This window comes from Mya arenaria, chromosome 5, assembly GCF_026914265.1.
Source record: "Mya arenaria isolate MELC-2E11 chromosome 5, ASM2691426v1".
NCBI classification, from domain to species: domain Eukaryota; kingdom Metazoa; phylum Mollusca; class Bivalvia; order Myida; family Myidae; genus Mya; species Mya arenaria.
Window position 1 is genome coordinate 2,449,605 of NC_069126.1, and position 240,759 is coordinate 2,690,363.

Sequence of the window (240,759 nt, forward strand, 5' to 3'; positions counted from 1 at the left end):
TTGCTTAAAATAGATGCAACAAACACCATTATACTTCAATGGTTATAGCTGTATCAGACTTGCTACGTTATTTTGGATTATTCCAGACATAAGGTATTGAACTGAAAGAAAATGTTAACATGTTTTTCCTAAGTTTATTGAATTTCTTAAAGCAGCCTTAGTGTAAGAACGTCATCGCGGTCTCTTTCATTTGCAAAGCAAAATCTTTGTTTACAGCTTTCTCTTGGTTTTTTTAATTACCATGGTCATAAATACTTCCAAATGCTTCACACTCCCTTTATTGGCTTCGATGCAATTTCCAAAGCGAATTTAAAATACGCAAAACTGATGAAACATTCCAGGGTAAGAGAATACCGATCGTAAACGTGGATGTATAACAGTGCCGTAAAGCGAGTGGAAACTTTTGTATATCATTGTGCAAACTGAGAACATGAGTGTCAATCCCTGTCATCCTAAAGCAGCACCTCACTCCCTTTCATCCATTCGATCAGCCAACTTCGGAACACCTTGGCCATTTCCCGTTTAAACAACCTCGGATGTATATGGACGGTTTACGATATAAGAATCTTCACATTTAACTACGCTGCAAGTAGATCGCGTACCAATTTTAATTTAGCAGATAAATTTAATAATTTTACATTTGGGAATCTTGTTTATGTGCAATAATTCACTTCACTGGCACTCAAATTTCAACTTAGTAATACAAAATACACGTTAAAACACTGCAAGTAATTAATACTATTATAATAAGTATTACGAACTACTTCTACTGATGTACTGGCATACATCCGAGGTTGTTTTCGATGAAAATGGCCGAACTGTACGGAATGGATCAGCCATTTAGCTCTAAATGTTTATTCCATGCTTAAAGAACATGAGGTAAAAAAGATACAATGAGAAAAACATGTTTGGCCATTTCGATGGCATTCATTTGAAAATGTGGCCTCTAGATGGTCACAAATTGTTTTCAAACAATGAATCTAGTGTAGCGTAAACGCGCCATCGCAGAATTACCTTTTTCAGTTTGATGCCGACCATTTAATATTTAACTCTACAAATTAGTTATCAATTAGATGAAGAGTACGAGATGTTTCATATCATTTTAATTGAATATTAGTATTTTCAATGTTAGGGAGTTTGTTAATCCCTTCGAATGTTGCCATAGCGACTGTACCCTGTTTTACTTGTATAGACTATAATCTAGTTCGATCAGGAGTTTTTATGTGCGGCGCTTAGTGAATACTGTCATAATGCGCCTGTCCGGTGCCGAGGTAACATCAAAGTAGTATGCTGGGAGTCATCATTTGAAGGACTCACGGGCTTCCATCTATTGAACAGAAAGCATTGCGTTCTAATGGGATTATAATAGCACCAGGAACTTGATATCGTCAGAATGTTCTTGTGAGTCAATGCAAGTAGCCAGTGATTATATAAAATTGCAGTCTAAGTCTGGTGAACAGAGCAGTTTAATAGAAACACTAGGAAACCTATTTTCTGCTATCTACATTTGCCTCAGAGCATTTGGATCTGTGCTGACAAGTGCCAGGTGTTTTGCATCGTCAATAATAGCGTCAAAGATCCTGCAAGACCATTGTGACATAGAAGTGATTGGAGCTTATTTAACTTATGAAACTTATTTAAAGGTGATTATTTGTTTGTTTTTTATAAACATTTAATAATTTTCTTATCATTAACTCGAATTTTAAAGCAAGTTAGCCTGAGTGAAATATAAATACAGCCGTCTAGGTACTCAAGTACATGTTATTTATGTTTTGGTACTGGACTTAGATCTAGAACGCGTTTGATAAACAAGAGCCGTCGTAAGACAGCGCGCTCGACTACGCCGCTTTGACTTAGAATACAATTATGATGTAGCAGGGATGTGATTGACCTGGCAGCTGGGGAGCTGAAACATTTTCGCCTTGGGTTTATAGGGCGCTCTTGGGATCAAAAGCGCACTGCTGTAGAAGAAAAAATGGCTTTTTAGAAGCTCTTTTGAGAGCATTCCTGACTTTAAATTTGAAGCAAACTTGAATATTAACTTAAACAACTATAAGCAACAAAGTACTTTTTTTTCAGGTAAAAAATAAAAATAATATATATATATATTTATTTATTTTTTATTTTTTATTTTTTTATTTTTTTATTTTTTTTTTTTTTTTTTTTTTTGGGGGGGGGGGTCTCTAGGGCTATTAGATCCGCGGAATTTCACGAATCCGCGGACAAATCACGTCCCTGCTGTAATAATACCAAGTTTGGTCTCTTATGTCAAACCTAACTAAAATTATTCGATACATAAGGTGACTTTGATGCTGAAATCCCACCAGCCCGCCCAAACAATGACGCAAGTCATTCAAATAACTTGATTTCCCATTATGAAAATGTGGTTAAGAATATACAAATATGCCTTTCAAAGGAAATAAAAAAAAATCAAAAAAATCAAGGGCCATAATTTGTATTAAGGCTTAAAACGGAGTTATGTTTCTTGATGTAAGATGGTCGTAAATAATTTTGAATTTTATTAAGTGCATTTAATGAACGGTATAGAAGGTTTTTTATTAAAATCCGAACTTGCCAATAACTTTTACTTGCCTAAAACTTTAACCTAAGTCAATCAGGGGCCATAACTTGTATTAAGGATATGAAGTTATGTAACCTCATTGGGTGATGGTCCTGAACAATTGTGTGAAGTATTAAGTCAATTGAATGAAGGGTATAGAAGTTATTAAACAATATCCCAACCTGCCCTAAAACTTTAACCTAAGTTCCATAGTCAATCAGAGGCCATAATTTGTATAAAAGACAATATGGAGTTGTCTTACCTCATTATGTGATGGCGCTGAACATCTGTGTGAAGTATTATGTCAATTAAATGAATGGTATTGGAGTTTTAAGTGAAAACCCCAACTTGCCCTAAAACTTTAACCTGCCCTAAAACTTTAACCTAAGTCAATCAGGGGCCATAACTTGTATTTAGGATAATATGGAGTTATGTAACCTCATTGTGTGATGGTCCTGAACAACTGTGTGAAGTATTAAGTCAACTGAAAAAAGGATATAGAAGTTATTGATAAATATTCCAACTTGCCCTAAAACTTTAACCTAAGTTCCATAGTCAATCAGGTGCCATAATCTGTGTAAAGAATAATATGGAGTTATCTAACCTCATCATGTGGTGGCCCTGAACAACTGCCTGAAGTATTAAGTCAATTGAATGTAGGGTATTGGACTGAAAATCCCAACTTGCCCTAAAACTTTAACCGGACGCCGACGCTGGGGCGAGTAGTATAGCCCACCTATTCTTCGAATAGTCGAGCTAAAAATGAATAGAAACAATGTTTTAAAGATACATATTCTGGACAAGTTCCTTAAAAAAATCCCTACTATAAAGGAAAGCCCTTCCTTTTATTGACAGCCGAGTAGCGGCCTATGGTCGTCTACTAAGTTTGTTGAATGCTCTTGACCCCAGCTCGAGGATCTGTTTGTTGCTATGTGACGATGTGAAAAGCTACAGCTACAAGCTCAATAGCCAAAAGTTTAAACATAAACCCCGTTTAATGACACATGGGTAAACGCCAAAGACATAGAACGCAAAAACAAACAAAAATACAAACAAGAAACATGGACCAACAACACAAAACTCCACAAACAGCGCAGTGCATATATACTATATAAAAAAAACTAGGTATGTTTATCAAGGATTGTTAGGTACCGCCTTGGAACGGTCAGTAAAATGTAGATTTACTGGGGGTTTAAACCAGTCTGTGTGCACAACCTCACTCTTATCCCAACACTCCCGAATAAAGTAAAAACGTAAAAGGTAAATCTTATCAAAGTATGCATTAACTTCAGGAAACATAAAGTCCATTTAATTGCACAGGGTAAACGTCAAAGACAAAGATCACATATACAAAAATATCACAAACCATAAACATGGAAAAATGGCACAAAACTTCACAAACAACTCGGTACATATTTACTATATAAATAAACTAGGAGTGTTTATAAAGGATGGTTCGTTACCGCCTTGGAGCGGTCAGTAAAATGTAAATTTACTGGGGGTTTTAACCGGTTTACGTGCACAAACCTCTCTTATCCCAACAATCGTGAATAAAGAAAACACTTAAAATGTGAATCTTATCAAAGTATACATTAACCTGATTTTTTTTCTAGCGTGCCACAGAACGCATGCCATAGTACATGGTCCAGTGCCTTACATAGCTGACAAACGAAAAAGCCAATGATCGCAATATATAGCGAAAACACATGATCTTATTGTAGTTGACAGATCCGAAGGGCCAATGCCTAAGATAGCTCACAAATAAATCCTGACATATACCTGAAATATTTACCAAAACAATTGCAAATACTCCAAAAAGTTGGCAAAAATTACAGTCACAAGCCCAATACCTTACATAATTGACAAAAACTCGAAAATTGACGAAAGCACAGTCAGTGCCCGAAAAAAAGGGACAGAAACGCTGGGCCAATGTTTCAAATATTTGACAAAAACGCGCGGCCAGGGACTTAAATAACTGACAAAACGAAAGTTATGCGTTAAGTAGTTGACTCCGACAAAGGGTCAATGTCATAAGTAGTTAGTGTCTTCTTATTCATTTAAGCTCGATTGTGACGATAAATTAAAGCCGGTATAAAACACTTTCGCATCCGTTTCCTGGATAGAAGCCAGTCCTATTTCAGAGGCCATGAAGTGGTATCCCATGTAGTGATCGAACCAACAGCATCTTGGGTGATATGCGGACAACTTTACCAGCTCACCCTGGTGGAGGTTGAACCCACAACCTCTTTGATGAGTGATATACACCTTTACCATGTTACCCTGGTGCGGATTGGACCCACAACCTCTGGGTGATTTGTGGGCTAGATTTACCACTAGATGTTCCAAGGACTCCGAGAACGAAAAGTATACCTTGTCAAACTTTCGATGTATTCAAAATAAAAACAAGGTCACATTATATAGTTAAGCTCACATTATATAGTTAAGGGCACATTATACAGTTAAGGTCACATTTGGAGTTAAGCTCACATTATATAGTTGAGGTCACATTATGTAGTTAAGCTCACATTATATAGTTAAGCTCACATTATATAGTTAAGCTCACATTATATAGTTAAGCTCACATTATACAGTTAAGGTCACATTTGGAGTTAAGCTCACATTATATAGTTGAGGTCACATTATGTAGTTAAGCTCACATTATGTAGTTAAGCTCACATTATATAGTTAAGGTCACATTATGTAGTTAAGCTCACATTATATAGTTAAGCTCACATTATGTAGTTAAGCTCACATTATGTAGTTAAGCTCACATTATGTAGTTAAGCTCGCATTATGTAGTTAAGCTCACATTATATAGTTAAGCTCACATTATGTAGTTAAGGTCACATTATGTAGTTAAGCTCACATTATATAGTTAAGCTCACATTATATAGTTAAGCTCACATTATATAGTTAAGCTCACATTATACAGTTAAGGTCACATTTGGAGTTAAGCTCACATTATGTAGTTAAGGTCACATTATATAGTTAAGGTCACATTATGCAGTTAAGGTCACATTATATAGTTAAGCTTACATTATATAGTCAAGGTCACATTATGTAGTTAAGGTCACATTATGTAGTTAAGCTCACATTATGTAGTTAAGCTCACATTATGTAGTTAAGGTCACATTATGTAGTTAAGCTCACATTATGTAGTTAAGGTCACATTATGTAGTTAAGCTCACATTATATAGTTAAGGTCACATTATGTAGTTAAGCTCACATTATGTTGTTAAGGTCACATTATGTAGTTAAGCTCACATTATGTAGTTAAGGTCACATTATGTAGTTAAGCTCACATTATGTAGTTAAGCTCACATTATGTAGTTAAGGTCACATTATGTAGTTAAGCTCACATTATGTAGTTAAGGTCACATAAAGTAGTTAAGGTCAGATTATATAGTTAAGGTCACATTATGTAGTTAAGCTCACATTATGTAGTTAAGGTCACAATTATGTAGTTAATCTCACATTATATAGTTAAGGTCACATTATGTAGTTAAGCTCACATTATGTAGTTAAGCTCACATTATATAGTTAAGCTCACATTATGTAGTCAAGGGCACATTATATAGTTAAGGTCACATTATATAGTTAAGCTCACATTATATAGTTAAGCTCACATTATATAGTTAAGCTCACATTATGTAGTTAAGCTCACATTATGTCACATTATATAGTTAAGCTCAGATTATGTAGTTAAGCTCACATTATATAGTTAAGCTCACATTATATAGTTAAGCTCACATTATGTAGTTAAGCTCACATTATGTAGCTAAGGTCACATTATGTAGTTAAGGTCACATTATGTAGTTAAGGTCACATTATGTATTCAAAGGCATATTATGTAGTGAAGGTATCATTATGTAGTCAAGGGCACATTATGTAGTCAAGGGCACATTATGTAGTCAAGGTCACATTATGTAGTCAAGAGCACATTATGTAGTTAAGGGCACATTATGTAGTTAAGGTCACATTATGTAGTTAAGGGCACATTATGTAGTTAAGGTCACATTATGTAGTTAAGGTCACATTATGTAGTTAAGGGCACATTATGTAGTTAAGGGCACATTATGTAGTTAAGGGCACATTATGTAGTCAAGGGCACATTATGTAGTCAAGGGCACATTATGTAGTCAAGGGCACATTATGTAGTCAAGAGCACATTATGTAGTCAAGGGCACATTATGTAGTTAAGGTCACATTATGTAGTTAAGGTCACATTATGTAGTCAAGAGCACATTATGTAGTGAAGGGCACATTATGTAGTCAAGGGCACATTATGTAGTCAAGGGCACATTATGTAGTGAAGGGCACATTATGTAGTCAAGAGCACATTATGTAGTCAAGGGCACATTATGTAGTGAAGGGCACATTATGTAGTGAAGGGCACATTATGTAGTCAAGGGCACATTATGTAGTGAAGGGCACATTATGTAGTCAAGGGCACATTATGTAGTCAAGGGCACATTATGTAGTGAAGGGCACATTATGTAGTGAAGGGCACATTATGTAGTCAAGGGCACATTATGTAGTCAAGGGCACATTATGTAGTCAAGGGCACATTATGTAGTCAAGGGCACATTATGTAGTGAAGGGCACATTATGTAGTCAAGGGCACATTATGTAGTGAAGGGCACATTATGTAGTCAAGGGCACATTATGTAGTGAAGGGCACATTATGTAGTGAAGGGCACATTATGTAGTGAAGGGCACATTATGTAGTCAAGGGCACATTATGTAGTGAAGGGCACATTATGTAGTCAAGGGCACATTATGTAGTCAAGAGCACATTATGTAGTGAAGGGCACATTATGTAGTCAAGGGCACATTATGTAGTGAAGGGCACATTATGTAGTGAAGGGCACATTATGTAGTCAAGGGCACATTATGTAGTCAAGGGCACATTATGTAGTGAAGGGCACATTATGTAGTCAAGAGCACATTATGTAGTCAAGGGCACATTATGTAGTCAAGGGCACATTATGTAGTCAAGGGCACATTATGTAGTCAAGGGCACATTATGTAGTCAAGGGCACATTATGTAGTGAAGGGCACATTATGTAGTGAAGGGCACATTATGTAGTCAAGGGCACATTATGTAGTCAAGGGCACATTATGTAGTGAAGGGCACATTATGTAGTGAAGGGCACATTATGTAGTGAAGGGCACATTATGTAGTGAAGGGCACATTATGTAGTGAAGGGCACATTATGTAGTCAAGGGCACATTATGTAGTCAAGGGCACATTATGTAGTCAAGGGCACATTATGTAGTGAAGGGCACATTATGTAGTGAAGGGCACATTATGTAGTCAAGGGCACATTATGTAGTGAAGGGCACATTATGTAGTCAAGGGCACATTATGTAGTGAAGGGCACATTATGTAGTGAAGGGCACATTATGTAGTGAAGGGCACATTATGTAGTCAAGGGCACATTATGTAGTGAAGGGCACATTATGTAGTCAAGGGCACATTATGTAGTCAAGAGCACATTATGTAGTGAAGGGCACATTATGTAGTCAAGGGCACATTATGTAGTGAAGGGCACATTATGTAGTCAAGGGCACATTATGTAGTCAAGGGCACATTATGTAGTCAAGGGCACATTATGTAGTCAAGGGCACATTATGTAGTCAAGGGCACATTATGTAGTCAAGGGCACATTATGTAGTCAAGGGCACATTATGTAGTCAAGGGCACATTATGTAGTCAAGGGCACATTATGTAGTCAAGGGCACATTATGTAGTGAAGGGCACATTATGTAGTCAAGAGCACATTATGTAGTCAAGGGCACATTATGTAGTCAAGGGCACATTATGTAGACAAGGGCACATTATGTAGTCAAGGGCACATTATGTAGTCAAGGGCACATTATGTAGTCAAGGGCACATTATGTAGTCAAGGGCACATTATGTAGTCAAGGGCACATTATGTAGTCAAGAGCACATTATGTAGTCAAGGGCACATTATGTAGTCAAGGGCACATTATGTAGTCAAGGGCACATTATGTAGTGAAGGGCACATTATGTAGTGAAGGGCACATTATGTAGTGAAGGTCACATTATGTAGTCAAGGGCACATTATGTAGTCAAGGGCACATTATGTAGTGAATGGCACATTAGTAGTCAAGGGCACATTATGTAGTCAAGGGCACATTATGTAGTGAAGGGCACATTATGTAGTGAAGGGCACATTATGTAGTGAAGGGCACATTATGTAGTCAAGGGCACATTATGTAGTGAAGGGCACATTATGTAGTCAAGGGCACATTATGTAGTCAAGGGCACATTATGTAGTCAAGGGCACATTATGTAGTCAAGGGCACATTATGTAGTCAAGGGCACATTATGTAGTCAAGGGCACATTATGTAGTCAAGGACACATTATGTAGTCAAGGGCACATTATGTAGTCAAGGGCACATTATGTAGTCAAGGGCACATTATGTAGACAAGGGCACATTATGTAGTGAAGGGCACATTATGTAGTGAAGGGCACATTATGTAGTCAAGGGCACATTATGTAGTCAAGGGCACATTATGTAGTCAAGGGCACATTATGTAGTCAAGGGCACATTATGTAGTCAAGGGCACATTATGTAGTCAAGGGCACATTATGTAGTCAAGGGCACATTATGTAGTCAAGGGCACATTATGTAGTCAAGGGCACATTATGTAGTGAAGGGCACATTATGTAGTGAAGGGCACATTATGTAGTCAAGAGCACATTATGTAGTGAAGGGCACATTATGTAGTCAAGGGCACATTATGTAGTCAAGGGCACATTATGTAGTCAAGGGCACATTATGTAGTCAAGGGCACATTATGTAGTCAAGGGCACATTATGTAGTGAAGGGCACATTATGTAGTGAAGGGCACATTATGTAGTCAAGAGCACATTATGTAGTCAAGGGCACATTATGTAGTCAAGGGCACATTATGTAGTCAAGGGCACATTATGTAGTGAAGGGCACATTATGTAGTCAAGGGCACATTATGTAGTGAAGGGCACATTATGTAGTCAAGGGCACATTATGTAGTCAAGGGCACATTATGTAGTGAAGGGCACATTATGTAGTCAAGGGCACATTATGTAGTGAAGGGCACATTATGTAGTCAAGGGCACATTATGTAGTCAAGGGCACATTATGTAGTCAAGGGCACATTATGTAGTGAAGGGCACATTATGTAGTGAAGGGCACATTATGTAGTCAAGGGCACATTATGTAGTCAAGGGCACATTATGTAGTCAAGGGCACATTATGTAGTCAAGGGCACAATTTGTATGAAGATCACATTTTATAGTCAATGGCATATGCCACTATAACGGTAGCACAATCGGTGATAGAGATGCGCTTTGAACAGGTACAACATGCATCTGTTAAGAAAGCATTCTTGTTTAGTAAAATAAGGATTAAAAGGATGTATTTCAAGAATTTGGGAGCAACTTAAGGAAATCTCGGTAATCCATCTGATATATTTTGTATGCTATAAAACCAGTTTTATCACAGATATTAAATCGCCGGTCATAATTCCCCCGCAAACAGACGTTCAAGTTGTTATTATAATTCACCATCAGAGTACGCAGTGGATATAAAATCCAATCAAGGACAGACATATCCGACCAGTCTAACCGTGACATAAACGTCAAGCCATGAACACGCAGCGAAATGCTGTTATTGTAAGTAATTCGCAATAAGCTAGAGGGGAAACTAAAATAGAATCAACACATAATAAAATAAAATGAGTGCCGACGTTCCTCTATTTCCTCCCCATGAAACCTACAGAAGACATCCTTGCTACACGCACATTTCCTGTACTGCCGGTGCTTTGGTTAAATGAGATGGGCGTCTTCCGGTGTACTCGGGGTGTGCCTGTATTCGGACAATAAACGTCAGTTGTCCGGGGGGGGGGTTAATATATCACAGGAATGTATTAACTACAACAAGGTCAGATTTCCTTTTTTCTGAAATTAAAATGAACATATAGGGGCCGATATTGATATGCACGCAGTCCGCGCAGCTATCCACATATGTGGATTAAAGAGTTCGTAACTCTTTGTTACTGTTTAGATTATGATAAAGTACCAAAGCAGAAATAAACTGGGATCTTACAACTCAAACTTGGCAGGGACCAATGATGTCATACTCCCAGATTTGGGTTACAAAACAAGCGTTAACTTCTGAGTACTAGTGTGTATCTCAACACTGATATATTTTTCGAAAATTTGGACCATAATCACAGATAATCAACATTCATGTGTTTAAATAGTTATTCTCCAGAGATATAATATATATTATGTCCGTTTACCAGATCAAAAGCTACACTCAAACAGGTTTTTACCAGAAAGATTATACACCAAAGGTTTGATATTCCTCACAAAACTATGGGAAAAATCAACATGGTATCTTTATTTCACAAGAAAAAACTATTTGATACAAGTTTGTATTTAATTTCAAAAGGGTTCTGTGAGTCTCTTAATGTCAGTAGCTCACTTATACGAAGGAAGCCCCTTATACTGTTTGTCTTTCTATTTTAAACAAGCTTTGAGAGAAACTTTTCAACCTTTTGGACATCAAAGGAAACCTTGTTACAAAATCAACGTAAAAAGTATTTGTTGAATTAGGGTGTAAAATCGCAATTTATTGCTATATTTTTCAGTGATCAAAGAAGGCAATATTTTTACTGATGGTGCAGCCAAGAGTGAAAATATCATTTTCTGTGATCACAAATGAAATGAGTTTCGACACTGTTCTGTTTTAACAGCTAAAAATTAAGAAAAATGTCATCAGAATTTGCATTAATTGCAAAATCGCATGATAGTCTTAATATGCTATGAGGTCATTTTGGTGAAGTCATTTCAATCATTTCCAACCGGAACAGTAAACATTACATTACTCATGCTAGAAAGATGGAAACCAAATTCTTTAAAAGTTAATATTTTCACTACGGTGAAAATAACAGCAGTGACATACTATGATATTTCAACGAAAAAGCATAAAACAAAATGCAGTGTTTATTTGCATGCCCTACATGTATACGTTTTGTTTTTCTCAATATGAGCAAAATTTTGTTCAAAAACTGTATGAACATATTCACAACAGCTCACCCTGGTGGAGGATGAACCCACAACCTCTTTGATGAGTGATATACACCTTTACCATGTTACCCTGGTGCGGATTGGACCCACAACCTCTGGGTGATTTGTGGGCTAGATTTACACTAGATGTTCCAAGGACTCCGAGATCGAAAAGTATACCTTGTCAAACTTTCGATGTATTCAATATAAAAACAATGAAAATGGAAAATTCCTGGAGGTTGTTTTATCTCCCGTTTCCAGCCCTTTTTTATGTCCGTTCATCTTGTGCCTTTGTTTATACCAGCGTGGTATTTGGTCATAATTCATTTTCTTTGCAGGATTTAAATCAAATCATGGCTCAAAGCGCGTGGTCACTTTATGTAGACAATGTCACATTATATAGTTAAGCTCACATTATGTAGTTAAGGTCACATTATGTAGTCAAAGGCACATTATGTAGTGAAGGTATCATTATGTAGTCAAGGGCACATTATGTAGTCAAAGGCACATTATGTAGTCAAGGGCACATTATGTAGTCAAGGGCACATTATATAGTCAAGGGCATATTATGTAGTCAAGGGCACATTATGTAGTCAAAGGCATATTATGTAGTCAAGGGCACATTATGTAGTCAAAGGCATATTATGTAGTGAAGGTATATTATGTAGTTAAGCTCACATTATGTAGTGAAGGTATCATTATGTAGTCAAGGGCACATTATGTAGTCAATCTCACAGTATGTAGTCAAGATCCCATAATGAAGTCAAGGTCACATTTTGTATGGCGATCACATTATGAAGTCAAGGTCACAATTTGTATGAAGATCACATTTTATAGTCAATGGCATATGCCACTATTACGGTAGCACAATCGGTGATAGAGATGCGCTTTGAACAGGTACATCATGCATCTGTTAAGAAAGCATTCTTGTTTAGTAAAATAAGGATTAAAAGGATGTATTTCAAGAATTTGGGAGCAACTTAAGGAAATCTCGTAATCCATCTGATATATTTTGTATGCTATAAAACTAGTTTTATCACAGATATTAAATCGCCGGTCATAATTCCCCCGCAAACAGACGTTCAAGTTGTTATTATAATTCACCATCAGAGTACGCAGTTGATATAAAATCCAATCAATGATAGACATATCCGACCAGTCTAACCGTGACATAAACGTCAAGCCATGAACACGCAGCGAAATGCTGTTATTGTAAGTAATTCGCAATAAGCTAGAGGGGAAACTAAAATAGAATCAAAACATAATAAAATAAAATGAGTGCCGACGTTCCTCTATTTCTTCCCCATGAAACCTACAGAAGACATCCTTGCTACACGCACACTTCCTGTACTGCCGGTGCTTTGGTTAAATGAGATGGGCGTCTTCCGGTGTACTCGGGGTGTGCCTGTATTCGGACAATAAACGTCAGTTGTCCGGGGGGGGGGGGGTAACTACAACAAGGTTAGATTTCCTTTTTTCTGAAATTAAAATGAACATATAGGGGCCGATATTGATATGCACGCAGTCCGCGCAGCTATCCACATATGTGGATTAAAGAGTTCGTAACTCTTTGTTACTGTTTAGATTAAGATAAAGTACCAAAGCAGAAATAAACTGGGATCTTACAACTGAAACTTGGCAGGGACCAATGATGTCATACTCCCAGATTTGGGTTACAAAACAAGCGTTAACTTCTGAGTACTAGTGTGTATCTCAACACTGATATATTTTTCGAAAATTTGGACCATAATCACAGATAATCAACATTCATGTGTTTAAATAGTTATTCTCCAGAGATATAATATATATTATGTCCGTTTACCAGATCAATAGCTACACTCAAACAGGTTTTTACCAGAAAGATTATACACCAAAGGTTTGATATTCCTCACAAAACTATGGGAAAAATCAACATGGCATCTTTATTTCACAAGAAAAAACTATTTGATACAAGTTTGTATTTAATTTCAAAAGGGTTCTGTGAGTCTCTTAATGTCAGTAGCTCACTTATACGAAGGAAGCCCCTTATACTGTTTGTCTTTCTATTTTAAACAAGCTTTGAGAGAAACTTTTCAACCTTTTGGACATCAAAGAAAACCTTGTTACAAAATCAACGTAAAAAGTATTTGTTGAATTAGGGTGTAAAATCGCAATTTATTGCTATATTTTTCAGTGATCAAAGAAGGCAATATTTTTACTGATGGTGCAGCCAAGAGTGAAAATATCATTTTCTGTGATCACAAGTGAAATGAGTTTCGACACTGTTCTGTTTTAACATCTAAAAATTAAGAAAAATGTCATCAGAATTTGCATTAATTGCAAAATCGCATGATAGTCTTTATATGCTATGAGGTCATTTTGGTGAAGTCATTTCAATCATTTTCAACCGGAACAATAAACATTACATTACTCATGCTAGAAAGATGGAAACTAAATTCTTTAAAAATTAATATTTTCACTACAGTGAAAATAACAGCAGTGACATACTATGATATTTCAACGAAAAAGCATAAAACAAAATGCAGTGTTTATTTGCATGCCCTACATATATACGTTTTGTTTTTCTCAATATGAGCAAAATTTTGTTCAAAAACTGTATGAACATATTCACACACCAGGTCATTCTATATTTCAGTTCTCAAAGTATGTAACTATCAACACAAAATACTACAGGGGTAAATTTTATCTCACTGTTGAAGGTCGAACCACTGTCTGAATCGAACAGTGAACTAACAATATAACTGTTTGTACATCACTGATATTTGTATCCAAAATCACAAAAAACAAACAGTCAAATGCACTTGAATACACATGTTATTGTTATTTGAGCATTGGTACCAAAGTCAAACAAAGCTTACGGACCAAGGTGTCCATGTCCATACGTGAATTTAAAACTTCCCAAAACTGTCACATACATTTACCAGTATACATTATTTTGAACCTTTTTCATTTCACAATTCCAATATGATGTAGCAACACAATGAGTACACATTTCAATGTCGCCTTCTAAACCTCAACTCAATGCCTCCCCCAATTCTGCCATGTCCACTTGCTGAATGTCCACTGTAGTATCATCTCACACTGACCCTCATTATGCCAGTGTCCTCTCTGACCTCTAGGTGATCTTTGACCTCGCGACCTTCGGCCCATGAAACCTCGGGAAGCACCATGACCAAAGCTGTTACTTTTAGACACTCTAGAATCATACAACAAGCTTTGAAATCATCATTCAAGGTTGTGTAGTAATATGTTCTCGCTGAGGCAGTCGAACAAGAGAGCCATGCTGAACATGCGCACATTGTGCAATATGTGTACCAAGCTCCATTTCCACTATAACGGTAGCACAATCGCTGATAAGAGGTTCGTGTAGACAAGGATTTACCATTCAACAGCAGGGTTTGCAGTTGATATAAAATCAAATTAAGGAAAGACATGTTCGCCCAGTGCGACTTTGACATAAGAGCGAAGCCATGGAAACGCAAAGTAATGCTGCTTTAAGTAGTTCGCAATTAGCTAGAGGGGAAACTAAAATAGAATCAACACATAATAAAATAAAATGAGTTCCGACATTCCTCTATTGCCTCCCCATGGAGCATACAGAAGACATCCTTGCAACACACACTCAGCGTGTGCCTACACTCGGACAAGATTAACGTAAGTTGTCTGAAGGGGAGTGTGTGTGTGTGGGGGGGTTAACATGTTGGGTTTTTTTCTCTCAAAATATAAGCTTGTAATTCCGCTCTTGATAGAATCTACTTTAAACCAACAGAAGCACCGGCCGTACTGGAATGTGCCTCTGGCAGGTATGTAATACATTGTAATGATGTTTACCAACACAAGCGGGAATTGCGTGTGACGGACATAGTTGCCATTGCAAACAGCCAGAGAAAACATTTAGGAATACGATATACATCTCGTGTGTATGTATAGAATTTATTGTTTGTGCCATTACCATATGCTTCAGACAAAGTGACAAGTTATACAGTCTGGAAATAAAGGCTTCTCTCTCGGTTGTTGTTAATATGTGTGTAAGCCCGACAGGTTTGACGGGACGTATAATAGGGACACGAGCGGCGGGAACACTGTTCATACACCATTCGCCTCTAAAGTCACCCATCATGTTTTATGGGTAAGAGACCTCATTTATCGTGTTTATGATAATAAAATTCCAGTTATTCCAGAGTTATTGCCCTTAAATGCACATCATTGGTAGTTTCATGTTATAAACGAATACGTTTATTGATAAATCATTTCGACAGAGGGGAAACTGCGGACTATTTTACTTCTAAGGAGCTGAAAAGAAAGAAGCCAGTAGGTCGACAATCGTACAGTCTCTAACGTGTTTAACTCTGCCATCCCAACCCGAGCGTAGGTTGTTCTTATCGGGAGTGGGAGAAAGAAGTCGCTAAGTAACATGTCCTCAATATATCAATGGAACGCACTATCTACAACGAAAAAAATGTCCTATTAGCGGACAGATTTCACTTTTTTCTGAAGTTGAAATGAGCATATAGGCCGATATCTATTCTGTTCACGCAGTCCGCGCAGCTGTCCAGATACGTTAACCCATGCATTTTAAATCTCGTTTGAACTATTTCCATGTCTCCGCATCCCGGCATACGCATCCGAATTGCATTCGCGCGGAAGCACACGGGGAATGGTTTTCGCGGATATGTACCTAAGCCAGGAGACAGTGTTTTGCTTGAAACAAACAAAAACAGTGGCAAAACACCAAGAAAGTAATGAATTAAAAAACTTGAACGGTTTTACTTCTATAACTGGCACCAAAAGAACATTAACATCAATCTTAGTGGGGGTTGTTCTTAAATGAAACGAGTTTAAATACAGTGTGTGCTACAAACTCATGAAACTCGTTAACAACAAAAAAAGATAATTGAGAATGTTACCAAACAAGGCAGATTTTTAATTCTGCTGGCAAGAGATTGATCAATTAAACACTGTTTTAACAGCGAAGGTGGTATGTTCATTCCTTGTTTGACAAACAAATTGTATTAAGGAGTACGGAACTCTTACTGTTAAGATAATGATAAAGTACCAAAGCAGAAATAAACTGGTACCTTACAACTGAACCTTGGCAGGGACCAATGATGTCATACTCCCATATTTGGGTTGCAAAACAAGCGTAACTTTCTGAGTACTAGTGTGTCTACACTGATTATATTTTCCGCAAATATGGACCATAATACAGCTGATCAACGTTCAGGTTTTTTTTTAATTATTTGCCTGTAATAAAACTGCATTATATTTAGGTTGTCCATTTACCAGATAATGCAATAACCAAACTCAAACTGGTTTTAACCAGAAAAATCATACAAAAAAAGGGTTGAATATTCTTCACAAAACAATGGAAAACAGAAATCAACATTGTATCTTTATTTCACAAGAAAGCACTGTTTGATACAAGTTTGTATTTGATTTCAACAGCAGTTTTGTTAGTCTCTGAATGTCAGTAGCACACTTACACAACACCAGCCCCTTATACTGTTTGTCTTTCTATTTAAACCCAGCCATTAAAAAATATTCAACTTTTTGGACACCAAAGAAACCCGTTTCACAAAATCAACATAAAAAATATTTGTTGAATTTGGCGTTAAAATCGCAATAAATTACTTTATTTCTCAGTGATAAAAGAAAGCAATACTCTACTGATTGGGCAGCCAACAGTGTAAATATCTTTTTCTGTAATTGGAAGTGAAATAATTTTTGATTTTGCACTTTTTCTGTTTCTTTTATGCTCAAAATAATGAAAAATGTCAATTGAATCAGCATAAATTGGAAACTCGCATGAAAGTCATAATGTTGTGAGGTCATCTTGGTGCATCATTCCAAACATTTTCAATCCAGAACAATGAATTTTACATTACTCTTGTTAAAAAGATGGAAACCCAAATCTTTGAAAGTTAATATGTTCACTACAGTGAAAATAACAGCAGTGAAATAACATGATTAATCAATGAAAAAGCATAATACAAAATGCAGATTTTATTTGCTTGCCATACATGAATACATCTTGTTTTTCTTCGATCTTAACATGAGCAAAATACTTGTTCAGGAACTGTCTGATCATTCACATACCTGGTAATTCTATATTTCAATTCTCAAAATATGTAACCGTCAACACAAAATACTACAGGGGAAAACTGTATTTTACGAAGCACAGTAAAATACATTTGAATCATTAATTGTTATTTGAGCATTGGTACCACAAGTCAGACAAAGGTAACACCCTACTTATCAGCACCAAGGTGCTAATGTCCTTATGTCAACTCAACACTTTACAAATACTGTCACATACAATTGTACAATATTTTGGATCTTTTTCAACACACAATTCTGTTACTATGTAGCAATACAATGAGCACACATTTCAATGTCACTCTCTAAACATCAACTCAATGCCTCCCCCAATTCTGCCATGTCCACTTGCTCAATGTCCACTGTTGTGTCCATCTCACACTGACCCTTGTTATGCCAGTGACCTCTCTGACCCCTAGCTGATCTTTGACCACGGGACCTTCGGCCCATGAAACCTCGAGAAGCGCCGTGACCAAAGCTGATGTTGTTAGGCACTCTGGAATTAAACAGCAAGCACAGTTATCATCATTTAAGGTTGTGTTGTAATATCTCTCAGTCTTGCTTAGGCAGTGAAACTAGAGTGCCATGTGCACGTTGTGCCTGACAACATGTGTACCAAGTTTCATTTAAAAATTTGATGTTTTTTTTTAGTAAAGTAAGTTTAGTTAAGGGGTTGAAAAAAATTCAAAATGATGATGGCACTGTGTAGCCACACCTGGTGATAATTACAACAAGGCTATGACAATTCTTCAACTTTCCATCTTCTAATAACAGACCTACTGAAGACAGTGAAAGAATCTCCAATACTATGGTAATTCTTTTCAGGTTTTCGTTAAATGATTTTTCAATTTTCCCATAAATCTGGGGGTAGATTTGTTTATCTGTAATGAACACATACTTGAATCTCGAAATGAAATGTTCAAAGTGATATTCAATCAGCACATACTTGTAAGAGAAGACCCTGGCAGGTGACTCCTTGTGACTGTCGTCAGGGGTAGACTGAGTTTCCATGGCAACAGACTGACCTTCACCTTTAGAATCAACTGATTGTCCATTTTTCTCGCCGTTCTTTGGATGTTTTTCTTTGGTTTTCTTTGATGGTCTACAAATTCAAATTAACAACATATACACATTTTTAAGCAATGTTAAGTAATTCCCTCATTTTTAAATTATAATGCTTAGTAACATTTTATTGCTCAAAATATATCAAGGTTTTATTTGTTGGAAAAAACAATCGTCCTATCAAATTTAAATCTATTTAACCAAAATGAGAAAAACATTTACAAAAAGTTGCTGAGATATTTATTGACTTATGCATGCAAAATCTAAACAGAATTTTTCAGCTGATCACAAAGGGCCAGAAAAAGTAGAGTAGTCTGACTCATTAATTACCGGTTATTATGTTGGATAGACAGATACACATGTGAAAAGTTTCTATGCAATACATGGTCTCTTTGTTGAGATATTGACTTAAATGTGGTTACATGCGAAACCATTACCAGAATTTCTAGGGTCATAATTTACATTATGGTGTATGGAAAATAGAATAATCTAACTTGGTAATTTCAAAAGGATGGATGTTTGAGTACCGTTAATAAGGTCTCAATGTAATACATCACGGTCACATGCAAAACCTTAACGATAATTTTTAAGGTGATTTATAAAGGGCCATAATTTGCATTATATGCAATTCAGAGTTATCTAACTTGATTAATAAAGTAGGTTGGATGGTTGAGTATTGTTGTACAAAGTCTCAATACAATACATAACTTAGTTTCTGATGGTGCTATGATAATGACTCAAAGGAGCTTACATGAAAAACCTTAACTTGAAGTGGTGACGCCAACATTAGGGTGAGTAGTATAGCCCTCCATATTCTTTGAACAGTCAAGCTAAAAATCAAGAACAATGACCCAAAGTAAAACTGCCTTTATTTAATATCAATTCAGGTAGCCCCACCCTTACAATGTTGAATCCACTTGTTATGACATATACGACATACCGATCAAACCTGAAGTTAGCCGGATAATGGTGGACTTTAACCATGTGGTTTCTCCGAGATTTCCCGTCCTTGAACTTTGACCCACAGTCTGCCAACAGGCACTGAAACTGTGCAGGAGAATAAATCATCAAACTGGTACATGTAAAGGGACTTTGGTAGTATTTCAATCAATGGTAATGTCTCAACTAATCAAAACTGCATCATCTTACTATGAAAACAGTTTAAAAACATCTATAAAAAAAGAGTGCCACTGAGCTAACGGCAACGCTTGTCTGTTATTTTACAGTCGGAAAAAGGATATAACTCCACCAATTTTACAGCCAAAGCCAATGACCTGGCTATACAAGTGTGCCAAGTATCAATAGAACATCTTGAAAGGGTTTTAAGTTATGGCCAAGGTTAAAGTTTTTGCACAACTCCAATGCTGACAATGGCGACACCAAGGCTATGACAATACCTATGCTAAATATTGAAGTGTTTCTGGACAGGGAAGTGAAATAATCAGATCAATATAATCATGTTCCTCTGTACAGCTTAAAGATGAGTTTGAATTAAACTTTTTTGTTTTATACCAAACTGAAAAAATGATGGACATATATATTTATCCATTAAGGGGAAGTTCCATTTTTGTTTTTTCTTCATATATCACTTTGAAGTTTGTGCTTCCACAAACACTAGACTAGATTTTGGGACTCTACTTTAAAGTTATTCGTGCATTAAGCACATCTTAAACATTTAGCTTAATGACCATAGGTTGTTTCTCTGCGAGGACAGCAAACATGGCATCATGGTTCTCCAGCATGTGCATGGATAGAAGATGGTCAATCGGGAACGCACGAGAACATGTGCTGCACACGTGTCGGTGACAACTGTTGTAATGGCTTTCATACCTGAAGAAATATTATGTTGACAGTATTGGCAAACTGAATACTTATTACCAGTATCTTTTTCTCTGTTTTTATCACCATAAGTTGTTCAAAGGAAAGGGCTCCCATTACACACGGCTTACATCTAAATATTATAATACCTCAAGTGACTTTGCCTTCATAAAATATGTCATCATTAGTGAATTCGTAATATCCCACATATGACTATTTTAAATACTACCCTCTTGGCAGTCTCAAAATAATATCTTGCTCTCTCGAGTGCATGTGCGCATAAAAATAGTTGCATATCATGCACCAGTCAATTGTAACCATGCCCCCCCCCCCAGGTCAGGGGAATAGAGGGGACGTTGACTTTCGGTCCAGCCAATCCCCGCTAAGATCCTGCGGGGACAAACTACCGGTAAAATCCCCGCCAAATACCCCCAGGACATCCTAGGTTAGGCCAATTCCCTGCTAATTTTGGCGTGAAAACAAAACCACCGCATTCACTTGACCCTGCGGGGCCACCTGGAAGGTAAGAACAGCCCATTTTCCTCCCTATACCCCTGTATCCCCCGGACTGGGGAGGGGGGGGGGGCGTGGTAATAACTGACTTGTGCAACAGTGCTAGTAGAAATCTTAAAAAATAATTTGAAAAATAGTTTATTATATGACGTCATAATAACCCAGGGAAATTTTGATCCCTTCATTGTTGAAATGATCTGTTGACTTCAAAATCAAACTATACAATTGCAGACATAACCTGTCTTAACAATATTTCTTTGGTATAATGAAATAAATATCAGATTCTATAGAGGGTGATAGCATATAATGTTATCCCTCAAAACCAGAGTGTCAGTCTCAGCTAACACCGTCCTACATGTAGGTTGAACTTTCTCATATTTTATATATAGTTTAATTCATTCAGGAAATGTATGATAAACTTCAACTTCAGATGAATCATACATGTATATGCAATCATGAATATTAATTGTTTATAATGTATACTCACTTTGCCAGGTTTGAAAACAGCTGGGAACATTTGGCAATCCCACAAGGGAATTCAGTGGTACTGAAATACGATGGGGTTTTCAAGTATTATATAAGTGCAACACTGATGCAAATAGATTTTGCAAAAAGAATTGCATAAAACGAATGAAAACATAAGAAATGTTAAAGACTTATTTTTATAGTTTAAATTTTATAATCAGCGTACATTATTATTATATATACAATCAAAGCTTTGCTACAGTAATAACCACCAAAACGTGAGGAAATTTACCTATTCATAGGCAGATCTGTCTTCATGTCAAGCGGCACATATTTTGAATTGAGGTGGCAATAAAGGTCTCCATCCTGAAACAGTTTATGTCCCGGCTCCAGTCTCCGCTTTTTCAACTTCCAACACCACCCAAACATTGGGCCAGTCTTATTTACCTCAGGTTGCAGGCTTCCTGACATATTTTCACTCATGTGTTCATTGGAGCAATCACCTTCCATGCTTGATGTCACTCTGTTCTTGTTATTCACTACACAAGGTTCATCACCAACTTTCTTTTTGAAAATGAACTGATTTGACTGTTTAGACAAATACACAACACGACTACACAAATGTTAGCATTAACTAATAGTTTTACTTTCAATAATCACATTGTTATCACACATCACTCAAAAATCACTACAAACTGAGAAATAAGGTACTTATGAATTATCAAAACACATTGAGTCTATTTCTCACTTAGTGGAAATGACAGTTTATCCATTAGATCATCTATGCGGTCTCTTAACGTGGGCAAAATTTCCGCGGAGATGAAAAGATGAGTCTCGTCAAGATCTTGAATAACAAATTTTCTACCTAACGCTTCTTTTTCATCCAAGTGGAGAAGTAATTGCTTCATGGCTGGGTCACACTCCACTAAAATTCCTTTCATTACATTCACCATCTTGAATAAAGTTGTGGTTCTGCCTTATAGAGACAATAATGATGTTGAAAATATTGGTGCGACCTGAAAATATTACAGCAGAATTACTTAATTTCTCAACTAAATATTGCAGATGTTTCTTAATTCTCTAAATATATACAATGAGCCATTAAGTAATATTTCCCCTCTAAGCTGGAAGTAGGATTAAATTGTTATTAAGATTGCTATTGGTCCCAGCTTAGTTATTCAAAATCACAAGCTAGTTTTCTTCAATTTTTTAAGATACATTTGGAACTTGTTATGCCCTTACTAGATTTTCACCCAAAATAAGTTTATAATAATCCTGACCACAAAGCCTTATAATAATCCTGACCACAAAGCCTAAAACATCCTGGATGCGAAATCATTTAAGAAAGATTCAACCAAATGATAAGAAAAAGGGATTTATTCAATACATGCATGTTCCAATTCTAGTTATGATACTACACTAACCAATAGCTTGAAGCCTTGTTTGAAAAGGTTTCAATAATGAAAACCAACCATGCATACATGATACTAAAACTTTTAATTATCTTTAATAATTTCAAATAAAGGTAACAAACCTTAATCTTTCTGTTTCTTAGCAGCCTCAATACACTTTCTGAAGTCTTGCACCTTGTCCTGACACTTTCTCCAATCCTTGTTGTCAAACATGCACTCCTGCACCGCGTAGTGTTTTTCCAGACAACCAATATTTGTCAGATGCCTCTCCACGCGGTCTAGGTCGTCTTCGGTCGTAGGCTTTGTGAACTTTCGGTCATGTGGATTAGAAGCTGCCATAGCAAGTAAGCGTCTCCAGCATTATACAATAAAGATGTGATTACCTGAAAAGATAGATTAATATGTATCAAGATATAGTGAGTTTAAAGATTATTAACTATTCATTTAAGGACAGATACTATGAACAATAGTTGACATCAGGTATGTATAGCTTTTGACCGACATGAAGGATATCTTTAAACAAATTAAAGGCTCAGTGACAGACTTTTTACATCTACACAAGTAAAGCAGATGTGTAACTTTTATGCCTGAAAAACATGAATAAAACTACAAAAACATCAAGACTACAGCCCCTGATTATGTTCTTCAAGTTCAAACTAGCAGGGGTCCAGTGATTTACTCTACCTGTCAAAGAAATCTGAAATCTGAGACCAGTACAGGCTAAAAAAAAAACCACTTTGCAAACCAATATCATAAACAATAAGAACTTCAAAATCAGCAGATATTGCGAAAATCGTCTGTCCAACGGTCCTGACTGGTAAATTATGACTCGGTCCAACTAAATTTGTGATGGGGTCAGTCCGCCTGACCGACAGTTTTAACGGCCAGATGTAGAAAAATAATGAAGATTTAATCTTTATCAATTATCAAACACCATTTAAAAGCAAGAATAATTTATTTTGTGTAACAGAAACTTGCGTGTTTATCAATGATATTGTCAAATAACCATTTGTTTACCAATCCCATTTCATTTTCCGGTAGTGTAGATGTCGGAATGCGTACCACACTAAGTCAAACAACAGGCAACATAATATGCCTCCCTTCGCAACACATTACCAAATAATGTTTACTTCTGTGTATATATCGCGCGACGTTTTGAAACGATAAAATTATAAACTTTTGTCATGAAAATTGTTTTAAACGATAGTTCCAAATGTTCCAAACAATAATCTTATCCTTTGGAACATATTATTTGATTACGAAACCGATAGCGGGACGTTTCCAAAAATACTTTAACGTGTTCGGAGTGTACCGAGTGGCTGTACACTATTTTATAAAAGTTATGGCAGAACTCTTTAATAAATGACAAAAGATGAAACTATATAATAATTTTCCTCAAGGTTACTTAACCTTTTGATTGTGTACAAATGATTTTGATTAAGCTCCAAATAAATAATCACAAAATAATTATAGAAGAAGTTTTGTATAAGTAATTTTCCTTTTACCAAAATGCCTATGATCAACTTATTAAAATGATTTTCCAACTCTTTAAATCTACTGCTTTATCAGTGATCTCTGTGAATTAACAGAAAGCTGGGCTTTCTTGCATAAGACACAGAGTTGTATCTTTCAAAATTACAATACTTAAAATACTACTCAGTTATGAAATACCAGATAGCCGAGCTTTTGTGGTAAATACATAAAATGCGTTCACTTTCTTTCTTTGCGTCTGCAACCTAAATATAAATACGCTCTAACTTCATCGAACAGGAAAGCAGAGCTTTCTCTGAAGGATTGTTGAAGTTCCAACTTACTATGCCTCACAGGATAGCTGAGCTTTCTAGCAAGAGCATAAAAGTGTAGACATTAAATTATCTATCGTATCTTTCAACAACAACCCGGTCCACTCATCAGCTATTAACTATACAATACTTCAAAGCTGAGCTTTTCGATAAATATAGTTAATATTTTAGATAAGCAACTACAAAGTTCAAGTTGATTAATACCATTGTCCAATTATTTCTTTGATGTAAGCTGTATGCCAACTGCATCCAGAATGACAATACTATGAAAAACTTGGCGTTATATACGCCTCGAAAAGCGCTCAAGCAAATCAATACATTCATTAGTTGTTTAAACTGATCGTCGATTAGTTGAAAACGAAGCACTTTGATTGGTTACAATCAGCATTCTAATTGGTTAAAATTATTCTTATAAAAAATAAACAACTTTTTAGGTTACAGTCAACTATTTTATACGGCTGTGGTAAATTCGTCGCAATACAAAATGCCAACAAATCGACCAATCATAATTCACATAATGATTAAGTGCGAGTGTCAAATAATGGCTACCTTAAAATTTATATCAGGGCAAAACCTTGCAAGAAAGAACGAACGAAGCAGATGGAAATGTAAAATTAGCAACAAAAGCTTTGAAAAAGCATATTTTCAAACAAAAATTTTTGGACCGACAGGATGTCAATCCAAATGATCGAGGCTTTTTCCGAACTTTCTCGATGCCTGAATCAGTGACTCTTACACCATTGTTTTTTAAACTAGCAGATACAGATTAAATTTAATTTTCCCCACAGTGGCGCAATAAAAACTGTTGTCTGCTCCGTCAAAAGTCAAGATACAGTTTATAGTGTTTATACCTCATTTATCAGATATATGCTGTGGTGTGATAGCTAAATGAAAACAAAAAATATTAATTATAACGTGAAAATATACAAATAATAATTTGAATAGAGGATATAAAAGTAGCTTTTACATAACTCATGCACCTTTTTCAGCGTCAAGCGTCGGATAGAGTCTGATCAAAAGATGCAGACAACAGTTTTTATATTGTGACCCGGAAGTTACTCTAAGCCTCATATTAAAATGAAAGTACACTTTAAGCTGAAACGTGGACAAGTTGACATTCAAGAATAACAAGACTTTGAACTTGATTTTGTGCACATGTGTTTATTGATAGTAACCTATAATATTTATACCGTTAATCTAATTAGTAAAAATGGAAGGAACGAAAACAGTTGTTAAAGTTGGATCAAGAAAAAGCCAGGTATGGTTACAAAAAATAAACAGTACTGTACAGGTACAATGTATATATACATGTAAATAATTTTAATCATGTAACATTGTATAATACCGGCATGGTGTAACAGTTTGATCAACTTTGCTTAAATCTATCTTCTGTTAATGTCGAACTCCTCACGACATTGCACATTATCAATTAATAACTGATTATTGATTTGGGTAGAATATATACATGTTATTGTTAGTTCCATAAGACCAGTGGAAACTATGTTGTTATTTTTTCTGGGAGATATTTTAAACTGGGGACTGGTCCTGTGTTTCGCTGGTATACGGGTTAACAGGCCAAATCTGAACAGTACACAAATCCCTGTGGAGGTTTTGTCGTGTTTAGTGGAATATTTTTCTTATGAATGCCATTCCTTGTTCTAAATGCTAAAAGGTCAAAATGTAGCCTTTTGGGGAATGACATCAGAGGGCACAGCATGTTCACATTTTTGAGGCCCCTCAGTTATGATGACCTATGTTTAAGATATTAATATACTTAACATAAATTACACTTAATTACATTTGCAAATGGCATGCTTTGAATAACAGCGTAAACAAAATATAACTTTGCAGCTAAGCAGTGAATTAACATGGCATACTGATTATACATAATTTCACATACATGTTTTTTGCAAGGTTGGCCTTAGGCAGATTATTACTAATCAAAATTTTGATGTTACCTGTTCTTTGACAATTGTTTTCACATTTACCAAACATGTTCATACGCAATGTTAACAAAAACACTCCAAAATAGTTGCAAAATTACCTCCTGAACTGTTTGGATTTCGGCCCTCAAACTGTGCACTGTTCAGAGTGTTGCTAAATAAAACAGTCTTAGCTAGATCTAAACAAAGAAACAATGGACATGTACATTTTATTATTATGTTCCTCTTGCACTGACATCTGAAGTCATCTATGCATGTATTGAAATATTTTTATACAAGGATTCATTTTGCCCCAGCTGGAAATATATACATACAAAATGAACACAGAGTCCTTAATGCTGGATATTTTCACTACAGAATCCTTTGCTGCTGTGTCAGTGTAGCAGTTTATATCATAGTTGAGCTGGGTCTGACCTGAAACGACCATTAAGTGGTCATTTTTATTCATCATGATGCATTGATTCAAGTTGTTGTCTAGAGAAAATTCTGACTTAAGAAAAACTTTCATTTTTCCAAATATTATCAACACCTGTGTACTGACAGAAATACACATGTGTGTTTGTATCCTGTCTGTGAACAAATAATAAGCACAACTGCAATGCCCTGGATGACCTTGCTTCTCACTGCTATTTGGTCCGACCTCAATATGTGCATAATCTGAAATTAAACAGAAAAGTATGATAAATTCATAAACCACTAATTTAGCATTGCATGAAATTTACTAATAATAAGATAGTGTAAGTGCTATTCATTTTATCATTATTGCCTTGATCTTGTATGTGCATGCTATAAGTCATGTACACTTTTAAGGGTCTTAAGTTAGATGACTGGTTTGCAACAGAACTTTCTGAACATTCTTTGTAGGTTCACACAATATAATACAAAATTCAGGACCAAATTCAAATGTCCACAAACTGGTTTATTGGTCGTAATCTTCATTTCCTCTGGTGAATGTTGACATCCATCAGGTCTGAGATATTGTTTTGTGAAAGCAAGTACAGGTGCAGCGATTTTTCTTTGAACACAGCCCTGACATTATTTAAACCAGACTTCTAGGATATGACAATCATTTTGTTGTTTCTGATTTCAGCTGGCTCTTATTCAAACCAACACCATCATTGCTAAATTGAAGGAGATACATTCCAACTACGAGTTTGAAGTCGGTAGGTTGTTTTGCAGGATAGGAATAATTGAGATAACTACCCTTAATTTATCAATTAAAAACAAAATTTTACTTTTTAATTTTATTGAAACAATTCTAAAATCTTGTTTAACATCATAAAGATAAAACAGTTCTTCTATTCTATGAATTATACTGTGTAAAATAAGATTGCCTTAATCAATATGAGTTTAATCATTTATAAATATCAATCATTTTTTTCAATCTTAATTAGTTGATGAACACAAGGAACAATAAAACAAACTGAGAATTAATGTATTGGGTTTTTCTTGTGTTTTTTCAGTTTCTATGACAACAACAGGGGACAAAATATTAGATTCAGCTCTTTCAAAGGTAAAGCATAAGTAAACTCAAAGCTGAAAATTTCTCAGTAACTATCGTTGTAGTAGTAAACTGTAAAATGATTGAATCAGGTGAAGGTAATGATCAATTGAATGAGTCAAAACGTGTGTTTACCTCTGCTCAAGTTCAATACCATAATGTTGCTTTTGACAGTCCAGAATTGTACCTTAAACAGTTCAAACAATACAAACAAATGTTTTCATATATTCTAAAATGGAGTACTAGAAAAAAGCTATGTTTATTTTTTTGCACAGATTGGAGCTAAGGATTTGTTTACACGGGAGCTGGAGCTGGCCCTGGAGAAAGGAGATGTTGATTTTGTTGTCCATTCCTTGAAGGATCTTCCCACGAGGATTGTGGATAGTCTTGTCATTGGCTGTGTATACAAGTGAGTCCTAGTTATGTATACAAGTGAGTCCTAGTTGTGTAAACAAGTGAGTCCAAGTTATGTATACAAGTGAGTCCTAGTTGTGTGTACAAGTGAGTCCTAGTTGTGTATACAAGTGAGTCCTAGTTGTGTGTACAAGTGAGTCCTAGTTGTGTGTACAAGTAAGTCCTAGTTGTGTGTACAAGTTAGTCCTAGTTGTGTGTACAAGTGAGTCCTAGTTGTGTGTACAAGTGAGTCCTAGTTGTGTGTACAAGTCCGTCCTAGTTGTGTATACGAGTGAGTCCTAGTTGTGTGTACAAGTTAGTCCTAGTTGTGTGTACAAGTTAGTCCTAGTTGTGTGTAAAAGTAATTCTTAGTTGTGTGTACAAGTTAGTCCTAGTTGTGTATACAAGTGAGTCCTAGTTGTGTATAAAAGTGAGTCCTAGTTGTGTATACAAGTGAGTCCTAAATGTGTATACAGGTCAGTCCTAGTTGTGTGTACAAGTGAGTCCTAGTTGGGTATACAAATGAGTCTTAGTTCTGTGTACATGTAAGTCCTAGTTGTGTGTACAAGTGAGTCCTAGTTGTGTGTAAAAGTGAGTCGTAGTTGTGTTTACAAGTGAGTCGTAGTTGTGTGTACAAGTGAGTCCTAGTTTTGCATACAAGTGAGTCCTAATTGTGTGTACAAGTGAGTCCTAGTTGTGTGTACATGTTAGTCCTAGTTGTGTGTACAAGTGAGTCCTAGTTGTGTATAAAAGTGAGACGTAGTTGTGTGTACAAGTGAGTCCTAGTTGTGTTTACAAGTGAGTCCTAGTTGTGTATACGAGTGAGTCCTAGTTGTGTATACGAGTGAGTCATAGCTGTGTATACGAGTGAGTCCTAGTTGTTTGTACAAGTGAGTCCTAGTTGTGTATACGAGTGAGTCCTAGTTGTGTATACAAGTGAGTCATAGTTGTGTATACGAGTGAGTCCTAGTTGTTTGTACAAGTGAGTCCTAGTTGTGTATACGAGTGAGTCCTAGTTGTGTATACAAGTGAGTCATAGTTGTGTATACGAGTGAGTCCTAGTTGTTTGTACAAGTGAGTCCTTATACAAGGGCTGTTTAAAAAAAAATGGTACAATTAAGTTTTTCTATTGTATAATTATTTCTTGATAAACAATATGCACAATTCGCTGTATTTCAGTTATGTACCAACTTTTTGAACTACTTTGCAAGTTTGATTAGAATATGTCAGACCAAAAAATTATTTGAAAAAAACATAGCAAAAATGTCATGAGTGCAACAGATATTTGGGACATTTACAAAAACATGGATAATTTGAATGGCTCTCATTAAGAAAATACCGCATTTATCATTTAAAATCCAACTTTGTTCATTAGTTCAATACCTTAATTTAAGCTGGTTTTCCTGAGAATTCTTGTAATTGTAGTTATCTTGTAAAACCATGGCAATGAACAAACATACTATGAAAAAATAATCGCACAAATAATTAGGGAAACTTTTCAAAAGAAAGTCTTAAACTTCTAGTGCAAGTATTTTTCTTTAGATTTTAAATGTTAATTGTGAAGCAATACATGTAATCTTTGAGTTCAGGCCAAAAAATGTACATTTTGAACTACTATTCCTCCAATATCTGACACTATATGATGACGACCAGAGTTTGTCAGGAGAGCAACATTTACTACTTAGTGGTGTGTAAATTTTAATGGTTCAGTTAAAAACAGGTGAAGTTGCATTTCCAGGAAGTATTTGATCAATCCTTTCAGATTTCAGCACTAATAACTGTACTTGATGCACTCACTATCCGCATTAGGCTAATAACTGCATGTCAGGAGTGCAACGCTTTTTGAGGCATTTATGTGACATGCTGTTTTGACCGATAGGAAAGTGTAAATTTATTGCTAGGACTTACCTTTTGTTGTTTTTTTGAAAGTAGACGTATAAAAGATGTATTTGAAATGAAAAACTGGTATTGAAATGAGTTTTAAATGATAAAATTGGTTTACATATTAAATCCACATATCAAATTTTATTGAAACTGAAACATGAAAAATATAATTATGGACATTTAAAAATAAAACCTTACTAATGAATAACATCAAAGTAAATGTAATAGGTTTAGAACAAACATTTAAGTTGAATTTTAGAGAAAGATTCATTCCCATTTTTTTGAAAATTAACACAGCTTAACTTGTTGCACTCCTGACAAAATTTTAAAGAATAAAACCAAAAGTTTGATTAAAAAAGACACACAGTAATTATATTTTGCAGTGACTCTAAAGTTATTTGAAGAACTATTTTGACTGTAAATAATGGAGAGACTAGATTTTTGATTTAGCTGTCATAAGAAGATCACAAATAAAACTAAAATACACATTCCACAATACAAATAAATGCCTCAACAGAGAGATCCAAGAGATTCCGAGATAAACTGAGAGGCAACAGTGAAAACCTTAAGAAAATGAGACAGAAAGGAAGAGGAAAACCAAAGTATAAAGAAGAAATAAAACAAAAAAGACTATTGAATCCTACTTATGATGCAAAAGCATTGTCAGATATCAGATGATGGCAGTAAGTAAGCCGCAAAAGGAAAGCTAAAACAGAAAAGAAGACTAAAAAGCTGACACCAATACACACCTGTAAGACTTCCAATGAAAACCATAAGTCTAGACTTTAAAGCAGCAGATAGATTTAGTATAAGAAAGAGAGCTGAGCATGTAGGCAAACACCCAAGTCGAAGAGCTTGGGCAAAACTATTAGACACCTGATGAAAAGCCACCTGAAGAAGAAGGTCCAAGCTGCTAGGAGAAAGTAGTGATTTATAAAGGAAAGGAGAACTGGGAGTCAGTATTGAACTTGAAGTTGGAAGACCAAGAAAAGAAGTGTCAGATGTTATGTAGAAGCTGGCATTTTCCACCATGGATTTACAACTTGATAGAAAAGAGCTAAACAGTTACATGAAAAGAAAAAAGAACAGTAAAACAAGTTAAGGACAAAGGCTAAAGCTTACAAGATTGGTTTTATCATTTAATGGATTATTTGGACCATCTCTGACAAACAAACTTTGACAAGTTACGAGGTGGAGCAAGGCTCCCATTTACGCCATGTTTATTGATAAATAATAAAAACTAGGGATGGCAACGAGTACCCGAGTACTCGATCGAACGTCCGAGTACTCGAGTACCAAATCACTACTCGAGTACTCGGAAAAAAAATCAAAAAATCTATAAAAATCACCAAATACACGATTTACAGACAAAATATCAGATCTGGTTAGTTGCCAAGAGGACAATTAACGGTCCCTCTAATCCCCGCTGTGTACACAATTGACCTCAATCAATTAGTTGAGAGTTGTTGTGATAGTTGCAAACTGTCAACAAAGGACCCCTATTTCAAATTAGCACTGATGTCAATTAGCGAAGTTTTGATAGCGGTACTTTCACCTTCACAATTCTATTGTATACCAATTAGAGACTTTTCATCAAACAAAGGACGCTAACGAGCAAGTATCGACCGTTACGAAAATTTATTGATTTCTTAAAGGGCGTATTTTAACTATTTTTGCAATGATTATCACAATTGATTGGTTGATATTTTAAATCAAGAATTATGAATATTAATGAGGTCAACAACAATTACACAGTACGAAAAACTATCATTTAAAAATTAAATTATAGAGTGAACAACTGAACTTCGTATTGAATTTCGTTCACTATTTTTATGTATGCTTTTAATTTTCGTTTATTGCATTATGATTGTTGTTTATTTCTACAGTGCATACTTGTATAAAATGAAACGAACAAGACAAATTAAAAGCCTGAAACAACATTTGTTTTCTTTTTATATCATTTTTTGTTAAAATACGTAATGAAAGTTTACTTTAAAGGTGAAAATGACCAATAATACGACCTACGCACAATATACGTCATTAACGATACATGATATATACACAATCTTGTCTTTGCGAACACATATTCAATTTTTCCGAGTAATCGAGTACCCGAGTACTCGATCGAACGATCGTCCGAGTACTCGAGTATTAATTTTACTACTCGTTGCCATCCCTAATAAAAACATATCTGCTTTGTTTCAAGCGGGAATATATTCTATGAGTAGACTTTTAACTAATTTCTATGAATTTGAGTCCAATAATTACAAGGGAACTTGTTAATTTGAAAGGTTTGTGATACATACATGTGATTTCCATTTCAGACGTGACAGTGAGTATGATGCAGTTGTGATGCACCCCAAACACAAGGGCAAGAAACTGGACGACCTAGATGAAAACAGGTAGCATTGAAAACCTCATTGTTGAAAGTACATAGGGGCTCATTAAAGGTGACCTTTGGAAATCTTCTTGATAGGAAAGTAACAGGTGACCTTGAACATTTTGTTGATATTAAAAGTCTGTGGAGCTAATAATGGGTGACCATGATAATATTGTTGACATGTACATGTAAGTACCATTGGTGCTCATAAAAGGTGACCTTGAAAATCTTATTATCCCAAGATCTTATGGGCTGGTGAAATTTTTGTTGATATGCAAGTTCATAAGTGCTAATATAGAAAGATGACCATGAAAATGTAATTGATGAAAAGGGGCTCATAAAAGGTGACCTTGAAATCCTTTTGATATATATGATCATAGCTGCTCTTCATCAGCCTGCATTCTTGCACACCAGAGCAATGATGCTATGTGTACAACATAGATTCTAGTTTTATCATTGTCAAACCTCTGATGAATAAGAATGTCAGCATGCAACATGCATAAAATTCATCAAACCTTTGTTAAATATGATCAGTCAGAACAGAAAACATTTATATAGTATCAATACAATTAATTTTTTGAAAGACAATTATATGATATATAGGCTCTTGTCAAGACAATGTGACATAAATTGCATTGTTATATTTTGAATGTCAACCCTTTTCATCAACATTTAATGTTTATAAGCTAATAAATTGAAATGTTTTTATTAATTGAAATGAGCCATATTTACCTCTCATATCTGCCCTGAGGATATTTGACAGTTTTGTCAATAATAAATAGATATCAAGGTATGATCAATTAATTTATGACACTGTTAAGTTATTGATGGTACTTTTCAATATGAGAAAATAGAGAGACTGTCAATAAATCGAACAAAATCAGTTAAACAGAGGGTTATGAAGTTTTATGACATTGATTTTTATCAGTGTAAACACAGTTCACATCAGCAGTGTGAAATAAACTTTTTTAATTCATTCCTCTTGCAAAATAATTGATCTTGAAATCGAAATATAAAGGAAACACTCCTATTTCTGAGGTTTCTGTTACATACTGTTCAAAGCAAGTTACTACAAGCAGAAGGAATAACAGCAGTTGCCATAATAAATTGCAAACATTTGATGGTAGATGGACACTAACACTTTGGTGTTGTTTTTAAAGACAAAATGATACATTGAAAATACCCATTCTAGAGTATCCACTTAGCTTTCTTTCAAACTTCTGCCACTAACAACTTACACTTCTCACTTTTTTCACCTATAAAAAAAATAATAACAGAAAAACTCGAGCATTAATTACCATAATTCACCTAAGAGTTCGGACACTCTAAATATTCGGACACCCATAATTATTTTCCAAAATAATTTATTTTGCGTACCTAATTTTCGGACACCCAAAGGACATCAATCATAACTTTCACTGTTACCCAGACGAAGATTATTGATTTTTATCTTTACAATGCCTGGCTAGATTAAGAGAATAAGGAATACAACTGACCAAAACTACAGCTGACTTGAATTTTGCTCTACCAATTATTCCTGCATTTCATGTTTCTTTGTACAGATTGTACAAACTACAATACCTCGGCCCTTGCAAGTAATTTTGTCATTCAATTTCAAATGTTCGATCGAATATTTGTTTACATCCCTAAAAATTACATTAAACTTTTAGCTTGACATTTTTTCCTTGATGACTGGAAGATTATCACACAAAGTGATATTAAATCATAATATTAGGATGCAGTTTCAGATAAATAAATGTCATAACAAATATTTTTATTTATATTTTGCAGTGTGATCGGCACAAGCTCTCTTCGAAGGGCTGCTCAGCTGGCTAGAAGATTTCCAACATTTAAGTTTGAAAATATTGTATCCTTTTATTTATGCAATATCTTTAATGGTAACATTTTCTTTTAGATTATTGTTGAAAATTGATGTAGGCTGTAGCAATCAATAAAGAGTGTTTATAAATGTTACAGTAGCAGTCAATAAAGATAACAACTTGACAACAGTTATCATGCCTTTGATGGGCATGGAGATTATTTTTTCAAGATTGAGAATTGTTTATTCTTAATACTTTAAGTGAATAGCATAGTAATGTGTTGACAAAAAAAACGTTGACGTTAAACACTGAGCACAATGTAAACTAGAAAAATTGCCTTCCCCCCAAGTGTGACTAACATACGCATCATTTTGTCTGGCTTTGCTTGTATAAAATGGTTGAAGTAAAATCATTGCCATTTCCTTGACCCTAATCCAAGAGAGGTAACCTAAACACACGGTTGAAGAAGCTAGATGAGGATAATAAATATGATGCCATCATACTGGCCGAGGCGGGGCTTGTACGCATGGGCTGGAATGACAGAATTGCACAGGTTAGTTTTTGTCTTAGTTTAGTTATAGCTTGACTGACTCACCAAAAAAAGTCCTGGCTTAAATTATTAACCGTTGACCCCAATTTCTCAAACAATCTCAAGTCCCTCTTAACAGGATCAAGCTGAGCACACTAGTTTTGTGTTGGTTAATATATCATGTTATTTTCTCCTATTAAACAGTTTTTGAAACTTTTAAAGGCCACCATTCTCCCAAGATATTCATAGTAAACTATTTTTTATGTAAACTCTAGTTTAAGAACGTAATTTAGCAGAAATATTTATGCTATGTTTTTTCGAGAAATTGGGTCCTAGAGAAACAAATTAAAAGAAGTAAATTACAATTTTGAACTATGTTGTTCTTATGATTCAAATTAAATTTAAATTAATGTTTAAATCATCAGTCATCTCACAGTTATTTAGTCATTCCCAAGCAAGCAAACAACCAACCATCTCTCTGAGTAGTCTGGATGTGCCACTGTATACAAACTATTCACAAACATGGCCTTTTTATTCCAAATAACAAATTGCTGAATTTTTATTTAAGTATTTGTGTTAATATTAATATGATTGTATGAAACGTTCAAGTTTATAATTCATTTGCAGGTCCTCACACCTTCTGAGTGCATGTATGCAGTAAGCCAAGGAGCAATGGCAGTGGAGTGTCGGGCGGGGGATGAGAAAACCCTTGCCCTATTGTCCCCAATCCATGACCAGGACACCGCCCTACAGTGCATTGCTGAGAGGGCTTTCCTAAAACAGCTGGTATGTTCAGTATTTGACAGGCCAGTTTAATATCTGTTTCATCAGACGTAAGACACAGATTACCAAACAGAACAGGATTTTCATGGCATTTGACCACATTGAATTTCACACATGAATTTCGTACATTCTTTCAGTGGTAATCAATGGTCAATTTGTTCTTTAATCTTTATAAATTGTTAACGTTACCTTCTACTATTTCGACCAACTCTTATTCTTTTTTTTCAACAAATAAAATGTTGAATCATGAAAAATATTTCTTTTGTGTACAGATCATTTCAATATAATATTCTGACCAATGTTTGTAAAAAATGATGTAACCTTGCGATAGTGTCACTGTAGGAACATTGGTTTGTTACTGTAATTCGAATATATTAGGGCTGAGAGCTTTATCATAAAATGTAAGAAAGACAACAACTTTTGAGGCTTGTGCTGGGAAAACCAGAATGTATTGAGTGCGTCTTTGTGGTTAACCACCACTATTAATAATGCAATGTGTAAATACATGAGAAAGGTGGGGGTGGGGGAAGGGTTGAATAAAGGGTAGTGTGATGATAATGAAAATGAATGTAAGTAGGGTAATGACCGAAGATTATTAAGAAAGTAATATATAGGAAATATGGAAAAGAAAGGGTGTGTTCAGATTAATGTACATTAAAGCAATAGACCAGACCTGGCAACATATATATTAACTATTGGTGTATTGTTTCAGGAGGGAGGCTGTAGTGTTCCAGTTTGTGTGTGTTCAACCCTGACAGACTCACAGGTGAGAAGGTTTTAAATTTTGTAGATTTTCCAATATGCTCAAGCCTTGTGACTCATCTCAATTAACAATACCTTACTTTATGTACTTTTTGCACGTAATGTATTATACCGAATCTGTTGTATAGGAAAAATGGGTCAGCACAGGCTTTGATGCACCTGCCATTTCTTTCATATTTCACTCAGTCCAATGATAAGATTTATTGTACCTACAGTCATCCAACTTCAAAGGAATGTTTGGGGCTATTGAGCACCTGTATTTTTTTCCGTTTAAACTTGTAATGGTGGCATCCTTGGGGTATTCATCACGACTGTGATAACTCTTGTTGTGTTTGGACTGGATTTACTGTTCAAATTATGTTTAATACATGCATATTAGTTTGATAATATGAAACTCATTGTGCCATAGTATTATATGTTTGTGTAAAATAATGTAAAATAAATAGTGTTTGATACAACCATTATAATATATGGACACAATATAATTCCAATGTGCACATATGTTTTTCAGATTTCGTTAAAAGGTGGAGTGTACAGTATAGATGGTAAACAGAGTGTTATAGACACTGTTACCAAGACGTTTCCAGAGGAACCGGCCGCTAAGAAGGTAATGTTACATACTTGACTCTTTATTTACCGTATTATAAAATGGTATTTGGCTGTTTGAATTGTGGGCCACATTCAATTAATATTCCCAGCCTGGAAGTATTTAATCACATTTTAATCACTGTACCAGTGATTTTAGATTATGCTTTAGGAAGTTACATTTTAAGAAGTTTGCCATTTATTGATATAGATATTTGAATATTTGCAGAAGGCAACCAATGGGCACACATTTTCTGCTATTGTCCATGGCAACATAGAGCTGGTACTGTGCCAGACCGCTGAGGCTGCTGGGATGGAGCTCGCAAACCGTCTCCTAGTAACCGAAGCAGCAGACATTCTGGCGGAGGCGAAGAGGCAGACAGCAGAGGCTGTGATCGCGGAACAGAAGAGAAAAGAGCAAGAAGCTGTAGAAAAAGCAAAAATGGCAGAAACTGCGTCATCCTAGATTTCATATTTAATTTAGATTGTCTTTCCTTTGTTATGTGTTCATGTTTTTAAGATATAAGTATTTATTTTGAGACATGATTTTGCAACTACTGCATTACATATTATATTTTATCACTCGTATATCATTATTATTAGGTTATCATATTGGAAAGCAGGAATTGGTGAAAGTTTGAGTGATAGGTAAGATTATGATTCCCAGGTGTCAATTATCAAAACTACTTGGCAGACAAACTATTCTTGCACTTTTACATGTTTTTCAGAAAATTATGATTTATTTTTCCGAAAGCATGTTTAGCTACAAAAGTCCCTACCATAACAAATTCTGAGAAGTAGAGAATTTCTTTACTTTCTTGGATTTAATTTCTTTAACACTACAGAAGTAGCAAGGCTATGGTTATTCCACAGGTGAATAGTAAGAAGGTTTCAGAACATATTGTTTGTTACAGTGTAAGATCGTAATAGATTTCACCAAGCGAGCACCAACAGCTTTATTTCATGAGTGACATAGCCATTAGTGAATTATTTACTTTTGGCATATATGAGGTGATTATATTGTGATCTTACACTGAAATAAACAATTTTTCTTTTTAATTATATTCCTGAAAAGGATTTTAAATGACAGTTTAATTGAAGATTTTCATAAAAGCGTGCCAAATTAAATGTGAACGTAATATCATTTCAGAAAAGACGTTATTGAATATGTGTCCCAGCCCTTTGAACGCTGATTTTTGATATGGAATTGAGAGGGGGCTAAAATTTCAAAACAGTGAAAATATCAAAATGTTATTTCACTGTTTAAAACAGTGAAATATCATTTTTATTTCATGGATAGTTCTCTATAAGCCACCAGAAAGCATATAATAATGTATTTAATATATACTTCTTCAATGCTGTATTTTAAGAATGTTGTTGTTTTTAAATTATTGCTTTTTAATAATTTTATTGTTGAGTACCGTATTTTCTCGACTATAAGACGGGGAAATTGGGTCCCGATTTTACCCCCAAAGTAGGGGACCCGTCTTATAAGCGAGTCGATAAAATATTAAAAAAAATTCAAGTCAAAATCAGTTAAATTTTACATAGGGTATTCGTCTATCCAGTCTATTGTCTGCTGATATAAGTATGGGGCAATTAAGTAAACAACAACACGAAATCTCTTCACCGCGCGTGCTCTGACGTCACACAGTGTACCATTATATCTGCATTTTTTCTCATGGCGCGTGTCAGTATAATTAGTTTGACAGATATATCAAATCAATAAATTGGAATCTTAATATGATGTAGGTACCTAACTGTCAATTTGATTAAGCAAACAAATGACAATGCGAATATGAATCCTTTATGTTCGTCGCCAATCAAGGGACAATATTGCCTAAAGCATTATTGCTAAACAAACACCTATTCATGCCTCGGCTTTTTGCAGTTATGTTATTGAAGCCATTTATTTTGCCGAAGAACTTCATTGGTGTCTTCAATAAAAAAATAAACTAAAACAAACATATGTTGTTATTGATTAATTATTACAATTTCGATAAGTAACGACCTGTCCTGCAAACTTATGTACTCATTTTTAACCTACCTACAAATAGAGAGCTCACAGTTGACCGCCATTTTCTTTGAGTAAAACAAAACAGTTACCGCGAAAGTCGATAATTGTATGCTGGGCTTGAACATTTTTACACATTAGAATTTTTTTTAGCATTTTAGATTTGCTTAAAAATTGACCCCGTCTTATAAGCGAGTCGAAACAAAAAGCACCAGATTTCATGGGCAAAGTTAGGGGGCCGTCTTATAAGCGAATCGCCTTATAGTCGAGAAAATACGGTAGTACATAGGTTTTATCCAATACTCGCCAATATATGCACACTTATTTTGTTTTGATAATTATTATAAAAAAAGCAAAAAAAAAAAATAATATTTTTAGAAAATGACTGATCGAGGTCCCCATGTGGACTTTACAGCTGTTTGTATATTCATCTGCCATTCCCTTGCATGTTTAATTAGACATTTTCATTCCCAACTATTTATAGCATTATATCATACCAAAAACATTAAAAAATTATTAGGTGCTATTCCATGGTCTTATTATGAATGAATGGCTGAAATGTACATTGTTTAATGACTCAGTGTGTTACATAGAATAATATGCGATCATATCCCTCGTATTATAGGTCAAAGCCAGCTGAATTAGATGCATTTTTTGTTGACTTTTTTATCTGAATATAAATTTATATGATCATAATTCATTTTCAACACACCAATTAAATGTGCTCAGTGTTCTAAATCAAAATATTTTATATTTTATTTTTTCTCAACCACTTGACAGCTGATTTTTTGTTCATGTATACAGCTGACATGTTTTATGTATATTTTCCACTTGTTGGAAAACATTTGATAATTCATACTTTATTACGGATATTGAATATTTTAGCATTGTGGATCAACGCTGAATAAAAACATTTGGTCAGTCCATTATTATTCTAGTGCAAAGGTTTATGATTATCCCTCACTGACCAAATATCCTCATAGACAGATGAACTGCAGTTCTAAAATATTCAGTGTTTATATCTCGTAATTCACAAAATTCACTGGGGTCATCCAACTATAACGCTGAAAAATAAAATGATATAAATTCAGTTGTTTGAACAGCACAAAGGTGAAATGTATAGTGATCTTGCACTGAAATAAACAATTGTTCTATTTATTATACGCAGAAAAGTGGTATTCTAGGATATTGAACTGCATTTAATTAAAAAAATGTGCCAAACTGTATGCACACAAAGTATCATTTTAAAAATGATGTTGATATTGTGTCCAAGTCCTGTGCGCACTGATGTTTCATTTGGATAGCAGATTTTGGCTAAATTTTCAAAACAGTGGAAATTATTAATTATATATTTTCACTGTTCTAAGCAGTGAAATACCATTTTTCATTTCACAAATAAATCTCTGTAAACCACCAGGATGCATATTATAAATGGTTATTCATGCAATATATCATAATGTATTGATATACAATTGGGTTGGGCCACACGTCTAAACACCATTAGAAGCTGTCCTCCTCGATGTATGTTAAAGCTGCACTCTCACAGATTGGACGTTTTGACAACTTTTTTTTTTTGGTCTTGGAACGAGCCAATTTTTACGAAAATCCATGGAAACCAATGATATAAGACTGCTGACAAAAGTTCACAATGCAGATTTTTATATTTATTTTATTTTTTTATGTTTTATGCATTTTTCTTAAACTGTTAGTAACGGTTTAAGCCATAAAACATTAATTTTCGAACGGAAATATGAAAATCTTCGATCTGATTTTTTGTCAGCAGTTTTATATCACTGGTTTGCAGATATTTATGTAAATACTTGCTCTTTCCAAGACAAAAAAATAAAAAAGTTGTAAAAATGGTAAATCTGTGAGAGTGCAGCTTTAAAGTATGTTATTAAATGCATGTATTATCAAATGCAGTGTTTATAGTACACTTATTGAAATAATGTATAATTGTACCATCAATAAACCCATCTGTGTAAGAACATGATTATAGACCATAGTTTTGATAAATATGGATGGTTTATTGAGAATTATCAATACCAATTATCAATACCAATTTGGCAATTTTTGTTAAAAAAAATTGTTCATGTTTTGCTGTTTAACTTAAATATTCCCTGGTACATGTATGAATTTTTAAATTTAAACTTTTCTAGATTGTATATATATATGTGTAGATTTATTGTTAAACAGTTGACATATTGTTAAGCAGATTATTTATAGTTAACAACAAACATAATTGTCAGTTGTTAAATATCAAATAAAACTATTAAACAATTTTTGTTGATGTTTCAGTTTCATATTAAGTTACCTGTTAATTCTGAATGTGCGGAATCTTAGAACTACACCAATGCATGGAAGATTTACAGGGGTTCTTAGTTCAGGAATAATCCTGAAATCATGGTTTAGACCTTCTTACTTAAAACCATTGTACAGAGCTTTTTAAACTCAGGATTACCTAATCCTGAAATCAGGGTTGAGCTTTTAACTTCACCCATATATGAATTAAATGAAATTGTTCAAAAACCGTAGAAAACACCTGAAATGAAATGAAAATTACTTTGAAAACAATTTCAAAGGGGTCTAAGCCCTTTTCCCGTCTTTGGGTATGAAGAGCTCATACTCCCATAGGCTCCTGGCTAATTTTCAGGTTTGACAAATATGAGCTGTTAAGAGACCCTGGATGTTCCAACTGCCTAGCCCAAGCATTCTGCATATACTTTAAGCTCTGCAATGCTTGGGCATCTAAAATCTAAATTCTTATTCCTCGCAGTGTTTGAATTTCTAAACATACTTGGAAATTTGGCCAATTTGCTTTAACAAAATCAGTATTAAATACATAACTTATGACCATCTATTACACAAATAATTGTTATCATCTATCTCTGTTTGATCCCTAGGTAATGATCCCTGAATATAATAAATGACTAGGGTGCTATTTGGATACCATTCTGTTACAAAAGTATTAAATATTTTCTACTTGTTAATCGAACACTCCCATATTTATGCAGGGACTGTTGAAACATTTGGATTTGGCCTATATATGGGCACAATATTGGTTACACTTTTTTACTTTATTCAGTATTATGTTTAACTCATTTGACTTGAATGATAAAAAGGCATATGTTTGTGTACAGATTAACAATAGAAAAATACTTTGGTGCTTTTTAACTGGTTAATTTGTGGCTACGTAGCTTTTAATTGAAAACCTCATTTATTAAGGCTATATTTTCAAAGCCTTTCTGGCCAGGTCTAAAGGCAGCAGGGAATGGTTTATACCCCATGTTGAGAGTCAGTCTGAGGATTCAGGGAGGTGGGAGATACCAGGAAGTATTTCAGAAATTTGCTAGGACCAGACCTGGTAGAACCACTTGACAAACTATACACCCCTTATGTTGATAGTGGGAACACACATGAGGTGCTTTTGCTTTTAGATAATAATAATTAACAATAACAATTGGAATATCTCAGTCATTTTTCCATCAAAACAATCTTTAATGTATATGGTCGGTTTACAATGTCAGAATTCTTTACATTTAACTAAGCTGCAAATAGTTCAAGTAGTATTTTTTTAGATTTCAATTTCAGAGAATACACCAGACTCTGCAGCTATGTAATTTTTCAGGGCAAAAAGTTGCCAGACAAAAAATAAGGTACAAGCAGACACCAGCTTTGTAGGCATCGCCATCATTTCAATTTCATCAACTACTGTTACTAAACCATGGCATACATCCAGGGCTCGACACTGTCTAATGGCGGAATTGGCTGATGTGTTATGATATGAACAGTACATGTACTAAGGATAAAGAGCACAACAAATATGGTTCTGAGAATTTATTGACTGTTGGCAAAATGATATAAAAAATTATCTTGATAATGAAATAAATATGATCAAATGAAATATCTTAAAATTTAATACAAATATATACAAACATCACAAAACAGCCATATAAATAATCATATCTGTGAAAATTCAGTACATCTGTATATACTTCCAATAACCTTAACCAATACTCAATATTAAACAAATCATTAACAAAGAACATGCCATCCTATATTTAACAATGTAAATATGCTATTGCAAAGACAGACCTGAACTAAACATACATCATATCAGTAATATCATCAAAAAAAACATCAACAACATCTTTATAAGCATTTTTCTAATTAAAAACCTCTTCAGGTACAAGTCAAACATATGACTCAAAATGCATCACCAAAACGGTATAGAATCACACTATATCAGTATTAAAGTAACATGTTACAACACAACAACAACAACATAAAACAACCAATACTCTTTATTTCAATGAAATCATAATGAAAAGCTTAAGGGATGGCTTTTTTTCACAAACATGATCCTTGAAATGATACAACTATACGTTAGTTTGAACAAGGCGTGGGAAAGGAATTCACGCTAAATATGATGCCGAGAAATGTTATGTTTGAAAAGTCTCGGTTTGTCTGTTAAGAATAATAACTTGAAATGAAATGCATGCATGAACACCCTACAGGACATCCAGTAGTCAATAAAATGGAGGTATCATATAGGAACAACAGTAATTTTGACACAATATACTGAAATGATCAAACATACAGCAGAATGAATGTTGACAGGTTACATAGCGGAGGAAAGTAGCACAAGCCTGCAAGCTTTGCACTATTAAAATCATTTCCTGACATGTTCAAGTTATATATAGCAGGGCTTGGTGAAAACTTTTGATGCTGAGCAATAGCATAAAGAATTCAGGCTTGTTTATCAAAAACTATATTGACTGATGACTGTAATATTGAACAGATGCACACGAAAACAATAACAAATTGAACAGCAAAATTAACGGCATCTTCGTTACCTTTAAAGTTATAATATTTTACGATGTGCTCATAGTATCAAATAAAACAAGTACAGCTGAAGCAGTTATCTCAAATCTTGTTAGGAATACAGGTACTGTAGATCATAAGTGTATCAGAAGAACTTGGAGATATGTACCGATTTGAAAGTTTACAGCAATGACAGTAACAACATTGTTACCTTTAACAAGGTTCTTAACAATTGGCCCATTGAAGTCAAAGATGCTGTTTTAATGCTGTGTTTTGTGTGAATTTACATCAAGTATGATACATGGTGTGATATATTGAAACATGGTTAAGCATTAACTGGATAACAAAAATTAAATGTAAACTCGGACTTGATTTGAAATATACAATTTAGTTGTTTGGTATATGTTGTGAGAAATTATTTTTTACTACAACTCGGATTTGTCTTCAATAAAAAAGCTTCTTCATTGTTAAATATGCAAAACTTTGATTAATTAATTACTCACACATAGACGAGTAAATATCTTTAAATCAATCAATTTTTATATAGTGATGATATTTCCATGGAAATCTGGCACCAGTACAATTTGGCTAGAGCTCACTCATCAATATTTTACATAAAAAATATGAACACTTTCAGCATGAATCATGCATAAAAAAGTACAAAGATTGCTGGGGTTTTATTTCATTTTTCATTTCCATTTTTGTTTATCAACTGCGCTTAATCCTTAATATTTTTTTACAATTGCAAACAAATGCCAACAGTTTGAATAAAGCTTTAAGGTTAAAGGTGTCAGAAATTAAAATTTGCTTTAACAAGAAAGTTGTAAAGTTAAACACTTGAATCAAACCATCCTCATCCTAATGTTAAACAGAGTCTCTTTTTGTGGTGTAAGGTTGTTTCTTCTTCTTGTGTATTGTGGGCTCTACTTCAGAAGAGCATGCACAACAGCCTTAGCGTTGAGATTTCTCAGGTCTGTGTATGTCTGACCAGTTCCCACAAACACGATTGGTTGGCCCGTCGTGTATGTCATGGAAATGGCAGCTCCCACCTGTAAATATTCCAGAATAAAATATAAGGTAAAGGGTATTTTCAAAGAGTGAATCAGTATACAGTTATTTCATGGTTACATGGGTTACAGTCAAAACTGATGTCCCATGGTGGAAGGATGACATTGAACTGTCGTCCAAGGCCAATAGTTCAGAATGTCATTCCCAATACCATGGGACAACAGTGTTGACTTTTTTTCAAATTACCAGAAAATAACTTTTTTATTAATTTATCAAGTTTATCTAAACATGAAAGGAAACAACTGCTTCATTAGTCGATCAAAATTTTATTGGAACAAAGTCTTAAAAATATTAAAAATTAATTATATGCCGTCTCAAAATAAAATTTGAAAATTGCAATGATGTCTTAGCTGGAGAGGGAAACAGTGTAAACTGTTGACCGAGGAATAATTCAATCCAAGACAAATTGATAGCTTTCATGTAAAACAGCACAAAATAACAGATTTGTAGTTATCAGGTAATAATACCAAACACTAGTGTGCAGTCTTGGAGTTATATACATGCTGATAAACTATCCTACAGTAAAGATAAAAGGAGGAAAACAGATTGATCTGTGTAACGTTTTGATTGAAAACAGTTATATCGCATGTGGCAATGTTCTCTTTAATAGCCACTCCCTAAAGAGTCTTTTGACAGCAGTGTTGACAAACCCTTTTATGTAGAACAAAGCAGATACATAAATATACCACAATTATTAATTAGATAGCAAAATCCGAGGCAATGATTTAATCAGCATTATACTTGTGCAAGAACAATTAACATTCATAATATTAATGCTGTGATCATTATAATAATTTAACACAAACCTTATCATCAATGGTATCAAACTTGGACAGGATGATGCCGTCGATGAGTCTTGGGTTGGTCATGTTTGAGTGGTCTGCCAGCGCCTGGTTAAACTTGGTCAGTTGGTCAACTGCCTCGTTACCCACCAGCGCTTCACCGACAAACAACACAAGGTCCGGCTGGTTCACCTTAATTAGCTGAAGACAAAATGTACGCTTTAGCTTGTATTTCATTTTTATTTACAGCTTAACATTGAGTAAGCTCGTTTTTCTACACTTGACCATAATTATAAGATAAATCATTTACATAAAAACAATTAAATTCTTATTACAACCAAATAAGCTGTAATGCTCATTATACCTTAGCAAGTGCCCTCATGAGTGGTTCATTATCCTGCATCCGACCAGCGGTGTCCACAAGAACCACATCAATATGGCAGTCACGAGCTGAAATAAAAAAGAACATTGAGCATAGAAATGCGCTTATTTTAAGAATCATGGCAAAGTTCCTTTACTAAAGTTGATTGCCTCCATACATTCCCAACAATATCAAGCATGTCAAGTCCTTACCAAAGTTGATTGCTCCCTAACATTCCCAACAAATCAAGCATGTCCAAGTCCCTTACCAAAGTTTATTGCCTCCATGGCTATCCCAACAATATCAAGCATGTCCAAGTCCCTTACCAAAGTTGATTGCCTCTCTAACATTCCCAACAATATCAAGCATGTCCAAGTCCCTTACCAAAGTTTATTGCCTCCCTAACATTCCCAACAATATCAAGCATGTCCAAGTCACTTACCAAAGTTTATTGCCTCCCTAACATTCCCAACAATATCAAGCATGTCCAAGTCCCTTACCAAAGTTTATTGCCTCCCTAACATTCCCAACAATATCAAGCATGTCCAAGTCCCTTACCAAAGTTGATTGCCTCCCTAACATTCCCAACAATATCAAGCATGTCCAAGTCACTTACCAAAGTTTATTGCCTCCCTAACATTCCCAACAATATCAAGCATGTCCAAGTCCCTTACCAAAGTTTATTGCCTCCCTAACATTCCCAACAATATCAAGCATGTCCAAGTCCCTTACCAAAGTTGATTGCCTCCCTAACATTCCCAACAATATCAAGCATGTCCAAGTCCCTTACCAAAGTTGATTGCCTCCCTAACATTCCCAACAATATCAAGCATGTCCAAGTCCCTTACCAAAGTTGATTGCCTCCCTAACATTCCCAACAATATCAAGCATGTCCAAGTCCCTTACCAAAGTTGATTGCCTCCCTAACATTCCCAACAATATCAAGCATGTCCAAGTCCCTTACCAAAGTTGATTGCCTCCCTAACATTCCCAACAATATCAAGCATGTCCAAGTCCCTTACCAAAGTTTATTGCCTCCCTAACATTCCCAACAATATCAAGCATGTCCAAGTCCCTTACCAAAGTTTATTGCCTCCCTAACATTCCCAACAATATCAAGCATGTCCAAGTCACTTACCAAAGTTGATTGCCTCCCTAACATTCCCAACAATATCAAGCATGTCCAAGTCCCTTACCAAAGTTTATTGCCTCCCTAACATTCCCAACAATATCAAGCATGTCCAAGTCCCTTACCAAAGTTTATTGCCTCCCTAACATTCCCAACAATATCAAGCATGTCCAAATCCCTTACCAAAGTTGATTGCCTCCCTAACATTCCCAACAATATCAAGCATGTCCAAGTCACTTACCAAAGTTTATTGCCTCCCTAACATTCCCAACAATATCAAGCATGTCCAAGTCCCTTACCAAAGTTTATTGCCTCCCTAACATTCCCAACAATATCAAGCATGTCCAAGTCCCTTACCAAAGTTGATTGGCTCCCTAACATTCCCAACAATATCAAGCATGTCCAAGTCCCTTACCAAAGTTGATTGCCTCCCTAACATTCCCAACAATATCAAGCATGTCCAAATCCCTTACCAAAGTTGATTGCCTCCCTAACATTCCCAACAATATCAAGCATGTCCAAGTCCCTTACCAAAGTTGATTGCCTCCCTAACATTCCCAACAATATCAAGCATGTCCAAGTCCCTTACCAAAGTTGATTGCCTCCCTAACATTCCCAACAATATCAAGCATGTCCAAGTCCCTTACCAAAGTTGATTGCCTCCCTAACATTCCCAACAATATCTAGCATGTCCAAGTCCCTTACCAAAGTTGATTGCCTCCCTAACATTCCCAACAATATCAAGCATGTCCAAGTCCCTTACCAAAGTTTATTGCCTCCCTAACATTCCCAACAATATCAAGCATGTCCAAGTCCCTTACCAAAGTTGATTGCCTCCCTAACATTCCCAACAATATCAAGCATGTCCAAGTCCCTTACCAAAGTTGATTGGCTCCCTAACATTCCCAACAATATCAAGCATGTCCAAGTCCCTTACCAAAGTTGATTGCCTCCCTAACATTCCCAACAATATCAAGCATGTCCAAGTCCCTTACCAAAGTTGATTGGCTCCCTAACATTCCCAACAATATCAAGCATGTCCAAGTCCCTTACCAAAGTTTATTGCCTCCATGGCTATCCCGGCCGCATCTTTCCCGTATCCCTTCTCGTACAGCTGTACCATCTGCTGCCCAGCATGTTTCTCTGGTGGGTGGAGAGCGTTCAGCTTGCGTGTGTGGGTCCTGAGCTGTTCCACAGCACCTGCGCGGAACGTGTCACACGCTGCAATCATTACACGGAATCCATTCTCTACCAGCCAAAAACAGATCTGCAAATAGAAACAGAAATACTGCACAATGGATTTATGTTTAATCTTATATATTTTGTAGATATAATGTCAAAAATGTATATCACCAGTCAAAAATCTGAACACTTTTTTGTTCTCAGTAATTTTTTTTAGTTCCAATCATTAATTTGTATAACTGTATCTTATATTTTTGTTTTTCAAAGACCATTCTTGAAAAAATGTTTTAGTCAACTTCAGAACTGATAAGCCACATAAAACCAGAAACTAACACAGAACAAAACATACAGGAATATTTATTTCAAGTTCTAACTAGAACTGTAAGCCATAGGCTAACGAATACCCCCCACCCCTCCATGTCTAGGTTGTTTGCCCTGGAGTTAGGCCGGACAAAGCTAATTTTGCCTACAAGGGGAGATAACTCCAGTCAGGGTCATGTGACCTGTACCAAATTCACAGAGGCGAAAGTTTACAACATGGCCATTAATTTCTGAAAGTTTGATAAAGATTTGTTGAATAATAACAAAGATGAATCCCGGACAGGGCTTATTTTGCCTACTTTAACACATCAAGGGGAGATAACTCCAGTCAGGGTCATGTGACCTGTACCAAATTCACAGAGGCGAAAGTTTACAACATGGCCATTAATTTCTGAAAGTTTGATAAAGATTTGTTGAATAATAACAAAGATGAATCCCGGACAGGGCTTATTTTGCCTACTTTAACACATCAAGGGGAGATAACTCTGGTCAGGGTCATGTGACTCGTACCAATTTCACAGAGGCGCAAGTTTACATCATGGCCATTAATATCTGAAAGTTTGAAAAATATTTGTTCAATAACGACAAAGATGAATCCTGGACAAAAAAAAACGGACGGACAGACCGACAGACAGACAGACGGACAACCCGATTCCAGTATACCCCCCCCCAAACTTTGTTTTGGGGGGTATAACTAATACCCACTTTGGCAAGGTTTGTGCTCTTTCCGACACCATTGACCCCACAGAAGGTGATGCAATACGGGCGTCGATTCTGTTTGGCTTCCATGGCATCACGGAGAATGTCCACACGTCTCCGTGGTCTCAGGATCTGCAGGCACGACTCATTAAGGGCTGTCTTCACTGTCGTACTGATACCTGAAATAACAAATGATTAGATTAATGGAATAATTTCACATTTGCAAAGCATTGCAAAAACCAACCAATAAGAAGACTATTAAATTATTTTAGAGATAAATTGTTTAAGATGCCAACATAATTATTGTGCATATCCGACACACAAAAGGTTATGATAAGGGTTGAAGACTCAAACAATACTCTTTAACTCAAAACCATGAGTCACTACAATTCCGCAAATTAAATATCCCCCTGCAATGAACGCTCACTATTGAAATAGAGACTGATTAAAGATTATACTATTGAGCAGGACTGATGTAAAGTCTGTGATATGTTTCCTTAGGCCTAAAAAAAATTTGTTTGGTTAGGGTTACATCCTTTTCAAAAATAGGTAGGGTAGGTAGTTTTTTTTGTTGTTTTTTTATTAGGCTTTATATAAGAATGTCATTTTCATCATTGGAGAAAAGTTATCTCCTGTATAAGCATTTAAGGTTTTAAACTTCATATTTAAAAACCAAAAAAAAAATTTTTTTTTTTTTTTTAAGTTTTCAAAAAAAATTCAAACTGACTATAAAAACGGTAGGGTCGGCGCCTATTCCGTAGGTAGGGTCAGGTAACCCGAACCAAATGTATTTTTTTTTTAGGTCTTATTGAACTTGATAAAATTAGTTCAATCTTATTAGTTTGTACATGTATAGATGGTCAGATTTGCAAATTTTAGGCTGATAAGAATATGTGAATGTTGAAATGGGGCAGGCTATAAAACTAGTGCAATACAGAATGTGTATATCCCCATAACCATTGTAACTAAATATACAAAGGAATGGATAAGAAATGCAAGGGAGAAAACAAGAAATCTGGCCCAAATTTGAGAATTCAAGCTCTGTATCTCCAGAGCAAGAAGTGATCTGGCTGTGGATCAAACTGTTTCAGATATTTTGCCCTTTAATAATGTCACCCAGTGTGGAAAAGATAAAAAATAGTGAGAAGGTAAAAGTGAATTTGTCAATTTTCTCACAAATAAAGAGCCATACATTGGTACCAAGATTGGTAATGGTTGAATAAGATGTTTCTTTGTACATGGCAAAAATTAAAAGAGTGTGTTCTCACTGCTGAATGTTCCCAGGGTTTTTCCCTCCAGTTTAACAGCGACGGAGTCACACAGCTTCTGGGCAATGTCTGAAGCCACGTTCTTAGCTGAAACACATCAATGTTGTTGTTTATTTGTATGTCTGTCAATGTAGAATTCTACCTATAGTTCTACATGTTTATTATTCATTCTCAAAAAGTTAACAATTGTTATTAAATATTTCTACTAAAAACTATGAATAACCTTCATAATTATATTTTTAGTACACATTTTTTTTACATTTTTAATGCATCTCAACATGTTTGGTAAAATCAGTCCATTTATTTCACGTTTATGGAAGTATCCACAAAGTAGGATCACCTGGCGGATTCAAATATAATCATTTAGAAAACCTCTGACTAAACAACCACCAATTTTTAATCAAGTCAATATTTGGGTTCATTTAGTGGATGAATTTAGCAGTTCACACATCCACACAGGTTACTGGCTAGCATACAGCCATTTACGCCATACACTTCAGAGTTGACTGCCAATTAAATTATAAGTGCAGCAAAAATAAACAATTATACATAGTATTGTCATAAAATCATCAAGATCATTGTCACAAGTCAGAAGATGGGTTATTTATTGTAGTCACTGAAATCTGCCTGACCAACTTACAAACTAGATGTTCTTTCATCTTTTCCAATACGGGCTGAAGGTCTTCATGTGAAAGCATCTTGGAGCCGACCAGGTTCTTAAACATCCCAAACATGCCCTTGCCCCCTCAGACTTCTTTGTGCTGCAATTAATGGTGCAAGTAAGGAAATGTGATATGACTGAGTGCTACCCAATGTCCACAACACAAATATTTATAGCGCAAAGTATGTCGCATCTTAATTAGTGTTGTACAATGATTAATATCTAACCTTACTGAAAAAATAACAAATATGTCGCTGAATTTGAACATTTTTTACAATATTTGGTTGAAATGAATCCTAATTTCACTGTTAACTTGACTGCACATGATCTTCAAGAAGTTTTAAGAGTGAAAGTTTAGAATATTAACCAGCCGAACAATAAATGAGTTAACAGTGCACATCTGATAGCCAGTATTACCTGGCAGTCTGTGTGACCTCCTCCTCCTCTTCCTCCTCACTCTCCGAGTCAGTCTCTATGTTCTTCAGTTCCCCACCCATTGTACCCACCTGCTGCAGCTGTAACAAGATTTTAATCATATCATATTGGTGTAGTTTGTGTTAAATGGCATTTGTGTTGACTCTGATTTTAGTTTTTTTCAATCACTGACAAATTATGAAATATCATTAATAAATCATCATCCTTATTAAAATTTTTTACCAAACTACATATTTGAAATGTTATACTAGTCGTATTATATAAGACATACTGATAGCAGAGGTATAGATTTAAAATGTATATCATATAACAGTCTATTTATTAAAACATTATAGCATTGGGAATCTGGCCAAATTTGTCAGAAAAACATCTGTTACAGAGATGTTTTTCTGACAAATTTGGCCAGATTCCCAATGCTATAATGTTTTAATAAATTGACCCATACCTCCTCATCCTTGACATTGACCTGCCCATTCATGTTGTCCCCAGTCCCCTTGTTGAAATCCAGCGTTTCCAAGTCTTTCGATGTACCGCCCATCTCCCACTTGGTGCCGACCTTGCCCTTCTTTTTACCACCATCTGGGCTCTTTCTGCTCATAAGAATATACATGTAACATGTCAACACAAATACTGGTTTATACATACTTTGGTAGAATCCTATTCATTTATGTTCCCTGGTACTCAAGGACTATATCGTTTTGTAACAATTTATTGGGCCAACTTCACAATAGCCAGTCACTACATTTAAGAGCTTGATGCACATTAGAAAAAAATCAAGAACATTAACATTATCAGAGCCTTTTCACCTCCCATAACTTAGGCATTGAACCTGAAACATTATATATAAAATTAATATTGCTGTGTTTTCATTTTATTTATTTTAATTATAGGACTAATAATGTATTATCGATTAACCAGTGATATATCAATCAATTTCAAAAAGTGCGCTAAAATGTCCATATTTGTGGTGTTAAGAGCTCATACTTCCTAGAATTTTATTAAAAGGCTAGGCCTCTTCCAAATTTTGTCTTAAGAGTGCTGATTACTATCCTATAGACCACAGACTTCTGCATGCATTTTTCTATCCCTAAATTAAAGCATGTCAATGGTTATGTATTAGTAGGGATAATGTGAAAACACCCACGGTTCAGCTTTCGGTGTCTTCTTCTTTGCTCCAAATTTTTTCACAAGGTTCTGCCTGATCGTCTCCTCATCCAGTTCCCCGTTGCTCAGATTACTTGTTGCCATGGGGACTGTGGGGGCAGGCTTAGGGGAGCTCTGCACAGGGGCTGCTGAATTGCAAATTAAAACATGGAATAAATACTTTCTTGATAGAACTGTGAAACATTACCGTATGTTTTACATGGAAGTGAAACCAATTTGGGGAATTTTTCTTATGATGGTACATGTAATCTAGATTTAAAATGAAATGACTTCAAACAAGTTAAGTGTTTCTTGGACAATTTTAAGCAAATATCATTATACATATGAAACAAGTAAAATGGCAATTTAAAAAGCTTAATTACATAATAATTTAGTTAATCAGTAATTAGTTTCTTTAAAATTTGCAAAGACTGTGTAAAGAGTGTTTTCTCTACATTCCCTTGAGGGGTAATGCCTTGATCATAGAATCTTGTCTTAAATTACAGTTCTGCAATCAACTATAAACTATTAACTGGTAGTTATATTTAAAAACAAAATTGTGCCAACTGTCACAAAATACCCCCTTCATAATTTTATGACCCCCTTTATACAGCCCTTTTTTTATGGCAAATTTGGGGCCGATATTGGGCCCCATTCCCCATGGAGTAAAGTATATATTTTTTCCCAGGTTGTGTTAAAAATTCCCCCATTGTGGAAATTTTATTTTACTACTATCTGTAGAAGTCATATTTTCATTGTCAAACTGTGAAAACAGGTAAAGATCAGGTGGGCACCATGTTAAGTTTCAAACAATCGATAATCTAGCTCGCATGATGGTAACATGATTTTTGTAAATTCCCCAATTTTGCAATATACAAGTTAAATTTCCCCTGTAAATTTTATTTTACTACTATCTGTAGAAGTCATATTTTCATTGTCAAACTGTGAAAACAGGTAAAGATCAGGTGGGCACCATTTTAAGTTTCAAACAATCGATAATCTAGCTCGCATGATGGTAACATGATTTTAGTAAATTCCCCAATTTTGCAATATACAAGTTAAATTTCCCCTGTCAAAAGGCCCTGCCATACTTCCCCAAATTTGGGGAAAAAGGGCTGTAGTATGTTAAGCCAGATTTAGAGAGCGGACACTGTAAATACAGTCTTTGTCAATTAAAGTGTCATAACTCTGGAGTGACCTGGGCAACATGGCTGGTTATGATCCTGCCCATACACATTCTGACCAATTTTGTTATGATTAGAAAAAGGCTTTTAAAGTAATTGATCAGACAGGATAGATTTTAGGGAATTTATTTTATTAGAGGGCAATTACAATTGAGTGACTCAAGCAATATGGTTGCTTAACAAACTTGTCCAAGACCCATTCTGACCAAATTTGGTGATAATTGGCCAAAGGTTTCTCAAGTTATTGATCAGAGAAGACAGATTTGAGGTAATATCTATAATTAAAGGGGGATAACTCTTGAGTGACTATAGTGATAAAACTTTTTATCAAACTTGTTTGAGATATAATGCCCATACACATTCTAAATTCAGTGATGATTGGACAAAGGCTTCTAAAGTTATTGAATGGACACTGTACTGGACACCACCTGCCAAAAATACCACCTGCTTATTCACTCGCCTGTCTGTTGCAGGCAAAATTATAATATGTCATTGTTTTTTTAAAGCAGGCTTTTTATAAAAAGTAGGAATCTTGAAACCATGTTTTGTGTTACAAAATATGTGTTTAGCAACAATATAAAGACATTAAGGTTGGTTTTATTTGGAATCTGCAAGACATACAACATACCAGGGCTTGAATTCAATTTACACATTTTTCGCATGTTCAAAGAGTTACTTGCTTTTTTCTCCAAAGTATTAAATAAGGTTAATTAAGCATTCTATGCGATATAATAAAGTAACAAAAGTCAATACAAATGTATTATGATTTAATAGTCTTAGGAAGTCTGCTATTTTCAACAGTTTTAATAGTACTGCAAGTGCTAACAGTGTGTTTTAGAAATTTGTCCAGTCTGACATTTAATAAATGATTTATATTTGCAGACGACACATTTAGGGAAAAGCCCAAAGGGTATCGAATCGCACACACGAAAATGGTTTCTTCCCTTCACTGTACTTCTCTGCTTGTCAAGGGAGTTTGCTGCGTTGGAATTGTGTACTACAAATGTGCACTACGTCATCAAAATTGGCACTCGAAATCTTTTAATGCTTACCTGTTATGCATTGAAAAGCGTCTCAGCGACATGATATTCGTTATGTACTCATAAGCGTTCGTAATCTGGTATTTTGTTTTGAAATATATGTCTCGCAAATTTTAGCAAGTAGATTTTTCATCAGGTCGCTATCAGAAAAACTGACTCGCATTTAGCGAGTATGCGAGCTTAAATTCGAGCCCTGCATACAAACATAAGCTCTGTTCATGTTCACACAAGTTGCCAACTTACCTTTCACAGGTTTGTTTTCCTTGCCCTTCGCTGGTTTCTTGTTGTTATCTTCCTTCTTGTTTTCTATCATTGATTTAACCGTCTTCCTCGACTTATCAGATTCTTCAAATGTTTTCATCACCCTAGCATAACAGAGATTAGTTAAATAACTGCTGTTGTATTAAATTTGTTTTAAATTTACTACCTATTCATCTATCACTTGGATCTGTGTGAAATTACTCTATGACAGAAATCTTGATAAATAATATAAAAAAAATCCTATTGATTTCCATGTATCATTCAATTTTACGAATTTACACCTAAAATAGTGTTTTAGCCAGGAATTAAAAAGGGCAGGGTGGGCCAAAAAAAGGCAGGGTGGGCCAAAATAGGGGCATGGTGCTTTCTTAAATGGGAAAACAATGTGCACAATATTAGCTTTGTATTGTTGTAAAACGACCATGTATCTTATCAAAGTACATGCATGTTCATGCACACATTGTAGTAATATCCCTACAGAATACTCCTAATTCTTCTTTCTTGTTCATTTTCACTTCAGACACTTTCTTTAACATCTCGGGTTGTTGTTACCAGGGCTCTTACAAGGCTGATTTTTTGGGGAGAAGTCACTTCTCCCACCAGTCAAATTAGGGAGAAGTGGGGAGACTTTAAGGAGAAGAGATACTTATCATAAAACCTGAGATAAATATTGTGCCATGCAACAAAACTTTAAATTCACATTTACTTTGATTGCTTTTACTAGATGGAATGTTAAAAAAGTGGGGGGGTTTTTGGCCTATCAAAAGTGTACTTGTCTAGAGTCTCCTTTTTGCAATGTATAGTTGACCTCCGAAAAGCATCTAAAATAAAAACAAAGACATTAAAAAATACCATTTGAAACAAACAGAATGGCCTTATATATGAGCTGTTAAAAACATTTAAGTGCAGGGGGCGAATCTTGTTTCGGTACGATCAGGATAGGGTACGAATGTCACATTCAGCTTTGCTGTTGTTTACTTGTCTTTGGTTAAATAAATTTCAATATGCTGACATTTTAAAACAAAATGACATTTAAAATCTCTATCCTTCATGAAAAACTCACTAACACTTAATAATATAACTAGAAAATCGAGAAATAAACTCCGAAAAATGTTATGATAAAATGGCCGTGACTCGCCGAATCTTCTACTTTTAAACATCGTACAAATGAGGAAAATACTGTAAAGAAACGCTTTATAAAACAAAAAGAAAAAGTTTTGAGATTACAAAACAAATTTTCATTATAAACATTCAACACAAAAACTATCAAATATTGGACATGAAGTTTTGAGTATTTGATTTTCTTAGCGCCACCGTCTGTTTTTCAATGACCGTCTGCTTCAAACAAAACAATGTTCTAAAAAGTGTGCCTTGTTTTTACACTGCAAGTAACAATTGTTTACTAATGCTGGACAACATTTTTCATCAATTCTTCGCTTTCTCTATCGCAATTTAACAAACTTTTAATCATTTGACCAGTGTCTTCTCTGATTGGTTAACATGGGACGTTTCGATAATTGGATGATAGACGACCCAATTATGTGATTAGAAGATTACCGATTATTAATGGCTAAATTAAATTTGTAACAACATCGGCATCAAAGATCGACATTTAGAGGTACAACTTGGATGTCTCAGACAAGGAATAATGTGTCATAATGATCAGCAATTAGCACCCTGATTATAAGCGTGAATTACCGTTAATCCGACCCGCGGTGATGACGGTCGTGTGCCTAAGCACGCACTGATCTGTGACAGATTAGGAAATGGCGAAATTGACCAATGAAATACTTTTAGGGCGTAACTTTGTGATAAACAACGATCTGAATGGCCAGAAGGGCGCAAGGGGGCGGGAAAAATATGACAGGGCATGTAAAAAGGGGCAACAGGGCGGGTCAAAAAAGGGCAGGGCGGGCCGCCCTTGCATTCCGCTTTAGCTAAAACACTATTAAAGAATTACAAATTTGATTCAGACATAATATTTCAAACCAAAAATGATCTAGAACAGTAAAAAATCAGATCATTTTAATCAAAACTGGACTATAATTACCTTGTTCAAGATAACTTCCTGAATGTTTGGAAAATCCATTTTCATTTATAATCAGATAAAAAAGTTGTTAACTTATGTGTTTCTTAACTAAAAAAAACCATCAACCTCCATACCTTCCTTTCTGTGTTTGCTTTCTTGTCTCCTGCTCTATATCAAACAAAATCCTGTCAAAGTCAGCCCTGAAATCAAAACTTCCAGAAATTGCCCCATTCTGCAGGTCATCCTTGTATTTATTCCTGAATTCCAACTGTATTGTGTCCAGAAACTTGTCTACGTAGGATAACTGCAGTATCTTCTGGTAAGCAACCTGTAAAATAAACATTATTTGTAACATTGCATTTAAATGAGTATGACACTACACCCAGCTTAAAAAAATAAAAATGATTCTGCTTCATTTTCTTCTTTCAAAATAATTTAATGAAGGTCATGGGTTGTTTCCAGCTGCTTACCTAGCTGAGGAAATGTGACAGCCACCCTTTTTCAATAAGTGAAATAGTTAAAGTTTGCTTTACAATTTAATACTATCATGTCTATGTATATGGAATTCATCAGGTGGACACTGCTCTGTAAGTGTTATCCATACATGCCATATCCACTGGCAGTAGTAAAAATCCCCAAGAATTACGACCAATCCCCTGGTTCCCTGCCAGGGGATCCATATCCTCTGATTTTTTTTGATTTTTTTTAACTAGCTCAAGGTTGACAGTGGAAAGCATTCATAATATTATGAGTGTAAAATTCCATAAAGGACCACAATGACCTAGTCTAAAAATTATTGAAATAAGAGTGTGTTTCTGTATTTATTCTTTTATCATAAATGTAGATTTTGCACTACGTAATTTCGCTGCATAAAAATCCCCAGGAATTCAGAACAAAATCCCCTGGGAAGCCTCTCAAAATATGGCATGTATGGTTATTGCTCAATAAATTGATTGGAACTTATCTTTGTGTTTCAGCAGCAGAAAACAAAAATACGTGAAAATTTATTAAAAATATCTTTATCAACACTTACAACAAACACCAGTTCGAACTCATTGTCGAGCTTGTACTTGAGCGTGAGAGCCTCGTGAGTGAACTGGTTACTTCCACTTCTCTCCTGAAGGAAATGAAATAATAGTAATTAAATGCTTAAAAAGACAGTCAAAATAACGTTAATCTTAGATAGTTTAATGGTAAAACTAAAACCATCAGCAAGGTTTTTAAAACAAGAATTTTGACGTGATGCCATATGGAATCACTTGTCACATCGAAATTAACGAGCTTACCTGTAAAATGACACTCCTGATCAAAGAATTGACTGGAGCAGTAAAAAGCTGCGATGTTCCTTGAAAATACCAAAGGACAATGCCTCCTTTACTAAAAATTGTAAAGAAATCTAACATTTTGATGCTTTTATCAGAGTGTTAGTTAGTGTGTTGAAATTTCCCCGGAAGTTACGTTGCAATTGATCTGGTTCACCGAGTAGCACAATATCAAGCGCCTGTCTGAAAAACGCTGCCCGAGGGAATGTTGGCTAGACTCTAGCAAATATTAATATTGATAGCTAGATATGTAGTAATTGCCTCCCTTTGATTGTGCTTTCCTGTTGTATGATAATATTACAAAGGCGCACAGCTAGGTAGATTCCAATTTTCTTTGTGAGTGTGAGGTTGTTGTGTTGTTGTTGTTTTTATGTTAATGCATTATCGTGTTAGGCTTATTTTACTTTAATGATCAAAACATCTGTAAATATAAAAATGCGATATGTAGGCGCCTTTTTGTGTCCAAGTAGAAATTTACAAAAACAATTAAAGGAAAGTTTTCTTTAACTTGTGCACAAATCATATGGGGATAATTTGTTTGTATATTTTGTTCCAGATTACAATGATACTGACTTATTGTCGGTAAAAAAAAACTATTCATAGCTAATGTCGATGTATATGCTGTTCAGTCGATCCACCAGCAATAAGGAAACATTAAACATGCCTTGATGCCTTAACTGACATAAGCAATGCATTTTGCCACCAGTTACACGCATTTTAGGAAATGAAGGAGAACCTAAAAGTCGTCAAAATGGTCACACATATGATGACATGTGTGAAAGGTAACAAGTATGAATGATAACAAGTATGACCAAGCATAAGCATACTATAAAAATATTGTGGTAAGGAAAATGCAAATGCATTTCCTTTCGCAAAATATGACATTCTAATCGTTATGCCATTAACAATTCACTCTCTGTATTTTTTCATGACTGTTTAAAAAACAATGTATGAAAAAAGGAAACATTACATTACGTATATGAACCACAACTCAAGTGCTTCTCTAAGGGCTTCGGCGATAGGAGATTTACGGGCAATAAAGGTTACACCACAAAGCATGCAATTACATAAATAGCTTGATATATCGATGCAAGCTCCTTTTAATCCACTTTAAACGTTAGACTACAACCGTTTTGTCTAACTAAATGTTTGGTTAATGCACAAACGTGGCCACCAATTTATATAATGTGGCCATAGGGAAGCACCGGGAAAACAACATGTTATCAGAAATCTGACAAGGGAATACGTCCCCATGAATACTGATAAGAACAACGATGAATATTGTGATGTCTGTCTGTTTGTGTTTTATGCCAATCTCAGTTATTGTACACTTAACGTTCAAATGTTTCAAATGAGTTCCACAGCATGGCTTAAACCCGCGCATAGCTGACCGTTCCAAGGCGGGACCCAAACACTTATTAATGAACTATAAGGTTTGTTATGTATGTGTTGTGTCCCTCGCTCAGTATAATTGGTTCCCAGCCTAATGCATCTAAACACGGGTTTCGCGTGTTTTACTAGATTTTTTTCTGTAGTTTTCAATGTATTATCAAATAAAACTCCAGGATGATAATGCCTATTTGGATTGGCATTTTTTAAAAGAGAATATATATATATATATAGCTTTTAAAAAATGCCAATCCAAATAGGCATTATCATCCTGGAGTGATATATATATATATGTACGGCTTATAATGTGTATTATGTTAGGAATCAGGATGGTCGTTGGTTTACCAATTGTAGTATTCAACGGTAAAACTGGCACCGTCTCTTTTGTCATTAGGTATCTAACCGGTAAGTCGGTATGTATATAGCAGCACTTTCATACTGGTAATATGTAACCGGGTATTCGATATAGAAGAAGCGGCATTTTCATATTCGTAGTATGAAGCCGGGTATTCGAAACGTTTACATGATATAGTCACTGATACAGTCCCGATACAGTTAGTTTTTTATGCCACGCGGTAGATATATATCATTTTTGCAGATGTACCCGCCTGTAGAGCAAGAGGACATGGGTTCGATCCTCACCAGATGCACATAGCAGTTCGTGCATTCTGCTGAAATATATGCCGATATTTTTCCTATTGTTAATCCAACATATTCTAATTTTGGAAACGATCATATTACGACTATCTACATTACTTGACCCTGGTCAAGATAAAGCCAACATGCAGTGGACGTGGTCAAATGTTGACATCTCGGCATGGCGGCGGCATTCTTCTTGTAATCCTTAAGTTTTGATTGATTGATCACTTTCACTCGACAGGTGCTGGATGCTAATTTGGACATGAAATCCCAATTTGAAACATCTCCAAATGTTGACCATTGTATAGCAACTGGTAACAATCATGAATGGACACAATGAGACGCTTAAACAACTGGGACATTTCAACACTATTTTCTAATGCATAATAAAGACAAAATCACACCCATATTGTCATAATGCTAATAAATGTTTCCCACGAACGATACTATACAATAGCTCCTTGATCGATGTATCATCGCGGAATTGCAAATGTTAATGGAAACGAATATCATTTTTGCAGATGTCTGTTCCAATACAAATTGGAAAGCATTCAAACATTCAGATGAAAGTGTTGATTTCTATAGATTACATAATTTCTGCAAACCATAATCGCATCCGAACGCACCAACGCGTGAAATAGAACGTCCTAATGAGTTCCAAGTAAAAGTGTCATATAATATTACCATTGCCATTCGGACTGTCATCGAACGCTAATTTTGTGGCCACAGTACGCTGACTTTGGTATTTTGTTTTGGGAAGAAATCATACAAAATTCGGTTTCCATTACGGAATGAACTTAGCTTGATTTTGTTTTATTGAAAAGGAATTTTAGGGAGGTCCTCTCTTACTGTTACTAAACGATATTAGTTTTATATCTATCAACCATTTAACCGAAAAAGGATTTATTTAGAAGAAAACATAAAAATAAAACCTGAACTCACTGGAAATCGAGTCTTTCAATGCTTAAAATTAAGAAAAAAAATCTCGAATATTCCTTCCGCGGCCCCAATTTCAATATAAGATTTACTGTGGTCTACTTTAGTCTCATAAGGCAGAATGTTTAGCCTGGACCAAACATTATGAAAAAAGCTTGGATGGCATTTTAGAATGACTAAAGGTAGAAATACCGTGTTTTATTCTCATTTCTTTCAAAGTGAACTCGGTCTCCTTCATAAGAACCATTGTTTTCGACATTGATTCATCCTTTTTGAAATATTGAAACAATGTTATTTATTAATGTAAATCTTATTTGGGAGTAAGATTGCATTTTTAAGGTGCAAAAATAACCGCCAAATTTCCAGTAAGTTACAAAATTAAAAGGCAAATTTCCATTTAGTAATTAATGAGTTATTCAGAAGCTCGCACATGCGCACTGACAAGTAAAGAGGCATTCGATGGGCATATCGCGCGCTGAACGCTCAGAAAGTTCGCATTTAATTTTGATCCTCTAAACGATCGAATCTGCAGTCCGGGCGCAAACCAAAACTTTACTTCTACTTAGCGGATATACTTGTATTCCTTCAATGTAACCTTATGTGACCTGTGTTTATTTCATGTCGGTTGATAAATGGCCTACACTCGCATGTATATGGAGACGTTTCAGAGATACTCCTTTGGAAACGCGATGGTATAAAATCAGATGAGTGACAATGCTTTTAGCAGCCAAAGCAGATCTATAGTTTCATAAACCATCGACGTAACACACTGTATTCAAATAGTAATCAGGAATGACATGGCTTTCTCAAGTTCTGTTTGTTTTATGGCTCCTTTTGGGCATAATAACAAACGCGGACGGACACTCGCTGTTTTATTGCTATTGTACGCACTCCCGTCCCTCAGCGGGGGCAGAGAGGCCTGTAGTTATAGTACCGCGTGCATCGCTGTCATAATCATTAACTGTTATATGATTTGTCCCAAAATATCAATTAAAACTTCCGAAAACAAATGCCAACGTTAATTTACAGCCACCAGTAAATCATACCAGCTTCACGGATTCTTGGGAAATAAAACGTCGAAAGTGCACTGCTGGCCATTTTATTTCTAGGCAGACATAAAACAATTCCTGCGATGTCCATTAAAACGTAGAATTAGCATGCAAAGCAATTGTTAACATTTGGTCGCATGTTCCTTAATTTTACAATGACATCGGTCTATTGGATTCCCGCGACTGATTCCTATTCCATTTCCTTAAAAGATAAATAAACTAATTAGTTGGTACTATATACTATATATTCATACATTAGCCAGGTTGAGCAATCTCAAGTCCATTATAGCCGACTTAAACTAAGCTCACTATGTTTTTTGGTATTAATTGTGTAATTTTCCCCTTTAAAAGGATAAAATCGAGTCGAAGCAAACCATTTGGCGAAATGAAATGGGATACTGAAATATATTACGAGAAACCTGGACCTGCACATTGACTGTTCTGACATCCGTACTTTAAAGATGCACTCTTAAATCCAAGTAAGCGGTACCACAATCCACACAATTGTTTTAATTGACCGAAAAAGATGACAACATATCGAAAACAGTGGTTCTTATAAAGGGTTTCTACCTTTTGAGTAGACGTAAATCTTTTAGCAAAAATTATTAAATGACTGGTAATTGCTAAAAAATTTACGTCTACTCAAAAGGTAGAAATCCTTTATAAGAACCTGATATTTTTCAGCTATTAAATACACGGTTACAATCTTGTTATCAGTAATTACTTTTTTCAATAAATGCATAATTTAATAAGCAGTTAAAGGTTTATCACTAAAAAATACGTTTGTTTTACCTTTTATGTATTGATTTTAAATACGATTAACACTTTCAGCCACTGTGTAAATTTCGACGTCACCTTACGTTGGATTATGACCTCAAGTTGACGTTGTCGTTTGTTTCTGGCAGCCCCATGCTGCCGATCAAGGTTAATCGGACGTATTGTTCCTGGCGCTGTGCTTGTCATATAATTATAGTCTAATGTCCTTATGGCACCAACTATTGACGTAGACATGACGTTGCTTTTTAACGTTGCGGACAAAACCATTAAAAGTTTCAACTGATGCAAGTATGAAGCCAGTCAGTCTGTTGTAACGCTTGCGTCATTCGCCTGCTGTACCTAGACGCAAACGACAATTTTAATTATTCAAACGGTAAAAAAGATCATCCTAGGCATAGCAGTGTCTGAGCGCGTGTCAGAAATTTCCCGTCACGCCTTTCTACCATAAACCGGAAGTCTTGAAATCTCGTCTGCGGAGAAATTGAAGCCGGTCATTTTTTCATCGAATATCATTAACTGATCAATTATTGCTGTGAATTAGCAGGAATATTTTATAAAGACCCAGCATGTGTCGGCTGAAGTTTGTCAGACGTCTGAAGAATTGTTTATTCATGCAAATAAACCGGAAGTAATACGGACGCGGCATGCGCCGATTGCGATTGCTTTTCAATTATTCCGGAAGTTAAAAAATGTCTTTGGGAGAAATTTTGTTCCTTTTTCTTTAAACATGTGAATGGATTTCAGAGGATTCTTAGTTTTTTATTTGACAAAGCAACGGTTACAGAGCATTATCCTCTTAATGTCGCCTGCATAGCATGGCAGACATAAAGGGGACGTATTGTCCGTCGTTGTTGTCGACCGCGGCCTCGCATTGATTTGTATTTCCGCTCTCTAGCTTTAAGCATTTGTGAACCATTCTTAACTTGGTTACAATGTTTATTGGCGTAATATCTCGACCGAGCTCAGTCAACAGCCAGGTCGCACTGTTTACTACATAGTTATGGCGTGCGTGTGCGTGTGCATGCCTGGGGAACACACTGACACCGTGTTCACACTGTTGGGCGTGGTATTGACCCTTGACCTATTTATCTACTGGTTAGGTACAACATCATGGGGTTTATGTCCAATCGTTTAGGATTTTTTGTGCGAGCAATTACTGATGTCAAACAATTTGGTCCAACTGTATTTGCCAAGGACAACCCACCAGTGCATTTTTTTATCGATGAAGCATTTTGGAATTGTAAATGATAATAGAAACGAATTTCATTTTCAAGGACAATCTAACAGTTCAGTTTTATTGTGCTGCTTCACACCTTTCTTGAGTCAAGGACCGACATAGTTTTCTTAACATCATTGGCTCGTTGGCCATGTTGACTGTGCCATTGCCTTTCACTGTCTGACTCGTAACACAATGTGGGGCATGATCTGGTATAAGGCAACCAAAGAAGTCTCACGAACCTAGGTCCAACTCATCTGTTTGGAGTTATTCTACGAACAAGACAAGGTCTGCGGACCGACGGACTGGGCATAGATCAAATCCACCTATACCTTCTTCGAGGAGGGGGGGGGGGGGGTCATACAATCATAAATTAAGTCTCTAAAATTCAACTAAAAAAAACGATAAATAATCATGTTTGTAATTTCATTTGTAGATCTACTCATTTATCATCCAAGCACATTATTTTCTTTTATTTCACACATACCAAGTATTTTGTCATTATTGTGAAGAGAAAAAATAGTTCGTAGACCCTTGAGTATTACAGTAGATAGATGTATTATTGATTGAAGAAAATCAACAGAATTGGGAAAGATCTTGAAATTAGCGGTGTCACGCAATGTTCTTATATTGCTACGATCTTTGTTTACTCAATAATTGAATTATAAAATGAATGAGAGTTAAGATTTAGCATATATTAATTGGAAGTTTGGTGTGTATAAAGGCATATATGATAGGTAGTTTCCAATCTTCTCATACCCATGTTTAGTACTAAGTGTCTGTGTTTAACAGTTTTATCCAAACTTCTCATGTAAAATTATCCACATTTACTTACATTTACTGTGCATATAATAGCATTGAAATAGTCTCGTGCAAACAGCATACCCACATATTAAGTGTGTGTATAATAATATAGATCCCAACTCCTCATGCAATCAGAGTACCCATGTAAGTTATACTACAGAACCAGAGAAGCATAAATCATAACAATCTGTTTTTGTAGACTAAGAAAAACATATTTCTTATTTGTCTCTGTTTCGTTTGCCTGTTTTCATAGAGGTAAAGTTGTATGATTTAAATTTCAGGCATCGTTTCACTTTCAATGTAGTTTTAATGGATTCGGAACACTCCATCCGTCATTCAATATATATATACATGTATCCGGTGCATCGGCACCCTAACAGATTGCAGGTTGCAAACGCAGACGGCAGATCAGTTTACCCGCCATGGTGGTTGGCTAATTCAATTCGATAAAAAAGCAAACATTTATAATATGAAATGATTTTGTCATTATAGTGGACGTCTGTGACTAATAGCCGAGATCCGTTCTAATTCTCTACTCAAATGAACGCCACAGGATGTCGGTCATCCATCATCCGGGGAGCCGGGACGCCGGCACGTGCATATGTTCTTTACCTGGCCGCCACGTGTCGCGTTGCCAAGGAGATGCAGTCACGCTCGTGCAGCTCGAGTTCCTGCACACCTTCGCTGAAGAGTTCCAATGAAATTAAAACTGTAGAATCACTCTGTAGACAATTAAATACACCCCATACCTGCATGTTATAGCAATTATTACAATACAATTAATACCTCTTATTAGATTTCTAATAAATTTCGGTCTGGCATTAAGAGATGGTGTCGGAGATGCAGACGATAGTCACACAATTGTGATAATGCACCCATTACAACTGGGACATTGATTTTGTTACATGTAAATCATCGAAACTCTGAGTAAATAATCATGAACATTCATTTGTATTTCCCGAAACGTTATGATTTATCCGATTTCGAGGGTTAAATGAAATGAAAACTAATTTTTAATGTTGTTGATTTAACTTCATGCCATCTTTTTCGAGTGAAATTCGGACAAATAAAAATTCAGTGTCAAGAAAACAGAATTGTACAATCGCGAAAATGGAATTAAAATGAAGTAATAATTGAAAGAAAATGAAATTGAACTCTAAAAGCTAAACAACACGTCCCCTATGCATACCTAATTCAAGATTCAAATTGCATAACTTCCAGTGTGGTATTTCAGTCGCGTGACGATTTCAAGATAATTAGCAATTGATAGTAAATTTTAACAAAAATCTCACTTCTTGCGTAAATCATGGCCCTGTCATGCAACCGTTGGCTCCGCGTGTGATATTTCATGCTTGTATCTTGTAATCTAACCCTGGAACGCGTTCGTTATCGAGGAAATCATTTTTATTTGTATAATATTCATGACTCGCCCGGACTCACGACTTCGCACAGCATCTGTTTTCGCGGGTCCTTAAAGTTCTGGGACCAAATGGATCCAGTGTAAACATTTAAGAATTTGTTAAATACACACATTGACGGAACCAATGAATCATCTGGTTATTTCGATGTATTTGTGGCAATTAGAAATTCAAAATATGACAGAACAAACAGTGATTCGTTTTAATTAGTTATATTTTATGAATATGATTCTTGGGGAAACAAAACACTGTTTCCCGTATAAAAACACGACTTTTGTTTTAATACGCGTTTTAAACAGTATTTGTTTGTTTGTTTGTTTTTTGTTTGTTGGCTCGGAAAACTGTTATCCACTTAACAGTTTATACACTTCTACCACCGTTAATCGTTTTTTTTTATTATCTCTCCCTGTCCTTGACACCGGTACCAGGGCGGTGTTGATTCTTTTCAAGATGCTGGATTTTACAGCTGTCATATCATAAAAATGCCAGTTGACATGTTGATTTCCTGTCCGAAAAAGAACAACATTTCATTTCCGGTTGCGGCACGTGCCTGGTCCCCGGTGTCCTGTAGGCGCAAAGGAGATCCCCATGGTCAACTAGCTAGGGATCTTCCGCATCCGTAATCAAATAAAAACAGCGACCCAGCAGGGTCAATTGTTCGAAAATAAAATTGAACACTTCAGTTCTCAATGATAGTGTGGTAGGACCATGTGTCTATCGGTTGAAATGGTCAAGTAGGACAATCCTCCAAGGTCGTGTCCAAAATTGTCTTTCGAACAAAAGATCACAGAAACCTGGAAACACGTCTAGTTGGACCGTACCGCCTGAATGTCGCCATTTTCGTGCGTCGGATCACACGCTCACGAGAGACGGCCTCATTCAACGAAAGTCCTCTCTGATACGATTTGTTTTTCTGTATATTTATACAAATTATTCGTTCATGTACACAAAAAATGAGAATTCAAAGTGGAAAAATACATACTGCACCAATAGAAGCATAACTTTGTTAAACACTCAAGGGACCGGTTCAATGAGAGCTCATTTTCTCCTATTAGTTAGTTTAAAGTTATTTATTTTACAACGATTGTGAAACAAATTATTACAACATTATAAAAATCACTCCCGTTAGCACACATTTTCACGAGAGTGTGGTATTCAGTTGACGGAGACTGGAGCAAGTTCAACATCATGCAATGGTCACTCACTTTTGTCCATGAATGCTGGACTGAGGTCAACAATGAAGATGGAAATACACACCCTCTTCCAAATGTAGACCAATGCACAAACTGAAAACATATTTCGCCGTCAGCTATTTTACTGACTTTAATGCTCTCCTTATTTACTAGACGCAGACTCTTTTGCGGGGCGAATTTTCTCTCCTTATTTGGCGCTTTCCTTTGTCTTTTTGCTTCATCAACTCCGCGATTATTAGTTTCCTGGGTGATAATAAGTATTCGAGACCCATTACACATGCTTCATTAATTCTTGATACCTATCCGTGCATTTCCGTATTCAATTACAGGGACTCTACGTACGACCTGCGGAAAGGAGACAGCTGGAAACCCACTTAAGGTGACTTTGTCGGCGCCACTGCGGTAACGTTACTTTAAATTAAGAAATCCTAATAACAACAATTTAAGAAAAGCCCGTGTATTATCCATACTGGACATATCGCATCTGCGGAGTTAAAACCCGTATTTGTCGGATGAATAAGTAAGTGCGCAAACTTGTGCAATACCATGATAAACTGCCAGTTTACTGTATAATTTGGAGTAACTAGACGTATTTTCTGGGCAGGTGGCCTTTCAATGAAAGCGGGTGGGGTGGGGGCATGTTATCAACTAACCAAAACAAACAGTTATTTTAATTTATGCATCTTGCGAACCTAAATCCGCAAAACACTAAACTATCACATTTTTTTTCTTATTCAAATCTAAGTGCCATTTTATGTTCTCTAAATCATTAAAATCACGACAGTCTAGTACAAAATAATTGAAATTTAAATTCTGACACGTTTATAGATTTCGTTGAGAAAAAACTGGCAATGTGACAGGCAGTTATTAGAAATGATATAACTTTCAATCAATTAGCATATTAAACAGCGAATACTAGTGTGCCTTATACGTTTTTTTCTTAAAGCTTTTTTCTTGATGGAAAATATTTGGTTTGAATGATGGCAGGTTTCTGCGTGCAAGTCTGTGTTTTCGACAAGTGGCGGGGTAAAGATTCGAAAACTGCCCCGTCACTATTCACATGTTTACCCAATCATGCACTTGCAGCATTTTCACACCATCAATTACGCAAAATAATTATGCGGGGCTTTATATATTTCCTACTTCGTGCATCTCGGAAGGCAAAAATGCACCAGGTTGGTTAGCTTGTCTTTTTGCCGTGAAATGGCAGAAATAAGTCACCATAGGATGTCACTTTTTAGAAGGCTGCACTGAATTACGATTTTGCATGTCCTCATTTGGTTTAGCTCATTCACATATTGGAAGGTTTTACTCAATGGTACTAGTTCAGACACTAAAAAAGTGGACAGTTAAATTCAGCGAATACAGAATTAACATTGTAATATAATTCAGATACTAAGAATGTCACTGGAGAATACTTAGTGAAACGTTTTCTCATGTGAATTAAACTTTATTGTATACGAACAATGTCGAAGGGCTGTAAAGTCTTACGACGGCGGTATACAGTCATCATGGGCGCCATTTTATTACCTGCTACTAGTGCCAAACAGTGGACACCCGCCGAAAATTGTATTAGTCACCCTTGCTAATGATACATAAAACACATTCTTGGCAGAAATAAAGGGACCATATTTCATTGATTAGGGAGCCCTTTTTATTGCTACGATAATAATATTGACGTAATTTGATCGCCTTGCGTCAAAGTCATTACGTTTGCATACAAATATAAAATGCTAAAATTTCAAGCTTTGTAAAAAACTAATTCGTTTAAATAAATTGATTGCAGTAAAAGGGACGCCATCTGGTGAATGTTGGGGATTTTTCAACGTTTTAGATGCAATACTGCAAATAAGACAAATGGAATAGTGTTGACGATGAAAATTTTATTACCGTAAAGTAGCATAATTAATAGAAAAAGAAGCCGCTCGTCACACCAGGGTACTATAAAACTACTACATCATTCCTGCTCTGGAACGGATTAAGTTAAGGAATCACTTAACACTGGAACGTTTTATGGCGGAATAATGAAACCCTCTCATGGAAAGACCCATTTGGTTAAGAGGCGACCATGGGCGTTTCTTGGTACGACTCTTGAAACTGCCATGGTGTCCTTCCCCGGGGGGTTGGGCCACATTACCCCCATCTGTAAGCCCAACTACACCCAATATCTCAGCGAAAATTAATGGATTGTGTCGCAAATTGAATTTGTTTGGGTTTAAAATAGTTAAATACAAAACAATAACAACATTCCAATAGATATACTACTAGTTCATTCTCAACATGTTTTTTCTTGAGTTTTGATATGGCAAATGGGTGTTGAATCGCAGTTCCACTATATAGTGTCTCTACAGTAGTGAACCATTGTTAGAATGACCATGGGTGAAAGTAGGCTGTTTTCACAATAGTAATATATTTATATATTAGCGGAAAAGGTAAACAATCATGTTAACAACATTTGAAAGGTTTATCTTAGATCAGTAAATGCTATCCTTTTAATTCAAATGATCTGCCAAACGCCATTGACAGTGAAGACAAATGTTAATTCCATGTGAATAAAATAATGCATTCAAAAAAGTTTGAAAGTTTGATATGTTTATAATTAGTTGTGCCCCCACCCATTTAGAAAGTCCTGGATCTGCCACTGACATCGCTGCATAACATGGTTAATATTTACAAAGTTTTGAAAGGAAACCCAATCGTAACAACTCGGCCATCTCCGGCAAGCTTCGAGATAGACCATATCTTGATACTAGCCGAGGAGTTCCGATTGAAAAGAAACCATGTTGTCTTGAAGGTTAACTGTATAGTACGGAGATATAGACGGGACATAGCAATTGCTGTTTCCACAACTTACTAATGCCAAGAATGACAGATGGCGGGAGATCCGCACGTGAAATGCTACCACGTTTAAATTGGTAAAATATCTTACCCCAAAACCAAAGCACTTTTCAAATTTGTAGAAAAAATGGAAATAAATATATTCATGTACACCAAAACACAATAGTTTATAGTAAATCGAACATAATGATTTTTTTTCTTATTGCAGTACATCGGTGTTAAAGCGTTGAACTGTTGCATAGTTGTGTCCAAGGAAGCCCTACAAAACAGATTTTTAGTAGTGCTCATACCGCAGGCGCCAGTCACATTGACAGGACCCTACCTATTTGCCCCCCCCCCCCCCCCAAAAAAAAAAAAATAGAATTTTTTTTTTTATCGATAAAGAAACAAAATAAATCTATTAAAAAAATAAAAATTTCAAGACCAAAAATAATTTAAACATGATCATTTATCACAAAAGCCTAAAGATCAACTGAAAATTCCAGGGAAAAAAAATCCCAATACATTCTATTATTACCAAGCGCAATTATAGCTGCCTATACACGAGTATGTGACTGAATCCACATGATTCTAAAACTGTCCATTTCCAGTACTAAATAGAGCACCTCAAAATGCACAGAATGCACCAGATTACACCATGGTTTTCAAAATTTTCTGAGGGAGCATGCCCCTGGACCCCCTTAGCACAATTATGAATCCTTATGAATAGAGGGCTAGCTATACCCCTGGTTACTGATTAAAGGTTGACATGTTAAGGCCCTCGTATGGATGATGGTGTTTTTGAAAAGCTTGTTACTAACTGCTTGTGCAACCAACTGTCTCCAAATGACTTGCATAAGCTCAGAAATATCAGAAAATGTACAACTTCAATACATTTTTATCAACAAAATGGATATTTTAAGCTCAAACTCTGAGAAGGCCTAGGTAGGCAATTCATAATCACCAATCGGAATCTGTGTTTTCAACAGATTTTTGCTCGTTATATTTGCTCGTTTGAGCAAGCCAGGAAAGTGCAGGGCTTGCAGGCTAATTTTGACCACTCTGTATGCGCTCCACCAAGCGTCATCTAATCCTCAGTATGTTGGGTACGAGGAAAGGTGGAAGATGCATGTACATTATCTTTCATATAAATGTAGGGCAGATAAAATATGCCATGTGAGGGCACATGCAGATGCTGGAAACTATTAAGGCTTACTCCTTATATAGCGACACAGTTGTGGTGTCCACCTGTAGAATTCCAGGTTCTGATCGGGGCTCAAACTTGTTCTCCCACTTGAAAGTGACCACTTGTCATGAGTTATCCACTAATAGTGATGCCAAAATAATAAATCCTTTCTAAACTTCTATAGAGCTTAAACCCAGAAAATTATCATCACATTAAGAAACAGTAAAAACCAGTAATTTGTATTAATTATTCAAATAATTAGTAAGATATTTCCTGTTCACTTAAAAACAATTGCCTTTTTTTTTCAGACTGTTGCATTCATGAACTTTACCTTGGATTGCTCGGTAGTCACAACACAGGTTGCAGAGTCAGACAAAATCCAATGAGACTGAACACCACCCCTTTTTTGGTATGCTGTATTAGGGTTAGGATTAGGTTTTAATTCAAGTATTATTTAAGGTATTCTTGAGGGTATGTAGATAATTTCAGTATTCACAATGTAGCCTCTCAAGAAGTTTGCTTAATTCTGCCTTTAAAATGACTGTACACCAGATTGGCACCAAAAAAAGTTTTTTTCTGTAACGAATCTCAGGACAATTATTTAATAAAATGTTGTACTCTTTGATATCATAATTGTAAAAAAAATTACCAAAATGTAGAAAAAAAAATCTAGTCGGAGACCGGGTTCGAACCGGTGTCTCCAAAATTGCAGTCCAGTGTTGTATCCACTGTGCTACGAAGACTAACCCTAAACGGTCAGAGTATTTGAGCTATACACCTAACTTGGTAATGTCATGTGATAACATCGACTAGCCAATCATGCATAAGGAATGAATTCTACTAGGTAGACATACCTAGTAATCTTTTTTAATGGAAAAATACGAAAAAACTGCGAAAATAAATCAATCGTAAACTATAAGGTACCCGGTACTTCAGTTAGTAAGTTTCAATGCATTGTACACATCGATACCAAGTTTATGTCAGTTTTCAACAATTTCCTTTTTTTCCGCTATTTCATCATACCGAGTACAGCCCCTTTAATACTAACATCTGTTTTAATAGCAATAATATATATCATATTCAGAACTGTGGTTCAAATTTATGGAGTATTCTGGATGCAAGAGAAGAAGGGCAAAACACACATAACTTTTAAGTACAATCTGGGACCAAAAACAATCCATCTCCAAGGTACAAATATATAGATAATGGAAACTTATTGGAGTTAAATGATTTCCTGACTGTGAGTTCCTTAAAACCTAACAAAAAATCCTCCAAACTTTACAATGTGTAAAATATTGAATATTTCTTGATAACTTTCTCCAAGAATATCAAGCCTTTGAATTTTCTTGGGATATTTTATATCCCTCTAAAACGTAATGATGGACAGCAGCTTGGATAGAATGTAATGACGTTTTTGAAGAAGTAAACACTAAACCATCCCATGGGAGTCGGACCATCAATGTACCATTAATTTTATGGCAAAATGGTATTGGCAGAACATCTTTATTGAGACGAGTATGACTCCTATGTTACGAGAATTATTTGACAATGTTTATCCTAGCTGAGGATCCTTCCAAGAATTGTAAAAGTAAAGCTTCATTCTTTATGGTGGCTGATTTCTGCAATTTCGTTTTTGTGTTAGTTGGCGGATTTTCAGGGGCGAGCTTTTTGGAAAAGGTGAAAAATCCACCAAATGAAAACATGACAAAAGTAACAGTTGGGCGGGATTTCTGTGGGCATGCGCAAGGCATATATACATGTACAGTTTGAGAGAGGCTTACATCCATGTCTATACTGGAAGGCAAAAAGCACATATTTTCAGGACGAACATAATTATGAAAATCCTCAACACAAAAAGGCGACAACTGGATTGTGAAAAGCTGCATCATTATTATTTTGTGTTTTTACCCTTGATTTGGCGGCCTAGAGAAAACTTGCAAAACAGCTACTATAATGTTCTGTTTAAGCATGGTACATTTTTACCTTTCGTCGTGAAAAAACTGCCAAACCCTATATGAGAAAAAAAAGCCACTGTTACCAATCAACTTCAGATGTTCTTGAATTTAATGGAATTAAAACATCTGAAAAGGGGTCTTGCATTTGGTTATGACTGTTTATAAAAAAAAAATCACCAGATTTGTGTTTCCCCCTCCATATTTCACTTTCATTGTCTGGTTTGATATTGGCTTTTAGCCTGGACTGACCTTGATTTACTTTCATCCAATATGGAACAGAATACATGCATTATTGGAACAAGTGTTTCCATTTCGCAGTAACTCCCAGAAATTATAGGGCTTTATGTAATGGTGCTTTAAAATACAAAACAGTTCTTAAAGCAACAACATTTATAACATTTTACAAGCTGTCAGTTCACTAATTGCCCTGATTTATTACCTTGTGTTTTAGCAGAGAAAACAGCAGCATTCCACCAACATATCGGATGATCCTAAACAGGCTTGTTGAACATCAACTAGTGTCTTGGCCAAATGCTTTGATGAATTGGTATTAAATTATGCCATGCTTTGGAATTTGCTCATTTGCATAAGATTTTATTAAATTGAATAACCTGATAGCAAGACCAGACCATGTGACATAGCATGATTAAGTGTCCTTCTCCATGTTTAACATGATTTGTAATTACCAGCATTAGCCTGATGGTTTTGTTGCAGTGAAAATAATTTTTCTTGAGATAATCATGTTTTTGTGTTACCCTTATTTTGTTTGTGTTGCTTTTTTATTGCTCCGGAAGATGAGCGTATGAGAATATTAATGACAGTGACTAGAAATGACTCATCTTTATGATATTTTGTAATCCAAGAATCTGGACATGTAATTAATTATTCCTCTATTTTAAACATTAGCTATGGACAAGGTTGAATTTAATTTGCTTAAAATAGCCCTTAGAATTTCTGATTATTGTTGATTATGATGTTGTATTTTGATCTAATGCAGCGTGTCAAAAAGCATATAATTTTCATATTGCCTGTTGTTCAAAGAAAAAAAGTATTGATGTTTTCAGCAGCAGCAACTTGGTTGTCATCATTGTCATTGAAAAACTAAGAAAATAAATGTTGACAGTAACTTCAAAAATCATTTTGAAACTAGGTACAGTTGAAACCTGTTGGCCCGATAGCGCTTGGCTCGATTTACTCGTTGGCTCAAACTGGATATAAGGGACTGTTTTCGTTTTACTTTTTGTAAGCATTCTTGCTTGGCTCGTTGTTCGCGAGGTTCGAATCATTTTTGGCTGGTCCCTGGGATATCAAGGCCAACGGGTTTCAACTGTAATTGCTTTTTTATTTGGCAAAACAAAAATGGGTAGCAAGTCCTACAACTATTTGTGGTGCTCTTGTTATGTCTAATTTTGAGGGACTTCTGCTGTCTCAAGCATAATTTCTTTTTTATCACATCTGTTTTTCAAAGAAGAAGGTATTGTCATAGCCTTGGTGTTCTTGTTGTTGTTGCTGTCATTGTTGTTGTTGGCTGCGGCAGTGAAAAAACATTGGCCGTAATTGTATAGCTTTGTAAGATATTCAAAGGGAACTTGGTGGACAAGCATTTCATAGTATTACATAGCAAGAGATAATACTCACATGTATAGCAAGGGCCTTAACTCTGACTTGCTTGATTGTGGAGTTATGCCCCTTGTGCATCTAAAAAAATCAAACAGACTGGTGTTGGTGCTTGCTCCAAGGTTCTCTTGTTTTAATCAGAGACAATGAATACATAATTATACATGGGATACATAATTTTATGAGATAATACAAAGATCGTTTGTAATCAATACCGGATCTCTGATTGAAGTGAAACATGTCCATGATTATGAACATGCAGTAATTTTTCACGGTGCAATTTGCTGCATTTTTAAGGCTGTTTCCCTTGCAACAAAGTGTCCATTTTCCCCATAAATTTATAATATTTTCCCAGTTAGGTAACTCCGGTTTCCATGAATAAATAAAAGACTTAAAAGCAAAGTATTCCTAGAATTATTTTTTATGTTTACATCAGACCATCTCTAATTTACAGTATACTGTACGCTGAAAAACATATATATTTGCTATAAGATTTTTTTAGCATGATTGTGTATTTTTCTAAGTCTGATTTTTTCACAATTAATGGAAGTCACAGCTAGGTGGTAAAATAAATACCAGTACTAAAAAATTCACTGACATAGGTCAGTCACTAACTGTACAACTGATCATTATTTGTGAACTTCATAATAATGTTCTTGTCATTTTTTATTATCTAAAAACTATATTTAGATGGTTGGGGTGAACCTTTAGACATGTCTGTTTGTTGAATATTAATTTCACACTTTTATGACATTTTGCATTAGATTCATACTTATTGAATTTCAAGTGGCACTTGGAAAAAAGCTTGATTAATGACGATAAAAGTTTTGAAATTACATCACAGGATCTTAATTTACATTCCATCAGCTGAAATTCTTAAATGCATTTTGAAAAATAAAATCTTATTTTAATTTTAATTATGACAGGCTCGATAGTCGAAGTTGAATTATCAATGGAAAAAATCAGCTACGTCTATTAAAGATATTTAAGTATCTGTCAGATGATTATGAAAAATGGGATTCTTTTCCAAATCATTTAGAATTATCTTCAAACACAGAGACTTGTACTAAACCCTGATGATTTCTCAAACTAACATTTGTCATGAAATGACACGGCCACCTACCATGGCCTTTAGATTTCAAACTTTTGAAAAAAAAATTGAGTTCTTCAAATTTCTTTCAGAAAAGGTATTTTGTTCAAAGTTTGATAACAATGTGAAATATGGTAATTGGAATGTTAATTTCATAAATGTGTAGATTATATAAGGCCATCATAAACATGTCATCATAGAACTTGTGAAGAATCAGTAAAAGTCTTAACGAGTTTTTGATTTGTTCACTACATTATAAGATTGTTAAAATTGTTATTATTGAAAGTTGGATACTTGACAAAAAGCTATTCCAGGAGTTGCAGGTTTGATTTCCCGCCCCAACACTTAAAAAAACACTAAAATTCCTCTGGGTGGGACATTAAATAGGGGTCCCATGTGAAAGTGCTATACACTGGTGCACGTTAAAGAACCAAGGAAGCTCTAACCAGGGTTATACATTCTGTCTGTGCACTATGCTCCAAAAACCTAAAATGACTTACAATCTTATCAGAGCACTTGCCAAATGGGTCTTGCCTAAGTGCGAGTTCGAAGTATAAATAGGCATTCAGAGTACAGACACAAAAAGTTATTTTTAAGAGGGCTGTTGCAGTCTGGATTATTAGCCTATCAGACTTTTTATTTTTTTTGAAAAAAAGTCAAATTATTTCACAAAAATGCGCCCCTCTCTAAGTAAAATATGAATTTGCCCCTGTATTAAGGGCAACACTTTTTACATCTTATGTGTATTTCTTTTATTCTTTATGATTTGTTTAACATAAATAATATAATATTATATATTTGTTGGTTATTTTCAGTTTAAGATTTGTACTTTAGCAGTATTATGAATTTCAATACTATCTATGTTTTTAATTGTTCAGACAGATAATTCACGATATCCATGCCTGCCAGGTGTGGTTAGTTGGCCTTTCTCTTAAGGTCACTGGCCACTTTTGTTTAATCCTTTTACTAATTGGTTCCACAAGATAATCTCTTTGAATATACTAAATATCTCAACAAAATTTGGTAATCAAACCTTGAATCTGGAAATTTGAGCTTGTCTGTTATAAGTGAGTGTTTACACTTATTATAAAAAAGTAGGCTTGGGTGGAAATTATATTTTTGAAATTATATTTCAAGGTTGAACAAGTCTGGTCTTGTGTCTGAAATGGTCCATCTGTGGTCTCATCAGGAAGTTTATGGATAAAAGATGAGTGGATGATAACAGGAAGTGTTAAAGTCAACTTGAAGCAAAGGTATGCCAGTATTAAACGGAATACAATTATCTTTTGTTATGGTACTAATTAATTACCTGTTTTTATATTCTGCCATCACTCTGTGGTGGGGGCTCATTCATTCAATGTAATTGAGACACTTACAAAATTGAAATAGCGGGACAGTCTTTTACTTTAAACTTATTGCTTCTATGGTATTTTGAAGGAGACTGAGGAAAAGAAAGAGTTTTGTCTTGGTTGTCCATTGGTCCATGTTTATTCCAGGACAAATTTGGTAGAGCATAACTAAATATAAAACATCAAAGCTTCATGAAATGCTGATATTTCTTTCCGTCAACCTTAGAAGTTGTTTTGACCAATCATTATTTAGACGCTTTATTTTGTATATCACAGTTTGATTGATTGTATGAGCAACGTTGCCAGACTTTTGATTCCCTGTTGTATTAGTATTGTATATTGTTTATCAAACGCGTGGATGATAAATATTAACATCCGTGATGTAATGATGGGTAGAAAAATAACCATACCAAATGTACAAAACAATCAACGCTACTATGTTAAAACTGTTACAGACACCACCATTTTGTGTGCATTTTTGTACGCTCGAAAATGAATTAATTTACGCTTTTTTGGATTTTAATTGCGGTTAATATATATATGCACCTTATCCGGAGCTCTGTTTATAGTCGTATAAAAAACAAAATCTTTATACAGGGAAATGCATGTCCTAGCTGTTGTACAAAGTTCTTTCCTTAGATCATTTGTATTTATGTACTAGCACTCAACAATTTGCTGATATTATTTACACGCAAGCACTCATTCTAGAAACAGTGGAATGGTCATTTTGAGATATATTACTCCCCGGATATAGATTTTTTATGGGCAATTCAACAACATGTTTACATGATGCTGATGCATGCAAAAAACTCATCTTTGAGGAAATGAGGGTGCTTCAGATTGCATTAGAGTAATTTAAGTTCATATTTAGCCATCAAGAATGAGGAATTTATTTTGAAAAGCTAATGGCTAGCACAAGGTTGGCTGACAGATGATTTGACACAAATTGGTATGTTGCTAATAAAATGGATGTGTTCCAGGGAAATTTCTATATAGATTGTATATCATTAAAATTTGCTGATGCATTTCATTGTTGGGCATTAAACTTCTTGCTGGAGAATTTACAGGATAAAGTTTTATTTTGTGTTTTTATAGATTTTTGTGTCCAGTGGCATTCTTTTTGTTAGAAAGGTGTTTGATTCATGATGAAAAAAGAAAAATTTATCAGGAAATCTACAGTAATCGATATCACACTTTTTGAAAAAAAAACAAGCCCGAATATTTATCCGAGGTGATTGACATAAAAAACATTCAGCAAGCTAGCTCTGCACGAAAGTCCAGAACATGCGGGCTTGTGCTAATCTGTAGGACAGGGATTTTCCAGAAAAGAACAGATTTTGTCAAATTTGATCTGGGCTTACTGAGTAAAAGACCAATTGATTATAGCTTGTCCATGTTGTGTTTTCCTTGTGAAAGTAAGGTAACATAGTGGGTAATACTCTGTCAGCCATGTTGCAATAAAATGGAATGATTGCTTAGTGACGATCATTTATCTATTGTTTTTATTGCTCCCGCGGTCCCCTGCTGTTCCTGAAGATAAGAAATGCTCGGATGTGACCAAGTATGGAAATTGAAGGAAAACAGATAAAATAGGACACAAGACAGCTTGTATTTGTTTAACACATCCTTACTGATCAAATTGCTTAAGAATTGCCGCTGATAAACGGGGGATTGGAAAATCCTCCTCTTATAATGACAAGCAAAGTGATTAGGTCTGGTCTGCCTGGTCTTACCATGTCTCTTTGTTTGGAAGAAAGATTTACAAATGATCAGTTATAGTAGTTGCTTCCATTTCCGAGCTAATGAAATTAGATCCCCCATCTTAAAGTAATTTGATAAGTTGTGCGATTTAGTAAAATTACCTGGATAAGGTAAGGCTGCAGTCAATTGGATGAAAATGGTTATATAACTATTTGGTTTGGTTAAAGTTAACTGAACATTTTATGAAATGGTCAATGTTTATCCAAAATATAATATTAACCAATCAAATCATTTAAATGTGCACACTCACCTAAAGATAACATGTGGATAACTTATCCAAGTTTTTTGACAATTGACTGCTTTTGTATTGATTTAAAATACATACTTTGCTTCTTTAGCGCATCATGTGTTGGAAAATAAGTTAAGGAATTGTCAGGGCCTTTATGACGTATTGTATGAGGTGTTGTCAGGGCCTTTATGACGTATTGTATGAGGTGTTGTCAGGGCCTTTATGACGTATTGTATGAGGTGTTGTCAGGGCCTTTATGACGTATTGTATGAGTTGTTGTCAGGGCCTTTATGAAGTATTGTATCAGGTGTTGTCAGGGCCTTTATGACGTATTGTATGAGGTGTTGTCAGGGCCTTTATGACGTATTGTATGAGGTGTTGTCAGGGCCTTTATGACGTATTGTATGAGTTGTTGTCAGGGCCTTTATGACGTATTGTATGAGGTGTTGTCAGGGCCTTTATGACGTATTGTACGAGGTGTTGTCAGGGCCTTTATGAAGTATTGTATCAGGTGTTGTCAGGGCCTTTATGACGTATTGTATCAGGTGTTGTCAGGGCCTTTATGACGTATTGTATGAGTTGTTGTCAGGGCCTTTATGACGTATTGTATCAGGTGTTGTCAGGGCCTTTATGACGTATTGTATCAGGTGTTGTCAGGGCCTTTATGAAGTATTGTATGAGGTGTTGTCAGGGCCTTTATGACGTATTGTATGAGGTGTTGTCAGGGCCTTTATGACATATTGTATGAGGTGTTGTCAGGGCCTTTATGACGTATTGTATGAGGTGTTGTCAGGGCCTTTATGACGTATTGTATGAGGTGTTGTCAGGGCCTTTATGACGTATTGTATGAGGTGTTGTCAGGGCCTTTATGACGTATTGTATGAGGTGTTGTCAGGGCCTTTATGACGTATTGTATGAGTTGTTGTCAGGGCCTTTATGACGTATTGTACGAGGTGTTGTCAGGGCCTTTATGACGTATTGTACGAGGTGTTGTCAGGGCCTTTATGACGTATTGTATGAGGTGTTGTCAGGGCCTTTATGACGTATTGTATGAGGTGTTGTCAGGGCCTTTATGACGTATTGTATGAGGTGTTGTCAGGGCCTTTATGACGTATTGTATGAGGTGTTGTCAGGGCCTTTATGACGTATTGTATGAGGTGTTGTCACAGGTGTTGTCAGGGCCTTTATGAAGTATTGTATCAGGTGTTGTCAGGGCCTTTATGACGTATTGTATCAGGTGTTGTCAGGGCCTTTATGACGTATTGTATCAGGTGTTGTCAGGGCCTTTATGACGTATTGTATGAGTTGTTGTCAGGGCCTTTATGACGTATTGTATGAGGTGTTGTCAGGGCCTTTATGACGTATTGTATGAGGTGTTGTCTGGGCCTTTATGACGTATTGTACGAGGTGTTGTCTGGGCCTTTATGACGTATTGTACGAGGTGTTGTCTGGGCCTTTATGACGTATTGTACGAGGTGTTGTCTGGGCCTTTATGACATATTGTACGAGGTGTTGTCTGGGCCTTTATGACGTATTGTACGAGGTGTTGTCTGGGCCTTTATGACATATTGTACGAGGTGTTGTCTGGGCCTTTATGACGTATTGTACGAGGTGTTGTCTGGGCCTTTATGACGTATTGTACGAGGTGTTGTCTGGGCCTTTATGACGTATTGTACGAGGTGTTGTCAGGGCCTTTATGACGTATTGTACGAGGTGTTGTCAGGGCCTTTATGACGTATTGTACGAGGTGTTGTCAGGGCCTTTATGACGTATTGTACGAGGTGTTGTCAGGGCCTTTATGGCGTATTGTACGAGGTGTTGTCAGGGCCTTTATGGCGTATTGTACGAGGTGTTGTCTGGGCCTTTATGACGTATTGTACGAGGTGTTGTCTGGGCCTTTATGACGTATTGTACGAGGTGTTGTCAGGGCCTTTATGACGTATTGTACGAGGTGTTGTCAGGGCTTTTATGAAGTATTGTACGAGGTGTTGTCTGGGCCTTTATGACGTATTGTACGAGGTGTTGTCAGGGCCTTTATGACGTATTGTACGAGGTGTTGTCAGGGCTTTTATGACGTATTGTACGAGGTGTTGTCAGGGCCTTTATGACGTATTGTATGAGGTGTTGTCAGGGCCTTTATGACGTATTGTATGAGGTGTTGTCAGGGCCTTTATGAAGTATTTTATGAGGTGTTGTCTGGGCTTTTATGACGTATTGTATGAGGTGTTGTCAGGGCCTTTATGACGTATTGTATGAGGTATTGTCAGGGCCTTTATGAAGTATTTTATGAGGTGTTGTCAGGGCCTTTATGACATATTGTATGAGGTGTTGTCAGGGCCTTTATGATGTATGACAGGTAGGTGAGTGACATTCAAACCATAACTCTTGAAAAATCATGAAATATCCATAGCTGAGGGCCATGTTTCAATAGGCTTAAGATTGTAAATTTCCAAGCATAATCTCTTTTTAAGCTTAAACTATATTTCAATTTAAATATGGTATTAGGACTTTTTCCATAGATTCTGCCTGTAACTTAACAGTGTACCTGTTTACTCTCAGCGTAATGTTTAGGACTAAGATATCTTATTGAAATATGTTTACAATGATATAAAGTAAAATGTAATAACTTTGTCCAAAATCTTTCATGAGTTATGGACCTCTATTAACCAAGAAAAACATTTTAGGTGTTGGCATTCAAATGCTGTTCTCTCATCCAGAATTTATCATTTTACATGAACCTACTGCACCAACATTCTGTTCTGTTTTTAGATCCCTGTTTGCCAATCTTAGAAAAATAATTCGTATTGGCACAATTAATTCGGTAGGAATCAGAATACCGTGTAATTTGATGAAACATGAGTATGTAAAACAATAAAATAACCATTCTTTTGTCAATCATAAATTGTTAGTATGTTCTTTTCCTGCGTTATATCCGTTATTGCAAAAAATTGTGGATACTGATATTAAGACAATAGGTAATAGATACAAATATGATACCACGATATTTATCGATTTTGATGTGACAAGAATGGTTATTGTATGTAATTACGTTATCGCATTGCCAAGATTCTCAGCTATGCATGTAATTACTGGTAGAATATACATCATTCTCTGGCATTAATCACCGGAATTCACTTGATTGACCAAATATGGATACTGCTCCTATGATTAAACCGGTTCTTCCAAGAATGAATATGAAACACACTGGTAACTACTGACTTAATTACAAGATTGAGACTCAGGATGTTGGTCTTGCACCATTGAAATACCCACTTTAGGCTAACCTTCCTCTGGTTGTGTTGTACAGTGTCTAGGCAATAACTATGGTTTATTTTTGCCTTTCTAAACCATTAAATTGGCATTAGGCTCCGGCCTGCCGATTTAATTTTTTAGTAAATTGAAAATAATTTTATTTTTCAGTGTTTTCGCGAATGTGTCAATGTGTAAACTGTGGGTATGCAAGAACCACTGAATAACCCAAGTGTCAAAGTAATGGTTATTGTTTTGTTTTTTTGCTTTTTGAAACCACTAAATTGGCATTAGCCTGGCCCCAGGCTGCCAATTAAATTTTCTAGTAAAGCAAAAATAAATACATTTTTCAGTGTTTTTATGAATGTGTCATCTGCAGGTATGCAAGAGCTGCTGAATTGAACTTTGGATGTTGTTTTAATCAGTAGCTTAATAAATGGATCAAAATCTGTCCATCGATCCGGTCGGAGGGAGACATGAGCTTAAACACTTATGTGGTTATAAGGGAGTATTCACCTTTAGTTTTGGGAATCGGTTGCAGTCAAGTAATCGACATTCGAAAGTACAAGTGGTTTTTGACAAGACCTGAATTGTAGTTTAATTCTTGTTCAGTAACTCGAAATCCTTAATTATGCTCATGGTATGTGTATGTATGAAGTTATTTAGTGTTGAAGTTGCTTTCGGCCATATTGTTAAAAAAACAATTGAACAGTTCGGAATGTATAAATGAACTTGGAGAAGAAAATTGGCAGACATTAACGCAAATAACGAGAGGAAAGAAGAATAACAACTCGCAGGTTGAATTGTCTATCTGATCGATTATGACCAAATTCAATCCATTCTCGCCGATTTCAGGCCTGTCCAATCAATTTTTTATAAAAATCAATCATCAAAACTATTCAATAATATGCAGTAAATATGAAATAAGTATAAAACTGGTAAATGTTGGTTTGTATATTGGGTACAGAGATCTTTATATTATGTTAAATTTTACAGTTCTGAAAATGGAAACTAAATTATAATTAATTACAAAACTATACTATACACTTAGAGTTGCCAAGAAATATACAAATTTAGAGATGTCACATGCAAAACTCTGGCTGTACAAAAAGTTAATTGGAGCATTTCATGCACTGAAGAGTATCCATGCAGTCTGCTTTTGAAGTACAAGAGACTTAAATGTTGTAATTAAGTGTCGTAATAGTTCCATTATATTATGTCGGCTTATATTAGGTCTGGTCAGGAAAACCCCAAGATGGCTTAGAAGTCTTTGCAAGTAATGTCTGGATCTTTAAAGTCCCGCCTATTGATGTTTGTCACGATAACTTGTCTGGCATTTCTTACTGTGTAAGACACATTAAACGTTTTATTTTGAATGCTATTCTTAAACGTTGTTTGCCGATATTGTTTTGTCGCCTGTAAAGCATCGTAGACACATAGGGATTACTTTTTTGGCATTGTTGGCGTCACAGTTTTAAGTTCTGTTCAATAATTTTCAAACGAATTGATGCAGAATTTTGAAACATGGTATGTGCATTGGTAATAGTCTGTAGAGTATCCCTATGGATTTTGATTCGCAAAAACTATACAACATGTCTGTGTTTGAGATGAGAATGTGTAACTTTTATCAGAATGCAATACTTTTATGAGAATGAACTGTGAAATCATTAATGTTCATGGGACATTAATGTTCCTGGTTTTCTTGGGTGGAGTGATCCACGAATTTTAGATCCCACTAAATATAGACCCTTTATTCACTTTTTCAATTGCCATGTTTCGTACATACTCGAGTATATTCTTAACAGAGGTCTCAGTATACAGCGGTAAACAGGGTAAATATAGAACTCTATGTATATGTACATGGAACTTTATGACCTTAATTTCCAATTAAATCGATTATTGACATAGGTATATGCACTTATTGGCAGGTCGACGTACCACTAGAGAGAGGTCATAAACTGTATGACGTAGAAGTCCTGGAGATTATGCAGAAAATTTATCATCACCATTGCATGGTCATTTTTGTAGTGTTATGCTTTAAGCTGGGTACACGCTATGATGTTTGGACCAACGTTTGCCGACATTGATTAAGTTGTACAGGGTTTGAATTAGTTGGACGTCGACTGAGAAGCTGGCAGAGGTGAACTTGACGGAACACATGTCCAACGGAGGCGAACGTGTACCTACCTTAACCTGACACATGCCAATTTCCAACAATGTTCAACAACGAAGTTCACCAACGCCAGCGTCTCAGTCGACATTTGCCAACAGAGTCTATCTTAGGCAAACTCTCTACCACCTAATGAAGTGTTCAGGAATGTTTACAAACGGAGCACAACTTCAACGTTGACAAGAATTTGCATATTAAAATTTTTCAATGAACTAAACGTTCGCCAGCTTCTTCAGCGAACATCAACTCTTATAAACTTTATACGACTTAGGTTAAAGCCCGTCCAAACATCGTAGTGTGAACCCAGCTTTACATTTCCGCACACCTTATACCTTTGCTTAAGCTTGCACATTGTATCCACCTCAGAAATTTTAGTCTTGTTAGATAAACACAGCATTTGTGCTTGTTATTAATATCATGAAATAGTTTTCAAAAGTGATATAAAACTAATAATTTCAATTATAAATATAGAAAAAAAGTAGTATGATTAAAAAAGAAATAATTAATAAAAAAGTGACTAAGTTTTAGCACTTGCAAATCAGTGGTAAAATTCATAAAAAAATTGTTCAATACTTAAATGGTAATACATAATAACAAACAATACAGTCAAGGAAATAAATATGTCTGTCGAAGGAATGATTCTGATCTTCTTTTATAAAGCTTCTTGTACAATTGTATAACTAGTGGAGTTATAAATTGCCCACCTTGTCTTACAGAATTAGGTCCAAAACCTGCCATAGTAAAGAGTCACTTTCTGGTATTAACCCCATAAATTATCCGAGCTGATATCTTGATGCTTAAGGATACCATTTTAAGATGTACCAACACTATCTTTTGTCTTAGACAGCAATGTTTTCACTTCAAATAATCCAAATGTTGGGGATTTCTCCAAGATCTATGCTGTAAATGTGATAAATCACATAAAACATAATGTAATATTTGGATAGAGGTAAGTTATATCACCCTATGGAAATAAACACAACAACTGTATAGACAAGGAAATGGAAGGTCTGACATAAATTGTGGGCTTTTGTAAATATTACTGTCCAGCTTTCTGACATGAACAAATAACTTATGGTAAAGCAAACAGAATGATGATGGTACTGCTAACAGAATTATTTCTGAACAAATTGAAAATGTCTTCACTTTGAAGGTTGTGTGATGAGTTGAGTTACAGCTTCTGATACACTGTGAGTGGAAATTACCATAAACTTACATAATGTTTCAAGGTATCTGATGTACAGTCATGTGACATTTTGATGCCTTAAGTGATCCTTTATTATGTTGGTATCATATAAAAGGGTTTAATGTTAGAAGAAGGAAATGTAAATATTATGCTGACAAAATTATTGCAAATATGCTGATGTTGGAAGATTGAAAAATGGTCATTTCACTTTCGATTTCAGTTGAAATAAAGAACAAAAACACAACTGCCATAACCTAATTGTAATGTATTTTCGGTCATTTAACATGTGTCATCAGAAATCAATACTTGTTTCAAATGATACCAAAATAATATGAGGCATCAAAATTTAACATTATAATTATATAATATAACCAGAATCTTATTTGAGTATCGGATACCTTAACTTGGACTCCAGCAGGTGTTCTTACTTACTGTCAAGGCCAAATACTGTATACAGTGACACAATTAAAAGAGAAGTGGCATAAGAAATTAATCTTTCATATTTAAGTAAGCAGACTAACACACAATTATTTACTCTTTTTTTATATTATCTTTATTCTTGACCTATAATGTGTCCCTTTAAATGCCCTTTTACATTGAACTTAAACTTGACCCTTTACAATTACCAATGCATTTACATTTACATTGCCATTACATTGTTCTTCACATTTCCCTTTTCCTATACATGTATATAAACCTTGACATTATCCTTTACATTGACATTAACAGGGGCTAATTATATTGTACTTTACATTGACCTTTACATGGATCTTTACATTGACCTTTACATGGACCTTTACATTGACCTATATATTGACCTTTACATTGACCTATACATGGACCTTTACATGGACCTTTACATGGACCTTTACATGGACCTTTACATGGACCTTTACATTGACCTTTACATTGACCTTTACATGGACCTTTACATTGACCTATACATGAACCTTTACATGGACCTTTACATTGACCTATACATGGAATTTACACTGACCTTTACATTGACCTATACATGGATCTTTACATTGACCTTTACATGGACCTTTACATGGACCTGTACACTGACCTTTACACCGACCTTTACATTGACCTATACATTGACCTTTACATTGACCTTTACTTGGACCTTTACACGGACCTTTACATTGAACTATACATTGACCTTAACATTGACCTTTACATGGACCTTTACATGGATCTTTACATGGACCTTTACATGGACCTTTACATGGACCTTTACATTGACCTTTACATGGGCCTTTACATGGACCTTTACATTGACCTTAACATGGATCTTTACATGTACCTTTACATTGACCTTTACAAGGACCTTTACATGGACCTTTACATGGACCTTTACACTGACCTTTACATGACTCTTTACACTGCCCTTTACCCTGCCATTTATTATCATTGTCCTTTCCATTGACCTTCACATTGATATCTACATAATGGCCTTTACATTGACCTTCACATTGACCTTTACATAACTCTCTACATTGGCCATTACATTGGCCATACCATTGCCTTATACACCAGCCGCTGCATTGTCCTTTACTTTGGCCTTTACTTTGGCCTTTACTTTGCCCTTTCGATTGTCCTTTATATTGACCTTATCTTTGGCCTTTACATTGTCCTTTAGGTTCACATTTAGATTGTCCTTTATATTTGCCTCAACATTGTTATTACATTGCTCTCTAATTGGCCTTTACATTGGCTTTTATAATGGCCTTTACATTGACCCTTACATTGGCCTTTATATTGACATTCATATTGTCCTTTATATTGGCCTTGACATTGTCCTTTATATTGTCCTATATATTGGCCTGTACATTGGCCCTTACATTGGCCTTTATATTTGCCTTTATATTGGCTTCTACATTGTCCTTTATATTGGCCTTATATTGCCCTTTACATTGCCCTTAATATTGGCCTTTACACTGTCCTTTATATTGCCATTTACATTGTCCTTTATATTGCCATTTACATAGGCCTTTACATTAGCCTGTATATTGGCCTTTTTACATTGGCCTTTATATTGCCCTGTATATTGCCCTTTATATTGCCCTCTATATTGCCCTTTACATTAGCCTGTATATTGGCCTTTTTACATTGGCCTTTATATTGCCCTGTATATTGCCCTTTATATTGCCCTCTATATTGCCCTTTACATTGTCCTTTATATTGGCCTGTACATTGGCCTTTATATTGGCCTGTACATTGACCTTTATATTGCCCTCTATATTGCCCTTTACATTGTCCTTTATATTATCCTGTACGTTTTCCTTTACATTGTCTTTTATATTATCCTGTACGTTTTCCTTTACATTGTCGTTTATATTATCATGTACATTTTCCTTTACATTGTCTTTTATATTGGCCTTTACATTGTCCTCTATATTGCCCTTTACAGTGTTCTTAATTTAGATTGGCCTGTACATTGCAGGCCTTTACATCGTCCATTACATTGTCATGTTCATTTTCCTTTATACAGCTTGTTTTGCCTGTACATTTTTGGCTGGTGTAATATATTTTAAGATTGGTCAAATTTGTTGAGTAAACATTTACAGTTCTTTAAGTTTGGCTTTTATTTCAAAACTTTCTGCATTCTCAAGCATTTCATGCTGTCATTCCATTAAGCCCATTATATTTTTATAATGTATCAGACTTGCTTTATGTGTCCACATTGTGTTTCTACTTTCTTTCATGTGCATTTCTTGGCAAGTAATGGTTGCATCATAGAGTTCATACTGACTTTATATTATTTTGATATTTTGGAATTCACCTGTTTCCAATTTCCTCTAATTTACACCACATTTAATAAGATTACATGTTCACAAGTCAAAACACCAATTTTGTAACACCATCTGTCTTATGTGATTAACAAGGAAACATGGATGCATACTTCAAAGCAAAGTGAGAGATAGATTATCAGAAGCCAAGATTTGATTTAAAACTCTTTTTTCCTTAATTATGTAGCTGTTTGGTTGCGAGGATGATCCATTGGAAGAGTTGAATGTTTGGGGGAAATGGTTGATTGGGGCACATGTCAGATATTTGTCTTAATTAAAGGTTTCAAGCATGTTGCAGTGGGCCTTGTTGCATGCGTGTTGGCATAATTTTCACATTCCGTTTGAAAACTGATGTTATGTCATTTTTGCAAGAGAGGTAGCGGAGAGTTTAATTCATTGAGGTGAATTCGGGCTGAATTGTATTTATTTTTATGAATAAGAATAACTCCGTTTATTTTTACAGTTAATTTAAACTACTTAAATTTCAATCTTATGCAAACTGAAAGAAGTTATTCTGTGACAGATATTGTTTAAATAGTTTAACATGTCCTAGCTTGTTTAAAGATGCACTTTTAATCCCACATAAGATTTACTACAATTAATACTATTGTTTTATTATTCCAAAAAGGATGAATAAATGTAAAAAAAAGGTTCTAATGAAGGATACCTATTTTAATTTGAAAGAAATATGCATAAAACACAGTATTTCTACCATTTTAGATTATAGTAGATCACAGTAAATCTTTTTAAGCATTCACCAATCATTTAATATTTTTGAGTTTTCATGCAGCTATTATAAACACGGTTACAATCATGTTATCAGTAATTAATATTTTCATACTCAAATTTAAATGCATTATTAAGTAAGTAGTTAAAGGTTTATCACTCAAAATATATGTTTGTTATACATGTGTATGCATTGGTATTGAATAAGAGTGTCACTTTAAGAATCAAGTTGCCTTTCAAGAGAGTGCATGATGCCCAATTTCAGTTGCACTGAACTACCAGACATTATTGAACATTGCATATATAGTTCTATAGTATTTATTTTGAGCTTACCCAATTCAGAGTTGTGGCCCTTTATATGCAAAATTCAAGATTCTACGTATTTATTATCATGATGGCAAAATGTTACAAGGTCCATGGTTAATGGTTAAATATATCATACATACATATAAAACATGGTTACATGTGCACAGACTTCAGTCAATTACAAATAGAATGTATATAACATTGAATGTGGCAGGACTATCATTCATATGGAAACTGTCCAAGGAACAATACTGGAATTTTGATGTTTTCATGCCCTGCCATATGTATTTGTTATATTTTTTTGTTACCAGGACCGACTATTGCAATTTTGTAGGAAATTGCAACGGCTCCATAAGATCAAAGACAGGCCTGGGTTTAAATTTTCTCTGTAATGGGATGACATAATCATTCCTGGAGGCAAGAATTCCCTTGTCTTTGAAGAAGGTGTTCTTTATGGGCTCTTCAATGTATTAAATGTCAGAGAGCGAGCTTTTTATTAAGCAAATAGACATTATAGAAGTAATTAGCTCATATTTGATGAAAAATGAGCTAAAGGGAAGACTTTAAATGGTTTCAAGCTGTTAACGTGAGCTAAGGGCATGTAAAGATTGGGCTAACAAGCTCAAACAGTACTGAAAGTAAGCTCCAAACATCTACAGGGCTGTTTAGTTTGGAGTAACAAGGTCAAACAGTACAACTCCAAACAGCTACAGGGCTGTTTAGTTTGGAGTAACAAGGTCAAACAGTACAAGCTCCAAACAGCTACAGGGCTGTTAAGTTTGGAGTAACAAGGTCAAACAGTACAAGCTCCAAACAGCTACAGGGCTGTTAAGTTTGGAGTAACAAGGTCAAACAGTACAACTCCAAACAGCTACAGGGCTGTTTAGTTTGGAAGTAACAAGGTCAAACAGTACAACTCCAAACAGCTACAGGCCTGTCAAGTGTAGTCTACATGATCCAAACAGCTACAGGTCTTTCAAGTGTAGTCTGAATGATCCAAACAGCTACATGCCTGTCAAGTGTAGTCTACATGATCCAAACAGCTACAGGCCTGTCAAGTGTAGTCTACATGATCCAAACAGCTACAGGTCTTTCAAGTGTAGTCTGCATGATCCAAACAGCTACAGGCCTGTCAAGTGTAGTCTACATGATGCAACTGCTACAGGTCTGTCAAGTGTAGTCTCCATGATTAAAACAGCTACATGCCTGTCAAGTGTAGTCTACATGATGCAACTGCTACAGGTCTGTCAAGTGTAGTCTCCATGATTAAAACAGCTACATGCCTGTCAAGTGTAGTCTACATGATGCAACTGCTACAGGTCTGTCAAGTGTAGTCTTCATGATTAAAACAGCTACTGGTCTGTCAAGTGTAGTCTACATGATTCAAACAGCTACAGGTCTGTCAAGTGTAGTGTACATGATCAAAACAGCTACAGGCCTGGCAGGTGTAGTCTACATGATCCAAACAGCTACAGGTCTGTCAATTGTAGTGTACATGATCAAAACAGATACAGGTCTGTCAAGTGTAGTCTTCATGATTAAAATAGCTACTGGTCTGTCAAGTGTAGGGGTTATAAGCTCCCAACAGTTACAGGCCTGTCAAGTGTGGAGTTATAAGCTCCCACAAGCTAAAGGCCTGTCAAGTGTGGGGTACAAGCTCCCAACAGCTACATGTCTGTCAAGTGTGGGGTCACAAGCTCCCAACAGCTATAGACCTTACAAGTGTGGGGTTACAAGCTCCCAACAGCTAAAGGCCTGTCAAGTGTGGGCAACAAGATCCAAACAGCCACAGACCTTTCAAGTGAGGGATGGGGATGTTTTGTGTATTTTCTCTGCTTAATAGTGGGTTGAGTCATTATTTGAAAATGAAATTCCCTCTGGAGTGAACTACATGTTTTTTTTTCTAACTAAAATTAAGTTAGTGTGTTTTTTTCAGAGGGAAGTTTAGTTACTATTGCTGTGTGTATCACATGATAATTTTTCACAGCATGATTGGAGGGATCTCTAATTGACATTTTCAGATTAACTCACTTGTTTTTTCAAAGTTTCCTATGTGGAAAGACTGGTAAAAGAAATACTCAAAGGCTGGAACATACTATGTCCAAGATGAGCTGCATTGACTGTTATTCAGTCCTCTAAAAATAAATGTTTTGAAACACATCCAAATTACGGCACATCAATGACAGAAAGATAGCAGTACCCATAACTCTGCATAAAATGAAAAACATTTATGTTCCACCGGATTCTTAATTGCCAAGGCAAATTAAACTCTTTTTTATAGGTTTAGTTTTTATAACTGTTTGCTTAAAACTTCATTTTATGATTCACCATCATATTAATATCTCATTTTTTTACAGTATAAAATGTACAGGACATCTTTTAAAACTGCATAAACCTCTTTAGCAAGCTGATAAATTCTCCATCAAAATGCAGATGAATTATGATAACAGATGGGTTGTCCCTTCATTATATTGATTGGGCTGTATGCCTGCAAGGCCCGTCAAGGGTCAAGGACCCTACCAGAAGACTTTGGGCAAATTTCGACTTGCTGTTGGCTAATTGGGACCAGCCACGGCCCTGTGTTGCCCACTTATGGCTAATAAGGGACACAATAGTGTAAAGGCATCAGGATGCTTAATAGTTGGAAACACTTGGAAGATGAGATGTTAAGCTCTGCTGATCTGATTATGGTAATAATTGGTTTGAATGATCTTCGATCAAATATCGGACATCAAAAATGAGTCTTAAGGAAGATTCAAATAGCTTAGGCTTTGATCATTATTAATAGATTGTGTAAATTTAATCAATGGAAGTGTCTGCAACCACCTTATACTTCAGGTGTAAGTCAATACCATTTCTTCATTATAGACTAAGAATGGCAGTGCAGGTGGTATATTTGTTCCTATGAAAGGCAAAAACTGCACATCCATTATTTATTTCCAAAGATCATGTTGTAATGTTTGAATTATCTAAAGCAGAGAGAGCATGGAATGAAATGAAATCATTAAATTTTGTTGATATAAGACCATGATCAAAGAAATAAGTGTGAAAGTGCAATGTATTCTAGATATTGTCAATGTATTCTAGATATTGTCAATCACGTCCTTTCAGTTTCTGTTAAAGAAACATCAGATGAACAAGAGAGAGAGCGGCGGAAATGATTCATGCAGCATTGATATACACCATTGATATTGATGGATATTATACAAATTGCCCTACAACATTGATATACAAGATTGCCCTACAACATTGATTTACAAGATTGCCCTACAACATTGATATACAAGATTGCCCTACAACATTGATACACAAGATTGCCCTACACCATTGATTTACAAGATTGCCCTACAACATTGATTTACAAGATTGCCCTACTACATTGTACCGTCTCCGTGGCCTAGTGGTTAAGCGTCCGCCTACGGAGCGGGAGGTCGTGGGTTCGATCCCTGGCCGCGTCATACCAAAAGACGTTAAAAATTGGTACAAGTAGCTCCCTTGCCTGGCGCTTGCCATTTAAAGGGTAGTGCTTGGAAAAGTGGTGTACTCAGTACTGGTTTAACCCAGGAAAGTTGTACCCCGTGTATCGGTGCTTTACACCGAGCACGTAAAAGAACCAAGGGGTCTCTTCGAAAAAGAGCTAGGGTATCGCACCCGGACTTCCTTGTATCCCACCACTGTCTCTTCAGCGTGCTGTCCCTTCAGCAAAAAAACAAAGGACCCCGTTGGAAATAAGTGCTTGCACTTTCACGGGTTATCCTTGACCGCAAGGTCTGAAGAAATACATACATTGATATACAAGATTGCCCTACACCAGTGATATACAAAATTGCCCTACAACATTGATATACAAGATTGCCCTACTACATTGATATACAAGATTGCCCTACTACATTGATATACACCATTGATATTGATGTATATTATACCAGATTGCCCTACAACATTGATTTACAAGATTGCCATACAACATTGATATACAAGATTGCCATACAACACTGATATACAAGATTGCCATACAACATTGATATACAAGATTGCCATACAACACTGATATACAACATTGTCCTACAACATTGATTTACAAGATTGCCATACAACATTGATATACAAGATTGCCATACAACATTGATATACAAGATTGTCATACAACATTGATATACAAGATTCCCCTACAACATTGATATACAAGATTGCCCTACAACATTGATATACAAGATTCCCCTACAACATTGATATACAAGATTGTCATACAACACTGATATACAAGATTGCCATACACCATTGATATACAAGATTGCCATACAACATTGATATACAAGATTGCCATACACCATTGATATACAAGATTGTCATACAACATTGATATACAAGATTGCCATACACCATTGATATACAAGATTGCCATACACCATTGATATACAAGATTGCCATACACCATTGATATACAAGATTGCCATACACCATTGATATACAAGATTGCCATACACCATTGATATACAAGATTGCTCTACACCATTGATATACAAGATTGCCATACACCATTGATATACAAGATTGCCATACAACACTGATATACAAGATTGCCATACACCATTGATATACAAGATTGTCATACAACATTGATATACAAGATTGCCATACACCATTGATATACAAGATTGCCATACACCATTGATATACAAGATTGTCCTACAACATTGATTTACAAGATTGCCATACAACATTGATATACAAGATTGTCCTACAACATTGATATACAAGATTGTCCTACAACATTGATTTACAAGATTGCCATACAACACTGATATACAAGATTGTCCTACAACATTGATTTACAAGATTGCCATACAACATTGATATACAAGATTCCCCTACAACATTGATATACAAGATTGCCCTACAACATTGATATACAAGATTCCCCTACAACATTGATATACAAGATTGTCATACAACACTGATATACAAGATTGTCCTACAACATTGATTTACAAGATTGTCATACAACACTGATATACAAGATTGTCCTACAACATTGATTTACAAGATTGCCATACAACATTGATATACAAGATTGCCATACAACATTGATATACAAGATTGCCATACAACATTGATATACAAGATTGCCATACGCCATTGATATACAAGATTGCCATACACCATTGATATACAAGATTGCCATACACCATTGATATACAAGATTGCCCTACAACATTGATATACAAGATTGCTCTACAACATTGATATACAAGATTGCCCTACAACATTGATATACAAGATTGCCATACAACATTGATATACAAGATTGCCATACAACATTGATATACAAGATTGCCATACGCCATTGATATACAAGATTGCCATACACCATTGATATACAAGATTGCCATACACCATTGATATACAAGATTGCCATACGCCATTGATATACAAGATTGCCATACAACATTGATATACAAGATTGCTCTACACCATTGATATACAAGATTGCCCTACAACATTGATATACAAGATTGCTCTACAACATTGATATACAAGATTGCCCTACAACATTGATATACAAGATTGCCATACAACATTGATATACAAGATTGCCATACAACATTGATATACAAGATTGCCATACGCCATTGATATACAAGATTGCCATACACCATTGATATACAAGATTGCCATACACCATTGATATACAAGATTGCCATACGCCATTGATATACAAGATTGCCATACAACATTGATATACAAGATTGCTCTACACCATTGATATACAAGATTGCTCTACACCATTGATATACAAGATTGCCATACAACATTGATATACAAGATTGCTCTACAACATTGATATACAAGATTGCTCTACAACATTGATATACAAGATTGCTCTACAACATTGATATACAAGATTGCCATACAACATTGATATACAAGATTGCTCTACAACATTGATATACAAGATTGCCATACAACATTGATATACAAGATTGCTCTACAACATTGATATACAAGATTGCCATACAACATTGATATACAAGATTGCTCTACAACATTGATATACAAGATTGCCATACAACATTGATATACAAGATTGCTCTACAACATTGATATACAAGATTGCCATACAACATTGATATACAAGATTGCTCTACAACATTGATATACAAGATTGCCATACAACATTGATATACAAGATTGCTCTACAACATTGATATACAAGATTGCCATACAACATTGATATACAAGATTGCTCTACAACATTGATATACAAGATTGCCATACAACATTGATATACAAGATTGCCATACAACATTGATATACAAGATTGCTCTACAACATTGATATACAAGATTGCTCTACAACATTGATATACAAGATTGCTCTACAACATTGATATACAAGATTGCCATACAACATTGATATACAAGATTGCTCTACAACATTGATATACAAGATTGCCATACAACATTGATATACAAGATTGCTCTACAACATTGATATACAAGATTGCCATACAACATTGATATACAAGATTGCCATACAACATTGATATACAAGATTGCTCTACAACATTGATATACAAGATTGCTCTACACCATTGATATACAAGATTGCCATACAACATTGATATACAAGATTGCCATACACCATTGATATACAAGATTGCCATACGCCATTGATATACAAGATTGCCATACACCATTGATATACAAGATTGCTCTACACCATTGATATACAAGATTGCCATACAACATTGATATACAAGATTGCCCTGAAACATTGATATACAAGATTCCCCTACAACACAATATACAACATTGATATATAACATTGCCCTACAACAGTATATACAACAAAACCCTGAAAACATTACCCTTCTACATGATATACAACATTGCCCTGAAAACATTACCCTTCTACATGATATACAACATTGCCCTGAAACATTGCTATACACCATTGCCCTACAACATAATATACACCATTGCCCTGAAACACTGATATACAACATTGCCCTGAAACATTGATATACACCATTGCCCTACAACATGATGTACAGCATTGCCCTGAAACACTGATATACAACATTGCCCTAAAACATTGATATACACCATTGCCCTACAACATGATGTACAGCATTGCCCTGAAACATTGATATAAAACATTGCCCTGACACATTGATAACAACATTGCCCTGAAACACTGATATATAACATTGCCCTACAGCATTGCCCTGAAACACTGATATACAACATTGCCCTGAAACACTGATATACAACATTGCCCTACAGCATTGCCCTGAAGCACTGATATACACAATTGCCCTACAGCATTGCCCTGAAACACTGATATACAACATTGCCATACATTATTGCCCTGAAGCACTGATATACACAATCGCCCTACAGCATTGCCCTGAAACACTGATATACAACATTGCCATGAAACACTGATATACAACATTGCCCTGAATACTGATATACAACATTGCCCTGCAATATGATATACAACAATGCCCTACAACATGATGTACAACATTGCTCTACAACATGATATACAACATTGCCCTACAACATGATGTACAACATTGCCCTACAGCATTGCCCTGAAACATTGATATACAACATTGCCCTGAAACATTGATATACTACATTGCCCTGAAACACTGATATACAACATTGCCCTACAACATGATATACAACATTGTCCTGCAATATGATATACAACAATGCCCTACAACATGATGTACAACATTGCTCTACAACATGATATACAACATTGCCCTACAACATGATGTACAACATTGCCCTACAGCATTGCCTTGAAACATTGATATACAACATTGCCCTGAAACATTGATATACAACATTGCCCTGAAACACTGATATACAACATTGCCCTACAACATGATGTACAACATTGCCCTACAACATGATGTACAACATTGCCTACAACATTATGTACACCATAGCCCTACAACATGATCTACAACATTGCCCTACAACATGATATACAACATTGCCCTACAACATGATATACAACATTGCCCTACAACATGATATACAACATTGCCCTACAACATGATATACAACATTGCCCTACAACATGATGTACAGCATGGCCCTACAACATGATATACAACATTGCCCTACAACATGATGTACAACATTGCTCTACAACATGATATACAACATTGCCCTACAACATGATGTACAACATTGCCCTACAGCATTGCCCTGAAACATTGATATACAACATTACCCGGAAACATTGATATACGGCATTTATCTATAACATAGTTTTATTCAGGCTTGGCTTGGCCACAGGCAGAGTCTATGCAGACTTGCGCACTTTATCAAAACATAATGCAAAACAATTGTGATTGACTCGGGTGTTGGAAATGTAACCAGTGCAAGCCCGTATTTGCCATTGTGGCAAATACAGTGCTACCTTAGTTTGGTAATTAAACTGTTTCTACCCGTATCTTCCTTCAAAGTTTTTATTCTGGTACAACTTTTATCATTATTATTCTAGGATTCCCAGTGACATTGACAGATGCAGCCTTTGGCATGTCATCCCTTGAAGGTGGTGACCATGTTTGGTGTATAATCTCTACCGCAGTAGCTTTGAGGCATGTCATCCCTTGAAGGTTGTGACCATGTTTGGTGTATAATCTCTACCGCAGTAGCTCTGATTGTCATTCTACCGATCTTCCAGACATGAATACAATTAGTACACTGTCAAAGATAGCAGCTTCTTTTCTCAGATTACATGTGACAATGTCTGCATTTTGTCATGTTCCGCTAATTCCCTCTCAATTGCTCTAGTAGCCATTGGTCATTGAGTTACAAGTTGTTCTTAGCCTCGGGAATAATCTAAATTATTATTAGCTCCCTTTGTGAATTAGATGTAATATGGAAAATAAAATAGCTCCAAAAAGCATTCTTCGCTAAAATAATGATTGTTTTGCATTTGTCGGTGACAATGTGCTTGCCTCGGTGACAATAAGCTGGCTTCGGTGTTGGTTATTAGATTTTTATGGAGACTGGTTAACAGCGAGCAGGACTCAGTCAGCTGTTTTCATATTTAATTATGCAAATGAACTCTGGGTAATCTGATTGTTTCAATCGGCTGGACAACGTATAAACCTTGTTTTAACACAATCAGTGCACGCGACCGTGGATACGGAAATATTTCTCTTGTCTCCTTAGGATTGGTGTATCATAATTTTCTTCATTTACCCATCTGTCTTCCTCGTTTAGCAAAGAACTGAAAAAACTGCCATTTCAGTAAAATTGGCTTGTGCTGTCACTGGAAAACATGGTTTACGTTATAGCTGTAAACCATAATTCAAGGTTCCCATTTCCTAATTTGTATTGGAAGGAGGTCTAATAAGATTTGAAAACTTTCTAAAATTGACTTGAGAGGAAATTGACTGTGGGTTTTTGAAAATCCCTTGGAGCAAAATAATAAGAAATTCATTTAAATATTTTAATTCCATTCAAGCCTTTCAAAAATGTAAATGTTTAAATTTAAGATATTTGTTTTAAAATATTTCTTGAGTATATTTTTCTTCAGAAAAATTCATTATACATTGGTATAACTTCAATCCTTAGTCATTATGCGATAAAACATTTAATTATTCACATGAAACTTAGTATACATGTTATGGCTCTAATAATTGTGCATCTATGTCCCTTGACCAACTGTGAAATTTGGATGAGTTGTCCTTCCCTTTATGGTGTTCTCGGATGTTTGGTCTTTAATTTAAGTGTAGATAATTGTTTATTTGGAGGTCTATATGAAAATTAATTGTTAAAGTCTTGTGCAGCCAGACAAATGATTAGTTTTTAAAAAGACCTTCAAATAAGTGATAATGTTTATAATAGTTGAAAATTTGTTTTTGCTGACAAAGCCCTGCCTTATTGACTTCTAGTCATTATATCTTTCACTGAACATGAAATAGTTTATGGAGAACTATGAAGTTGGTATTTGTATTTGAAGTATTTTTGTCAATTACTTATTATTCATGGTCGTATACGAGAATTTCCCGTGCACTTCCAAGAGCACTGTTATATTTCCAGTGCAAATTCCGTTTAATCTGGTTAAATGATACCCATAATTCACATACTATAATTGGACAAACTCTAAAATTACATCTTCAATATTCACGACCAGTACATTGAGGATTTAATCTGTAAGTACTGCCATTGTAAGGTACATAAAATAATGAAAGCTAAACGACAAATAATTTAAAGTTACTGTCATTCAATTATTGGTTTAAAATTTATTTCAACCATTATACCATAAAAACTTAAAAATGCACTTTTACTCCCACATAAGATTTACCACAATTAATACTATTGTTTTAATATTCCAAAAAGGATGAATAAATGTCAAACACAATGGTTTTTATGAAGGATAGTGGGTTAAATTTGAAAGAAATGTGCATCAAGCACGGTATTTCTACCTTATGAGATTGTAGTGGATCACAGCATAGATATTTTAGCATTCACCAATCATTTAACATTTTTGCGTTTTCAGCTATTAAATTCACGATTACAATTTTGTTATCAGTAATTGATATTTTCCATAAATGTATTATTTAGTAAATAGTTAAAGTTTTATCAGTCAAAATGTATGTTTGTTATACATGTGTATGCATTGGTATTGAATAAGAGTGTCACTTTAAGAATTTAGAATCTGACTTAGTATTCCTCAAAAACTTAAAGTTGTTATTGAACTCCAAATATTTGTTATGATTATACTTTACAGATGATTGGTTTATTTTTTCGCCCAAATGTTTAAAAATGAATATAATAAATGAGAGTCAAGCATGAGTGACGCCAATGGGTTCAATCTTTTAGTTAAATATTGAAATATTTCAAGGTTTCTTGTGGATTTCTGACACCTCTCTGTTGATTTTCTGTTGTATTTACATTAAATTGAAGTGTATGATTACCCTTCAGATAATAAAATTATATACTTGTATTCTAAAATCTTATTTAGAAATTAAAATTCCTTTTTTATTGATTCAACATTTCTAGTTCCTGAATATATAATGTAATTACACCAAGTGCCATATCTCAATTCAGAATTATGTATTTTTTTGAAAATCGAAATTGAACATTCAAGATTTTGTTTATATTTCAATGTTGACATATTGTTATGATAATTGTCTAAATTGTATTGATTCATCTTTTTAGCTGATATAATTATATCATAAACCGTTCAATGTAATTAAAGGAAACATTTTTTTCACAGTAAATACTATCGATAATACAAAAACATGAAAAAAGATTATAATTTCAGAGAGTGACAGTCTTACGTGTACAAATATTTGGTTGAGGAAAAACTCTGTATTGAAGTTATCATTACTTACAGTTAACTACTAGCCTAGGAAAAATTATTTTAATTTAATTGGAGGGTGTGTGAATGATAAATGTTGGTTGGGTAATGCACAGGGTGTCACAAAAACTCTCAATTTAAATTTCAAAGTACTTTGATTTATAGTATAAAAAGTGTTCATTTGAACATCTTTGTATATATGTCTAGGGGGGCAAGCACAATCTATGACAGAAGATATTTTTATGCCCCCTTTTGAAAAAAGTGGGGTATATTGTTTTGCACATGTCGGTCGGTCGGTCGGTCGGTCTGTCTGTCTGTCGGTCGGTCGGTCGGTAGGAATACCAAATGGTTTCCGATCAATAACTTGAGAACGCTTTGACCGAGGGACCTCATACTTGGTATGTGTATTGGTCATCACCAGCAGATGAACCCTATTGATTTTGAGGTCAGTGGGTCAAAGGTCAAGGTCAGTGTGACCTTTACATGAAAAACGGTTTCCGATCAATAACTTGAGAACGCTTTGACCCAGGAACCTCATACTTGGTATGTGTATTGGTCATCACCAGCAGATGAACCCTATTGATTTTGAGGTCAGTGGGTCAAAGGTCAAGGTCAGTGTGACCTTTACATGAAAAACGGTTTCCGATCAATAACTTGAGAACGTTTTGACCCAGGAACCTCATACTTGGTAGGTGTATTGGTCATGACCAGCAGATGAACCCTATTGATTTTGAGGTCAGTGGGTCAAAGGTCAAGGTCAGTGTGACCTTAACATGAAAAACGGTTTCCGATCAATAACTTGAGAACGCTTTGACCCAGGGACCTCATACTAGGTAGGCTTATTGGTCATGACCAGCAGATGAACCCTATTGATTTTGAGGTCAGTGGGTCAAAGGTCAAGGTCAGTGTGACTGTAAGCTGAAAAAAGGTTTTCTGATTGTCCATATTTTATTTTCTTATATAGTAGACAGTAGAAATTTATATGTCACTAAATGCATGAGTTGAAGTATCAGTTTTCAGTGAACATCTAGTTTAATTATGCCCCCCTTCGAAGCAGAGGGGTTATATAATTGCTTTGCACATGTCGGTCGGTCTGTTGGAAGACCAAAGCTTGTCCGAGTGATAACTCAACAATTCCCGGACCTATGGTCATCAAACTTGACATGAAGATTAGGTATGACCAGTAGATGACCTGCCTCATATGCATCCAATGACAAATCAGCTGTCATTTCAGTCCATGCATATTTCATTCAATTGTCCAAATATTTCTGGTTTAAATGTTGATTTTGTGATTTATTATACTATGATTTTGTTATTAATTGGGTATGATCATAGTAAGACTGATATAACCACTTGAGAAAAATCATAGATCTTTTATTGTTGGCAAATGAAAAAAGAGAAGGGTTGAAATAAATATATCAATTAAATTCCAATAAATAATAATAATTAATTCCAATAATAATAATTCCAATAAAACTATTTGTTTAAAATATATCTCATTGGAAATTGAAATAAAAGATAGATAAATCAATCGTAAGATACTATATATATAATCCAATATTAAGATCAATGTTAGAAATCATGATTTTGTAATTTTTTTCCCTTGGCAGTAATATTCCTCTCTTTTGATAGCAGTTCAAATTTACTGGACCAATATTCAATAACATATTGAGACTCAGACTCTTAGATGTCATAAAATACATATTTAAACACTTCGGTTTGACAGAGAATGTGTAAATAATTGTTTAACATGACATTTGCAACATATTTTGCAAGGTTTACCATTATTGCTCTCCAAATAAAATTTAAACATTGAAATGAAGGTCTTTATTCACAAACTCAATACTCAATTACTACTCAAGTCTTCAGTGAATATTGGCCCAGCTGTCAAGCAGTCCTATTTTTCCATCAGTGCTGTATAATAGTTCAGTTTAAACGTCCTCACAGTTGCAATCTGAAGGATGTGAAGAGATATCACACCGCCAGCATTAATGATACAAGACCGTTGGTCCAGCGTGACCCCATATTGTTCCATATTGGGTCACCAAATTTATATTGTACCAAAATGGTGTCTATTTTCTGATTCCAATGAATATTCTGATGAAAAAATGATTCATTTAAACATGTTAACAGGTTGTCTATGAGATGTATACGTTACTGGGCTAGAAGGTGACCCGTATTTAAAAATAATATGGTTTCCATTGCCTCGTATATCCCATATTGGGTCACCTACTGATTAAGCCTTTTAACTTATACGGTAAGACACGAAATAGTCAACCTATCATTTAATTGTCCCAATATATTTTAAGGTTACGAATGTCAGTAATTTGATATAACAAGACCATATGATAAGTTCCGGGCTAGTAAGTAACCTGATATGGGATATACGAGGCAAAAGAAACCATATCAGGTGAGAACGAAGCTCGAATCCGAATATGGTTTCCTGCGCCCTATACTGGGTCACCTTCTAACACTATAAAATTTATATCAAGTCGACAACCCCTTAACATTGATCAAGACCCCAATACAATCTGGGAAATGGTTCATTTATTCATTGATATCAGAAAATAGACGCCATTTTGGTACAATATAGAGATTTAAATGGTGACCCAATATGGACAAATATGGGGTCACCGCATGGCCTCTGGACCAATAGCATTGCATCATTCATATTGTAGGCGTGATATATAGTGTTGTCTGCAACTATTGCTCTTTATAAAACCAAAGTTTGCATATTTGAAAAACGAAGAAGTTCAGGTTGTTGATAATTGTTGTTATTTAGGAGTTAATCTTACTTAAATTGGTAATATGTGAAATCGTGTCAAAATTCTAAATGAACAGGTTTTAAAGGCTTATAACCATTTGCCATCTATTTTTAGTAAAGAAGCATTTAATGTGAAAACAAATATGTCTTTGTTTGATTCTCTTGTGCGACCAATATTCTATTAGATGGTTCTGAAGTATGGGGTATTTACGACCTTAAAGAGATCGACCTATTGCATAATTATGAAATTCTGTAAAAATGTGCTTCGCGTAAAAACCTCAGACATCTAAGGTTGCAGTCTTGGGCGAACTTGGAACTTTTCCCTATGATTGTTATGCAAAGAATGAGGAGTTAAGTACTGGCTGAAAGTCAGGAATAAACCAGACTTGCTTATGCACTTAGTACTTGTTAAACATAGAGCTATATATGTTAGTAACACGTGTAATAATAACGCATGGCATATTTCATTAGTTAGTTATATAAATAGTCTTGGTCTGGTAATATTGTCAATAATTTTAACCTGGATAACCGTGCCTACTATCTGCATATATTAACGCAGAGAATACATTATCAGTATGTGCAAAAGTAGCGTGCGTGCATGAGTGTGTGCATATATACTCCTTTGATAATGATTATGTATGTATTGTCTTTGCCATATAGTTGTTATATTTTGTGAATTGCCAAAAGAATATTATGTTGATTGCCAATAAACTTTAAATTGAATATTTCATCATGTCTTTCAGGTTCGATTATTTGTCTAGTGCTCACCAAGGGTTTGCTGCCAATTCTCGTGGGTGACCAGGGTTTGGTCCAGTGGTAAACAAGCTAAGCAGGTTGGTTTCCTTAGGGGTATTCTGGTATTCTTGACATTATTGTGTAACATATTATTAATGTCAAATGGTTAATTAACAATGATTTTTTTTTTAAAAACATGCACAATCGGAAAAGAGCAACTTGAACAATATATGATAACATTTGACTGATTCATCTTGGTCAGACTGATTTCAAGATAATCAGACTTTTTTATATATCTAAGGTTATTTGATATTGATGTTTTTTTCTTTCTTTTTAACAATTGAAATCCTGCCACTGCTGTGCATATCATACTTGAGAATGTTTTTCAGGTAGACTGGTTAACTTTTTTATTGCATTGGGCGTACAGTGATTTATTTTCTTTCCACAGAAACAATACACAAATTGTGTCAGCTCTTATTTTAGCAACTGTACGTTTCATTTTATGAATACAAAGAACGTGCATGAATGTTTATTATGCATTAATAAAACAATAATAACTCATAAGAATATATAAAATGATAAATCTTATCTTGTTATTGTCAAAGTTTTACAGGATCCATTGTGTAATATCAGTAATATTTAAATTTATATAGATGTGTCTGGCTTGCAATTCTGGAACTCCATGACTGAAGAGTATTCTGAAGGAGGCTGGAAAAGGCTTTTGTGAAGGGCAATATAAACTTTCAAATTCAAAGCATGAAATTCAAAAACATGTGCAATTCACCTGATAAAATGCCTGCATGCATTAAATTAAACTCCTGGGAAGACTGTCAGTTGTAATGTGCAAAATATGAAGTTAAATTGATGGAAACCATTTGTGACTTGAGCATTTAGAGCTGTGCAAGTGATAATTTGAGAGGTTTTATATGAAATAATTAGATTAACAACTTTGGCAAAAACTAACCATAAAATGTTTTCTGTTAGGGAGCGCTAAGATTGTTATGTAAATATTTCAAACTTCAAGCATTTCAAAAGTGGTCCAAGTTTCTTTAATTTTCTTGATGGCACTAAAGCTGTTAAATGGATTATTAACATAGGTTTTTCTCAATGGGTGAATCATTTTAATACCTGTAATTATGCGTATAATCATGCATTTGAGGCGCTGAAAAACTTTTGAAAGGGTCGTTATTATAAGGAAAAGTAGGTACTGCTTTAATTGGTTGCAGAAATTGCTTCTTTTGAAGTGGTACTTTGATATTGTTACTATTGTACCAACTGCCTCAAAGTAATGATGTGGGTTCAACTTTCATCTTTTTCAATGAGATGTATCAGTTACAATGTTAACAATTATTACATACTACCGAATGATGGGAGATTCAATACTTCTAATCAGGCCAAAAAATTTCTGCTAATATTGGAAAAAACTAAAAAGATTAAAGAATGGGAATTCAATTTGAGATCTAAAACCACTTTGCTGTCCCATTACTGTTCATGCACACCTTCAGTTATGTCCCTCCATCAACAGAAACTGACCAACTACTGCTTCTGTACACATTGAGTTATGTCCTTTATCAACAGAAACTGCCCCATTATGGTTTTGTTCACCTCAAGTTATGTCCATTGATCAACAGAAACTGCCCCATTTCTCTTTCTGCACACTTTGAGTTATGTCCCTTGATCGACAAAAACTGCCCCATTTATCTTCCTGTTCACCTTGAGTTGTGTCCCTTGATCAACAGAAACTGCCCCATTATGGTTTTGCTCATTTTAAGTTATGTCCCTTGATCAACTGAAAGTGACCTATCACTGTTTCTATACCCCTTTTATGTCCCTTGATCAACAAAAACTGTCTTATTACCATATCTGTACACCTTGAGTTATATCCCTTGATCAACAGAAAGTTCCCCACTACTGCTTATGTTCACCTTGATTTATGTCCCTTGATCAACAGAAACTACCCAATTACTGTTTCTGTTCACCTTGAGTTATGTCCCTTGATCAACAGAAACTGCCCAATTACTGTATCTGTTCACTTTCTGTTATGTCCATTGATCAACAGAAACTACCAATTACTGTTTCTGTTCACCTTGAGTTATGTCCCTTGATCAACAGAAACTGCCCAATTACTGTTTCTGTTCACTTTGTGTTATGTCCATTGATCAACAGAAACTACCAATTACTGTTTCTGTTCACCTTGAGTTATGTCCCTTGATCAACAGAAACTGCCCAATTACTGTATCTGTACACATTAAGTTATGTCCCTTGATCAACACAAACTGCCCCACTACTGTATCTGTTCACCTTGAGTGAAGTCCCTTGATCAACACAAACTGCCCCACTTCTGTTTCTGTTCACCTTTGATCACCAGAAACAGCCCCGCTACTGTTGTAATTAATTATTGTCGTGATGTAATTATTATTTTCCATTAAACACTAAAATGTCTACATAATCCACAGCATTTCCAGAAATTAAAATGATAATGAAATTATGCCAATCTGATTTCAAGAAAATGTGCATTCTTTTCAATGTAGTCATCCATTTCCGTGCATTCATCTGTCAGACTCATGGAGTACATATAAATTCAATTATGAGAAATTAAAATTCTGTCTAAATAGTGGAAAGGTTTGACAGTATCAGCAGACTTTGTTGTACTGAGAAAATAAGAGTTGATGTTATCTAGACATGTCATGATAAGGTGCAGTATTTGGCTCTAGAAAATCTGAGAATGAAACTATTCATTCTATCCATTGCATTATATGATAGTTTTATGAATAGATGTTAGAAGTCTTTGTCATATTAAGCTTAAATTGAATGGCAAGCCTACCATTTTTATGAGTGCATCATTTATTTTATTTCAGACCTGGTAATTTTCAAGAATAAAATATTAAATATAGACATCGGAACAGGTTTTTCGAATTACACACTGTATACTCTGATTCCTATATTAGTGTTATAACACAATGGCCTAAAAGTGTTATCACACAGTGGCCTAAAAGTGTTATCATACAGTGGCCTAAATTAGTGTTATAACACAATGGCCTAAACGTGTTATCACACAGTGGCCTAAAAGTGTTATCATACAGTGGCCTAAATTAGTGTTATAACACAATGGCCTAAAAGTGTTATCACACAGTGGCCTAAAAGTGTTATCACACAGTGGCCTATATTAGTGTTATAACACAATGGCCTAAAAGTGTTATCACACAGTGGCCTAAAAGTGTTATCATACAGTGGCCTAAATTAGTGTTATCACACAGTGGCCTAAAAGTGTTATCACACAGTGGCCCAAAAGTGTTATCACACAATGACCTTAAAGTGTTATCACACATTCACCTTAAAGTGCTATCAAACAGTGGCCTATGTAAGTGTTATCACACAATGACCCTTAAGAGTTATTACATAGTCACCTTAAAGTGCTATCACACAGTGGCCTATATTAGTGTAATCACACAATGGTCTAAAAGTGTTATCAAACAGTGGCCTATAGATGTAAGTGTTATCACACTATGACCTTTATAAGTGTTATCACACAGTGGCCTATATTAGTGTTGTCACACAATGGTCTAAAAGTGTTCTCACACAATGGCCTAATATAAGTGTTATCACACAATGACCTTAAAGTGTTATCACACAGTTACCTTAAAGTGCTATCACACAATGGCCTATATTAGTATTATCACATGTTTGCCTATATTAGTGTTATCACATAGTCACCTTAAAGTGTTATCACACAGTAGCCTATATTAGTGTTATCACACAGTGGGCTAAAAGAGTAATCACACAATGTCAAATGTTGGTTGAGGTTGAGGTTAAATGCTTTTTATATTTAATAATGTTAGTTTATGCTAAATGTATTGTAGATGTATGATCTGTCAAATTTTATCGCTTCTTGTTGCTTGCATTAAGACGCAATTTCGGCACTTGACCTGCAGTCTCATGTGATGTGGACATGTGCAAGCAACTGGAAGTGATACATCCCAACAGAACAAGTGATTAACATAATATTCCCTGTAAAACAATATTGCTTTCTTATGACTACTGCCACAAGAACAATTTTATTCCTTGTGTTGTAGACAATTGATTTTAACACTCTGCGATAGACCATTTTGATTGTAGAAGTAATAAATTATCTTAGAATTAAGTGTAGATTAAAGTACCAAAATGGCAGCACAAGGACACCAACTGAAATTTGGAATAATTCACCAATATATCTACCAGTAGCTAAAGGATGGTTTTGCTGTTCTTATGCATATCTTTTTGCAAGAAGCAATTACAGATGTCTGGAAATTTGCTGGAAGTATATTGCGGAAAGCACTTTCTTTAAGAGAATTAAAAGGATTAAGCAATGAATAATTTTAAAACAATGGAATATAATAATGAAACTTTAGATTTATGAACAGTATTCCAATATTATATAGAGCAGCAGGAAGAATTGTAGGATTGTCTTTGTTCACAAACACTTTTAAGGCTGTATAGGCGGCTACTCCTGCAGACTTTTATAACCTTAGATCGGAATCTACCATCGGCAGATCAACAGAACATTTTAAACATTTGGCGAATAAATGCGCGCACTACCGTATCAACCCCAGCGCTGTTAGAACTGTGGTGGTTACATTACAAATCGGCTCTTACAGAGCTTGTGGCCTTAACATGCAGTATAGCGCAAATAAGCTGCAATTTTGCAAAATTACGCAATCAAATTAGCAGTGCGATTATTTTAATATCGACAAGTTACATAATGCAATATTAGAAGCAGAATACGCAAAATGTTTTTAGATGAACATGTACTGAATCAAAGAAATACATGTATTTATCTGTGATTACATTTTGGGATCTAGATGCTATTGGTTAAAAATAGAATCTGGGTAATCAGATTCGGACAAGCTTATTCCCTGTAAATTAAACTGGACATCTTGATAAATCCTGGAAAAAACCTGGATCTTATTGAAGATGCAATTAAATGCTTGGCATAAAATATCAAACCAAAATGTTTAAAATAAAATTATAATATATCGTTTATATGTTTAAAATAGCCTTTAATCGGCTATAACTTGACATAAAACCATTTATTTGTGTAAGTTCATACTAACAACTTTTAACCATTACTAAATGTATATTATCAGATTTTAAAATTAAAATCAAAGCGCGTAAAGCATTTGCAGGCTTTCGGTCTGCTACGATTTGTGAGTAAAGTCATGTATTGCCGAATGGAATGGAAAGTATGTGAAGATTTCTCAGTTTTTATCTAAAATTTCAGCCCAGATTATTGAGGATATTATCTTAAGATGTTTATGATAATTTGTTATACAATAACATGACTATATTGACAAATTGTAGCAGGGTGAAAGCCTTTCAGCACTTTAAGCGCTTTGATTTCCTTAGTGCTTGCTGTTAAAATGATTAAAATACTCAAAAATGAAATAGTAAACACAAAATTCAAAAATGCATTGGAAAAAAAAGGGGGAAATAAGCATTTGTGAAAATATTTTAAGTGTGCAATAAGCATGGGGAAAACCTTAATGCAGTAAGAAATTAATCATTTAGATTGCAGCATATTAAACAAATCATTTAATATTCATAAATCACATCATTTTCATGAAATAAACATACTTTTATATATTTCCTATGTGTGGGACATGAGCAATGAGATCTTATTTCATTTTCTTTCAGTGTTTGTTGGTTCATTTATGACTGATATGCCTAATTTTCTTGTTAAACTGAGTGTTATAACAGCTTTTATCAAGATTTAGAGTACATAATTTAATGCATGATAATTTACAGGGAACTGGTTGGGGTAATTTGAATATCAGTGAGAAATCTAGCAGGTACATCATTAGAAGTTATTATCCAGTATCATTTTTCGGTAGTTTACTTCAATGAGTTGTGGTCAACAGTGGCACCAATTTGTCTATTGAATAATATCTTGATTACTTTTTCATTACAGTTCTGAATTTATTATCCTACAAAATATTCTAATTTCTTTGGTATAAAAACATATTAAGAATGATACCTACATGCTCTGGCGCTTCTGCTACACACTATATAGATGCTGAGGACAAGACCAATGTCTGCCAGAATAAAAGTCAAGGTCAAGGTTAAATATATAATATGCTGCACTGATTATGAGCATATTAAGCTTCAGGCCTTGGGCGAATATTATAAAGAGTTTAAATCATCTACAGTTGGTAAGAACTTAAGTTATTATTTCAGCACATCATCCACCAAGCTCTGAGTGGGTATCGAACCCCACTCAGGGACCCTCTGGTCCAGAAGTGTGATGCGTGCTAGTCACTCGGCAATCGCTTACATCTATCAGTGAATTTTCTCCACGTTAAGAAATGCCTGTTTGTTTTTCCATTTTTCAAATGTACCAGCTTAATAATGGTTCTATAAGGTCTGTTAGAATAAATACATTTCCAGGAATGTGTGGTTATGGACACTAAATTCAAATTTCACATTAAAATGATTACAGTCATTCCGATGGACTATTTCTCAAGATTATGAAGGCATTTCTGTATTAATTGATCTGCTGCAATCATGGTTTATGATTAATACATTCTGAAATCACAATCAACAAGTTAATGCAGAATCTGAGCTATAATGCTTGCCTGGTGGATTTTTGAGGCAGTAACAAGTTACCAGGGTCTAATTAGTTTGGATAGCTGCAATTTTCCAAGAGTGTATAGGTTACAGCCACAGCCATTAGTTTTGTGCATACAACTGTCACAAGGTCAGAATGGCCCCATTTGTTTCATGGTTATGTTTGTACAAATATTGCCTCTATGATTGTTATTGATATTTGATTAATTCTGGCAATTCTGATGATTTTGTTTCCATGGTTCTGGAGCTGGAATAACCATTTTTCCAGAACTAAATGGAACTAAACATATCTGGGCCCTGCCATTTGCTGCTGTCAATGAGGAAAAAGTAATCGTCTAATGGAGGCTTAATTGTTGTTTAATTGCTATTATGCTGCTTATATTGAAAGAGGAAAAAAATCTTTGAAAAACTGTTAACTGTATATATGAAAAACTTGGTGATGCTGTTGATAATTTTATTCCTATTTAAAAACATGATTATTGGTCATTGGAAATATGGCATTCAATTTTAACTCATGTTTTGTGTAAAGTTAGTATTACTGATACAAAGAATAAAAGTTTAGCTAATGTCATGAATCATTGCATGCCTGTTGTCTTCTGTCTGTCTTCCATCGTTCATCAACATTTTCCATCAAACAACATCTTCTCCTGAACTACTGGGCCAATTTCATCAGGAATGTTCCTTGGTTGGTCATCTTCCTGATTCCTTCAAAATAGTGGATCCATGCAAAACTCAGGTTGCCATGGCAACTGAAATGAAAGTTTTTGAAATTCTTCTCCTCAGATTTCAAAATAATTTCACAGAAATGTTCCTGAAATGACTCTGAATCACATCTGTTGAAGCTTCAGGGCTAGTTTTTACTTTATGACTAGATGAATTTTTTAAATCATCTAGTATCACAGAAAAGTTTGTTGTGTGACCTTTGACCAAATTACTTCAAGTGATGATAGGTTGTTAAAAAAACATAGCTGCCATGGGCTGAATAAGTTTTATTTAGACTGATATAAGGAAAATATTTAGAAATAATTTCCTCCAAAATTGCAAGGCCTAGAGCTTATTTATATGGCATGTAGCATTGCCGACTGTGGGTCTCTAACAAAACTGTTCAAATAACGCTCCTGGAGTCACTTGTTTTACGTAGGCTTACATAAGGGAAATATTTTAGGATATTTTTCTCTAAAACAGCAGTGCCTAAAGCTGAGATATTTTCTGTATAGATTTGTCTATTGGTCCATTACCAACTTCCTTCAAATCACCTTATTTCCATAGAAACCATCACATTCCTTAGCAAACTTATATCATCATGGCAACCTAATTTCCTTAGCAACTGTCTTTTGTGATAGCAACCAATGACTTCCTTGGCAATAGCTTGTTTCCCTTGTTTCTCCAGGTGCACAACAGAGCGATGTAGGGCCATCATAATTGGCCCTGTTCTTTACTGAAACACTACAAATGAGCGTTTGCATTCTTGCCGTGATGGTCTAGTTAAAAAATTGTTTTAAGTCAATTCAATTATTTAGAAAAGTGCTAAAAATTAAATTACGTATATAATAATATATTAACTTGCTCTAGCTAAAAAAATGTTATAAACCCATTTAATAATTTTGAAAAGTGCTAAAAATCAAATTATGTATATGATATATTAACTTGCTCGTACATGAGTGATGTATTTTTGCCATATCTGAATACTTGACAAATATCAGGGTATGGCAAATATATTTCTTTAATATATCAATCAGTTTCCCCGAGAAATGGTACGCATTGCTAGATTGCAATATTTAGATTGGAAGCGTGTGAGCATATATGTAAATACAGTCGCAGAGGGCAATGGAAAAAATATGAAACAAATATTTGACTGGACTCGAAGTGCACGGGAGATTTATGCGTTCCTGTCAAATGGTCGGTTTGAAAGATTGTTACACAGTCAGCTGTCTATATAGAGAAATTGCGAGAACAGTAAAAGTAATTATATGTGAAGCTTGGTCCATATTTCATTGTCTTAGCTTGGACCTGTAGATGGACTATCGCCAAATCTGACAATCGTAAATTGATGGTAAAAATATCTGACAGGATTTTCATCTTTGATCATCGAAATGATTTTGAATTTGTTTCTCTGTTTCTGTATTTATATGGATCAGTAGAAAGTAATGCTTCATTTATCTCCATGCCTATCTGTCTCCCTTCTAAGTCCCCCTCCTTTGGTTCTGAGTGAACTTCATCTTCAATGCCATTCATTGTGACAAGAGCAACATCTGATATTTCGGTCTATGGTGATTTTTTGGATGTCTTTGTTAAAAATGTTGTATTTTTTTGCATTATTTAGTCTTGTACATGAAATGATAAGTACATGTACACAGAAACTATTATAGATACATTAGCATTCAAATAATCTTGCAAAAAATCATTAAATATAATGAAAATTTAATTAATGCTTCAGTAAATTGAGTGTTTTTAAGTGTTTTTCTTGCCATGTATATAATATCTGCCATGGTAATCTTCTTAGATGATATTTATAAAAAATAATTTCTTACACATGTTGAGTGCTTAAGTATGCACATAAATTATGCTTTCTGTAAAAAAGATATGAAAAGAGACTTTTTATTAAAATGGTTTTGATTAAATTTAAAATACCAGTGTTTTTAATACAGATTTTAACTGAGCAATTTCAGTATATATTAAGCTGTTGGAAAGTAAATCACACTTGCATAGCTCCATTAAGCCAGGACCTGCTGAGCACTTGATTTTTAGAAATGTTTGAAAGGTCAAAAATGCATTTAAAATTGAGTCAGGTAAGAATATAGTCTTTTTTTTAGCGTCCCCTTCTATTTTCTATTTTTGTGTATGTTTGTTATTTTAATCATTCTAAAATGAAGTTGAAAAAGAACCTAAGCTCATCATGCGTTAACAAAAATGTACAAGAATCCCCCTAATGAACTGGACCTGCCTGCCCATCAATTCTGGTCCAGCTACTCCACTAAATCACACAATGATTTCAATACAGTCATTAATGCAATTTGTGACATGCAAGACTTTAAGGAATGGTTAAAGGTTGTTCCTATGTACTTAATGAATAAATTAAATATAAATGAAAAAATAAATGATTTGTCAGTCACACATAACCATTTATTTTGTGAAAGTACATACTAACAACCTTTATTTCTTTTAGTGATCTACAGTTTAATGTGTAAACAATCTATCAAGTGCTCATATCTACTGGATTTAACCCTTAAGCTGCTGATGGCGATTTTAAAGGCTTTGCAAACAGCTTGGAACCAGACCAGACGCCGAGTAACTCGGCGCCTGGTCAGGTTCCAAGCTGTTTGCCACTCAGTCAATATATCCCCAAAGTTTTAAGTAAATTGAAAGAAATTTAGAATAAACCAGACGACATTTTTGAGCAGAAGACAATTTACCCAGCATGCAAAGGGTTAAATCAATAACAGCTGACTGCTGATATACTGAAATATATGTTGACCTCTAGTAATGGAAATAACAAAATTAAACATTTTTTTTCATGATGATTAAAAGTACTTGGAATTTAATTTTCCATTTGGCATTTACCTGAAATTGCCATTATTTTGGGTTGAATGTATTTGTCCGAAAACAATTTCTGAAGAATGATCAGCCTGTGAATGTATAAACCCCATACTGGCTGGAAAAATGTTGCCACCTACGACCTAAGTGTCGTAAAACGCTGAACTCATAAGGTTTTCACATTGTTTCACAGCATTAACTATGATTGACTTTCGCACATCAAACATCGGAGAAATGAGCCAGCAATTGCTTTATTACCACACAAACCATTATGTTGTAACCTTTCCTTTGCAGAATTCTGATTGAGTGAAATGGTGTGATAACTTGGTTGTAAATGTAATTAAGTGATTACTGTGGTATGATTTGTTGTCGGTGATAATCAGGCTTTCATGTCAAAATTGTGGAACTTTTCATGTTCTTTGTTAATTAAATTTATTTGTATTTGTAAGCGACCATGGGTCAAGGAGCGACACTGCCATTTGCAACAAAAATGCAGAAATAAAGGAATTTAGTAACAAGAGAAAGTCTGCATGTTTCAAATTCCTGTTTCAGCTATGTTATTGTTTTAATTATTATGATAGTCTGATATATACGTGTTAATTCTGGTCTGAAAAAGGGCTTGATATTTCAGAACTTTGATGAAGTCTAAAAATAACATTTAGTAATTAAAAAATTCTTATTTTTGTAAGAAGAGAATTTTTCAGACAGCTCCAGTTCATAACAAGTTCAATTCCTGATACACAAAATTGGGAGGGATAACTGGAATTCTTCCACTATATTAAGTTTGCTGAGTTTGGCAAAATAAAAACAAAATCTGCTACAAATATTTAGCTTGTAACCCTGTCTTGGGTGTAGTTTTAGGATTCCTTTGAACACCAGACTGTGTCTTATGTTTACACCATCCAGGTGGTCCATATTAGATCTCCAGGTAGCTAAACTTGTGAACCAATCAACTCAAAATACTGGCAGCAAATGTTACTTGTATTACGATTGGTTTATAATGATCTCATTAGAGTCTAATCTAACCTATCAAATAATAGTTTGCAGGAATCATAAAACAGAGTCATGATTAGGGGTTAATATGTTCATCATTTTCACACTAGCCTATCATCAAGTGATTAACATGCCAGTGTGTGTCAAGACCTTGCCCAGAATGTCTGTGATAGAATGGTTTGACCCTCCTTCATGGTTTATATACCTTTCTGTACAATGTTTTTGTTAATTTCTTCATAATTATAAAAGTGAATCAAAAGTAGTCACAATTCAGGACACATGTTTTCCAGCCTTGCGCACCAAACTTACTGTAGTTTTCCTGTTCAAAATGACATTTTTTTCAACTAACAATTATTAAATAATGACAGGTTATGATTGGCAAAGGCACCAAATATGTCGTACTTCATAATAAAACAATCCTTAGTACACTCTGGAAAATGACAGTGACTGATTTTCGTAAATATTGTCCAGTGGCCAGGGAGTAGGAATATTTTCACAACATACGGTCAGCTAGTCAGCTGGGTGATGAAATGTTGATACATCATCTCTGTGGTGACAGAAGCTATGGAATTGGAATCCAGAAGAAAAAATCTTGGGACATCAGTATCTGCTTGATAATTATGGTTTGTATTATAAAAATGCGAAATTAGTAGTGGTGGGCCGATTATTGGCGATAATCATCACTGCGGGCTTAAAGACGATTGGTGATGACGTCTTGCCTTTATTGTTTAATCAAAGAAATGGTGCCATGTTTTCAAGGGTTGAATCTGTGTTCTAAATCTTTCCATTTATTTCATTTTCTCTTTAAACTCTAATTATTGACTAGATTGCCTGGACGCAAAAGTAACAATTGTACAAGCAGATAATGACCAAATTGATGAAGTTATATATAATTACCCTGGAAAATGAGGAAGAATGTTAGCATCAGGCGTAGTTGTATTATCTAGTAATATAGTATTTGACAATTTGTTAGTGATAATTTCATTTCCTTAAGATTTCCTTCAGATTACACCAAAAGTCATCCTTGATTTTATGAGTTTGTAAACATTTTATCAAAGTCAGGGACTGACAGTGAGCTATCATGAAGCATTTACTTTTCAGTTTGTGACTTTACATTAAGTTAAAAAATAACACAGGCTGTCCAGCGGCCCTAAAATTCCTATTTTTTTTCAGTAATTAACACTCAAATCAAAGGGAATTCCTAAAAAAAAACTTATTTTTAATGACAATTCCTAATTTTTAGCTTACCATAGCACGAATGCTCAAGGTTAGCTATTGTGATCGGTCTATGTCCGTCCTTCCATCAACAATGGCTTAAAAAAACATCTCCTCTGAAACTACCTGGCCAAATTCAATGAAACTACTCAGGAAGCTTCCTTGGGTGTCCCTCTACAAAAATACAACAAGGGGTCACGATTGATCAACAACAACAACAAAATGGCTGACTTCCTGTTTTGCTTTAAAACACATCTTTTCTGAAACTGCCAGTCCAAATTCAATGAAACTTTACAGGAAGCTTCCTTGGGTGACCCTCTACAAAAATACAACAAGGGGTCACGATTGATCAAAAACAACAAAATGGCAAACTTCATCTTTTGCTTTAAAAAAAAATCTCCTCTGAATCTACCACTCCGAATTCAATGAAACTTTACAGGAAGCTTCCTTGGGTGACCCTCTACAAAAATACAACAATGGGTCACGATTGATCAACAACAACAACAACAAAATGGCAAACTTCCTGTTTTGCTTTAAAAAAAACATCTCTAAAACTACCAGTCCAAATTCAATGAAACTTTACAGGAAGCTTCCTTGGGTAACCTTTTACAAAAGTACAAGAAGGGGTCGCGATTGATCAAAAACAACAAAATGGCCGACTTCCTGTTTTGCTTTAAAAAACATCTCCTCTGAAACTACCAGGCCAAATTCACTGAAACTTTACAGTAGCTTCATTGCATGACCCTTAACAAATAGAGAAAAAGGCATCGTCATCAGTAAAGACATGTTTAATTGCAACATTTTTATTAAATTCTAGCTCGACTATTCGAAGAATAAGGAGAGCTATCCTAGTCACCCGAGCGTATTTTGAAAGTCCATTGACATCTGGCTTTGAAACTTTGCATGCTTGTTCATCATCATGCCCCCAACCTGAACACAGGAGGAGGTAACTCTATCAAGCATTTTGTCAAAATTATGCCCTTTTTTCGACTTAAAATTTATGTTAAAATTCAATTTATGTAAATATCTCAGCACATCATGTACTGCATTTAAATCTAATCTAACAGTGATCAATGCATGTTTCGCCAAAACTTTTCAATCCATACACTGAAAAGTGGCGGAATAGTTGAGCGCGCTGTCTCTGTGACAGCTCTTGTTATTATTTCTAGACCTCCTGCATGTTGTGGCAAAGATTTAATTATAAAGGTTAGAGCCAATTAACAGCTGAAACAATGGAACCCTGGTGTATGTCATTCCTGTACTTATAGTATGTGAGTTTATTTCTTGTTAAATTTGCAGAGGTAAGTCCATTATGATGTTTACAACTACCATATTTAGCCCTTAAATTCCTTATTTTAGCCCTAAATTAGCTCTAAAATATTTTTTTATCCCTAAAATTAGCCCTTATTTATTGCCAAAAAGTGCTGGACAGTCTTATAACAGTGTATTTTCTCTAATGTTTGTTGTTTATTGCTTTGTTGCTTTATTTTATTTAATTCTTACGCCATGCAGTAAGAGTGATTTGATTAACCGCAGTACCTACTTAATAGATGAAAAATGACCCAAAATGTATTCTTTCAAATTTTCTGATAATTATCAATTAATCCGATTAATCGGTCTGTTTGTACGATTAATTGATTAAAATAATCAAGCCAATTGCCCATCACTAGCAATGAGTGACTCAGACTGGCTATCTATCAAACTTCGTGCATGCATATGGCTCTAAAAAAAATTGTTTTGTTCAGTAATGAATGACACATTGATTAAGAATATATTGAGACGGTGTACTCCAACAGGTCATCATGGTATGTTTGGCCTCCTATGTATGAAACAAGGGTTCCCATCATTTGCTATTGTGGGTCCCAGCCACTGCATGTAGGATAATGATTCTACAATATTCACTGTTGACAACATTTCTAGCACTGTGACCGAGGACATGTGCTGGCATTTGTAATTTAGAGTCCCCCAAGGTTCATTAAGGTATCATTATCAGCTATGGTCAAGGTACATGACCATTGATGGACAAGGAATCAAATTCATGTGAGAAGTGAATGATTGAATTGTCATGCTTCAATAAAATTGCTTGTCACCGTGGTGATAAAATGTGACCTGGGCAAGGTCATGGGTCGGGGTGTTGAAGGTTGGGTCATTAGAAAGAGGGGGTCAGTAATCCATGGTGCTTTGTGTGAAATTAAACCAGCATGGGGCAGGCTGATCTGTATTGGGGTAGGGTTTCAGATTTATTGTTTGAAAATATTTTGACATGTGGTAAATGTTATTTAAAACCTTGCATGGTGTTGATGGAGGTCGCAATTTATGGAGTGATAATGTGTGACCAGGGTGTAATGTAAAGCCACACTGTGATAAATGATGGCCTATTATGAATTTACCATACCTCCAATGTTTTTCTTGGAGAATTGAATTTTAAGTTACATGAAAAAGACCCAAACATTAACTACTTACTAAATGTTTTACAGTACTTGTAAATGAGCTGTTTAAAAAATGGTGCCAGAAAGATTGATGAAAGAAACTTTCAAGTAAATGGGTTTTGAGCATCTTCTATGCAAATAACAGCCAGCCTGTCTAGAAAATTGTTCTACAGATTAGTCTATTATTTTATTTCAATAAATCATGCACAATTGATATTTCAGACTTTTTGTACCTCAAAGAATCTTTTGGAATGGAGAAAGAATGTCGGGTCTAAAGAAATAATGTTTTGGATCAAAGATAGATTTGGTCCCATCTTTCAAAAGTTGCTTATCCAATGGATTCCTGGAGCGTCATCTTCAAGCCTGGTCAGTCACAAGTGGACATCACAGCCAATGAGAAATGATTAATTAGTTGTAACTGACCAAAGGTTGAAGCTGACCAATAGCCCAGAAACTGTTGCAATCAGCCCATAAAATAAGCACAATTAGGACAAAAGATTTCAAATAAATCTTCCCAACTTTTGACAAGGGGTTTGGTATGACAAAAGTGCAGAGAAAAATGCTGAATGGGGGAGAAATGGTCTGAATCAGTGGCCGGAATGTTTGATGTCCACTTCTCAATGGTCAGCCCAACTGGCCAGATGGTTTCTAGAGGTTGTTAGCATTACCATGAAGGATTGAGTGATCGGAACAATGGCTAATTTCTGTCAAATAATGTTCCTTTTTTGTCTGAAGTAAATGATATAGAGAAAACCCGTTTTAAGCCCTTGTAAATTACAGGCCATTCTCTAGTGGTCTTCATTGTTGTTCCAGGGATAACGACACTGTTACATCCAATTAATATTCATAGGGTCTTTAATTTGTACTCACTCTATTGTTTATTGTCATGTATAAGGGGATTCAATTTGGTAAAATGCTGGTATTTTGTGTTTTTTGAAGATGGATGGACTAGTGTAAACGAGGTGTGAAATATTGGTGAAGGTGATTACATTTTGCATAGGTCAAGGCAACAACAAAGAACTGAATTTAAAATACTAATTTTGGGGTTTCACTTTGGTGTTATTTTAAGCATGTTTATGGTGAAGCTTTGACATTTTGGGTTCGGTTTTTGTGGGAACAGAATGCTCAAAAGAATGGCTTTGAAATTGGGTTTTAATTGGAATTTGCAGGACATGGCATAAGAGGTCATTTTCACAGATGTGTTTTAATTGAATTTTTCCCTGCTGTCAGGAATTGGCATCATATTTATGAGTCTTGGAATTGTTGGACAAAAGTACTTTTATAAAGAGTTTTTTTTTCTTCCTTTTACTTCTCATTCTGTTGGGAAGGTAATTGATTTTGGAAAATGCTTAATATATTAACATAAAAAAAGTTCTAAATGTGAATAGGCAAATGTTGTTGTTTTTTTAACACATGCTCGTTATGAGGTAAATAAGTGCATAGATATGTAATTCAAAATTCCATAGATCCATAGCACCACCTCCAAAATGAAGGAACTCCGCAATGGGTTTTCCCTTCTGCCTCATCATAGGTTCAATGCTACTTTGTGGGTACGTTGAGTGTGCTGCCGCCAATTAAAGTTCAATAGACCCTCTAATTGCACCATCATGGCACCCAAACAACTACAATAGCGATAAAACATATAAAATACCGAGGGAGGTTACAATAAATGTTCCTAAAAGTGAGAAATGAGCTATGAATTTCACAATTTTCCTCCCCTTTCTCTTGACTATCCCAGGATTTGTACTTCACATTGTTTTTTTGTTCTCGCCAAAAACTTGCTCTCAGGTGCCGCCCAGATGTTTCGTGCTTCTCCCTCCCCGCTTGTGTGAGAAGTGTTCTTGATCTTCTAATAAACTGAATGAGATCATTTGATCGTTTTGTTTCATTAAGTTGTAACTGTTTAACAAAAAATGTTAAAATGCTCTGAAAGCCTTGTTATGCTGGTAAATAATAGGTTTTTGCAATTTTTTATGAGCATGAAAAAGAAAACACACACAAGAAAATTGGTCATTACTGTTCTTTTTAGTCAGCTGTTTATAAATAAATTGCATTATTTAGTGTCAGTTTGCTTTGGAGTTGAACCACACGCATTTAAGTATTAGTTTAAAAAAAATCTCCAAATGTTCTGCATAAAAGAGCCAAATTATCAGGTCATAATTGAAGGAATGTTGCTGACTTATGAAACAAAGTTTTACAAAATTGCAACTCCTATAATTTGGACTGACTTTTATGCGAAATTCTCACATCGGTAAAACATGTATAAAACTATATTAGTCTACATTCAATATTATAACTTTTGAACATCTAACCAACACTTTAAAATAAAGTCAGTTTTATTATGCATTTAGGCCTGTTTTTGACTGCACCGTGACAGCTGACCTTTTTGACAATTTTTATAGTAAAATTTATGTAACCCAATAATCTCTTCAACTACCAACTGGACAGACTCAGATGGAATAAACATTTCTTTTTAGATTTATATTTAAGGGGTTCAGTTGAACTAATAATCATAAAGAAAGCCAGGTGAATTATTGAAATTTCCTAAATTTCCAAAAAAAGTATTCAACGTGAGTTTTTTGTAAGTGATTGATAGCTAAGGCTGGTGCAGGTGCCTCAGAATATAGTAACCTTTGCAGAGTTTTGACACATGCATTCACTTTGCGCATTTTATATGTCTATTTGCATCTGTTCACCAATTAAAATGCAGTAAATCAGTATGAAATATGAACAGGTTATGATTTTCAAGAGCAATTGGTACACTGCAGGCTACCAAATTGTTTGGTTGAAAATTGGAAGAAAAATATGCTGACATTTTTTTTCTTCCAATTACTTCTTAAAGCACCAATGTACCCATAGGAGGACTGCTGTGTAGCTAAAATGAATGCAAAACAAACTCTTTCTTCCCACCATCAACTCACAGTCTGTGAAACAACTAAAGCCTTAACACCCCTACAAATACTCCCTACCTACCATCAACTCACAGCCTGTGAAACAACTAAAGCCTGAACACCCCTACAAATACTCCCTACCTACCATCAACTCACAGTCTGTGAAACAACTAAAGCCTGAACACCCCTACAAATACTCCCTACCTACCATCAACTCACAGCCTGTGAAACTACTAAAGCCTGAACACCCCTACAAATACTCCCTACCCACGATCAACTCACAGCCTGTGAAACTACTAAAGCCTGAACACCCCTACAAATACTCCCTACCTACCATCAACTCACAGTCTGTGAAACTACTAAAGCCTGAACACCCCTACAAATACTCCCTACCTACCATCAACTCACAGCCTGTGAAACTACTAAAGCCTGAACACCCCTACAAATACTCCCTACCTACCATCAACTCACAGTCTGTGAAACTACTAAAGCCTGAACACCCCTACAAATACTCCCTACCTACCATCAACTCACAGCCTGTGAAACTACTAAAGCCTGAACACCCCTACAAATACTCCCTACCTACCATCAACTCACAGTCTGTGAGACAACTAAAGCCTGAACACCCCTACAAACACTCCCTACCTACCATCAACTCACAGCCTGTGAAACTACTAAAGCCTGAACACCCCTACAAATACTCCTTACCTACCATCAACTCACAGTCTGTGAGACAACTAAAGCCTGAACACCCCTACAAACACTCCCTACCCACGATCAACTCACAGCCTGTGAAACTACTAAAGCCTGAACACCCCTACAAATACTCCCTACCTACCATCAACTCACAGTCTGTGAAACTACTAAAGCCTGAACACCCCTACAAATACTCCCTACCTACCATCAACTCACAGCCTGTGAAACTACTAAAGCCTGAACACCCCTACAAATACTCCCTACCTACCATCAACTCACAGTCTGTGAAACTACTAAAGCCTGAACACCCCTACAAATACTCCCTACCTACCATCAACTCACAGCCTGTGAAACTACTAAAGCCTGAACACCCCTACAAATACTCCCTACCTACCATCAACTCACAGTCTGTGAAACTACTAAAGCCTGAACACCCCTACAAATACTCCCTACCCACCATCAACTCACAGTCTGTGAAACTACTAAAGCCTGAACACCCCTACAAATACTCCCTACCTACCATCAACTCAGCCTGTGAAACTACTAAAGCCTGAACACCCCTACAAATACTCCCTACCTACCATCAACTCACAGCCTGTGAAACTACTAAAGCCTGAACACCCCTACAAATACTCCTTACCTACCATCAACTCACAGTCTGTGAGACAACTAAAGCCTGAACACCCCTACAAACACTCCCTACCTACCGTCAACTCACAGCCTGTGAAACTACTAAAGCCTGAACACCCCTACAAATACTCCCTACCTACCATCAACTCACAGTCTGTGAGACAACTAAAGCCTGAACTCCCCTACAAACACTCCCTACCTACCATCAACTCACAGCCTGTGAAACTACTAAAGCCTGAACACCCCTACAAATACTCCCTACCTACCATCAACTCACAGCCTGTGAAACTACTAAAGCCTGAACACCCCTACAAATACTCCCTACCTACCATCAACTCACAGCCTGTGAAACTACTAAAGCCTGAACACCCCTACAAATACTCCCTACCTACCATCAACTCACAGTCTGTGAAACTACTAAAGCCTGAACACCCCTACAAATACTCCCTACCCACCATCAACTCACAGCCTGTGAAACTACTAAAGCCTGAACACCCCTACAAATACTCCCTACCTACCATCAACTCACAGTCTGTGAGACAACTAAAGCCTGAACACCCCTACAAACACTCCCTACCTACCATCAACTCACAGCCTGTGAAACAACTAAAGCCTGAACACCCCTACAAACACTCCCTACCTACCATCAACTCACAGCCTGTGAAACTACTAAAGCCTGAACACCCCTACAAATACTCCCTACCTACCATCAACTCACAGTCTGTGAAACTACTAAAGCCTGAACACCCCTACAAATACTCCCTACCTACCATCAACTCACAGTCTGTGAAACTACTAAAGCCTGAACACCCCTACAAATACTCCCTACCCACCATCAACTCACAGCCTGTGAAACTACTAAAGCCTGAACACCCCTACAAATACTCCCTACCTACCATCAACTCACAGCCTGTGAAACTACTAAAGCCTGAACACCCCTACAAATACTCCCTACCTACCATCAACTCACAGCCTGTGAAACTACTAAAGCCTGAACACCCCTACAAATACTCCCTACCCACCATCAACTCACAGCCTGTGAAACTACTAAAGCCTGAACACCCCTACAAATACTCCCTACCTACCATCAACTCACAGTCTGTGAGACAACTAAAGCCTGAACACCCCTACAAACACTCCCTACCTACCATCAACTCACAGTCTGTGAAACAACTAAAGCCTGAACACCCCTACAAACACTCCCTACCCACCATCAACTCACAGCCTGTGAAACTACTAAAGCCTGAACACCCCTACAAACACTCCCTACCCACCATCAACTCACAGTCTGTGAAACTACTAAAGCCTGAACACCCCTACAAATACTCCCTACCTACCATCAACTCACAGCCTGTGAAACTACTAAAGCCTGAACACCCCTACAAATACTCCCTACCTACCATCAACTCACAGTCTGTGAAACAACTAAAGCCTGAACACCCCTACAAATACTCCCTACCTACCATCAACTCACAGCCTGTGAAACTACTAAAGCCTGAACATCCCTACAAATACTCCTTACCTACCATCAACTCACAGCCTGTGAAACAACTAAAGCCTGAACACCCCTACAAACACTCCCTACCTACCATCAACTCACAGCCTGTGAAACAACTAAAGCCTGAACACCCCTACAAATACTCCCTACCCACCATCAACTCACAGCCTGTGAAACTACTAAAGCCTGAACATCCCTACAAATACTCCCTACCTACCATCAACTCACAGCCTGTGAAACAACTAAAGCCTGAACACCCCTACAAACACTCCCTACCTACCATCAACTCACAGTCTGTGAAACAACTAAAGCCTGAACACCCCTACAAATACTCCCTACCCACCATCAACTCACAGCCTGTGAAACTACTAAAGCCTGAACACCCCTACAAATACTCCCTACCTACCATCAACTCACAGTCTGTGAAACAACTAAAGCCTGAACACCCCTACAAACACTCCCTACCTACCATCAACTCACAGTCTGTGAAACAACTAAAGCCTTAACACCCCTACAAATACTCCCTACCTACCATCAACTCACAGTCTGTGAAACTACTAAAGCCTGAACACCCCTACAAATACTCCCTACCTACCATCAACTCACAGTCTGTGAAACTACTAAAGCCTGAACACCCCTACAAATACTCCCTACCTACCATCAACTCACAGCCTGTGAAACTACTAAAGCCTGAACACCCCTACAAACACTCCCTACCTACCATCAACTCACAGCCTGTGAAACTACTAAAGCCTGAACACCCCTACAAATACTCCCTACCCACCATCAACTCACAGCCTGTGAAACTACTAAAGCCTGAACACCCCTACAAATACTCCCTACCTACCATCAACTCACAGCCTGTGAAACAACTAAAGCCTGAACACCCCTACAAATACTCCCTACCTACCATCAACTTACAGTCTGTGAAACAACTAAAGCCTGAACACCCCTACAAATACTCCCTACCTACCATCAACTCACAGCCTGTGAGACAACTAAAGCCTGAACACCCCTACAAATACTCCCTACCTACCATTAACTCACAGCCTGTGAAACTACTAAAGCCTGAACACCCCTACAAATACTCCCTACCTACCATCAACTCACAGCCTGTGAAACTACTAAAGCCTGAACACCCCTACAAATACTCCCTACCTACCATCAACTCACAGTCTGTGAAACAACTAAAGCCTGAACACCCCTACAAATACTCCCTACCTACCATCAACTCACAGCCTGTGAAACTACTAAAGCCTGAACATCCCTACAAATACTCCCTACCTACCATCAACTCACAGCCTGTGAAACAACTAAAGCCTGAACACCCCTACAAACACTCCCTACCTACCATCAACTCACAGCCTGTGAAACAACTAAAGCCTGAACACCCCTACAAATACTCCCTACCTACCATCAACTCACAGCCTGTGAAACTACTAAAGCCTGAACATCCCTACAAATACTCCCTACCTACCATCAACTCACAGCCTGTGAAACAACTAAAGCCTGAACACCCCTACAAACACTCCCTACCTACCATCAACTCACAGTCTGTGAAACAACTAAAGCCTGAACACCCCTACAAATACTCCCTACCTACCATCAACTCACAGCCTGTGAAACTACTAAAGCCTGAACACCCCTACAAATACTCCCTACCTACCATCAACTCACAGTCTGTGAAACAACTAAAGCCTGAACACCCCTACAAACACTCCCTACCTACCATCAACTCACAGTCTGTGAAACAACTAAAGCCTTAACACCCCTACAAATACTCCCTACCTACCATCAACTCACAGTCTGTGAAACTACTAAAGCCTGAACACCCCTACAAATACTCCCTACCTACCATCAACTCACAGTCTGTGAAACTACTAAAGCCTGAACACCCCTACAAATACTCCCTACCTACCATCAACTCACAGCCTGTGAAACTACTAAAGCCTGAACACCCCTACAAACACTCCCTACCTACCATCAACTCACAGCCTGTGAAACTACTAAAGCCTGAACACCCCTACAAATACTCCCTACCCACCATCAACTCACAGCCTGTGAAACTACTAAAGCCTGAACACCCCTACAAATACTCCCTACCTACCATCAACTCACAGCCTGTGAAACAACTAAAGCCTGAACACCCCTACAAATACTCCCTACCTACCATCAACTCACAGTCTGTGAAACAACTAAAGCCTGAACACCCCTACAAATACTCCCTACCTACCATCAACTCACAGCCTGTGAGACAACTAAAGCCTGAACACCCCTACAAATACTCCCTACCTACCATTAACTCACAGCCTGTGAAACTACTAAAGCCTGAACACCCCTACAAATACTCCCTACCTACCATCAACTCACAGCCTGTGAAACTACTAAAGCCTGAACACCCCTACAAATACTCCCTACCTACCATCAACTCACAGCCTGTGAAACAACTATTAAACTACCCCCCCCCCCCCCTTGCATCAATTCTCAGCAGCTGCAACAACTAAAGCGTGAACACCTACAGACATGAATATTATTGCCATTCCAATCTCCATATTCAATAGCATTTCCAGCACCACCATTTTTATCATCATCAGCAGCATCAGCAGGAGCAGCAGGAGCAGAGAAGTAGCAGCAAATATTTCATTATCATCATAAGCAACAGCAGAATTGTTATCCTCATCATTATCAGCAGAGCAGCAACAGCAGCAGCCTTATCTTCATCATCATTATCATCAGCAGCAGCAGCACCAGACCAGAAGCTGCATCTTAACAACAATGACAAAAGTCAAGGTACATAAGCAACAACTACAACTAAGAGAAAAGTGATATTTAATGTATCTTTTGTTATCAACAACATTACTGATGAAGTGCAATTGTCTTTTACATAATCCGAAAGGCAGAATTTTATGACAAATATTGATAGTATTATTGTACACCACTTAGACAAGCAGTATGCACATGTTGTCAACTGTTTGTTTAATCATTGCGCCTCAGACGCATATTCGAGATTTCACACATAGTAGAAAATTAATTTTCACAGGGTATGAAAAATAATCATAACAAAACAGCAAGATAACGATAATTCAGGACTCTAGGAACATGAAAATAACATTACATTTGAGCAACATAAACAAATAAAAGTAAATGATCTTGGAAGAAAAAACACGTATCTCGACATGTGAAGTAAATATAACATGTGTAAAGTTTCTTTGAAAGTAATGATTCAAACCATCTTTCAAATGGATATATCTCTGTGTATGTGTAACACATTTAATCTGTAGACGTTTTGGGCGGAACATTCATTATGCTTTTATTAGCTCAGATGCTCTTTCGTTCTGTCATGATACGGTGTTTAAAGACACTCTGTTTTTTTTAATTCTTGATACCATTTGCAAAAGGTGTAAGGTTTAGTCTTTGTATTATTTTGTTAATGGGACTTTCAAGAATATCGTCCTTCAAGAGATCTGCAGATTTACTATTGAATAACGCTCAAATATTATTCTATAATCATAAACAAAATAATTGTCTATCACTGTGAGTCACAAAGCAAGGCTTAGATAGAAATATACTTGTAATATATAAGTTGTCCATTTTATTACTACTTAATGGTTGAAGCAGACGGCAGTTAATTTGATTTTTACAAGTAGCCTGAAGTTTCACAGCTTTTTTGGTGCCATAGTAACAGGTAAAAAGGATGTTGGAGAGTATGTTTACTAGGATTTTTTTTATATTGGACATATATTTTTAAAAATGTCACAGTGTTTTCACAACTTGTTGTCAGCATTGTAGAAACTGAGTCTTAAATAATATATGTTCAATGGCCCTTGCCCAACTGAGAAAACTGTATAATTGTTGACAAGGGGTTGTACTGCTCTGGTCTCTAAGTTTCATAAAATATTCCAAGAAGTTTTAGTTCCAAAAATTAATTTTTTGGGGTTTAACTAGATTTAAAAACCAAAACACATGTGTGGTCCTAACAATATATTAGCATGTTTGCAAGAATGTAAAATGCCAGAATTCTCTACTTTAATTCTGTTAGTGCCACACTTTTTCTTTATGACCAGGTTAAATTATGCCAGTTAAAAATTTCTTTACAAACAGCTTCAACATTCCAAAACGCATGCCATGCCTTGGAAATTCATTAAATTTCCAGACTACAGTGATAAGTTGAAACAAAAGGCCAGATAAGTGTCAGTAAGCCCATTAAAATGATGGGCTGGTAAGACTTTGGGGTATTTTGGTCTCATGATTGGATAAACAAAGGCATGGATGCCTGGGACCTGTGGAATTTTAATGTGGGGTCCAGGCGTAATGTTGACCAAAGGTCAGTCTGGCCCCTGGTTGTGGTAAAAACTGAGGCCCAATTGACAGACCAGTGGTGCTAGTAGAATTGTGCATATTCGAAAGGTCAGGCATCTTGGGGATTTTCGTTGTTACAAATGTTTGAAGGAAATAAAGATAGTACAGAAACAAAGACTGTTCTGCACTTTTTTAAACAACTATTACAGCAGACTGATTCACATCTTCTTTCCAAAAATGGATGATTTTTTAGCAAGAACAGATCTTCGATAGCTTGGTTCATTTTCGTACATCATACACATATATAAACTAATGAAAGTTCCCTTACATTAAGTTCACCTGTGCGTATCATAAGATGAACTTTATTAATTTTCAAACGATACCAGATCAATTAGGTTTTTGTCTGTTTTCATTAAATTTCGGTCGAAATTGAAACCAGTCCATTGGTTCTGGGCATGCTTGAGGGAACATTTGTAGATAATAACCCTTCAGCATTGTGCATGAATCAAATAAAACTCACAAGCGTAAACAATTTGCTATTTTAGTTGCAATTTTTAATCATAAATAAAATATTTGCTTTGTTATGGCAGCAAGGAATGATATATCTTTCATTTTACTAATATCTGAAGTATGTATGATTGTATTGATTCTTGACAGCTTTTAGAGTGAAACTGAAAAATAATCATTTATGGTCAAGAATACAAGCACAATAAGAATTAAAATAAAAGTACTGAGAATAGTTTTTAGAAATATGTTGTATCTCTTTTGCACTATGGTTTTCCAAGTTATATCTGAAAGGCTTCAATAGCAAACAGGAAGACAGATAGACACACATAGCAACAGCGAACAGGTAGTATGGAACTTGCAGACAATTCATATTTGTTTATGTGTTAGCTGACAATGTTGTAGATAGATAGCAAATGCCTGGCCAAGCAATATAAAGCAAGATTGGGCAAACTATAAAAGCCAATGGTATAAATTGGCAATGTAAGCCTAGCAAGGTATGACAAAGGGTAAGGCAAAGCTTAACCCAAACCATGTATCATAAGACATATGGCAAGCACTGAAGGTAAGGCAAAGGGCAAGCCAAGGCTTAACAAAAAAGCCATTGTATAACAAGACTTAAGCCTGACATTACTGGGCAAAGAAGCTAGACAAGGCTTAACCAATGCCAATGTATAATAATAATACAATGAAAACTACAGAGACTAGCCAAGTTGTCCAAAATGGAAAAATAACCCTTCCTTAGAGGCACAAGGCAATGGCCCAAACAACAATGAACAAGGGACACAATAATATAAACACCACATATATAAATACAAACATCCACAAACAAACTAAACATGATAGGATTGCAGCCCCTGAATGGTTAGTTAAACATGAGACCACTTGGCGCTTAACAAGCCAAAGTCTAGCATGGCAAGACAAAGGAAAGACAAAATAAATGCCTAGCATGGCAGGGCAAAATACCTAGACAATGATTAACCTACATATGTATGCCAATATATACATATGTATCAAGACATTGCATGACAGTGCAAAGGGCAACATAAGGTTTAACTAAAGCCAATGTAAAACAAGACGTAAGCCTAGAAAGGTAGGGTACAGGGCAAGACAAGGCTTATCCAACACCAATGTAAAACAAGACATGAGGCTAGCAGAGTAGGGCACAGGGCAAGACAAGGCTTATCCAACACCAATGTAAAACAAGACATGAGGCTAGCAGAGTAGGGCACAGGGAAAGACAAGGCTTATCCAACACCAATGTAACACAAGACATAAGACTAGCAGAGTAGGGCACAGGGCAAGACAAGGCTTATCCAACACCAATGTAAAACAAGACATGAGGCTAGCAGAGTAGGGCACAGGGCAAGACAATGCTTATCCAACACCAATGTAAAACAAGACATGAGGCTAGCAGAGTAGGGCACAGGGCAAGACAAGGCTTATCCAACACCAATGTAAAACAAGACATGAGGCTAGTAGAGTAGGGCACAGGGCAGGACAAGGCTTATCCAACACCAATGTAAAACAAGACACGAGGCTAGCAGAGTAGGGCACAGGGCAAGACAAGGCTTATCCAACACCAATGTAAAACAAGACACGAGGCTAGCAGAGTAGGGTACAGGGCAAGACAATGCTTATCCAACACCAATGTAAAACAAGACATGAGGCTAGCAGAGTAGGGCACAGGGCAGGACAATGCTTATCCAACACCAATGTAAAACAAGACACGAGGCTAGCAGAGTAGAGCACAGGGCAAGACAAGGCTTATCCAACACCAATGTAAAACAAGACATGAGGCTAGCAGAGTAGGGCACAGGGCAGGACAAGGCTTATCCAACACCAATGTAAAACAAGACATGAGGCTAGCAGAGTAGAGCACAGGGCAAGACGAGGCTTATCCAACACCAATGTAAAACAAGACATGAGGCTAGTAGAGTAGGGTACAGGGCAAGACAAGGCTTATCCAACACCAATGTAAAACAAGACATGAGGCTAGCAGAGTAGGGTACCGGGCAAGACAAGGCTTATCCAACACCAATGTAAAACAAGACATGAGGCTAGCAGAGCAGGGCACAGGGCAAGACAATGCTTATCCAACACCAATGTAAAACAAGACATGAGGCTAGTAGAGTAGGGTACAGGGCAAGACAAGGCTTATCCAACACCAATGTAAAACAAGACATGAGGCTAGCAGAGTAGGGCACAGGGCAAGACAATGCTTATCCAACACCAATGTAAAACAAGACATGAGGCTAGCAGAGTAGGGCACAGGGCAAGACAAGGCTTATCCAACACCAATGTAAAACAAGACATGAGGCTAGCAGAGTAGGGTACAGGGCAAGACAAGGCTTATCCAACACCATGTAAAACAAGACATGAGGCTAGCAGAGTAGGGCACAGGGCAAGACAAGGCTTATCCAACACCAATGTAAAACAAGACATGAGGCTAGCAGGGCTGGGCACAGGGCAAGACAAGGCTTATCCAACACCAATGTAAAACAAGACATGAGGCTAGTAGAGTAGGGCACAGGGCAAGACAAGGCTTATCCAACACCAATGTAAAACAAGACATGAGGCTAGTAGATTAGGGTACAGGGCAAGACAAGGCTTATCCAACACCAATGTAAAACAAGACATGAGGCTAGCAGAGTAGGGCACAGGGCAAGACAAGGCTTATCCAACACCAATGTAAAACAAGACATGAGGCTAGCAGGGCTGGGCACAGGGCAAGACAAGGCTTATCCAACACCAATGTAAAACAAGACATGAGGCTAGCAGAGTACGGCACAGGGCAAGACAAGGCTTATCCAACACCAATGTAAAACAAGACATGAGGCTAGCAGGGCTGGGCACAGGGCAAGACAAGGCTTATCCAACACCAATGTAAAACAAGACATGAGGCTAGCAGAGTAGAGCACAGGGCAAGACAAGGCTTATCCAACACCAATGTAAAACAAGACATAAGGCTAGTAGAGTAGGGCACAGGGCAAGACAAGGCTTATCCAACACCAATGTAAAACAAGACATGAGGCTAGCAAAGTAGGGTACAGGGCAAGACAAGGCTTATCCAACACCAATGTAAAACAAGACATAAGGCTAGTAGAGTAGGGCACAGGGCAAGACAAGGCTTATCCAACACCAATGTAAAACATGACATAAGGCTAGTAGAGTAGGGCACAGGGCAAGACAAGGCTTATCTAACACCAATGTAAAACATGACATAAGGCTAGCAGAGTAGGGCACAGGGCAAGACAAGGCTTATCCAACACCAATGTAAAACAAGACATGAGGCTAGCAGAGTAGGGCACAGGGCAAGACAATGCTTATCCAACACCAATGTAAAACCAGACATGAGGCTAACAGAGTAGGGTACAGGGCAAGACAAGGCTTATCCAACACCAATGTAAAACAAGACATAAGGCTAGTAGAGTAGGGTACAGGGCAAGACAAGGCTTATCCAACACCAATGTAAAACAAGACATGAGGCTAGTAGAGTAGGGTACAGGGCAAGACAAGGCTTTTCCAACACCAATGTAAAACAAGACATGAGGCTAGCAGAGTAGGGCACAGGGCAAGACAAGGCTTATCCAACACCAATGTAAAACAAGACATGAGGCTAGTAGAGTAGGGCACAGGGCAAGACAAGGCTTATCCAACACCAATGTAAAACAAGACATGAGGCTAGCAGAGTAGGGTACAGGGCAAGACAAGGCTTATCCAACACCAATGTAAAACAAGACATGAGGCTAGCAGAGTAGAGCACAGGGCAAGACAAGGCTTATCCAACACCAATGTAAAACAAGACATGAGGCTAGCAGAGTAGGGTACAGGGCAAGACAAGGCTTATCCAACACCAATGTAAAACAAGACATGAGGCTAGCAGAGTAGGGTACAGGGCAAGACAAGGCTTATCCAACACCAATGTAAAACAAGACATGAGGCTAGTAGAGTAGGGTACAGGGCAAGACAAGGCTTATCCAACACCAATGTAAAACAAGACATGAGGCTAGTAGAGTAGGGTACAGGGCAAGACAAGGCTTATCCAACACCAATGTAAAACAAGACATGAGGCTAGCAGAGTAGGGCACAGGGCAAGACAAGGCTTATCCAACACCAATGTAAAACAAGACATGAGGCTAGCAGAGCAGGGCACAGGGCAAGACAAGGCTTATCCAACACCAATGTAAAACAAGACATGAGGCTAGCAGAGTAGGGCACAGGGCAAGACAATGCTTATCCAACACCAATGTAAAACAAGACATGAGGCTAGCAGAGTAGAGCACAGGGCAAGCAGGGCAAGACAAGGCTTATCCAACACTAATGTAAAACAAGACATGAGGCTAGCAGAGTAGAGCACAGGGCAAGACAAGGCTTATCCAACACCAATGTAAAACATGACATAAGGCTAGCAGAGTAGGGCACAGGGCAAGACAAGGCTTATCCAACACCAATGTAAAACAAGACATGAGGCTAGCAGAGCAGGGCACAGGGCAAGACAAGGCTTATCCAACACCAATGTAAAACAAGACATGAGGCTAGCAGAGTAGAGCAAAAGGCAAGACAAGGCTTTTCCAACACCAATGTAAAACAAGACATGAGGCTAGCAGAGTAGGGCACAGGGCAAGACAAGGCTTATCCAACACCAATGTAAAACAAGACATGAGGCTAGCAGGGCTGGGCACAGGGCAAGACAAGGCTTATCCAACACCAATGTAAAACAAGACATGAGGCTAGCAGAGCAGGGCACAGGGCAAGACAAGGCTTATCCAACACCAATGTAAAACGGCAAGGCAAGGCAATTATTATGTCAATGAATAATAATACATATGCCTTGCAAGAATGGTTACCATTGCATATTTTTATCAAGACATAAGCCTACCAAGGCAAGGCAAAATACATAAGCTTGATAAGGATGCCTAGCTAGCAAGGCAAGATATAAGGGCAGAACAAAGCAAACCCAAAGCCAGTGAATTATAAGAAGAAAAAAACTTTTGTAACAGGGCAAGGCTAAGTAAATGTCATTATAAACAATACGAAGACCTAGCAATGCAATGTACAGGACAAGACAAATAGCAATTGCTAATGCATATATAAATAAAAGCTGAGAAAATCAAGGCAAGGGGCAAGCCAAGGCAAACCCAACTCGAAGTGTTTTAAAAGGCAATGTCAAATATTTTGAAAGCCAAAGGCAAGCAAGCCATTGTCAATATTAGACAACACAATTGAAAGGCAAATTAAATGCAAGCCAAGATGTAGTCCATGCTAACATTACACAAGACAAGGCCAACAAGGCAGAGCAAAGTGCAAGAAAGGGTAACACCAATTACACTGTTAGTTATTATAATTTAATGTATAATTCTTGATGGAAGCAGCAGTAACTTCAGCAGTTAAACGTGATCTATGAAAAGTCATTTAATTCAATAGGCTAGACAAAGGCCAAGGAAGTCAGAGGAAAGTGCCCGACAATGATAACACCAGTTACACTGTGAAATACAATGCTATCTATATTTGTTGCTTGAATCATGCAACTTCAGGGATAAAATATGAGCTATGAAAAGCTGACCATGCTAGACCATTACAACTACAACATTACAAAAGACAAACAAGGAAGGCAATGACATGACCATGGACATGACAAGTTAAAGGCAGGCCTAAAACAAAAACAAGACAAAGCAAAGGATCACACAAGGCAAGACAAAGACCAAGTAAGGTGAGGGAAGATGCTACAAAGCAAAGTGAAAGGCAAAACACTGAGGAAAGCAACATAAGGCAAGGCCAAGAATTGTAAGACAAAGGCAAGACCAGACAGTCTTAGCGGTGCACACACACGCACATACGCATACACCCCGCAGTACGAACAAACTTCTGTACTGTGGAAACTGGCTGCAGGTCCTGAAATCATGCTTTAAAGACAAAGTTCAAGTGGCATCTATCAACCTCGAGACACTGTTTACATGTTATAGAGGAATCTTATGTGCCTTGGGTAATATCTGGAGTGCTCACATGAAAACAGGCACCTTCAGTGTTTAGAGCAAAAGGGTCTGTCAAAATATTGGAATCTGTCTTGTGATTTCTATGAAAAAGCAAAGAAAAGATTTGTGATTGCTATGAAGAAGCAAAGAAATGAAAGGAATATTGTATGTTGTTGATTTGAGGTGTGCAGTGACTTTTGAAGATGAAAGGTGTTTTATTTGCTTTTAATGTGAACTCTTACAGGATTTTTTTATCAGAAAATCGAAATTTAACCTGAACAAATGTTTCCTTTATATTTCTTTTTTTTGTTACTTCTGAATAAAAAAAAATTGTGACAGTATCATTTAGCGTAAAATGAAACATTAAACGGAAGACGGACATTACAAATAAACTCTACAACTGAACATATCTCTGTCAGATAACACTCAATGTTTTTACTTATTTCCCAGTGGGAGAGGTTTCGGAACTTCTAATTCCTGAAGATCTAGAAACCGTCATTCTTGTACCCAGATATGCCATTTCCCGTCAACTTTTGATGCATATTCTAATACCAGCAATTTTCTAAGTTAATACGAATCCCAGAATTAAATGTCAGAATTTGAGATCTTACTTCCAACATAATGTTAATCAAAATGATTCTTAAGTCTGTGTTTAGTTCAGGTTTAAATATTTGCCAAGTTTTGTCATTTCTATTTCTTGAGAAAAGGACAAAATGCAGATGTATGACTTAAGAACAAATATTTATGTGTTTAAAATGAAATGTTTGGTAATTTTATAATAACACTTAAATGCGGTTGTAAATTTTCTGTAAAATGAGAAAACTTCAAAAGAACGATAAATGGCTTTAGCAAATAATAATGCTGGGCTAAGAGCATCTCGCTTACATGTGATAAATGAAAAATTTATGCCATAATATGAAAAATACTTTCTGCAAACACATTGCAATGTGCATTAAAAACATGATATGATTGAAAAGTGTCTTTTACGTAATAAAATGTATCAAGTCAATATTTTGCTTGAAACTGACCTGTCTCAATTTTTCACAGCACGTTTTTTGTTTCTTCATTGAATGATTGAAGTTCACTCTTTATCGTTAATATCCAATTAAAATAGTAATTATTAGGATAAATATAGGTCCCTGAGATGTATGTGTAGGCTATAATTGATCGTGATAGTGATTAATCATCATATAATAGGACCATGAAGGCTAATAAAAGAAAAAGAGTGCACACAATGCTTTACTTTGATTGGTTGGTTAGAAGGGATGAACTTTAATAAAAAAATAAGCCATGGTATCCCACATAGAACAGTTCAGAATTGACACTTCCTTTATTTCCTACCTGAAGAAAACTTTTAATCTATCTTAAATTATATACAATTTGATTTACTTGTAATTATTATGCACTAGTCAATTGTAACCATGGCCCCCCTTGGTCCGGGGTATACCAGGGATTGCCGGGGAAATGGGCCGTGTTTTTACCTTTCATGTGGCCCCGCAGTGACGGGTGAATGCGGTGGTTTAGTCCAAATATGGCTGCAATTGACTGATGCATTATTAAGGAAGTTTTGCCAAACATTTTTTAATTCATAATTTTTTTTTATAAGTAAGTGAACAATAAAATGTGAACTGACATGATTGTGTTCACTGTTGGCTTAACTGGTTGCTGAAATTTCCAACACAATCCACCTAATGCATGAAATTTTGTAACTTAAAAGTGTATGAATCACCTTGAAAAACACCTTTAAAAAAGGCATGAGTTTCCGATTGGCTTGATTAATGTTTGGATCAGTTACAAGGTACAAGCAAATGTTTCACATTTCACTAATCAGGAAGGCTTTTTCATAATCAGAAGGCTTTGATCATACATGCTCCCTTGGCAGTGGATTAGGGGTGGTTACATGGATTTTGAATTTGCAGATAATCAAAAACGTTTATATAGCAGCAAGAAAATTGAAAGTATCTTGGAACATTATGATAGGGTTAAAAAGAATGTGGAAGTATTGTTGTCCAAGAAACATCCAAAACAATTTTGCAATTTTTTTTTGAGAATTAAATTCATGACCTTGAAATTCACATGTACTACTAGCTGAGTAAGAACAATGACAGCAATAATTAATTTGCCATTTGTTTCAGTATTTATGGTCATTGGGACTGTGGTATACTTGTATTTAAAAAATAATTATAATTAAGTCCTTCATGTGAGTTCAATCTCCACCAGGGTGACACTTGTCTGGTGGTATATGTGTCCGCCTCTCACCAAAGAAATTATAGCTTCAATATCTCTAGGGTGTGATTTGTCTAGTTTTAACTTAAATGATAATGATATGCATATGTATAACAAGGTCCATCACTCTGGAATATATAGCTGGTGAGTTATGTCCCTTCAACAAGAAAGAAAAATGCCTAAGCATTTCGATGACAACCCATTTCTGTGTGCCTGTCTAGATGTCAGTGAATATATATTTGTCCAGATGGGTCATATTACAAAGGGTGTGGAAACTTGTAGAACTGTCAGGATCCCCTTTTAAACATTTCATTAACATTTGCTCCCTCTCCTGTAGTGCCATTTGTCAAGATGACAGGCTTACAGCTGCCTATGATAGTTTAATTGTCAGGGACTTTAATTTTAATGGAATCTTAACTTTTTCCATCTTGAAATGTGTGCAGACTTTCTGTTGGAAAGGACTTTTGTAAAACTTAAATGATATCTTTGTTTATTTTCTTATTTGAAACCAATTAAGATGCCATCTTGGGTGTATAAGTTATAATGGTTGATGTTGAAACCAAGAATAGCCGATTTATACAAGCTCAGAAAAGCTCAGTTAATTGAAAGCATATTTACAAGTTTTTGGGAAAACAGACAGCAGGACTATTTCAGTATTGTTACATATTCCATGTTATAGGTCTAATGATGACATTAATATGTAGTGAATTTCACGAAGCCATATCTTTTCAGAAGCTGTAAGCAATTTGTCAAAATACGAGAAAATATCCCAAGCAAGTAATCCCACCTTATCCTGGCAAGGAAGTTGATCTGGGGGTTGATGGTGAAACCTTGTCAGACAGTGGAGATCTAAAAGAATGGCACTTGTACCCAGACTTGTAACACTGTAAACCAGGATTACATGGCTTTAGTGGAATGATAGATCAGGCTATATTTCCGATGTAGGCTGTCAATCAGTCCTGGAAATACTGTTGTAACCAGTCTGAAACTGCTAATTCTTGGAGTCAACCAGTTTGTGCGTTTGCCTTCAGTAATTGTCATAACTGGAAAATACAACATGTATGCATAGCAGGAATGCATTTAAGATAATTGTACTTAATCATAGGGGAGATATTTGTATCATTCTTGAAGGGACAGATTGTAATTTGGAGATGCATGTTGCACATTCAGATTGGTTGACGCCAAATTGACAATCAGCGAGAAGTGGTGCCATGGGTGTCTCATTATCAAACTCAAGTGCTTGTTTAATGGTTTTTAGAAGGGTTCTTGAAGTCACTCTACACGTGTGAAATGTTTACCTGCAATTAGTTTTTCACAACTGTTTGGGTTTTCTCTCTTTTCTTCTTTTTGTAAAAGAAGTAAATTAGGAAGTCTGTTTTTAGTGACTGTCATAGGAAACGTTGCTCTAACTTTACATAATCTGCATGTGTTTTTTAGGCATTAGGCCATCTGAATTCACCCTGACTCTTGTAAAATTGGCAGAAATAAACTGAATGAAATAAGATTTTCATTGGTCATTATTACTTGAACTAGAAATCCCATTGGTCATTGTAAATTTAGTCAAATAAAATAAAGGATTATCAGAAACAAGCTCATTAGATCTCTGTTTGCTTAAAAATTAAAGAATTTTATTTACCCTTGAATGATTTTCCAGAAAAGTAAGACAGGTCATCTTCGGATGCTAAAAAACCCACATTATTTTGGACTTGATTATTTTTGGTGAAATCAGCTAGGTCCTTCTTCATTTCCCTCTCAGAGGCTGAGTGCAGTGAGACCTTCTTAACAAAAATGTTATTTTCAGTTGTGCTCAAGTGCTGACCAGTTACCTGACGATACAACAATAAAGGGATACTGCTGACCAGGAGCGACACTGTGCCTCCCTTAAAATTGTCCGAGTTTATATTATATTTCAATATAGGAGTGAAAAAGTAATAAAATATGCCCAAATACAATACTATGTACATGCATATATGGTAATGATATTCCTTTTAAAAAGCTGCAATGACTCAGGAATATTACCACACAAAAATTAGTCCAAAAACAGTCTTTATTTGATGGCGAACATTCAATCCATTCTGGCACTAGTCATCCCGCTGGTTTACCACAGCCGAATTGTTGTTTATATAGCTGAACTAGGTTAAAAAAATGCTAGAAATGGCTAAAAAGTTTAATTGATCAGTTCTTAAATAATTCTGTTTCCTTAGCGATTCTAAATTAATGTGGTATAATTTTGAAAGTGCAAAACCAAATAATTCAGAACTTAATAAAGACTGCACATAATGAGAATTGCTATTAGTATTTAGTTATTATATCTTTATAGAGTATTAACACATTCATATTAGCGCTCACTTAGGATGGTTACAAAGAGAAGATAATAACTTATCACAGCAGGTCATTAATAACTGATTATAACCAGCATAGGGGGTAACTGATTGTATTCAGAGGCTACATAACACCATTAGTTGAGAGTCAGCTGCTTACTGGAATGCAAGTGTAACAGTAGGGTGCAGTATCTTGCCAGCATCTTGTAGATTACATCACATGATGATGTCATTATGGCTACTAGTGGCATGATTGCTTGACCAAGTAGGGAGGCTGCCAAGTGGAGTGACATTTTGATAGCCGGACAATTCACTTGATTTTATCTATCATAGTTTTCATAGGCCTTATGCAATGTTTTTGCTTACCATGCAAAGTGGCCCACTGGCTAAACAGTGTATGTTGATGAGATTGAAAGATACTTTCACAAGGGGTGGGCTAACTGCATTATCATTGGTTTTGACATGTATGTCATTCATGAGTTGATCAGAAAACACAATGACATCTTACTTTTATGCAGTTTTTGAAAGATTATGTACTGTTACCTTATTTGCTTTAAGCTTATATCATTGAAATGTCTCGACTTTTGGTTAGGGCATGGTTATTGTATGGTGAAGGCTGTGTCAGGTTTTTACATAAGATCATTATTATTCATGAGCCTTAATGTAAGTTAACTGCAATTAGGATGCTACCTAATGTTTGTTAAAGTAAATGTAACCTTGGATGTCCTATCACATTTCTTGTTGAATGATCTGATACATGGGTAAAATAATTTTGTATCATATCATGTTTTATGGATGGTAGACACTATTATTTGATAAACATCATCACTGTAAACATTTTCTTTTATATAAGGAGAGATCTGCTGACAAAAAGAAATCCCAGAGAATTATTTTGCATTTATATTAAATTCCCTTATTAGCCTTTTTATAAGGTTTTAGATCTCATTGTTATACACAGGGTATTTTAATGTGTGTACGCATGTGTGCATGTGTTTGTTCATTGTGACCCAAGTGCAGGACGGGGAATGGGGGTTGGTACTGAGGAGATGACACACACATTGAAGTATCACTCAGTCAGATGTGAACAGTATTAGTTGCGAGGTATTGGTCTACTTGTCTCCATCTTTGGGAGGTGGAGTGGTCAGTGGAGCCAGGTCGGTGATATAAATGTCTTGTTCTTCCGGGTGTTCAGGTGAAACAATGCTAGATGTTCCGAGTTGATTGACAGCACTTCAGACAACAAAGGTGGCAGTCAACAATCCATGAATCATGTTTTCATAGCCCCGTCTTTTCTCCTCATATTTTCCATGTGGTAGCACTTAAAAACAATTTTCGACTCATTCCAAATTCTTCACACTGTAATCAAACCACTTTTGCACTTTATGTTGAAATTACCTCTCAATTCATCAGGGTTTGCCACATTGTTGATGAAATTGAAACTATTGTTATGTTCGTAAACTGATGACAAAATTGTGGGGACACTGTTGCTGTATCAGTTACGAAAAATTGTCACCTCGGTTTGAAATCAAAACCTCCCACAGATTCGCAGGTTTTTGCTGTCAAAATTTAAATTTTGTGATCATCCATGCACGGAATTGACTGTACATATCTTTATTGGGTATTATTTTGTGATACGGGTAGATGAAAATCTTGGGTAAAGCGTAAGTGAGAATGAAGATATTGTTATAGATTAGATCGTTGATAAATTTGTCACAGACAGTTCATTTGACAGTTGTGGTCATATTGTAACACTATTTCTAATTGACGACATTGTAAAGGTGTAATGAATATATTTGATCTTCTACATCAGTGGGTTTTGTCCAGTAGAAGAGCCATTTAGAGTGACTAAGATTTTGGACAAAATATCACTCACAATAAAATATAGAAAGTATGAATTGAGTATATTTTTAAAATGACTTCATCTGTTTTTGTAGCAAATTTGTAATTAAAGAACATAATTATAGTAATGTTAAACGATGTGCCGATTGTTCAGAACGTTGCTGAAGTTAACAATGTGGAACATTTTAATGTTTTCTTCATGTTAAAATTTGAAACACAACAAATCACAACTGTATCCATTCAACTTCTAGAGCAGTAAAAATTTGAAAGTTAACAACCATGCTGTTAACAATGTTGTTAACTTTAGAACAGTTTGAACAATCGGTCCATTATGTTATAAACTGCACAAATTGCTGTACATCTGATGCAGAATGAACATACACAATATATCATAATACTGGTTTCAATAAAGAAGAAAAATACACAACCTATGAATAATGTAGTATTAAGTTATGGCATCATTGTAATACTTCAGTTTTTGATGTATCCATAGCAACAGATACCCATCAGAAGCTGACATGTATCACCTTGAAAATTGTCCCTATTGACGGGATTTTAATTGGTTTTAATTGTACACATAATTAGTTTTTGCTTTAGATATTAATTGTGTATGGAAGAGTGTAGGGATAAGGTTATGATTTTTTATGACATTTGGTTATGAAATTCGGGTTTAGTTTACGTCATGAAACTTTGGAAGAGTATGTGTCACTTGAACATGATTTTGTGTAATATCGGAAATTGTTCTTCAAGTTCATACATCTATATATTCTAGTGCTATTTCATAGTTTTGTTTAATCAACCACGTTTTGAACGAAAACTTGGTTATTAGAATGGTGTTGTCATTAGGCAGGGGCTTTGGCATTCGGTCAGCATTTGGTCCGGTGGGCAGTCGTCAAAGTTGGGGTTTACAGCGAATTGCTTTAATTTCGTTCATCATGTAGACACCAAACTTTTAGGATTGCTTTTGGGTCCATTCTGTCAAAGGTCAAGGTAGCTGTTACTAAAGATAGAAATTTGGTTTTAAGTGATTAAATTGAGTTTGGTTCATCATATGCACACCAAACTTGGTGTTTAGTAAAAACATGTGGAGAGCTAGCTCTCAAGGGATTGCGTTGGAGTCCGTTCGATCAAAGGTCAAGGTCACCATTAACTAAGCTTGGTTTCTGGCGGTTAAATTAAGTGTCATTCATCATATTGACACCATACTTAGGCTACAGTAATAATGATGTGGAAAGAGAGCTTGGAATTGCTATTGGGTCCTTTAATTTGACTTTCGTCCAAGGTCACCATTTCTAGGTATAGAAATTTTGTTTCTTTGGAATAACAACAGTTATTTTTATCATATTGACACCAAACTTTGTGTATAGCAACAAGTGGAGAGCTTTCTTGGGATTTTTTGTGCTCCATTCTGTTGAAGGTCAAGGTCACTGTTAACAAAAAATAAATAAAATATGAAGAGGTTATGGAGACCTTTCATGAGATTGCAAGGTCACTGTAAGTAAAAATAGAAAATGGTTGGTACTGAATAACTTTAGTTAGGTTTGACATATTGCGACCAAACTTGGTATATAGGAGGAGTTTATAGAGACCATGCATGAGATTGGTTTTTGGTCCCCTTAAGGGACAAGGTCAATGTCACTGTTACTTAATAAGGAAAATAGCTTGTTCTGAAAACTTTAAGCCAGGTTGACATATTGTGACCAAACTTGGTATGTAGGAAGACACATATGAAGGACTTTCATGTGATTGTGTTTTGGCCCCTAGTGTAAAGGTCAAGGTCACTGCTACTAAAAATAGAAGAAAAAAAAACAGTTGAAACTGAATCTCACAACAAAGGCTGAACTTCTTTAGTCAATCATTGAGAACCTGATTTTGTCGCACTGAGGTGTTTCTTGTTTACTTTACAAGTTGCGATTTGTGACAATCCTCTCTGGTTCACTTGCTCATTTCAGAATGGTAGAAGAAATATCACTAATAACATAAATTAGCCTTATATTGGATGCACTAAGATTTTCAGCTGCTTTGGTGTTTTCGTTTGTCTTTAATAACCAGGAGTATAATTAAAATAATTTTTGGTTTTGACCTTCTGGTATCTTTCTGGTAACCACCATAACTACTGGCTGGTTAGATACTCCAAACAAATTTGAAATATTAGGGGTTTCAAAGCTGCTATTATTATTTAAAAAACATCACTGACTGGTTTAGCAACAGTGAACCTAGTAATTATTGAAATGAGAATTTTAGAGCAAAGGTTTTAATTACACGTCTTGGCAGATGCGGCACGCTTCAGCTTGTGGTGGACCTGTTTTGGGTAATCATCCAGTGTTAGGCAATTATCGTATTTGTTAAAATGAGATTGTAAAAATGAAGTTGAAAACTGTTCACTTTCTTTCTTTTATTGTCAAAAAAAAATCACTGTAGAGAACTAAGATAATTTCAAGGTAGAAATAATATTGTGATGTCCATAAGGATAATGGAAAATAACAAAAGTGCAATGCAAAGGACAGGCCCCAAGATTGCAATGCAAAATAATGTCATCCAACAACAAGTGCCTGCTCTTGATAGTTGTGTTCAAGAGATTATTTCAAACCCCTGTAGGCACCTTAGTTGCTTTTAAAGTATACTGAAGACTGCTATATAGACAGTTGCTCATCATAATCGTTATTAGTAAAACATATAATGGCTCTCCATGGTACATGAAAAAGTCTGCTATGAAATGCTGGGATGGAAAAGTGCAAGTACCTATAAAACCTTGTAAATAATTAATGAGCGTACCTCTGAACTGCCCGCCATGCACATAAAGGCCCAGGTTTATGGCCGTGGAATTCTGTAGACCTAATGACCAGGGTCGGGCCAGTCATTAACAGGTTATTAGAGTTTAGTACCTGGACCTCCCAGACCTGTGGCTGCCTCAGCTGTCAACAGTTCAGTGCTACCAAACCCCAGATCAGCTTGGTCAGAGAAACTTGTCAGGCTTTTCTGTTCAAGCCCGAAAAACAAGTCTACTGGTGCAGGGTCTGTTTCTACTAACATCTTGAGTCAGAGTTTGAATCTTAGACTTAGAAGCTTGAAACCTTATGTTTCAGAACATCTGAAGTATAATGATTCATATAAAAGATGTCTGGTTGACTGTAGAACAGATTATCTGTAACAAGTATACAAATGTTGAACATCTTTGCTCCTGTAATAGGTCCTTTACATAAAAAATGAGATTTTGCTTTTCTGAACCCGAGTCTCAAACTCACACTCAATACATTATAGCCAATACAGGCCCATCTAGGACTTTCAGGCTTATGCTCATCTGGACTAATACTGTCTCTGTGGAAACAAATTTCTTTTCTTAATGTCACATTTTGATTTATTTTTTTGCAATATTGTAGACAACCCACAAAATGAGCCTCCTTTGCAAAATTTCTTTGCTGAAAGTGGCTTTAAAATAAAAATAAAATTTCAGTACAAATGTTTTCTTCAGAAACGAGATGTAAAGCAGCGCAGCTTTTAAACTTGTTTAAGTTTTCAATTTTCTTATTATGTTTTTATACTGGGTTAATAGAATTTTCTGTCATTTTCAGGACATAAGAAGCGTGAATGGTCTTTGCAACCAGTGTGTTCTTCAAACCAATGGCACCAGGACATCAGCATGATACTGCAGTAGGTGGGGACATTTGCATGCTTTGTACGACCTTTAATGTCCAGGCAGGATTTAGTACTTTCCAACCATTTCAATAGTTAAAGATTGCGTCTTTCAAAGTAAATTACAAATCTTTTTAAATTCATTAATATTAGTGTGAGTATACCATGTGATAAATTACGTCATATATGCTACATCAGATGGCCATATTTTGCTTAAAATGAAGACTTAAATCAAAAATTACTTTTCTTTTACTACACAATTTTAAATGAACCAAAGGGCAGTCTATGCCGCTTAAAGGACCGCGCCTTTGTTTTATTACCGGAATTTGATAAGGTGATTTATAATAGTTTCATCAAACACTTCAACAATAATGGTTCCAAAATAATGTTTTGACAGTGCTCCGTCGGATGGCCATATTGTGAAAAAGTTTGTCAAAGTGTTATAGGAAACTACACTCTCAATCAAACTCTGGTAAAACACCGAAGGAGGGGCTCCATAAGCGGCATAGACTTCACTATGTTTCATTTAAAATGGTGAAGAAATAGGAAAATTATCTTTGTTTAAAGTCTTCATTGGAAGCAAAAAATTGCCTTCCGACGTAGCATTTGTTACCCAATTTATCACATGGTATACTGACACACTGAATATGGTGGAGCATTTTTATACTCCCAAGGGTCGTATTATGTTATGGCCTCCATCGTCTGTCCGGCCGTCTGTCCGGCCGTTAGCAATTCCGTGTCCGGGCCATAACTTGATAACTAATAAAGCGATTTTCAAATAACTTTATACAAATCATCACTACAAAAGGATGTGTCGCGCGCAATTTCCAGGTCCATACCTCAAAGACTAGAATCACCATGGGGGTGCGTTAGCAAATCCGTGTCCGGGCCACAACTTGGTCACTAATAAAGTCATTTTCAAATAACTTTATACAAAGCATCATTACATTAAAAGGATGTGTCGCGCGCAATTTCCAGGTCTATACCTCAAACACTAGAATCACCATGGGGGGGGGGGGGGGGACATTAGCAATTCCATGTCCAGGCCATAACTGGGTTACTACTAAAGCAATTTTCAAATAACTTTATACAAATCATCTCTACATTAAAAGGATTTGTCAAGCATGCTTTCCAGGTCCGTACCTCAAAGGCTAATTTCACTGGGGGGCATTAGCAATTCCGTTTCAATATTGGAAGTTTAAGCCTTTGTTGTAAACACTTCACTTCTAGTAAGCAGTATACTAGCATAACCTAAATGTTTATTAAAGACCTCAAGCCGAATCTACTTCGGGCGTATAATGCTCCGTTTCGCGGTGCTCTTGTTAAGGAAAAGTTATAAAGTGAACCTATGACGAGTTTTATAACAAGTGAAATATGAGAAAATGTTGTATGTATTACCTGTGTACACTTGAAATAAGGAGTGCTATGTGATGAAATAATATTGTAAAGAATGGTGACTGATTTTCCTCGAATAAGAATGAGCATTCAATTCCATGCATGTGTATTTCCGCTATCAAAAAGAAAAGTTGACATGATAATATTATAATGACCAAATTGTTGAAGACTTTCAATGTGAAATGAATTAACCTCAAGTACTGACAATTATGTCCAAGAGGGAAGTTCCTTGATGGAAAATGATACAATATAAAATACATACTTGAATTAAGTACATTCAATTGCTTTGCACTGAAGTTTCTGCATTAATATATATATCTTTCATGATGAGGTTTTAATGGTCAAGATTTTCATAAATGCTAATTCATGATTCCCTAAGACTTGTCTCTTGATTCTTTCACTAGTTATGGAAATCGTCGAGTCAGCATATTTCTTAAGGCTGCATTCTCATAGATGAACTTCTTTATTTTTTGTCTGGGAATTATGAGATAATTTTTGTGTCAATACCTGGAAACCAGTGATATAAGATTGCTGACCAAATATCTAATCACAGTTTTTCATATTACGAGGTATGTTCGGAAAGTTCCTGGACTGAACGCATTCCTTTTGAAAGGCTCATTGTATTATAATGAAACTAAGTACGGATTTACTACATCTATTATTCCATATCACTCTAAAATTTCGATTCCATACATATAACAGTAAAACAGTTGCAATAAATTTAAAACATATACCAACAATATGGCGGAGCAACCCGACGTTAAAATTTATAACGTCAACATCAATTCAGTTTACTCTTTCTCGAAAAATAGTCGCCATGTGCTTGCACGCAATGTTCATGTCTTCTGACCCATGATGTGTAAACAGTTTAAAACCATTGTTTATCAAATGAAGACATTATTGTCTGCACGTGATGGCGTAGGATCTCGAGATCGTCAAATCGGATTCCGCTTGGCTGGGCTTTAACAGCCGGGAAAAGTGCAAAATCAAGTGGCGCAAGGTCTGGGCTGTAGGGGGCGTGCTCCTCCCACGCTTATTATCAAAATGAATATATATGTGTCTCAACTTGACCGAAGTTTCAAAGCTCTACTTTGAAAAATAACAAAGTTATTAGTACAGTCCGGGAACTTTCCGAACATACCTCGTAAGTTCAAATATTGACGTTTTATGACTTAAAGCGTTGCTAACGAAAAATGAGTTTTTTGGCAGTTTTCCAAACAATTGAGATCTGTTTTTTAGTTTGTTGTCTTATATGACTAAATTGAAGGCATCGATGCCACAATCAACTGCAGATACTGAGACAAAAAATAAAATAAAAGTCAAAACTGACAATCTGTGAGAGAGCTGAGTTTTAAAAAATTGATTACTATTATGAAAAGACATGTTTTATTATAATAAAAATATCTCTTGGATTATTTTTCAGATAAATATTGAGATGATACAGGATAGAGTGCTTATTTTCTCCGCTTATATATCAATTTAGGTAAAAATGGATGTTATGCCTCTGATTTTAAAATAAATTGCAACTTGGGACAATATAAGAACCAGGGGCTATACATCTTTGATTTGTGATGTAGATAAATGCGTCTACCACAACAAAACACAAGTTTTAATGCATCTGTCATTTCTTAAAGTATTTATTACCGTCCTATGGGATAACTTTGTCAAAATTAGTACTGGCAGATTTACTCCCTAATGTTTATTCATTGCAATTTGCAGGGGTGTCATGTTATGTCATTTTCGTAACAATTATTTTGTAATGAAAATTGTAGATAATATCTGCTGTTTGGCTGTCAAATCAGATTTGGGAAAGACATAGGCAATACGTTGATTTATGTGGACAGGGTAATCAAAAATGTCTCAAGCAGGTTACATCAATATTAATTTAGACAACTTGAAAATAAATCGCAGGCATTTGACTGTCACTCTTTGAGAAAATATAAAGAACCTTAGAATCATCATATTTAATATCTCTAATTATGAACCTATCAATTTATCGCCCAACTGTGGAGGTTGTGGGGTGCTGGGCAGGAACACAAATGCAATTTTGACAAACTGTATAAAAAAAAATCTAAATTCCAACAACTGAGCACAAAAATCTCTGGAGTTGAAGGTGTTTCAGGCATTGAAAATCTGGCCAAGTCAAATTCCCAGGGTGAGGATCTCTGTGGGCTTGTCAAAACTTTGGCCTTTGGGAATTGTCCACTGTCTAAAAGTCCCAAATATGCCTGCTTGCCTCCCGTTGGGGTAAAACATTGATACACTGTATAAAAAATAGGTTCATTTAAGCCTTTAGGAGACAATTTCAATTAATAAAGAAGTTGAGGGGTTAACTTCCCTTGCTATTATTTGAGTGTGTCTTATTATCACGGTTTAATGGATTTATAATGATGTTCAGTTTTTAGGCCCTTAACACCTTTGTCAGCATCAGGAGCATAACGCATCTGTGTATCATACCCACAATGCATTACAGTACCCATAATGCAGCAGTTTAATGATCTACCCACAATGCATCTTCCTTCATCAGTTGCTCTTCCCTGGGAAGCTGATTTGCTCCCTGAGGGTCTGATGAGTGTGTAAATTAGTGTCAAAAAAGGGAGAAATAATTGCTTGTCAATCATTTAAATGTGATAAGAAGTAATACCTGCCCAAAACATTACTGTCATGCATAATTTTAACTGTTCTTTGTAATTTGTAGTTGTGCACTCCTGTTATGGTGGACCATAAAACAGGGCAGTGGCAATATAACAGTTTTAATAAAGCACCTGCAATCTACAGTTAAAAGTAAAAGTAAAACCAATTTTAGCTCCTCTGTTTTTGGAGGTAAAATGTTGGTTATTTTGATAGCCTTGGTGGCTCAATCAGTTGCATCAAAGTGGAAAATGCTTATCCTTGACCATTATTCAAAATTGTTATTATTAAAAGATATTTGTTTGAAATTTTTGTACACATGTATTCAAAGATAATAGACAAATGCACAGGCCCATAACTCTAGATTTAGAATTTATGGATAATTCCGGCCCTCTTTTTTTAAAAAATCCACAAATTGGCGTTTGCATTCTGTCCTTGGTGCCATTGTTCCTCTGGCGCGAGTGAAATATTACTGCTATTTGCAACACACTTTGTTTGAAACTTGAGTATAATATATGCATGTTTATCTTATTTATTCAACGTGCAGTGCAAATAAGGCTTTTTCCTTCATATCTTCATAAATAAACTTACGATAACGAAAAAAAAGTCCTTAACATTCAACTGATGATCACTGACTCAGATATTCAATCCATGAGTATTGGCCAAAATTAGGAGATATTCATGAAAATTAATATTCCATTTATTTTAATTGAATTATCTAAAACCTATGAACATTTAATTATCTTGTAAATTTTAAGTCAAATCGACAAGTCTACCATTTTCAATTTTGTAAAAAGTGTTTTGCAACATGTATTATTTTCTCGCTAGTTTTAGCCAGCAACCAACAAAAGTGCTCAGTTGACAATGAGGTGTTCACCATAAACCTGTAACTCGGGGGAATTTCCGGCTAAGTCAACATTTTCTTTTAATCCCTGTAATGAAGCGTCTTCAACGAATTTGTCTTTAAAATGAAGGCCTCTGGGTATATTTTCTGCCGAATTTCACAACTATTGCCTGACAATAACTTTAAATTATTGCTTGGCTCGAAGCTGTATTCGCAATATGTCTTGTTCAAGCATGATGGATTTTCGACCAAAAAAGTGGAGTGAGCTTCTTATCAGTTCATAAGCAAATGTTGGATGTTTGCAAGATTCCATAATGGTTTGGTAAATTGGGACGAGTAAATGGTCAAGTCGAGAGCACAGGACTGTGAAATATTACTCTCCGAAGCATTAAATTTGATTGTAGGCAAGAGCTATATTATTTTTGTGGGGAATGATATTCGCTCATACCCTTCCATTAGTACTGATTGAATTCAGTCGGAAAATTGCATACTGAACATGTTGAATAGTGGGAAATGCCTCTGTATGGACGTGCTGAAAAATATTTATTTAATGATTAAGTATTAATTTCATTGTTAAGATATTTGTCAGAGTGCTTTGCATCCTCAAAGAATATCATGTCGTATCATAACGTTTATGTTTCTCATCTCAAGCACTAAAAAGTACAGTCAAAGATTCTCTGGCAAGGAGGAGTGGTATATACCTCTGAAAATATATTCAAAGGTTACAGTCATTCTCTGGCAAGGAGGAGTGGAATACCACTAAAATGATAGTCAAAGGTAACAGTCATTCTCTGGCGCGGAGGAGTGGTATACCACTGAAAATATAGTCGAAGGTTACAGTCATTCTCTGGCGCGGAGGAGTGGTATATCACTAAAAATACAGTCAAAGGTTACAGTCATTCTCTGGCAAGGATGAGTGGTAAACCACTAAAAATACAGTCAAAGGTTACAGTCATTCTCTGGCAAGGAGGAGTGGTATACCACTAAAAATATAGTCAAAGGTTACAGTCATTCTCTGGCAAGGATAAGTGGTATACCACTGAAAATATAGTCAATGGTTACAGTCATTCTCTGGTGCAGAGGAGTGGTATACCACTAAAAAAACTGTCAAAGGTTACAGTCATTCTCTGGCAAGGATGAGTGGTATACCACCGAAAATACAGTCAAAGGTTACAGTCATTCTCTGGCGCGGAGGAGTGGTATACCACTGAAAATATAGTCAAAGGTTACAGTCATTCTCTGGCAAGGAGGAGTGGTATACCTCTAAAAATATAGTCAAAGGTTACAGTCATTCTCTGGCAAGGAGGAGTGGTATACCACTAAAAATACAGTCAAAGGTTACAGTCATTCTCTGGCAAGGAGGAGTGGTATACCACTAAAAATACAGTCAAAGGTTACAGCCATTCTCTGGCAAGGAGGAGTGGTATACCACTGAAAATACAGTCAAAGGTTACAGTCATTCTCTGGCAAGGATGAGTGGTTTACCACTAAAAATACAGTCAAAGGTTACAGTCATTCTCTGGCGGGGAGGAGTGGTATACCACTAAAAATACAGTCAAAGGTTACAGTCATTCTCTGGCAAGGATGAGTGGTATACCACCGAAAATATAGTTAAAGGTTACAGTCATTCTCTGGTGCGGAGGAATGGTATACATGTACCACTGAAAATATAGTCAAAGGTTACAGTCATTCTCTGGCGTGGACAAGTTGTATACATGTACCAATGAAAATATAGTCAAAGGTTAAAGCATTTTCTGGCAAGGATGAGAGTGGCATGTTTAGTGGTATACAACTGTGTCCACTTTCACCAAGGAGTGCCGGTTTGTCACCCTCAAGGGGAACTTTTATGTGCCGTCCCAAAAAGGACTGTTACCATTTGTTTTTCTACCCAAACAGACTTGTTTTGTGATTGACATATCAACTTATTGCTGTCTACGTTGACAATCTAGAGAAAATGAATTTGAATGAACTAATATTATTTAATCCTGATATATGCAGATTTTAACTTGGTACCGACTTTTACAAATCCATCGCAAAGAGAGACAAAATGCTGATTGTTCTTTCTCAGAATGGTTATGATATTTAAATAATTGCTGAATAATGATTTCATCTAGAAAACCAACCATATTTCATGTAGAAATATCGAGGGGATCATCTATTCAAATATCTGTCTCTGGGACTGTCAAGTTGATATATTAGCCGTATATGAACCATGCTCACCAAATTTGCTTTAGGATGTGGAACTCTGATGGAGTTTTTGTAATAAATAATAAAAAACAACTTCATCAAACATGGTGACAGTATTGTTTCACGGTGGCTGAATACAAATGAAAAAGATTTCATCAGCATTCTTTGAATGGTAACAATTGTTTATGAATGCAATGTTTCATATTGCAGATTGGGGTATTTTAAAATGATTGTATTCAGCAACATTTCAGACCTTAAAAAAATTGTCTACAAATTCAAATTGCAAAAAGGACCTTGAGAGTGTACTTCAGTGTGTGTATACCAAGTGATAAATTAAGTCATAAATGCTTCGTCGGAAGCAATATTTTGCTTTAAATAACGACTTTAAACATAAATAACATTTCATTTTTTTTTAAGAATTTTAAATGAAACAAAAGGCAGTCTATGCTGCTTAAAGAGCCTCGCCTTTGTTTTATTGACTGAGTTTGATTAGGTGATTAGTTTACTCAAACACATTGTCAAACATGTATCCAAAATATTTTTTTGACACTGCTCCATCAGGCGGCAGTTCTTATTATCTATATAACTCTACTTGAAGACCAAATGTGGGGCTACATGGTATACCGGTACTCACACTGTACTTTGGTCAAGCATGATAAGTGGAATTGTGATGTACCATAACCTCACAGTTATGGCTTCTTTTCAAAGAAATAGTTAGCCATTCCTGTGTATAGGCAGCATTCAGAGGTATTGGTCACTCCAGTTTATTATGTTTTTTATGGAAAACAAAATAGACATGATGTTAAAAAGAGACAATATTAAGAATTATTGAAAAAACACATTTCTGCTTGTCTCCAGTAATGTTGTTTAATATAATGACAGTCATATCAGGGGTTTGCTGGGAGTTGCTGCTAGGTATTTAATTGGTATTACCATATGAAAGATATTTCAGATCAACAGATTCTGCACAAAAAATAGAGGTAAGAAAAAACGCTCTGGATGTATTTTTGTATGCTCTTAAGGTCCCTTAGCCAGAAATCTGGACCATGCCATTACTTTATAGGCCAAAACTGCCATGAAAATTGTATTAACAATGACATTGAACTAATCTGTGCCAGTCAGACTCGCCTAATGGATGTTGGTAATAACTGCTGTATGCTCGTTCCTTCCAAGACGCTGCTGTGGTAATTGAGTATTTTACAAGATTGGCTCCACCATCGACCATATATGGGAAATATTTTCAATTTGCGAGTGTACGTCCCCGTATCATTTGATTTGATCGACGACGGGCAGTCAGTCAAGGCGGAATTGCTCTGAGTGATGGGTCGGGAAGATTTGACCATATACTGCAGTGCCCTGTGATTGTGCGGACGATATTGGAAAAACATTATAGTGCTTTATTGTTTGTCCTCGCCATTGCACTGTTCCGCTGATATGATAGTCAGTGTTACTGAGAGTTTAGCAATATGGGCAAATTGGTGAGGCATTTTGTAGACTAATGAAACAAAACTGTCCTGATGTGTAATTTGTTAAGTTGCTGTTCAATCTTCTAATGCCTGTGGCATGATTGTCAGTCAGAGATTTGCTTCTGATACTGCTAGGGGATGTTAGGTCTGGTGATATCTTGGCTAATTGTTCATTAATTGATGATTATATCGGAGATAATTGCCTTGTGATCTATCATGATATGTGTACTAACATCACACAGTTTTCTTGATGAAATTTCTGCATTCATAAAAATATATTGTGCACAAAAAATAGAAACATTTGCTAAATAAGACTATTCCTGGAAAAAAAAATGAATGTTGCATTTGACTGTACTGTATTCAGAAATATATTTTCATGTCACTTTCTATTAGTTATTTGAATTTGCTTAGGTCTGGCCATGCCATTGCTTTATTATGGCTAAAACAGCCATGTCCCCTTGTGACTAAAACAGACATTATTACGAAATTTAATCCCATTGGTTTGGGGGTATGTGCCAAAAAGTAATTAAGAAGCCAAAATGCTGAGCAATCACAACAAATGACATCATAGATGACTACAAAGCTAATATAAAAGGAGGTATCCTTTCAAGAGCCACTCCGCCTGTCTTAGGCAAGGCCCAATTTACTGACGCTTATCATGTCAGTGGACTTGCCAAGGTGTCTCCTGCCCTTTTTGTGGTGAATGAAGTTGTCTCTTTCTATCATTACAGTGTGTGTATACCATGTGATAAATTGCGTCATAAATGCTACATTGGGAGACAATATTAAGCTGCGAATGAAGACTTTAAACGAAAATAACTTCAATATTTCTTCACCATTTTAAATGAAACATAGCGGATTCAGGCCTTCGGTCTTTAACCAGAGTTTGATTGAGAGTTTAGTTTCTTAAAACACTTTGACAAACATTTTCTCAATACGGCAGGCTGCCAGATGGACAGCACTGTCAAAAAAATATTTTGGAAACAGGTTTGTCGAAGTGTTTGATGGAACTAATCACCTTATCAAACTCTGGTAATAAAACAAAGGCGGGGCTACTTGCCATAGAGTGCCTTTTGTTTCATTTAAAATTTTGTATTAAAGGAAAAGTAATCTTTGTTTTATTAGTCTTCATTTTAAGCAAAATGTTGCCTTCCGACAAAGCAATTGTGTGACGTAATTTATCACATGGTGTACACACGCTGCATTATGTAGTCCTCGCCAACTAGTGGTACACCCATGACAGATACACACTTAGATGGTTATTGTGTAAAACATCCATAGCAGAGCTTAGCTGTCAATACAAGCTAATTTACATGTGGTTGGATTTTATTGTTTCTCTGCAAAAGTATAGAAAGCAGTTATTATACCTTTTCAGCATTATTAATGATTTCACAAGGTGGTGCATTGTCTTAAAGCATTGTGATGAAAATTAAATTTTTTCACAGACTTTATTTCCACAGCAATAAAGCAAGTGATGAAAGCCGTTGTTAAATAATTTAAAGTCACTTAACACCTTTTTATATGTTCTTGCAACTGCAACATATGCAGTGCCTAAAAGCTTCCCTCAGTATTCAAAGTTCAAGTAAAAAAAAAAAAAAATGCTGTGAACGGAACATTGTTTTTAACCATACAGTTTTCAATTATGCTTTTAACAATACAGTTATCAATATTTTTGCTGCTTAAATTACGAGATAATATTTAATTAATTAAATAATGCAAATGAGTTTATTGAATAACAGTGACGAGACTTGACATCAGTTTGCAGCGATGTTAGCTTCTGCAGTTGTTGCGAGAAATCGCCATTCAAAAACTACCTTTATCGCCTCACAAATCAAATAAAACTGAAACGAAAGTGGCAGCATACCAATTTTCCATAAATATCTAAAATGCTGATCAGTGATTGATGACTTGATAGCCAACGGAGCATGCTGCATCCCTTTGTAAAACAAATAGCAAGTGAGCCCTGTGTGACAGTATCATATTGCAAAAATCCTCATTTTTGATATTGCTTGACTTGATCAGGATGAACATTCACTGATGGTCCCCGTATTAGTGTTTCTTTTATTATTTAAATTTCCCAGCAGTGGCTTCCGATCGAAAATCATAGCTTTTGTAATGATGAATGGGAATTCATCAAAAACAACAAAAATCTACATAGGCTTAGCTGTGGGGCGGTTAATTCATTTGATGTAAAAATGGTGTATTTTTGTCTCTTTTGATTTGCTCAGTTTTACATCTATAATGTTATAACCAGTTTGGCATCAAAATATCAATGCTATCGAGCATGGCATCGAAATTCTCCTGGTGGACTTACAGACCTCATTACCTCCTGTGAAAGACGAAGTTCGACCAACTGTGACAGATATGAACACTGAGTTCTCCAAAACCAGAAAACAAAACAAAAATGTTCAATAAAATCAATGGTCCCATTATTGCAGCTTTAGTTACAAAAAGTACTCTCCCTCCAGTAGTATTGGAGGTACAAAAGGTTTATGTTGGCATCTGTATGGATGATGATTGACATTTATGTCCATGTGACATCAGGAAGCTCATTTGCAAACACAATGGCCACAAATCTATGGGGATTTGTTTCAAGTAGCTTTTTTTCCCACTTGACCATGACTGGGTTTAAGAACTCTCTGCTTGGAAGCAACTAAATTTAAGGCATTAAAGGGGTAGAACTGGGAATGTGGTGTACTCAGTACTGGTTTCAACCCAGAAAATAGAATTCCTTGTGTTTCTGCTTTACACCAAGCTCGTAAAAGAATCTATAGGTCTATTCACAAACAGCTAGGGTAGGCACCTAGACTTCCTTGTATCTAAGTACCGGTATGTTCTTTAAATTTTCTAAGGCAATGCAGTCACTAATATGACATTTAACGAAAATTTTAGTTGTGATGGTGTCCAGGTGGGGTAAAGCCATAATGCAGTCAATGAGCATGGATAGACTTTTATAGAATTTCTTCAAAAGCCCCTGAATACTGCTTACCAAAAAGGGGGTTCAGCCAGTTAATAGCCCTACATTCATAAATCATCGGTGCTTTCATCATTGTGATTCAAAAACTTACCCTGGTCATATCTATTAAACTGTTTACGATATCAGTATAAAACTTAATACATTTGTTGCTATGACAATATGCTTATGTGCAGCATGTTTGATGTGTGACATTGACAATGATTATTGTTGAGTTATGCCCCTTGAACAAGCAAAATGCCAAGCACTTTCTGATGAATACAGCATTGAAACAATCACTGTTACCCTCGTAATCACTTTTGTACTTGAACAGTCACTTTTGATGGCTTTATTATGCAGCTGACAAGTGGCAGCAGAATTAAGAAATCATTATGTAATGTTCATATGCAAATGAAATACCCAATAATTAATACCATGAATGTGCCACAGCAATCGAAGTATGCTCATGTCCATCAAACTTATTGGAGGTGTCAATCACGATTACTCGCTGAATAACTAATTACCCCACCCACCATTGTCTGTGTATTGTTGATAACAAATTTAAAAATGAACCAAATTGGTTTAAAATGCTAAAGAATTATCTCTCTTTTGTTCATTTATTGAATAAATTAGATATTTGGAAATTAATTGTTTCTATGGTGTTAGAGGGACAATAAGTGGGGATTTCTGCCTTAAGCTCATTTAAATTAGTTTCCTCACTGCAATCTAAGTTGACATAGTTTGACAGGAGTAAGATTCATAATTGTTCAGATGCATCTGAGATTTGTAAATAATTTAGAAAAATACTTCGGATCTTCATAATTGAAACATTCTGACATGTAGCTGTGTATGTTAAGTTCAATATAGTTGGCATGAATATGCAATGCAAACGCAATGTATAAAAATTGGGGTTATTTAGGAGCCAATTGTGCACTGTAAACCCAATGAAATGGGTTATAGGAGTAAATTGTACAATATAAACCCAATGTATGCAAATGGGATAAAGGAACGAATTATGCACTTTTAAATTAAACTGATTTTATGGAAATAATATAGGAACAAATAATGCACTGTCAACCCAATGTATTAATTATGTAAAGAAAAAAACAGACTTTTGAATGTTCTTGACAGATTCAATTTAATCCTGGTCCTAGGTTTGATTAATGAGTAAAAGCTGACTTTATTTACAGAAAATGCTGCAATTAATATCGCTAAATGGGGCTATTTGTTTTATTCATTTAGGTGGAAGATGAAGAAATGAAAATCGATCAGGTAACTGTAGTGGGCTGGTGATTTAATTGTTGCAAACCAATAATCTGTATTAAGAAAGTAGTCCACCATAATTGCTCTCTGCAACTCACTGCATCTGTACCTAACGCACCAGTCAATTGTAACCACAGCCCCGCAGGTTTGGGAAATAGCAGACTTTGACTTTCGGTCCAGCCAGTCCCGGGTAAAATCACTGCCCTGCAGTGCGAGTATATAATTTTAATCGAGACTGTAGTGGTTGGTGTAAGTATTTGTACCATGAAGTCAAGGTCATTTTATCAGGGACAACATCCAATAGCTACATGTAGCTTGCAGTTTAAGTGATTATATATAGTGTTTTAATTTATCTGCATAATAGTTATTGAATGGTAAAACTCCGCCTACCGTTCTGATACAGGAAAAAATGTACAGACATAAACAAAAGCTACTCTCTCAAACATTGTACAAAATACAATTGATGACCGGTCTCCTAAGCAAACTTTAGAGGACTTGTCATATCGTGGAGCTGGTTAATGGTGTCATCTAGCAGGGCTTTGATTGATCGGGTCCTTGAAGGATTTCCTGCAAAATTTATCTTTATATTCAATATTACTGCATTAAGGCTCAATAATATCCTGACAAGACTGTGTTCTGAGAAAGGACAATATTTGTTCAGACGTTAGTCACCACTGATGGGTTTTGTGCGAATGTAATTGATCGAAATACAGTGACGATAATTCCCATTTAGCTAAAACCAGGTATATCTCATATTTCAGGGACAATGTTTTGTTCGATGTTGGAAAGTCATTGTCACATCATTCTGATATGATTTGTCCTTCCGTATTGTGAAAAAGACATGTCATTTAGACTGCATTAATTTTACCTCCAATCATGAGTTGTACAATAAGGTGTTAATTACTTTCTGCATAATAAACCATTCATCCGCTTTGTATAATAGTTTTCTGCCGTTATTTCAGTTGCTATGTTACCGTGCAAACCTAATATTTACCTTTTTTGCCACTGACTTTACAATTTCTTTATGGGCAGTTTAAAACAGAAAAGTATATTTCAAATCAAGACATTTTAGAGTTTAAAGTTCTTGCTTGCTTTACATGGAACTAAATAAATAATTTATTTGTTTTTTGAATTTGAATTTATACAGAATTGACAGACAATTTCCTGTTTGTTTCAGCATATACTTGGGTTGCATAGCAATGAGGAATGAGCCTTTGATTGCTTCCGGCAATGCGAGTTAAGTCGACTCACTCTGTTTTCCGAGAAAAAGTTTTTAATTTCAGTATTCTGTATTTAACCTGTCCTCCAACCTAGAAATAATGGAATATTGTTGCCCTTTCCATCACCTATACAAAGTAATTAGAATTAACACTTTCTTGTTCATTATCTGAATATTTATATTTATCAGGGGTGTGCATAAAATGTCACGGGCATTACTAAGCAGTTGAAGTTATATAGGAAATGTTTTCACATTATTTAAATTTATAATGGAGGGGATTCTAACTTACCCTAACTAACTCGAACCCTTATCCTTTGAATTATTTCAAAATCAAATCTCCTAAATACCCATTTTTGTTTCCCATATAACACTTACATTACAAAAATACTTGCTAGGGCATAACATCAAAATGCGCCAAAATTGGCAAAGTTTTCAGCTACATCAATGTCACCATGGTACAATGAACCATGGGTGAAGCTGAAAACTTTCAAACTGATGGTGTTAATGTTTATTTTTTTATAGAAATAATTCAGTCGAAATTTGGCAATTATTTGACTTGATCTGCAATGACTCATACCAGACCATATCCGGGTGAAATTTGATAAGTTTTGTACTGTAAATTTACTTATAATGGATATAATTTGTCTTGATAATCAAGATCATAACTTCTAATTTTCTCATGTGTTTAGTGACGCCGTAGAAATATGAAATATTGTAACATTTATTTTTGTTGTTAAGAATAAAATTTGTGAAAATTATACTTTAATTATTTTATATTTACTTGTCTAGCCAGTCAAGAGTTTCAAATGATTTAAGATTTTAATGTGATATTGGCATTTCAGTAATCTTGTGAATAAATTTGATTGCCAGCAATTATTAATAACATAAAATTTCTATATAAATTCATTGTGAGATTTAATGGTATTGAACTTTAAAATGGGATATAAAATGTCCAACAATATATTTCCATTCATTTGTAGTGCATTCAATTGCATTTTATTATGCATTTGCTTAAATTGTTCCATTCATTCTCTATCGTCGGATATCAAAAATGAATTTCAATGATAGTTGGCCGCAAATACCACAACCCTATAATTTTCATTTCAGTTATTCAGTTTAAATTGTCATGAAGAATACTGAATATACAATTAAATGCCTCACCACAGGATTTGTACCACCCCAAATATTTTCTGCCAATTTTTACCTCCATTTGAAGAGTATTTTCTAAAAACCTCCTTATGGAGAGTATTATGATTATCTTCATTGCAATATCAGTCCAATTGGCTGTATTATATAATTAGAGTAGATGGATATTGAAAGCTTTAGGAAAATTAGTCTTAATTAGCCCCCTTCATAATATTTGTCTTATGACAGACAATTTGCTATTTCATAATACACAAGATTTTGTCTGTCACATTAAGATGACATGTCATCTAACAGTTGCCAGGTTGGAACTATGCTCCCCTTGATCTGAGTGCTAAAAAAGGTTTCTTGAACAATTATGTGCTTTCCTTTCGTATCATATACAATTTTATTTTATTTGTTTTTCAAAGAAATTAGTAAAGTATTCTTGTCAGTTTCATTGGCTGTAGTCACAGTTGTTATGGCCGCTGACGTTATGTGGATACTTTTGGTCATAACATGGAAATCTTTTTAGATATTCACTTGAGTTGGTACAAATGTTCACGATCACAAATCACAAGCAAGTGCCATTACTCCGGCAAAAATATTTTTCGAGCTCTGTCCCTTGATTAGTGCAATTGTCCATGTTTTGACATAAAACTCTTATTTCTGTGAAGTAACCAGTGACATTGTAGAAGTTATATTTTTCAACTTTTTATAATTTAACCATGGTGATTTTCTACGACAATACTGTTTTTGAGAGATTACAGTTAGTTATGGTCTGATTGCAGTATGTCAGAGTATTGAGATACAGTGAGATTGATTATAAATTTATTTTTCTCTTAAGCCTAAAAAAAATTAGTTATGTTTCCGGTTACCCGACTGTCTTTAAAAGCCACCGACCGTTGTTGTTTTTTCGCTGTGGGAAAAAATAGTTGATGACAACAATATATTTTAGTTTTATACTGCAACATTGCTTATCAACGATGACTACCGTTTCCAATTTAAATGGCGTCGCAATTGCATGCTGCCATCTAGAAGCTTATCATTTACAGGAATTTATTCCACACAGCAAGACCATCAGCAACATTATTTTTCGATGTGCACAACCAGGACATGTCTGAATTGACAGCACAATGCCTGCTGGATTCCCCCCCCCCGACCCCAAAAAAAACCCTAACTATCGATCCTATATTTATATATATATCAGTATTTTTTAGGCTTTGTGAATTTGTTTTTAGTCTCTAAATTTACAGTTAAGAATTCCTCTGAAGACTTTTACCAAAACCCTAAGGCAGTTAAAAAACATTAAAAATGGATTGTTTTTACTTCTAACATTTTTTTGTTTGTAGACCAAATTAAATAGCGAATTTGCTTATACATGTAGATGGCTCAGCCATTGTTGTTGATAAGTTGTTGGTACATTACATCAAAATATTAATGAAACGTAAGAAAATGTTCATAACTGCCTTAATGTGACATAAGGTGGCTTCATAGTCAGGAGTTATCACACTTGGCCACAAAACACAGTCTGGTACCCTATATGGTAAACCTCAAACTTATTAAACACAAACAATGTATGACCAAATCTTACATGACCAGCTGTGAAGATTTTGTTGAATTTTACTGACAAGTTTTGAAACTAAATAATCAGGCGGAAAATCTGGTTAGCCTATGTTATCTTTTACAAAAACACATAGGTGTTAAAATCCCTAGGATTAAGTCACTTTGTCGCCTTTGAAAGTGAAAGAATCTTTTGAAATTTAAATCTTTTAAGTAAATCAAAACAAAAGCTTAATCAAGTTTAATCTTATCCATAAGTGGAGGACATGCATAATTTATTGGCCTATTTTTTTAGCAAGCCAAAAAACTAGCTAAATAATGTAACCATTGTGTCAGCAATGGCGGTGAAGTTGGTGTTGGCGCTGTTATGGTAAACAAGTAGTTAAAATGATTGCAATATCTGTTCAAGTGTGTGTGGGGTTCTCATAGTAATAATGTTCACATGTAAAAAGTATATTTAATCAAGTTAAAATACATGTTGTCCGGTTAGCACAGTGCCAGAAGTTACTTTGTAACTCTTAAACATATATAAAACAGGTTACAAATAATGTAGAAGTGTTGGCCATGTGACTTAAATTATTATTTTAGTGCTGATGATTTTAAAGCTGCATTCTCACAGATTGACAATTTGGACATTATTATGTTTTGTCTTGGAATAAGCTACTTTTTGCGTATATATGTAGAAACCAGTGAGATAAGACTGCTGACGAAAGATCATTTCACAGTTTTTCATATCTATGTCTGAAAATTGATGTTTTAAGGCTAAAAGCGTTACCAATGCTTTATTTTTCAGCAGTTTTCCAAACTATTAAAAGCTGTTCTATTGTGAGATATCTTATGAATCAATTAAAGGCATTGATGCCAAAATCAGCTGATTGTGAGACAAAAAAATAATAATTACATGTCAAAACAGTCAATCTGTGAGGGAGCAGCTATAATGTCATTTGCTTTGTGCACCCAGTACTATCTATCTTTGTAAATAATAAATAAATAAAAATTAAACCCTTCCACCCTCCAGGAGTATTAACTGTTTATCTTACTGCAAACCTAAACAGGTTATTAGAAAAGCAGCTTTAAAATAATCAGAAAAAGTTCCATTAATTTTCTTTTTTTGTTTTCAGAAATGCTCAGCAACCCCTAAAGCCAAGACCTCATCAACACATAGCAAGGGGGGTCTCCTTTATTCAGTGGAAAAGGGTAGAAGAAAAAATATTCTAATTGTGTGCAGTGCTTAATTTTGTGAACAAAATCTTAAAGCCAACTTGCCAGTGTGTGCAAGTGAAACGTCAAACACCAAGTGAAGTGAAATTTGAATAGTTTGAAAGCGTGTTAGTGATTTCAAATCAATAAGTTAAATGAGAACAACAGAGTGTGTGTTGGTTAGACCTTCATCATCAGTTGTAGCAGCAACAGCAACAACAGCTGTATCAGCATCACAGTAGGTGTTCGGTAGCGACTGCTGTGATCTGAGAGGAGGTGTCACCTCAGCAACAACAACAACAACAGAGCAGCAGCAGCAATAACAATTTCTGCAACATCACCAACAGCACAACCATCAGAAGCAACCAACTGAAATGTATGTGCCACCCTAGCACATGTATATTGTATTATTGTACTTGTAGCATTGGCTCTGTACTTACTACGCTAAAAGTTAAAAATGTAACTGTAATGTATTTGTGTAATTCCATTTTTATTGGTCACTCTTTTTCTTTCTTAATTTCATTAGGAAAAAAAAGAATAGATTATGGTTCATTTGAATTTGATTATCATAATATAATTTTGAACCAATATTTTTCTACTAAAAAGGCATATGGGATTTTTTGGGACATGAAGTGAACACCTGGCAATGTTAATACTTAATCAAAATACAATATAAGTAATAACATTTCTCATAAGTATTAGTAATAAAAACTTTTCAGTGAAATATGGGAGGAATCCACTGTGTGGGGCTGAAGAAAGTCTCGGGCGAGCTGAAACCATGTGACAAACACGATAATCCCATTAGATCTCTTGACCAGAATCGTTCAATACACACACAAACTGTTAGGCAAATATTGACAACAAACAGGTTTAGATAACCCAAACTTGTTAAAATTGCTTTAAACTGACAATTGGCATAATATACAGCCTATAGATTGTTGACAAAATATTGAAGATTCAACATTGGCGCTTACTTACGGTTTGAAAAACTGTGAACAACTTTATCAGTCATATATCTTGTGGTTGCAATTATTTTTGTAATCAGCTGCTTTAAAAGATTTACTGATTAGATACAAATGATTAGTTTTTGATAAGGGGGGGTAATTATTGCTGGGTTTAAGGCTGATCCATGTCCCCCAAAGGACTGATAAATTTTGATCTGAATCAGACAGGTGTTTTGAAAGGGTCTCTTGAAGAGATTTTGGTAAGAGTGAGCAGGTTGCTTTGAAAAAAAGTGTTCCAAATTACATAATAGTTTTTATGCAGTTTGAGTAAAAAAAGGAACATGCATGCTATGAAATTATGACGTGCATGCTCAAACGATAATATAACAATGATTATGACGCATACTGCATGCAAGTCTTTCGCATGTGACTAAAACTGCATAATATATTAATTTAATTATATTCTTTGCTTTATGAATGACCTTGTGTTTGAATGACTGTCTTTTAGAACAAGTTAGAAAAGTGTTTTCATCACCGGAAATTGTTTAAATACAAACAGCTGTAGTAAAGCAGAAGGGTTTTACTCTCATTTGTGATGAATTTTTAAGAGTAAAAAACTGTTGAAGAAACTTGAATACAGAGATAAGAACATCAAGTCAGCATTTAGTATACAGTTGATCCTTTAGAACACCACTGTAACTATCCGAATATTTGTAAGCAGTTAGGGCAGTCTGGCTCTCAGTTTGGATTATTTTTTTGTGGTATAGAAGTGTGCATGCTCATTTAAAACCAGTTATGAATATGACCCTGGCGTATGGCCACTTAGGAGCGCACGGCACAATTATCCCTGTAAACAGGAAGTAAGGGTATACGGTGGGATCTGGTCCGGACATGTGGAATTAATGCTTGTACCTTTAATTTTACCTAGATATTTATATAATTATATTTCAGTCATTAAAACTAAAAGATATCTAGATATTTGGAAAATACTCCATAAATTTAAAATTCTTTAAAAATAGAGATTTATGTTGCTTTTATAGGCAAATTAATATTAGTAGTCTAAATTTGTCTAAATAAAATCACGATTTGTCGGGTTGAAAAATAGCTCTGATCTTTAAATAATAAAAAAATACTTATATTTACTAGTATTTTTTAAAGAAAAATTCTTTATAGAATGCATTCAGTGTAATAAGTCTATTTCCAGTCATAAAAAAGATATCCCAAGAGACAAATAACAAATGCGAATCACAGTATAATAATGTATCTGTTCCCTTATTTTATGCAGTTCATCTTCTTTGTTTGGAAATGTTGGAGGTTTGGTATCTGTTTATTCAGCACTTATTATTCCATCCTATTGTTGGTGCCATGCCGATGCCATTGATTTATACCATTAGGAAGAATATCTGATAGTAGAATAATGGTGTTTGTTCATAAAAAATATTGCCTAATTTGTAAATGGCAGTCTGCAAAATTGCCTTTATGTCAGTCTGTGTGTGGGGTAGGTTGTTTTCAACATGTTTATCAAAATAATCTTCTCAGAACATGGGAAAATCATATTGTAGTGGCATCTGCATGTTCAACAAGTTTTCAGATACATCAATACTTAAGCCTATTATCTTGGTTAAGCCTTATTATTCAATTGTGTGTAATCATGAGTTAATTATCAACATGCGCAGCCTCGGCACCACCAGCCAATTAAGCCTGCATAGTGGCATAAGAGTCAAAATGTATGGTTAGAAAAACAGACGCTGCCTCCAGACCACCTGAGAGTTCTAAACACTTTAATTTACATATGATCTAGAATCATGTCAACAAGATAGATTGACAGATAAGTATAAATAAACTCCTTGAACACCCTATAGGGACCATATGTAAAGTAGCTGAAATAGGGACCATCTGGTTCCTGTACCGGTAGGTCCGTAGGCCCCAGTGGGCTGTAATGGCCCGTAATTGGCTCCCAGCTGTCATTGGTCGAAAAGGTGTTGGGGAAAACCATTGAAGTCACACAAGTCAGATCATTACATATCACTGATTTATCTGATTTTAATAGGTCTTTTTATCATTATTCAATTTGTAAAAAAATGAGAGTCTGTTTGAAGCATTTTCATTAGTTTAGATAAAACAATACTCATTATATTTGTTTTTGTTTTTTTACATTCAGATTTTCCTTGTGTAACCATTTTCTACTAAAGAAACATCATATTTTTATAAGAGATGTTTTGTGATGTTGATATGGAGAAGTAAACATGATATAATAATAATTCTTAAGTTTTTGATATTTTGTAAATACTTTAAATATTTGACATTAAGCTGTTAACATTTAAAGGCATTTGTCTTTAAACCTTGGTATTTGATGTTGATTTAACAAATGCCATTTCTTACATTGAAAAATTCATTGAACTTATTGTGGTTGTTTGTCTTGAAGATTTTGCCGATGATCTTGAGCAATTTTGGCTGAAATGGGGGGATATACCTATAGCCATATTTGTCAAAAGATTATCATAAGTAGTTTCGTCCTTTTGACAAACCTATAAGTGACTCCTGAAAGTACTGTCTGTGTTTAGATATAGTATTTTGAGGGTAAAAGTTATAGACTGAACAAGTCACTTTCTCCCATGTTATGATTAATAATAACTTCGCTATCGCCTCTTGAAAAACCACTTTGAACATTCTATAATGACATATAAAAACAAACATGATTGTAATAACCCTAGTCCACTCCTAGAGTTGTCTATGTTTTTACATTGTATTGTATTGAGTAAGGACTGTTTTTAATATACATGCATGGCTTTTGAATGAGTGTGGCAGTAACGGTGTTTAAACGGATAAATGACTTACATTTACAGTATAGTTAAACCCACAAGTTGTAATTATTAATACGCCTGATTTGTAAAACAGCAATTACGGGTGAGTTTACGGTATTTTACTCCAAAATGATGGACATTTATTATCTTCATAAGAAAGAAGCATTATATTTTATTACCATAAAGTATTTTATTCGTAAGATAAAAAATTTAAGGATTTTGTAGAAATTAGTCTGATATGTTTGAAAATGCTAGACTGTTGAGAAGTTTTGTGTCATTAAAAAAAAATTAAGATTATTTATGAATCATATTCAAGATCAATAGCATTGCGTTGTAATATTTATCGAATGACAGTCAAAAATTATTATCATAGATATTGTAATTTTTAAAACTAAGCTAAAAAGTGTACAAAACATTCTACTGAGAAAAAGCTCAACCTATGATAGAGACTGGAGTGAGAGCCACAGGGTTGTTTCAGCTATCTGATTGGTCGATTTTCCTCCATGCTGGTATCACTGTAAGCTGTCAGTCAGTCGATAGCGAAACAGTAGGTTGAATGGTTTTGGGTGGCGACACTTGCTGTATGCTACATTGGAGTAAATCGTTTAATAGTTGTAATAGTGAAGTTTGAATTGACTGTCTTCCTAGGTGCTTTTACTTACTGTCTGTTATATTTGTGATATTTCAAGCTTTGTGACAAACTTTTGAAGACTGTTTTTGGATTTTGCTGAATATTGGAAAGTTTCGTTTGAAACAGTGTGATACAAATATTGGTTTTGCAAATTTATTGGTAAAAAATATATATCTTTGGTATTAAATTGGATTCAAATTGATTAAATGAGGATTAACAGGATATTTATTTATCTAAATACTCGGATAACAAATATTCAGGTAATGATTTTACATTTAACATGTATTAAAATATGTGTTAGTAGGTTAAGAATATTTAAAAAGAAAAAAGGTGTTCCCTCTTATTATTTAATGTTTAACTGTGTTATACAGTTTTAATATATACATTCTCTACTGATGAAGGCATTGCATGTTTGTTTTATTTCTTTTCTTTATTATAATACTTGCACAGCAGAATATTTAACCTCGTTAAATTCTCAGTATAATTCTAATAACAAAACTGAGATAAAAATCATTTTTCGTTGAGAAACAGAAAAAAAGAGCAATCTTTGGTGATGAAAAGTATTTAGTTGGATAAGGTATCATACCCAGATAGTGAAAGCTGTTTTTTCTATGAAAAAAATGGAAGAATAATTGGGTGTTCTAAGATTATCTCGAAATATGTAAGTAGATATGTTTTCATCATTAAACTTCTAAGGGATTTTATCATGGGAATATGTTATTGGATGTATAATTGAGCTTGATAGCTTGCTTCATGATTTATATGAGAAATAATGGTTTGATAGAGTCATTAGATTATTATGAGGGTACTTGACTCCTCGCATTCTGATTTAAAGGCTGTTAAGTAAATTAATTTTGTATTTAATATTCAAAAATGCTGTAAAATGAGAGACGCGGATACAATTCAATTCTGTTGTATTATATTCAAATGATCTGCATGTTGTTTTTTTGATAAATTTAAGAAATATTGCCAATTACAACTTCTTGATTCTGGTAAAGTTCTGCACATAAGACAGCGAAATATTCTGGAAACACTGCCCTGGAACACTGCAGATGTACTCCAAAATAATCACTGTGTCATTTCTCGTGTCATTTCTCGTAAAACTTCTCATCACAAGTTCCAAAAGGAGTCTAGTTTATTGGCATAGACTCTTTAGGAGTGGAATAGATTTTCCATGTCAACCTCCTCTCATCTTTCAGTCTTTCGCCAATGCACGGCTGTCCCCGCTAAATCAACCCTCCAATTTCTCCCTCTCATTTTACACTAGCAAATTTTGAGTCAATATTTATGAATTTTCTAGGTTTCACAACTTTCTGAATTCAGAGTTTTCTCTCAGGAGTATTTCTTTTGTTGTTATCTGGGAGAGAATATTCAGTTGGATATTTGTTGTATTACGGCAAGCAATCATGATATTTTTTTCATTTTCCGTTTCCTTCTCTTTGTTGGGACATTTATATTATTATGAATGGTATTTCATGGAATAAATATTAGATATTGACAGGTTTATATACATGTACTTAGTTATTTGTTAATCTCTAGTATGTGTCTTAAATGTTTGAATATTTGTTTTTAAAAAAATAATGGGATATATCTGGTTTCACATTGCATAATGAATTTTGAAATAGCAGTTCTTTTTTTCTTCCTTTTTCGTTAAATAGGTAAAATGAATACATTGTCTTTCTGTATTGTTACTTTGAAAGTATTGAACTACGGTAGGTGACTATCACCAAAAAAACTGGTTATTAAAGGTTTTCGATGATCAACTCTTGGGTCGAATTTAAATATAATTAGGCAGTGAAATTATTTTGTTACTGTTTTTCGGGAATTACTGGATCAGATGGGTTAAATGCCAGAAGGTGTTAACCTCCGGTATATTTGGAGTTAATTCCACAAATTGATTCAAACTTTTTTCTCAAGCTGATATTTTATGTAGTTTCTGTCAAAGGAAGAGTAAATTTGTTAATATGGAGAATGAAATGCTCTCAATTACGGAAAAAAAACAGTAAGATAATAATTGATCACAATAGGGTCCATTATAAATGCAATCAGAGCAGGTATTTTAATCTTAAAAGATATTTAAACTGCCAGGTTTTGGATGGAAAGAGCAAATTGTTCATCGTAGAAAAAACATTTCCGCTGCTAAAATACCATATGTCATTTTACAAAGGTTAGTTGTGAAAAATTCTGATACAGAAAAATAATGAACACAATTAACACAACAAATGTGAAAAAGCAACAAAACGTGTAAGTGATGTAATGAGATAATGCATTGCATGTATTACAATGTATATTTTTCTCTCAAGTTTGAGAAAACATGGTTACATTTTTGTGAAGATGTAAAGATGTTGCCACTGTTTTTCATCAAATTGTATTTTCAGAAATGTGTTGCATCAAGATATTATAGCGTTGCCACTACCCAACTGTATTCGTTGATTGATTTTGTAATCTAGACTTATCTCTTTTTTTTCCAAATCTTTAAAAATGTATATATAGAAAGGGGATTGCAGTAAGCTGTTTATTTTAATTTTTGCATGTTAAACATTTCTTGACTTCTATTTGGTTTTGCGGAATATTTCTGACCTTTATCAATTTTTGTACTTTTTTATCTCCTGATTCAGAAGAGTTAAATATTTCAGCCAATGTTAAAAGGTTGAAATTCAAAGTACATATGATATTAAAAGTTGAACTCATTAATCCTATACTAAAGTGAACATTCAAATACTTGATATACATTTAGCTAAAATTACCCCTGGGATTTCAACAGCTACAATCCACTCCATTTCTGTACTATTTTTCTGCTATTTCCGATGAAAGGAAGTTTGCTTAAGACTGAAATCACTATTGACCGGATTATTAATTGTCTGGCTAGCATCATTGAGTGGTTTTAATTAATCATTAAGTAATATTGTCAACAAACCTGGGTCTTGTGTGTGTGGAATGGCCTGTACTTGATTGGTAAAGGGCCTTGGAATTGATTCCTTTATTCACCAGTTGAATAAAAAAAAATTCAGATTAATTGCAATGATTAATTTACGGTAAAAAGAAAAATTCTAATTGTTACGAGTAATGGATGACTAAGAATAAATTGTTGATCAGATTGGAGTGTGATATTTCTAGACATTAAATTACAGAGGTAAGTTTTTGGTTTTAACACACTATATTATCATTTTTTTATGACCTTCAAAAAAAGATAGAATTATCAGCAGTATAATAATAATTATAAATTATGACATTTGCTGGAGTTTGCATCTGAAACCTGAATATTTTTTTGGAAAAACGAGTTTGAAAACTGTATCAGGAGTGTTTTATGTCATTTTGTCAATAAAATCATGATCAAAAGTGGGAGAAAGATTTCTCCAGAGATTCCATTTTAAATGTCAATTTTTGTTTCAAGAATAAAAAACTGTGTAATTCTGTTAGCAGATCATCTGGACTGGCAAATTTGTATTGCTTTAATCTATATCATATTCACCTTTATGGTACTGTTGTCAACACCACCGTTTTATTACCATGGTTACAAAAGAAGGTGTGAATGACTTCCAATCTGTAGCTTAATATATTGACTGGTTCATGGAGAAGTGAATAAAAGCAGGGACACATTGTCCAGTACTTGACACACGTATCGTCCTTTACCGCAATGTTGAGTTCCGAGAATACGGCTTCTTGTAGAATAATAAGAGCGATTCTGTTAATGGTAATGGGGTCCGTACTGTTTCAATTATCAGCTTCAGTTGTGTCAAGATTGTTGGATCGCTTCTGTGTTAGGTGAATGTAATGGTTCTTACCCTATAGTTTCATGTTGATAGCGCCATCTTTAAAAGTCATCAATTACAAACCAATTAAAAATAATTAGAGTTCCAGTTTGGTCACTTCTACAAGCCATTGACTTAGATGGCATACAATGAAATTAGGAAACGGTGATTTTCCTTGTATCGTTTTTTTCGGTTTCTGGGTGGTGTATCGTTTCCCCTGTCTGTTAGGTTATGTTGTCAGAAAACTGGTAACTAGCGCTATATTTAAGGAGATAGATGCCCTATTATTTGTGGTTGTTGTCCGACACTACCTCATCTGTCTTCCTGTAATAGACCGAAATCATACAGACCATATATGTGTTGTGTCAGGGCTGCCTGCAAAACTGATGAGTCAGCAATTATTTGTTAGTTCCGTAGCATCACTTATTTCCAGACGCTCTCTGTCAATGATACGAATGTACTAATGTTACTTATTTAGGAACAAAATACATTCATGTATATTATTTTGCTTTCTGTTGTCATGGTAAGCAGGAGTTATCTTTTAAATTATTGTCATTATATGCCAGCCAGGATGAGACTCGAAACTGCAAATCTTGATTTCATTGTTTAGTTGCAATTTGAAGTGGAATATTGCAGCAGCATTTTAAATGTTTAAAATAACATATTTTACAATAATTAACATATCTTTTCTCAAAAATAATTATCTTAAAGACGTTTTGTAACATTTATAAAAGAAAAATTCTGAATCTCAAACTGTCCGACATAAGTAAATAAGGCCCCTGTTACAGTAGCTGTCTGTGATAATATTGTGACCTTGAATGCCCTTGCCTTTTATTTCCATAGTAATTATATTGTCAGTTAGATTGTGCTGCAGTCCATGACAAGAGCTGTCCCTGTGGTCATAGTCTCCTCAACTGACCTTTACTTCCCATCAATACAAGGGAGACAAATCTGACCAGACAATTTGCCTTAATTATCCATTTCTGGTCCCGGGTCCTGACTCCTTCTTGAATATTGGAACACTTCTGGCGGCTATTATCTAAATGTTCCGTTAGAAGTCTGTCAATTTCTGGTCTACTGGCGAACACTTGGGAATCATTGTTATCAGATATAAGTGAATGGAAATTCCTGGTAAGCTGATTTAGCCTTAAAAATACTTTTGTAAGAGAAGTTGGGATACTGTATTTAATTGTTCTTGATGTGTACAAGGTTGAATGCGAAAATCAGCAGATAGAGGTATTGTTTAAGTGTTGCTTTACGCTTTTACTGTAATTGTGTTAGTTCTTCTGCAACAACAACAACAGTAGCACTTGTATCACCAGCACCATCAACAACATCACATGTAGTAGTATCATCAGCACCAACATCAAAAACACTAGCAGAAGTATCATCAGTACCAACAACAACAAGAACAACAATGCTTGTAGTAGTACCATCAGCAACAACAGCAACAAGAATAATAACACTAGCAGTAGTATCATGAGCACCAACAACAACAAAAACAACAACGCTTGCATAAGTACCATCAGCACTAACAACAAGATAAGAAGTAGTATCATTAGCATGAACAACAACGACAACAACACTTCCAGTAGTATCATCAGCACCACCAACACTAGCAGTAGTATCATCAAAACCACAAACAACAACATCAATAATGGTGCATTTTTTTCTCTGTTTAAACAACAGCAGCTGAAGAGCGAATCTTGATTCCTGCACATTTGTTATAATGGCATCTCATGATCATTTGAATGTCGTCAAAAAATTTTAGTTCAAGTTTCTGCTAACCATTCTATATTTGAAGACAAATTTCTGCAAATGTCAAAAATTGCATTACAGGAACACGTTCCCAGGAACATTTGCGTGATCTATGACAGTGTTGTGATGTTTTCTCATCTCATAGAATGCATGCATGACTTATTTGGCACCTTTTTAGCCCAAAAAGAAACAAATTTTCAACTCCGTGAATGCGCTTTTTTGCTAGGGGTGATTTAATTTGGTGTGTATCATGGAGATGTATTGGGATTAAACTCATTTCCTGAGTTAGGAATAAAGATCGGGAAAATTAGGAGTCCTCAAGTCCGGGAGAGAGACATTGACTATTGATCGAGAGATGAATTCTGGTAGTTGTGAATATCTCCTGATATATTTTAGTTTGTATTAGGGGTTATTTGATACATTGTTCAACGTTTAATGGAATTTATTTGCCGATTAGTTTGCACACTTTAGGAAATTACAAAAAGGCTAATATGAGTTTCATAAATTAATGTCTTGTGTACAAAAGAAATATTGTATCATTGTTGGCAGACATTTTAGAACAAAGTTTTGGCATTTTATAACAAAGTGTTACAATTCATACATTTTTTAATAACTCTATCATTTTATCAATACATTAAAATCACCCACACACCGTATTGTTTTTTCTATGTTTTTGTTTTATATATAATAAGTCTTTAATAACTATAACAGAATATGCAGTGTATTTAGAAGCCATTTATGAATTTCTGGCAGGTATCATGCATGTTTCCAATGAGTGTTTGTAAATATTTCACCTTCAATAATGATGATCGCCATTATGTGTTTGTCATCTGTTTATATTATCAATGTCTTTACTTTAATATGATTGATGTTTATTGTCAAGACCTGCCTATGATCAACATTCCAAAAGATTAAAGGCCTGATTATCAAAATCACAGCAGATTATCTGCGGATTATATACCAGATGAAAAGAAACCATTTTAGAACTGATTGTGGAATATTTTCTTTATTGGATAACCATTTTAAACAATTACAGAGGTAACAAATATGTGTCAAGATTTAGAATGATTAAGTGGCTCAATTGGATTGTTGAAGCTTTTGGAGGGCTATTTTGAAGTTGGAATTACTGGTTTTGCTGTTTTGTCCACTTAGAGGCAAATTTATGAATGGGACAATTGGGCATATGAATGGTAGCTGTTCAGTGTAGGTAGTTAACACCCATGTGGCACATTACCAGTATTTCAATTGCTTCTTTTAAGGCTTTATGACTCTTTTTTCTGTCTGAGATTTCCTTTTTGCTGACAGGTGCAGTTGAGCAATATACATCAGTGTATAATTGGGCCTTGCATATGATGCTGGGAAAACTCAAGGGCCAATCCTCTTCATGTTTGATTCTTGTATGTTTGTGTCAAATATTGTGTTAAACTTTGCAAAGATATATACTTGTTGCATTATTTGTTTCATGCAATACATTATTCTCTCTTTTTTAAATTTAATTATTTGATGAATATTGACCATTTCAGCTAACTGACCTTCGGCTAACTGACCTTAAACCAAAGTTTTACCAGTACTGTATTGTGGCTGCTAAATTCTTTCCAGATTATTATATATTCTATTTTTATCTATGATAAATATTAATGTTGCTTTCATATTTCATTCATATACATTCTTCTGAATGACCAAATTGATCAATAATGATTGTAAAAGAACATGAAAAGTATGAAACATAATTTTTCTCCAATATTACAAAATATACAAGTATAAAATATTGCCTCAACTTTGTTATGTTGGTACTTTATCTGTACGATTTAGGTGCTTAGGTCTGCAACAAACCTATAAGATGAAGAATGTCCGGTTAGTACTGTGGTTAGTGCACTCACTTCTCATCAAGACATCTCAGGTCCTGGTCGCATGTGAGTTTGGTTTGTGGTCAGCAAATCAGAACAAGTGGGTTTCCTGCAGGTTCTCTGGTTTCCCCCACAACACAAGACCACACTCTTGCGAACATCAAGTATAACATTGTTATAACTTTGTTTCTCTATTGTTGTTAAATAAATAAGTTTAAACCATAAAACAAAGAATATTCAGGATATATTGTCGACATGTTGTTACTGCATTGCAACTATTTTCTTTTTCAATGATTTTCACTGCAATTCTGCGCTAAAACTCCGTTACATGCAATTAGAGTTTAAATTAATTTGAGTGTCAAACTTTCAGTCCAAAGTTTGAAAGACAAAAACACCTTCAATTGCCATTATTGATTTGTCAAGTGTTACAACATTTTCTGCTGCTGAGGGTTTTTATTGCAACAAAGGCTGTTCTGACTAAAAAGGACCTAGAATTGAAAAGCAACTTTCATTCATAAAATTTATAACAAAAAATGAATACAAAAAAAAGTTGATTAAATTGATATTGAGCTCCATGAATGATGAGGAATAGTTCTAACATATTAAACGAATATGTTTGACAGTTTAATTGAAATTTATTTGCTCATTGAAAAACGAAGAAAGCTATTACAAACCTAATAAAATACTTATAAAGGATCGTGATTAAATATGTTTTGATACCTTTAAATAATACCGCTACAGTTGGGATTATTTATTTTGAAGGAATGGGTTTGCAACGAATCTAACTGATGTCATGAAAGTTGTATTTACTTAAAAGTGAATTTAAATGCTTTTCAAATTATACAGCATGAAGATCCATGTGTGGTTGCATCCAAGTTTGTCCAAATATCGTCATATAGTCTACCAGCGAATGCGCCATCTGAAAATGTGAAATTTTATGATCGTTTTATTTTCAGTTAATGAAATAGTCTGGTTTAAAATTGAAAAATTAGTTTGTATTCGGCAATTTTGCGATGAATAATTGATTAAGTTCCTAAAGCATGCCATTTGTCTTGAGTTACATAATTGAGATATAAATCTTAGCAGATTGGGGACTTCTTTTTTGTACACATTTTATTTCGTGATTTATGGCATGAAATAATTTGAAAGCCATTTGTTTGTTGTCTTTTAATTATTTATTTTTTAGAAATGGAGAAAACAAACAAGTGGTCCATTTTGTAAATAAACTTTTGATGAAACATGACTATTTGTGTAATTTGCGTAATGCAAAAATTGACCCGTCTAAAATATTACTGTGAGCAGTCACTTAGATAGTGAAATGATTATGTTTTATGTTTGCACAATTTTGGGGTAAGAATGAATTATTGACAAAGCATGACAATTACGGAGACTAATATAGTTTTGGTATTTGGGAGGTCCAGGACAGGAAGGGGGCGGGAAGGGTCGTCAATATTTCGGGGTCGTATTTCAAATGTTTCCAGCTTCGTAATTGACAGGGGACATTGACAGATCTATACATGGCCAGGGGCGTGCATTCCCTAGCTTGTTTTTGATGTATATTGTCACCTTATACCTTGTTTTGTCAGGAAAGTGGAAATATAATGGATTTTTCCTTTTCAATTAATTCCTGTTTATTTTTTCAATTACTATTTGGTTGACGTAAGTTTATAAACATTTACTTAGCTTTGTGTTAAAATTTCACTCTTAAGTTTCTGATTAACATTTAAGTTCTACTAAGGTCATTGATCTTTTGGGGATATTATTTCTTTAGAATTTGCTGGATTTTGCTCCTTAAAGGAGGGGTTAAGCTAACATGGTATGTTTATTTTCATTGTTTCAATGAATAAAAGTGAACTTTAAATCATATTCGATAATAAGACATTTTGAAACATTACAGTTTATATTATAATTATTGCAGTAATGTTATTTCCAATGAAAGCTTATCTTTTAATTGTATATTCTTTTATATAAAAAAAGATAAAACTCTATATAAAACAATTATTTATCGTGATTAATTAGGTTAATTTAAATGTACATGTAGATCTAGTGGATGTTCATATAGATCTTGTTGATGTACATGTAGATCTAGTGGGGGAATGCTATCTGAACTAAAATGCAGATAATGTCATATTGTGATATCATCTCGGTTGAAATGACAGCATGCCTGTTTGATTTCAATTACACTAAACAAACAATGCAACATATTTTAACAATTAGGTGATGGTTTCATGTAGGTGGTGATAATGTTGCTCATGTTGCAATTTAGTGGTCTGTAACCTTACAGCATATAGTTCTTACTAAAGGTTACACAAAAAACTCTGAGCGAAGATTTTAAGAAAGAATTTTTGTGATCTGAGGCTCAAGTACCTTAAAAATACATCACTCTTAACTTGTAGGGGAGGATAATAACCACAGGCGCTTGGCTGGGTCTCAACTGCTGAATTATATCATTTGGGAACATGGAGTTAGTTGATTGATATATTAAAGGCATTCAATGTCCTCAGATGTGACGTCATATCTCGCTATATGTCACCAGAATGATCATTCAACACATTGTACGCATACAATGAGCCAAATGCCTGTGGAAGAAATCAATTGTCTTCATTATTTTACTTCATTATTATTTTTCAAAACAATACCTGCAATGCATTGTACATTAATACATTGGTTGCCTTAAAATGCTGCACCAAAATGACTGTGCATGGTTATTTTTCAAGAGTGTGCTCATCGTTGATATGGTGTGGACACAATCTTGTTAAAAGCCACTTGAACATATCTCTACCGACATGTCACGATAATTGAGGATTAAAACGACAAGATTTCCAGCCCAACGCCACAATTGTTTGCTTGTATGGTATGCTCCTGCTTCACATTTGAAGATATTATGGCTGAAGTATTAGTGACATTGTCATTATTAAAGATATTTTATCTGAAGTTTTAAAACAAGTTTGATATGAAATTCATGTCAATTGCTCCAAGTGCTTTAGAGATTGCTGTAAAAACATTGTACACTGGAGTTGTATGGTTTTCACAAGACTGTACACTGTAGTTGTATGGTTTTCACAAGACTGTACACTGTAGTTGTATGGTTTTCACAAGACTGTACACTGTAGTTGTATGGTTTTCACAAGACTGTACACTGTAGTTGTATGGTTTTCACAAGACTGTACACTGTAGTTGTATGGTTTTCACAAGACTGTACACTGTAGTTGTATGGTTTTCACAAGACTGTACACTGTAGTTGTATGGTTTTCACAAGACTGTACACTGTAGTTGTATGGTTTTCACAAGACTGTACACTGTAGTTGTATGGTTTTCACAAGACTTGAAAATATGTTGATGTCTTTGTTTTGAATGGTGGAAATAAATCAATTATTATTTCTACAACATATTTTTTAATCTTAATTTCTTCATTTTATACATCTTTTGGCACCGAAAGTTTACCTTGACCTTCGTAATGTCCTTACAAGGTCAAGGACTCAGAATCTATTCACTGTAGTATAAAGTGCAGGATTTAGAACAGGAACTTTCTTGACTGCATTGAAATTATTTGAGTTTTATATACAAAACAAAAAACCAGCAACACTAAATAAATGAAAGATATGAAGTGAAAAAATGTGAAAGTAGAGCGTTTTATGATCAATGGCAATCAATGGTAATGACCTTATTATAAATTTTTTGGGACAGGCAGGTTTTGCTAAAACACAATAATCAGATATGAGTGATGTGTCACACTATTAGATCGGAGGTTAACATGTCCTACGGGTCACCTCGATATGAAATAATTGTGTTTTTGCTACTGAAGGTGATATAATTAAGATAAAATATGCTTTATGGCCTAATGAACTGAAGTCAGATTGCTGATTGTGTCATGATTTATGGGAAATTGCTTCAGTGCTGATGAGAGAATTGATACGAATTTATATTCAAGATTACCCAATGTTTCATGCCTTTATATCTGTTGTGACGGCCTAATATGATCAAATGAAACTTCATGACCAATTGCCCTATTATCTTAAATTTAGGTATAACACAATTCATATTATCAATTTGATTAAATTGTTTATATTGGTTCAAATAAATTGCACAGTCATCTTGCCTGTTACTTTAAACAATTATGTATATTTTATCACTTATGACATACTTAAGAATCAATTTTATACTGAATGAGACCTTAGCAAGCGCCATATTTCAGCATGCAGGTTATATCTGGTGTAAAACCAGCTCTTAGTAGTTCAAATCCTTGTTTTGCCTTTCTGTTGCAATGCAATTATTCTGATTATATTAGTTTTGACCTCACTGGCCATTCCTTGTACATCCAATTGTTGCATATTTCATGAGCATGTATGATGCTAGTGCATGTATGTTACAAGTTCCGACCTCACACCTTTATACTAATCTGGCACAATTAGCACCTTGCAGGAGCTAATTCCTTGCCAACCAAGCACCCAGCACTCCTGGTGAGATACTGAAAGTACATTTCCCATAATGCATTAGCCATACATGTGTATTTTGGTGCATGAAAATGGTAACATGTGGTTGTCTTAATTATCATAGGTCATTGTGTCTGTAGGTGAACTATGAGGGTGCTAGATTGTATGATGTGACCATAATCATATGGACAGGGACAGTATTGAATATAATTCTTATTTTTAGATATGCCTCAGTGATTCCATTCAGGGGACTATTGGCCAGGAATTGTTTACAGTCCAATCAAAACACTCGGATTCTTTGAGTTAGATTAACGCTTGTTGAATTCAGCCCCTATACTCATTATTTATTGACTGTTGTTTAAGATGTTATGTCTTGTGCTTTCTAATTAAGTATTTAGCCAGCATGTTATTAATCTGAAAACTAACCTGACAGTGATATGAATCTGATCTTGAGTAATGTAGGTTTTGATTTTTCTGTTTCATTCGCTTACATCATTTAATTCTCAAAACAGTTGAACATATCCAGCCTGTAAAATATATTTTAACTGAAGTGATAGCCACATTAAAGCTGTGACTTTTATAATTGTCCCTTGATGTCCGTCATATCTGGCCTGGAGTCTGTCTCTATAATTTTTTTATTTATTATGTTTAAGTATAATTCATTTGGTGTCTCTGTTTAATACAATTATGTTGCAGAGGCAGACAATTTCACCACCCCAAGCTATAGCATAAACTTGGCTTGAACTTGTGGCCTTAAATCTGTTTTTCCACCCTATGGCAAAAAAACAAACCTGCTTTTAAATAGAGAAATAGATTGATGACATTTTCAGCACACATAAACTGAAAGCATTATGAAGATAGATAGATGTAATCAGGACTGTTTTGACCTGTAGGGATGTCACTTCTTCTTCTGCGCTACTATTGGGCTGATTGTTCATGACTTTGTTATAGTTTACTTTCAAATCTTTATTGCCATCGATTGGACACATATTATGTGATCTGTAGTTTCTTTTTCTGTCTAATGTTAAATCAACTGTTTGAACTGCATGTTCTGTATTTAAATATTATGAGCATACCTTTAAAAGTTAATTATGATGACATTTTCAATGATGTAACTTTAATGAAGTTCTGAAAAATCGCCCCAATAGTAGTGCTGATATAGACGTTTTTAAACATCCAGCAAGCCCAAGTGTATTAATGTTATGACTGTGTTAATTAGAAGATAATTGTTGGGGACATTGTGTGAGATGTTTTCCCCACCTTGGTCATGGTGAACTGACCTAATTGATCAAGACAACTCATTGATCTTGTATAATTGCTGTGCTGGTGGTTATTGTGGATGCAGATAGCATGATTATATTTGACAGTGATGTTAATTGTCCTGTGATGTTATGATCTCTTTTACAGTATTGGGATGTATGTTTTATCATAATAAATTAATTTACAGAGTGGGAAATATAAACAAAAATAATCGTTGTTAACGTTTTGATTACATTAAATAATAAGAACAATTATTTCTGTAACTTGTGTTATATTGGACTTATAAACAAACACTTTGAAAAACTGCAATGGATTATAATTGTCTGTAAGCTTTTTTTCTTATTTATTTTATTACTGTTTTAATTAAAGCAGCTTACTTAATTAAGTTATTTTGTTTTCTATATGTCCTTTTATTATTGATAACCGCTTAATGAGTAACGCACTGTGAACCCACGGGTATTCAGTGACCATATGTTTATTGTCATTTTGCAACAAGTATTTTTTTGTCAAGAATGGCAAAAATGAGAATATGTTTACTATGAATTACATCCTTAATTATACAAATGTTTTGCGGGTGAAAAAGAATGCAGGCCGTTTAGTATCTGTTTTTTTTTGTAATGAGAATTTAATTCAAGTTGACTGTAGACTTAATGGTGTTAATTATGGGAATGTGTGTTTAGGGCTTTAGTTTAATATGTGGAGTGATATGTGGTGCATGTTCCGGATATTTCAACTGGGAAAAGGATGCGAACATGTGAAATGTTAATTTACAAATAATGAGGAAACATTATAATGTGTTAAATATGGGACTCTCAGATGTTGAATGACATTTCAGTTACTGGATGTGTAGTTTCATTTGATTTATATAATGAACTTTATTTTGCATTCTGAAAAAGAAATTGTTTTCCAAATATTTACAAGTTTTTGAATGATAATCATAATCCACAGACAATGATGGCATTTGATATTATGTTGTTTTTTTGTAGTTAGTTTTGTATATCAGTTATTCAAACAGATGAAATACAATAATTTTAATTTTGATAACACAACTTATCGGAGGTTTCGATAATGATTATGTACAGGGTAGATTATGTACAGGGTAGATTATGTACAGGGTACATTTAAATACATGATACATCTTACATGGCGCATACATCATCGGAAAGTATACAGTTTTAATGTGAAATTTTGATGTGCAAGTAAGGTAGCTTACTAGGAGTAAAATATTGTCCAATGACTTGACAGCTGCAAAGTTTGGTACATTATGCGCAACAAGTTGTTTTACGACATGATCGATTTGTAAATCGCCCTGTTCTGTAATTCTGCACCTAAATCACTGTAATTTGAGCCTCAAAGTTGAGCATTTAAGAAAATAAGAAAAAGTTCTCACATATTTTGGTAGTGAAAGATTGGTGTTTATATCTTTGTAATTGGTGTCACATTGTGCTGGTTTTTACAAGGTGCTGGATTAACGAAGAATGCGTCTATGTTGTGTGATATGTTATCATTACATAATCTGATTTTGCACCAAACATATCCATTTAACTGTGAAAACTTGAATCTGTTTTGTTTTATTGCCTTCATCATGATTTCTGTACACTTAATTCCAACCATGATTAGATGCACAAGGCGGACATCTACTAAATGCAACTTTGGAATATTTTATTCACCTTATCCTTTACAGCAAGACTTAGTGTTGTCTTCTTTTTAAAGAGGCATACTAAGCATTATAGTCATTATAGCCTTTAAGAAATCAGTCAGCATTTATTTTATGGCAATCCTCAAGTATTGCAAAATTTTAAACCTTGGCCATAATCAGTCTTTCTAGGTCCATCAAGGTCCATTACTCTGACTATAATATCTGTGGAGTTACGCATTCCTGTTGTTAAGATAAGAGAAATTAAAAATCATTTGCATGATAGCTGCTTGCATTGTTCTTGTCTTTAGTTTAATCCATTGAAATTATAGCTTGTCAAAGTATCATTTATTGTTCTATATTTACTCAGTTTGCACTTGGAAGTGGTTTACTGTCAAACTTTATCAAGTGTATCTTCAAGGTCATCTATCATAGCATCAATTTTATCTTCGTTCAGTATGATACAAGTAGAAAAATAGTGCCAATTTCTGTTTTTATGCAATGCCCTGCATCTTAAAGAGTTCTGGATCACGGAATTTATTGTGTACTTTTGGGAGGGAACGAAATTGTTCATGATTCCTTATCAGGGCATTAGGTACAAGTGCTTGAAGCAATAGCGTTCCTCTATTATAAGAAGCCAACGTATTGATTGCCATTGTTTCCCCTCATATATCCGAGAATAGCTGTATCTCCCCTATCTCCCATAATAGTTATGATTGTCTTTAAGAAAATATGTTTGTCTATTTCCAGGCTTACTTTTGATGGATAGGGGAACCGAACGAGCACTTTGATTGCCTTCTTCGAGATATAAACACACGATACATCACAGAAAAACAACATGGACGAATAACCCATCTCCTTGAACTTAGGGAGTGAATAAGAAGCTAGGAAGACCATATACGGCGGACCAAATGCAGAACGTAAAATGAGAATGAGGGCGCTTGCATTACCATGGCAACTAGTTCTTGTAACCATTGGATACACCAGCTTTGTTGTGGCCGGTAAGTGAAAACAAATGTTTTATGATTACTTGGTGTAAACTATTTTCTTAATACTTTATCTTAGTATGATTCTTATCAGTTGACAGTATTTATGCTACATTTCGTATAGTTACAGATAAAATGTACCTATAATATGAAAAAAAAATATGCTTAAGTTGCCATTTAAATACCATTACAGCTGATGCAGATTATGACTATGATGACGATGACGATATTTTCAAGAATGCCCCAAATCTTCGACACACTGGTTTTTCCCCGCCGAGTGGAAACCCGACTATAACAGAACATCCACAAGATGACTTCTTTGCAAGAAACGAACCTGCGACATTAAACTGCAAGGCAGAGGGCAACCCTAAGCCCACTATCACCTGGTACCGGAACGGCGAACTCGTCGAAACAACGCGTGATGATTTACTGTCCCATCGAATGCTCTTCGATAATGGTCAGCTGTTCTTTTTGCGTGTGATTCACAACAAAAATAACCAGAATGACATTGGGATCTATTACTGCAATGCGACCAATATACATGGATCAGCTATAAGTGATGCTGCAAACATACAAATCGCAGGTACAAATCTCACTTCTATATCATACGTTTATCTTGCTATTTTCTAATGACGCTTTGTTGTTTTTATCTTCTGTATGTAACTTTCTGTTCTTAGGCTGTGATAAGTAATACTTCTAGTGCAGAAATAATTGCTCAATGGTGTAGGAATGGCTTTGCTAGAACAATCATAACTTACAAATTACCATTTAATGGCACCCAGATTTCACAAAAATATATTAGTTGTAGCTATTTCCACGCCTCGGGAAAAACCTTTCGATGACTGTAGCATAATTTTGTAGTATATTTCTACACTGTTTCATGATTGTAGTTCTGATGCTCCTGTATTTCTTATCGCTGATGTTATCAACTGTGCATTATTTTTTGCTCATTGGCGACTGCACTGAGGCTTGGAGAATAAATATGTCATCAGTTCTTGGTGTGTAACAGTAGATTTAGGAAGTTAATTGCCCTGTAATAAGTCTGTGAGGGGCTCCAGGGCCATATCTGGTCGGCTGAGAGATCAGAGATAGGCGAAAATCACGGGGATGATGTGCTTCTGCACGGGACTGATTGGCAGAATTACGGGATCCGCAGGAATTTTGACGACTGTTGAAAAGTGGTCCCAGATCTGATTACCTAGAAAATGCTTTAAATATTTTCAAGTTGTCTGTATTAGAGATATGATATAGTGCTTTTATTGAGAAGTTGTTATGTCTGAAAGATAGCTACTACATGTTTTAGACATTTTAATGCAGTTTTGAGAATATGAAAGACTAGAGTTAATGTTTCTTTGTAACGAAGCAATTTTATACATGATTTACATTTAACTTTATATTTCAATGTTTTATGAACTCTGTTTTCTGTCATTATTTTGTAAACAAGAAATAATTGTACTTTCTCTCTCTTTCATTGTTCTACAGTTGCTCAGCATTTGATTAGAATTCATTAAGAACATTTATGAAAAAAATGCATCGCTCCTATGGAAAAACATTGGTAACAATTTAGGTAATATATATGATCTTTGTGGGGAGAACATTTTGATATCTTTTTTAAGATAAAACATGTGATGTTATCTCAGGCAATCATACATATCATTTCAACATCTCTCATGTCCGGCTAAGAAATTTCCCATGGAAAAACTGAGTCGTTTATTTAACCTCAAGTAATATTTTATGTTTAATTTAATATATCTTTGAACCTTCAGAGACCCACTAGTAAAAAAAAAAAAAAAGTGTTTTATCATTAATGTCAGGAATGTAATTTCTTTCTAGAACATAACTTTTCCTTACTAGTCATTATGTCAAATCTTAAAGAAATAAATTGCTTTTTCTCCATTGTTTTGCATGTTAACATGGATGGTAATTGAATTGGAACAAGAGCATAAATTGTTATGAGCTGGCATTCTTTTTCCTGTACAAAACGCAACAATAGAAGGGTAAATTTGTTTCAACAATCGTTAAGAGTGGTTGCCATTTATGCATTAATGCTCAATAAAGTAATTGGTCTCAAATGACGGGTCTCGGCTGGGAAATGCCAGTTTTGGTCAATATTCCCTCTTAGATTTCCTCGTAACATTTTGTTTCCAGCAAAACCAGAAAATAGCTTATTTAAGAACTTTAAACAGAATGTTATTACAGAAGGTTACTGTTTGACTTCTGTAAATACCATCGTGAGAGTGGTATAGGTGTCAGCCTATCATCCAAGAACGTGGGCTCGATCTTCACCATGGTGCAAATGGTCCAGTGGTATATGTGTCCGCCTCTCATTCAAGAGTTTGTGGTTTTGATCCCCATCAGGGTGAGAGTGGTCTAGTGGTTAAGGTATCTGCCTCTCAACCAAGAGTTTGTAGGTTCAATCACCACAATGTTGAGAATTTGTGTGTTCAAACTCCACCATTGTGAGTGTGTTCTAGTGGTATATGTGTACGCCTCTAATCCAAGAGTTTGTGTGCTTAAACTCGACCATTGTGCGAGTCACGTCTAGTGATATAGGTGTCAGCCTCTCATCCAAGAGGTTGTAGGTTTGATCCCACTATGATAAAGAAATGTTTAGTGGTATAGGTGTCCGCCTCTGATTCAAGAGTTTGTAGGTTCGATCTCCACCAGGGTAAGAGTTGTCTAGTGGCTCTCATGTCCTCTCAAAAATGGATGCCAGTTCTGGTTTCTTCAAGGAAATAGACTCAAACTTCAGCTGTCAGCTTTCGTCACAATTAATTGGGCTAAGAGAATAATAATCAACTGAATACTGTGTTTATCCCTGATCCACAGTTACATCACTTCATTACAATTTATAATGGCTTCTCTATGTTGCTCAGTCTCTCTGATTTTGCTGATGTCACAAAGCAGAAATATAACAAGATTATATCTCATCAGACAGAGATTTTGTCGGAGGAAACAAAGTTTAGTATCCTTCACTGGGTAACAAGGTTACAAGTTCTCTGTCATACACTTTTACAAGTTCTTGAAATTCTCAGAAAGATTTAATTGTAAAAATGCCAGGCCATTTTTGTGCTTGCCCTTTTACATATTCAATGACTGTATGATCAATACCATACTGTAGTTGTCAGAAATAATTATGCTGTTGAATGCTGCAAAGTAATTGAACTTTCAAGACAGACAGAAGGACAAAAGTGAAACAAAATGTGTCACCCACAATCCTTTATGAAACGTGTATTATATGAGTGTTCTTCCCTTACTATGCTGTTACATCAGCATTGAGTTCTAATTCAGTTGTACCGTGTGTAAATAATGTATAATAATGTAGCTTTTGTGCATTGTTAAAGTTTGCCTATGAGTTTATGTGTAGAAAACCACTCTTGCGTGGAAATAAAGAGGATAATACTATTAACAGTAATAGTAATAATGTTTTTATATTTCAGTACTGAAGGACAAGTTTCTGGCAGAACCATCGGACACAACAGCAGCTGTGGGACAGAGTGTCACGCTGCACTGTAACCCGCCGAGGGGAAAACCAGAACCTAAGGTAACGCTTGATTGTATGCTTTGTGTGTTACTGTTGTTTAGAATAGAAGATTTAGGATGTCAGTTTTTATGATAAAAATAAAAGGAAACATGAAATTATTCAGAAGGAGAAAGGCATGGTTTTGTCACAGCTATTGAGTTTTTGGTCATGGAATCTTTGTCTTTGCTGTCCAAAAGCTGAAATGTTTGACATTACTTGCATAGCATTCAAGACATAAATATCATATTCGGTACACATGTTTGCAAATGATATAATTAAGCATAAGAAGGTCAATCACTCTGGCTGAAATAAATTTTAGTTTTGCCTTTTGAATAATTGAAAAATTAGGTGGTGTTTTTGAATGTGAAACTTTTTAAATTAAGAAAATTATTTTTGTTTCATTCTTTTATTTTTCCCATTTCTTTATGTCCAGGTTATCTGGCGTAAGGATGGCGAGACTGTTCAGACAGACAAGCGGGTTCACATCATGGACGCGGGGAACCTTGAGATCTACTCAGTGGAGAAGACAGACAGTGGAGAGTATTTGTGTGTGGCAGTCAACAAGGCCGGGGAGAGACACACAGAACCGGGGCACCTTAAAGTGCTAGGTACGGGATTCAGTTCTCATAAATATTACCGTTCTGCTATTAGTTTGACATTTATCAAATATATAAGCTTCTGTGTAGAATGTACAATGCTTTTTGTAAACCTTTTTCACTTAATTAACCTTATTATATTGAAACTATCATGAAAATTATAACTTTTCAACTCCTTAGGTAATGGTGTTGTTTTTTTAAAAAGGTCCTGGTATTGCCCTACCTTTGGTTACCCTTGATTTAAGCAGTGACTATGTACAAAATGTGTAGCAAGGCCCACCACTCTGACTTTTTATAATTGTTGAGTTATTCCCCTTGATTGAGAATAACGGAACGAATGCTGGCATTGGTCTGTGGGGATGTTAATAGATTTTTATACCCATTCATGTGAATAAAAGTATTTGGTTTAGATAATTTTATTGATATCAATGACGAAATGTAATGTTTTTCTATACAGATGTTCCAACATTCAACAAGTTGCCTGCTCCCCTGACAGTGAAGGAAGGAAGCGTGGCAGAGTTCTATTGTGATGCTGTCGGTGACCCGAAAATCACCATCCGCTGGAGCAAAGAGAAGGGGACAATCAACTATGGAAGGTGAGGGGGCGGGGATTATCATGGCAACGTTGGAGAGAACTTTTATTAGAGTTTAAGCTAAAGAGTTATGGAAGGAGGCTGCATCCTGTCCTTTTTGGTAGCACCTCTCTGCCTTCATAGAGAACAGTATGGGTGCCGCACCCTTCTGCCTTCAAAGAATTAAATGGTTTAGACTGTTGCCCGAGCACATGTGACCAAGTGCTTCCCAGCAAAAAAAAGATTTTTCCTATTTTTTTTGAATGACTAATTATTCATGTAACTTAAATTTGTGTGCTTTGGAGATCTGTTTACTGAGCTAAGGTTTACTGATAGTAATCAAAGTCAAAAGAGTTTTTGGAATCTGACATTAGTGTTTGCCTGTGCATCCTTACATAGCTAGAAATGTTTTAATGATAATGTGATGGAAGTATACCAGGTGTCTCCTGTATTTCATCCTCTAATTAATAAGTGTTGGTTTCCTAACTGGGTTCTACAAATATGTTTTGATGTTAAGATAAGCAGAGTTTATGATAAACTCTCGAGAAATCTTTATAATTTACAAAAACTAAGAGATGAACAGAAACATGCAAAACACTGAAAGTTTATGATCTCTTTTAAGCATATCTTTGATAATGGTGCATAGAGATGCCTGTATTTTTTAGCTAAACAATAAAAATGATTTCCTCTTTTTATACTATTTTCATTGCCAACTGTTAGCTGTTGTCTGTGTTATGACCCTAATGCACTGGTGTCATTGTCAGAAATTGAAGATATTATTGTTGTGTGATGAAGCACTGGAAATAGTTTGAATTTCTTGGGTTGTATTGGCAAAACAGAATTGGAATTTTAGAGAAATGGAATTTGAGTTATGAATTTTAAGCTGTTATTGGAAGAGCAGAGGAATCAATGACTTTCCAACAAATTGACTTAAAATGCAATAAACAATAAAAAAAATAGGGAGAAAAAATGTTTTGCAGTTAAAAGAGAAACCCATTCTGACACTTAAATTCTTCCAAAGGGATAGTTAAGGTGATCTTTTTTATGAGAGCTGGAAATTATGAACTTCTCAGCCATCAAATAATCTTCCCCCTTTTTGCCAGACTGGGATTTAATCAATACATCTATACATTAACTTCCAAAAAAGTATGGTAATGGTAGGCGGAGCTTAACCATTCAATAACTATCATGAGGATCATTTGCAAGGCTATTCAACTTAAAACATGTTTCCCCCTTTTTGCCGAGAATGGGACTTTTTTTTTCCTTGCTTCACTTGCATGTCTTTAGTGACCCATGATCTGATCACTGGTTGGAAGGGTGATCGCTTGTTGGAAGGGTGTGGTTGATCTGTTTATAACCTACCTGTCGTCATTTCTAAGCTACAGTCTCACGAACCCACTATTCCTCTCAGGATTATTATTATTTCTCTTTGTATGTAAAAAATCATCAAAGGCTGTAATGACAACACTGTTAACTCTGAACAATTGTCAAAATATTTCATTAGCACTTGTTTATATAGTCCTTCTGTATTGAGAATGCAAGTATTTGTTAAGTATAACAGAAAGACGGCTCCATCATTAATCATGGGTAAAAAGACTTGGCATTTTAAGTGAGAAAAAAGGAATTTGTCTCATACATATAGAAATTTGTCTCCGGGTCGGGCAATCTAGTGCTTTACTTTCCTACCGGGTCGGGCAATCTAGTGCTTTACTTTCCTACCGGGTCGGGCAATCTAGTGCTTTACTTTCCTACCGGGTCGGGCAATCTAGTGCTTTACTTTCCTACCGGGTCGGGCAATCTAGTGCTTTACTTTCCTACCGGGTCGGGCAATCTAGTGCTTTACTTTCCTACCGGGTCGGGCAATCTAGTGCTTTACTTTCCTACCGGGTCGGGCAATCTAGTGCTTTACTTTCCTACCGGGTCGGGCAATCTAGTGCTTTACTTTCCTACCGGGTCGGGCAATCTAGTGCTTTACTTTCCTACCGGGTCTCGGGCAATCTAGTGCTTTACTTTCCTACCGGGTCTCGGGCAATCTAGTGCTTTACTTTCCTACCGGGTCGGGCAATCTAGTGCTTTACTTTCCTACCGGGTCGGGCAATCTAGTGCTTTACTTTCCTACCGGGTCGGGCAATCTAGTGCTTTACTTTCCTACCGGGTCGGGCAATCTAGTGCTTTACTTTCCTACCGGGTCGGGCAATCTAGTGCTTTACTTTCCTATCATAAGTCTACTCTCATCCTCTGATGTAAATTAAAATGTCAACTTCCTGAAATGGAAATGAGTAGTTACAGATTATGTTTTCACCAGAATTGAATAAACAGATAAAAAACGATGAGTTTGAAGTTTAAAAGTTAATTGGACTTGAAAATATGCCACAAATGTTTTTAAGTTCATTTAGTCTCATTGATTCGCCATTCTGGTGTCACTCAACTTTTGGCTGCGGATTAGTTTTAAGTTGTTTGTGTTGGCTTTGTTTCGTCATGTAAGTCTTGACGTTGATGGACATGATTTCCAACAATAAGTTGGATCTTTCGAATAATTACTACTTGTGTTTATTTATTACCATCTGTTTTTTGACAAAATGGTTTGTATTTCCCCGTGAACACCCTGGATTTGTCATTATATTCTATTGTTCAGCGGCTTGTAGGGTCATTATTCTATTGTATTTGCATATTTTCCAACATTCTCGCTCTTAAATTATGTTGTAATAATGCCAAGTACATTAATTGTTTAGCCTGTTTCCTAAGAAGCTTTAACTAATGACTTTAATTTTTTGACTGGCGAAAATGGGGTAATTTTGCAGCCAGAAAAATGTATTTCAGTCAATTTTAGAGGAGTTGAGGCTCCATAAAAATTGAAAAATAAAATCAAAATAGATTAGGCTGGTGATCATTGTGTTAAATAAAGGATAAACTTCAAGCTTGGTGCCATCAGACCTCACATTCTCTTCCCATTCTATGCTTAATCATGCCAAATAAAGACGGACAGTAGAGATTTATCATTTAGATTGTCAAAATTGTGCTTCATCCTGCATGATTTTGACAAATTATTTTAACCAGATTTGTGTTCACTGTGGCAGTTTCTGCATGTTCCTACTGATTGCTCCGGTTCATCGATTGCTTCATATTATTGCAGAGCACGTGTAATTGGTGGAAGTACATTGAGAATTGAAAATGTGGAATCAAGCGACGAAGGTGTCTACGTCTGCACTGCAGAAAATGCGGCCGGGTCAACCAAGGCCACTGCTAAACTGAACGTGTTTGGTAAGGCAAACAAAAAAACGGTTTGTTTCTGATTTCACTGGCCATGTATGGTTGGTAGGTTGGAATATTCAGTCTTTGCGTGAAGCTGTGACTAAATGTCATTTTGACACTTTAAACCATCACAATTTTGTCTGGATCAATGGTAGCTAGAGTGATCTATAGTAACAGTACATTTACATGTCTTTCTGGTGCAATAAACTACCAAAAACAATTTACTACAAGCCAAAAAAAACAGTCAGAAAATATTGTTTAGTGGCCAAAACAAAATAAGGGCTATGGGCAAAACATAAGAATCAAGGAACAATCAATCTTTGTAATGCTTAAGTAGAAGAAAGAATATGTTTCACTTCAGTGCAAAAAATGCTTAAGGGTAAGCTTTGAATGTAAGAAATTAGCATAATTTTTGTAAATTTTCTAGCTATTAAACGATAACAGATAATAAATCAGCCACTTCCTCATCATGATTGAAAAGGGAAACAGCAGAACATAGAAAGAAGAAAATGAATAAAGAAATTAAATGATATTGTCTTTGGCAGAAAAGAATCTAAGTATTTACAATTTTACTATGGCGCTGTTTACAAGGATCATAGTTATTCATGTATAAAGATTCCACAGTGCAAAATTTGTTCATACATTTTTGAAAAGCATTATGTCGCATACATGTTTTAAAAACATATCTTTATGTCTTAGACATTTCAGCACTTGTAAATAAACATAATTTTGATATTGTTACAATTTTTAGCTGCCCCATCATTTGTGGTCCAGCCTCAGGACCAGATAGTTGCGCGAGGCCGTCCTGTCTCCCTCCCCTGCGTTACTGTTGGCAACCCGCCTCCCACCATCTTCTGGAGCAAGGAAGGGGGAGGAGTGAGTAATGTTTCTCATTTTTAATTTTTTCTAAAAAAGACATCAAGATTATTGTCATCGCCTTGGTGATGTATTCTGAGCATGCAAAGTTATGATTAAAGTGAACTGACCTTTCTCCTTGTCTAGGTGGTCTATCTTTAAAAGTAGAAGGGTTTGCCAAAGACTGTTTCAGTTTAATGCATCTTGCAAATCAATGTGAGACACATTTAAATGGTAGAAACAGTTATTGCTATAAAACTGATGTAATGTTGAATTATTTTTCTGTTGGTCAACTGAGAAAAACTCTGCTTTTCAGCATCAACTTGCATTAGTATGTTATGTGAAAGCCATCTTGTTCAAGGTAACGCATCATGCAATCATTTTTTCAGAACCTGATGTTTTCCAATGTGGACTCTGGACACCATTTTGTAGCAGAGGATGGAACACTCAAGATTTCCTTGGTGAATGATTCTGATGCTGGTGTATACATCTGCGAGGCACTCAACACTGGGGGTGCAGTCACGGCATCAGCCAAAATTACTGTGATTGGTGAGTAAATTGTTGACTGCTACAGAATCGAATTTATGAATGGGTATATTATTTGAGCAGATTTAAGACGCAGCTGTAAATAAATAATATTACCATTGCAAACCTGTCTCTTGACAAAACAAACCATTTGCTTTTTTAGCGTGAGATTTTCTGAAGGTTTTTTGTCAATCTGATTAGTGAGCATATCACAAAAAATAAATGTTTTGGTTATGTTATTGTTTTCAAATTTTGCTACTTACAGCTATTGATTAAGGTCCTTGCCTGTACTAGAAAGTATGAACGTCTAATGGTAAAAGTAATCAAAATGCTTCAAGTTTATGCAAGGGAGTGCTAGTGAAATATGGTTGTTTGAGGAGAAGTATGGTTTATATTGTCGTTCAACATGAAAGCAGCACATCATAAAAAAAAATCCCCTCTATAAAGCCAATATTTTGGTACAACCATCAGTCAGCTTGAATATTAAAAGTTAAAAAAAAATATTGTTATATAATTATAACCTTAGCATTGTTTTTACTGATAACACCTAGTTTGAAGTGTAATGTGGCAGAATGCTTAACAATTCTGGGGATAGTGTGCTCAATCATAGCTCTGACATCATCAAGTGTAGTGTTGTCATAGCTCAAAGTGGAATGATGTTTAATCTTTGTAGGAAAGTTTACACAAAGGCGGCATGTACGCATGCTTTGACAGGTCCTTGTGTTGGTAAAGCATATCTGGGTGATATATGAACTAAGATTTATTTCATCATGCAGTCTCTCAAATGAAGCTAGGCAGCTCATTTGGCAAAGCACCAAATCATTCATAATTGTTTCTTTAGATTATGTCACTATGTAATAGTTATTGTTTATTTTTGCTTTACTTAATCATTTTCTCAATGGCCGCGGCAGCCTGCTGCTGCTGACTTTTTGTTTGGTAAAGCAAAACTAGTTAATAACTATGATTATTTGTGGGATGTCAGAAGATATCCGGACCTTCAAGATGGTGCATGGGACACGGTAGCATTAATCCCTCCAATTATAGTATCTTAAACTAGCCTGAGCCAGCATGTGTGAAAAGCCCACTGGATTAAAACCGATTAATGACTAGGTAATAGTTAGATGACATGAAGTAGTATCTTAATGATTAAGAATGGGCAGAGAGAACGTAGCAGATGAGCCCTTCTTAATCATTAAGATATTACTTCAGGTCAACTTACTGACTTAGAATACAACCTCATTGGCTTACACAATGTCATTGTAAAATGACGCAGGGAGTGTGTATTGGTTGAGTGGCAGAAGGCGGACCTTTAAACTGCCGCGAAAGTTGAAATTCTTAATGATTAAGCCTACTACTTAATGAATGCCTATCAGAAATTTCATCAGCTGAACCTTTAGGTTGAGTTCTAAATAGAAGGTTTTCATCATATTCAAGCTTTCTACATTGGCAGGGACATGAGCTTAAAGACTAAACATGGAATAGTTACTGATATTTTTGTTTTTTGATTATTTTTATGCAACTTATAGTATAAATGATATCCAAGTATTGATAAAAACAATTTAATAAACCTGGCAAATTTGTTTTTGTAGAAAACTATGAGTAATAAAAGTATGGACTTGCAAGCTAAATAATACATTTATTTCCATATTTCGGTAAAATATTTATGGCTAAAAGCTTTTATGGCATGTTATATTTGCAGCATATTTTATATTATGTGGCAAAGTGCTTTATTATTCACAGGTTTATGTTTGAAACGCAAGGAAACAATTACTTAATTTACGTAATAAATTGTCCTCAAAGTTTTAGCATTGCGAAGAACGGCAGTATGCCACTTGATTTCATTTGTAAATTTATCCTACCTAAATCACTCTCATACTTTCTAAATTATAATCATACTTGGCATGCTGTTTAATGCAGATACACCAGCTCAAAACAACACGTTTTTCAGAAATTCTCATTTTCATGTGTTCTTAACTGTATTCGTTGTGCAGTTCCAGCTTTATAATTACACAAAAAAGTGTTAGGATCACTTTCCTGAAATGTTTTTTTGAGTCTATCTCACAATATGATTATTATTTCTTATGTGGAGGTTATGAGGCGGAATTCAAGTTTGACAATTCTCATAAAATTTGATGTTTTTTACACATGGAAACTATTAAGGTGCTGTATTTGCCACTGTTCGTCAAGACAATTAATATCCCTGTGTGTTTTGGTATTTTCTGCAAAAACTTTATCCCATCATGCTGTGTTCTCCCAGCATGCAATGTTATATTTGCTGATTTTATGACTTGAAATTTCTTACAGGCTCTTTTATGTTTCATAACTTAACGGAATGTAGAAAAACAACAATAGTATATTTTGAAATACATTCCTAGACATGCGAATATTATCTCAAAAATGACCGTGCAGTTTTGTCAATTGCGAAAATTCTGAGAAGAACAAAAGAGTACTTAATTATTTCGGGGAAATTGAAATATTTTAAACACCTTATAAATAGATGAAACTTTCTTCTTTTTTCACGTTTATTTTGGTATTATTTTAAAGTGTTTTGTAATAAATCAATGGCCTGGAGTGACATTTCAAATAATGGTTTTGAGATTATGATAGAAATAAATAATAATAGGCAAAAAAATCTTAAGTGAAATATAAAAGATAAACACAGGCTTGAGTGGGATAGGAAGATAAACACAGACTTGAGTGGGATAGGAAGATAAACACAGGCTTGAGTGAGATAGGAAGATGGCTTTGTGAGGCAGTTCAATTATCTGTGGCAACTGCTTCTGTTTTTATGATGACGGATTTCGCATAAAATGATGTGGCTTATTTTTATTGACTTGGAATAATTGATCTATAATAATTTTGAACTTAGTTCAATTTGATTAAAATTTCACTTCCGATATGTTAGATGTGTCTTAAATAACGCTGTCCGATTATTTATGATAGAGCACTTGAGTTAACGGGCTTATTATTTCGTTTGTAGTTCTTTTTTTCTTAAAACTGATAGTTTATTATTCTTGCAGTAAAAGAAGACCGTTCAAGGGGAATAAATGTGTTAACACTTAATTAGCATAGACAGTAAAGTTCGAAGAATGTCTTGATTGCCGGTGAACACTTATGACCACTTTCTAATCCTGCTTCTAACAATGTTTTCCGCAACTTTTCGTGTGAGAAACTGATTCTACCTGGTTGGATATTGATATAAATCATCATCCCTCTTGTTTTATTTCTCCTCAGAACTCTTTACCAAATTAGCATGTTCAGCTTGTCTCTATTTTAAAGGAAGAAAAGAAAGCATTTGGCATAGGCATGGGCTCATAACTAGTAGACTCAGGCTATGGTAGACTCAGACCCAGGAATGTGAATATTTAAATTCGGCAAAAACAGATCAAGGTCATTCCTTTTGACCTTAAAAATTTAACATAAAATGACCAGCATTTTGAACTGCACCATTGCATACCATAACCATAAATACTTATATTTACATTTATTTAAAGGTACATTTCTGCTAAAATAAATAGATTATTTAAAAGCATTTTTTTCTTTTTTCTTTCTCTTGTTGTTCTCAATGGTGGGTAAATTGGAACAGTAAAACTAGTTGTATGTAACATACACAGCAATTTTCATCGTTAAAACCTGGCTTATAAGTATCTTAAAACAAATTAAGTCAAGATTAACAGTTTCGAGTCTTGAGTTTTTGAGATTCGAGATGTTGGTCAATTATTGGCCTTGGTATAGGCGGCAGTAGTGTGAACAAATATTTAACCTTAGCTATAACTAAAGTACCATTAAAATACTAGCTCTATCATTGGTAAGCATGCTCACCATGGCAACGGCTAGCATGTCTCATCACTCTGGCTCAGATGTTTCTAGAGTTATATCCCTTGATTAACAGAAAAACTTTCAATTATGTAAACATCTGTTGGCAGTTACTGAAATCTTGGCTATATGTTTTCCCGATGTCTTTTTTCTATTGGAAAAGTAAAAAATTACACTTTTTATAAAAATAGCAAATATGAAATTTCATCCTTTACATAAAATATAGTTGAAGAATCCATGCATGCTTTTTGCCAATTTTGCATTTGTGAATTTCATGAATACATGGATGGATTTCTTGAGATTATGCATAGAATATCTGAATATCAAACCCATTTATTCAACAATGAAGGCCCAACCACCCGCTCAATTTAAAGCATCTAAATACAACATAAATGGATTAAAACTTGATGGTTTCATAATGATGTAGCTGTTTTTAATCAGCTCACTTCCCAATTCAATGATTTCTTTGATTTATTGTGGCTGAATATTTAACAGTGAAATCAGGCATAATGTGCACCTAATGAAATTGATCCCCCGTTAATGTAGTTCCTACTTGAGCTGCAAAGAAGGAGCAAACGTCTCTTGTGATATCTTTAAAGCCTTTCGGGCTTTGCCCAAGAATCAAAATTTCATTGAGACAGTACTTGTTCATTATTTAATGAATATGTTTGAATAAAAGCTGTATGTCAGAAATTAATGTTATAAATGTATGAATGATAATAGCTGTAGAAATTAGGTTTTAAATTGTATATTTGCTAAGGAATAAGCCATTAAATTATATATTTTGCTCAGGAATTAGCTATTGAATTACATATTTTAATAAGGAATATATTAGCTATTAAATTATATATTTTGATAAGGAATAAGCTGTTGGTCAAACTGAATGACCTTAGACCATGAACTTAGTGGCCCGGATCATTTGGCATATGGTGAATCAAAATATTCCCTTTCTCGTTTCAATGGATAGGCATATGCCATCAGTTTCATAAAGTCAGTTTCCCTGCATTGAAGCTGTATTTGCAATAATTTGCAACAGAATGGGGAGAGGAAAGTTACTGTAAAATTTTAAAGTGCTCAATTCAAAGGCATCGGAGCAAATAACGGCAAGAGAGGTTCTTTTGCATTGGAGATTTACAGCCTTTAATTGATCTTATTTAACGAATGCAAATAACCCATGTGAGAACCAATTGAAGCTCGTTAGGCTGGAACATAACTTCATGATTAATTTTACCACTTAAATACTTTTAGACTTTTTTTTAAAACAGATGGGAATAGGTTCTGCTGCATGGGAAGCCGGCTACTGGCAGAAATTAGTTTTTTATATGCATTAAATCTTTCTGTGTTTCAAAAATAATAGATCGTAGCAATGAATCATTGATAATTGTTCATTGACTCTGATTCTGTACTTTCACTGCATGTCTAGACTTTCATAATTACTTTCAAGATATTACAGTCATGTAATTTGTGATATTCCAGAAAAACATATTACTTTTATAAGTGATACAGGGTACCATGTAGCAATAAATAAAATGGTGATTGCAAATAGTAATTTGACAATAAAGCCTCACACTTATAGTGTAATAATTGGATAGAACACTTTGTTCCAAGTATATTTAAGTTATACCAAGATTTAGGTAGGACAACTTTCTGTTAAGTAATAATTCCCTCAGTTTCCGCGATAATTCATATCCATGCCAACATAAGCCGTTTTTAATCATGGAAAGCAAGATTTACATTTTTCACTATTATCTTTCCCTAAAAACTAATTTGCCAATGTTGTATAAAGAACTGCAAATGTGTTTTGCAGATGTACTCATTAACAGCCGTGCCTGTGCAAATTAATACAACATTCGATATTTTGAAAGTTTTGTGCTTTACACCAAAAGAAAAAAAACAGTTCACGGAATGTTTTATTCTGCCAGGTAATCAATCAATCTTTTCTCAGTGTGAGAAATTTTGGCATAGTCATGGCATTATGATACCCCTGATTTCGCCAGGTGTGATTGGTTATTGGCACCCCTAGGTGTTTCAATTGTTTTAGCCCCACTTTTGGCAGTTTCTTAACCAATAAAATTGTCAAATGATTCTGAAATGTTATTTAGGATTCTTTTGGGGATTGTTAGAAAATCAACCATTAACTCTTTCATTTGATTAGGGCTTATACATTTTATTGTCCGGGAATATTGAAAATAACACATTTTAGACATATGGGAAAATTGGTTTGATGGCAAACATGTTTTTATTAGTGAGGAAACGATAATTAAACATATTAAACGAGTTGTATATGCTTATTTTTTATGCAATAACAAAATCATTAGGCAGGTTGGTTTCAAGTTAAAAAATATTCAAGTTGTTAAACATGATTGGTAGCCAATCCTCACTTTCAATACAATTTACACGAGTTGCAATAAGACAGATGGACTGTTTTTTTTAATAAAAACCCGCACTTTATTCTCCCACTGGCTGCAAGCGCACTGATTGACCATCTACTGTCTGCCAAGAGTTCCCAATCCCTTGTAAACTACAGACAACCCCTGGAACCATGTTGAAACAGTTCTTAGCCAAAATAGTTTTCCATATCCCAGCTGCTTTTAGCAACTTGAGACCCTCTTCCAGGATTGTTTCAATAATTTAGTATCCGTATGATGGATTCAGGTGCCAATTTACTCTTTGGTAAAAACTTCCATTCCACTCCTTACAGAAAAGGTTCAGGGCTCATGTGTGGTTTTCGGAGCCCTAAGGGATCACTCTGAGGGCTTCCTTTGTTTAAGAGTGGCATGTTGAAGCTGGGCCACAATAGTTAATTTACTAATAATCAATTATATGCCTTCAAATGTAGACTATTATACTGCTCCGTCACTGTTTCAGAAGATGGTACACACAGTCTCCCACCCATCAACGTGAGCCCACCCCCAGTCATCACCCTGGGGCCGCAAAACCAGACCCTTCCTGTGGGCGGGGTGGCGGTGATGCAGTGTCTGTCGGAGGGGCCACCCACACCTTTCATACGCTGGTACAAAGACAGTCGCCCAATAGGTCAGTCCATGGTCGACCCACGGATCAAGACCCGCAGCTCTGGCATATTGGAGATCTCAGGTGAGATTCGGTAGTATTCATGATTACATATTTGTTGACGCTTTGTTTCGAGATGTATTCATAGCTCAAATGTTTTAACCATCATTCAATACAAAAGTTATTTGATATTAACAGACTTAAAGATCCAGGACTCCGGGAAGTTCACCTGCAAAGCTGTCACCGCATCAGGGGAGACAATCTGGGAAGCCTTCCTCATGGTCACAAGTAAGTTCCCTTGGCAGTGAGTTCAGTCACAGAATCATCAAAACATTATACCTCTCATCTAGGTTTCAATTAAATAGATATGTTTTTGAAGACATTCTGTTTGATAACCTTCGTTTTTGATCTGTATAGACAGTTTGTTTTCTATTAAGATTACTACAAAGTTTTGACTTGGTTGCTGTGATATTTCTATTTGCGTTGGACTCTCATATCAACGATCAAAACATACGATCGCTTTATCAAGTCAGTATTCCCGAGTTGTAATGACACTTATTTCTTACAATATTTTGTTGTAAAATATTATATTTCAACATTCTTCCTGTTTAGGTGATCAGTCAGCCCATTTCCCCATGCAATCCCCCACAATAGCCTTCCTTCCGGAGGCTCCAACTAAACCCCTGGTCAGCGATGTTACGGACACGACTGTCCATCTCTCATGGACACCCGGCGACCAGAAGACACAATTCCCCATCACCAAGTTTTACGTGGAGTACTACGGATATGGAGTCACTGATGTGAGTAATTGAAATATTTTATCGAGGTTGTTCCTCGTTGTTCCTACCTCGTATGTATTTGAATTAAAGTGAATAAAATCATGTTTTATGTCTGTAGTGCAAATTCACCCTGTTATGACCTACATCTCATTCTAATACAGCATTAAACTGTCGTATTTCCCAAGACCACCAGTTAGATTGTAAGATAGTTATAGAATTTTCATTATTTTGAATTTATTTACATGTCTTCAAAAGCATTTTCATTGCTTACCTGAAGATGGCTGAAAGACATCAGAATTTTCAAATAAACTGCTTCCTTCATATCTCACTTCATATCTAATATATTTATAATATCATGTTCTTTTCACAGGGTTGGATGATAGCGAGTCGAGACGTGGTGACGGAGAGCTACACGGTGGAGAGACTACAGTCGAACGTCACATACACCTTCTTGGTGAGGGCCGTGAATGAGCAGGGTGTTGGCTACCCAAGCCCCGTGTCGGAATCCGTCAGAACTTCAGGTAATAGTCTTGACATAAAAAGTATATATTATTCTATGTCCTGGTGCTGTTCGATTGTTGGTTACTGGATAATAATACTTTTATGATAGAACAACTCATGAAAGGGTTAAACATTCTGTATAAAATTGTATTTTTTGGTAATATATTTCAAAAATCATTTATATGATCTTTCAAAATAACAGAACAAACTGATGCTTATATAATCAAAAAAATTATAGATTAAAAAAAATAAAAAAATAAAAAAAAAATTATGCTTTATTATATACAATTATATTTTCTGTATTTCAGCATATCAACATGTTAATAGGAGACCACAGTTAACAGAGGAGGAGATCAAATCTGTGTTAAACGGGAACATCGTCCAGCTCGTAAACACTACCGCCATCAATGCAACCTCTATCAAGATTATATGGACGGTAGGTCGTAGCAAAGTTTACCGAGAAGAATTGGATGTGTAATATTGCAAATTATTTACATTTTATATAAGTTTGTTAGAAATATTTAATTGAAAGCTATAAAACTAACAAGAAAAAATTTAATAAATAAACCTCAACATTAATTGTTATTACTTTTGGTGAAATTGTAATAAGCTCAATTGTGTTCACCATTGATTTTTATATGTTTTTACACTGTAAAAGTTGTTTTAAAATTCATAATAATTGTTCATCCTCGTTATATTTTTCAGATAAGTAAAGGAGATGATCTCATTGAGGGCTATGAAATTGAATACCAACATATCCGCAACATTCGCACGCTACAGTACGGGAAAAGCCAGAAGTTACGAGTTCCACCAACTGTCACATGGTACACGGTTACGGGGTTAACGCCCTATAGCTGGTACGAGTTGAAAGTGCGTGCGTTCTACAGGAATGTCCTCTCATGGTATAGCGACCCGATGAAAGTACAGACAGCGAGACAATGTAAGCAAGCAGCTTTGATTTTCATTTAAGAAAAATTAAGAACTTTTTAGATTTTTTAATCATGATTTTTTTACAGAAAGGGCTACTTCAGATACTGGTATAATGCCTTCAGGTATCTTGTAAGATGACTATTAAAGCTCAAATGCATGACATATTTCAGACGTGCTTGCAGCCCCAGACAATGTTCAGGTGAAGAAGGTGTCTGCTAGCAGTCTGTCGGTATCCTGGGCCCCTCCTGAATCCCACGGCATTCCTGTCAACTCATACCAGGTGCATATAAGTTGATGAAGTCTTAATTTATGGACTAAATGCAAACAAATGTGCAAGTGTGTCCATCAGCCACTTTGTGGAATCATAAAGATCTGTTTTTCATTGCTTTGTTAATTATGGAATTATTTAAATTGATGTTAGTTATTGTACAATTGTATGTCTTGTTAAATATGACCACTACAAAATTTATTCCAAAATAGTTATGATTCACATACTTTACTGTAGGTTTTGGTTTACAGCCATGCTTGTTGGATGCTAAAAGTTTTATGCATGAAATAATATTGACAACATCAAATTGGAACATTTCATTAAACTATTGATTACCATCCTTCAGGTACTGTGCCGAAGTAAGGACGGCAAGGAGAACTGTTCTGTGATAACAAACGGCCGCACATACCATGTGGTCATTGACAATCTGAAGCTGAATAAGGAGTATGTGGTGAAAGTTGCGGCGGAGAACTACATTGGTCTGGGAGCGTGGAGTGAAGCCTATACTTATGGTTGGTTTACCACTTATATTCTCAACGAGGTTACAATTAATGAAAAATTATTCATGTTCTAGTCTGTCTTTTTTTTTAAGAAGAGGGGTTTAAAGTATTGACATACTTTACCATACATGATATTGTGCATCCCAATGAACTTAGGCATAAAGAAAAGAAGTTGACATGTTAAATTCATTTCAGCTTAATAAATTATTAGACTCCAAGTAAGCTTTTGTCTTGTTCATGCAAAATTTGATGAATGATTATAAATGACATTATTCTGTAACATAAAAGAAATGTTAAAGCCAATGATTTTATGACATTGAGTACAATTCTATCCCATGATTCAATGTTTCATGAAATTGAAAGCTTTGGATTTATGTTAATTTGAGTTTAATGTTGTCTTGATATCGTCGTTATTAGCATGTAATTGACAGTATCTTATTCACATAAGGATTATCATTTATCTCTGGAAAATTCTGCTTACTTAATCCTGTGTCATTTATATTCAATCTTAGTTAATCTGTATCTAATCCTCGGAACTTGTAATAAAGGTTTCTGAATGAGTAATTAATGATGAAGAAATTTTCTTCATATGTTATTCTTGTTTTTAATATTTATTTCCATGAGAGGTATACTCCTCATGACTCAAAATTCAACTCATTTAAAAGTTTAATATGAATTAAAATAAAATTAGCAATTTACAAACTAATTTGAGTATTACTGCATGTTTTGTGCACTTAAAATGATTGTGGTCTTTGATTTCTAATAGTTGCATAAATGGAACAATTTGTTGATAATTCTGAATCCTCATTGAAACTCATGGCCAATTTCAATTCCATTTTGTGAGAATCAAATGCTGATTGTGTACATTGAATAAGACAGATCTGGAATACATTAGCCTGCCATCCTCGCCATGACAGATTATTGCCGAGTCAGCTAATTCATTTGCATATTGAGCATTAAACAAGCAAAAAGCATTAAGAGCCTGAGTAGACATTTTTAAGTCAGTATGGAAGTACTTTACTCTAAATTTCTGAAGTGTTTTTCATGGAAATGTCATTGATTAAATTGTTTCGCAAAATAAGGGCTTTGAAAATATGGCTCGAGCAAGAAGCAAATTCAAGTTAACTATTTGATTGGTTGATTCTATTTCCAAAATTGAAATGAATTGTTATGTAATTATCCCAAGATATCTCGGTGAAAAGATCATTATTATTATTACATTTCCTGCGCACTTGGTAGGATTTCTTGTCATTTTATTTCTGAGGAAGGTAAATGAATTGAAAACTAATGCAGATGCGATTTCCTGTTGACCTCATTTTTGAAATTAATTTATCAAAGAGGTGGGAAAAAGCTGACTCTCCTGATTTGATGTTATGACAAAATTGAGTGCTAATTGAAATACTGATATTTTAATACACATAGTCTTCCCCTGCTAGGCAAAAAGATATTGTGAAGTTAATTTCTCGTTTAATTAATTCTTAACGATTGAAAATTGAAGGGAAAGGACTTCCTGAGAAATTTAAATGATTAAACGCTGTGCATATTTCAGAAAAATAAGATTCATTGATTTTCCTCGCATGTTGTAACGGCAACCTAACTGCAACAAATAGTGGGATTTCGACGGCTTCATTGAATTGGGGGACACTTGTAAGATTATCATGTGATCTTAAACGAGAAACTGAGAAGGTTTTTAAGCTTAGAGCTATTGGATCTCAGAGAAAAGGCTTAGATTTATACACTTGTTTACTTAAAGCTTAAAAAGCAAAGTATTTGGAATGAAAATGAGAAAGACAGTAACCCTAGTGTCTTGTGACTTTACCAATTTGTTTTAAAAAAACTAGGCCAAACAGAGCAGTTGCAGAGGAACAAAATTTAGTGCTCTTTCTATCAGCGTTCTATAAAAAGCATCGTGTTTTTGCTGCATGTAATGAATATGGTTGTTGACTGGTGGTAAACAGAATTAATTTCACATTCTGAACAAGCTTATCTTGCCAGTAAAAATTATTTATGCACCTGTAATTGAAGCTGTCCATTGAACAGCCATAAACTACCCACCGCTGACTTTAATATTTAATGATGATGTGAAATCGGAATAACACATTTGCATTAGTTGTTTGCGTTTTGCATAAATAGGAAATCATCTGATTACATAAATTGAGTTAAATCATTTTGTCTCATTCAACCATTAACAGATCGCATTTATCTTGGTGCGATAGGTTTTGTTTAGCTCAATGGCCGGGCTTTTACTTCATGAATAGATTAATGACTGGAGCCCAAGGCAAGTTTTATGTGGCAAGTTTTATCATCTACAAAATGTTACTGCTAACTGTCTGCAAATCAATTTGTAATATGTCTAACCAAATATTTTATCTAGAACGTTTGACAGATTGGATCTGAAAAAAACACATAAAAACAATAGTCGTATTGAAAGCATATTCATTATCATAGCAAAATTTACTTTAAAAGCAAATAGCTCTCTGCAGTATACAGACAGTGATAGATGAACCAGATACATATTTGTTTTCAGGGCCGTTGACACTATCCGGAAATGTTGTATAATGATGTAACTATAGCTTATTACATTTCCAACTTTGGAAAATCGGGGAACACTCATGTGAAAATGAAACTAAAATAACTGTAATGGAAAAATGTCATTTGAGTGATTTGGGGACATGCTTGTCGATTGAGGGAACAATGTATGATATGATCTTTATGTTCTTGTTTTGGAGGGGAGAAATATTACGTGATTTGTGCCCGGAAAATGATGTTTGGTTATGTTTCTGCCCATCTCTCAGGGGGAATACAAATCGTGAGCTTGAAAGCATGCGGTATAATTTCGTAATTAAAACTTGATGACACGGCACAATTTCATTGGCCTCACGCTGATCTGAATATCGCTCGTGTTGTTGTTTTTCAATTATAAAACATTTGAACAAATACTGCAAAAACTGTCAAAACGTTTTCAAAATGGTAGAGACCGTGAAATTTAAAATCATGTTTATTAAAAAATATTTAACCTGCTTTAATGTACCAGTATTTTATGACATGGTTTTACTTGTATTTTGCAGATGGAAGTTCTGTATTTAAGTCAGATGGGCTGGGATCCACTGTGAAAACTGTCACGGAAGAAGGTATTATTCAGTTATAATTGTGATCAAACTTGTAAGCTTTTAACACCATGTAAATTAATGATATTACAGTGGTCAAAACTAACACAAGCTCTAAAGCCCTGCACTGGTCAACTGTGTTCCATGCTTGCCTTTGTAAAGTATGGCTTGTTGAAAAAAATTGATGGCAAGGTCTAGTACAAGGCTAAAAAACTTACAAAAATATCATACAATATTAGATAGAACTTCAGTTATTAAAAAATTGATATATTAATTTGTATATAATTTTATAAAATACAAGATTGGACATTTACAATTATTATGAACTATTTATACTGATAATTTCTTTTCCTTGGTTTCAGAAACAGGTGAAGATGACATTCTGAAGAAACAGTGGTTTTTCCCGCTCGTGATCGGTGTGTGCGGTCTGTTACTCTTTCTCATCCTCCTGGCGTTCACTATCTGCCTGTTCCGTCGACGTAAACATCGTAAGAAGATGAAGGACCAACGCTTCTACACCGGAGGTGAGAAAGGTTCGCACTTTATATGTTGTCATGGAAATACTTAGTTGTGTTGTTGTATGCTTCTTTAAACTGGATTTTTTTTACAAACAATGTGAAGATGTTGTCATGACTTTGTTGCTGTTTTCGGTTTGTTTTGGCAGCACCATTTTCAATGTCATTTAGCAACTTTAATGTTAAATGTTGCTCAGAATAAAAAAGAAATTAACAGGAAACTTGGTTAAAATGTTTACAGCAACAAAACAAATACATGTGTAGTAGGTCCCATAACTTTGGTAAGATAACTTATGAGTTGTGCCCCCTGATAAGACAGGGACAAAACAAGCCTTGTCATCCTCATGTTAATCTTACTTCAGGCTAGTGCGGGTTTTGTTGCAGTTAAGGGATGTATTCAATATCATTCTTATCCTTGTCCTTTGCCACGCCTCATTGATTCCACTCTGTCCATTGGCCAGTTATTTATATAGTCCAATCAAAACACTTGGATTTTATTTATTTTTTTAAAAAGTAAAATCTAAAGTACCGGTAGAATAAAAACCCTGCGCCTGTATTCAATATAATTATTCTCCTTATGCTTAGTCTCAGTGATTCCATTAAGTTGATTGGTCAAGTAATTCTACAGTCCAATCAAAACTCTCGGATTCTATTCTTAAAATTAAGTTAAATCTCAGTTGGTTATTGAATCCATCCCCTGGTTACATCCCCTGGTTATCACATTTAGAAGAAAACTATTATTTGTCCTGAAGATAAGCCTATATTTATTCTTCATTGAAACCTTCTTCATGCAATTTCTCATGTTTGCAAATAAATGTGTGCATGTTATTTTACAATAAAAATGCTGACTTTCATTTTTTAAAAATGAAAGGCAATTACATTTAACAAATTTTATGTATCTTTCATTTAACCATGATTTGTTTTATTCTACTTTATATTAGTGAATTTAATTTTCCTTAGGTTTATTGCCAATCTGTCGTATATTTTCAATGTATTAGAGACGAATATGGGATAAGAAGAAAATTTAACTACGTACAATTTGTTACAATTTATTTTAATTACTTAGGTCTTGTCAAGTGTGACATTAATGTTCGTGTAAAACAAACTACCACTGACATAAGATAAAACCTAGCTGAGTCCATTAGAAAATTGAGTGAATGCATTACGTGATTGTATCTTGGTATGTCTTTGGGATTTCAGTTCCGATGCACAAGGGGGACGATTGCACGAGAAACTTTTACCCTCCGCAGTACGGCGTCAAAGATCAGCCTGTAAACAGAGTTAACGGTGAGACAGATAGCACTGTAACGCTGCTTGTTAATCATACTTAAGTCGTTATTATTGTCTGGACACAAATCCGATTGTGTTGTTTATTTTTACTTGTATGGAATAGGTCTGTCTGATTGTAGCAGATAATTTTGATGAGAATCATAAATGGGCAGGGTTAGGGATTTATTTCAATTATTTATACGATCAGTATGTGTCTGAAGAGCTGTTATGCAGCTTGTTGTGCAAGAATGCATTCTGCTGAGCTGTTATGCAATGATTTCATCCTTTTTTCAATTTTGAAGTAGACTATTGAATATGATAATTCAGTGCTCAATTCAAATTTTGTCTGTAGACAATAATCAAGTATTGAAATATTTTTACTCATGCTGCATTCAGGCATACAAATACCCTAGAGTTGCAGTATGTTCTTAATAGTGCAATCAGCAGTTCTATTGTTTTACTTATGCTCTATCATACCATAACAGATGTAGAACTTCCCCCAGAGTTACGTATGCTGTTGCCAGGGCAGCAGGGGAAGAAGGATGTGGAACTAGAGGAAGGGTCAATGTACAAAATGGCGGGCGGGGGAGCCAGCTTCCCAGAAATGAAAACATTCTACCAGGCTGACCCTGTCGCACCCTATGCAACAACAGCGCTTATACAACAGCAGCATTTGATGAAACAAAGGGTAGGTTTATCTGTAAAAACAGATGTACATAAAAAAAATGAAATTTACTACCAAGTCTCCATTAGTTAGCAGACAGTAGAGTTATCAGTAATACTACAGTATATATTTACATTGTCATATTGGTAAAAATTGATCTTGTACAAAAAAAATCCATAAATGTGATACAAAAGTGTTGACAAGATAATAGGTTGATTAAAGTCTTCTCTTTGAATTGTTTGGCAGCAGGGCCAGCGTGACCACATGTTCCGTCCAATCAACCAGGGGTACCTCCCTCATAGCGAGGGGTCAGCAGACAGCTGTCAAAAGGACCCACTCTCCTCCGACTCTGGTCATGACCACAGTGGTCATTCAGGACACAGCGGTCTCTCTGGCCACTCCACGACTGACCACAATCACAGTGACCACCTCAGTCCCACCAGTGACAGCGGGAGTCACTCTAATGGTTAGTAAAAAGGATTTGTTTGAATAAAATCATATAATTTATAAATTCAAATGTTCTGTTCTTGTAGAATATTAATTCAATGCAGGATCTTTCATTCTATGAAGTTAAGCATATGGATTAATTTGTTTATTAAAAAGAAATGTTCTATTATTTTTTCTTTTCTTTTTAGAAGAAAACAACCTCTTGATTAAGCAAAGAAAAAAGATGAACACACACAAGGAGGTGAACACCCCAAAACAAGCAATGAACTGGTCTGATATGCTGCCTCCCCCACCTGAACACCCTCCACCAAGTGAATGTAGCGAGCTGCCCTCGTACCATGAGATTAAGGGAGAAAATCGAAGCGACACACACAGCCCTATGTCACCTGTGTCATTCTCCCAGCTGTCTGCGTGCTCCTGTCCCAATCCCCACACGCAGACTCCCTTGTCAAACTGGAATATGCCAGTGTACTCGGATACTGAGTGTCCGCGTTGCCACTCGGAAAAGTATTATGATCCAGTGACTTACTGCCAGGAGGCTTTTATACGGAGAACCAACTCTCCAAGGACTCAGCTTATGCAGCCAGTGAATAATAGAAACAATATACCCAATAACATGCACACGTGTTCACCACGTGCAACCCCATGTGGGAACGTGCACTATCAGTACTCCCAACCCCAGCGGGGCCCTCCATCAAACTGTGCTATTCCTGTGCAGGGTTGTGGGGAAAACTGTAATAGTAACAATAGTAGTAATAAATCCGTTATAAAAAGAGCTTCGCATAGCTCCCATAGTGACAATGAAGCTCCCAGTATTATGCCGTGTTTTCAAGCGTACCGGATAACTCCCAAGGAGGAAAATGAGCCGAGGTTTATCCGGGAGGAATGGGGCCCAGACCCAGCACCCCCATGTCACACTTGCGAGCATGACTCGGGAATGGGTCTTGAAGAAGATGGGAATTGTATGGACCGGGCATGCCAGTCTTCCCTGCCCAGTCTGGCGCCTGTGGAGTACAACAGGTGGGGATGGGCTCATTAATGTTTGTCAGATTTGAAACTGCTTCTAGAAGCTGTATAAGAGAAAATACTTAAATCAATCCCTATTTTAACAGAAGAAATGAAATGTTATAATTTATATGATTATATGACTGAACAAGGATAGTTGTGGTAAATAATGAATCAACTCTCTTTTTACTTCGTAGGGCTCCAGAAATGTCTTCCAGTGTTCACGCCTCCTTCCAGCGGGGCTGTGAGTCTCCTGCATCTGAGAGTGCAGACTACGCCACTGAGTCTGACCTTGAGCCCTCTCAAGAGCAAAATAACGGTATGTTCTGATTTTTTATACCCACCCATATATTTAAAAAATTGCCTTCCCCCGTGGATTATATGCTGGAATAGCCCTTAGTCTATGCAGATGTGTGTTGCTATAAATGTCATAAACTTTTACACAAAATCAAGCAAAACCTTTTTAAGTATTGAACATTTAATTAGTATCCAATTTCACAAACCTAACACATGATTTCATTGATAAATTTGTTTACCAGGTTTTACTGGTGCTACGGACCAGAACACTGACTGTAGCAGTGTACACTCAAGCACGGGGAGCTCGGGCGATGCAACATTCTGCACTGAGGAGGATTTTGTGAGCGCTGTTGCACGTGCAGCTGAGATGTCCGGTCTCACCGTTGTTGGAACAACTGTCTGTGATCCTAACCAGAAATCCAGTAAGGGATACAATTTGCTTTCGAGAACTTAAAACGAGTTTAAAACTGATCTCTTAAATTAATTTGACTTCACAGTCAGCAAAATTTTCTTTTGATATTTGCTTCATGTACATATAATTCCCCAAAAACTGCTGAATACTGGATGACTTGGATGTATTGCTAAAAGACAGATGTATGCTAACTTGTGTTGAGAACATGAGTATATATTTTTCCAGAGAAGGAGCGGCGTCAGCGGCGTCCGGCGAGGCCTATCAGCCCGGGATACTCCACAGACAGTAACTACGGGTCAATAGATGTCATTCGCAAACCGTATCCTAAATCACAGAGGAAACAACAGCTGCTTGAGCAAGGTATGTTTGACAATAATGTAGCTGCTTGAGCATGATATGTGTGAGAAAGCTTCTTTTGTTATTTGAGGTTTGTTTTAAATTTGACAGCATCTGTACAATGCAAGCACTTATTTTTTTGTGTTTGTTTCATTTGATTTTTTTAATTGTGGGGGTTTTCACAGCATACATAGAAACTTTTAGATCTTTTACTGTGAAAAGATTTTGACAATTTATTAATGAAATGTTTTCCTAAATTTAAAGGTCTTATTAAGAAAGAATTAATGATGGAATTTCAGGCAAGTCAAAGCCAGTTGTTCAGTCAGTTGACTATCCAGACCGGCCAATGTTTACCAGCCATATTGGAGGTAGGCATCTGATATGTTTGCTTTATGTATTTACTGCTTGTATAGCTGAAAAATATAGCGTTACATTGGCTACATATGTGTATGAACATATATAAGCATTTGATTAACATGTTCTTGTGAATTAACACCCTTTTCAATCATTGACTTGCTTTGTAAAAAATAATTCTTATATGCTCATCATTCATCATGCTTGAATCACTGTGTGTGTATACCACGTGATAGATTTCGCCATATAATTATGCTACGTCAGAAGGCAACATTTTGCTTAAAATGAAGACTTAAAACGAAGATAACTTCTTTTACTACACCATTTTAAATGAAACAAAGGGCAGTCTATGCCGCTTAAAGAGCCCAGCCTTTATTTTATTACCAGAGTTTGATAAGGTGATAAGCTTCATCAAACACTTTGACAAACCTGTTTCCAAAATAATATATTGACTGCTGCATCAGACGGACATTTTGTGAAAAGGTTAGTCGAAGTGTTTTAAGAAACTAAACTCTCAATCAAACCCTGGTAAAAGACTGAAAGCGGGGCTCTGTAAGTGGCATAGACTGCACTATGTTTCATTTAGAATGTTGAAAAAAAGTGAATTTATCTTTGTTTAACGTGTTAATTCGAAGCAAAATATTGCCCTCCGACGTAGGATTTATAACTCAATTTATCACGTGTTATACACACACTGAATATTTCATCGTCAAACATTACTGCATGCTCAGAAATGAGCACAGTGAAGCACGAATCAAACATGTATTCTCACTGCTTCCTACTGGATGCTCCATATACTCTCACGCTGCTCATCTACCTATTTCTAGTCTACGACAACCCATATGCAAGAGCAGACTACCAAACCAGCTATTCCAATCCCACAACCCCTCTCTCCCCTGCTCGATTCTCATCCCTCAATCGAATGTCTCCACTCAGTGGACTAAACCGGTTTCATGATGCAGGCAGGGGGCACTACTCTGCAGTGTCAGATAGGGGAGGCTACTCCACCTTCAAACATAACATTGGAGCTTTGCCCGTCAGGGAGGATGTAAGTCTGCTTGCTTGCTGCTGCCTGCTTTGAGCCTAGCTTATGGTTTTATTGGTGTGATACATTTATCAATAATGGGTTGCTTGCAAATGGCAATGTTTGAACTGCTTGCTTGAAAGGGACTGTACACCAAATTGGTCACCAAAAAGTGTTTTTTTCTGTAACGAATCTCAGGACAATTATTTAATAAAATGTTTTACTCTTTGATATCATAATTGTAAAAAAAATACCAAAATGTAAAAAAGAAAATCGAGTCGGAGACCGGCTTCGAACCGGTGTTGCCAAAATTGCAGTCCAGTGTTGTATCCACTGTGCTACGAAGGCTTACCCTAAACAGTTGAAACATTTAAGCTATATACCTAACTTGGTAATATTGCATGATAACATCGACTAGCCAATCACGCATAAGGACTGAATTCTGCTAGGTAGACATACCTAGTAATCTTTTTAAATGGAACAATAAGAAAAACCTGCGAAAAATAAATCAATTGTAAACTATGTGGTATTTCAGTTAGTAAGTTTCAATGCATTGTACACATCAATACCAAGTTTATGTCAGTTTTCAACAATTTTCTCTTTTTTTCGCCATTTCATCATACAGAGTACAGTCCCTTTAAATGCTTCCCATCACTGATAATAACATGAAGAAATCTAAACATAAATATTACAATTTGTTTTTTATAAACCATGAAGCTGTGTCTGAATTTATGATTACACAATTACATTCACCTTTAAAGGTATTTAAAAAAAATGCTCTTAAAAATATATATACATGACATTTTTATACAAATCACTAAATTTTATTGCATCTATTTTTCCAGGTGGTATGAAAAAGTGAATAGAGTATAATATGGTAAATCATTTCGCAAATACAAAAATGCAAAGAAACTGTGGGCTTTCTCGAAGTATCAGTTTCCGGACAGTGGCTTTCATCATTAGGCTGGGTCACAGATAATGTGGGCTTTTGCAAGATATCATGTTCCGGACAATAGCATTCTTCATTAAGCAGACTCATTGATTACCCAGATGAAAGAGTCTTTCGGTGAGTCAAGGCGATTATTTCAGAAAATTGGATGACTTCTCATAGATTTGAAAGGACTACCTGTTGAAACCAGAGGACTACAATAGCTTGTAGATACTTGATGGATATATGTAAACACAGGAGGACAACTTGTAGTAATGGAAGAACTACTGGTAGATATGGAAGTGATTCAAGATGACTTTTAGAGATGTCTGACAAGTGTTAATCGGTGCTTGTATTTCAATATCAATTATTGGACTGCTTGTGAAACTAAACATTGCTTAGAAGTCCAGTAGACGATAATAAAGCATTAGTACTTGAAACTGCTGACACTTGAACATGTATTAAATGATTGTGATGCATAATATTTATATTTATTCTTGTACATTAAAACTGTTATTTAATTGTGTAAATGGCTAATGTGATTTCTGAATATTGTGTGCTTGGTTTAGTCAAACAAGGATGGCAATTCATGACAGTTATCCCAAAGTATGACATTTGTTATGAAATAGATTATAGTACATATATTTTTACTTGTTGAAAAAGAAATGACAACAATATTTTCCAAAAGCTTGTTGATAGCTATACTTGTGTGCTGAATGAATGTTTAATTCATCACTGTTTTATAAGTGCAATTGAAGCAACTTTGAGTCAGTGAAGTGTAAATATGTTAAAACGATGTCATGTGTTACGACTTTATAACTAAGTCAAAAACTCTTGTGCAATACATGTATATTTTGCTTACAAGGTGTATATTCTTATTTTATACGCTATTTTGTACCAAGTTCCGTTGTCAAGGTTACCGTGTACATATTATATGTTATGGACAGCCCATTGGCTCTATTCATAGCATGTATTACATTGTCATTCCCTACCACCAAACTTTAAATTGCTTATCGAATTAAAAAAGATACCAAAGTTATAAAGTTGTGAACCAACTCTTCTCGTTTAGCATATAGTTCGTAGTTCTGTCCCATCCTTGGATTTACATGGATTAGTTAGCAGTAATCTTATTATTAATCAAACCATCCATCCATTAAGTCAATGATGCAGTGTTTTTCAGTGTAAATATTAAAGCAAATTGACATATTTACACAGTTTTGTTACATATTGTATAACTATTCAATTGTTTATCATGAAAAAGTAAATTACTGAAACTATGAGTTTGTTGTTTTGACTTTTTCAAGTAAGCCTTGAGGATCTATGGCCTCAATGATCTGTTTACCAGCTGATTAGAAAGTGGAGATGGCTCGAGTGTCTGCATCTCACTGGTTCCTTCGTTATTTAAGAGTTCATGTACTTTCAAAATGAGCACTGCAAGTCTTGAGCATTATATGCCCACCACAAAGTTCATCACTTGACTGTAGGCTATAACACACTATTTCAAGGACTGTAATTGGTCATCATCAGCATTGTTCAAGTCTGTGATTGTCGACAAAAAACTTGATCATTAAAGGGCCACAACCCAGTAGTGACGACAGCCGTTGAGCAGATTGTAAATTTGTCAACAAGATAATGCAATATGCATATAAACAATGTTACCAAGTTTGGTTATTAACAAATAAAAGTATATTTCCTGAGTTTCGGTGCCAATGAGAAATTCCAAAACAAATGAGACTTGCCCAGTCACCAGGTACACAGCATGCCCACGGATTGGAGTTATCATCTGTACTGAAAAACACACGATTGATTCTTATTGTGCCCCAAAAGGGTTTCCCCTGTCCGGCCTGAAACTTTATTATGTAGGGGGGGATTTTAAAATTACTTGGCACATGTGTTAAGTACATAAAGAAGACCTGTCTTTTACAGGACCCATGTCCCTATCTCAAAGGTCATTGTCACACAGGTTAATCATTATGGATTGCTGCTTGACTTAAAGTACCGGTATAGTTTGCCGTTTAAGGACTGATGTGTCCTGACTGTGATTTTGTCATGCACAGAGGGATTTTAAAATCAATTGCACATGTTTTGGGTATATAAAGTTGATGTTTGAAGTGCAAGACCAATGTCCCTACCTCAAAGTTCAAGGTCAAATATGGAGTTATGGAATGCTGCATAAATGCACATATAAAGTATAACTAGTATAGTTGGTCATGTCCCTGCTGTAATTTTGTCATGCAGGGAGAGATTTTAAAATTCCTTTGCACATATTTTCAGCACAAAGAGACAACATGACCCCTGCAAGACCCATGTCCCTAGCTCAAAGTTCAAGGTCACAATAGTGTTTAACAATAATGGAATGCTGAACACATCTGTACATAGAATAAGGTTGGCCGTGTCTGAGCTGTAACTTTTGTCATGAAGAGAGATTTAAAAATTTCTCAGCACATGTTTGGTACAAGGAGACGACATGTCTGGTTCAAGACCGATGTCCCTACCTCAAGGTCAGGCCACTTATATAGTTTTAACATTATGGATGCTTCATAATGCACATTCAGTCTAGTTGATCAAGTCTAGGCTGTAACCTTGTCATGCACAGAGGGATTTTAAAATAAATTGGTTCATGTGTTCAGTACATAAATGTATGCAAGCCCCACTCACCTACCTCAGTCAAACTTACGAGTTTAATCATTTGGAATGCTGCATATATGCATAAACAGTTTAGTTGGATGTGTTCAGGCTAAACTTTGTTATGCACTGAGGGAAATCAAAATTAATAGCTCGTGTTCGGTACAATATGTACTAAGTGTCAGGTGCAAGACCAATGTCCCTTCCTGCTACTGCATCATTCCTTCACACTTGACGTCAACTATCTTGGAGGCTGGCATAGGCTTTAAAGTTTATGATAGCTCTCCCTGAATCTAGGTATACTAATTGCATAATCCATTGAAATCGATTGAACATCGGGCGCATTTTTGGAGAATGTCCACTTGCGTCATTCCAGACATATGAATGACCAGTTTCATCCAAAATTGATTTGACATGTTTTTACCATCTGTAGGTGTATTGTGTTGATGATGTCATTGACTTATAGCATACAAATTTAGTTGCATTGAACGTTTTAGTCATGATGTATGGGACTTCATACAGATATAAGGTGAACACAAGTTTTGTAATGTAATGAGTGGAACATATCAGCCCTTTATTTTAAAATCTTTTGAGCCAATCAAATTAAAAATCCCAAACCTCTATCGTGTAATGTATGATCACAATGTGGTTATTATATGTATCCAAATATTTGAAGGCCTCTCAAAGAATAACACTTAAATTAAAACCAGTAAATGTTGAACTCTTAGTGTGACCTTCACCTTTATGGCAGTCCATCAATAGCAATAACCTCATCTGCATGTAGAAACAGTTTCCAGATAGCCGGAAATCAAATCATTTAAATGTAGCGTTTAAAGTTTTTATAACATGTTAGAACTATGAAGGATTTTGTTGTACCCAAGGAAGACATGTCAACTCCAGTCAATATAATCACTTTGTCTGCATGACGTAGCAGCAACAGCTACTGGATGAAGCGATTCTACCTTAAAGAAACTATAACCCGGCAATTCTACCTTAGAACAACTTTAACACTGCAGTGTCATGAGTGGAGGAAACCTATATACCTCAAAAACGCATCTTGACAACTTAGCATCTGCAATGACATATTACATGTATAACTAATATGGACAAACAATTTATTTACACCAACTATTTTTCTGACAATTTATTCAGTACATAAAAGCATATCATTAATAATAGGAACACAAAATCATTTCTTTCTACCATATGTGACAGGTATGACATTAAAACCAAGAATGAAGCCACTATTGCGAACGCCTCTTTTTCCCCTGTGACGGGGTCCCCTTCAAAGTCCCTTTTCCACCGAAACTTTTCCTCCCTGCAGACCTGAGCTGCATTTTTCCTGTTCTTTCTCCAGATTTACCTCCCTTGCTGTTATTAAGTCCCTTTGCATTCCTACCAGCAGGCGTAGCGGGTGTGGAGTCAGAGTCTGTAACAAGCTCAAGTTTGGAAGATTTGATAGACTGAGGAGGAGTTTTAAACATGATCTCATCCTCGCTGCTATCTTCGATCACGACATTCATCTTCCCTTGGGGAGTGTTGACAGTTTTGGGAAGTAGTGAAAGATTTTTGGGTGTTTTAGGAGTTTTCTTGGGGGTTTTCTTGGGAGTTTTCTTGGGGGGTTTTGTCTCTGATTTCTCCTGTTCATTGTCATTCTCTTTCCTGGATACAGACTTGGGAGTTTTGAGTTGTTTCTTGGTTTCTGGTGTGCCCATTGTTTTCCACTCATCCGAAGGCTTGCGCTTTCTTTGCTGTTTGGGGGACTCAGCTTTTTCTTTCGTTTCTGTCTCTGTTTTCTTTGGGACGTCCTAAAATTCAAGCAGAGTATCTTTTAAATAGAATAGTTTAATACATTAAAACATTTAATATATTTTTAACATGTGTAAATAAATCATTTTCAATATTTTTAATATTGTCCTTATTAAACATGACTTTACAGAACGTTTACAATCCCAATAGATTGAGGTGCAGCTTATTACAAGAATAATATACAAGATTGAGTAACAAAACTGCCAGCTATCAAATACTAGTACCAGCTGTAAAACCCAAACAAATTTATAATCCAACTAACAAACACTCCAGTTCTCCCAATGATTTTTATCACATATTTGTAAATTGGGCTAGTGCCCATTAAATTGTGAAATAAAGACTTGTAAATTGTGTATGGGCAGACTTTTAAAACAGATATTGTAAACAAGAGGGCCCTGAAGGCCCTGTATCGCTCACCTGATCCAATTCAAGTGTGAAATAAGTGTTTTCAGGGCGAGGGCAATTGTGACAGGGGGAGGGAATAAGTGTTTTTTAGGGCGATGGAAAGTGCAAAGAGAGGGGACTTAATTAAAACAAATTTAGGACTTGTTGCAAACCTTACCTTGCTGTAATAAGTACATTCTGACCAGGTTTTATATAGATAAAATAGAAAATATGGCCTTAACAGTGTTTTAACAATGTTTTCTATGATTTGACTTTGTGACCTAGTTTTTGAACTCAGGTTACCCAGTTTCAAACTTGACATAGACTTCATAAACACAAACATTCTGACATAGTTTTATGGTGATCAAAGAGAGAATGTAACCTCTACAGTGTTTACAAAGTTTTTCTATGATTTGACCTAGTGGCCTGGTTTTTGACCTCTGATTACCCAGTTTCAAACTCTACCTAAAGATCATCAAGAAAAACATTATGATCAAGATCCATGAACATATGGTCGTAAATGTGGCCTCTAGAGTGTTAACATCCTTTTCCTATTACTCGACCTGGTGTCCTAGTTTTTAAACGCACATGACCCAGATTCTTGCATAACTTGGCCTAGAGCTAATCAATATAAACATTCTGACTAGGTTTCATGAAGATAGAATTATAAATGTGACCTCTATAGAGTGTTAACAAGCTTTTCCTTAAATTTAACCTGGTGACCTAGTTTTTGACCGCACATGACCCAGATTCGAACTTGGCCTAGAGCTAATCAATATAAACATTCTGACTAAGTTTCATGTACATACAGTCATAAATGTGACCTCTAGAGTGCTAACAAGCTTTTCCTATGATTTGACCTAATGACCTAGTTTTTGACTGCACATGACCAAGATTTAAACTTAACTTAGAGATTATTAATATAAACATTCTGACCAACTTTCATGAAGAAACATTTATAAATGTGACCTCTAAATTGTTAACAAGCTTTTCCTTAAATTTGACCTGGTGACCTAGTTTTTGACCGCACATGACCAAGATTCGAACTTGGCCTAGAGCTAATCAATATATACATTCTGACTACGTTTCATGAAAATACAGTCATAAATGTGACCTCTAGAGTGCTAACAAGCTTTTCCTATGATTTGACCTGGTGACCTAGTTTTTGACCGCACATGACCCAGATTTAAACTTGACTTAAAGATTATTAACATAAACATTCTGACCAACGTTCATGAAGATACATCATAAATGTGACCTCTAGAGTGTTAACAAGCTTTTCCTTCAATTTGACCTGGTGACGTAGTTTATGACCGCACATGACCCAGATTCGAACTTGACCTAGAGATTATTAATATTAAATTTCTGACCAAGTTTCCTGAAAATACAGTCATAAATGTGACCTCTTAAGTGTTAAACTTTTCCTTTAATTTGACCTGGTGACCTAGTTTTTAACCCCAGATGACCCAATATAGAACTTGTCCAAGATTTTATTGAGGGTAACATTCTGACCAAGTTTCATTAAGATAGTGCCCAAATTGTGACCTCTTAGAGTTTTAACAGTCAAATTGTTGACGACAGACGACTATGACAGACGACGGACACAGGGCGATTACAATAGCTCACCTTGAGCACTTCGTGCTCAGGTGAGCTAAAAAGGTGGTCCAAATGGAACCAGTAACATTGCTTACTATGACTTCTATGCTAAAATACACCTGTAGTTATGATGCCAGTTTTGTGATTATGAAAATGTAAATAATGCCAAATATCTGCACCATTTTAGGTATAGAAAAAACACAGTGAGCCCTCAAGTTTTCCGTACCATTCCCTCCAAAGAGTACTCTATGCCCTGCTCTGCCAGTTGCACCATCTTCTTCCGGAACTTGGTCAGCAGTTTACTCTTGTTTTTCTCTAGCGTCTCCTCTGTCTTGGGCTTGTTCCGTTCGCTGATGGCGTGTTTCTGGGCGACGGGTGCAAGAAACTGTCGCCGAGCGTGCTTGAATGTGGCTGGGTGAGGCCTTTGCAGGTGCTTGCCTGGAACATTTGTATCAATGAGTGATATTCTTGTACAATTCCCAATGCTAAAACAGATACTATTTCAAATTCATATCAACATACAACAGTGTTTATTAGTTTGACCTTTTTCTGAAACCTAGTACTTATAAACAAGAGCTTTGCAAGCCAGTAACAAGACTCATCTTTTTTCGGTAAAAAAGAACATCACTGAACAGTAATTAAATCCATTAGTAGGACCATTACCATAGTTCCTTGCTACATTCATTAGTATGGTCGTAATTTGTGTACAAAGCTTTATTTGAATACCTTGAACAGGTTTTAGTTTCAGCCAAATTACAGTTTATGCACACAGCCAACAGGGCTTTTTCTATAGTACCCACGGGTCTGACTATCGGACCCATTCCCAAAGCTAAATATATGTTCCCAAAGCTAAATATATGTATGATATATTTCCCAATCTTCAGAAAAAAATCCCAATCAAAAGTAAAAAAAAAGCCCTTGCCAATGACACCAAGACATTCTTAAAGATCAATAATTTCAATTGAATACTAAGCAAGTAATCAAGATTAAAACTTGTGAGTGTAAATAAGCCTGAAATATCAACCAAGAATTAAGGGTTCAGAACAAAAGCTCATACAATATGCTTGTTATAAAGAAGGCCCCGTTATGAACAGTAATATCTTACATTTAATGAGTTTTCCAAACATGAGGTAATTGTTCATGGTTTCGGCCACAATCTTGGCGACATCATCGTGTGTAAACTGTATGTATGCATAGCCTTTACTGTTCCCTGTCTGAAATAGTGAAAAGTTGTCAGTTTGAATAGAAGTACAAGTGTTGTCCTTAAAAAGCTTAAAATTGTTAAATCTTTTCATTTAACAATCAGACATAACTGAAAAACTTTCAAAAGATGGTTAACATTTATATTTGTGATCTCTGGTCAACTTTATGATCTACGAAGAATCTGTTAAAATCTGATTTTAGTGAAGGTAGGTACATTTGTATAGCTCACCTTTGCCCACACTAAAAATAATGATTTTTTTTATTTCTCATGTATTGGCATTTGTATTTCAGTCAAATCTGTATCAAAATAAATAAATCCTATATTGACCTATATCTCATTTAATTATTTACTCTCTGCATGTGAATTTCTATTAGTATAACTCCATGCAGCATAATGATTAATATAAACATTTTCAACACTTCACCAATTCACATTTATAAAAAATGGTGACTTTTTAACTATATGGTGCTGCAGCCCACTCTATTGAAATAAAACATTGACATGAGTGCAGTGTAACCTTCTGACACTCACTCACAAAGTACATTTATAGCAGACACACTAGAATGAACAGAAAAAATAAAAATGCTTTAAGTTTCACAAATCCCTGAATTACTGGCCTGATCCATTTACTATTTCTCTATTTCAAGCACCTCAAAAGCATGTGCAAATGGGGATGAAAGTTACATTTGTTTTTGAAATGAAATGATTCTGTAATTATATCTTAAAGCATTTAAATCATACGACAAGGCAGAATATTATGAGGATTATTGACTGAAATAGATCAAGTAAGTTTAAATAAAGTTCAAATATCCTAAATTCAGGTATTTTGTAATATGAGTTTCTCTTTGTTTAAAAGAACTTCAAAGAATTGAAAACTGTTTAACCAAAGAACAGTATGTCATATTTAATTAAATGTTGTAACCTTTTTACTGCGAGCAACTCGCATCCGCTTGATAGTTCCAAACTGCTTGAAGTATTCTCTCATAGGCTCCTCTTCAAAACCCCATGGTAGGCGAGACATGTACACTACTCCTGGGATATTCTCCGCTGGACTGGCTGTTACCGCTGGGCTGTCTGTAACTGCTGAGCTGGCAGTAACCGGGGTTTTCTGGAAAGAAGATATATCTACGTAAATGGGTATTGAATATATCACAACACTTATTCTGTTGCGCTATTGAATATTGAGCGGTACCTTTAACGTGTCACTATCATCATTCTACCCAGAAAATAATGGCATGTGCCACACATGAAACTTACATGTGTTTGTACAAATAACTTTCAATCAAATGGTAGAGTCGCAAATGCACAAAAAAACAATGAGGTAGTGATTTTTTACAGATATTCTTTTATGTTTGCTCGCCTGGTCAAATGTAGTAATTGTTTTGTAATTATAATAATAAAATAGAAGCTTCATGGATTTGTCCACAGGGCTTTTTCCGCCCATTTTTGGGAAAAAGACCCTAGCCATTTTGGGAAATTTTGCGTGGCAAATATGCCTTAATTGGGAAATTTTACAGTTAAAAGACCTAAAACGGCTGAAATATCAATCCTTGGGGTGTAAATATCTATTGCAATACATCATGACAGATAATATTTCATACCGATCACTGAATGTGATGAAAATCAATGATTTCTGAATTCAATTTCCCCCAAAATTTATTAGGATGTTAAATGAACCAGTACGGGTAAAAAGACTTTCAAAAAAAAATTAGTCGGACCCGTGGGTACTAGCTACAATAATGAGCGATCAGGGATACATTTTTATCATTTGACATTTCTTGTGTATCCCTGTAATGCTTCAACTTTCTACCATTCAACACCAGACGAAAGAATATATTGTATTATTATGCATCGATTTTGAATAATAATGAAAAAGTTGTTCAATATATACCCGACAGTGATGTAAACACAATTTAATTTCTCATTAGAGTAGTTATTTTCATATAAATACATTCTGGGTCACGAATACCATTATACATGTACACAACCTGTCAGATTTGTCCCAGATTCACAGATATCGGGATACCTGATAAACAATCGACACATGTAAATGTTTTATGATATCTGAACATCTTTTTTTGGCATAATGACATAAATAAATATGTGTTTTAATAGTAGGCAATAATATTTTCGTAGAAATTTGAACTTATAACAGAGTGAATTTCAAAATTGTGGCCGTGAGGATTCTCTGCGCAAGGATCATTCGCTCCTTTTTTTGGGATCGTGGATGTCATGAGTCTGCCATGGTAAAAAAAATCATCAAAAGACTCGTTGAAGGCCATTTAGGAAGACTACCGTGGGTACTACTGAAAAAGCCCTGGTCAAGAAGCAAAAAAATTATCTCAGTAACTTATTTCGCAAAACTACACAGTATAATTTTACATTTAATATACATTATGAACTTCTGCAATTTTCAGTCTAGACTAACATTGCCATTTTGTATTCATTTATAATCAGAATTGTCTACCAGTCTAATCTGGTCAATCAGATGGCCGAATCAGATGAACAAGTAACAATACCTTTTATACTTAAATGGAGGGACAAAAATACTCTCCCTTGATTTTTTCCCTCAAAAATGAACTAAGACTAGGAGCGCTCTACATTATATTGACCCGAAATGACCGATTACACTAAAATGTTGGAAGTAAACGAGGTGACATATCGCGAAATTATGTGACATTTTAATTAAAAGCCTGAAACGCAGTTAAGATTATTAAGAGTAAGATCATACATGATTGATACATTACCTTTTTCTTAATTTTATGTATTTTTTGATTGAATTCCTTTTGTTTAGTGGCGTCTAATGCCACATTTGTTGGTGTTCCACGTTTATTTTGTTTCGCCATGATTTGCAAGAACCAGTCACTGAGTCAGTGCAGCAGACAACATGTTTAGTTGATCAATAACATTGTGCATTATAGAAATCTGTTCATTTGGGATGTTATCAGTAATGACTTAATAATGATTGTCAATTTATGAGTGAATTCCTTCTTTTTGCTGCTGTCTCCTGTTATATGTTTTATAAATACTAATTTGTGGTTGATTAAAAACATGATTCCCATGTGTAAGTTATAATCACATATAAACATCAACTCTGGATTTAAATAGTACAATTACATTACTTTAAGGCATAAAAAAAGGAAATGGCTTATTAATTTTCCAAATAAGCTTATGTTATTTGTGTTAAAAAAAAATCAAAATGAAGCCTTATTTACATTTATTAAGTATGCTGCCTTACTGTTTCAATTTACTTTCTACATTATGTAATCTGTGATTTATATGTCATATAACATGACCCATGATTGGAATAAAATTTATCTTATCTTATCTGTATTCAATTTTCGATCGCCTGTAACCTTTTGTAACAACCCGTTCGTTTCATCATTTCATCATTAAGATAAACGCGCGATAGTAGTCAATGTCCTGTAAATGTAATGCCAATGTATCGGCAGTATATCGTGAATGTATCTGTTATGTACTCGTATAGTATGCAAGTGGTCATTCCGGTTCTCGTATGAGTGAGCTAATTTTAGATATATATGGGGCGCTTTATCTAACCAAATTACCCGTGCTAAGATAAGATAAATTTTATTTTAAGTCGGCAAGTCAGAAATAACAATATAACATAAGCGACAAGCGCTTTTGAACCGACTATAACAATAGTATACATGTTGAACAACAATATCATGGTAAGAAAGCAGTAAAATAATTTTGAGCATTGTTAAATAAGCACATATCACATAGCAAAGCAAGTAAAAGAGGTTAAACCTGTGAAAGATCCGCTGCTCTAGACCAGAGGCCTAAGAAACACTTAAGAAAAAGAGTAATAAAAAACTGATAGTCAAAATAGTTGCAAAAAGCAGATTAAACGTAGTCTAAACGAAAATATCACCACAGATCAGATCTGGGATGAACTGAGCAGCAATTCCTTCACAGCAGCACATACGAGATCACAATCAATAATAAAGCATGGTATGACAATGACGATAGCATATACAAAGAGAGTTTTATTAACAAGCTGCTGCATAGCAAGTACTAGTAAGCAAAATTAAGCAGTAAAAGCAAATCAAGTAACGTACATCTATACAAAAAGAGCAGAGCATGCAGCTAGAACACTTGAACAAGCTAAGGCAAGCAGAAACACAAAATACAAAATAAACTCAAAAGACCCAACACAAGCAAGATATAAACTAAGATAGATATTGAGCAAAAAACAAAGATGATGTCCGGCCCTGTAGAACAAGCAACTAATTTGATTTGCACATTGAGCACCTACAGTCCCGTCCATTCCAATGTGCAATCAAGCTTTTGAATTGATTGTAGTTTGTTGTATTTCTAAAAGCTTCTGGGAGCGAGTTCCACAGGACCGGTGCAGCATACTTAAAACTATTTTTTCCATACCTAGTTGTTGTTACTCTGGGAACTTCTAATAAGTTTGAATACCTAAAATTATAACCGGCATCATGCACTTTAATTAAATCACTTAATACAGGTGGGGCAATATTATTCAAGATTTTAAAAGTTTCTATAGCCATTGCTCTAGTTCTTCTGATATACAAGCTAGGAAGTTTTGCTCTATTTAGAAGTTGTTCATATGTACTGGAGTAGTCGTCATAAACAAAACGAAGGGCTCTTTCTTGTATTTTTTCAATCTTGTTTGTGCTTTTATTTGAACAGAAATGCCAAGTTAACGGACAGAAGTTGAAATTGGATAAGATAAAAGAGTGAAAAATGGTTAGGCGGCTTAATCTACACAGATTTCTGCCTAATCTTTTCAATATATTAAGTTGTTGTGCAGCTTTACTACATATGATGCTAATATGGTTTTCAAAGGTAAGGGCAAAATCTAAGTTGACTCCAAGAAGTTTTACCACTTCATCACATTCAACCTTCCCGGCTAAATCTCTACCATCTAAAGAACCGACGTGAACGAACGCACTACCCTGACGTATAATATAATCTTGCAAAAGAGTTTTTATCATATTGATACCGGTATGTTTTAATTTTGATACTTCATGAATTGTTGTATTCCTTTTATTCGTTATGATAGTATTATTGCATTATTGTAATAATGATGTTTTATCGTTGTAAATATTATATTGTATAAAAGGTATCAGTTGTGTTTACATGCTTTTTTCGTTAATCTACGAAATAAAATAGAGAAACGAACCACTGGTTATACTTGCATTAATATTATTATTATTATTTTATTTATTTGCTGAATATATCTTATCCATTGTTTGAAGACATCCATGAAACAGCCTTCTTTAAAAAAAAATATAAACCGTCCCTATTCACCGGGACGGTGGACAGCATGACATGATTTACATGAATTTACACTTTACATAAATAACAAGAACATTGAAGAAGGCATTAGTGACTGTTTGTCTAGTGCGTGTACCCCTGAAAAGAGCAACTAAGTACAACAAGCCCAATCATAGACAGTAAATTATATGCATATAAAAACATAAGTAGAAAAAAGCTGAAACCCGGCGACTCGACATATACGAGTACATGTATATACATTCATTTGGGCAATACATTGGAAATTTAATTGGCGAAACAGAGATAAAGAAGGCACAATAAACTGTTCGCAAGTTATGTCCACTATATAAAACTGTGATATATACATAATTATAGGTAATATAGTACCTTCAGCTCGAGTCGAACCTCTGACGAATGAGATTGACATCAGGGTGGCATCAGGCTTAGATTATACAGCCAGCGTCTGGAAAAATCACGTACACAATTGTACACTATACAACCAGCGTTTCTATTACTCCATCATCTAAAACAAGCGCCAAGAATTACATTTTGTTGTGCTGTCTCTTGTAAGGTTGTCTTTTGGTAAATCTATAGAAAATATGTATGAAAACATGTCACGTATTCGTTAAATTCCGCATTTTTTAGTTTCAAATATTTACATCCTAAACAAAAAAAGCTTTTCCTGCAATTGCGTTTTTTTTTTTTTAAATAATGCACCAATCCGGTTTGCACTCTGCGGAGGAGGGGGCATACAGGATACTTTTTACAGCGAATGATTTCCGACGGGCGAGATTTTGATGACATGTCCGATAAGACCACCAGTCGAGATATGTACTTGGTCGGATTCCTATTCGAATAATTTTCGATAACTCGAACATCCCTGGCCCCAGAGAATTTGACACATACCCACTCCCCCTCCTCGCCGGTATGACAAAACATTGATTGATTCGTGCAGCGGACTTGTTTTATCCTGAATAGGAGCTTGGAAATTATTGTTATGGTCGTACAATGTATATGACTATCAGGATTAAATACTGCAAAAAAGAAACATACCATGTGATGTTCAAGTGCAAATGCTACATTTGCGGAAAGGTACGAATTTGTACGTGTCTTTTAAACATCAATAAATGCAATACACCAATGACGATATTTTGGTATTTGTTTAATGTCTGTTCTTTAGTAACGAGGTTCTGTTTGTTGTTTTTTTGTTCTCTAGAAGTGAGGTCTTGCTTGGTGTTTGTTTATGGAAGGCGTGTATTACCCTTAATGACAATCTGATGAAATGAACACCATAATTTATAAAAAAAAAATATATATATATATATACTTTAATATTTACGTAATAAGTCTTTGATGTTCAACTTATATAATTTGTATGTGTGTCTTTCAGTTCATATTTATTTCTGGCTGCTTGGTTTGTCCCTATTGTTTCTATTTTATTTATTTTATTTATAACTTGTTGTTTTTAATGTTTTAAAGCATTTACAGCAAAGTGATTAGGCGGTAAGAAAGGTAGGATCTTCTTTTGCGTGGCAACGATGAACAAGTAACAGAAACTCTCATTTTTTTTAAGACCTACACTGTAGCTTAACTGTCTTTATTCTGGTATTTTAATTGATCAAATGTCATATAAGACATCTTCGTTCAAAAATTACATAATATTCTAACTCGCTCCGTTCGCTCCATAATGCAATCTCAAACAATGCCAAAATGTTCGCTTGTGCTGGGGAGTAGCTATATGGGAGGTCACTTGGTTGCTCTTTTAGTCCGCAAAATTAATCAAGAACTGTTTAGTGCTACACCCATTTTGAGAAACCAGTCTGTCTATTACGCGTATGCTTCGGATACCTTTCGTAGTTTTCGATAAAGCGTCCATGGCAACATATTAAGATGGCGAAGTTTGTGATTGCAGGTAAGTAAATCTACTAATGTTTCAACATTTTAACTATAGAATTCATGGCAGAGAGAAATTGGAAGACCTCCGTTCAATTTAGCTGCCCCTAGCAATGTTAAGTCATGACATATGTCAAATGATATGCTTCTGCCCCCACACTCAACATATTACAGAACTTACAATAATATATGATAAAGCTTATTAGAAACATCTTTGGTCTGCATAATGATTCAATCAACCATTTAATACAGTCTTCTGTTCAAGTTAAGCCTTCTCTAACTATATCATTATCATATTTGCCCTTTAGGTGAGGCAGACTGCCCATACTATGCTCGTGCTGAGCTGCTGGGGGATAAACTTGCGATCAACCTTCCAGACTTCAAACTCCACAAGATCGTCAAAACTCCAGATGAGTGGCGGGTATGATTGGTTAAAATATTACAGCTTACATCTTCTGGTAAAAGGTGCTGAACGTTTATTCATTTGACATGTATTACACACAAGAGTACAAATCTGTCAGGATATGATCTGTTATTGAAGTACATCCTGATGTGTAATGTTTAGAGGAATAAAATGAACATCTTACATGTCAGGATGATTTTAAAACTAAATGTACATGCTTTGTAATAGTTGTAGCCTGTTGGTTAACATGTATTTATAATTTTCATAAATCATACATTAAGTTTGCATTTGGTATGAACAAGATTTTTTTCTGAGAATTTCAAAGACGCTTAATTTCAGATTGTAGTTAATCCATCAAAAATAATTTGTATTCTTAGGAATGGCTGTCCAGTGAGTGCCAGTTGCGGGGTTGGAAACACGAGAAATCACCACTCGTCTGGCGAGAGCTGATAGATAGAGGCGGTAAGGGCGTTCTGATTGGAGGAGCCAACGAGTTCCAGGAGTATGCCCAGGGGTATTATGGGTTCGAATCCAGTCTTGTAAGTGATGATATGAAAAACATTGCTGCAGAAAATAAGCAGTTGAAGGTTGAAAAAGATAAAGAAGAGGCTGATTACAAAGCACTGAGTAATCCAGTCCATGTTTGCATCACAAATGCATCATCAAATGTATGTTACAATATGATGGATGGTTTGTGTCGGGGTGAAGTACTGGGAAGTGGGGTTGAGATGATTATTCATCTGTTGGACAGTTCTGACCAGGCCGAGTATCTTGATGGAACAAAGATGGAAGTAGAGGATCTTGCACACGGCTTGATGAAGGGAGTGGTGGTAGAGACGGACCCAAATGTGGCCTTCAAAGACTGCAGTTACATTGTTATACTTGATGAAATTGAGCAGGGTGAGAAAAGTAAGGATGCTTGGATAAAGGAAAATCATGAACTTTTTGTTAAATATGCAAAGATTATTGACAGTGTAGCAAGCAAATCAGTGAAAGTGCTTATTGCAGGATATGGCCCTGTTAATTTCAATGCTTCTATGATGATTAAGAATACCCCCAGTATTCCAAGACAGAACATTGTAGCTGTGTCGAGAATGGTTGAAAATCAAGCTAAGTCTGTGATTGCTGAGCGATTAAAGATCAACACAGCAGGTGTAGTAGATTTGATCATTTGGGGAAATCCAAACGGGGAGCATTACATTGATCTGTCTAGAAGTCGTGTCCATGGTTACGATGGAGCTATTATCGGCCCAGATTCATTCTCCCTCTCAACCCTGGAGATGGTGTTTGACTCAAAATGGGCAACCACAGAGTACCTTGAGCTTGTTAAAACCAAGAAATCCCGCACGGAGGAGGCTCTACAACACCCTGCCACCTTCTCTATGGCTTCAGCGATCAACTCAACCTTAATGCACTGGTGTAATGGTTCCCCAAGCAGCCAGTTTTTCTCCCTAGGAGTGAGCTCCGAGGGCTGGTATGGTGTCCCCCAGGATCTGGTGTTCTCCTTCCCCGTCACAATGCATCCCAAGGGCTACTGGATCGTTGTACAGGACATTGACGTCTCTGAGGAGGTCAAGACTAAGATCATGGAAACCATCAAGGTGGGTAGAATAAGATGTCAGAGTGAGATACTGTTGTACCACTCACAGTCATAGTAATTATAATATTGAAAGAACATGCGACTTTATATGATCCAGTATTTGAACAAGCCTGGAAAGCATTCTGCCGATTACGGGCTGGTGCTAATTAGTAATATAGACCACTGCACTGGATTTTATTTTAGTATTTAGTATTTCATTGGTTTTTCCTGTATGGGCAAACTGTAATTATCAGATTTTGTTTGTCAATTAAAAGTGATTAAATAATAATTTGTCTATTTAACTAGATGGAAATATTTCAGCCCATTTTCCAATAAAAATTAGGAAACCATTCAAGACAATATAAATATAACTCTTGACTTTTGTTAATGGGTAATCATTCTGCAATTATATGCCATGAAAGCATAATATTTTTTCTGATAATAGAGATCTGTGTAACTGTATGATAGTGTACATCCCTTTCCTCCTACAGGACCTAGAGTCAGAAATTGAGGTGATATATCCCCGCCCGAAACCCCCGTCCCCTGAACCCGACACCAACACCAATGCTGACGATGCTAACAAGGGTGAAGGTAAAGTCAGATCTAGTAGCTGGTATTTATTAGGGATGCAAAAAATGGCAAAATTGATAATTGAATATTCGGCAATTTTTTCGATCAAACATTCAAATACCGATTTTGACATTCGAATACAAAACGTTTGATCAAATATTCGTTTGCATCCCTAGTATTTATTCACTTATTTGTTAAACAGTATTGACAAAGTGGTGTTTTACTGGATCTTTTCTAGTCACTTTTGCAAGAAAAGTTGTGGTAATGAATGAGTTGATCATTGTTGATCTCATCCGTAGCAGCAGCAGCAGATGCACAAGCAATATCATCATCATCATCATCATCATCATCATCATCATCATCATCATCATCATCATCATCATCATCATCATCATCATCATCATCATCATCATCATTCTTGTATTTTGACTTGTCTCATCAGTGCTAATCAGTTTATCAATTTAAACAATGATGCCTCTAATTTATACAAGACATGACATGACTTATCCATTATAATCAATTATCAGTAGATTATTTGAAAAAAATGACTATCATGGAATGTATGAACAAAACATTGTGGTCTTTTGATCTTTTATAGTTTCTGCAGACGTCAAGTAGATAAATCACAAAATTATACAGGGCTTTACGGTCTGCTTTACGACTTGAAACTTGTTAATTAAGTATGTAAGATCTCCCATCCATAATTGCCTGTGATTATCTATTCACATTAGAAAGCATTTTTGTACGAATTAATTGAACCACTATCTTCCAATTTATAAAATTTATGTTTTCTCTTGAAATGTCCATTCTGTACTGGGCATAAACCTTTAAGATAGATAGATTTATTGTGCAATATCATAGGTCATAAATACAAACAGTATATGTTACATCAATAAGGCAAATGTTGCAGATAGCAGCAGTGTAATTCTTTAATAGAATCAATAAGCATAAAAATGATATCAAAGAAAAAATCCCATTAATTAAATAATTATATTTGAATATATGTATATTTCTTCTGATTTTGACACTGATTATTGAATTATTGAATGTTGTAACATGATGTTGACATTTGCAATAACACATCAAAAGCTAATGCACAAGTGCAGATGCTCATTTCCAACATGATTGACATAAAACACAAATAGATAACTATCAGTATCACATTATTATAAATTATATCATTAATGACATTGTTAGCATGAAATAATGTCATTATTATGCCTTCCCCATTCATGGGGAGACATATTGTTTTTGCCCTGTCCGTCAATCAGTCAGTCCTTCAGTCAGCCAGTCAGTCAGTCAGTCAGTATGTCACACTTCGTTTCCGCTCAATAACTATAGAACACTTAGACCCAGGAACTTCATACTTTGTATGCTAGTTGGACATGACTAGTAGATGACCCCTATTTGTTTTGGGGTCACTAGGTCAAAGGTCAAGGTCTCCGTGACCTTGAGGTGAAGAAACAGTTTTCGCTCAATAACTAAAGATCCTTTGGGTCCAGGAACTTCATACTTGGTATGCTAGTTGTTCATGACTAGTAGATGACCCCTATTGATTTTGAGATAAAAAGATCAAAGGTCATGATTACCTTCAGGTAAAAAACGATATGTTGGTAGTGACCTTAAGCTTAAAAATGGTTTCTGCTCAATAACTAAAAAAAGCTTGTACCAAGGAACTTCATACTTGATATGCTAGTTGGTCATGACTAGTAGATGAACTCTATTGAATTTCAGTTCACTAGGTCAAAGGTCAAGGTCGCCGTGACCTTCAGGTGAAGAAACAGTTACCACTCAGTAACTAAAGAACGCTTGCAACCAGGAATTTAATACTTGATATGTAAGTTGGTCATGTAGATGATCCCTATTGATGTTGTGATCAGTAGGTCAAAGGTCAAGGTCACGATGACCTTGAGCTGAAATATGGTTTCCGATCAGTGGTTGAATAACGCTTGTTCCCAGGAACTTCATACAATGCAATCTTCGTTGACATTTTCCAAGATAAATCAACAACACTTTTTTTCTCTTCACTATTCAATACGGGTTAATAAACCAATCTTCACTGTTGGTTCGTCTCCAGTCCAAAATTAAAAATTTAATGTACATCATTTAATTTTTCTCAGCTACGACCACACAATAAGGTAGACAAGGGCTTTTTCATAAAAGCAATCTCTAGTTTTGAGTTAAATAACTTTTGTAATAACTTTATGACGTCATAATTGAATAGTGATGAAAATATATGTAGTGTATAGCTAAGTATATTTTTAAATGTAAAATGCTTTAAGTCAACAAATAAGTATGCATAAAATAAGTAATAGTTAGATGACATGAATTTAAATCTTGATGATTAAGATTGGGCGGAGTGAACTAAATTATCATTAAGATTTTAACTGACTAATAGAATACAACCTCATTGGCTGACACATTATCTGAAGCAGGGATTATGTATCGGATGAGAAGCAGTGACTGAGAAGACCTTTAAGCACCCGCGATAGTTGAAATTCTTAATGAATAAGCCTAGTACTCAATGATAACAAGTTCATGGGCTGTAAAAGTAGGTTGTATAAACTCTAAATATAATAACACCTTCATTGTTGCCAATACAAAATCTGTTAAACTGAAGCAAAGGCTTGTTTTATAAATTTTAGAAAGCTTGATTCATAAATTCCGCATTGAACTCCTGGTATATTCTCTAGATATTTAATACAGGCAATTAAGGAACAAAGGTTTTAAAAATTATTATGGTCTACTTAAAAATACATCTGTAACTTACACACCCCAATTATACATGTTCCCTGAAAAGTGTTACCATGTTGGTGGCCATTGCAAGTGAATCCATTATTTGGTCACTTCATCTGGCATGACTATGTATAATTTGAAGATTTGAAGATTGATTGGACTGTATATATCAAATATCAATTGCAATGGATTTTTATTACTTGGCAGAAAGTTTATAACAATAATCCATCATGTGAAGGGGTAATTGTTACTAAGCAGGTCAACTACTGTTTGGACTGATCTGATTTTTCTGACATTTTATGATATTTATGATACAAAATATTCATAAAGTATTGCTAAATAATGAATTCAAAATTCCACTTTTATATTTTTTATGAATGAATTGACCTCTTGGAAATTAACCTATTTTTAAAGTAATGATATATATGTAAATGAATGTTAAGATAGAAAAACAGAGAAATATAAAATATTTGATAGAAGCAAACTAAAACAAAAAAGCTAGTAGTGTTTTTAACACAAACACAAAGGCTGATGAACTTGGGGATTATGCTTACAACTTAAGCAAGAGAGGTTGAGTACTTATAAACTGTTAAATTGTCATAGCCCTATTACAACACTCACATGATGTGTAAAAAAATCCATGACTCTAGCTGAAATACTGGTCAGGTTATGCCTCTTGATGGATGACTGTTGGCATCTATTTGCTGCTTCATGGAAGTTCCATTCTTATTATTGGCTTTCTTCATACCAATTCAGGAGCCGATCAGAGACTTGAGACGATAGTTGAAGAGAAGAAAGAACTATCTGATGAAGGGGATGCAACTACTGGTGGATCGGCCACAGAAGGGGAGACAACCACTACAGGTTACATTATACTAAGTTAAATTAAAGCCAATCCCTACTGAATTTGTTTTCTTTTGGAGTGATTACAATGTTTTACATGCATTTCTAGTTTTAACAAATTATTTAGTTTGATTGTGAAGATCATGCCATTGGCTGTAATGTTTAATATTGATGCCTGGTTTGAACCCAGGACCTCTTGGATGAGAGACAGGTACCTAGATCCTTTTTTACCTCAATGGTTACATGTTGATGGATCTTTTCAACTGCACTTTAATGATACTAAACTAATCAAATTAACTATGAACATTATAGTTGTAGAACCAAAAAGAAAATTAATAAGTTGTGTTTAACCTGCAGGGGAGGAAACTGCATCAGCAGGGGAGGAAACTGGAACAGCAGGGGAGGGAACCCAGGAGAAGACAACTGAAGAGGCAGGAAAGGAGGGAACAGAGGGAGGGGAGACAACTGATGAGAAAACTGAAGAGCCAGTGAAATCTGATGAACAGTTGCCGACTGAATAAAACATTAAAGAATTTAGCACAGACATTGGCATATTATATTTATCAGCAAATAGATAAATTGATTAAACAAGCTTAAAACTTGTGGTAATTTTCGTTTCCGTAAAACCCATGAGGTTGACATTCGAAAAAATAGCTTAAATAAATAAAATAGATTAAATTTTTCATTGGTTGTTGAAGCATTAGTACAGGTGTTTTAGCTACCATTGTGAAATGAATTGTTGTCAGTTGATGCATTACTTTAAGTGATATAATACCTTACTCTTAGTGTTAAAGTAATATGATAAGGTTATAAATGTTGTTAACTTTATGTCAAAGCATTCTTCAACGTCAATAAATCTTTTGTGATATTATTGAGACCATGTGTATTTGTTTTATAGTATGATTCTGCACAGATCTATAAATCATGGTTATTTTTCATCATTTGCTATCATTGATGTTCCTTTAATTAAAAGCAACAAGACATTTTTTTTGTGATTTACATGCAGACCTCTCTGTTTTCTTCCTTTGATAGAAGTGACTGGAATGAGGAATGATACATTGCACTTTGCATGGTGATATATTGAAGGAATTGAGGCAAAAAATGAATATAACAATTCACTCTTTTGCCTAAAAGACTGGATAGTGAATACATCTTAATGCATAATTTAAATGTTTGATCTGCATTGGGCGGTACTTTTTCTGAGGCAATGTATCTTGTGATGTTTTTACTTTTTTGTTAATTCAGGTTTCAGTGAACATTGCTCACATTTTCTAACTTGTAGTCCAAACACTCAAAATCCTTTTTTATTTTGTTGGTGTCAATAAAATTAAATACAGAAAAGTGAAGTATTTCTTTCATCAATGAGCGCTATATGTCTTTTTTATGTTCTCGTTTATTGTTTTATACATGCATACTCGATAAAAATACATGAATCATTGATGTACATTTGTCACTATCAATTAAAGGTTATTTTAGGGAAAAAATATGCATGTGGACTTGCATTCAGTGTACTTTGTTCTTTAGTTAAACAGAGTAGGTAATTACCGAGGGCAGTCCAATTTTTTATTGTAATGTCAGTTGGGTTACCATTGAAACATTCTTTCTCTTTGATTTTCAATGTGATTAAAAAAAATACAAGAACATCTGTCGAAATGTCACATCACATGTAGTAATTTGTTAACATCTGTTTGAATACAGCATTTTACATGCATTTTTTTTTTTTTTTAATACTATTTTTTTCCAGGTTATATAGAATTTTGCTTGATTTATCAACTCTTTATAGAAGGATTCAAAGTCATGTGACTATTGCGCTGATGTCTGCTTTTATGTCGTTATAAAGCAATAGATGGCCATTTTCATATTTATATTGTGTGGTACTATTAAATCATGTTATTTGTCATTTTACTGTTTTGAATTTACCCTGCCAACCAAAAGTTACCGAATCCTTGAAAAACCACATGTTACCAAGTATCCTGTTTTTAACAATACTGCCTTCTTTATTTAGGGTGCTTTTATAAATAATTACAACCTTTGTTTACACGGGTAAAATGTTAAAATTTCCAGCTTTACTAGAGGAGTAGAGGTCAAATGACAGAAACACCAGTGTTTTACAGAAGACTCACTATATTACTGTTTCTTGTTTTCCCGTACTCGTGTATGAATTGTGATGTGCAAAAGGTTTTGTTATTATACAAATAAACTGTGATATATTTATTTTCTGTCTTGTTATATATCATCTGTTTAAATTACATTGTTTTGTAAATGATAATTAATATAAAATATTAATATATTATTATTTTATGTATTATTAATAGTTTATTGTGGTTTTCTTTAGAGTCATTTGTCAACAGTTCCCCAGATGATAGTTTCAGGTATTTCAAAGTTTGAAAATTTTAGATAATATTTTAACATACTTAATCATTTTCAATGCATTTTGAATGGAAAATAGGTCCTTTATGATAATGATTAGGAGGCTTTACTACTCGCCTAGCATCGGCGACTGATTTAGGGCAAATTGGCATTTTCACTCAAAACTCCAATACCCTTTTTTCAATTCACTTAATACTTCACGAAGCTGTTCAGGACCATTGCAAAATGAGGTTACTTAAATCCATATTATCCTAAATATAAATTATGGCCCCTGATTGACTTACCTTATGTTTAGGGTAAATTGTGTCAGGTTAAAGTTTTGGGGCAGATTGGCATTTTTACTTATAACTTTTATACCCTTCATTCAATTGTCTTAATACTTCAGCATACAATTATTAACGACCATCTTATATTTAGGTTACATAATGCCATTTTACCTTAAGTACAAATCATGGCCACTGGTTGACTTACTAATTTTGGTTTAAATTTTAGGTCACATTGTGTATGGTTACAGTTTTAGGGCAAGTTGAGGTTTTCAAAGAAACTTCTATATTCTTCATTCAATTGGCTTAATACTTTACACAGTTGTTTACGGCCAACACAGTTAGGTATCATAACTCTATATTATCCTAAATACAAATTATGGCCATTGATCGACTGAAAAGGTTATGTTAAAGTTTTGGGGCAACTTTGGCTTTGAAATCAGTTGTCAAAAACTTTTCATTTAATGGCCTTCATACTTTACATACAAATTTGGTAACATAACTCCATATAAGCCTTACATACAAATTAAGGCCCTTGATTGACTTGAGTTTTTTACTCTCTTTTACAATTTGTTTGGATTTTGACATTTTTATACAAAGTGAAACCCTGTTATTAGAATGACGTACGTTGTTGGTCGGGCAGGTCGGTGGAAGGGCAGCGTTTAACTCACTTATGGTATCAAATAATTTTAGTTAGGTGTGACATATTGTTACCAAACTTGATCTATAGGAAGAGTTGATGGAGACCTTTCATGAGTTTGCAATTGTTATCCCTAGGGTCAAAGTCAAGGTCATTGTTATTGAAATAGAAAAATAGATGTTACTGAATAACATAGGGTTGACATAATGTGACCAAACTTAGTATATAGTAAAGTATAGGAAGAGTTTATAGAGACCTTTTATGGGATTGTGTTTTGAACCCTGAGAGTCATGGTCAAGGTCTATTTTACTAAAAAAAATGGTTAGTTCTGAATATTTGACAAGTTGACATATTGTGACCAGACTTGGTGTATAGGGAGAGTTTATGGAGACCTTTTTTGGGATTAGGTTTAGGGCCCCTAGGGTCGAGGTCACTTTTACTGGTGTGTAGGAAGAGCTTGTCGAGGATTTCCATGGAATTGCAGTTTGGCTGGTTAAAGCACGCGTTTACCAGCCCAACTGCGTTCATACCCTGATAATGACATCGATGACTCAAATGTAACGCATATGCGGAACGAGCTATGCAGTCATACGATGCAAAAGCAAAATGCCATTTTCGACGTACCTTGAAAGGTATAAATATTGAAAAAATGGGAAATTGCTAAAAATTATAATGATAATGTTCATTTTTTTCGCTCATTGCCATCTTCCCTATGATGTACTACTATTGTAGTCTCACGTGTATTAAATTTCTTCATAATAATATTTAAATGTATTAACCATATATGTTGCCTCATGGGGGTATTTTAATAGCCTTAGGGATGATTTTGTGTTGCATATTAGTACATTTCTTTTTTCCCAAATAATAATCAGCCGGTGCAACCTCTCTATCATGACAAGGCGGTAACTGAATATGTGTACTTTATTTTTGGTGGATGTTGGGGTTTAATATACAAGAGGACCTTGAAATTGAAATAAATTACCTATTGTATTATTTGCCCTAGTTGTACTCGATGTTGACCCATGACCAAATTCATCGCGAGCGCAAATAATGTTTTGTTTGGTGCTGTTAAACAGTTTATGTCTGCAATTTCAGCTAGTGGCCGGGCTCAAGTTAATATTACTGATCTAGCTTTTTACCTCAGATGGCCAATATTATCGAACATGTCAGCGATCTTACGGGCAACCATTCCGATCAAAATCCATTAAAGCTGCACCCTCTCAGATAGACTGTTTCGACAACTTTATTTTGTTTGTCTTGGAATGAGCGAAATTTTGCAATATGTTTTGGAAACCTGTGATACAATGCTGCTGGCAAATGATCAGATCACATTTTTTGATATATACGTTCAAAGATTGATATTGGCCAAAGCATTACCAACGCTTTAAGAATGTGGTTTTTTTTCGGCAGTCTTCCAAACAATTGAGATCTGTTCTATTGTGAATTATCTTATATGACTGGATTGAAGGCATTTATACCAACATCAGCTGATTCTGAGATAAAAACTAAAAACAATGTTCAAAACTGTTAATCTGTGATAGTGCAGCTTTAAGACAAGTTTAGACCTCTAAAACTGTAAGCAAAGTGTTTCGTAATTTTAGTTTCTCATGCAATATGACCCAGCAATAAATACGTCTTTGGTTGCATGAAGTTAAAGGTTCTCACCATCAATATTTTACCAAATATGTGACCTCTAGAGTGTCGATGATGTATTTTCGCATGATTTGACCTACTGACCCGGGATTTGATCAAAAATAGACTAATTTCAAACTGTCTTAAAGTTTACTGAGACACTCATTCTGGTTTATTTTCATCACCATCGGCATATTGTTTATGAAGTGTAAATATCAATGGTTATATCTGAGTTCACCAATTCACATAGTTGACAAATTATCAAACCTTTCCAGAAAACATTCTTTCATCAAGTATCAGTAAAAATGTTGCCGCTAGAAAGCAAAAGATTGGTTCAATAAAATTTGACCTAGTCATTTGTTCAATGGCTTCACCAAGTCATTTGTTCAAATATTTGACCTAGTCATTTGTTCAATGATTTGACCTTGACATTTGTTCAATGATTTGACCTAGTCATTTGTTCAAT

At 35.4% G+C, this 240,759-nt stretch overlaps 6 protein-coding genes across 14 annotated transcripts; 3 read left to right on the forward strand and 3 right to left on the reverse strand.

Annotated features, from left to right (window-relative positions):
• Positions 1–17,023: 17,023 nt before the first annotated feature.
• Positions 17,024–22,336, reverse strand: LOC128234630 (zinc finger protein 511-like). Its single transcript, XM_052948985.1, has 6 exons — positions 21,891–22,336; positions 21,621–21,680; positions 20,491–20,632; positions 19,743–19,849; positions 18,687–18,842; positions 17,024–18,236 (listed from the first exon to the last, which is right to left on the reverse strand). Exons 1-6 carry the CDS (start codon positions 22,106–22,108, stop codon positions 18,053–18,055), a joined length of 867 nt encoding a protein of 288 aa, XP_052804945.1. The 5' UTR covers positions 22,109–22,336; the 3' UTR covers positions 17,024–18,052.
• A 3,544-nt stretch (positions 22,337–25,880) lies between these two features.
• LOC128234629 (porphobilinogen deaminase-like) lies at positions 25,881–39,775 on the forward strand. Its single transcript, XM_052948984.1, has 11 exons — positions 25,881–26,070; positions 27,846–27,918; positions 28,219–28,268; positions 28,532–28,665; positions 32,858–32,935; positions 34,705–34,780; positions 35,173–35,286; positions 35,890–36,048; positions 36,758–36,811; positions 37,319–37,414; positions 37,622–39,775. Exons 1-11 carry the CDS (start codon positions 26,023–26,025, stop codon positions 37,856–37,858), a joined length of 1,119 nt encoding a protein of 372 aa, XP_052804944.1. The 5' UTR covers positions 25,881–26,022; the 3' UTR covers positions 37,859–39,775.
• A 5,032-nt stretch (positions 39,776–44,807) lies between these two features.
• Positions 44,808–59,245, reverse strand: LOC128235371 (signal recognition particle receptor subunit alpha-like). The gene is given in 15 exon segments (XM_052950181.1): positions 44,808–45,279; positions 46,105–46,281; positions 46,445–46,530; positions 48,624–48,837; positions 49,779–49,951; positions 51,041–51,127; positions 51,681–51,783; positions 51,786–51,801; positions 52,119–52,216; positions 52,582–52,726; positions 53,281–53,428; positions 55,747–55,868; positions 57,928–58,121; positions 58,827–58,910; positions 59,080–59,245. Coding segments are annotated over 15 exon segments (1,890 nt in total). The 5' UTR covers positions 59,197–59,245; the 3' UTR covers positions 44,808–45,153.
• Positions 59,246–78,322: 19,077 nt separating this feature from the next.
• Positions 78,323–215,758, forward strand: LOC128234605 (roundabout homolog 2-like). Of its 9 annotated transcripts, none has more exons than XM_052948925.1 (32): positions 78,323–78,454; positions 105,826–105,915; positions 147,040–147,122; positions 164,865–165,319; positions 184,759–185,009; positions 185,188–185,577; positions 188,435–188,538; positions 188,951–189,125; positions 189,571–189,709; positions 192,819–192,946; positions 193,689–193,813; positions 194,182–194,341; positions 201,002–201,229; positions 201,344–201,433; positions 201,758–201,945; positions 202,295–202,445; positions 202,734–202,861; positions 203,131–203,365; positions 203,526–203,635; positions 203,970–204,135; positions 207,192–207,254; positions 207,593–207,763; positions 208,946–209,032; positions 209,500–209,702; positions 209,925–210,144; positions 210,314–211,145; positions 211,328–211,449; positions 211,670–211,849; positions 212,065–212,199; positions 212,475–212,543; positions 213,357–213,577; positions 214,399–215,758. In XM_052948925.1, exons 5-32 carry the CDS (start codon positions 184,934–184,936, stop codon positions 214,405–214,407), a joined length of 4,905 nt encoding a protein of 1,634 aa, XP_052804885.1. In that variant the 5' UTR covers positions 78,323–78,454; positions 105,826–105,915; positions 147,040–147,122; positions 164,865–165,319; positions 184,759–184,933; the 3' UTR covers positions 214,408–215,758. The 9 variants fall into 9 exon arrangements, with proteins under 9 accessions (XP_052804885.1, XP_052804886.1, XP_052804887.1 ...); XM_052948926.1 differs by having other exon boundaries at positions 147,040–147,118; XM_052948927.1 differs by lacking the exon at positions 164,865–165,319.
• Positions 215,759–218,235: 2,477 nt separating this feature from the next.
• LOC128233730 (MKI67 FHA domain-interacting nucleolar phosphoprotein-like) lies at positions 218,236–224,969 on the reverse strand. Its single transcript, XM_052947549.1, has 5 exons — positions 224,847–224,969; positions 223,022–223,207; positions 222,001–222,109; positions 221,122–221,333; positions 218,236–218,914 (listed from the first exon to the last, which is right to left on the reverse strand). Exons 1-5 carry the CDS (start codon positions 224,943–224,945, stop codon positions 218,351–218,353), a joined length of 1,170 nt encoding a protein of 389 aa, XP_052803509.1. The 5' UTR covers positions 224,946–224,969; the 3' UTR covers positions 218,236–218,350.
• Positions 224,970–229,226: 4,257 nt separating this feature from the next.
• LOC128233541 (putative malate dehydrogenase 1B) lies at positions 229,227–237,602 on the forward strand. The gene is made up of 6 exons (XM_052947258.1): positions 229,227–229,276; positions 229,566–229,678; positions 230,038–231,261; positions 231,731–231,830; positions 235,302–235,409; positions 235,746–237,602. The coding sequence occupies exons 1-6, from the start codon at positions 229,255–229,257 to the stop codon at positions 235,907–235,909; spliced, it is 1,731 nt and encodes a 576-aa protein (XP_052803218.1). The 5' UTR covers positions 229,227–229,254; the 3' UTR covers positions 235,910–237,602.
• Positions 237,603–240,759: the final 3,157 nt, after the last annotated feature.

What these genes read in the sequence shown, in the direction of transcription:
- LOC128234630 (XM_052948985.1), bottom strand. Translation starts at nt 22,108, where the DNA reads ATGGAAGGTGATTGCTCCAATGAACACATGAGTGAAAATATGTCAGGA. An exon ending in CTGTTTTCAAACCTGGCAAA is followed by an intron (nt 20,633 to 21,620) that starts GTGAGTATACAT and finishes ATATTTCTTCAG; the next exon opens with GTATGAAAGCCATTACAACA. An exon ending in GCCAGGGTCTTCTCTTACAA is followed by an intron (nt 18,237 to 18,686) that starts GTATGTGCTGAT and finishes GTTTAATTCCAG; the next exon opens with AGTGCCTAACAACATCAGCT.
- LOC128234629 (XM_052948984.1), top strand. Translation starts at nt 26,023, where the DNA reads ATGGAAGGAACGAAAACAGTTGTTAAAGTTGGATCAAGAAAAAGCCAG. An exon ending in CAACTACGAGTTTGAAGTCG is followed by an intron (nt 27,919 to 28,218) that starts GTAGGTTGTTTT and finishes GTGTTTTTTCAG; the next exon opens with TTTCTATGACAACAACAGGG. An exon ending in GACGACCTAGATGAAAACAG is followed by an intron (nt 32,936 to 34,704) that starts GTAGCATTGAAA and finishes TATATTTTGCAG; the next exon opens with TGTGATCGGCACAAGCTCTC.
- LOC128234605 (XM_052948925.1), top strand. Translation starts at nt 184,934, where the DNA reads ATGAGAATGAGGGCGCTTGCATTACCATGGCAACTAGTTCTTGTAACC. An exon ending in TGCTAAACTGAACGTGTTTG is followed by an intron (nt 192,947 to 193,688) that starts GTAAGGCAAACA and finishes TACAATTTTTAG; the next exon opens with CTGCCCCATCATTTGTGGTC. An exon ending in AGCCAAAATTACTGTGATTG is followed by an intron (nt 194,342 to 201,001) that starts GTGAGTAAATTG and finishes TCACTGTTTCAG; the next exon opens with AAGATGGTACACACAGTCTC.
- LOC128233730 (XM_052947549.1), bottom strand. Translation starts at nt 224,945, where the DNA reads ATGGCGAAACAAAATAAACGTGGAACACCAACAAATGTGGCATTAGAC. An exon ending in GTTTGGAAAACTCATTAAAT is followed by an intron (nt 221,334 to 222,000) that starts GTAAGATATTAC and finishes CAAATGTTCCAG; the next exon opens with GCAAGCACCTGCAAAGGCCT. An exon ending in AGTACTCTTTGGAGGGAATG is followed by an intron (nt 218,915 to 221,121) that starts GTACGGAAAACT and finishes CTTGAATTTTAG; the next exon opens with GACGTCCCAAAGAAAACAGA.
- LOC128233541 (XM_052947258.1), top strand. Translation starts at nt 229,255, where the DNA reads ATGGCGAAGTTTGTGATTGCAG. An exon ending in AGATCATGGAAACCATCAAG is followed by an intron (nt 231,262 to 231,730) that starts GTGGGTAGAATA and finishes TTCCTCCTACAG; the next exon opens with GACCTAGAGTCAGAAATTGA. An exon ending in AGGGGAGACAACCACTACAG is followed by an intron (nt 235,410 to 235,745) that starts GTTACATTATAC and finishes TTTAACCTGCAG; the next exon opens with GGGAGGAAACTGCATCAGCA.